Source organism: Mustela erminea, chromosome 9 (assembly GCF_009829155.1).
Source record: "Mustela erminea isolate mMusErm1 chromosome 9, mMusErm1.Pri, whole genome shotgun sequence".
In the NCBI taxonomy this organism is placed as follows: domain Eukaryota; kingdom Metazoa; phylum Chordata; class Mammalia; order Carnivora; family Mustelidae; genus Mustela; species Mustela erminea.
The window spans coordinates 97,223,883-97,512,240 of record NC_045622.1 but is presented as its reverse complement, the minus strand read 5'-3'; the positions used below and the strand labels follow the sequence as shown (position 1 = coordinate 97,512,240).

Here is a 288,358-nt window from a genome sequence, read left to right as displayed (position 1 = left end):
ACTACAGAATGGTGTGGTTCCTATTAACAACCCTCAGGCGCTCTCATGCCAGGGCTTTAGGCCCTCATTCTCTAGAGACAAATGAAAACAGATGCACTTACAGGAAAACTGGGACATGATGGAACTTGGCCCGAGTGTCCATGCCAAGGAAACTGGATCACAGAGAATGACCACTCACTTGCCTGAGGTTGAGCCAGATTTCAGTCACTCTGGCACCAATTCAAATCCCCGCTATTGTGTCCAAGTGCACCATCCTCCAAGATACCCATCTACCAACACTCTCTATGGCAGATATTTCTTCCTAATAACGATGAATTTTTTTACATACCAATACGCCCAGTCCAGGAGAACCACAGTGCCTAATCTAAACCGATAACATAATCCCATTCCTCTTTACCACTGTTCACTATCCACCCCAGCCTCCTTTGCATCTAGACAAAGACATGCAGTAAGAAATATAAAAAATTTCTGTTCCGGTCAATAAGAAAAAAAATAAAAAACGTTCTGAGAAGTCTCTAGGAGATATTTTCCAAATAAAATGAGAGCCCCTCCTTCCCCTCACGTGACCATATAATACCTAGACATGTTGTAGCCATCCTGCAGCCATGAGGGGACAGCCAAGAGAACTGAAGATGCACAGACCAGGTGCTTTGGCATCACAGAATTAACAAAGCAACCCTAGAAATGCTGGTCTCCAAACGTTCTGTGGAGTCGGGAATAAATGCTATATGACTTAAGCCCGTGTGGCCAAACTGTTTTGGAAAACAGTGACTAGTAAATATTTTCGGCTTTGCAGACCATACACTCTCCGAACTCAACCATGCCATTATACACAAAAGCTACCATGGAGAAAAAGTAAAATAGGTGGTACAATTGTAGTCCAATACCTATTTATGGACACTAAAGTTTTACATTCATATAACTTTGATATATCAACAAATATTATTCTACTTTGATTTTTTATTTAAATTCAATTAGCCAACTTATAGTATATCATTAGTTTCAGATGTAATTTTCAATAATTTTTCAGTTTCATATAACACCCAGTGCTCATCTCTATTTTGATTCTTTTAAGTGTAAAAACCATGTTGGTTTGTAGGCCATACAAAACATACAGAAACAGGCAATGAGCTAGTTTTGGCTTAAGCAATACCTCGGTGCCCAGATAGCAACTAGCTAAAAAGAAAAGGATCTTCTAAAATTGTCCAGATTAATGGTTAATAATAGCTTCATTGTATTTCACATCCAAGAGACATTCCCATTCTTTTTTTTTAAGATTTTATTTATTTATTTATTTGACAAACAGATCACAAGTAGGGAGAGAGGCAGGCAAGGGGGGGGGGGGGGGGGAAGCAGGCTCCCTGATGAGCAGAGAGCCTGATGCGGGGCTTGATCCCAAGACCCTGAGATCATGACCTGAGCCAAAGGCAGAGGCTTAACCCACTGAGCCATCCAAGTGGCCCGAGACATTTCTATTCTAACAAAATCCTATGCTTATGAAAGTTCCTACTTTGCCATATGCCATAAAGTTCCTACTATGGAATTCCAGACATTAGAATCAGGTTAATAAGTAGGGTCCCAAATGAAGTATTCAAGCCTTCCTGGGACTCCCACAAGACCTCACAACATCCGAAGACAAGGACAAAGCAAAACATAAACTTCTGTCTCCAAGTGCCACAGACTTTCCACACACCGTGGCATGCTAACACCAAGAGACAAAATGAAAAACCCAAGGTTGCACAGGTAGAAGATGATAAGGTGGGAATTCCAGTCTAGGTGATCTTCTCCAAAATGTTCTCCAAAATACAGACATCAATGAATTAGTGCACTTATGATTAGTACAATGGAATATGAGGGGTTCATCTAAATACAACAGAAAAATATGAATAGGTTAATTTTTCCTCAATTCCTCATAGTTGACTAAAATCAGAATGCATATTTGGCCACCCTATACATGAAAATTTTTTTATGTTTTCATATTTATTCCATCCCTGAGTTCACTTTTTCCCCCACAGCTTCCTCATTGCATTTTTCACCTCTGCATTTCTGAGTGTGTAGATGATGGGGTTCAGCATGGGGGTGACAACCGTGTAGAACACAGCGACCAGTTTGTCCTCAGTGAAGGTGGAGGGAGGTCGCATGTAGAGGAAGATGGCAGGTCCAAAGAACAAGAGGACCACCATGATGTGAGAGGCACAGGTGGAGAGAGCTTTGCGCCTCCCCTCCGCAGAATGATTCCTCAAGTTGAACAGGATGACAATATAGGAGGACACCAGGAGGAGGAAGGAGAAGATAGAAAATAATCCACTGTTGGCCAATACAATAACCCCCTCCACAGAAGTATCAGTGCAGGCAAGCTTGAATAAGGGATGGAGGTCACAGAAGTAGTGGTCAATCACATTGGGACCACAGAAAGATAATTGGAGAGTGATAATAATCTGAACCATGGAGTGAAAAAAGCCACCGAGCCAGGAGCCAGCCACCAGAAGGCGACACATGGATCGATTCATGATGGTTGTATAGTGAAGGGGTTTGCAGATGGCCACATAGCGGTCATACGCCATTACTGTGAGCAGGAAGATCTCAGTGACCCCAAAGAAGTGGAAGAAGAATATCTGAGCCACACAGCCCTTCAGGGAAATGGTCTTAATCTTGGCAAGTAAGTCTGTGATGAATTTAGGGACAACAGTAGAGGAGTAAGTGATCTCCACCAGGGACAGGTAGCTAAGGAAGAAGTACATGGGGGAATGCAGACTCTTACTGACATTGACTGTCAGGACAATGAGACCATTGCCCACCACTGTGGCCAGGTACACAAGAAGAAACACCACAAAACATACTCTCTGCACCTCTGGATCCTGGAAAAGACCAAGGATAATTAACTCAGTCACGTTATTTGTATTCGCCATGGAATCCAATTAGGTGTTCTGGACACAAGATCATGTGAGACCTGCAATAAAACAAACATTGATTATAACCGATTCACCTCATTTATAACACATTACACAGTGCAACCCACGTTACAATATACTAATCACCAACTCATTCAGTTGGCCCATATGTATGCTAATCCTGAATACTCATCCAGGATTAAATATTAGCAATCTAACGAGTTTGTATATTAGAAAAGTAAGGCTCAGGGAGATGGCTATGCACCAGGATCACACATCTGGTGAATTCTGGGCCTCAGAACCAGGCTTTTTGACTTCAGCCAGGATTCTTTCTAATTCACCAGATGATTTGAATTTGAGGAGCCATTCTGGTTTCTAACCTACACTTTTACCCTCTTCACTGCAATTCTCTTCTATTGGGGAATTGCCATGACACACCTGTACTCCTAACCTCCTTGTTTCCCTTCGTCTCTGCCTCAGGAAACATCTCCCCACTGATAATTCTTCCCTTTCCAAAAGGTCCTGAGTATGGTTTTTTCACTTAGTTATACCAGTCTTCAACCCAGGTCAGATTCTTTCACCGGACTTCAGCATCAATGGCCATGTCTGAATGACAAGTGCTCAAATCCTCTGGAGAGAATTCAACTTCTTAGTTTGTCTCCATCATTCACTACTACTTTCCCATCTCTTGCCCCACTAACCAAACTACTGGAGATCCCAAACTCGGAGCTTGTCCTCTGAGAGCATTGTATGGCCAGTCTGGCTGCTCTGGTTCTAGGTTGGTAGTCAGTAGCCAAATATATTGTAACAAGAGTTATCCCCAGAAACAGATAATTACTCTTCTACATCTACACACACTACAGACGATACAGAAGATGCACAGAACACAACATATACTCATGCTAACAATGTCCTATGATGCAAAACGTTATTCTCTAAAGTGTTGTCTTCAGAACTTTTTTCTACCACATATGAGCCATGAGAAATAAGAAAGAAATAATATGAACATCTTGATTCTCTGCTACAAAATCTATCCTCATTGCATTTCCCTTTATCTCTGAAATTTTCAAGAAATGCTCTTTTGAAAAAGTAAAAGTGTACCTGAGCAGCAAGGAACTGAATCAACAGAAAAAATGAATGTCTCTCTCTCTCTCTCTCTCCTTCTCTCTCTCTCTCTCCTTCTCCCTCTCAAATAAATAAAATCTATTTTTAAAAACTTGGGGAGGGGAGCACCTGGGTGCCTCAGTCAGTTAAGTGTCTGCCTTTAGCTCAGGCATGATCCCTGGGTCCTAGGATGGAGACTTACATCAGGCTCCTTGCTCAGTGGGGAGTCTGCTTCTCTCTCTCCTCTGCCCCTCCACTCCATTCATGTTCTCTCTCTCTAAATAAATAAATAAAATCTTTAAATTTAAAAAAAAAAAAAGGAGAAAAAAAAGTGGGATAAACGGATGGAAAGAAAACAGTATATGTCAGACATCATCAGGTGAGGGCACAAGCTGAAGCATGAAATATCCTGAGAGCAGATACAGGAGTTCTCATCCAAATTAAAAAAAAAAAAGTAACTATATGAGGAGATAAATATGTTAATTAACTTAACTGTAGCAATCATTTCATTATGTTTATCAGAAAGTCAATTTGTAAATAGTAAATAGGTATAATTTTTAGCAAAGAAAAAATGTTTAAGATTAAATAAAGTCATTGACCTGAAAACACTGAGAAACTAGTATTCAGAGCAAGAAAACAGTAGAAAATAAGACCATGGCATTTCAGAGATGCAGAGAATATCCTTGATGCTTAACTTTCAATCTCTGATTCAGTCTATTCTATACTTGGATACTAGAGACTGCCCCTTATTCCTTGAATAAATTCTCCTCTTTCTTTTTTCTTTTTTTAAGATTTTATTTATTCGACAGAGAGAGATCACAAGTAGGCAGAGAGGCAGGCAGAGAGAGAGAAAGGAGGAAGCAGGCTCCCTGCTGAGCACAGAGCCCAACGCGGGACTCGATCCCAGGACCCTGAGATCATGACCTGAGCCAAAGGCAGCGGCCCAACCCACTGAACCACCCAGGCGCCCCAATTCTCCTCTTTCTTAAACTAGTTTGATGGCTTTCTGTTTTTGAAAGCAAAACCTCCTAAGATATGAACCTAGGGGGAAAAAATTTAAAAAACTGAAAACCACAGCAATAGTAAGAAAGCTCAAAATACAATTACTAGTTTGGGATGCCTGGGTGGCTCAGTTGGTTGGACAACTGCCTTCAGCTCAGGTCATGATCCCACATTCCCAGGATCGAGTCCTGCATCGGGCTCCCAGCTCCACAGGGAGTCTGCTTCTCTCTCTGTCCTTCTCCTCACTCATGCTCTCTCTCAATGTCTCTCTCTCAAATAAATAAATAAAAATCTTTAAAAAAATACAATTACTAGTTAGAAAACACAACTGAAAAAATACTCCCTTTACAATTGTCATATAGTTATGCAGAGAACTATGCATAAAATTGCCATACTTTTGTTATGCAGGGAACTATGCATAAAACTGCTATGGGAACACAAAAAAATTCATGTATAAAAGAAAAAACATATCCACCAAAAGCAATTTTTATAAACTCATGTTTAAGCAATAAAAGCCCACATAAAACCCTCAGCATAATCTCTTCCAGTCCTGTTCATGTTGCTACAAAAGTTTGGTATTCGTCCTTTCTGATGGAGGCATAATACTCCATAGTGTATATGGACCACATCTTCCTTATCCATTCGTCCGTTGAAGGGCAACTTGGTTCTTTCCACAGTTTGGCGACCATGGCCTAAGGGTATTGAAGGAGTGGGGGGTGGGAGGTCGGGGTACCAGGTGGTGGGTATTATAAGGGCACGGATTGCATGGAGCACTGGGTGTGGTGCAAAAATAATGAATACTGTTACGCTGAAAATAAATTTTTAAAAATCCTACTTTACAAAATTTTTTAAAAATGCAAAAAGATGAATTTTTTTAAAAAGCCCACATAAAGATTTTGACTCTCCCTAAATTTATCTACAAATTTATGCAACTTCAATCAAATCCAACAGAATTTTTCCTTAAATTTGTATAATTATTCTAAAGGTCATCTGTAGGGTGGGGGGAGATCAGCCATCTATCAAAGCAAAAAGAAACTGCCCATCCAAGAGCTAGTTTCCAGGAATGGAGGTAAAGCAAAGAAATTACACTGATACCCATGCTAGGCAAAATCAGTAGTGCTAAATTCACCAGTGCTGGGCTCTTGCCAATAGGAGTAGTGCTGTGGGTACCAAGCACCCAGAATCATTGGGAATATCTAACACCATCTCAGCCTAGAACATGAAATGAATGAATGGTTAGAAGACAATACTGTGAAACTCCTCAAGAATCACTCTTCATCGCATCCTCACTCATGAGCCCAAGGAAAGCATCTGGAGACAGATTAGGGTTGCAGCTAATGACACTAAGCTATGGGGGAAAAGGAGACCTATAGGCAAGTGTGACTTGGAAGACATTCTGATGACATCCTACCCTCCAGGCTGCCCAGGTTGTAGCTCTGATATCACCTGTGATCCATGCCTCCCCATCACGTCCACATCAGTTATCACCATACCTCGTGAATTTCTCATTAAACAACCTGCCCCCATGTGCCCCTTCTCTCCCTTCTTCCACCACCCCTTCTCACGTACCATCAGCAGATGTCTAAATTTCCAATGTCTCTTCATCTCCAGATGCTCCTGCCCGACCATCCCATGTACTGCAGTCAGAAAATTGTGTCCTAGATCCTTCTTTCCTTGGATCCTCCCCTACATGGGATTAGCCAGGGAGTGGGGAAGTTTGTCCTGTCTCCTCAGACTCACATTTAAAGATTTTCACAGACTGAGCCACCTCAGCAATCACACTCTTGCCCGCCAAGCTTTGACTCACCTCTGTTCACATCCTCTCTCCATCCCACAGCCCAACCTGTTCTTTCCTACCACAGACCCTCACTTAGCCAGAAATGCTCTCTCCCTGTCCTTTCAAAACTACCCACTTTCCAACCCAGTGCCAGTCTTGCATGTTCAGTGAAGCTTGCCTTTAATACTCCACCCATCTGAATCTTCTCTTCCCTAAGCACTGGAAAATAAGTTGGTGATTCTCCTTAAATGCCTATCGAATCATACCTCTACCCTAAAATCTACCAACACCTCCCCATTACCCATAGCATAAATTCCAATATTCTTGGCATGGATACCAGGTCCTTCTTGAACTGGCCATTGCCTACCTTTGCACCCTTAATCTCATTCCCAAATGACTGTTTATAGCTACTTCCAAACCAAAGACTTCCTTTCTGCCTTCTGGGTTTAGTATTCATTCTTTCTAATTGCAGGAACAACCTTACTATAATAAGAATAATGTATCCCTTGCTCTCTGCTCTTCTAGTAATCTGTAATACTTCTTTTTTAGCATTAACAGATTCTTTTTTTTAAGATTTTATTTCTTTGACACAGAGAGAGAGAGAGATCACAAGTAAGTAGAGAGGCAGGCAGAGGGAGAGGGGAAGCAGGCTCCCTGTTGAGCAGAGAACCCAATGCAGGGCTCCATCCCAGGACCCTGGGATCATGACCTGAGCCAAAGGTAGAGGCTTAACCTACTGAGCCATCCAGGTGTGCCCAATTAATAGATTCTTTATAATTGTTGTCCTGTAACTACATCTTCTACTAAGAAATACAGTATTCAAAATTATTACTTACTACATTTCTTAAATTTGTATAACTAGTTACATTTTGGTTGATAATCATGGATAATATTTCAATAGTACCAAGTGCCATGCACATTATAAGAACTCCATATACATTAATTCATTCAGTTCTCAGAACAAACCTGTGATGTGGGCTTTATTATTGTCACCTTTTGACATATGAGGAAAAAGAAGCGCAGTTATTAAGTGAATTAACTGTCCTTACATCACACAGTAGCGGAGTCAGGATTTCAACCTGAACAACCTCAGATCCTGTGCTTTTTGACCACTGCCCAATATGCTCTCTAAGTACATAATAGATAAATGATAGTTAAAATTAAATATGTCCTTCTGCTCAAGGTCCAATTTTTATTTATTTGCTGACAAATATTTCTTTCTTATTGAAGCATGGTTGACATACAATATTAGTTTCAGGTGTATAACACAGTGATTTATCATTTGTGCATATTATAAAGGGATCACCATGATAAATTTAGCTACCATCTGTCACCATACATACACTATTAACTATATTCCCTGTGCTACATATTGTATCCCCATAATTTATTTATTTTTTAAATTTCTTTTCATGGAACAGAATTCATTGTTTATGCACTACACACAGTGCCCCATGCCATATGTGCCCTCCATAATACCCACCACCTGTTTCCCCCAACTTCCCACCCCCTGCCCCTTCAAAACCCTCAGATTGTTTTTCAGAGTCCACAGTCTCTAATGGTTCACCTCCCCTCCCAATTTCCCTCAACTCCCTTCTCCTCTCTATCTCCCCTTGTCCTCCATGTTATTTGTTATGCTCCACAAATAAGTGAAACCATATGATAATTTACACTCTGATTGACTTATTTCATTCAGCATAATCTCTTACACTCCCATCCATGTTGCTACAAAAGTTGGGTATTCGTCCTTTCTGATGGAGGCATAATACTCCATAGTGTATATGGACCAAATCTTCCTAATCCATTCGTCCGTTGAAGGGCATCTTGGTTCTTTCCACAGTTTGGCAACTGTGGCCATTGCTGCTATAAACAATGAGGTACACATGGCCCTTCTTTTCACTACTTCTGTATCTTTGGGGTAAATACCCAGTAGTGCATTGCAGGGTCATAGGGAAGCTCTATTTTTAATTTCTTGAGGAATCTCCACACTGTTCTCCAAAGTGGCTGCACCAACTTGCATTCCCACCAACAGTGTAAGAGGGCTCCCCTTTCTCCACATCCTCTCCAACACACATTGTTTCCTGTCTTGCTAATTTTGGCCATTCTAAGTGATGTAAGGTGGTATCTCACTGTGGTTTTAATTTGAATCTCCCTGATGGCTAGTGATGATGAACATTTTTTCATGTGTCTGATAACCATTTGTATTTATTTTTTATTTATTTACTTTTTTTAAAGATTTTATTCATTTATTTGACAGACAGAGATCACAAGCAGGCAGAGAGGCAGGCAGAGAGAGGAGGAAGCAGGCTCCCTGCTGAGCAGAGAGCCTGATGCGGGGCTCGATCCCAGGACTCTGAGATCATGACCTGAGCCGAAGGCAGCGGCTTAACCCACTGAGCCACCCAGGCGCCCCTGTATTTATTTTTTAACTGGAAGTGTTTATCTTTTTATCTGCTTAACCTATTTTCACTCAGTTCCTCAATGCCTTCCCCTCTGAAAACCACCAGATCATTCTCCGTATCTGTGAGTCTGATGAGAAATATTTGTTATGAGAGTATGAACTTGATCCTTTTATGACCCACTAGAGAAATTAAGCAAAATATCCTACGACCAATATGAGAGGTCACTCAGAGATAAGAAAAGAATCTTAGAGGAGGATCCAGTTTTTCCAGCCTTCAACCCTAAGAGGAGTAACTGATAACCTTCCTCTGTGAAAACCACATGTTCCTTTCCTATCATCTCTGTCTTTTCTGCATTTATTCCTCTCTCTGCTATCTACCACCAGCCATTCCCACCATCTCTCCCACAGAGCTAGTAAGAAATACCTCCTCCCATATGTATTGCAATGAGCACTGTGTGTTAAATGCAAATAATGAATCATGGAACACTACATCAACAACTATGAAGTACAGTATGGTGACTAACATGACATAGTAAAAACATAATAAAATTAAGTAGACTACAAACAAACAAACATAAATTAAATACCTTCTCTCTCCCCCACAATGCTGCCTCACCAAGGGGCATGGAAAGAAAATGTGATGAGCATGTTAAAGCCTAAATCAGTACATGAACATGCAGACTGCCCATCAGGTGACCCGCTGGACTCTGGAAAAGAGGAGAATGACAGAATGCAGACAACACCCAGAGGTAAATGTAAGAGAGAGCTAGATGTACCAATGTGGCTGATCTCAGATGACCTAATCACACACTCCCACTTCTTCATTCCCAAACAGTACCTCACAGAATCCTAAAATTATAAAGGAGTTTGAAACTACCAAATTTGGGGGCACCTGGGTGGCTCAGTGGGTTAAAGCCTCTGCCTTCGGCTCATGTCATGATCCCAGGGTCCTGAGATCGAGCCCCACGTTGGGCTCTCTGCTTGGTGAGGAGCCTGCTTCCTCCTCTCTCTCTCTGCCTGCCTCTCCCCCAACTCGAGATCTCTGTCTGTCAAATAAATAATCTTTTTTAAAAATTTACCAAATTTTGTGTTTTATATAATCTCTCCACAATAAAAATAAGTAAATGGAATTCATTACCCCCAAAAAATACATATTCAAAGCAAACCGCCTCATTTACAAATGAACACTTGTGGCTTAAAGAGAGGAGCTGACTTGCCCAATATCCAGTGGCTGCTTAGAGACTTTGCACCTCCTTTCCAGCCATGTCACCTACCTTGAAGTCAGAAAACCTGGTGTGGCTTCATTCTGCCTTGGAACAAGAAATTGGGACAGATGGATCTCAAATATTCTCAGGTGCCTCCAATTCAGCATGAAAGTAGTCACTCTGTTGGAATAGATCATTTTCAAGGTGATGATCTGGTTGAAGAAACTAGGATGGTATGGAGCACTGGATTCCTCTCTGGGAATACTGGTCCCTGGACAAGTAAGGTGCTCTGGCTAATGTTCCCCACCCAGCTGATATTTCACTGACAGGAGAAATGAGCAAAGTCCAGGTCACACTAAGCTAAGCCCCTCTGACGGTGGTGCTGAAAATATTCAGAGACATTTACTCTAACTTCCTCTATTTATAGATGAGATAGCAGAGGCTGAAAGAGGTTCATTGTTTCCCAAAGCCATACACTAGGTTTTTGCCAGGCTACTAACTCAGAAATCTATGTTCTTTCAACAACACTCAGCCACCTTCCGAAGGCAGTGGGTGGTTGTCGATCAAGGATCAGACCTTGTCCACAAAAACGAAACACCATGTTCCTAGGGGCTTCTAAAAAACAAATAGATGGCATCTAAGATGAATCACAAAAGATGAAAATTCAGAGGACCTGGATCTGGGTGGATATTTGGATTTATAATATCCAAAAAATAAACAAATGTCAGAAGAAGTTAGCCGATTCAAAGACCTTAAGATCCTGGTTTAGATGTAAAAAATGTACCCACCCACTGAGAGTCCAAGAGTTCTGAGTAAATACTCAGATCCTTTTATTATTTAAAATAAATTAGGCCACACACTACAATCAAGGGAACAACTTCCCCATGGAATTTTTTTTTTCTCTTGGGGGTAACTCTCAATTTAAGTATAACTTAAGAAAGTTTCCAAATCTGCTTCAATTAGTTTAGTGAGATGTCCGTCAAGTTTTGACACCCAGTTATGAGGTAGTAATAGAAGAAAGTTTAAAGAAAGACATAAAAGGAATTTTTTCCCTCACTGAACTTCTGAGAATGGAAAGGAGAATGAAGAGAGAGGAAAGCAAGGGCTGGACAGGGGCCAGGACATCTGGGCACTGGCTCCGGTCATAAATGATAACCTACTAACTTAGGCACGTCATTCACCTCTCCACTTCTCACTCAACCTGGCTCTGCTTCTATATAAAAAGACAGAGCAGAGCTCAATCATCTCCATTGTATCTTCCAATTCTCACATTCACGAATTCATGTATGACTCACTGACAGTCTCCAGTGCCTCACCCTCTCGTTCAATAATAGTGGTGATAACAATGTAATCTACAGGAATTCCCTGAGAAAAAGATGTCATCATCTGTTCATCCACCCATTCATCCATCCATTCATGCCTTCATTCAACAAATAGTACTGGGTCCTTAGCCTGTAGAATGTAGCCAAGCACTATTCGAGGTGCAAGAGATTTGGAAGTTAAAAAAAAAAAAAAAAAAAAATGGTTCTTAGTCTCACAAAGATTAAATCCTTCATATCCCCAACAGTCATAATGGAAGTGGAGGCAAACAATAAATAAATAAAATTTGATCTGCAAGGCACATAGTAATAAGTCCTATGAAGAAAATAGAATAGGCTAAGGATGATAGGGAATGCTAGTGGGCATTACATTATTACAGTAGTAAGCAAAGGCCATATTTTGCCAAGATCTCTGTCTGCTGTCTTGAGAAGAAAGAAAGGGAGTGAGAAATGTAAGAAAACTAGTTAGGAGAACATCACAATAATTCAGTCAAGAGATGCTTGGGTCTTGGGCCAGGACAGTAGCAGTGAAGGTTTTAGAAAGTGGTCAGATTTTGGATAAATTTTTTAAAGGTAGAATAATGAGATGTACTGATGTTTTGATTAAGATGATAAAGAAGGAGAGAAATCAAGGTTATCTCCAAGGTATCAGGTCAGACTTGCCATTTACTGAGATAGGAGTGGCTGCTGGAGAACCAGAACAGCAGGGAGTAATGAGTAATAAGAATTCTGTTTGGGACATTTTAAATGAAGTTGCTGTTGGTACACAAACTCAGGAGGCTCCCAGGTGAAAACTGAGAACAGCCCTTGTACACAGAGGTTGGGGGAAACCTAAGAAAGAGGCAGACCACTCTGTATTGGTAGGTGGAAGATTTAATCCACAAGGGAACTTAAATACATGGCTTGTTTTAGCCAGTTACAATACAATTTACAACCACCTGCCAAATCTTAAAAGTTTAGAGACTTTAACTAGCTTCAGTCACATATACTGTCCAGGTGGCCTCAACACCATATTGCTTTGTCAAAGCTGTGTCCTTTGGCAGCTTCTAGCTCAGGGAAGGCATGTGGAAGACACACTCCCAAGACAGGAATGGGGGAGCATCTTGCAATTGCTGGGGTCCAGTTCTCTGTCTGACCAACCAGCAGTCACATCCTCTCAATGACCCCCTCCAACCATTGCCTTTCCAAAATCCCCACTAGATTGCATTAAGAGAGTGACATAGTTTATTCCCAACCTCAGTCCCCCTCACAGGAAGGCCAGTTAGCAACTATCCATAGACAAAACATCATTGTGTAAATCCCAGAACCCAGAGGTGAAGCTGAAATACCAACAACAACAACAGAGGCCAGGAAAAAAGGAGGCCTTATCTGTTTACAAGATAAGATGAGCAGTTTAATCTTGACTGCACTGCCTCCCCCCCAAGCCAGCGCAGCTACCCCAAGAGGCCTCCCCTGGGCCCACAGCTTCTCCTGCAGGAAAAAGAAAACCTGAGGTGGAATGCAGCTTCTGAAGTGTTCTGAGACACTTTTCAGGAGCCCCACTTGCTCAGCTCATGGGGAACACTGTGTGAACCTACAGAACTCAAACACTGGAGATGATATAGAGACAGGGAAGGGGATGGGGCTTACAGCAACCAGCATCAGATCTTGGATGACCAAGTTCCTGCTCACAGTGGCCCCTGCCTGGCCAGGAAGTTCAGGTGGAAGTTCTGCTTAATTCACATCCCTAGCCAATGGCCAAAACAACTATAGAGCCCATACTATGACCCTGCCTGGGCAGCTGAGCAAATTCCCAGTCCCACCCAATTGCACAGCATAGTCTCCAATGCCCCTTCTGGGATGCAAGGCCACAGATACCTAGCAGTGGTGGAGCACATACTCTGGCTCACCAGGGCAAAGGAACAAATTCATAGTTCTGCCCCAATACTAAGGATAGCCTCCAGTCCCACCACTCGGGGAAGCATGAACACAGATACTTGGGAGCCATGAACACTTCTTATGGCCTGACCAGGCAGGGAGCCAACCCAGCAGCCCTGTCCAGTTACTGAGTATACCCTCTGACCCTGAATAACTAGGGACCTGAATAGTAACAATGACAGCCTTGGAGCCCAGCCTATAGCACCACCTAACCATACAGCCCAGGCTAAAATCCTACCCAGCAGCAGAGTCTAGCATAAAGGCCTACCTGATTGCTAAACACAACCTGTGTCCTTAACCAGGCAGGGATCCAGCACAATCACAGATCATAGCCTGCACCCCACCTAACTAGACAGCAACCTCACATGACCCTGGAGCACAGTCTCCAGCCCTATCCAACTTCAGAGAACAGCCTGCTGCCTACCTAAACAACAGAGCAGTCAGTGGCTCTTTCCAGCCTGGAGCCACATCTGACCAGGAGCTATTGGGTGGTATATTCCAAATGTTGAAAGAACAAAACTGCCAACCAAGAATACCATCCTCTGCTAAGCTGTCCTTCAAAAATACAGAAGAAAGGCTTTCCCAAATGAAAAGAATTGAAGGAGTTCACCATTACTAGAGACATCTCACAAGAAATGCTAAAGGACATTCTACAAGCTAAAATGAAAAGGATGCTAATTAACATGGTAAAAAACATATGACTGTGTAAAGCTCACTGCTAAAGGTAAATAAAGTCAAAGTCAGATTCTTAAATATTGTGATTGTGTTTCATAAATCGATTACAAGTCTAGTTTAAAAGTAAAAAATACAGTGGAATATTACACAGCCATCAGAAAGGATGAATACCCAACTTTTGTATCAACATGGACAGGACTGGAAGAGATTATGCTGAATGAAGTAAGTCAAGCAGAGAGAGTCAATTATCATATGGTTTCACTTACTTGTGGAGCATAAGGAGTAACATGGAGGACATTGGGAGAAGAAGTGGAGAAGGGAATTGGGGGATATTGAAGGAAGAGATGAAGCATGAGAGACTGTGGACTCTGAGAAACAAACTGAATGTTTTGGAGGGGAGGAGGGGTTGGGGGATGGGTAAGCCTGGTGGTGGGTATTGAGGAGGGCATGTATTGCCTGGAGCACTGGATGTGGTGCATAAACAATGAATTTTGGAACACTAAAAAGATAAAATTAAATTTAAAAACATTTTTTACAGGCACCTGACTGGCTCAGTCAGTAGAGCCTATGACTCTTGATCTCAGGGCCATAAGTTCGAGCCCCATGTTGTGTGTAGAGAGTACTTAAAAGTAAAATCTTTAAAAAAAAAAAAAAAAAAGCTTAAAAAAATGTATAAAAACAACCATAACTATGATACAGTTTAAAAAGCTGGCTCATAAGAGATAAGATTTAAAAGAATCAGCCACAGACCAGTCAGGATCCCAGGGTACAGAAACAATCTTACTCCTGATCTGAAGAAATAGCTACAAGTTTGCAGCAGAAGCAAAAACTGAAGTGTGTGGACCCATGCTATCCAATGTGGTAGCCACTCACCACATGTAATTTTAAATAAATTTAAATTTAAAATTTAAAAAAATTAAAGATTCAATTCTTCAATTCTTGCTAGGCGTATTCAAAATACCAATTAGCCACATGGAGGCACTACCATGTATTAGAATAGATATAGAATATTTCCATCATCACAGAAAGTTATTTTTTTTATTAAGTTCAATTAGCCAACATTATAGTACATCTTTAGTTTCTGATGTAGTGTTCAGTGATTCATTAGTTGTGTCTAACACCCAGTGTTCATCACATCACATTGACAATGCTGATCTAGACCACGGCAGCTTCAGAAAACAGAATGTTTACATCCATGTAGGCAGGAACTTCCTCCATCCTATATGTCACTGTATATCCCTGGCACTTAGAGCAATGCAGAGCACATAGTACATGCTCATTAAGACTTATTGAATAGAGATGCCTGGGTGGCTCAGTGGGTTAAAGCCTCTGCCTTCAGCTCAGGTCCTGATCTCAGGGTCCTGGGATTGAGCCCTGCATTGGGCTCTCTGCTCAGCAGGGAGTCTTCTTCCCCCTCTCTCTCTGCCTGCCTCCCTGCCTACTTGTGATCTCTGTCAAATAAATAAATAAAAATCTTTTTTAAAAAAAGACTTATTGAATAAATTATTAAGTAAACCTAATAGCCCTGAAATAGGTGAATGATTAAGTAAATTATGCTACAATTAGGCTGTTGATATTATCAAGCCATGATAAATAACTTTTTATGAAAATTTTTAATTGCTCAGGAAACTGGTATGTAATAGCCTGAGAATATATGCCAATACTTACACCCACTCCCCCTTCTCTATTTTTTAAGTTTTAATCAAGTTCCAGTTAGTTAACATGCAGTGTAATACTAGTTTCAGGCATACAATGTAGTGATTCAGCACTTCAATACAACACCCAGTGCTCATCCCAAGAAGCGCCTGCCTTAATCCCCATCACCTATTTAGCCCATCCTTCCACCCACCTCCATTCTGTTACCTATCAGATCGTTCTCTATAATTAAGAGTCTCTTTCTTGGTTTGCACGCTCTCTCTCTCTCTCTTTTCCCCCTTTGCTCACTTGTTTTGTTTCTTAAATTCCATATATGGGTGAAATAATTTGTTATTTGTCCTTCTCTGACTGACTTATTTTGTTTGGCATAATATTCTCTAACTCCATCCATGTTGTTGTAAATGACAAGATTTCATTCTTTTTTATGGCTGAATAATATCATACATAGAGAGATATATAGATCTATATATATATATATATCACATCTTCCTTATTCATTCATCAGTTCATGAACACTTGGGCTATTTCCAAACTCTCCTTTCTTTTTAGGAACAAAACACCCTGATCTTAGTTAAACATAATTCCACTTAAAATAAAAGATTATACTTTCTGGTCTCCCTTGAAATTAAGGGTAACCATGTGATTAACTTCAATCAAATAAGATGAGAGCAAAATTGCTATATAACACTTTTGCATAATCTCAAAAAAGAGGAAGTATTCAGGGGCTCTCGGGTGGCTCAGTCTATGATGTCTCTCTCTGCCTCAGGTCATGATCCCAGAACCCCAGGATCAAGCCCACATTGGGCTCTCTGCTCAGCAGGGGTCTGCTTCTACCTCTGCCCCTCATCATGTTTGTACTTCCTCTCTCTAGCTCAAATAAATAAATAAAATCTTTTAAAAGAGAGAAAAAGAGAGAAAGTGATCTTTTTTTCCTCCCCTTCTTCCCTTTCCTGTCTCCTGGGATATAGATTAAATGCTAAGAGTGATGTTGTCTAACATGGCATCTATTAGCCACATTGTAGATTTTTTATTTTTTGAGGGGCAGGAGGGGCAGAAGGAGAGACAGAGAATCCAAAGCAGGCTCCAGGCCCAGTGTGGAGTCCTATGTGGGACTCAATCTCACAACCCTGAGATCATGACCTGAGCCAAAAATCAGGAGTCAGAGGCTTAAATGTCTGAGCCACCCAGGTGTCCAACCACATGTAGCTTTTAAAATATAAACTTCTTAAAATTAAATAAAATAAAATTTAAAATTTAGTTCCTTGCACTCACTAGTTCATTTCACTGCTCAACAGCCACTACAAATTTGTTCAGCACAGACACAGACCATCTCCAGCATGACATAAAGTTTGACTGGATAGCAGTGGTATGGAACACTAGAAAGAGTGAGGTCATGAGGTTCAAGCTGCTTGCTGAAGATGGTAGAGTCTGGATTTCTGATAATGTCGTTAGACCTCCACAACCATGCTGGACTTTCTACCTCTATACATTTTTACTTCTGTCTCATTAAGTTGCCATTCTTTTTCTGCCACGTGTAGTGAAAACTATACCTTAAAAGATTAAATAATAAATGAGAATAATACAAAATTCTATATGCAGAGAAGCTTGCAACATTCTCCTAACTTTTAATCTTTAATCTAAACTTTTATTTTATGTTTAATACTTTTTTTAATTCTCAGACAGAATCAACAGTTGAGAACTAACTACATGTCTTCATTGCCAAGTGGTATAATTAGACTGTTACACTTCTGTGAATTGAGAAGTTGTTTTTAATGTTTCACAACATTCTCTGGCTCTTAAACAATGGGAGAAAATGCTTTCCTTTGATTCCTATGTTTTTCCAGTGAGACCAGAACAAAGCAAGTAATTAGCTCTCAATAGACCCACCAAGTCTCAAGGTAATGAGGTAATCCCTGAGAATTTTGACTATTCTGTTAGTGTGGCTGTTATCTGCACTTGCAGTGTCCAATGACTCGATTGATTGATGACGTTCTTTTCCAAACTCTCAGCAAAGAACACAGACATGTACATGATTAAGTGGCTCCCATCACAGCCCACATGACTGACTGGCTCCCATCACAGCCCACAGGCTAATGTCCCAGTCTTCCACAATACAAGCAAGGCATTGAGAGATAGAGAGGGGAACTCCACCGAGCTTGGTTCTGGACCACATGCTTTAAAATATGTACTAACAAAGTATAAGCACATTTGGCATAAAAGACAATGTGGAGCCTATGTCATAATCTTTTTTTAATTAAAATACAGTTGACATACAATATAGTCAGCATCTATTTATAAACATTTATTTATTAATAAACATTTATTAAGTGCCTACAGCATACCAGGAACTGTGCTAGGCCCTCAAAGGCAACTACGAGACAGAGAATGTTGAGCCCAAAGCAGCCTCAAAACAAAAGAAATAAACTGTCTTTAAATGCTTGAAAAATTTTTGGTATGGAATCAGGGCCTATTCTCAGTAGCTCAAAAGAACTAAAAGAAGACATATGTGTGGACAGACATGTAGTCATTTTGTAAAATAAAATCAATGACCAGCAGCAATAATAATGAGATGGTGACTAATATTTATTGAGCCCATGGTAAAACTCTACCCTGTTATTTTCTAAAATCTTTACATATATCATTGTCTTTAATGTTCAGAATCATCTTGGAGATACATGCTATTATTAATCTTATTTTAATTGTGCAAAACAATGTTCAGAGAAATGAAGTAGCTTGGATCTTGGATTGTGGCTATAGGCAATTAGAACATCCTACTAAATTTCAGAGCTTGAGCTCTTAAAATTTTAACAGGAAGAGATGTGCTCTTCACCATGAAAGGATTCAGAGTGAATCAATAAGAAATAATAAAGAGAGGACAATGCACGGGCATAAAGGGTTAATTCAACAAGCACTTATTTTTTTTCAGCAAGCACTTATGGAGCACCAATTACATACATATTTCGATCCACAGAGGGGACAGTGAATAGTCTTGCCCTTGAAAAAAAACACATGTAAAATAACTATAATCAAAGTGATAAGACAATGATAAAGGGTTACAAATATAATCATGGACAGGAGACACAAATTCAACACAAGGAGGAAGGAAGTCAGAGAAGGCCTCATAAGGGAGATGACTTCAACCGTCTTAAAGGATGTATAGGATTTTGCCATATGGAAAGAGGTGGTAAAGTTATTCTGGGCAGTATTTCCTCAGGGTTTAATGATGATGTCATCCCTGGCCATGATTATTAGAGAAGTGAAGGAGATTTCCTGGTGCCTTTAAAGCCACTATTCATCTATATGTTCAGTCAGCTCTTATGGAGCAAGAGACAAGTCCCTATGGCCTATAACACTACCTGTGATGCTGCATCCCTCTACAAGGAAGCTTGTATTCTTTCACCTGATCCTCAAGGAGAGGGGAAAGGATGGAGTGCAAATGCAACTCCAGTCCTTGTCATTCCAAAGCCAAAGAGGCAAATTTCATTATATTTTCTAAATTGTCCACAGTGATATGAGTCAGTTGGGTGAAGCAGAATTTCAGAGAGGTGGAAGGATATATGAGGTCATCAAGATGAGGATGGGGCAATTAAACCACTGTTGGCCAATACAATAACCCCCTCCACAAAGGTGTCAGTGCAGGCAAGCTTGAATAATGGCTGAAGATCACAGAAATAATGGTCAGTCACACTGGGATCACAATAACAGAGGCACAGACTGTCAGAATGAGAACTTCACCGAGAAACACCAATAGGCATGAAAAGAAGTGGACATGTCATTTAGAATAAAGGACAGAAGTCTGGAGTAGAAACATGCATGGACAGTATTTTCCTCCTCTTCATTCTTCAAGTTAAGCCTAATAAGAATTTTCTACATTCTGTGTTTATTTATATTTGGATAAGTCTAAAAGTAATCTTTCCATTAAAACATTGACTTGATCTTTCCCCACTGACAGCTAGAACCTATGCCATTTCAATTTTTTTTTAATTTTTGGATGCTGGACATTGTGAAAGGGCTTGTGAAGATTGTAGAACTATCTTTTGTACCAACATGTCACAAGAACTGAAATTGCCCCTGAGATTATTTCGATACTTGTAATCAGATGGTCTATTTTACAAGATGCCAAGAACCAATCAGAAGAACATAAAAATTCTTGGATATGATTTTCGAAGATACACTTCTTCATATTGGAAGATAAGATCACATTGGTACCCTCTTCAAATAGCCCATGATAATTCCTCTCTTTGATTTTCCTTCTTAATGAAACACAGGTCATTATTAGGAGGTTGAAAAAGGAAGGGAGAAGAGAGGGAGAGAGGGAAAAAGGAGGGGGGGAGAAAGGAGGGAGAGAAGGTGAAAGTATGTAACAGAAGTACTTTAACCTGTCAAAATATTCTCCTTTCCATTTGCATTTAATTTGAGTCTCAGTACTACCCAACTCCATGACATGGTTGGATATCATGGAGCCAATCTGATCTCTGTCCTGGAACATTATACCAGGATACCAGCCAAGTCTTTGGTTCTAGGAATAATCACAGAAGCAGCAATATTAAGTCCTTACATTTGTTTCTGCCATTCCTGAATGTCTCACTGAAATCGAAATCTAGTTCAAGAACAGAGAATAATCAGATGTGTGTTTTTCTTTATCACTTTCCCATTTTTACTCCATCCCTGAGTTCTTTTTGCCCCACAACCTCCTCATGGCAATTTTCACCTCTGCATTTCTGAGTGTGTAGATGATGGGGTTTAGCATGGGAGTGACAACTGTGTAGAACACGGCCACCAGTTTATCCTCAGTAAAGGTGGAGGAAGGTCGCATGTAGAGGAAGATGGCAGGTCCAAAGAACAAAAGGACCACTGTGATGTGAGAGGCACAGGTGGAGAGAGCTTTGCGCCTCCCCTCTGCAGAATGATTCCTCAGGTTGAACAGGATGACAATATAGGAGGACACCAAGATGAGGAAGGAGCACAGAGCAATTAAGCCACTGTTGGCCAACACAATAACCCCCTCCACAGAAGTGTCCGTACAAGCAAGTTTGAATAATGGCTGAAGATCACAGAAGTAGTGGTCAATCACATTGGGACCACAGAAGGGCAACTGGATGGTGATGAGAATCTGTATAATGGAGTGAAAAAAGCCACCAAGCCAGGAGCCAGTCACCAGTACATGACACAGTGGACGGCTCATAATGTTCATATAATGAAGAGGCTTACAGATGGCCACATAGCGATCATATGCCATCACCACAAGCAGAAAGATCTCAGTGACCCCAAAGAAGTGGAAGAAGAATATCTGAGCCACACAGCCCTCCAGGGAAATGGTTTTAATCTTGGCAAGTAAGTCTGTGATGAATTTAGGGACTACAGTGGAGGAGTAAGTGATCTCCACCAGGGACAGGTAGCTAAGGAAGAAGAACATGGGGGAATGCAGACTCTTACTGACATTGACTGTCAGGACAATGAGACCATTGCCCACCACTGTGGCCAGGTACACAAGAAGAAACACCACAAAACACACTCTCTGCACCTCTGGATCCTGGAAAAGGCCAGTGAAAATTAACTCAGTCACATTATTTGTACTGGACTCCATGTGGAGAAGATGAATCTCAGAGAAGAGTCCTGTGACAAAACAAACATATCATAATACCAATCATGCATGCTTATTTAGTACTTGCTGTTAATAGAACCCTTTTGTACATAACATCGTACTGGTTTATTTTACTTACTTATTTGTTAACATAACCAATATTTATCCATTCACTACCCAATACCCCACTCAATACAAAACACTATGCAATCTATCTCACAAAAACTCCACGATCCCCAATTCATAAGTGAGAAAACCAAGGCTCAGAGAGGTTGTGAATTAGCAAAGCCTCCCAGTAAGAAGTGGACCCAGAACAAGAACCACATCATTTTATTCCAACTAGTATGTTATCTCAAGTATACCCACATTGGAAATAATAATCAACATTTTCAGCAATAATAGGTATCCCTATTACCAACAATTCTTATCATGCCTTAGCAAGAGAAATTCTCAAGTGAACTTCTGCTCCTGAATCCCTTTTTCCTCCATTTACTCCTCAGAAATGCCAATCTAGTTCTCCCTCTCTAACGAGTGTCTTCCGTGGTTTCCTTACATGATATTATCAAAGTTTCTAAATTTTTCAGGCCCTATGGCTTTGCCCAACCCCACATCTTCATGAAATGTAACAAACATTTTGAGAAAATTGTGATGCCTGGGGCCAAAGTGGACATCTGGAAGCTGTTGAGAATATAGGTCAGTATCAAACAATAATTCACATATAATATATGGGGATTCACCTGTTCAGTTGCTTCTGTCTTCCAGTATTCTCATCTTTGTCAGCAGGAGGTGAGGATTTATTTCAAGCCAGTTCTTTGACCAAATGTTTTATTAAGCATCTACCATGTGCCCAGGCAATTCAGGATATATGAGGGAAGAAAGAAAAATGGCTCTCACCCTCAGGAAGCTTTTTGCTTCATGCAATTCAGTGACACATTTATGAAATGAGGCAGAGGGAAACTCTTGAGATTTTCTCTGCTTTTGAAATTACTCTGAAGTTGTCAGTCACAATGTTGTATGCCTGAAACTAATGTAACATTTTGTGTCAGTTATAGTTCAGCTAAAAGAACAAGTACAATTACTTTGAAGTATTTCTTATTCCTCTTATTTTTCCTTCTTCCACTTGTGCTTCTAAACTGAAAAAGATTAAGTACCTCCCCCATCACCAATTTCTCTCATAGTAAAAATTAGAAGATATACACAAGGTGACAATATGCTGAGAGAATCCTCAGCAAGTTACCTGGCTAGCACTGGAGGAAGAAATGGGGGCGTGGCATGGCATGAAAAAGGGTACCCAAGAAGAACAACTGAACAGGAGAAGGAAAGCAAGAGGAGGTCCCCTTACTGGTGCAGAGGGGAAAAAATGAAAGCATCAGAAACCACCACAGAGGATGTAAAACAGTCTGGTCGCCTAAGGGAAACTAAAGGATGTGTCGACCTGATATTCACCATTGTCATTGTTATTGTCATCCCAACAGCCACAAAGGCAGACACTTGACATTTAGTTAGTATCTACTGTGTGCTGGACTGTGGTAAGCACTTTATCATTGTCCCCTCAATTAATTCTTCCTGTACCACTTTGAGGTAGCTAATTGATAGGTGAGTAAACTCTGACTCAGAGAGGTTAAGTAACCTGTCCAAATACAGTTGTGAGTGATTGAGCCAAGGCTGGAATGCAGGGCTTTCTAGAAAGGGAGGGAGAGCTACCACTCCTCAGCCAGAGAAGAAAGGCGTTAGCCACTCCAGCACCTTTGAGAAATAACACCAAGACCTATCATGAATACAAAACTTGTCCAATTATGCCTTCCTTGTGAACAGCAGGAGCATTCCAGTGAACTCCAAGTTGCTGGGAACATTTCCATGCCACCACCTCTGGAACAAACAAAACCAAGAAGCTGTGTGGGATACTGAGGAGAGTGTGAGACTGGAGATGCCCCTTCTTCCTATGCCCCCATGGCATGGATTTGACCAGGGGTCAGAGCTGTGGACTCAGTATCCCCCAGCAGGGGGCCCTGACAGACTACTCTTCTCAGCTGGGTCTTACAGCAGCACTCATTCTGCCTGGTCCTCAGGCTTGATTCTTTGGAGCTACCCTAACTCATCCTCTTCTGCATTTCCCACGTTTACAAATCCCCACACCCTGTTGGTTTCACTAGGTTTTTCCTCCACCTCATCCTGCAGCCTCCATCTTCCTGCAGGATATAAGTTCATGTGAGGATTACCACAATTCCCCCATGCTCCAACTGTCTCCAGAAGTCCCAGGTCTTTAACCCCTCAATGTGTTCTGTACACTGAAGTCAGAATTCTTCCTGAGTCTCTCTGCTCATATCACTCAGAAACGACGAATGTCTCCCAGGTGCCTGGAAATCAGCCCTCAATTCCTCTAAGCTCTAACATACTTTCTCGTGCTCCTTCAGACCAACTTTACTGACAACTCTTTCACCAAATATTTAAGGTTGTGAATAATGTAGATCATTTCTATTTCAGAAACAGACATTTTACTGCACAGGGTCAAAGCCACACGTGTTACAACTTTGCAGTTCAGTTCACTGTGAGCTGGGTGGCTAAATCATTATGTTCCATAGAAGATATTTGTTGTTCTTTGTTTTGTCCAGTGTTGCAAGGACACGAATTATCTAATTCTCATTAAAAGACCAAATCTCTTACACACTCATGTATATACATATCTGAGTTTGTATGTTGAGATTACCATTTGGATCACATAGTATATATTTTAAAATACAAACAGGGGCCCCTGGGTGGCTCAGTGAGTTAAGCCGCTGCCTTCGGCTCAGGTCATGATCTCAGGGTCCTGGGATCAAGTCCCGCATCAGGCTCTCTGCTCAGCAGGGAGCCTGCTTCCCTCTCTCTCTCTCTGCCTGCCTCTCCATCTACTTGTGATTTCTCTCTGTCAAATAAATAAATAAAATCTTTAAAAAAAAAATACAAACAAAAAACTCATTAGGGAAATGTAAGACAGTTGTATCAGATGAGTGCATGGGATCATTGTGAGACACACAGTTGATGAATTGCTGCAGGTCAGAGGTGACCCAACTTTGAGTGGAGGGAATAGTTCCAGGTTCATGGACCTCTAAAGGGCTGGAGAAAACAAAACAAGAACATCTGCTGAGCTGCTTTTCTCTCTCCTCAGGGACTGATCTACAATGGGGTCTATGGGAACAAGCACTGCGTTGGCAGCCCATTCTTAGCTCTATCACCTACGTATCATATGCCCCTGTAAGATTCTTTTTTTTATTATTTTATTGGAATAGGGTAAAAATTCATATCTGGCATGGTTGTTGCAAGAAGTAGGCCTAAGATAAAATATATAAAACATTCAAGAGGGTTGGCTGGCAAATAGGAAGCGCTCTGTAAGTAGTAGCTATTATTAGTTCAGATTTCCTGGTACTTATTTACATTTTTCTCTCCTTTCTCTTCCCCCCTTGTCCAAAAGAAAGACAATTAGTAATAAATTATCTCCTCTTCCCCTCAGCACTTCCCAAATAAAACCCTCATCCTAAAATCACAGATAACAAGCTAATCATCCCTGGATTACATGTAAGCCTAGGTAGATAAATGATGTTCTAGATCCTAACTAGATAGAATTTTATCCTCTAAAATAAAGCCACAATGAGAGAAATATGACAAGGACAAAATAATAAGTGATAGAGAGCCTAAAAGACCTATTGCTATGAACTTAAAGTCACATCACAAGGGCCTCTTTCGCACAACTGATGCTAGACCCCAAGTGACACTTTATGGAATCCCAGAATGTGAATACCAAGGAAAATTGAGGGCACATTCTGCTCAGTCCCCTCCTTTTTACAGAGGCAGAAACTGAGGCTCATGGAGGAAAAGTGATTCACTCTAGATCATACAATGATTTGGAGCCTTATATCCACATTCAATCAACCTGAGACATCCTTCTGGGTATGTCATTACCTACCTTGTCTGAGTAATGCTCAGATTTACAGCAAAGATTTTAACATAAAGATTCTTCTCCTTAGAATTAGGAACAATTTCTCCCTCTGTTGCATGAGCTCATCACTCACAGGAATGTCTGGGGCTGAAGAGACTGAAGGAGTGTGCCCTGGAACACAGGAGGCTCTACTGACAGCAGAACTCTTTCACCGGGCTTCTTCCTCCGCACAGAAGACCCCCAGTGGGCTAAGCTGCTTCATCTCAGCCAAGGCACCAGATGAAACAGAAGAAACTTTAGAGCTGAAAGGCAATTTTGAAGACTATTAATACAATCTTCTTAGTTTACAGATGAAGCAGCTAAGAGAGAGTTTAAGTGACTTCTGAGTCACACAGCTAGTTACTAGTCAAGTTGCCAATGCGCTGTTCCCATAACACTGTGATTCCTTTCTAGTGATTTTGATTTTGTGATTGTTATTGCCAGTTAACAGTGCCAGTCTTGCTTCCATACAACAAAGTTCCATCTGTTCTATGATAATTTAGAAAATGAATAGCCTATAGGGATGTAGATAAATCACAAAGAGATGGATTCAGGAAATCATCCTCATGGCCAGTCGTTAGGTCATCTATTTAGAAACATAAAAATAGGTACAGACAGATAGCCAGTGAGTTTAAGGTCCTGTTTTTTGGTTTAGAAAACCCATTAATTCACTGGAAGACCAAGGATTGTTTTTCAATACTGAGATGCTTAAACTATTTAAAATAAATAGAGTCTCACAGAGTGATGAAGAGCCATATTCCCCATGGAATTTGTTGTCTCTAGTGTAAAACTCTACCAAAAAATTGTGAGTTAGGAAAAGGTTCAAGATGTTTTTCATTATTTCAGCTGGAGAACTTTAAGAAGTTACAAACACCTAATTATTATGCTCTGAGAGAGGAAAGCTAAAGACATGGCAAATATATTCATGGATACGAAAATAAGATGTTGCATTATGTCTCCATCAGAAAGGATGAATACCCAACTTTTGTAGCAACATGGACAGGACTGGAAGAGATTATGCTGAGTGAAATAAGTCAAGCAGAGAGAGTCAATTATCATATGGTTTCACTTATTTGTGGAGCATAACAAATAACATGGAGGACAAGGGGAGATGGAGAGGAGAAGGGAGTTGAGGGAAATTGGAAGGGGAGGTGAACCATGAGAGACTATGGACTCTGAAAAACAACCTGAGGGTTTTGAAGGGGGAGGGGGTAGGAGGTTGGAGGAACCAGGTGGTGGGTATTGGAGAGGGTACGTATGGCATGGAGCACTGGGTTTGGTGCAAAAATAATGAATACTGTTACGCTGAAAAAATAAAAAAATTTTTTAAAAAAAGAAAGAAAAGAAATACAAAACCCAAAAACAAACAAAAAAAAATTTTTAAATCAGAAGGGAGTTAAGTGAGAGTTGATTAAACTCAGGTCAGAAAAAAATCAAGTCAGAAATGAAAATTAAATTACCAAAAGGAGAAGAGTCTAATTAAAATATAATAAAGAGCATGAAAGTAAATCAGATAATCAAAGGAAATAAAATGACACTTTAAAGAAGTTAGGGGAACCTGGGTGGCCAGTCAGTTAAGCATCCAACTCTTGATCTTATCTCAGGTCATGATCTCAGGGTCATGAGATCAAGCCCCACATCAGGCTCCTTGCTCAACACAGAGTCTGCTTGAGATTCTCTCACTCCCTTCCCCGACCTCATTCTCTATAAATAAATAAATAAGTAAATTCTTTAAAAATAAAAAGTTAAGGGGCACCTGGGTGGCTCAGTGGGTTAAAGCCTCTGCTTTCGGCTCAGGTCATGGTCCCAGGGTCCTGGGATCAAGCCCCGCATCGGGCTCTCTGCTCAGCTGGGAGCCTGCTTCCCTTCCTCTCTCTGCCTGCTTCTCTGCCTACTTGTGATCTATCTGTCAAATAAATAAATAAAATCTTTAAAAATAAATAAATAAATAAATAAATAAATAAAAAGTTAAAAGGGCCAAAAAAGAGGGGTGGAAATCGTAGTTAGACCAAGGAGGCTTAACACACATATAATTGATGTCCAAAAAAAATCAAAACAATAAAATAGAACAAATATTTAGAACTACAATCCAAAAAATATTTTATAAATATAAAAACACCTAAGGCTACACATTGAAAGGATCCACTGGGTACCAGGAGAAATTAACAGATCAGTCAACCTAAGGTGTATCCTATTAATACTATTAGACATTAAGGATAAAGAAAGAAATCCTCAGGAACTCTAGGCAAAATTATGCCATAACTTACAAAAACAAAAGACTTGTAGTGGCATTCAACTTCCCAAAAACAATACAAAACAAGGCAACTATGTAGCAGCATTTTCAAGAATATTAAGAAAGTAAAAGCCAGAATATTATACTTAGCCAAGCTGTCTTTCAATAAACAAAGTTTTGATTAGGTAATAACCCAAAAATACTGTACATAAGCATCCTTTCTGAAAAATCTACTATATAATGTGTTTCATTGGGAAAACTTCAATAAAAGGACAGTCAGTTCTATCAGGTCTTTCTTTTTCATGTGTTTCCAAGATTTTGTTGTTAGGTGCATATGCTATTAAGATTATTATGTCTTCTTGGTGAACTGATCCATCTATCATCTATGTAATATCCCTCTCTATCTCTTTGTCCTAAAGTCTGTTTTGTCTGATACCAATATATTTGCTCTAGCTTTTATTGATTAGTGCATTTATTTTGTATCTTTTTCCATAACTTTACTCCTAATATATGTATGTCTTCATATTTGAAAAAATGCCTTACAGGCAAGAAAAGTTTGGGTTTGGTATCTTATACAATTTAAATATTTTTAATAAGTGTTTAAGTCATTACATTGAGTGTACGTATTGACTGGTTTAATTCAAACTTCTATAATATAATATATATTATATGTTAAATGTTATTGTTTTCTGTGGGTTCCATTGTATTTTGTTATCTATTCCTCATTCTCTGCCTAATTTTGAATTACTGTATTTTTATGATTCCATTTTACCTTACTACATATTATTTTTTCCTTTTAAAATATTTTAGTGGTTGCTAACATATAGTATATGTATGCATACACAATATTACAGAGACTATATTATATAACATATTATGTCTTTCATTTATTACCATCTACCATTAAGTACTTTTATGCAACTTCATACAGTCTAAGAACCATATAGCACTACACTTCCAATTCCTGCTTCCCATTTCCTGTGACATTTTCATATAATTTACTTTTGCATATACTACAAACCTATAACACATTGCTCCTACTTTTGCCTTAAAAATCACTTAAGAGCGGGGCACCTCAGTGGCTCTGTGGGTTAAGTCTCTACCTTTGGCTCAGGTCATGATCTCAGGATCCTGGGATCGAGCCCCGCATTGGGCTCTCTGCTCAGTAGGGAGCCTGTGTCCCCCTCTCTCTCTGCCTGCTTCTCTGCCTACTTGTGATCTCTCTGTCAAATAAATAAATAAAATCTTTTTTTTTAATCACTTAAGAGGGATGCCTGGGTGCCTCAGTTGGTTGAGCCGCTGCCTTCGGCTCAGGTCATGATTCCAGGGTCCTGGGATCTAGTCCCCACATCAGACTCCTTGCTTCACAGGGAGCCTGCTTCTCTCTCCGCCTCTGCCTTTTACTCTGCCTGCTTGTGCACATGCTCTCGCACTCTCTCTCTCTCTGATAAATAATAAAATCTTTTTTAAAAAATTATTTAAGAGCAACTAAAATAAAAAAAAATCCTTTATATCTACCCTTTTTTAAAACCATTCTGAAGGTCTTCACTTATTCATATATATTCAACTTTCAATCAAATAACATATTATATTGAAAGATAGCAGGGGTAGAGGACCCTATTTCAACCAGTCCCCTGAATTGAGCTGGATATCTATCAGACAACTCTGAATACCCACAAAATCAGCCTGAGATGTAAGAAGGTATATCCATATCTCTACAAACAAAATACCTCCAGCAATTGGTTTCAAGACATGAGGCAGGATGTGGGAGGCAGGTGCATAATTCTGGGGGCAGATTTTGGAAGATAAATATAAAGGGGAGGGAGCCTCCAGGATCCTGTACTGCCTGAGTGCAAAAGGCTCCCACACTGGACACTGGGCACAGACTCCCAGACTGCTAGCAGTGGAGATAAGACTTTAGGGTAATCCTCCAGACTTAAACCTGGAGCTGTGGGGGTACATGTTCAAACTGGGGGCAGCTGGCAATTTAGAAGCACAAAGGGCAGAGATGTGCCTGGGCTGGGAGTGCTGCTGTGGGATGCACAACCCAGGACACTGTGGGTTTTAGTAGCACAGACAAAAACAGAGTCAGTGGCACAGTTGTCTGTGCTACTGTTCTCTGGAGAACAGACTGCAAACTTTCTGTTCTGAGACAGAAGTTTGGATACAGTCACTCCTGCTCTGACTCTTGAAAGAGATGTGTAAAGCTGCAGGGAAAGTCCCCAGAGAACAACCCCCCCCAAACAGGGTTGCCTGAGTAACAACACCACAGACTCCTCCCCTAGGAGACAGTCTGGAAGAACAAGAGGCTGACAACCCTAAGATCCTTATAACAGGTGCATCTTACTTCAGTTGTCATCAATAATCTGGACTCTGTACATTCCCTCAACCAACCCTCAACAGAATGACTAAGAGGAAGAATTCCCAACACGGAAAAAATTCAGAGACTATGACCTCTGCCACAGAACTAACGGATACGGATAAAAGCAAGATGTCAGAAATAGACTTCAGGGTAACAGTTATGCAGACAATACCTAAGGTGGAGAAAACCATTAATGACAACAGGTTCTCTAAGGGCAGAAATGAGAGCTGATCTGGCAGAACTTAAAAATTCTATCAATGAGATCCAATCCAATCTAGATAGCCTAATAGCTAGGGGAAATGAGGCAGAAGAATGAATTAGTGATCTAGAAGACAAACATAGAAAAGAGAGAATAGGAAAAGGCCTGGAATAAACAGCTTAAAATCCATGAAAACAGAATCAGAGAAATAAATGATGTCATGAAATGTTCCAATGTCAGAATTATTGGGATCCTGCAGGGGAGGGGGGAGGACTAGAAGATACATTTAAGCAAATCATAGCTGAGAACTTCCCTAATCTGGATATGAAATAAACATTCGTGTCCTAGAGGCAGAAAGGTCCCCTCCCAAGATCAAGGTGAACAGACCGACGCCCAAGCATATAATAGTTAAACTCACAAATCTTAAAACCAAGGAATCCTAAGAATTTTAAGAGCAAGTAGAGGGAAAGAGACTCCTTACATAGAGAGAAAGAAACATCAGAATAACATCAGACCTGTCCACAAAGATCAGGCAAGCCAGAAAGGGCTGACAAGACATATTCAGGGTACTAAATGAGAAGAACATGCAGCCAAGAATACTTTTTCTGGCAAGGCTGTCATTTAGAATGGATGGAGAGATAAAGAGCTTCCAAAACCTTCAGAAATTGAAATAATATGTGACCAGTAAGCTGTCCTTGCAAGAAATATTAAGGGGGGTTCTATAAAAGGAGAAATACCCCAAGAGTGATATAAAACAGAAATTTACAGAGACAATCTATAGAAACAAGGACTTTGCAAGCAACATGATGACAATTAATCATATTTTTCAATAATCACTCTCAATGTGAATGGCCTAAATCCTCTCATAAAACAGGACAGGGTTGCAGATAGGATAAAAAGACAGGACCCATTCATATGTTGTCTACAAGAGACTAATTTGGAAAGATACATCCAGACTGAAAGTGAAGGGGTGGAGAACCAGCTTTCATGCCAACAGACCTCAAAAGAATGCTGTCATAGCAATTCTTGTATCAGACAAATTAGATTTTAAGCTAAAGACTATGGTTAGAGATACAGAAGGACACTGTATCATTCTTAGAGGGTCTCTCCTACAAGACCTAACAATTTTAAATATCTATCCCCCCAACATGGGAGCAGCCAACTACAAAAACCCACTGTTAACCAAAATAAGAAGACATATTTATAATAATATGTAGATAGTAGGAGACCTGAACACTCCACTCTCAGCAGTAGACAGACCATCTAAACAGAAAATCAACAAAGGAACAAGAGCTTTGAATGACACACTGAACCAGATGGACTTCATAGATATATACAAAACATTCTACCCTAAAACAACAGAATGCTCTTTCTTCTCAAGCACACATGGAACTTTCTCCAGGATAGACAACATACTGAGTCACAAATCAGGTCTCAACTAATACCAGAAGACTTAGATTATTCCCTGCATTTTCTCTGCATATGTGGCCTGCATATTCTCAGGCCACAGTGCTTTGAAACTGGAACTCAATCACAAGAAAAAGTTTGGAGAGAAATTCAAACACTTGGAAGCTAAAGACCATCCTGCTCAAGAATGTTTGGGTCAAGCAAGAAATCAAAGAGGAGCTTAACTCATGGAAACCAATGAGAATGAAAACACATCAGTCCAACTCCTATGGGATATGGCAAAGGCAGTCCTAACAGGAAGTATATAGCCATCCAAACCTCACGCCAAAAAAAAAAAAAAAAAAAAAAAAAAAGAAAAACCCCAAAAGCATAAACTATCTTTACACTTTAAACAACTAGAGAATCAGCAACAAACCAGAAATAATGCAGTAGAACACATTAACGAAACTAAAAGCTGGTTCTTTGAAAGAATTAATAAGATCAATAAACTGCTATCCAGTCTTATCCAAAAGAAAACAGAAAGAACCCAAATTAAGAAAATTATGAATGAAAGGGAAGAGATCATGACTACCACTAAGGAAATAGAAACAATCATCAGAAATTATTATCAACAGATATATACCAATAAGTTAAGCAACCTGGAAGAAATGCATGCATTCCTGGAAACCTATACACTACCAAGGCTGAAACAGGAAGAAATTCACAAACAGTCAAAGAAGAAATAATACGTATTCTCCTGAAGTTGTTTCAAAAAATAGAAACAGAAGGAAAACTTCCAGACTCTTTTTATGAAGCCAGCATTACCTTGGTCCCTGAACCAGGCAAGGACCCCATCAAAAAGGAGAATTTCAGACCAATATCCCTGATGAATATGGATGCCAAAATTCTCAAAAAAGATCCTAGCTAATGGGATCCAACAGTACATTAAAAGGATTATCCATCAGGACCAGGTGGGATTATCACTGTGGATGCAAGGTAGTTCAACATTTGCAAAATCAATCAGTGTGATAGAATACATAAATAAAAGAATAGAAAAGAGCCACATGGTGCTCTCAATTGATGCAGAAAAAGCATTTGACAAAATACAGCATCCTTTCCTGATTAAAACACTTTGAATATAGGGATAAAGGAAACATTCCTCAATTTCATAAAATCCATCTATGAAAAATCAACAATGAATATCATTCTCAATGACGAAAAGCTGAGAGCCTTTCCCTTAAGATCAGGAATACAACAAGGATGCCCACGCTTGCCACTATTGTTCAGCATAGTACTATAAAGCCTAGCAACAACAATCAGACAACAAAAAGAAATCAAAGATATTTAAAGATTTTAATTATTTATTTTTTTAAGATTTTATTTATTTATTTGACAGACAGAGATCACAAGCAGGCAGAGAGGAGAGGAAGGAAAGCAGGCTCCTTGCTGAGAAGAAAGCCTGATGTGGGTCTCGATCCCAAGACCCCGGGATCATGACCTGAGCTGAAGCCAGCAGCTTAACCCACTGAGCCACCCAGGTGCCCCAAGATTTTATTTATTTTTTTAAAATTTTTTATTTATTTGAGAGAGAGCAAAAGAGAGAGTGTGTGTGTGTGCATAAGTGGGGAAGGGGCAGAGGGAGAAGCAGGCTTCCCACTGAGCAGGGATCCCAATGCAGGGCTGGATCCCAGGACTCCAGGATCATGATTTGAGCCCAAGACAGATGCTTAACCAACTGAGCCACCCAGTACCCCTATGCATTCACTATGCTAATTATCACACCAACTCAGTGAGCCAAGAATATTTATCCCTATTTTACAGATTAAGACAATGATTAAATAGCTAAACTAATTGGTTAAAGGCACACAGCCAGCACTGGTGTGCCTGGGGGTTGACAATTCAGCTCTATCTGATTTGGTGATTTTAACCAGTATTCTACACTAGACAATAGGTAGTCTGAAGCCAGACCATCTAGAGAGATTCACAAACCAGTAAATCTCATTTCCTTTCTCCCTCTCTCTCTCTCCTTCCTACAAAATTTATTGAGTACCTAATATATGGGCCTGGCACTGGGTCAAGTCTTGAGGAATGGTCTCTGTATTTAAGGGACACAATCTACTGGGGGAGACACACACATTCTAAAAGACAGGCATTTTAAATAGTATGATAAAAACAAACAGAGGGCATCTACAGGGGTCAGGAAATCCCTCTACTGCAGACTTTTAGAAAGCCACCTCTCTTCATCAAGATCAAAAGCTCTGCACAGCAAAGGAAACAGTACACAAAACAAAGAGGCAACCCATGGAATGGGAAAAGATATTTGCAAATGACAGTACAGACAAAAGGTTGATATCCAGGATCTATAATGAACTCCTCAAAATCAATACACACAAAACAGACAATCATATCAAAAAATGGGCAGAAGGTATGAACAGATACCTCTCCAATGAAGACATACAAATGGCTATCAGACACATGAAAAAATGTTCATCATCACTAGCCTTCAAGGAGATTCAAATTAAAACCACACTGAGATATCACCTTACACCAGATAGAATGGCCAGAATTAGCAAGACAGGAAACAACATGTGTTGGAGAGGATGTGGAGAAAGGGGAACCCTCTTACACTGTTGGTGGGAATGCAAGTTGGTGCAGCCTCTTTGGAGAGCAGTGTAGAGATTCCTCAAGAAATTAAAAATAGAGCTTCTCTAAGACCCTGAAATTGCACTACTGGGTATTTACCCCAAAGATACAGATGTTGTGAAAAGAAAAGCCATCTGTACCCCAATGTTTATAGCAGCAATGGCCATGGTCGCCAAACTGTGGAAAGAACCAAGATGCCCTTCAACGGATGAATGGATAAGGAAGATGTGGTCCATATACACTATGGAGTATTATGCCTCCATCAGAAAGGATGAATACCCAACTTTTACAGCAACATGGACAGGACTGGAAGACATTATGCTGAGTGAAATAAGTCAAGCAGAGAGCGTCAATTATCATATGGTTTCACTTATTTGTGGAGCATAAAAAATAGCAGGGGGACAAGGGGAGATGAGAGGAGAAGGGAGTTGAGGAAAATTGGGAGGGAGGTGAACCATGAGAGACTCTGGACTCTGAAAAGCAATCTGAGGGTATTGAAGGGGTGGGGGGGTGGGAGGTTGGGGAACCAGGTGGTGGGTACTAAAGAGGGCACGGATTGCATGGAGCACTGGGTGTGGTGCAAAAACAATAAATATTGTTATTCTGAAAAGAAATTTTAAAAAAAGAAAAAGAAAAATTAAATTAAAAAAAAGAAAGAGAAAAAAAAAGCCACCTTGAGTACAGATCCTTTACCTCTTTGGTTGGGTTTATTCCCAGGTATCTTATGGTTCTTGGTGCTATAGAAAATGGAATCGATTCTCTAATTTCCCTTTCTGTATTTTCGTTATTAGTGTATAAGAAAGCCACTGATTTCTGTACATTGACTTTGTATCCTGCCACGTTGCTGAATTGCTGTATGAGTTCTAGTAGTTTGGGGTGGAGTCTTTTAGGTTTTCCATATAAAGAATCATGTCATCTGCAAAGAGAGAGAGTTTGACTTCTTCATTGCCAATTTGGATACCTTTTATTTCTCTTTGTTGTCTGATTGCTGTTGCTAGGTCTTCTAATACTATGTTGAACAAGAGTGGTGAGAGTGGGCATCCTTGCCGTGTTCCTGATCTCAACGAAAAGGCTGCAAGCTTTTTCCCACTGACGATGATATTTGCTGTGGGTCTTTCATAGATAGATTTGATGAAGTTCAGGAATGTTCCCTTTATCCCTGTACTTTGAAGCGTTTTAATCAGGAACGGATGCTGGATTTTGTCAAATGCTTTTTCTGCATCAATTGAGAGGACCATGTGGTTCTTCTCTCTTCTCTCATTAATTTATTCTATCACATTGATTAATTTGCGAATGTTGAACCATCCTTGTAGCCCTGGGATGAATCCCACCTGGTCATGGTGGATAATCTTTTTAATGTGCTGTTGGATCCTTTTTGCTAGGATCTTGTGGAGAATCTTAGCATCCATATTCATCAGTGATATTGGTCTGAAATTCTCCTTTTTGGTAGGGTCTTTGCCTGGTTTGGGGATCAGGGTAATGCTGGCTTTATAGAAAGAGTCAGGAAGTTTTCTTTCTGCTTCAATTTTTTGAAACAGCTTCAGGAGAATAGGTGTTATTTCTTCTTTGAAAGTTTGGTAGAACTCCCCAGGGAATCCATCAGGTCCTGAGCTCTTGTTTTTTGGGAGGTTTTTGATCACCACTTCAATCTCGTTACTAGATATTGGTCTATTCAGGTTGTCAATTTCTTTCTGGTTCAATTTTGGGAGTTTATAGATTTCCAGGAATGCATCCATTTCATCTAGGTTGCTTAGCTTATTGGCATATAACTGTTGATAATAACTTCTGATGATTGTTTCTACTTCCTTGGTGTTAGTTGTGATCTCTCCCTTTTCATTCATAATTTTATGTATTTGAGCTTTCTCTCTTTTCTTTTGGATTAGTGTCACCAATGGTTTATTGATCTTATTGATTCTTTCAAAAAACCAGCTTCTAGTTTCATTGATACATTCTACTGTATCTCTGGTTTCTACCTCATCCATCTCAGCTCTAATCTTGATTATTTCCCTTCTTATGTGTGGAGTTGGTTTGATTTGTTGTTGATCCTCCAGTTCTTTAAGGTGTAGAGACAGCTGCTGTGTTCTGGATTTTTCAATTTTTTTTATTTCCATTTTTTTTTTTATTTTCAGCATAACAGTATTCATTATTTTTGCACCACATCCAGTGCTCCATGCAATCCGTGCCCTCTATAAAACCCACCACCTGGTACCCCGACCTCCCACCCCCTACCCCTTCAAAACCCTCAGATTGTTTTTCAGAATCCAGAGTCTCTCATGGTTCACCTCCCCTTCCAATTTACCCCAACCCCCTTCTCCTCCCTATCTCCCCATGTCCTCCATGCTATTTGTTATGCTCCACAAATAAGTGAAACCATATGATAATTGACTCTCTCTGCTTGACTTATTTCACTCAGCATAATCTCTTCCAGTCCCGTCCATGTTGCTACAAAAGTTGGGTATTCGTTCTTTCTGATGGAGGCATAATACTCCATAGTGTATATGGACCACATCTTCCTTATCTATTCATCCATTGAAGGGCATCTTGGCTCTTTCCACAGTTTGGTGACCATGGTCATTGCTGCTGTGAACATCAGGGTACAGATGGCCCTTCTTTTCACAACATCTGTATCTTTGGGGTAAATATTCAGGAGTGCAATGGCAGGGTCATAGGGATGTTCTATTTTTAATTTCTTGAGGAATCTCCACACTGTTCTCCAAAGAGGCTGCACCAACTTGCATTCCCACCAACAGTGTAAGAAGGTTTCCTTTTCTCCACATCCTCTCCAACACATGTTTCCTGTCTTGTTAATTTTGGCCATTCTAACTGGTGTAAGGTTATATCTCAATGTAGTTTTAATTTGAATCTCCCTGAGGGCTAGTGATGATGAACATTTTTTCATGTGTCTGATAGCCATTTATATGTCTTTATTGGAAAAGTGTCTCTCCATATCTTCTGCCCATTTTTTGATATGATTGTCTGTTTTATGTGTGTTGAGTTTGAGCAGTACATTATAGATCCTGGATATCAACCTTTTGTCTGTACTATCATTTGCAAATATCTTCTTCCATTCCGTGGGTTGCCTCTTTGTTTTCTTGACTGTTTCCTTGGCCATACAGAAGCTTTTGATTTTGATGAAGTCCCAAAAGTTCATCTTTGCTTTTGTTTCCTTTGCCTTTGGAGACATATATTGAAAGAAGTTGCTGTGACTGATATCGAAGAGATTACTGCCTATGTTTCCCTCTAGGATTCTGATGGATTCCTGTCACTCATTGAGGTCTTTTATCCATTTTTAGTTTATCTTTGTGTATGGTGTAACAACAACAAAGGGAAATAAAAGATATCCAAATTGGTAATGAAGAAGTCAAACTCTCTCTCTTTGCAGCTGACATGATTCTTTATATGGAAAACCCAAAAGACTTCACCCCCAAACTACTGGAACTCATACAGCAATTCAGCAATGTGGCAGGATACAAAGTCAATGTACAGAAATCAGTGGCTTTCTTATACACTAATAATGAAAATACAGAAAGGGAAATTAGAGAATTGATTCCTATAGCACCAAGAACCATAAGATACCTGGGAATAAACCTAACCAAAGAGGTAAAGGATCTGTACTCGAGGAACTACAGAACACTCATGAAAGAATTGAAGAAGACATAAAAAGATCGAAGACCATTCCATGCTCTTGGATCGGAAGAATAAACATTGTTAAATTGTCTATACTGCCCAGAGTAATCTATACTTTTAATGCTATTCCGATCAAAATTCCACCGGTATTCTTCAAAGAGCTGGAGTAAATAATCCTAAAATTTGTATGGAATCAGAAGAGACCCCGAATTGCTAAGGAAATGTTGAAAAATAAAAATAAAACTGGGAGCATCACGTTACCTGATTTCAAGATTTTCTACAAAGCTGTGATCATCAAGACAGCATGGTACTGGCATAAAAACAGACACATAGACCAGTGAAACAGAGTAGAGAGCCCAGATATGGAACTCAACTCTATGATCAAATAATCTTCGACAAAACAGGAAAAAATAAACAGTGGAAAAAAGACAGTCTCTTCAATAAATGGTGCTGGGAAAACTGGGCAGCTATATGTAGAAGAATGAAACTCGACCATTCTCTTACACCATACACAAAGATAAACTCAAAATGGATAAAAGACCTCAATGTGTGACAGGAATCCATCAGAATCCTAGAGGAGAACATAGGCAGTAATCTCTTCGATATCAGCCACAGCAAAGGAAACAAAAGCAAAGATGAACTTTTGGGACTTCATCAAAATCAAAAGCTTCTGCACGGCCAAGGAAACAGTCAAGAAAACAAAGAGGCAACCCACGGAATGGAAGAAGATATTTGCAAATGACAGTACAGACAAAAGGTTGATATCCGGATCTATAATGAACTCCTCAAACTCAACACACACAAAACAATCATATCAAAAAATGGGCAGAAGATATGGAGAGACACTTCTCCAATAAAGACATATAAATGGCTATCAAACACATGAAAAAATGTTCATCATCACTAGCCCTCAGGGAGATTCAAATTAATACTACATTGAGATATAACCTTACACCAGTTAGAATGGCCAAAATTAGCAAGACAGGAAACAACATGTGTTGGAGAGGATGTGGAGAAAAGGGAACCCTCTTACACTGTTGGTGGGAATGCAAGTTGGTGCAGCCTCTTTGGAGAACAGTGTGGAGATTCCTCAAGAAATTAAAAATAGAACATCCCTATGACCCTGCCATTGCACTCCTGGGTATTTAATCCAAAGATACAGATGTTGTGAAAAGAAGGGCCATCTGTATCCCAATGTTTATAGCAGCAATGGCCACGGTCGCCAAATTGTGGAAAGAACCAAGATGCCCTTCAACGGATGAATGGATAAGGAAGATGTGGTCCATATACACTATGGAGTATTATGCCTCCATCAGAAAGAACGAATACCCAACTTTTGTAGCAACATGGACAGGACTGGAAGAGATTATGCTGAGTGAAATAAGTCAAGCAGAGAGAGTCAATTATCATATGGTTTCACTTATTTGTGGAGCATAACAAAATGCATGGAGGACATGGGGAGTTAAAGAGGCGAAGGGAGTTGGAGTAAATTGGAAGGGGAGGTGAACCATGAGAGACTATGGACTCTGAAAAACAATCTGTGGGGTTTGAAGTGGCAGCGGGGTGGGAGGTCAGGGTACCAGGTGGTGGGTATTATAGAGGGCATGGATTGCATGGAGCACTGGGTGTGGTGAAAAAATAATGAATACTGTTATGCTGAAAATAAATTAATTAATTTAAAAAATCTTTTTAAAAAAGCCACCTCTCTCAAGAAATGTCTGTGGATAAATTTTTTCAGTGAGTCAGCATTTAGTCAAGGCACTGAAATTTAGCATTTGGTGATGCCTAAACTCTCATCATTAGATTTTTGCCTCTGTCCTCATTCTACCACAGATTGAAGGGTACTAATGTATTCTGGTTTGTGAAATAATCCATGTCTAGGCCCAGAACCCCATGCCATGGTGACAGTAGTGGGAGGGACAGTGAGACAAAGAATCTTACTGAGACCCAGACTCTAGAAGGAGAAATGACAGAGTTTGAATATGCTTTGTCACAGTCTGTTCCATTTTCTGAGATTGTTCCTATCCTGTAGCAGAAACTACTGTTTGGTGACAAGGCTGATGGGTCTTCCAAGAACACAGGACATCAGGACTCCACTAACTTATCAGAGTACTGGTATCTATCTTTGTGAATTAAGTTTTGTTTGAAGTTAATAAAGGAGCAATTCATATCCCAGAAACATTAAAATAATAAAGAAGATCCCAAAGCTATTATTGATATTTTTTAAATAAATGCCAATGGAAATTGTACATTTATGATATAAAGTAGCATAGGCTAAGAAAATGTATCAAGGTTGAATCTGTGTTTCATCAATGACTAGTTACATGACCATAGATAAAGCTAGTTTAACTTTCTGGGTTTTATTCCTTATGTGAAGAATGGGAATAATTCTACATAATCTATATAACTACAAGAAATAGTATGATTAAGTACTTAGACTAGAGCCTAATCCCCAGTACAGCTCTGTGTGATAGAAACATTATACAAGCAGGAAAGGATGCTGTATTTTGTCAAATGCTTGTTCTGCATCTATTGAGAAGACCATGTGATTCTTGTGTGTTCCCTTATTTATGTGTTCTATCACACTGATTGATTTGCAAAGGTTGAACCACCCTTGCATCCCAGGGATAAATCCCACTTGGTCATGATGAAAGCCACACTGTCATTTTAAATGTTTTGGTAGCTACATAAAAGAGCAAAACAAGTAGGTAGAATTGATTTTAATAAAATTTAATAATATATTATTTAACCCAATATGTCCAAATTTTATTATCATAATATTTTACATTGCTTTAGGTTTTTTATTTCAATAAAATGAAATAATTTAAATAAAACCAAAACTTCAGTTTCTTAGTCCCTCTGTACACAGTTCAAGTACACAGTAGCCACAGTGCACTACCCTAGCACATGGAGCAGACATTGTAAGCACCCACCTAAGCACTGTACGGAGAGACAGGAGCAAAACATGGTTCCAACAAACCAGGAATGGGTTAATATCAAGCAACTCCTGGTAATTTTGCTAGATGTGGTTGAGCCTTTCGTTCACATGAGAATATTCGGGATGGCCACCGCCATCCTCGTTAGTATAATGGTGAGTATCCCCACTTGTCACATGAGACTATTCCCCAGAAATACAAAAAATGAAGCATGTAGTGGTTAAAATGGCATGATGACTGGGAATGACACTAAAATACCCTGACAAAAAGATGAAGAAGAGGGAGGGATGATGCAAATGTAGTACAATATAGATAATTTTTTAATCTGAGTGATCAATATATTAGAGTTTATACTACTGTTATCTCCATTGTGTATACATTTGAAAATTTTCACCATAAAATGTGTTAAGTACTGGTAACCTAGTTAGAAAATGAGAGGGTAAAATTACTGGGTGCTTACTAGATGTCAGGCTAGGTTTGGTATTTAAAATAACTCTCTTGAAGCAGTCAGTAGTGTTTCCATTTGAAGGATGAAGAAATTGAAGTTTAAATGAATTGTCAAACTTATGAGAGTAGTATTTGTATTCAGGCAATACAAAGATAAAGATACACATTGTCTCTCCTTCACACATCTTTTGGTTCAAAGGAATACAGGGATAATGAAACAAAGAAACTACATTAAAGGGCAATGATCCATCACAATGAAATGATCATCCCAAAGTCCATGACATAGGCCAAAGCAAAGGAGACCCTGGTATGCATGTAGCAGTTATACCAATGACCAAAGTAACTGGGTCTCTATCAATGTACGTAACTTGTCCCAGAACTCACAGTTGGTCATTGTTAAGATCTAAAAGATCTAAACCTACTTGAGAGTCAATTCATTTCCATATTTTATAACAACTAATGTCAACTAGGATCTGAAGCCTTAGCATCTTGAAGATGGTAGTCCCTTTTCATGAAGACTCTATACATATTTCCCAACTTTTAGACATATAAGAAGGGACAAAGAGTGAAGTCCTGGAATAATCAAAAATATGACAAAGCCAGTCAGTCTATCAGGAATTTGGGAGCCCAAGGAGTCTCATAAAAAGGTAATTACATCCTGGGTTTGACTTAAAGTGCACATTTTAAGACTTACATACATATGATCACAAATGTGTATGTGTGTGTGCTTACTTTTGTAGATTCCATACACCAACTGGAAAATGGATGAAAAGCATCCTCAAATGAAGAGACTAGAGGTTGCCACTTGGAACCTGGATTTAACACAGAGATTTAATTTAAATTCTGGTGCAACAATAAATTCTGTCGGACAACTGACACTTAATAAGAGAGCCAAGACTACAAGACTATCCCTAAATCCGTTCAAAGCCTGTCAGATCTTTTTTTTTTTCCTTTCTTTCTCTCTGTCTTTCTGTCTCTCTGTCTCTCTCTCTCTCTCTCTCTCTCTCTTCTCCCACCAGCTCCTCTATCCCTGGTAATTTTAAGAAACAGACCATGGGGAAGGTGTGTGCTATGGTGAGCATTGTGAATTGTGTAAGACTGATGAATCACAAACCTGTACTCCTGAAACAAATAATACAGTATATGTTAATTTTTTTAAAAAAAGAGACTTTACCCAAACTAGTACCTTAAAGTGAGAAAGAAATTTTGAGAATAATTTTTTTTAAATAACAATGTTGTGATACTGTGTGCCCAAATCTAATTATCCTTCTTGTTTTTTTTTTTTCCTATAGGTAAAGTCAAACTGTATTTCTCTCTTGTGAAATTCCCAGGTTCCATGGAAAATAATGTTACTGAATTTATCTTCATGGGTCTTTCCCAAAATGAGAAAGTACAACAACTATGCTTCTTTTTGTTTTTACTCTTTTATATGATCCTCATGACTGGAAATTTTCTCATTATAATGACCACTCAAAGGAGTCCAAATCTCAACTCTCCAATGTACTTCTTCCTTAGCTTCCTATACTTTGTGGACAAAGGTTATTCCTCTGTTACAGCCCCCAAGCTGATTGTTGATTCCCAAGCCAAAGTCAAGAGCATCTCTTGTGTCGGTTGTACGGTGCAGCTTTTTTTCTGCCATATCTTTGGCTGCACAGAGATCTTCATTCTCACACTGATGGACTATGACAGGTATGTGGCTATCTGTAAGCCTCTATGCTATATGACCATCATGGATCGAAAGGTCTGCTCCATACTGGTGGTAACCTGCTGGTTAGGAGGGTTTGTGCATTCCTTTATCCAGACCATCCTCACTGTACAACTGCCTTTCTGTGGCCCCAACCTGATTGACCACTATTTCTGTGATGTCCACCCTTTACTGAAGCTAGCTTGCACAGACACATATGTGGTAGGGCTCATTGTGATAGCCAACAGTGGCATGATGTCCCTGAGCTACTTTGTCATTCTTATAGGCTCTTACATTGTCATCTTGCTTTCCTTTAGGACTCATTCATCAGACGGAGGCACAAGGCCCTGTCCACATGTGCTTCCCACATTATGGTGATCTTGTTTTTTTTGTTTTTTTTTTGTTTTGTTTTTTTTAAGATTTTATCCACCCATTTGACAGAGAGAAACCACAAGTAGGCGGAGAGGCAGGCAGAGAGAAAGAGAAGGAAGCAGGCTCCCTGCTGAGCAGAGAGCCCGACACGGGACTCGATCCCAGGACCCTGAGATCATGACCTGAGCCGAAGGCAGCAGCTTAACCCACTGAGCCACCCAGGCGCCCCTGGTGATCTTGTTTTTGACCCCTGCTTCTTCATCTACCTAAGGCCTTCCACCACTTTTACTGAGGACAAGATGGTGGCTGTGTTCTATACCATCATTACACCCATGTTAAACCCCCTGATCTACACCCTGAGAAACATGGAAATGAAAAATGCCATGAAGAGACTGTGAATGGAAAACTTGTTGGTTAGAAATAAGAGTGACTCTGGTATGAAACTCAATGGGATTGCTATAGCCTCAGTTGTACCAGTTTCCACATGAGTTGCTGGGAACAAGTCAACCATCATCCCTTAAACCTTATCCCATGAGAAACAATACAATATAGCATAGTTCTGCATTTGAAGTCTAAAGACCTAGCTTGAAGGGCTTGAAGGGCCTATTCTACTAGTTACTAGTAGTCTGACGTTAGGCAAAGAGATATACTCATCACCCTGAGTGGATTAAATGTTTCTGCAGAGAACTCTGACACCTAAACACAGTCCATTACATAATGTATAGTACTGTTGCCTCTGAGTAATAACTCTAACTGATGTGGAATGTCAGGCATATGTATTCTAATAAGGTAATATAAAGAAATAATATCAAAATATTGGAATGATATTAAAACATAAAGGAATGATACCAAAAACAAATGTTGACATTGATCTTGCTATCCTTTGTCTGGTCTGTTTTAAATCTCATTTTAAAATGCAGATAACTACATTTCCTACCACTTCCCAGGGTTATATAGAGAATTACATGAGGTGAAATTGAAAGTAAACACATTTTGTCAATAGTAAGCCAACAAGGCTTGCATCCATGATACCCCAAAATTATAGCAAAGAAACAGTTAATGGGCTCATGAGAACACAATGAGGCTATTTCCCAAGACTCAGCCAGAGGAAGCAGACAGAAATGTCTATCTCCAAGTCTTTCCCTGAAAGAGGCTTATCTGCATACTGTAAAAGCTGATGCTTAAGCATCAGACTTCTAATTTAGCACAGTAGGGGCTGACAGCAATCTTCCCCAGAAACCAAGAAGGTCACTGGACACCATCTCCACCTTCACTCACTGGCCCATTCCAAGTCATCAGTGTCTCCCTGGCAGGAGCTTATACACATATCTGGTGCCCAGGTTTTTAGGCTGCTCCCCAGAATATGCCCCCTTCCACCACCTGACTCTGGTGGGCAGTGGAGCTTGAATTCACTGGTCCCATTGGACTACATCAAAGAATGAAACTCTTCTTAACCAGCTAGCCCCAAGAAATGCCCACTTCCCAGCCTTTCCCTGAAAGAGGCTTATTTCCTTCCTCTAAAGTTGCTGCCTGAGGATATAGTTTTCAATCTGTTTCCTGGAGCTGATGAGATGTTTCCTTTTGGGACACTTATAGGTCTTGGCACACACTCATCTACTGAAGGCTATTAAACACAAAGAAAGCATCCAGCACACAGGTTTGAGAAACGACCAAAAGCTCAGGCCAGACTGAATGATTACGTTCATTCTCTACAAAACACCACTTCGTCAAGACTAGGAGAGGTGGGGTGCCTGGGTGGCTCAGTGGGTTAAGCCTCTGCCTTCAGCTCAGGTCATAATCTCAGAGTTCAGGGATTGAGTCCCCCATCGGGCTCTCTGCTAGGCAGGGAGCCTGCTTCCTCCTCTGTCTCTCTCTCCCTACTCTCTCTCTCTCTCTGTGCCTACTTGTGATTTCTCTCTGTCAAATAAATAAAATCTTTAAAAAAAAAAAAAAAAGACTAGGAGAGGTGACTACATCAAAAACTAATGATAGGGGCGGAGTCAAGATGGCAGAGAAGTAGCAGGCTGAGACTACTTCAGCTGGCCGGAGATCAGCTAGATAGCTTATCTAAAGATTGCAAACACCTGAAAATCCATCGGCAGATCGAAGAGAAGAAGAACAGCAATTCTGGAAACAGAAAAACAACCACTTTCTGAAAGGTAGGACCAGCAGAGAAGTGAATCCAAAGCGACGGGAAGATAGACCCTGGGGGGAGGGGCCGGCTCCCGGCAAGCGGCGGAGCAACGGCGCACAAAATCAGGACTTTTAAAAGTCTGTTCCGCTGAGGGACATCGCTCCAGAGGCTAAACCGGGGCGAAGCCCACGCGGGGTCAGCGTGGCCTCAGGTCCCGCAGGGTCACAGAAGGATCGGGGGTGTCTGAGTGTCGCAGAGTTTGTGGGTATTGGAACGGGAAAGCCAGCTACAGAGACAGAGCCGACAGTAAGCTCACAGCTCGGTGTTACCTTGAACTGGTCGCAGGCTCGGTGAACTCAGAGCGCGGCCGGAGGACAGGCAGACGGGAGTAACTGGGCGCTGTTCTCTGAGGGCGCACTGAGGAGTGGGGCCCTGGGCTCTCGGCTCCAACGGGCCAGAGACCAGGAGGCCGCCATTTGTATTCCCATCCTCCGGAACTCTACGGAAAGCGCTCAGGGAACAAAAGCTCCTGAAAGCAAACCCGAGCGGATTACTCATCCCGGCCCCTGTTAAGGGCGGTGCAATTCCGCCTGGGGCAAAGACACTTGAGAATCACTACAACAGGCCCCTCCCCCAGAAGATCAACAAGAAATCCAGCTGAGACCAAGTTCACCTACCAAGGAGTGCGGTTTCAATACCAAGGAGAGCAGCAGAATTCCAGAGGAGGAGAAAGCAAAGCACGGAACTCATGGCTTTTTCCCTGTGATTTTTTTTTTAGTCTTGCAGTTAATTTAATTTTTTTCTTTTTCATTTTTTGTTTTTTTTTTCTCGCCTTCTGGTAAATTTTTTTTTTAACGTTTACCTTTTTCTTTTTTAACGTTTTTTAACTAGTTTATCCAATATATATATATTTTCTTTTTTATATTTTTCTTATTTGTTTTCTTTTTTTAAATGCTTTTCTTTTCTTTTTTTTTCTTTTTTCTTTTTTTTCTTTCTTCCTTTTTGAACCTCTTTTTATCCTCTTTCTACCCCCTCACGATTTGGGATCTCTTCTAATTTGGTTAAAGCATATTTTCCTGGGGTTGTTGCCACCCTTGTAGTATTTTCCTTGCTCCTTCATATACTCTTATCTGGACAAAATGACAAGACAGAAAAATTCAACACAAAAAAAAGAATAAGAGGCAGTACCGAAGGCTAGGGACCTAATCAATACAGACATTGGTAATATGTCAGATCTAGAGTTCAGAATGACAATTCTCAAGGTTCTAGCCAGGCTCGAAAAAGGCATGGAAGATATTAGAGAAAACCTCTCGAGAGATATAAAAGCCCTTTCTGGAGAAATAAAAGAACTAAAATCTAACCAAGTTGAAATCAAAAAAGCTATTAATGAGGTGCAATCAAAAATGGAGGCTCTCACTGCTAGGATAAATGAGGCAGAAGAAAGAATTAGTGATATAGAAGACCAAATGACAGAGAATAAAGAAGCTGAGCAAAAGAGGGACAAACAGCTACTGGACCACGAGGGGAGAATTCGAGAGATAAGTGACACCATAAGACGAAACAACATTAGAATAATTGGGATTCCAGAAGAAGAAGAAAGAGAGAGGGGAGCAGAAGGTATACTGGAGAGAATTATTGGGGAGAATTTCCCCAATATGGCAAAGGGAACGAGCATCAAAATTCAGGAGGTTCAGAGAACGCCCCTCAAAATCAATAAGAATAGGCCCACACCCCATCATCTAATAGTAAAATTTACAAGTCTCAGTGACAAAGAGAAAATCCTGAAAGCAGCCAGGGAAAAGAAGTCTGTAACATACAATGGTAAAAATATTAGATTGGCAGCTGACTTATCCACAGAGACCTGGCAGGCCAGAAAGAGCTGGCATGATATTTTCAGAGCACTAAACTAGAAAAACATGCAGCCAAGAATACTATATCCAGCCAGGCTATCATTGAAAATAGAAGGAGAGATTAAAAGCTTCCAGGACAAACAAAAACTGAAAGAATTTGCAAACACCAAACCAGCTCTACAGGAAATATTGAAAGGGGTCCTCTAAGCAAAGAGAGAGCCTACAAGTGGTAGATCAGAAAGGAACAGAGACCATATACAGTAACAGTCACCTTACAGGCAGTACAATGGCACTAAATTCATATCTCTCAATAGTTACCCTGAATGTTAATGGGCTAAATGCCCCTGTCAAAAGACACAGGGTATCAGAATGGATAAAAAAAACAAAACCCATCTATATGTTGCCTCCAAGAAACTCATTTTAAGCCCGAAGACACCTCCAGATTAAAAGTGAGGGGGTGGAAAAGAATTTACCATGCTAATGGACATCAGAAGAAAGCAGGAGTGGCAATCCTTATATCAGATCAATTAGATTTTAAGCCAAAGACTATAATAAGAGATGAGGAAGGACACTATATCATACTCAAAGGGTCTGTCCAACAAGAAGATTAAACAATTTTAAATATCTATGCCCCCAACGTGGGAGCAGCCAACTATATAAACCAATTAATAACAAAATCAAAGAAACACATCAACAATAATACAATAATAGTAGGGGACTTTAACACTCCCCTCACTGAAATGGACAGATCATCCAAGCAAAAGATCAGCAAGGAAATAAAGGCCTTAAACGACACACTGGACCAGATGGACATCACAGATATATTCAGAACATTTCATCCCAAAGCAACAGAATACACATTCTTCTCTAGTGCACATGGAACATTCTCCAGAATAGATCACATCCTCGATCCTAAATCAGGACTCAATCGGTATCAAAAGATTGGGATCATTCCCTGCATATTTTCAGACCACAATGCTCTAAAGCTAGAACTCAACCACAAAAGGAAGTTTGAAAAGAACCCAAATACATGGAGACTAAACAGCATCCTTCTAAAGAATGAATGGGTCAACCGGGAAATTAAAGAAGAATTGAAAAAAATCATGGAAACAAATGATAATGAAAATACAACGGTTCAAAATCTGTGGGACACAACAAAGGCAGTCCTGAGAGGAAAATATATAGCGGTACAAGCCTTTCTCAAGAAACAAGAAAGGTCTCAGGTACACAACCTAACCCTACACCTAAAGGAGCTGGAGAAAGAACAAGAAAGAAACCCTAAGCCAAGCAGGAGAAGAGAAATCATAAAGATCAGAGCAGAAATCAATGAAATAGAAACCAAAAAGACAATAGAGCAAATCAACGAAACTAGGAGCTGGTTCTTTGAAAGAATTAATAAAATTGATAAACCCCTGGCCAGACTTATCAAAAAGAAAAGAGAAAGGACCCAAATAAATAAAATCATGAATGAAAGAGGAGAAGATCACAACTAACAACAAAGAAATACAAACTATTATAAGAACATACTATGAGCAACTCTACGCCAACAAATTTGACAATCTGGAAGAAATGGATGCATTCCTAGAAACATATAAACTACCACAACTGAACCAGGAAAAAGTAGAAAGCCTGAACAGACCCAAAACCAGTAAGGAGATTGAAACAGTCATTAAAAATCTCCGAACAAACAAAAGCCCAGGGCCAGACGGCTTCCCGGGGGAATTCTACCAAACATTTAAAGAAGAACTAATTCCTATTCTCCTGAAACTGTTCCAAAAAATAGAAATGGAAGGAAAACTTCCAAACTCATTTTATGAGGCCAGCATCACCTTGATCCCAAAACCAGACAAGGATCCCATCAAAAAAGAGAGCTATAGACCAATATCCTTGATGAACACAGATGCGAAAATACTCAACAAAATACTAGCCAATAGGATTCAACAGTACATTAAAAGGATCATTCACCATGACCAAGTGGGATTTATTCCAGGGCTGCAAGGTTGGTTCACCATCCGCAAATCAGTCAATGTGATACAACACATCAATAAAAGAAAGAACAAGAACCATATGATACTCTCAATAGATGCTGAAAAAGCATTTGACAAAGTGCAGCATCCCTTCCTAATCAAAACTCTTTAAAGTGTAGGGATAGAGGGCACATACCTCAATATCATCAAAGCCATCTATGAAAAACCCACCGCAAATATCATTCTCAATGGAGAAAAACTGAAAGCTTTTCCGCTAAGGTCAGGAACACGGCAGGGATGTCCATTATCACCACTGCTATTCAACATAGTACTAGAGGTCCTAGCCTCAGCAATCAGACAACAAAAGGAAATTAAAGGCATCCAAATCAGCAAAGAAGAAGTCAAATTATCACTCTTCGCAGATGATATGATACTATATGTGGAAAACCCAAAAGACTCCACTCCAAAACTGCTAGAACTTGTACAGGAATTCAGTAAAGTGTCAGGATATAAAATCAATGCACAGAAATCAGTTGCATTTCTCTACACCAAAAGCAAGACAGAAGAAAGAGAAATTAAGGAGTCAATCCCATTTACAATTGCACCCAAAACCATAAGATACCTAGGAATAAACCTAACCAAAGAGGCACAGAATCTATACTCAGAAAACTATAAAGTACTCATGAAAGAAATTGAGGAAGACAAAAAGAAATGGAAAAATGTTCCATGCTCCTGGATTGGAAGAATAAATATTGTGAAAATGTCTATGCTACCTAAAGCAATCTACACATTTAATTCAATTCCTATCAAAGTACCATCCATCTTTTTCAAAGAAATGGAACAAATAATTCTAAAATTTATATGGAACCAGAAAAGACCTTGAATAGCCAAAGGGATATTGAAAAAGAAAGCCAACGTTGGTGGCATCACAATTCCGGACTTCAAGCTCTATTACAAAGCTGTCATCATCAAGACAGCATGGTACTGGCACAAAAACAGACACATAGATCAATGGAACAGAATAGAGAGCCCAGAAATAGACCCTCAACTCTACAGTCAACTAATCTTCGACAAAGCAGGAAAGAATGTCCAATGGAAAAAAGACAGCCTCTTCAATAAATGGTGCTGGGAAAATTGGACAGCCACATGCAGAAAAATGAAATTGGACCATTTCCTTACACCCCACAGGAAAATAGACTCAAAATGGATGAAGGACCTCAATGTGCGAAAGGAATCCATCAAAATCCTTGAGGAGAACACAGGCAGCAACCTCTTCGACCTCAGCCGCAGCAACATCTTCCTAGGAACATAGCCAAAGGCAAGGGAAGCAAGGGCAAAAATGAACTATTGGGATTTCATCAAGATCAAAAGCTTTTGCACAGCAAAGGAAACAGTAAACAAAACCAAAAGACAACTGACAGAATGGGAGAAGATATTTGCAAACGACATATCAGATAAAGGACTAGTGTCCAGAATCTATAAAGAACTTAGCAAACTCAACACCCAAAGAACAAATAATCCAATCAAGAAATGGGCAGAGGACATGAACAGACATTTCTGCAAAGAAGACATCCAGATGGCCAACAGACACATGAAAAAGTGCTCCATATCACTCGGCATCAGGGAAATACAAATCAAAACCACAATGAGGTATCACCTCACACCAGTCAGAATGGCTAAAATCAACAAGTCAGGAAATGACAGATGCTGGCGAGGATGCGGAGAAAGGGGAACCCTCCTACATTGTTGGTGGGAATGCAAGCTGGTGCAGCCACTCTGGAAAACAACATGGAGGTTCCTCAAAATGTTGAAAATAGAACTGCCCTATGACCCAGCAATTGCACTATTGGGTATTTACCCTAAAGATACAAATGTAGTGATCCGAAGGGGCACGGGCACCCGAATGTTTATAGCAGCAATGTCCACAATAGCCAAACTATGGAAAGAACCTAGATGTCCATCAACAGATGAATGGATCAAGAAGATGTGGTATATATACACAATGGAATACTATGCAGCCATCAAAAGAAATGAAATCTTGCCATTTGCGACAACGTGGATGGAACTAGAGCGTATCATGCTTAGTGAAATAAGTCAAGCAGAGAAAGACAACTATCATATGATCTCCCTGATATGAGGAAGTGGTGATGCAACATGGGGGCTTAAGTGGGTAGGAGAAGAATCAATGAAACAAGATGGGATTGGGAGGGAGACAAACCATAAGTGACTCTTAATCTCACAAAACAAACTGAGGGTTGCTGGGGGGAGGGGGCTTGGGAGAAGGGGGTGGGATTATGGACATTGGGGAGGGTATGTGCTTTGGTGAGTGCTGTGAAGTGTGTAAACCTGGTGATTCACAGACCTCTACCCCTGGGGATAAAAATATATGTTTATAAAAAATAAAAAATTTAAGAAAGAGACTAGAAATAATCACTATTTCATCTGAATATAAAGTTAACCCATTACAATTCTTAAAATTTCAGACAATGCCAGAAATATAAAAAATATAAAACATTAAAAACTGCAAAAAAAAACTAATGATATACTACATGTGAGCTAATTGAACATAATAATATAAGTAAACATTTAAGTAAATAAATAAATAAATAATCTTTTAAAAAGTCTAGGAGAGGTGACGGTTTTATCTAATGCACAGAAACCAACAGAGAGTCAAGAAAAACAGAGAAACAGAGGAATGTGCTCCAATCAAAAAAGCAAGATAAAACTCCAGAAACTGGTCATAATGAAATGGATTTAAGTGATTTATCTGATAAAGAATTCAGAACATAAATAAATAAATAAATAAATAAAAGAGTTTAGAATGATGTTCATAAATATGATCACCAAGGCTAGGAGAACAACGCATGAACAAAGTGAGATTTTCAACAAAAATATAAGAAAGTACCAAAGAGAACTCACAGAGCTAAAGAATCCAGAAACTGAACTAAAAAATTCAATAGAGGTTAATACGTGACCACATCAAGTAAAACAAAGAATCAGTGAACTCAAAGATAGGGAAGTGGGATTCATTCAAACAGGAGTAAAAAGAAAAAAGAATAAAAAAGAGAGAATATAGCATAAGGGACTTACAGGATATCAATAAAGAGACCAATATTCTTAATACAGGGTTCCCAGAAGAAAAAGAGAGAAATAAAGAGACAGAGTGCTTATTCAAAGAAATAATGAAAACTTCCCTAACCTAAGGGAGGAAATAGACATCCAGACTGAGGAAATTCAGACAGTTCCAAATAAGATGACTCCAAAGAGACCCACACTGAGACACTTTATAATTAAGTTTTCATAAGTTAAAGAATCTTTAAAGCAGCAAGAAAAAAACACCATGTTGCATATTAAGGAACCCTCATTAGGTGATCAGCATATTTTTCACAGAAACTATACAGTCCAGAAGGGAATGCATGATATATTCAAAGTGCTGAAAGAAAAAAAAAATGCCAACCAAGAATATTTGACTTGGCAGAGCTGTCTTTCAGAATTGAAGGAGAGAGAAAGAGCTTTTTGGACAAGCAAAAACTGAAGGAATCTTCACCACTAGACCAGCCTTACAAGAAAAGTTAAAGGGAGGGACGCTTTGGGTGGCTCAGTTGGTTAAGCAGCTGCCTTTGGCTCAGGTCATGATCCCAGGGTCCTGGGATCGAGTCCCACTTCAGGCTCCTTGCTTGGCAGGGAGCCTGCTTCTCCCTCTGTCCCTGCCTGCCTCTCTGTCTGCCTGTGCTCGCTCGCTCTCTCTCCCTCTGTCTCTGACAAATAAATAAAATCTTTAAAAAAAAAAGAAATGTTAAATGGAGCTCTTTAAGCTAAATTGAAAGAACACTAATTAATAACATGAAAGCATAGGAAGGTATAAATCTAACCGGCAAAGATAAAATACAGTTAAATTCAGAATATTCCAGTGTTGTAACGGTGATAGGTAAATCTCTTATAACTCTAATATGAAAGTTAAAAGACAAAAGTACTAAAAATAACTATAACTACTAAAATTCGTTAATGGATCCACAAGATAAAAAGACGTAAATTGTGACATCAAAAATATAAAATGGGTGGGGATTAAAATGTAGAGCTTTAATATATATTTGAACTTAAGTTGGTATGAGCTTAAAATAGACTATTATTAACACAAGATGTTTTATGTAAACTTCATGATAACCACAAAACAAAAACTTGTAATGAATACACAAAAGATAAAGGAATCTAAGAACACCATTATAGAAAATCATCACAAAAAAGGAGCAACACAAGAAGAAAGGAAAAAATAATTACAAAGAGCCAGGAAACAATGAACAAAATGGTAATAGTTAGTCCATACCTACCAATAATTACTCTAAACATAAATGGACTAAGTTATCCAATCAAAGGCATAGAGTGGCTGAATGTATTAAAAAATAAGACCCAACTTTATAAACTGTTTACAAAATTCTCCCTTCAGCTTTAAAAAAAAAATTTAGTGTGTTATGTTAGTCACTACACAGACCTAAAGTGAATGGATGGAAAAAATATTCCATGCAAACAGAAACCAAAAGAAAGCAGGGATAGCTATAGTTACATAAATAAAATAGACTTTAAAACAAAGACTATAATAAAAAACAAAGAAGGTCATTATACAATGATAAAGAAGATACATTTGTAAGTAGAAGGATCTAAATATATAAAGCAAATATTAAAAGACCTGAAGGGAGAAATAATAATAAAATAATAGGTAGGGGATTTCAATACCCCACTTTTATAAATGGAAGATCATCCAGACATAAAATCAATTAGAAAACACTGGAATTAAACTACATGTTAGACCATCGTGACATAACACATTTGCAGAACATTCCACCCAACAGCAAAAGAATACACATTCTTCTCATGGAAACATGGAATATTCCCTAGGACAGATCATATGTGAGACCACGAAACAAGCCTTAATATATTTGAGAAGACTGAAATCATATCAAGGACCTCTCTTGACCACAATGGTATGAAACTAGAAATCAATTATGAGAACTGAAAAATTCACAAATATATGGAGATTAAACAATATGCTACTGAATAGCTAATGGCTCAAAGAAGAAATTAAAAGAGAAATTTTAAAAATATCTTTGAGACTACAAAACAGAAACAGAAACACAACATACCAAAATGTATATGATGTAGCAAAAGCACTTCTAAGAGAATTCATAGTGATAAATACCTACCTTAAGAAAACAGAATGATCTCAAATAAACAACCTAACTTTATACCTCAGAAAACTAGAAAAATAACAAACAACATCCAAAATTAGTAGAAAGAAGGAAGTAATAAAGATCAGAGCAGAAACAAGCGAAATAGATGCTTTAAAAAATAATAGGAAAGGGTGGAGGAGCAACATGGCAGAGGATTAGGAAACCTAAATATCATCAGGTCTCAGGAGCTCAAATAGATAGTTCTCAAACCATTCTGAACACCTACAAACTCAGCAGGAGATTGAAGAGCAGCAATTCTAGAAACAGAAAAGTGACCACTTTCTAGAAGTAGGACATGTAAAGAAGTGAATCTGAAGCAACATATGGGAAGATAGACCATGGGGGGAGGGCCAGCTCCTGGCAAGCATTAGTGCTGCAGAGCACAAAATCAGAACTTTTAGAAGTCTGCTCCACTGAGGGACGATGCTCCAGGGGCTGGAGCCCTTACAGGGACAGGGTGGTCTCAGGACCCACAGGGTAACAGAAAGACCAGGGGTGTCTGAGTGTAGCAGAGCTCCCATGTATCAGAGCAGGGAAGCCAGATGCAGAGACAGAGATGAGGGGTGGGCTCTCAGCTCAGGGTTACCTTAAACCATGATTCAAGGCATAGTCAGACCACTGCTCTTCAAGCAGGGACCCCACAAGTGGCATATCCAGGAAGACCCCCTCCTTCCTCCTCCAGGAGGAGTAGCACAGGAGTGTGCTGTAGGAATCTGCTGGGTTTAGAGACTCCAGATGAGGCTGTGCTCCAAAGATAGAAACACTGGGTCACAGGCAAGGTTAGCATAGAACACAACCAGAGACCAGGGTGACAGGAGTGATTGACCGCTTTTCTCTGAGGGTGCACTGAGGAGTTGGGCCCTGAGCTCTCAGCTCCTACAGAGCTGGATATTGGGAAGCCACCATTTTCATTCCCATCCTCCAAAGCTGTACAGAATGCATTCAGGGAACAAAAGCTTCTGAGAGCAAAACTGAGCAGATTATTTAGCCTGGCCCCTGGCAAGGACAGTATAATTCCACCTCGGGCAAAGACATTTGAGAATCACTGCAACAGGCCCCTCCCCCAGAAGATGAACAAGAAAATCCAGCCAAGACCAAGTTCACCAGCCAATGAGAACTGCAAAACTTCAGAGCTATGGGAATACAGCACAGAATTCATGGGGTTTTTTTCTCATGATTCTTTAGTCTTTCAAAGTTAAATTTTTTAATTTTATTTTTTTCTTATTCTATTTTTTAATTTTTCCTCTTTCCTATTTTAACTTTTTTAACCATTTTATCTTATCAATACTTTTTAAAAAATCTTTTTTTAATTTTCATTGTAATAGTCATATTCTATCCCTTCATTGTATTTAACCTTATTTTTGTATACATATAGGTTTTTCTTTCTTTAAAATTTTTGGATACAGTTTCTTCTAACAGATCAAAATATACCCTAAATCTAGCACATGGCTTTGTTCTAGTCTCCAGCCTGATTACATTGTTTCCTTTTTTTTTCTTTTTTCAACCAACTTCTTATCAATTCCTTTTTTAGAATCTTTTTTAATTTTCATTTTTACATTCATATTCCATCTTTTCATCATGTTTACCCTTATTTTTGTATATATATGTTTTTCATTCTTTAAATTCTTGGGAGGCAGTTTTTTCTAACAGACCAAACACACCAAAATCAAGTGTGTGACCCTGTTCGATTCACCAGTCTAATTAATATATATGTATATGTATATGTATATACTCTCAAACACACAGAGAGAGATTTTTTTTTCTCTCCTTTCTTCTCCCCCCGGTTTTGGGTCTCTTCCAATTTGGTTAGTGTATATTTTTCTGGGGTCTGCTACCTTTTTAGTATTTTGTTCTCTCATTCATCTATTCTTATCTGGATAAAATGACAAGGCAGAAAAACCTCAAAAAAAGAAGAGGAGGCAGTACTGACAGCTAGGGATCTAATCAATATGGACATTAGTAAGATGTCAGAACTAGAGTTCAGAATGATGATTATCAAGGTGCTAGATGGGCTTGGAAAAAAGCATGGAAGATACTAGAGAATCCCTTTCTGGAGAAATAAAAGAACTAAAATCTAATCAAGTTGAAATTTTAAAAAAGCTATTAATGAGGTGCCATCAAAAATGAAGGCTCTTACTGCTAGGACAAAGGAGGAAGAAGAGAGAATTAGTGATATAGAAGATCAAATGATGGAGGATAAGAAGCTGAGAAAAAGAGATAAACAACTACCAGACCACGAAAGGAGAATTCAAGAGATAAGTGATACCATAAGATGAAACTATATTAGAACAATTTGGATCCCAGAAGAAAAAAGAAAGAGAGACAGGGGCAGAAGGCATTTTCAAGCAAATTATAACAGAGAATTTCCCTAATTTGGCAAAGGGAACAAGCATCAAAATCCAGATCAAATCCAAAATCAAAATCAATAAAAATAGGTCAATACCCCATCATCTAATAGTTAAACTTATAAGTCTCAGTGACAAAGAGAAAATCCTGAAAACAGCTCAGGACAAGAGGTCTGTAAAATACAACAGTAGAAATATTAGATTGGCAGCAGACCTATCCACAGGATTGGCAGCAGACCTATCCACAGAGACCTGGCAGGCCAGAAAGGACTGACATGATATATTTAGAGCAATAAATGAGAAAAGTATGCAGCCAAGAATACTATACCCAGCTAGGCTGTCACTGAAAATAGAGAGGTAAAGAGCTTCCAAGACAAAAACTTAAAGAATTTGAAAACACCAAACCAACCCTACAGGAAATATTGAAAGGGGTCCTCTAAGCAAAGAGGCAGCCTAAAAGTAACATAGACCAGAAGGAACAGAGACAATATACAGTAACAGTCACTTTACAGACAGTACAATGGCACTAAATTCATATTTTTCAAGAGTTAACCTGAATGTAAATGGGATAAATGCCCCAATCAAAAGACACAGGGTACCAGAATGGATTTAAAAAAAAAAAAAAAAAAAAAAAAAAAAAGACCCATCACCATGCTGTCTGCAAGAAACTCATTTCAGACCCAAAGACACCTCCAGATTTAAAGTAAGGGGTGAAAAAAAAATATCATGTTAATGGACATCAAAAGAAAGCTGGGGTGGCAATCCTTACATCAGACAAATTAGATTTTAAGCCAAAGACGATAATAAGAGATGAGGAAGGACACTATATCATACTTAAAGGGTCTATCCAACAAGAATATCTAACAATTTTAAATATCTATGCCCCTAACATGGGAGCAACCAATTATATAAACCAATTAATAACAAAATCAAAGAAACACATCAACAATAATACAATAATAGTAGGGGATTTTAACATGCTCCTCAATGAAATGGACATATCATCTAAACAAAAGATCAACAAGGAAATAAAGGCTTTAAATGACACACTGGACCAGATGGACATCCCAGCTATATTCAGAATACTCCATCCCAAAGCAACAGAATACACATTCTTCTCGAGTACACATGGAACATTCTCCAGAACAGATCACATCCTGAGCCATAAATCAGGTCTCAAATGGTACCAAAAGATTGGATCATTCCCTAAATATTTTCAGACCACAATGCTTTGAAACTAGAACTCAACTACAAGAGGAAAGTTGGAAAGAACTCAAACACGTGGAGACCAAAGAGCATCCTACTAAAGAATGAATGGATCAACCAGGAAATTAAAGAAGGATTTTTAAAAACTCATGGAAACAAATGAAAATGAAAACACAACTGTTCAAAATCTTTGGGACACTGCAAAGGCAATACTGGGAGGAAAGTATATAGCAATATAAGCCTTTCTCAAGTAATAAGACAAGTTTCAAGTATGCAACCTAACCCTATAACTGGAGAAAGAACAGCAAATAAAACCTAAACCTAGCAGGAGAAGAGAAATAATAAAGATCAGTGCAGAAATCCATGAAATAGAAACCAAAATACAATAGGACAAACCAATGAAGCTAGGAGCTGGTTCTTTGAAAGAATTAATAAGATTGATAAACCCCTGGCCAGACTTATCAAAAAGAAAAGAGAAAGGACCCAAATAAATAAAATCATGAATGAAAGAGGAGAGATCACAACCAACACCAATAAAATACAATTATAAGAACATATGAAAAACTATACACCTGCAAATTTAACAATCTGGAAGATATGGGTGCTTTCCTAGAGACATATAAACTACCAAACTGAGCCAGAAAGAAATAGAAAACCTGAACAGACCCCTAACCAGTAAAGAGATTGAAGTAGTCATCAAAACTCCCCAAGAAACAAGAGCCCAGGGCCAGATGGATACCTAGGGGAATTCTACAAAACATTTAAGGAATTAATACATATTCTCCTGAAACTGTTCCAAAAAATAGAAATGGAAGGAAAACTTCCAAACTCATTTTATGAAGTCACCATTACCTTGATCTCAAAGCCAGACAAAGACCCCATCAAAAAGGAGAATTACAGACAAATATCTTTGATGAACATGGATGCAAAAATTCTCACCAAAATGCTAGCCAATATGATCCAACAGTACATTAAAAGGATTATTCACCACAACCAAGTGGGATTTATTCCTGGGCTGCAAGATTTGTTCAGCATCTGCAAATCAATCAATGTGATACAATACATTAATAAAAGAAAGAACAAGAACCATATGATATTCTCAATAGGTGCTGAAAAATCACTTCACAAAGTACAGCAACCTTTCTTGACTAAAACTCTTCACAGTGTAGAGATACAGGATATATACCTCAATATGATCAAAGCCATCTATGAAAAACCCACAGAGAATATCATTCTCAATGGGGAGGGGGGGACTGAGAGCTTTTCCCCTAAGGTTAGGAACAAGGCAGAGATCGTCCACTATCACCACTGCTATTCAACATAGTACTAGAAGTCCTAACCTCAGGAATCAGACAACAAAATGAAATTAAAGGCATCCAAATCAGCAAAGAAGTCAAACTCTCACTCTTTGCAGATGATATGATACTTTATGTGGAAAACTCAAAAGACTCAACTCCAAAACTACTAGAACTCATACAGGAATTCAGTGTCAGCATAGAAAATCAATGCACAGAAATCAGTTGCGTTTCTATACACCAACAGCAAGACAGAAGAAAAATAAATTATGGAGTCAATCCCATTTACAATTGTACCCAAAACTATAAGATCCTTGAGAATAAACCTAGTCAAAGAGGCAAATAATCTGTACTCGGAAAACTATGAAATACTTATGAAAGAAACTGAGGAAGACACAAAAAAATGAAAAAATGTTCATGTTCATAGAGTTGAAGAACAAATATTGTGAAAATGTCCATGCTACCTAAAACAATCTACACATTTAATGCAATCCCTATCAAAATACCATCTACTTTTTTCAAAGAAATGGAACAAATACTCCTAAAATTTATATGGAACCAGAAAAGACCCCGAATAGCCAGAGGAATATTGAAAAAGAAAGCCAAAGTTGGTGGCATCACAATTCCAGACTTCAAGCTCTATTACAATGCTGTAATCATCAAGACAGTACGGTACTGCCACAAAAACAGACACAAAGATCAATGGAACAGAATAGAGATCCCAGAAATGGACCTTCAACTGTTGAAGGTTAACTATGGTTAACTAATCTTTGACAAAGCAGGAAAGGCTCTCCAATGGAAAAAAGATAGTCTCTTCAACAAATGGTATTGGGAAAACTGGACAGCCAGATGCAGAAGAACGAATCTGGACCATTTCCTTACACCACACATAAAGGGATGAAATACCTCAGTGTTAAAAAAGAATCCATCAAAATCCTTGAGAAAAACACAGGCAGAAACCTCTTTGACCTCAGTCACAGCAACTTCTTCCTAGATATGTTTCCAAAGGCAAGGAAAGCAAGGGCAAAAATGAACTCTTGGGACTTCATCAAGATCAAAAGCTTTTGCACAGCAAAGGAAACAGTAAACAAAACCAAAAGACAACCAAAAGAATGGGAGAAGATATTTGCAAATGACATATCAGTTAAAGGGCTAGTATCCAAAATCTATAAAGACCTTATCAAACTCAACACCCAAAGAACAAATAATCCAATCAAGAAATGAGCAGAAGATATGAACAGACATTTCTGCAAAGAAGACATCCAAATGGTCACCAGACATGTGAAAAAGTTCTCAACATCACTTGGCATCAGGGAAATACAAATCAAAACCACAGGAAGGTATCACCTCACAACAATCAAAATGGCTAAAATTAACAAGTCAGCAAATGACAGATGTTGGCAAGAATGTGGAGAAAGTGGAGCCCTCCTTCACTGTTGGTGGGAATGCAAGCTGGTGCAGTCACTCTGGAAAACAGCATGGAGGCTCCTCAAAAGGTTGAAAACAGAGCTATCCTGTGACCCAGCAATCACACTACTGTGTATTTACCCTAAAGATACAAACGTAGTGATCCAAAGGAATATGTGCACCAGTATGTTGATAGCAGCAATATCCACAATAGCCAAATTATGGAAAGAACCTAGATGTCCATCAACATATGAATGGATAAATTAGATGTGGTACACACACACACACACACACACACACACACACACACAGGAATACTATGCAGCCATAAAAAATGAAATCTTGCCATTTGCAATGATGTGGATGGAACTAGAGCGTATTATGTGGTTTTTTAAAAAGATTTTATTTTTTTATTTGACAGACAGAGATCACAAATAGGCAGAGAGGCAGGCAGAGAGAGAGAGAGGAAGGGAATCAGGCTCCCCACTGAGCAGAAAGCCCAGTGTGGGGCTTGATCCCAGGACCCCAGGATCATAACCTGAGCCAAAGGCAGAGGCTGTAACCCACTGAGCCACCCAGGCACCCCAAGAGGGTATTATGTTAAGCAAAATAAGTCAATCAGAGAAAGACAATTATCATATGATCTCTCTGATACGAGGAATTTGAAAGGCAGGGTGAGAGGTCATGGTGGGTAAGGAGGAAAAAAAAAATGAAACAAGATGGGACCAGGGAGGGAGACACATAAGAGACTCTTAATCCCAGGAAATAAACTGAAGGTTTCTGGGGAGTGGGGAGGGGAGGGATAACGTTGCTGGATGATGGACATTGGGGAGGGTATGTGTTATGGTGAGTGCTGTGAATTGCATAAGACTGATGATTCACAGACCTGTACCCCTAAAGCAAATAATATATTATGTTAATTTTTAAAAAATAGGAAAAATCAATGAAACTAAGAAGTAGTTTTCTGAAATAAGTAATAGACAAACCTTTAGGAAGACTTAGAAAGAAAAAAAAAAGACAGGACTCAAAAAATTAGAAATAACAAATGATACCACAAAAATACAAAGGGTTATCAGAGACTACTATGAACAATTATATGCCAACAAATTGGACACTCTAAAAGTAATGGATCAATTCCTAGAAATAAACAACCTTCTAAGACTGAATCATGAAGAAAGAGAAAATCTGAACAAACTAATGACTAGTAAGGAGATTGAATCAGTAATCAAAAGCCTCCCAACAAAGAAATAACCTAAGTATCCATCAATAATTGAATGGATAAGGAAGATAATCATCAATTGATTGATGATTAATAATCATCAATAATTGAATGTGGTATATAAATACACAATGCAATATTACTCAGTCATAAGAAGGAAGGGAATCCTGCTATTTGCAACAACATGAGTAGACCTTGAGGCATTATGCAAAATAAAGTCAAATAAATACTGCAAGGTATCACTTATATGTGGAATCTAAAAGGAAAAAAAGTTAAGTCAAACTCATGGAAACAGATTAGAAAAGTAGTTGCCAAGAGCTGGCATTGGGGACTTAGGGACAGGCTGAGAAAAAGGAACAAATGTTCAGCCACAAGATGAATAAGGTCGGAGAATCTGATGGAAAACATGGTGACTATAGTTGATAACACTGTATTGTATAATTGAAATTGGCTAAGAAAGTAGAACTTAAATGTTCTCACACACCACTCCCAACTATGTGAGGTTGTGAGGTGAAGGATGTATATCAGTAACTACACAGGGGAATCCTTTCACAATGAATATGATTATGCATATCAAATCACCATAATGTACAGTTTCAAGATCTTACAATTTTGTCAATTATACCTCAATAAATCTGAAATGTTTTAAAAAATTAAAGAAATAAAAAAAAAGAAGGATGCTATGGACTAAATTGTCCCCCCAAAATTCATATGGCTGAAGCCCTAATCTTCATTGTGATGTGAGGGTGTTTGGAGATGGAGCCTGTGGAAGGCAATGAGGGTTAGATGAGGTCATGAGGGTAGGGTCCTCTTGATGGGGTTAGCAGGTTTCTAAGAAGAGGAGGAGAGAGAGAACACTGTGTCCCCCTCACATACCCTTGGCACCATGTAAGGACACAGCAGAAGGCAGCTCTGCAAGGCAGGAAGAGAGCCCTCACCAGGGAACCAGACCCACCAGCACCTTGATTTTGTACTTCTGGCCTCACCTCTGGAACTATGAAAACTAAACTCATGTTGTTTAAGCCACTGAGGATGGTATTTGTTACAGCAGCCTGTGTATGATATTGAAAAAATATATGAACTCAAAAAAAAAAAGCAGGTCAAACAAGAGTGTGCAAACATGATAGTATAGATGTATAAATGATAACGACTTGTTTGAATCCATGTATTCTCAGCTGTTTCCATTGATTCTCTACAACACAGGTATCAGCCTCTCTGCATTTGGCAGAAAACGTTCGCTGCTGCTACAATCATCATCAAGGGAAGAAAAAGAGCCAATTAGTTCTCCATTCTGTGCAGTCGATGATCAGTCCCTGCTTTCTGTGGCCCATGCCCAGCTTTATGACATGATGCCTTTGGCAAATAATTATACTCTAAGGAGCTGAGGCAAAGAGCGAGGAAAAGTTTGCGAAGAAGAAAATTAATGTCATCCCTCAAGGGGTTTTTCAGAGCTGAGTGTTTTTTTACCTCTTTGAGATCCCCAGGAGCTGTAGGTAAGTAATTAAAGGCATGACTGGAGGCTGTGAGAACGCTGATGAGCCAGAGCCTGCGGTTCCAGGCTCCTCCCATAACCACAGTGTGCACCCAAACCAGGACTCAACACCTCCCAGCACCTCTGTTAGATCCACAAAACAAGACATTGAGAAGTTGCTGGGTTGCCATGCCAGTGCAGAAGCACAGAGGTCATTTCTTTCCCATCTCCCCCTTCCCCAGACATGTGTCTCTGGAAGGGTGGACAATACCACCCTTTGTGGAATCCCTGCTAGGTACCAGGCACGGCGCTGTGCACTTTATCCACTGGATTGACCAATATGGCGCAGAACGTCAGTGCTCACTGATACCTGCAGTTTTCTGCTTCCTTGGTAAACAGCTAAATGCTATTTCCCTGTCAGTGGAATGCAGGTGAAAGTGATACATGTCATTTCCACACTTGGCCATAGAAACCCCCCACACAGTGTCTTCCACTTTCTCTTCCTCATCTTCCAGCTAGAAGGTGACACTCTGAATGACCTTAAGAGGTTTGGGTTAAAGGGGATGGAACCTGTACCAGCCTGGGTCCTTAAATGGTGCCAACCACATTAAACTGTGGCATGACTATTAAGCCACTGAGAGCTGGGCCTTGTTTGTTATAACGGCAGTTAGTTTACCCAAAACATCTATTTCACCATCTCAAAAACACAAATTAAATCACATCTTTTATTTACCCAACTAATGGTTCAAGGCACACCTGCCTTATTAACAGAAGTCCACTATCTCCCACATAATGCTGAACCTCATCTCCATCTCAAATTGTCCAAGAACTTCTGAGGAATCCTAGCCCAAAGGACTCCTGCTGCCAAAGACCACGGAGGAAGAGAGGAATTAAACATCTGACTAGGCACCCTCTTTGGTCATTGCCATGTAATTGGGCCAGTGTAATCTGATCGATATGGGTCTGCTGCCCAGGTCTAGACCACTGTCACGCCATGGTTAGAGTCCACATGTGAGCCCCAAGGTGATAGTTCTCTTTGTCCACTCTCACACGCTCAGCTATTGTTCCCCAAAACACAACAGTCCAGTATGGCTGGACCCAAAGGGGTTTCCAGGCACATGCTGCACCAAATCAAGCTTCCCACATAAACCCTGGTGCTGAACCTATAATCACCAACACTGGTCCCTCTTTCCTTCATGGAGGGCTCCCTCTTGAGGCTTTTAATATTCATTTATGCTGATGGATCATGGTCAACGTTACCATGAACCACCTAAATAGGTTTCCTTAATTGTAAATCTTACAGACCAAAAGTTGGGGGTTTGGGCTCTTTCTTCCCAGAAAGCCCCTTGCTCTGTATGAAAATTGTTCATACCAAGGGGAAGCACTTTTTACTCCACCTCTTGAAAAACATCATAATAATAAGTCCCCACACTTACTACATCTCCATTACTAAGCAGTGCACTCAATTAACTTCTCAGAACAAAGACATCTACTCTAAGGAAACTTCCTGCTTCTGTCTATACAGAGAAGAAGCTAGCAGTTAATCTTGAGTTTTGCACATAGTATCTCATTTAAAGCTATGGGTAATTGCTATCATATCACACAGCATTACGAGTCAATGCTGTTATTCTTTTTTTTTTTTTAAGATTTTATTTATTTATCTGACATACAGAGATCTGTAGGCAGAGAGGCAGGCAGAGAGAGAGGAAAGGAAGCAGGCTCCCTGCTGGGCAGAGAGCCCGATGTGGGGCTCGATCTCAGGATCCTGGGATCATGACCTGAGCCGAAGTTAGAGGCTTTAACCCACTGAGCCACCCAGGCGCCCCAATGCTGTTATTCTTACAAAGAACTAGCTGCTCAAAGAAGGGAAGTGGCTTGTCTGTAGGATCACAGCTAGTAGGTGGTCAGCTAGGCCACAAATCTTGTTCATTGGATTCCAAAGCTTAAAGCAGTTTCTTAAAGCAGGATCAGGAACCCAAAAGGGGAACCCTTCTTAAAGCAGGATCAGGAACCCAGGAGGGGTTTAGCCGGACAGTTTGGTTCAAAGTCTCCCCGGAGACCACAGTCAAGCTGTGTGCCTCTGGGCTGTGTGGCTGTGTGGCTGTGTGGCGCTCTGGGTGCCAGAGAGCAAAGATCACTGGGGGTTGTCTTGGTTGGAGACCACACAGGACTTCTTTTCCCCTCTTTTTTTTACCAGAATTTCCTAAATTTTTTTAAATAAAGATTCTATTTCTTTATCTGTCAGGGAGAGAGAGCATAAGCATGGGAAGCAGTAGGCAGAGGGAGGTGCAGGCCCCTCGCTGAGTAAGGAGCCCAATGTGGGACTTGAATCCAGAACCCTTGGATCATTACCTGAGCTGAAGACAGATGCTTAACCAACTAAGCCACCCGGGCATCCCTAAATTTCCTAAATTTTTTTACCAAGAACATACTGTATACCAGATTATAAAGAAAAAAGCTATCGAGTGCTGGCAAGGGCACTTCCTCAACCCTGTTGATTTTTAGGCATCCTATCTCTGCCTTCTAGTTCCTTTTCCAATCCTATTTTCCTCCGTAGCCTTCCCAACAGTTTAAACAAGTGTCTCTTCCTCGGCCCAATCCTCTGGCGCCATCTAGTGGCCACTTTCGAAATTGCTCTCCTGACAAAGTTTCTCAACTTTTGGATCCAAGGATTTACCTTGCCTTCAGGAAAGTGACTTGGATAGGATAGGATGTAACTCATAAGTCTAGAGTCCCGTGTTTTTCCTCAGAAGCCCCAGGGATCTTCAAGTCCAGTCCCAAAGGGAGATGTCCCCCAGAAGGGACGGATGGGCTGTGAGAACTTTTTAAAACAGGGACTAAACCTGCCTCCTCCTTCTAGATGACAACCAGATGACAACCAACCCTCCCCGCTCCGGGACCAACATTCAGCCAGGAGCCCGAAGGTCCCTATTTTCCTACAGCTTTACAGCTCAGAACCTAACTTCCAAAAACTTAACATTCTTTTTTTGGGCTCACACTCATTTTAGAGAACTTTGTAAAACTTAACAAGTATACTTTAAAATATGTTATAGCTAATTTTTTTCATCAAGGAGAAAACAATATTAGGTTTGAATGAGTTGAGTAGTCACTGGAATAAAATAGAAAATTTAGGCAAGTAAAAATTAAAATAAAGCCACTTAATAATAATAATAATAAATCCCACCATTACATATTCTGGGGTTGTCTTTCTTCTATGCATTTATCTGCTTTTTAAATGGGATTATTCCCTACTTCAGCTCTACAAACTGCTTTTCTCAAAATTTACATGTCAGAAGAGCGCAGGTGATTGTCTGATGTTTATTTCCAATGATACCTCGGTTTCTTGTCTATACCTGAGTAATCTTTATCGAACTAAGTGTTAGAAGCAGAAAACACTTATATGTGAGACCATTTTTGCCTTTTAGACTGGTTTTTTAAAAAGTCAGAAACAGAGTATGAAGGTTTCTTGCATCCTCCTGCCTCACCCAAACCAGGAGGGTACGCAGAAATATTTTGGGACAGCTTTGGCCTGAACCAAGGCATGAAGACTATGTATGCATTCCCCCACCCAGTGTTATCTCTAAGCAGAAAGTCTGGGAGGGCTAACTGTATCATAATCTTTAGTGAGGGCTCTAGGATACAGCTATAGGCAAATTCTGTTTTCTCTGGTGTGATAGATACCTCTGAATTCTGTTTATCATTGCCTGGTTAAGAAATGGACTGTTTTAAGGTGACGGGTGTTAAGGAGCGCTCTCGTTGTGATGAGCCCAGGGTGATGCAGGGGGTCACTATATTGTACACCTGAAACTAACATAACACTGTATGTTAACTAACTGGAATTAAAATGAAAACTTTAAAAAATTGACTATTTTAAATGAAATCGTCTATTCTTGAAAGAGATGACTAAGAACCAAGCCTTAAAGTTGACTCAAATCCCAGCTTCACCCATTACTAGCTGTTTTGTTATTGCCACAAAAATGCTATATAATAGGGGCACCTGGGTGACTCAGTTGGTTAAGCGTCTGACTCTTGATTTCAGCTCAGGTTGTGATCTCAGGGTCCTGGGATCGAGCCCCTTGTGGGACTCCAAGCTCAGCATGGAGTCTGCTTGTCCTTCTCCCTCTGCTCCTCCCCGTACTCTCTCTTGCCCTCTCTTTCAAATAAATAAATAAAATCTCGTTTTAAATGCCACATAATAAATGATCCCAAAGTCATAGAGAATGCAGTAAATCATTCTCATGGATGTGTAGGTCAACTAGGGAGCAGCGAACAGAGGCAGGGTTGGACCAGGTGTCTCTGCTCCCAGGTGGAGCCCAGCTGGGCTTGGCTGAGGCAGCTCTGTCTGCTCCACACATATTCATTCCGGGGCTCAGGTTTACAGGGCAGCAGCTGTCCAGGGGAGGTTCTTTTCATAGCAATGGTTGAAGTACAAGAGAGTGAACAAAACCGAATGATGTGTCTTACGATCTAGGCTTGGCACTAATACTGTCACTTGTGCCCTATCCACAAATCATCTGGCCTCATCCTGAGTCAAAGACAGGGGAGGGGAGTGTATTGGCTCACCACTGTCCTGTACACAATCGCCCACCTACTCCTCTGGCTTCTTACTGTGCTCTTACCTCCCCTGTTAGTTATACTCTGAAGACCAGTCTCTAGTGACCCCTTTTCAAAGCACCGAATGCACTCCTGCCTCAGGGCCTTGGCACACCCTGGCCACTCCCTCTGATCCTTTCTCATTCAAGCTACAATGTATCAGCAGGTAGGCTTAATTCCTTTTAATTCCCTTTTAAATTTCCTGTTTCTCCAGTAGGCCCTAAAATTCCACAAGGACAATGACCATGTCTGTCTTGTTCACAAATGTCTATACCCAGGGCCACTGGCAGCCCACAGTAGATGACCAATACAAATTTAGGTTGATAAATGAATCGCTACCACATATTGGATAGTTCATATATCCCAGGTGCTGTGCCGAGTGTCACAGCAGCAAAATTACAACCACACTCATATAGGTAAAAAGTTGAAATGTCACCTCCTTTCTTACAGAACTTGTCTTCAAGCCCCCTCTTTGCTGAGTGGCCAAGTCTGAAACATAGGGTAGGCCCAGAAACTCCCCAGTCTGACTGGTGATGGCCAAGACACCCTTGGGAAGATGCCCTCCTAGGGGCCTGAGTCTTTAAACTTCCTCAGGTTTGACAAGACATCAACCCACACCCGCCTCTCTCAGGCACCACAGCTGTGTTTTCAGCAAACCCCAGACAGTCCAGTCCTGACACTCCAGTCCTGACAGTCCAGTCCTGACACTCCAGTCCTGACACTCCAGGCATAACAGTTTTCTGCCACCTGAAGCACATCAAAAGCAGAAGGTCTGTGATTTCCAGTCCGTTTGGGGAGGGGAAGACCTAAAGCTCAGGCTTCCAAACTGGGACCTGCACAATTCTTTAGCTCCACGTACATCCACCCAGAAGCATCTTTTCTTAAGGCAAAATGCTTTCTAGCCTCAACCAGTAATAATTAAATTATAATACACTCCAGATCTGTGTTCTTTGCCTAATGAGAAAAGTAATTACAGCCACGGCCTCGGGCAGACCTGGACACACCAGGGGTACCATGCCTGGAAAACTGACCCACATTCACAAAGTGTTCGTCCGTAAACAGCTCAGGAACGTGCTGGAACTGTCCGTGGTTTTGTTGCACTTGACAAGCCTGCCGGTGTGCAGCAGTAAGTCCCCAGATAGCTGGGAGAGGTGAGGAGCATGGGGAGTGAGGGACAGACAGAGAGCACACATCATGGGCAAGGCAAGGTGCTGGGAGAATCCCCCTCAGTACCAACTAGGGCTGAGAACTAGGCTGTGGACCCCGTGTTGGGGGAGGGGGGGTCAGATGGGGGAACTCTGTCTCCCACTGCAAGGACTGCGTGTGCCCCTTTCCGTGCGGTAAATTCTACCTCTGACTCGCATTTGCAGGACTTCAGTCCCATTAATCTGCCAGGTATCTGATGGGGCCCTCCCCTCTAGCCCATGTGACGCTGTGTGACCACCACGCCGTTTACATCCAGAGAAGATAGTGAAGGTAAGTTGCGGGCCTGTGTGCGAATGGGGTTACTTTTTTTTTTTAAGATTTTACTTTTTTATTTGTCAGAGAGGGAGAGAGCGTGCACAAGCAGGGGGAGGGGCAGACAGAGGCTCTGCAGAGCAGGGAGCCGGATGTGGGACTCTATCCCAGGACCCCAGGATCATGACCCGAGCAGAAGGCAGACACTTAACAGACTGAGTCGGTCACGCGTCCCATGCATGTGGTTACTTGCGTATAATGTCTACGTCTGCGCACACGCACGCACACACACACGCACACACGCCTGGAGCAGTGTCTTGGCAGTGAGACAGCCTCAGGCAACCAGAGTCCCGGAGCTCTTGCCCTCCAGGCTGCCTCAGCGCCGCCAGGTGCGCTCACCCTCCCGCGCTCACCCGATCTCCCGGCCTCCCGGACACACGGACACACGGACACACCTTCCCCAAGTAACGCCGGTGCTTTCACGCCCCAAGGACCCCCACCTCCTCCTGCCAAAATTCCACTGGAGACTCGGCTCAGAAACCTCCAGCCTACCTTCTCCTGGAACCCCTCTTACCGATGCCTGTCAACCTCCTGGGCATGTCCTGGGTTCCTTCTGTGTTTGCGCCACCAGGGCGCCGCCCCCTGCTCACCGACCACCTCTGCTGCCTTCGTTCCTGCTTCTCCCGCGGCCGGCCTGCCCAGTGAGCACCGAGGTGTTCTGAGCGGGCTCTAGCCTCCTCCCCACAAGCTCCAGCGCATGGTGAGCCTGTGGCCAGCGCGTGGCCAGAGCATGGGCAGAGCACCCGCAGCAGGTGGCCAATGCGTGGCCACCGCGCAAGCTTTCTCCTTGGCACAGGTGTGTACCTGCTTATGATCGTGTGAAAGCTACGACTTGGTGCATCAGAGCATGAAATGCTGTTTTCTTTCTATTTTGACCACCTAACACACTAAAGATTTTATTTACTTACCTTATTGGTTCTGTTTCCCCTCTCAGAATGTAAGCTTCATGAGGGCAAAGGTTTTTGCCCCTTTTGTTCATAGTGGAACCCTCGGCCACTGAGGTGTAGTGGTTGGTGCGTAGCAGACCCGGGAAATAAAAACTGTCCACATTGCTACAGTATCCCAGCAATTCTGGGACTCCCCAGATCATCACCGAAACATTCTCAGAAACTCCTGGGGACTTGCCTATGGCATGCGTGCTACCACTGAGTGGCAGAAGTAGGGTGTCCGACCCTCTGAGCACACATTCAGCCACATCTTAGAGGCACACTCACTTCTTCCAAGTCTCCTCTTCACGTAGTCTCCCTGGATGTGTGTTTTGGGCTGAGTTATGTCTCCCCAGAGTTCATATGTTAAACTTCTAAGCCCAGTACTTCAGAATGTATTTGGAGATATGGTCTTCAATGAAGGGGGGAAATCGGAGAGGAAGACAAACCATGAAAGACTATGGACTCCAAGAAACAAACTGAGGGTTTCAGAGGGGAGAGGGGTGGGAAAATAAGTCAGCCCCGTGATGGGTACTAAGGAGGGCACGGACTGCAGGGAGCCCTGGATGTACTAAGTAAACAATGAATCATGGAACACTACATCAAAAACTAATGATGTACAGTAAAATAAAATTTAATAAAAAAATTTTAAATAATGAGATTTTTTATTTAAAAAAAAAAAAGGAGAGGTGAGTATAGTAAATATTAAGTCATTGGGGGGCCTTAACTCTTTATGGCTGGTGTCCTGATAGAAAGAGGTGAGGACACAGACCCACACAGAGGGAAGATCGTGTGAGGACAAAGGGAGATGGTAGCCACCTGCAAGCCAAGGAGAGAGGCCTCAGAAGAAACCAGCTGGCAGCACTTTGGACTTCAGGCCCCCAGACTAGTGTGACAGTGAGTCTCTGCTGTTTCAGACCCCTGGTCTGCGGCACTTTGTTGTGGCAGTCCGGAAACAAACACTAGGTAGAAAATCCAAAAGGACCCCATGTTGGAGTTAAGGATGCCTCAAGTTGCAGGCTGGCTAGGACACTGCTTCGTAAATGAACTGGTGTGCACACAAAGTAAAAAAGTGGGGGTGGGGGGAAGAAACAAAGGCACAGCGTGTTGACATTTTTTATATTTGGTATTTGTGAGTCTTTTTAAAAAAAATTTTCAGGCCATTTTTTTCCTTTAAAAAAAAAAAAGCAACCAACAGCAATACTCTGTACAAGTATAACAAACATTAGAAATATGCATCATTCCAAAATAGTTACAAGAAAATTACAGTTTTAGAGTCCATATCAACACATCCTGTTCATATGTGCCCCCAAGAGAGAAAAGCTACAGTATGTCGAACACTTGACGGCTACACAGTCTGAAAACTCAGAACTTGGACTTTTGAGGCAAATCAACATCAGTCACCAAGACTCATTTAGCTCAATAAGCACACCCCAGCGCTGCAAAAGAAAACCAGGCTTTTACATCATCTCGGGTGAAAAGCAAACACGGATCGGCTGCATAATTGGCCCCCATCCCCCAGGAGCCTCTGACTCCGTGAAGCCCAAATCCAGTGCAGTTAAATGTGCCGAAGTCCAGCCAGAGGTCGCCACGTGCCCACGGGAAACAGACCCCCAAATGTCATTTTCCACTGGTCCCTGTGTCACTAGGTTTGCCTTTGGGGGCAAATGTCCTTGCTCTTGGGAGAAGGTACCAATGACCCAAATGCCCCCAACCAACTGACCACCAATCTTTCACTGATAACTAACCCCATCCTGGCTGTTTTTCTGTGTGCAACTGGCAAATACTGAAGCAGGGATGATCACACCCTCTCCGCGATTCCACTAGATTCCTCAGATTTTAGTTCGCTATTCCTGGGAGGCTTTGGCACAGGAGCTCAAAAGCACCTTCTGTTTCCTATGGCCAACCTCCAGCCCATGTGTTCTTTATATTTACACAATTTTCTTCCCTTTTCAAACACTGTGCTATAAATACCCTCACGACCCCACCAGCCCCAAACCCAGTCCTCTTCAGGATGCAAAGAAGCATCGTGACCTTCATGTGACCTGCCAAGTGGAATCCAGACCTCTAGACCACAAGCCTTCTTCCCAGGATTTGAGAGTGGCTTGCTGGGGCAGCTGCCTGTTTCCCAAACCCATATCGGGCAGAAGGGAGGAGGATTTCTGGGTGTTTTGTGTGTTTTTTATACAATAGGTTTACAGTTACTGTTGCTTTAACCTTTTAAAGGGATTTTTAGACTTTTAAAGGGACTTGACACCTAAACACCCATCCCAGTGGCTTTCTGACAACTGAAGTGGAGAGGGGTGTGGCCAACAGAATTTCTGCCCAGGCAAGAGCCTCTCGATGGGGTCAAGGATCTCTCCAAGATCTGGGTGCACCGAGGGGCAGACCAGTGTGAAGGTTTGGAAGCCATCTGCCCAAACCCGACATCACTCAGCAGCCTGGGACGGCATGGCTTCCCTGATGCAGACCTCAAGAGCTGAAGGCCCCCCTGAAACAGAGTCCAGAGGGCCCGTCCAGGCCCGTACCACCCATTCCTTTAAGGGCCTGATGCTAAATGAACTGCTTGCCATGAAAGAAAGCAAAGGATTTGGCAAAAAGTGCAATTTCTCGGTGGGAAGGAAGTTCTCCCCAAACGCGACACCTTCTCCACCTCTCCTTTTAATCCTTTCAGTACCTCAAAGGGAAAAGGGGGACAAAAGACGTACAAGCGCTAAACCTCGGAACTGAATCAAGGGCGTTCAGTTGTGGTTCACCCTTCATGACCCACTAACATGTCCAGTCAGCTCTCAAAGTGCCAGCAGAGTGAGGAACATGGCAGGGGCAGGAGACGGGCTCCCCCAGGTCAATGGTGACCAGGGCACTCGGAGAAGACCCCGCCCCTGTTTTCACTCGGACACAATTGTCCTAAGTTTACAGCAGGATTTATTACTGTGGAAAACAGCCACAGGATTCCAGGAACCTGGCAATTCCTTCATAAGACCTTATATACTTCATTGCCTATAGGAGGAGAAACCCAAAACTTCTTCCAAATATAACCTGAGCCACAATATAAAATAAAAAGAAACAAATCCTTTCATGTTAATGCCTTGAGAAGTTTACAGATTATGTACCAATAAAATAGATCCACATAAATTCTGAAATTCTTGGTGGCTACAACACCTGAAGCCCAAAAAAAAAAAAAAAAAAAAATTAATCTACATTTTTAAAAAAATCAAAGTAATTACAGCAGCAGTATAGTGAAAAGAGGTTTTAAAAATAATTACATCTTTGATACAAATTCAAACTTTGTACACCTCAATTCAAAGGAATGACTGTTTTAAGAGTTTAGTATATATATATACAGTAGATATGGATGTGTGTCACTGCAGATAGACTAAAGCCAGTGGACTTTGAGGGAGGAGGGATTAGTCAGACACTGTTTTCACACTGAAGTGTTCACAGATTGCCACGCTTTTAAACACACACACACACACACACACATATACACAGACACACAGACACACATAAAATGCCAACCTGAGTAAAACATTACTAAAAACCTAGAGCATCATGAATCACTAAATCACATATTGCACCTTTAAATAATCCTTCTTACCAAATACAGAAACAAGAAAAAGGATAAAACAGGGACAAGAAAAGGAGATCATGTCACTGTAGGGTTCCTCTGCTTCCCTCCCCTAACCCCACCCCACAAATTCTCAAGGTGATACCTGGTTTCCCCTCTCACTCAACCAATGGGCTGAAAATGTGGCCAACAGAAGTGTCTTTGGGGAAAAGTGGGAGGGAAAAGGGAAGAAAGAATAGAGCACAAAACAGGGGGGAGGTGAAGGGGGAGGGGGAGGCCTCCTCTAGTCAAATGAGAACAGGAATGTTACTGAGAAGGCTGAACCTCGGATACTAAACTACTGTTTAAATATTCCGTATATTCCAATTATGAGATTCAATACAAAAATAGAGATATCTACTGAGTTTTGCCTGTGGAAGCATAATTCAGAAAAGGCACATGTTCAAATAGAAAACCCAGGCAGGAGAGGCACCACGTACCCCTCCCTACATGATAATCATCCACAATTATGTATTTTCCATCAGCTAGATTCCAAGATACAGTAGGTAAAAATAGACCTCTGATACTTAAAATATATTCAACCCAACACAATCCTGGCTTTAGCATGTGAATCATATAAAATAGTCTTTTTTAAAAAGAATCTGTTTTGAAAAAGAAAAAAAAAAGTCATAGCTCACTTTTCCTGGTGTTCCATAATTCTTAAGAAAAATTTTAAAAAAAAACAAAAAGTGAACTCATCCCATTGGTGATCAGGAATGTAGTAGATTAGCTCACCACCCATCCACAGCCCCTGTCAGCCCCAACTTCTCATCTGCCCTGTGCAGCCTCACACCCTCAAATTAGTTCTAACGAAACAGAACAAAGAATTAAGATATTAGACATATAAAAACATGTCCACATCGGGGCATTTTCCTTTGCTGTGGGTGTGACGGTCCAGGTAACTCCAGAAAGGTCTGACTTTGGGATTAGGCAATATAACCATTTGTCTTTCCAAACGCAGTCACGGGAGCAAGGTTTTCATAGATTGTCATTGCGGTTGTGTTCTGGTAGATGAGATCTACTTTTGAGTCCTTCTGGGATCTGATAATATCCAGAACACACTGGTTGAGGAAAACATACTGGTCCTGTAGAAAAGTAAAAAGAGAAAGCCAATGAGCATAGAGGTCCCAGAGAGTATTAGCAACCAAGGCTATTTTCAGATTACCACCACTCCCCCAAACCCACCAACCACCCCGCCACACACCCAGTGAACACTTCAAGTTCACGTTTATCAAGAAGCTGCCACATTCTGGTAAAATCTGAAACCATAGATAGCAAGATTCTCATCATCAATCATTCTTAACCAGAGGGACACACTCCCCACACCTCCCGTCCCTAAGGAGGAGTCCCAGAATCTTGGGGAAGAGCAAAAAAGGAATGTGGAAGAAATAAGGCACATATACACTCAAACAAGAAAAAGTCCAGCAAGAATTACTTGGTTAGCGAGCATGTACTGTATAAGGAGTAAATTGTGATTCTCAACAGAAGGAATGTGTTAAAGGGGGATAAGCAGGGTAGAGTTCAGTGGGGACAACCTCAGGCAAGCTTGTCAGAATCTGTAGCCATTAAAAAGAAAGAGGAAGAAGGGGTATATGCTGACAGAAAGATCCATGATGCTATAAAAGAAAAAAATTACAGTGTAGTATTATATATAAAATAGGATTCAATTTTTTAAAAATACTCTATGAGTTAATATCTAAAATATGTAAAGAACCTATACAATTCAACATCAAAAAAAAAAATCTGATTAGAAATTGGGCAGAGGACCTGAATAGACATTTTTCCAAAGAAGATATACAGATGGCCAACAGACACATGAAAAGATGCTCAATATCACTCAACATCAGGGAAATGCAAATCCAAACCACAATAAGGTATCACCTCTCACCTGTCAAAATGGCAGGAAAAAAGGACAAAAAACAAAAAGGACGCCAAGAAAAGGGAACACTCTTGCACTATTGGTGGGAATGTAAATTGGCACAGTCTCTGTGAAAAAACAGTATGGAGTTTCCTCAAAAAAATTAAAAAGAGATATACCATTACAACCCAATAATTCCACTACTCGATATTTACCCAAAGAAGACAAAAGCACTCACTGAAAAAGGTAGATGCAACCCCATGTTTATTGTAATATTATTCACAGTAGCCTAGATATGGAAGCAACCTAAGCATCCACTGATAGATGAATGGATAAAGAAGATGTGGTATAGATCGACAATGAAGTATTACTCAGCCATAAAAAAGAGTGAAATCTTGCCATTTGTGACAACATGGACAGATCTACAGGGTATTATGTTAAGTGAAATAAGATGGACAGAGAAAGACAAATATCATTAGATTTCACTTAAACATAGAATCTAAAAATCGAAACAAACAAATGAAAAACAGAAACCAACCCACAAATACAGAGAACTGCTGATTGCCAGAAGGGAGGGAGACAGGGGATGGGCAACATGGGGGAAGGGCAGTGGGAGGTACAGGCTTCCAGTTACGGGATGAATAAGCCAAGAGGGTAAAAGGTATAGCATAGAGAATCGAATCAGTGATATTGTAATAACGTTGTACGGTAACAGATGGTAGCTACACTTGCGGTGGGAATAACATTACATATAGACTCGTTGAATCGCTATGTTGTACCCCTAATGTACTAAATGTACTAAATAACATTGCATGTCAACTGTACTCAGTTTATAAAAAGCAATAGCCAGAAGAAAAAAAAAGATACTATGTATGTGTGTGTGTACATGTTTTTCTACAGATGTACATAAAGAAACCTGTAATGATATATACAAACCGTAAGCATTGGCTATCTCTAGGGAGCGGGATTGGGGAAGAAAAAGTAATAGAGAAACATAATCCTGTTCTGTCAGATTTTTTTTTTTTTTAAGATTTTATTTCTTTATTTGACAGAGAGAAATCACAAGTAGTCGGAGAGGCAGGCAGAGAGAGAGAGAGGGAAGCAGGCTCCCTGCTGAGCAGAGAGCCCGATGCGGGACTCGATCCCAGGACCCTGAGATCATGACCTGAGCCGAAGGCAGCGGCTTAACCCACTGAGCCACCCAGGCGCCCCTGTCAGTTGTTTTAAGATAACAAGTTTACAGGGTGCCTGGGGGCCTCAGTCTGTCAAGCATCTGACTCTTGATTTCGGCTCAGGTCATGATCTCAGCCCCATATGGGGCTCCACACTGGGGGTACAGAGCCTGGTTAAGATTCTCTCTCTACCAATGCAGAAAAAGGGGAACCCTCCTACACTGTTGGTGGGAATGCAAGCTGGTGCAGTCACTCTGGAAAACAGCATGGAGGTTCCTCAAAAAGTTGAAAATAGAGCTACCCTGTGACCCAGCAATGCACTACTGGGTATTTACCCTAAAGATACAAATGTAGTGATCTGAAGGGGCACGTGCACCCAAATGTTTATAGCAGCAATGTCCACAATAGCCAAACTATGGAAAGAACCTAGATGTCCATCAACAGATGAATGGATAAAGAAGATGTGATACACACACACACACACACACACACACACACACACACACAGGAATATTATGCAGCCATCAAAAGAAATGAAATCTTGCCATTTGCAACAACTAGGATGGAACTAGATGGTATTATGCTGAGTGAAATAAGTCAATCAGAGAAAGACAATTATCATATGATCTCCCTGATATGAGAAATTTGAGAAGCAGGGTGGGGGATTTGGGTGGTAGGGAAGGAAAAAATGAAACAAGATGAGATCGAGAAGGAAACAAACCATAAGAGACTCTTAATCTCACAAAACAAACTGAGGGTTGCTGAGGGGTAGGGGGGTGTGGAGAGGGTGGCTGGGTTACGGACATTGGGGAGGGTATGTTCTATGGTGAGTGCTATGAAGTGTGTAAGCCTGATGATTCACAAACTTGTACCCCTGGGGCAACTAATACATTATATGTTAATAAAAATAATTTTTAAAAAAAAATAAAAAACAAAACAAACATTCCTTACACTGCAAAAAAAAAAAAAATCTCTCTCTACCCCTTCCCCCCACTCCCACCACACCTGCTCATGCAAGTGTGCTCTCTCTCAAAAATTTTTTAAAAATAAAATAAAAAATTTTTTTAAATAAACACATTTACATTACTTTCAAACTATAAAAGAAAACAAACAAGAAAAGACTTTGTAGGCAGGTGTAAGATTTCTGGGTTTCTCAAAAGGGGATAAAAGACTGAGTCCTACTCTATGTAAGTATAGCAGAAAAAAGAAAAGCTCTCTTCTGCACAACACAGAGGTGAATTCCACTCTTTGTACCACAACCATGCCGCTCACCCCAAAGCACACAATGTACCCAGGCCTCCAGAATATTCCCTGCTAGAATCAGAAACACAGCACATATTCATGGAGTTCTAAATTGGTACGGGGCGACAGCCTGATACAAAATTAATATTCTGCTCTCATCCCAGTCAAGACGTGTTCCACCCCTACAGCATCAAGGAAGGCGATTTCCCATTATGGGAAAACAATGTTTATCAGGAACATCTCAGGGAAAACAATGTTTATCAGGAACATCTCAGGGAAAGCCACATCTAACGGTCTTACCCAACTGACATTGTAGATATTAAGCATTCATCTTCTCAATTGGCCAGCCACCCCCCTGTAGCTATGATAATTGCCGTTGTATAATATTTCCTTGGCTGGGTGAGGATACACAGTGGTATGAATGCAGCAACATCCATTTCATTCACATCATTAACATCTGATGAGTCCATTCAGGAGCTCATTTTAAGGATGGTCAGACCTTCTTAGGAACAAAGTGTGATAATACCAGTTTTATGAGTTTACAACCCAGAAGCCAAAGTTCAGATTATGTGATGAGTCAGTAGCTGCAAGGTAGGGAATCCTGACGTTATCTTGGTTTGTACAGTTTCATTGCTGATATCAGTTACCACTATCTCACTATATCAAGTCATTCAATCACACATCAGTTAAGGATCTTAAAGAATGCCTCACAGCCCAGAGCCAGAAAGATGAAGAAGGTGAAATGTCTTAACTCAAGAATGTGATATGATGCAACCTTCTAAAAACAGATTGGAAAGGCAACCTGCCAAACACAGAGCTTGGCCTCACCTCTGTTTGCACCATTAAGGGCCTGTGCATTCGAAGGTCATACACAATCCCATATACATCCACCATGTTCTCATTCTCTATCTGGTAGATAAGACGATCGATGGCAATGAATGTGCCTGTCCTTCCAACGCCAGCACTGAAGAGAAAGAGAAATGAGCACATCACCATGGGTTACTTGAACATAAAACTCTCAAGTGTCCCCCTTTGTACATATATCTTGCTCTCCCCCGCTATCAACACCAAGGATGGTTAAACATCTGCTCTACTGAAATCCTGGCAAGTGGGACTGCGTTAGCTTGGGACTGGGACCCCAGCCGTAACGTTCATTTGGAGGCAAATGACACAAATAAAACATCTGGCTAGACCTTCTTAAATCTGAGTGTCGTTCAAGTCACCACCATAACCTAGGATGGCAAGTTTCATCAACTTATTCCCCGTAGGGCCACAAAGCCCCTCTCTTCTTCTGTCCTAAATTAATTTCTTTAGCTTAAAAGCTAGAGTCCTCTTGTTCTAAAGAAGGAAGGGGGTGGGGGGTAAACTTTTTCTGTAAAGGACCAGATAATAAATATCCTTGGCTTTGCAGACAAAATGGCCTCTTTCTGCCATTTTAGCATGAAAGTAATTATAGATAATACATAAATGAGCATGGTTCTGTTCCAATAAAACTTTATTTACAAAACTAGGCAGCCAAAGACATTGTGGTGATGGACCCGTATACATTAATTTATACACAGATTTTGTAGGCCCAAAAGAATTCATTAATAAATCAATAAAATGAACTAGAACTATGTGCTCCAACTTTGTTAAGTAACAAACCAAAATGCTAAAAGAAGAAAGGAGGTTGCAGAGTGATGCCTGTATCATAAAATCTGGTAAAAGTAAAAAGCTATATAAAACCCACAGGTACATATCAAATAAAATACAAAAGCATGCAAAGGAATGATTCGGATCCATGTTAGGACCATGTTTAACTGTGTAGGAAGGAGATGGATAAGTAGAGACTTCATGATCTTACTAATTAAAAAAAAAAAGACCTCATTTTATACTTTATTAGACTGCTGGTTGAACTATTTTGTAAAATTGAACTATTTTATAAGAAAATGTTATAAATAAGAAATAAGAGTACACTGTAGTTTAAAAAGAAAAAAATAGAGGCAATATACCAGATCTGGTCCACAGGTTATATAGTTTGCCAACCCCCATTCCAGTTCCTGGTCCTTTATACAAACGGTTCTTGAATTTGCAAACGCCTACTGCGTTCCCTCTTGGGCCTTGCTTTTCTAAAGTCTGATGGCACTTGAAATCTGTCACACACGGAGCACGTCTGCATACCTGCAGTGGACCAGAATGGGTGACTCAGGAGGACTCTGCTTCATGTAGTCACGAACAAGGTACCGAAAGTTAATGAGCAGGTCCGTGGTGTCGGGAACGCCATGGTCTGGCCAGGAGGTGAAATGAAACTGTCGCAGAGGGTGACTCTCACTTGTCTGGATCTAAAAGCCAAGAAAGAGATAAGCATCCGAGAAGACCTAGTGAAACGGAGCCATCTGGGGATGCCGAGCTGCATGGGATGGTTGACTAGCAGCTAGATAGGAGTGGTTACAAGTAAAAGTTGCAACTTTACATTGCTACAACAATGGATAAAGTGCTTGCCCACACTCTGATGTGCTCACCAAAGCCCACAATATGCTCCAGAAGGAGGGGTTCTCACCCTTCCGTTAAGATTCCAAAAAGTGAAGTGACTCCCCCACACTCAGCTCAGAGGCAGCCTCTTCCTAGGACCCTGAGTTCAGACCTTCCTTTCCCACAGCAGGTGCCTGCCTGTAATGCTCTCACAGTCTTAGACCTACAGCTCCTTGGAGCCTCCAGAAGCCCATCCCTGAACCCACCTGGGAATGTCATCAACCAAAACACCAAAAATGAATTATACTGATACGGCTCTGATACTTGAAACCTTTGGGGCACAGGCTGCCTCACAATCTGCACGCCTTCCAGAGAGTCTCATAGCAGGTAGCTAGTGAGCACTAAGTAAATATTTAGAATTGCAGGAGTTTGAGAAAAGGAACTCCCCGCCCCCAACACACCAAAAAACACATCTATTTCAACATCAGACAGACAATAGAAAGTGGATCTTGTTGTAACAGAGTGAGTGATGACACGGGCTGGTTTCCTACCACGGACAAAGGCAGGCACCTGTTATTATCAGAATTCCACCCAGGCTGGACCATTCCTGTCCCTATTCAACTGTGCTCATTATGCCCAGCCCTGGGCACTGAGCTCAGCCTCATACCTACATCTGGACTCTAGGCATTTCCATCTCCTTTATGAGAGCTACCTTTGGAAGCTTCTTTTTTTTTTTTTTTAATGTATATACATTACAAAAGCAGTGCATTCACATTGTTCAAAATATGGGAAAAGAGTAGAGAAAAAAGGCAGAGTGGAGGAGAGGGTACTGTGAAGTCTTATACACACAAAGGGGACAGTCACAAACTGAACCACAAGTATTCATCCAAAGAAGGAAAGCAGCTGTGAGAGACAAGTGGACAGGGAGGTGTAGGGGGAGGTCAGACTTTTCAGCATTTTCTCTACAGAGGGTGGCCAGGTGCTCAGCTTAGGGGTGGCAGTCCAAAGAAACTTTTAGTTCTATCTGCTGTGTTCCCATTTTTAAGAAGGAAAATATATTCATGCACTTTGTGTAATTAAAAAGGAGTCTTAGGGGGTAAAGTGGTATTTTACTAAATGCTACGTGGTCTCCTGGAATCATTCGATCCTGGAACAGGAAAGGGCTTTTGGGGAAAAATGTGAAATCCAAATGAAGATCGGAGTTCAGTTAAAAGATGATAACATTGTGGTAATTTTGTTTAAATGTGAACAAAGCCACCCATGATTCCCCTCCCGCAAGGGGATTCCTCTCCCCAAGCACGAAAGCAACTGAGGATAACCTGGTCTGGTTAAAATGGGCAAAATCTATAGAATAAGTGCATTATGAGGGTTTCTCAACCACTACGTGCTCCATCAACGTGTGATAACAGCTTTGACAGCACCTCCAGGGGAGGAATTGAAATATTAATTGAAGCCAACTCCTTTGAGACACAGCACTCAGTGAAGAATTAATACTTAATATACTACCTTGTCTCCAGGACTTTTGGAATCTTCAGGGATAATTCTTGTCAAACAGAACCTAACCCACCAACCTCCCATAAAAGTTAACTCCACTGACTCTACTCCCAGGCTTTTCTTTGGTGCAATATTCACAATAGGCATAGATATTTGTCTCCCGGTGTGTTTCACTTAATTGCAATCTCGCATCTCTCCATGGTAATTACACAGTCTATGTAGCCATCATTTCTAATAGCTAAATAATGATACACTGACTAGATAACCTATAGTTTAGTTATTATTCTCTGAAAGCTAGATATTTGAACAGGCTCCAAATCTTCCCTCCATTATAAATAACACCGAGATTCCTCTTTGTGAATAATAAGCCTTGTCCTCTATTTCAGATTATTACTTTAAGACAGACTCTCAAACGTTAAACCACCAGATCAAAGGAGAATGGTCATTTTGATGCTTTTGATATAATCCACAAAGGGCTATACCAATTTACACACTCACCAAAAGATATCAATGTGGCTTCATTGCCTCTATTACTAGACACCCTATTTAAAAAAAAGGACACAGGGCACCTGGGTGGCTCAGTCATTTAAGCGGCTGCCTTCAGCTCAGGTCATGATCCCAGGGTCCTGGGATCGAGTCCTGCATCGGGCTCCCAGCTCAGTGGAGAGCCTGCTTCTCCCTCTCCCTCTGCCTGCCAATCTGCCTATTTGTGCTCTTGGTCAAATAAATAAATAAAATCTTTTTAAGAAAAGAAAAAAGGACACATAATCTGACTTCCTGCAGTGTCTTCACCATGTAATTGGGTTTTTTTTCCCTAACTTTTGGCGGGAGCTGGGGGGGTAGAGGGTGGAAAGGCCATGTCTATATGCCCAGAAATCTTATTAATGTAACCGCTCTCATAAACTACTCCCAACTGCAAAGTGCCACTCCTGAGGTCATATTTGCAACCAAATAATCCAAAAGGGCCTCAGTCTGTAACAAAAACTCTATAAACAAGTGACCTGAAAGCGGAAGGAACAGTGGCTGCTGCTGATCCTTGTTCTTAAGATTCACCTCATTCCAGAATAACATACAGTAACAAAAACAAACACAAAACAAAACAAAACACCAGACTGAGAAAAAAACAGAACAAGCTGGTGGCTGCCAGAGGGGAAGTGGGTCAGGGGTGGGCGAAAGGGGTAAAGGGTACTAAGACCCACAAACTCCCACTTACAAAATGTGTAAGTCACAGGGACAAAGAGGACAGCACAGGGACTAGAATCAATAATGTCGTAATAAGGTTGTATGGTGACAGATGGGGACTACACTTACCCCAGTGGGCACCACGTAAAGTATGTAATTACTGGGTCACTAGGCCGTACACCTGAAACTAACGTACTATTCTATGTCAACTACACTTCAAAAGGGAAAAATAAAAAATAACATGAACTTTCTCTTAAGAAAGTTAAAGCTAAGGGCTGCTTTAGAGTGTATGCAGATCGTTTTCATTCTGTGAAAAGAGAGAAAAAGTATTTTTCTGATGCATAACAAAAAGTATATATATTGGTTAATATCAACCTAAAACCATCACCCCAAACGACTGTAGGGTCTTCTTTTCTGAGGCCTATCCATCTTGGCCTCTTACTTACGTTTTTCACCGTGAAGTCTCTGATGGTCCATTCTGGAAGAACAACTTCTGATGTCATTGCCACCGTTATGTCCCCATAATCCTGAGCCTGCTTGGAGGGCCAGTACTCCTCACATTTGGTCTAGAGTAAAATTGCATTTTTATTCAAAAAGTCAGGTCGCACCGTCCGCCATCACTACAGCTTCATAAGGAAGACTGGCTCTTGGAAACTTGCATCAGAGACTGGGTCGGCCCTTCAGCTGAGTTCTGTCAGACTCCCAAGATTGTTTTTTTAATTTACAATTATGGCCAACTCTTTTACAATTGGGACGTTTCTCATAAAATTCCAGATTCCCGGCTTCTCCTGAGAACTCAGAAGATCTGGCCCACCCTGAGCCCCCATTTCTGCATGAAAATGGATTTAGAGCAGAACAGTCATTGTCCCTTCTCTGAGGACACAGTCCCAGCCGGCTTCCTTCGGCTCCGACGGCCGCCAGCCCACGACTGTCCTCCGAACTAAACTCAGACTGACCCATAACCCCGTGCAGCTAAAAGAAATGAGAACCTTCCCCAGTACTTTCAGACCCACACTAATTAGAAAACAAATACAGACACGAATAAAAAGAATCAAATTAAATCACTCCGGGTCTTCGATTTAAATAAATCGGTGGGCAGATGTAAACAGAATAAAAATCAGGAAACATCTGCTCTGCAAGAATATCTGAATCTCTAATTTGACAAATGACTTAATACACCCACACGAACACACACTCTTTCTCCCTCCTCCCTTCCCCCTCCCCGCCTTTCCGAGGTGTGTTCTACTGCAGGTGCCGTCGTCCAAACCCGATTATCTGACTCAGCCCAGGGAGGTCTATTTTGCTCTAAAAACAGAGGCCCGGACTCCACCTCCAGGCTTCTGACTCTGGCTGCGGACCTGTATTTTTTAAAAAGATCCCAGTTTCCAGACCACTGCTCCCATAACGAACACAGGACTCCGACACAATGACATGGAGCGGATGCTCTCAGCTCAGCCTCTTCCCAGCTGGGTGTCGGCTGCTACTGTGTGGGCAAGTTCTTAAGATCTCTGAGCCTCAGTTTCCCCATCTACACAATAATTATAAAGGAGCGCCGTTAGAAGAAAGAAATAACATACATGGAGTAAACTGACTGGTTCCCTTTCTTTTTCACCCAGAGCCAGTAAATCCACTTCTCCCCTGACTTGAGACAAACAACAAATGTGTTCTCCATTCATTCAGCTACATCATTTTCATTTGCCTAACACTGATTTATGAAACTGTTCCACAGGGCAGGCCTTGAGCTCCACCACACCATAAAGTTTATTTGCATTCATAAGCAAAGTTCTTTTGTTTGCGTGACAGTCTGTTCTCTGGATGCAAGGAAGTGAGGCAGAACACGGGCTTCTATACCCAGAGCCGTGTGAAATGGGAACCACCTCTTAGGGCTCACTGTTATCTCTCCCTCCCCCATCCCCAGCCCGTAGCACAGCACCCTACACATATTTGGGGCAGGGTAAACATCTGCTAAATTAAAGCGAAATGAAGAATATTAAAGGGGGAGAGGGGAGAGCTGAGATTTATCTGGGGAGGAGTCTCAGATCTGGGGTAGAGCAGAGGTTCCAGTGTTAAAAGCTATGTTTGATCACCAAGTTGGTCAAATCCCTCATCTCACAGATGAGATGCTGGCTGCTTAGAGACACAAAGGGCTGGAGCCCACTCCCAACAGGGAGATGACCCTGTGCTCCAGTCCCACGAGCTCTGCGTGGAGCTGACCGCACCCCTACTACTTATAACTCCAGCAGCAACCTCGTGAATAGAGAACATTGCTATGCATCCACAAAAGAAGGTAACAATAAAATGCGTTTTTTAAAAAAAGATATTTTTAAACTTTTCTCTTAGAGGAGAAAAAGGCAGAAAATGAGTTTCTAAGAGGAGAGGTGCTGATGGTTGGGGGAGTGTTTTCTTTAGAAAGACGAATGCTTCTTAAGATACGCCTTCACCACAGTCAAAATGAATGCATTAATTTAATTCAATAATTTAAATTAAAATAATTAAACAAAATACATTTTAAAATAACTTCAGTAAAAAACAAAACACTTACCCTTCCCTGTTCAACACATTTGGTCAACATAACAATGGCATATACATTTTTCTCCCAAACCATACGCCAGAAATCTTTCAAAGTGTTGGGCAAAGGCCCTTGTGTGGCAACGAAATCTTTCTTGGAATGGTAGCCCTAGAAAATGGGAAGCAACCCAAATTCAGTGTCAAAGACACAAGGAGGAGCCCCGAAGATTTCCCCCGAACAAGCCATGCTCTGGGCTCGTCTCTCCACTTACGGGCATGTAGTTGGCGTTGATGTAGTCATCAGCTGAGTGTGTCTGGATAGAAAGCTTGACGCGGGAAGTATCATCTGTGGCATTGAGAGAAAAAAGGTGCTCATTAGAAATATTTGAGGAGAGTTACATACAAGAGAGAAAAGTACAAAATGGCAACACAGGGGCTCCTCTCACATACTGAAGGTGTGACACATGGCATTTTATGGAGATGACCTACTGGATCCTTACAGTCAGCCCAAGTGACTGGCACAGAGGAGTCAGGCAATTGCCTGCAGAAGCCCAGCAGAGCTACGCACTGGCAGAGCCAGGATTCGACCCCCAGGCAGCCTGCAGTGAGGGTCCGAGCTCTTCATTGCGCCAGACCTCCTTCTCAGACAACACCAACCTACTGCTATTAGCATCCTTGGTGTGCGTGCCACAAGCCAAGAGATGCACTGAGCAATTGTATTTATTCCTCAAAACTGCCCTTCTGGCTTTTGTGCCCATTTTACAAATGAGGAAACTGAGGGTCTGTGAGATTAAGTACTAATGTCTGGTCAAAGACACTCGGAATTCAAATCTAGTGCTCCTCCCACGAAGGAATGTTCTCCATACTTTCTCTATTCTCCTAAAAATGTCATTACAAAAAGTACCAAACTCAGGCATACGCTGAATGTGGAAGACTACTATGGGTGGGAAGATCTAAAACACAAAATCCTTATGTTTTCATCTTAAAAATACACACACCATGTATCAGTTGCGTCTAAACACTACAAAAATAAATGCACACACAAGCTTGCCCAACTCAAGAAATGAAGTAATGTTAGAATTTCAAATGTAATCAGTAGCATCACCTGTGTGTCCCTCCCCTGGACAAAATAACACGACAATTCCAAACTCAGTGACCTACACGAGTTTCAGCCCAAAACTCTCCCAAACTCTGGATCTGAAAATCTCTGCAACATTCACAGGAACAGGCCAACGATCCTGAGTTAACCGTAGACAGGCCGTTCTGAGGCACATTCCACCAGCCTGATTTTGAAAGCATTTTTCTTGGAACAAGGGCCAGTACCTGCTGTCAATACAAGGACAGAAGGCAAGAGGCACAAAGAGAAAGAATGCAGAAGCTAAAAAATCCTGAATCTAAGCAGAAGTTAATGTTTTAGACCGGAAAAGAAAAACACAGCTTCGAAGAAAAAAGACAATGTCTCTAAATGTCCTCGTGGAAAAATCATCCGCAGAGTCTATAAATGACAGCGAAATCAGAACACAGCTGCAATCTATTGATAAGTTCTTCGTGCCCTAATTCCCACCCGAGAGAGAGACCACAAAGAACTTTCCGTGGAGGAGGGCTTACATTTCATCTCCACGGATGATGTGATAAATCACTCTCATTTTAAACCCCATTTGGTTTGCTGGATGCTATCCCCATCCATTAGGCAGACATTGTTACTTTTCCAATATGTGAATTCAAATACAAGTCATATTTAGCTGTGGCATGCTCTCATCAGCCCACCAGAGATGTATGTGGATAAGCAGAAAGCATTCCTCCCGTCCTCTTCCTGCTCCCTTCCTTTCCAGAGCAACAGAGGCTGGAATGAAGGGCTTTAAGAGAGAGGGGATAAGAGCAGGGACTCTGGCCCTTTTCCGGAAAGAAACCATAGCCTTGGCCCGCCAAGACCCTCTGTGCGACTCTGGGCAAACCCCCTAGCTACCCTGTGCCTCAATTTTCTCATCTACAAACCAAATATTCTACTACCTACTTCATAAGGTTCTCCTGAGGGCTGGATTCAGTGGAATATGCCTAAATAAAGGGCTTAGCACCCCACAGGGGACTCATGAATGAACGTGGGCGTGGTGAGCCAGCGCCCTGATCCCATTCCCCTCCACTGTTAGAGGCCTGACAGCCAGAGACCAAGAACAGGGAAGAGCCTATGGGGGGACAAAACAACAACAACAACAACAACTTACAGGGCAGAACGTTATTATAGCGATTTTTTCCTCTATTCTCAGCCAGCTCCGCCGCATATTTAGGTAGACTGATTCCAACAAGCTTCAGATCCTGAAAACAAATGAGTTGTCCGTTGGTTTAGTGCCCAGATGTTAGTTACAACGAGCACAGAGCACAACAGAACAAGGTGGAAGTGCAGAGGTGTTTGGGATTAAACTGTGTCCACCAAAAAGACAGGCTGAAGTTCTGACCCCTGGGACCTGGGAATGATGCAGCCTTATTTGGAACTTCGGTCTTTGCCACGGTCATCAAAAGAAGATGAGGTCATGGGGGCGCCTGGGTGGCTGAGTGGGTTAAGCTTCTGCTTTTGGCTCAGGTCACGATCTCAGGGTCCTGCGATCAAGCCCCGCATCGGGCTCTCTGCTCCGCAGGGAGCCTGCTTCCCCCTCTCTCTCTGCCTATTTGTGATCTATGTCTGTCAAATAAATAAATAAAATCTTTAATAGAAAAAAAAAAAAAAAGAAAAAGAAAAAGAAGAAGATGAGGTCATACTGGAGTAGCGTGGGCCCTTCATCCAGCAGGACTGATGTCCTTCTAAGAGAAGAGACACCAAGATACAGACATATGAGGGGAGCCAGGTGTGCTGAGATGAAGGCAGGCAGAGGAGTTAGACTCCCACACACCAAGAATGCTTGGGGCTTCCATTGCCAACACTTTGATTTTGGACCCCTGATTTCCAGAACCATGACAGAATAATTGTTGTCAGAAGCCACCCAGTCTGTGGTGTTTTGTTACGGCAGCCCGTGGAAACTAATGCAGAGGTCCCACTCAAAGAAAAAACATAATCCTTGCCTTCAAGGAGCTTACAACCTGGGAGCGGGGTGTAGGCAGAAATCACTAACTTTACAACGAGGCGGAATTAGATAAAGGCTGGACGTCGCTGACAGGCAACACCCCACAGGGGAAAGGGACCCAAAGACAGAATTTACGTCCTGAGCCGTGCTTTGAGTCGTGCAGTCAGTTGAACGGCAGCCCCCCAAAAAAAGGCAGGCCCACATCCTAATCCCCGCAACCTGTGGATGTGAGCTGCTTTTGGAAAAGAGTCTTGCAGAATGGATTTAAGTTGAGAATCTTGAGGTGAGATCATCCCGGAATCTGCAGGGGAGCCCCAAATCTAGTAAGAGGTGTGTTCACCCAGGACACCCCGAGGGGAGCCACAGGGACGGGGGGGGGGGGGGAGCCACAGAGCAGAGACACAGCCCCAAGCCACAGAACACCTGGAGCCACTCACTTGGGAAGAGGCAAGGAAGGGGATCCCCGCCCAGAGAGATGAGGGAGGACTGGTCTGCTGACACCTGACTCTGGACTTAGTAGAGCCTCCAGAACCACAAGAGAATACAAATTTGATGTTTTAAGCCACGAGTTTGTGGTGATTTGTTATGGTAGCCACAGGAAGCCGATGCAAATGGGCAGGCAGAGACAGCAGCAGGGCGGCAGGGAGGGAGGCAGCGCAGGGCAGGGTGGGGAGGGTGGCAGGGAAGGGCAGGGAGAGAGGGAGTGTGTGAGTGTGTGTGACCATTCTGAGGGAGGGGCTCTGGGCTGGTGGGGGTGGTCAGAGCACGCTGGACAGGACGGAACAGGATGGAAGCACGGGAACTCTTTACGCAGCTCTTCATGATGTTCAGGAATCAAACCTGGGCCGCACAGTGCCCCACGCCAGCCCCCACAGCTTCCCAGCTACTCCAGTGAACAGCCCCCGGACAGAAATGCCCAGTTTCTCTCCCTCTCTCTGCATACTCTTCATTTCTCAACAAGGTTAAACACAAAAATCACTAGCAGTGAGGGTACATCTAAGGGCTCGCAGCCCACGCAGCCACAGTGGGACCCCCGGGGGGGACATGCAAGAGCTCCTCCCCCCTCCAAGAGGGCCGCCTCTCACCCAGCGCTTCTCCCTGCAACAAAAATGGGCGGGTTCCCAACTTTTGGAAGAAACATAAAGCAGTTAAAAAACACATTATTTACAAGCACGTACTTCATATTCTTCTGCAAACCCACAGTTGGAGTCCGCTTGTTGTTTCTTAAAGTAGGCCTCGAAATTCTCCACTTTGATTAACTTGGATCTAAGAAAATAGAACAACTGCTTAGGACTCTTGTACATGCAATAAAGTCCATGCTCAAAACAGAAAAATACAAGTTATTAGAAAAAATTAAAGCAGCTACTCACTTTTTAGGTCTTCATCATAGAAAGGGAAAGAAAAAAATAATCCATTAGAAACACCGACTCAGTCATGACTCGAGAGATAATAGTAAACATCTTCCCAAAAGAACAAAAACCATAGTAATAAATGGGGGAGGGAGGGCTCACTCTAATGTTATTTACAAACCACTGAAATGTAAATCAGGAAATCTCACTTCTAGACCCTCTCATATAACTGATTGGCTTTGTGATTTCCAACAAGGTCCTCTCCTAGATATTGATAACCCATTTATTTTTCCTTAACAATCACAAAATACAAATTTATTGGTAGAATATGGAAGTGAGGTTTTACTCGCCTTAGGAGAACATGGCAAGGAAACTACTAGCTTCAGGAGACAAATAAACAGGTTCCTTGCAGAAAAACAAAGCTAGCAAGAACTTCAGGATGATCATGGCCAAATGTGTTAGAAAAAAGGACAGCAAATTCCACCAAAAATTCTCTAGATCGTTACTGAACAGATTGGGGGATTAAACGTCTTCAAATAAAGCTCATAACTCCAGAGACTTACTTAATTTGAGAAAAGGATACCTCATTATTCTTCGCATCTTTCCTGTTTTAAAAGAAACAAAGACCCATTAAGACCAAAAAAAGGGTAATTCTGGGCTTTTCCACTTTCATGTATCTACAAAAGGCCTTTTATATATATATGACACTAAATCTTGTTTCCTAACACTAAGCTTAGAGGTCTAGGCAGCAAACCCTGGTTACAAATCTGCGAAGTAACTCTCTTTCATACCATCCAAAAGTATGGAAGAACCTTGCCCAGGCCACCGTTAGAAATACCTCTGGGTAAACGTGAATCCGCAGCATGACTCCTTTTTAAAGCCAGAGTCATTTCTTCATACTCTTCGAGAAGGGCTTCCCGATAAGTTAATGGAATAAACCAGAAAATATCTCCACTATAGGTATGTGGTGGGATCCTGGCAATCTCCTGCATTGTTGGCTAAACCCCATATTGGTGTTTAAAACATACACACACACACACACACACACACACACACAAACACACACACACACACACACCAATTCTGGAAGGTGATTTGTCAGTATGTATCAAAATTGAGAGGCTCCAGAAATAGACCCTCAACTCTATGGTCAACTAATCTTCGACAAAGAGGGAAAGAATGTCCAATGGAAAAAAGACAGCCTCTTCAATAAATGGTGTTGGGAAAATTGGACAGCCACATGCAGAAAAATGAAATTGGACCATTTCCTTACACCACACACAAAAATAGACTCAAAATGGATGAAGGACCTCAATGTGAGAAAGGAATCCATCAAAATCCTTGAGGAGAACACAGGCAGCAACCTCTTCGACCTCAACCGCAGCAACATCTTCCTAGGAACATTGCCAAAGGCAAGGGAAGCAAGGGCAAAAATGAACTATTGGGATTTTATCAAGATTAAAAGCTTTTGCACAGCAAAGGAAACAGTTAACAAAATCAAAAGACAACAACAGAATGGGAGAAGATCTTTGCAAACGACATATCAGATAAAGGGCTAGTGTCCAAAATCTATAAAGAACTTAGCAAACTCAACACCCAAAGAACAAATAATCCAATCAAGAAATGGGCAGAGGACATGAACAGACATTTCTGCAAAGAAGACATCCAGATGGCAAACAGACACATGAAAAAGTGCTTCATATCACTCGGCATCAGGGAAATACAAATCAAAACCACAATGAGATATCGCCTCACACCAGTCAGAATGGCTAAAATAAACAAGTCAGGAAATGACAGACGCTGGCGAGGATGTGGAGAAAGGGGAACCCTCCTACACTGTTGGTGGGAATGCAAGCTGGTGCAGCCTCTCTGGAAAACAACATGGAGGTTCCTCAAAATGTTGAAAATAGAACTACCCTATGACCCAGCAATAGCACTACTGGGTATTTACCCTAAAGATACAAACGTAGTGATCCGAAGGGGCACATGCACCCAAATGTTTATAGCAGCAATGTCCACAATAGCCAAACTATGGAAAGAACCTAGATGTCCATCAACAGATGAATGGATAAAGAAGATGTGGTATGTATACACAATGGAATACTATGCGGCCATCAAAAGAAATGAAATCTTGCCATTTGCAACAACATGGATGGAACTAGAGCGTATCATGCTTAGCGAAATAAGTCAAGAGGAGAAAGACAACTATCATATGATCTCCCTGATATGAGGAAGTGGTGATGCAACATGGGGACTTAAGGGGGTAGGAGAAGAATAAATGAAACAAGATGGGATTGGGAGGGAGACAAACCATAAGTGACTCTTAATCTCGCAAAACAAACTGAGGGTTGCTTGGGGGAGAGGGGTTGAGAGAAAGGGGGTGGGGTTATGGACATTGGGGAGGGTATGTGCTTTGGTGAGTGCTGTGAAGTGTGTAAACCGGGCGATTCACAGACCTGTACCCCTGGGGATAAAAATATATGTTTATAAAAAATTAAAAATTTAAAAATTAAAAAAAAAATTAAGGGGCTCAGTGGGGTAAGCATCTGCCTTCAGCTCAGGCTGTCATTTCAGAGTCCTGGGATCACTGAGCTCCCTGCTCAGTGGGGCGCCTCCTTCTCCCTCTCCCTGTCCCCCTCCCGCCTGCTTATGCTCTCTCTATCTCTCTCTTTCTCTCTCTTACTCAAACAAATAAAATCTTAAAAAAAAAAAAAAAATTGGAAACAGGAACCATACCCAAGGAGTCAGCAAACTCCCCACTTTGGGATTTAGCCTAAGGAAATAATCATGAATGTGCCCAAAGATTTAGAGACAAGTTAACTAACTGTAACGAAAAAAATAAAATAAAATAAACTGAAGACATCAGGAAAATTGAATAATTTCCATACAGTTGAAACTCTGTATCTACTTAAAATGAAGAAGATTTGAAGTTGTCCAGACTAGAAAATGATGTCCATAATATGATTCCGTGTGTGTGTGTGTGCCTATCTGTGAGTTTCACAACCGTATCAATGTGAAATGTAGTTTTGTGCAGAAGCTGTGATTATGAATTATCTAGTTCCTTTGCTCTTCTTTTTCTTTTCTGCTTTGTTTTTTGATTTGTTTGTTACAAGCATGTATAACTCTTATTTCAACAAGAAACAATAAAGCTGTTTTGACCCCCTCCACACACACACACACACACACACACACACACACACACACACATTTTAAATCTGCCTGTCAACCCAAAAGGGCAAGATGGCGGCAGAAGACCCTGGCATGGCTGCTTTCAGGGACTCTGAGCCAGAAGGAAACTCCCTGGCTGGCAGCACCTGAGGATGAATGAATGCCAGCAGATATACAGGCTTCACTTGCCCCACACATGGTCAGACAAGAGAGCTAGCAATGAAGTGCAAACACTGGGTTCAAGTTCGCTTCCACACTTCCTACACTCAGCTTGTGTGTCCTTGCAATGGGGCTTTCAAGACCCGCCTCCTAGAGCCCCATGAATATGAGAATTGATGGAAAACACAAATCCAGTCACACAGGAAGCACTCAAAACAGAGATGCTATTTTTACTCCTCACACACTGTATCTATTTAACACTCAGTGTCACATCACAGAGTCTCCTAGACATCCCGGCAAAGCTCCCTACTGCTAGTCAGACCACACATGTGTTCATACTTAGCTAACTCAAGAGTGAAATCTCTTAACACCACACCACTGATTCCAGAACCAGAAGGCACAGTTCTGAGGAAGCACCTTACACGGCAGTGTTCACCAGGACCTGATGCCGGGGCGGCTGAGGGGAAGCAGGACTGGCCAGCAGTGGAGAGTGTGGATCACGGGGATTGGTGGGGGGGGGTTGCGGGCCATGACACTGGTCCTTCCAATCGTGTGACTCTCTGAAATTTTCCATAGTAAAAAGCTCCCTTAGGGGCACCTGGGTGGCTCAGTCATTAAGCATCTGCCTTCGGCTCAGGTCATGATGCCAGGGTCCTGGGATCAAGCCCCATATCAGGCTCCCTGCTCAGCAGGGAGTCTGCTGCTCTGTCTCCCACTCCCTCTGCTTGTGGCTCCCTCTTTTGCTGTGTCTCTATCAAAGAAATAAGTAAAATCTTAAAAAAAAAAAAGAAGTCAACATAAACAGTCACCTTTTCTTTCTCCAGAAGATGAAGCCGCCCACCGCCACAATTACCAAGGCACCAAAGATGCACCCAAAAACTGCTCCACAGATGACACCTGGGAAAAGTCCAAACAGGAGGCACTTCAGAAGATGCTCACAAGTTGATAATATACTATATGTTAATTGAATTTAAATAAAATTTTTTATTAATTTAATTTTATTTTTTCTGTGTTCCAAGATTCATTGTTTATGCACCACACCCAGTGCTCCATGAAATACGTGCCCCCCCGCCTTGGAGACAAACCATAAGAGACTCTTAATCTCACAAAACAAACTGAGGGTTGCCGGGGAAAGGAGGGTTGGGAGAGGGTGGTTGGGTTATGGACATTGAGAGGGTATGTGCTATGGTGAGTGCTGTGAAGTGTGTAAGCCTGATGATTCACAGACCTCTACCCCTGGGGCTAATAATACATCATATGTTAACAAAATTTAAAAAATAAAATAAAATACTTGCCCTCCTTAATACCCACCACCAAGCTCACCCAACCCCCCACTTCCTCCCCTCCAGAACCCTCAGTTTGTTTCTCAGAGTCCACAGTCTCTCATGCTTCGTCTCCCCCTCCAATGTCCCCCAATTCACTTTTCCTTTCCTTCTCCTAATGTCCTCCATATCACTCCTTATGTTCCACAAGTAAGTGAAACCATATGATAACTGACTTTCTCTGCTTGACTTATTTCATTCAGCACAATCTCCTCCAGTCCCGTCCATGTTGATACAAAATTTGGGTATTCATCCTTTCTGATGGAGGCATAATACTCCATTGTATATATGGACCACATCTTTCTTATCCATTCGTCCGTTGAAGGGCATCTTGGCTCTTTCCACAGTTTGGCGACTGTGGCCATTGCTGCTATGAACACTGGGGTGCAGATGGCCCTTCTTTTCAGAACATCTGTAGGTTTGGGGTAAATACCCAGTAGTACAATTGCAGGGTCAGAGGGAAGCTCTATTTTTAATTTCTTGTGGCATCTCCACAGTGTTCTCCAAGGTGGCTGCACCAACTTGCATTCCCACCAACAGTGTAGGAGAGTTCCCCTTTCTCCACATCCTCTCCAACACCTGTTGTTTCCCGTTCTGTTGATTTTGGCCATTCTAACTGGTGTAAGGTGGTATCTCAATGTGGTTTGGGGGCAGAAGACATATAAATGGCTAACAGACACATGAAAAAATTGTTCATCAAAATTGTTTTAAAAAAAAAAAAGATGTTCACAATTGGCCCAAAGTCTTCAAACCAGAGAGTGTGTGTGTGTGTGTGTGTGTGTGTGTGTGCGTGCACATTAAATATCTTTGGACATAAAATTAGTCCAGGCATTTGGGATCCAGGTTCCTCCGCCCCAGCCCACCACCAATGGGCTGGTCTTGAGAAAGTCATGGCTCCCCTCCCCCGGGGTTCCTCCACTGCAAACATAGGGAACTGGGCTGTCTATGATTTTCGAGTTGTTCTTACTGCTGATGTCTTTCTTCAGATGAAATTGCATGCAGCAGCCCAATATATAAAGTAGAAAACCAGGCAGAAACGCTCTTTTGGAGGCAGGGTGGGGGCAGGGAGGGTCTCAGACCTGGGTCCTGTTTGGTGGAATGACCACTGTTTAAAAACCACTAGGAAAAATGTTCCCTGTGGTTCCTCCACCCCTAACTCTGTGAGACTAATACCCACCAATGAGCAGAAGTACCAACAGCACTGTGCTCAAGTGACAGAAAATACATCTGATTACTGGGGGAGAGGGTGGGGGTTCCCTGAACTTGGCTCCTGGGGCTTCTTTCCTGAAGCCAACAACTATCAAGTGTAAAAACCGGACACACTAACAAACAGCGGATCACTTTGCCGCTGGCCTGAAGGTAAGGTATATATTCCCTTGGGTCCCTGAGGCTCCAGAATCACTTTGTTCTGTGTGACAAAGGACAGGAGTGCTTGACAAGGAGTTTGAGGCCGGAGTGTCAGGCATGCCTCTATGCAAGTCACTGCCCCTCTCTGGGCCTTCACAGCTTCGTGCCTCAGAGAGCTGGACAAGACAATTTATGCAGCTCGTTTGGCCCTAACGTTTGAAGGTGCCATGCACTAAAGTCAAATGGAGCCCGGCACGTGGGCACACGAACGACCACTCTGAGAAAAAGGAGTAAATGTGTTTGCAGAGTGGAAGGGCAATGGGCCGAGGAGAGAGAGAGTGGGGGCGGGCAGGGTGGGGGGTCTCCTTCCAGGAAGCAGATGTGGCCCTTGGTGGCCACGAGACCTCTCAGCTTCTGAGAGGAGAGACCAGCCCTCCCAGGGATGGAGGGAGGCGTGCAGACTCACGGCCTTCTGTCCACACCAGAAGCAAAACCCCACTGAGATGTTAAGAGCACTGTTGTTCTTGTCTACCTGGATCCTGGGGCAAGAACACTGCATCTGAATAGGGACTGAAGGACACGTAGCTCTCGGGTCCGTCTATGAGTCCATTATTGCGAGGGTTAAAGGTGATGTTGGTGAAGCCGGCCACACAAGCCCTATGGGACGACAAGAAGGAAAGAGAGAGCTGAGACGGGGCCACCTCCGTGGTGTGCAAACTTCGCACTCACGAGGATCGGCCCCAGAGGGCAAGAACCACTAGGGCATTACCGATAGGAGCCCAAGGGTTCCAGCTTCCCGTTGTAATAACCATGTGTGGTTGACTCGTTCCCAACATCGACTTCATATTTCAAGACCTCAGCCAAGCCCTGAGAACGTCCCTTCTCTTCTGTGGTGATGAGGTATGTCACGTAAGTATCTGAGGCCCCGTTTTTGAAATCCTCATACGTGTATCTCAAAACATCTGCAGATGGATGAACTGCTAAGAAAGGCACACAGAAAGAAAGTCATAAGATAAGTGACTGCAGAGAGAGATTTCCATTCCCCACGTATCTAAATAGTGCCATTGATGCTGGGCGGTAATGACGATAGCTCCCATCTCTCACGTGTTCTCCGTCAGGCTTCACTTAAACTAAGTTGTACCTGCTTTATTTAATCTCTGTGCACTAAATGACAGACACTGGCAACAGTCTCATCACACTGGTTTACTGTACCCATCTTACAGGTGGGAAAATGAAGGCATGGAAAGCTAAAAGAACCTGGGCCCAAGACCACACTGCATATACAATGGGGTTGATTTTCAAGCCAGACCATCGACTCAGTGCCTGTGGTCTCCTTACCACAGGGTGATATTGGTCACTGTGGTCACTATGAAATATTTCCTCCTTCATTCAACAACATCTAAGCTTGGATTTTGCTGGAAACCTTTGCCACAAAATGACTTGAAACAGACCCAAAACAAAAAGACAGAGAGACTGAGAGATCTCAGCATCAGCTGTGGAAACCCTGCCATGGGTTTATGACACCAGCAAAGTCCTTGTCTTCCAGGATCCCCACACCCCTCACAAGGGGCTCCACCCCTGGTCCTCGAGGAGGTGAGGACAGTACCCTGGGAAGGGCTGAGAGAATGGGCAGAGGCGGTACTGCATTGTTCCCGTTTAAAGAATCAACAACAGAACGTAGCCTTGAAAATGCAGCCTTGTGCATTGCACAAGGACAGCTAACACTAACAAGAACAACCCCAAATCACACCCTTCTTCCCACCAAAGAATGTAATGGAGCCCCACTGGGGAAAAGGAGCATGTGAGCCCCCTCCTCTCTCAGCTGTGAGGATGCTTTCTGCAAGTTTTTAACCACAAATGCAGAAGTCACTTTCTGTTTTCCTTCGAGAGAAAGCCACCCTCTAGTATAACATGTGTGCGTGTGTGTGCACACATATGCACGCACGTGTGTGTGTGTGTGTGTGTGTGAGAGAGAGAGAGATAAAGAGAGTTGGTTAACAGACTAACATTCTGTCGCCTGAAAGATCCTGTGTTGTAAAAGAGAACAAAAACCTAGGTCAGAGGTCAGAGCAAAGTACAACCCACAGGCCAGATCCAGCCGGCCACCCATTCTGATAAATAATATTTTAATGGAACAGCCACACTCATTCTTCACGCCCCTTCTGCGGCCGCTCTCACCCCACAGCGCCAGAGTCGGGCAGCTGTGAGAGGGACTGCACGGCCTGCAAAGCTGAAACTATTTGCCATCCAGCCCTTCACAGAAAGTCTGTCAACCCTGACCTAGATCATTGGACAAAGAGCTCACCCACTGCCTTCTGAGCGCCAAAGCGTGGGTGACAGTGTAAAAACAGACATGTGTTTGTATCTCCAGAGTGCCTCAGTGGGCACAGGAATGGGCCCCTGTCACGGCATGGCTCCTGGGCTACTGGAGCCATAACCGACCCCTCCTTACCATTCCCAGTGGTGAGAATCAGCGCATAGGCTTTGATGGGTCCGTGGCTGGCTTCAAAGCCACTGAACTCAACCTTTACGGAATTGTGACTGATGGACGTGATATTCGGGGATGCATCTGGAGAAGGGGGGTCTGAAACAGAACAAAACAAAACATGATCACCCACCATTTAAAACCAAAGAGGGAACAAAATTATTAAGGAGAAGTTTGCTGTAGTGCCTTCAAGCTCTGCCCTTGCTCTGGGAGCGGGGAGGGGGCCTCGGGGAAAGCACATCCGGAGCCAGGGACAGGAAAGGGAAGTAGGGGGCAGAGATGGCAGATCCCCAGCTCCCAACGGCACCTTCAGCATGCCCAGCCACACACCCGGGCAGGCTCCCAGCAGCCTTGTTTGTTGAAGACAACCTGCCTTTGTTATCGTCTTATCATCCTGACCCAGAGAGCCAGGAGGGATGGAGAGCGAGAGAGAGCCTGTGTGGCTGGAACTCTGAGGTGGGAGCTGTCCGCAGTCACCTGCCCACCGCGTGGCCATGGCACCGGACAGTTTGCTTGGCTGAGGACCATGATGGAACAGAGAGACCCGGATGAAAGCAAGGCTGAGGGATGCCTCTGGGTGGCTCAGTCAATTAAGCTGCTGCCTTCGGCTCGGGTCATGATTCCAGGGTCCTGGGATCGAGTCCCACATCCGGCTCCTTGCTTGGCAGGGAGCCTACTTCTCTCTCCACCTCTACCTGCTTGTGCGTGCTCTCTCTCTCTCTCTCTCTCTCTCTGATAAATAAATAAAATCTTTTAAAAAAGGAAAGAAAGAAAGCAAAGCTGACATGGAGAGGATGTGCTTTCTCCTGAGACCTGGCTGTGTTGCTGGTCCATATTCTTCAAACTAAAGTCCTCATTTTTTTTTGCTGGAGTTGCTTTAAAATGCCACCTAGAGAAACCCGACTGATCCCCCTCCCAGAAAAGCCCATGCAGGAACATTCCATGCACAACCTTCACGAGGATGTGCCTCCCCTTTTCTGAACTGAGCTTCTGAAGTCAGCCTCCGAGTTAACGCAAGAGGAAGAAAACGCTGAATTAAAGATGATCCTTCCACACACACACACACACACACACACACACACACGCACACACACACACACGTACTCTCTCTTTACCTAAATCTGTCTCCCACGTACAGTTCGAATGTTTTCATCATTATAGTCAAAATTCAGGGAGACTGAGAAAACTGAACAAAAACACCGCAGCGGGGCTCCCACACTTGGTGCTGCCCAGGGCCACGCAGAGCTGCTCAGCTGCTAAAACATGACCAGACCCAGTTCGGGCGTGCTAGGTGTGTAATCACGGACTGGATGCTGAAGACTGAGCATGAGAAAAGAATGTAAAATAATTCATCAATAATTGACTTTGTGTAGATTACGTGTTGGAATGATGTTTTTAATATATAATATATAATGATGTTTTTATTTTTTTTTAAGATTTTGTTTATTTGACACAGAGAAAGAGAAATCACAATCACACAGAGAAAGAGAAATCACAGAGAGGCAGGCGGGGGGGGGGGGGGGGGGGGTGGAGAAGCAGGCTCCCAGCTGAGCAGAGAGCCCAATGCAGGGCTCAATCCCAGGACCCTGAGATCATGACCTGGGCTGAAGGCAGAGGCTTAACCCACTGAGCTACCCAGGTGCCCCTATAATGATGTTTTTAATATTAAATGTGATTTAAATCAATGTAAGCTCTTCCTTTTTACTTTATTTTTTAAATTTTCATATAGATTTTATTTATTTATTTGAGAAAGAGAGAGTGAGCAAGCACGAGTGGGTGTGAGAGAGGCGGAGGGAGGGAGAGAAGCCGACTCCTAGCTGAGCAGGGGAGCTGGACGCCAGGCTCCATCCCAGGACCCTGGGATCACGACCTGAGCCGAAGGCAGACGCTTAACCCACTGAGCCACCCAGTGCCCCTTTTTACTTTTTTTTTTTTTTTAATGCAGCCCCTCGGAAATGTTAAATGCTGCAAGAGACTCCTATTACTTTCTATAGGGTAGCACAGCTTTGAACCAGGTTTCGGCAACCTCTCAAGTAACTGAGAGAAGTGACCACTTGGGGGCGCTATCCCCATGTCTAATTGTCAACCACCTAGCCAGGCTTCCCAACACAGACTCCGGGGATTCCCCTCAGCTCTTTGCCTGTAAGCTGCCCAGAGGGGACTAGATTGTCAGCGGCATGCTAGCTCATCTACCTGCAGGGCTGGAAATCCTTTCCCTCTCTGCCCTTATCTGAATCCTATGCTCCAGGGACCCCATCTGCCTTACTCACCAGTGTCCCTCACCCCAGGCATAGAGTCAGCAACTAACAAATGACTAGAAGACCATCACTCCAGTTCTCCGAGATTACCCATCCCATACCTCTCAGAAAAAATGCAGCTCCACCTTTATGATAAATAAAGGATATGTTAATTTTGTCTATAAAAGTTCATCTGCGGGAGGGGGGCACCCGCATAGCTCAGATGGTTGAAAGATCAGCTCTTGGTTTCGATTCAGGTCATGATCTCATGGGTCATGAGCTCGAGCCCTGCATCAGGCTCCATGCTCAGCCTGGAGTCTGCTTGAAGATTCTCTCCCTCTGGCCCTCTTCCTCACCCCCCACCCCACTCTCTCTCTCAAACAAATAAATATATCTTAAAGAAAAATTCATCTGAGGAAAGAGAGAGGTACAGATTGAAAAGTAAGAGAATTACTGGACTAAAGAACTGGCTATTATCCAAACCTACCATACTGTTAAGCTTCAGAAACAACTATTTCTGACAAGTTCCTTCTCTTCCCTAGGCACTGCGTATAGCCCTAAAGATATGGAGTCAGATATGGCTTATGTTTCTCAGCAGCTGTAGAGACGACACTAAAACACAGAAACTACAGAGAAGGTTCATTATTTCTGTTGTGTTCTAGACTGCTGCAGAAACCTGAAGGAGTGTGACCCAGGGCATCTGATACAGTTGTGTACTACACAACTTCAAGGAGCCCCATGCACACTGTAGTCCATATGAATGGTGTCCCCTGGAACTGTGTGGTGCACAACCTGAGCAGCCATACATGGCCACCCTCAAGCGGTCTTGCAAACACATGACCTCATCTAATTTGTATAACAATCCTGAAAGCTAGTATTATGTCCGCTTTTTATAACCAAGAAAAACAAGGCTCATAGAGGTTAGGTAGCTCTTCTGAGATCCCATAGCTGGCAAAAGGCAGAACTCAGAATCAAACCCAGGTCTCCCTGTCCAAATCCAAGGCTCTGTGCACAGAACCACTCAAACACTTTCAAGTCAGAGTTCCTGTAGTAAGAGGCCTTTTTTTCTTATTATTACACTCATGGATTCTTTGGAAAATTTCCAGAAACATTCTAATACCCCAAAGGAAACATATACAGGAGTCAAAAGCACAAAACAAGACCAACCCACCAGGCTGATCTAAGACATAACATTGGCAAAGACACTGCAAGGAAAAGACAGGTAAAAACAAAGACGTAAGAAGGAACTTTTTTTCCAAGTACAAAAAATAAGAACAATGAGCATGAAAAGTTTGACTAGTGGGATCCCCTCGACAGGAAGTGATCCCTGTGCCTCAAAATAGGTGGGGAGCTTATCCATATGGATTCTAGGGAAATGGGAATCTTGACTGGATATGTAATCATAGGGAATAAAAGCACTTCTCACTTTTTAAGTGTGATGGTAAGAGCAGTGTGGTTCTTTCAGAAAGGGGAAAGGAACTTCTATCTTGGAGGAATGCTTCCTGATATATTTATAAATAAAGGTATAGAATGACCAGGACTAATCTCAAAGTAATCCAGTCAGGGAAGAGAGGATCTAAATGAAAGAAGATTGGTCAAACTCTGACAAACGTTTAACTGGGTGGTAATGGATATGTGGGTTTCTTTATGCCTCCTTCTACTTTTGTGTATATATGACTATTTCTATGAAAATGTTTTTTGGTAATGCGATCAGGGAACTTACTACTTAAAACATGGCAATGAATTATTCTATAAAACAAAGGAAGCTTTTGGAATACAAAAAAAAGAGTCCCTCTTACTCTGCTTTTTAAGACTAGATTTCTATAGAATTAACAGTCTATGCCAACAAAAACAAGTATTTTAGTAGAAATTGAAAAAGAAATACAGGTTTTTAGGCCACACTTGCAGACCCACTGGGACGGCATTCTCCAGGAGTGACCACAATGCCACCTGCCCCCCCTCCACCGCCACCACCACAAAGCCCACCTGTGATGCCAGTGAGGCAGGTGTTTTGGGCGGGAGACGCCGTCTTGTTGCAGGAAGAGGCAGCGACGCTGATGTTGTAGGAGGTAGAAAAATTCAAACATGTGATTTCTGTCCTGTACTCAGTGCTGTTCTCTGAGGAGCAGTTCTCCAGGTCTGTCACATTTTCCCAAGCTCCTCTGCTGATCTCCAGCCGGAAGCCCGTGTTGGCACCAGGAGGACAGGGCCACTTGAGAATCAAGGTTGGCTCTTTGGGGACCACTTCGCAGTAGAAGAAGGCTACTGGTGCGGGATCTGCCAAGCAAGGACAGCACATCGTGAGAGTCTGGGACTTGTGCCTTGCCAGACACTGGCCCTCAGAGAGCAGCAGAATCCCAGCTCATCTGTAATGCGGAGAGAGCCACGCGGTCCAGTAGAAGAGGCAGAGGCTGACATTGAATCAGGCATCACTGAACTGTGTGACCCTGGCTCAGTCACCCAACTAAGCCTCAACTGCAGGACTGTATGCGGAACTACATGAAATAGTGGCCTCTAGTCACCACGCCGGAAGATGACAGGGCTCCGTGTTGTGGCACAACAGCATGGGAACAGCAAACTCCTTCACCCGCGTCATCTCATCTTGGGGCCCTCCTGACAATCCTTCTGGAAGAGGTAGGGTTAACACCTATTAACTCTGCCGATGTGTCAGCTGAGGCTTCAAGAGGTTACGTTAAGTTGCTAAAGATGATGTGACTGGTAAGCAACAAAGCCAGAACCGGACCCAGGACTTCCAAACCCAAGGCCAGGGTATTTTGTAGACACACAGCATGCTGAATAATCAATGGTAAATGGGATCAGTTTCTTCATCTTTAAAATGGGGTGTCGGGGCTGCCTAGCTGGTTAGTCAGTTAAGCTTCCAACTCTAGATTTTGGCTCAGGTCATGATCTTGGGGTTGGGTATCAACGTACTAAGGGAGAGTATTATCACTACTTCAATGCTGCAGTATTTTGCAGGAGGAAAAACACTAACAAATCACTAGGAGCAGCTCCCACATGCTTCACCGGAGGCCTGAAAAAGTCACCTGCCCAGTGCACACCTACCGCCACAGCTCCTCTTCCAGCCCCCTCCAGTCATAAAGGCTCATGTACGTTTTTCTTTTGCTATCGGTGGCAATTATTATAGCTAAGATAAATGTCAGCATGGAAGCAACCCAAACCGCAAAGGTCAGTGTCTAGACCAGGCAGATGGAGCCCAAGTTAGCAGAAGTGACTCAGAGTTGCCAGGATTTCTTAGCGGCTCCCCATGAGAGGTCAGAGATCATCAAGGTCCCAGCTCCCACACCACCAGGGAGGCTGATCCAATGGGAACCCTCTACTTCCAGATCAGCCTGAACACACTTGCACAGCTTGGTCTAAGGAAGAGAAGGTGTAGGTACAAAGGGGTGGAGAATAAGGGGGTACACAGGTGCCAAGGTGACAAAGGGCCAAGCAGATCTGTGAGCCGAAGCACTCAGAACCACCTGTAAAACACTCCCTGGGTCCCTCTCTGAAGCTCCCTCAGTTAAGCATAAGCTACCCTTCTCTTTGTAGCACTATTTACATTGAGAGATAAGGATCAAGACAGGTGAAAAGGCTGAGCATCCATTTTAACAATATTCTTTCGATCTTCTTCAATGGGGAAACCAAACTATGAACTACAAGCCTGGATGGTATCCATTTCCTGGCCCATTGCCTCTCAGGCCTCACCATCTGCCCATCCATCGCCCCCTTGCTCCCATTGGTCCACTCCCGCCATTCTGGCCTCCTGATCTTCCTTCAACCCAGTGGGCATACTCCAGCCCCAGGGCCTTTGCACTGGCTGTTTCTCTGCCTCATGCTCTATGTCCTGACAGTCATATGGCTGGCTCCTTCACTTCCTTCAGGACTTTGCTGAACAGTAGTTACCTTTTCACTGGGGCACCCTAGATAAACATCTCATCTCCCCCTTCCTTCTACTTTCCCTCTGCCCAGCAGTAACTGTCATCTAATAACTTACTTATTTATCTTGTTTATTATCTGTCTTCCCCACCAAAATAAAAATTCCAGGAAGGCAGGGACTTGGGTGTCATTTAACAGCACTTGGCATATAGTAACTGTTCAATAAATCCCTGAGGGAAAAAACGATAAGAATAACTAGACAGCACTAATAAGCTCATAGGATATCTCAAAGAGATCAGTGTATTCCGTACAACGCGAAACTTACTAAAGTCTGTAGAGGACCTACCTGCAAGGTCAGCACCACCCAGGAAAGTGTCCAAGTGCCACCTGAGGCTACTCACCTGTACAGAATGACTGCCGGCTCGGTGACAGGGACCAGGTTGCATTCCCAACTTGGGTGAAGATGTCCACCATGTATACCGACCCAGGTATTAACTCAGTGATGGTGGCATCGGTAACACCCATGTCCGTGATGAGTTCTCTTGCATGGCTGGAACTTCCATCCTTCTTAATAAAAAGGTGGTAGGTGTACATATCGGAATCTTCATCTAAGTTCTGCCAAATTAAGGTTGCTGCTGTGGTGTTGGTACTTATTTCAATGTTGGATACAATGCTGGGCCCTTCATTTCAACAACAACAACAACAAAACAAAAAAAAAAAAAAAAAAAAAGGCATGGATTAGCCCTGAATTCCAAGACTAGTTTATTTACTTCCTCTAAAAAACAGGCTGATCCCTTTGGGACTGAATAAATAAAGCTAACATTTGCTGACTCAAACAACAGAAGTCTTCTTCCCAAAAAGACCTTCAGAAAATAATCATACAGATTAAATCTCAGAAAAAAAATCCTTTTTTACTGCTTTTAATTATCTGAAATATATTTTCCAAATATAATTTCCTATCTGTTTTGGAAGTCTGATTAAGGAAAGAGAAAAATATACTAAAAAGATAACACACACTACCATGTCTACCATATAAGTTAGATCAAACATGAGCAAGACACCTGAAGTACCTGGGTGGCTCAGTGGGTTAAGCCTCTGCCTTTGGCTCAGGTTATGATCTCAGGGTCCTGGGATCAAGGCCTGCATTAGGCTCTCTGCTCAGCAGGGAGCCTGCTTCCTCACCCCTGCCCCTCTCTGCCTGCCTCTCTGTCTACTTGTGATCTCCCTCTCTGTGTCAAATAAATAAATAAAATCCTTTAAAAAAATAAATAAATGTTTAAAAAGACACCTCCCTTACTGCTCCTCATGTGAGCAGTATCTTCTAATGGAATCATGACAAGGTGACCCTCCTCTAGCCTGTACTCCCAAGGAATGAATGAAACACTTATGTCACCCATGCTTATCAGATCACTTTCTGCTTCTAAAAACAAACCCAGGTTCACATGGCTCAGTAGCAACACTGAGAACAGCAGAATCTCTGCTGTTTTCTGATGTTTTCCACTTAAGCAGCTTCCTACTCTAGCAGGAACCTGGAAACACAGTGGTCCCTTCCCCACTGTTTAGCCAACGCTTCCGTCCCACCCTCCAGGAGAGAGTCGGGGAGAATAGTCCTTGACCAGGCATCTTAAGAGACTTACTTGTGTACTGTGCAGTGAAGTCAGAATTCCCCACGATGTGGTCCACTTCTGGAAAGATCGTGATGTTATATAAGGTGCCTGGAACCAAGTCCTTGAGAGTGATCGCTTTGTGAGAGCTGTATGTCCTGTTAGAGCCGTACTTGGACTGTATGTCCAGGTAGTAGGTATAATCAGAAACATTATCTGTATTCTGCCACTCCAACTCCATTTCGGTTGTGGTGACATTGAGCACACGGATGTCAAAGACCACACTGGGGTCTGGTTGGAAGAAAGAAAGAGAAAAAGAAGTCTGTCAAGGACCATTATAATGCCCACCTTGATTTCAAAATGTCAAGAGAACTGTTCTTTTGCCATCAAAGCCTCAAATGAGTTCACAAAAGGTAAATTCCAAAACAAGGGGGAAACACACACACTCATTTCTTTCAGGAATTTTGGCTCTTCCATAGCACAGATGAATGTGCCAATTCATCTGCCAGTTCTCTGGTCTTCTGCTTTTGCCCTAAAAATGCTCCCCCCTTCAGGGGTCTTCTGGAGTGGAAAAGTTCGGTTTCCTGATCTGAGTGCTGATCACCAGATGGGTTCAGTGTGTGAAAATTCATCAAACCATGCACTTAGGCTGTGTATGTTTTTCAGGATGTATCCTGTATCTTGATAAATAGGCTTTTGTTTTTTAATCATTTCCTCAAAAGAAAACATCTTCCTGTAAGAGAACAGCTGAAATGCAGAGTTGACATTCGCTAGGTTGGGGGGAATTTGAGGACGGGGTGAAGGAAAAACACATACACACAGTCCAGCCTCGGAGCTGGGCTCAGAAGAGAAGTGTCCCTCGGGACCCCGCTCTGCCCACCTCGCCTCTACACACCAAACCAGATATAATATGAATGCACAGATCAAGGCCCAGAAATAAGGACACAAGAAGAGCGTCTCTTCTGCCCTTGCTTTCAGCACACTTCTCTCTTCACCTGGGAACCGAGGTCACCTCTAATGAGAGGAACTGAGTGGCAGAAGGGACAGAAGAGAGAAAGAAATATTTTCACTGTAAAACATTTTGTGGGGAGGGGGGTTATCATTATTTTGTACCACCTGCATGCACTCCCTTCCAAAAAAAATTTTTTTTAGATTTTATTTATTTATTTGAGAGAGAGTAAGAGCAAGAGCACAAGCAGGAGGAGCAGCAGAGGGAGAGGGAGAAGCAGGCCTGATGAGTGAGCAGAGAGCCTGCCGTGGGGCTTGATCCCAGGATCCCGGGACCATGACCTGAGCTGAAGGCAGGCACTTAACTGATGGAGCCATCCAGGCACCCCCCCCAAAATTTATTTTTTTAAGTGTGTTCTCCTTAAAGGGAGGTAGCTTTGAGAGGCTTCTTTCCCTACCACCAAATCCCCGATATCAAAGGGATGCCACAGAGACCATAAAAGAAAACCATTATCTATAAAGATAGAAGAATCTATAAATAATCTAAATATCCCACAAAAAGAGAAGGGCTTTATAAACTGTGGCCTGGCTACCAAATGAAACATTCTACAGCCACTAAAAACATGAAGACCATTAAAAAAAAAAAAAGTTCACCTACAAAATACAATGATTTGTATAATAATCACACATAAACAAAACCTGTGACCGTGGACACAGATGTGAAAACAACGCAGCTGCGTTAGAAGAGTGGAGTTATTCTTTTTTTTTTTTTTTTAAAGATTTTATTTATTTATTTGACAGAGAGAAATCACAAGTAGGCAGAGAGGCAGGCAGAGACAGAGGAGGAAGCAGGCTCCCTGCTGAGCAGAGAGCCCGATGTGGGGCTCGATCCCAGGACCCTGAGATCGTGACCTGAGCCGAAGGCAGCGGCTTAACCCACTGAGCCACCCAGGTGCCCCAAGTGGAGTTATTCTTAATTCCTTTCCTTTTGATGGTGGTAAAATACACATGATATTTATTATTTTAACCATTTGTAAATATACAACTCAGTGGCATTAAACACACTCACAATGTTGTGTCACCAGCATCACCACTATACCCAGAACATTCCATCACCACCAGCACACACGCTGTTCCCATTAAACAGCAACTCTTCTCTCCTGGTAACTTCTAATCTAGTTTCGTCTCTATGAACTTGCCTATTCCAAGAACCTCTTGGAAATGGAAACATATAATATTTGTCCTTCTGTGTCTGGCTTCTGTCATGTAGCGTAATGTTCCAGAGGTTTTTCTACATTGTAGCAGGTACCAGGATTTCATCCTTTTTATGGATGAATAATATTCTATTGTGTGGATATACCATATTTTGTCTATCCACTGCTCTGCTGATGGATACGTGGTTGCTTCTGCCTCTTAGCTATTGTGAATCATGCTACTACAAACCGGTGTCCAGGTAACTCAGTCCCATATGGTCATATATGATTGGAATTGCTAGATCATATGGTATTTGTTTCCCTTCTCCAAATTGCCTATAATGCCATTATACTGATTTTAATAATAAGTTGTTCAATAATAGAATGGCAATCCCCTAAGAGACTAACGCCTTGTTAGAACTCTTCTTGATTTCCATTCATGAGACTCAATGACAGGCTACAGTACAGGACATGCCTTCTCCTCAACCAGCAGTCCTAAATGGCTTTGCAGCTGCACCGTATCAAAGTGTTAGTCTGCACTCTTCACTAAAACCTCACTCTTCAAAGCCAGACAGAGGCGAGCACCCTACCTTGTCGCTCTGGGCCAGTTATCAAGCTCACAGAACTCCCATTCCCTACATTGGAAAATAGGTTAACAGTACCTACTTCATGAAGTTGTGATAAAAAATTTTAAATAAAGGATGAGAGCCCAGCACTCTGCAGACCCCCAATATGTTTAACTATTGTTCCATTAAGTTCTGGTTCTTGGCAAGTCAAGCAATATCCAGGGTCCCCCACCATAGTGATCCTCATCACTAGCAACATCCTCAAAAGAAGAAAAGAAATATATGTAGACATTAAGACCCCATCTCAACAGTTTAATCTAAAATTCAGAGTTGAAAAGGAATTACTACCTTTCGTCTGAGGAATGTACGGTAGCAGTTCCTTATTTTGGAAACAGATCTTCCAAGTAATTAGCAATGTCTTAACCCAACCAACAGAGTTGAAGAAACCCACACAAGGAAAGTCTCAAAAGCCCAACTGATTTCATGTGTAGCTAAGGGAATTAGTCTCATTTCTTTATTCTTCCCCTCTCCATAAAAGTTTTCAATTCTCCTACAATCAAAGATCAAAGAATAGTGTGTTTTTCAAACTTCCCAAAAAAAAAAAACATTTCAAATTTTAAAAACAACAGAAATGAGCATTAAGTTGTTTTCATGAGATACTTCCATCGATATCATTTAGCCTTAAAGAACAATGTTGTTCATGAAAGACTGTAAATAATCTGCTTGTCCAACGAAAGAGGAATACTTAAGTAATTTACAATATATCCAGATCAGTGGTTCTCAGACTTTTCAATCTCAGGACCCTTTACCTTCTTAAGAGAATTTTTTAAAAGAGAATTTTTATTTATATAGGCTATATTTATATTTACAGTATTAGAAATTTTTTAAATGAGGGAATTTTTAAAACATAATACACAAGCCTAAATTCCATTAGCCACCAGAGTGATGATGTCATCCCTTGTCATATAGCATCTGGAAAACTCCAATGTACACTCATTATGAGAGAATAAAAGTAAAAGAGCCAAATATCACCTTAGCAGCATTATGATAATAATAATATCTTGTCAACCTCTTGAAAGAACCTAGGGAACTCTCAGGGATCCCTGGATCACACTTTGAATACCAATGATCTATCCCAGGGATCAACCAAGCTTTTCTTTAAGGGCCACAGAACAAATATTTTAAGCTTTATGGGTCAGATATTTTCTGATGCAACTACTCATTTCTAGCACAAAAGAAGTCATAGACAATATGTAAATATATAAGCATGGTTGTGTTCCAATAAAACTTTATTTATAAAAACAGGCAGTGGGCCAGATTTGGCCCATAGGCCATTATTATCTGTTGACCTTTTATTTAGACAATGGAATGCCAGGCAGGTATTAAAACTATCCTGTAGAAATATTTATATTGAAAGGGAAAAATATCCATAATAAGCTGATAAGTAGAAAAAGGCATATTATAAAACCATGTAAATAGGATGACTTCAATATTTGTAAAAGAAAAAATATGCTATACACACACACACACCTGTATATATCTTAAAATTGTAAAATCGTAAAAGTTATCAGTAATTATTTCATACACCAAAAAACACACCAAAAATTATCAGTGATTATTTCTGGTTGATAGTTTACTCTGTGATTTTCTTCTTTTTGCTTGTGTATTTTATACAATGAATATGCATTACTATCATTATACATTTTTTAAAGATTCTTCTTAGATGAAAAGAAAAGCAATATTTGGAAAACTTGGATGTTACAAATTACACTGATTTCCTTTAAGGAACGGTTCTACAGAAAACACAGTCTGCTTGCTTACCAGTGCTATTGCAGACTCTCTGGGGATCCCCTTCAGTCTCATTTGGTCCTCTCGGAAATATGTCAAAAACATACATAGTTCCAGGGGATAAGCCACCAATGACAATACTTTGGTGAGTGGTGGTGTTCTCCTGAGATTCTCCAGTTCCATTCTTTGTGGTAATTATCTTAAAGAAATCCGAGTCATTGCTGCTCCAAGCTAAGCCAATTGCCGTCGGGCTAACACTCGTCACTCGAAAGTCAGAAACCGGACCAGGGGCTGAGGGGAGAAAGTAAACAAGTAGATTAAGAACCTATTTCTCCAGAAGACAAGAGGGACTGAACGTCACAAAAATATTTCTACTGAGATTAAATTGCACACTTGGGACACCTGACCTGTCTTTTTCTCTTCTTTGTATTACCATCTACAACACAAGCCCCTCAGAAACTGGTATTTCTGGCCACTGAGAAAACACTTGATTACAAGAACACAGAAACTGCTTTTGGGTTGTAAGAAGTCATTCACCGGAAATAAATGAATCTCTGCTTAGGGACATGCAGCAGAGGCTGCTGTTGACTGCTAAAACCAATTCCCTACCCTGCTTTTTCCCTTAGTCATACAGCCCTAGATTTTTAGCCCTGTACATCGCCATCAGAAATAAAGACTACACTTCCCAGCCTCCCTTGCTGCTAGATGAGCCATGTGGCTAAGTTTTTGCCAATGGGATGTGAGTGGAAATACTGTCTGACTTCTAGGACGGTATCATGAAAGCCTGGAGCGGTATCTTCTGCTCCTCCCCCTCCTTATAGCTGAAATGTAGATGCAATGGCTAGAGCTCAAGCTGCTTAGCTCTAGAACCAACACTGTGGCTGCTGATCCCAGACTACAGCTCAGAACATACATTCCTGGAGCTGCTGTGACAAAGCTGGACCCTTAGGGTGGGAATCATTCATGGGTCCTAGCCTAAAGCCAGCTCCCCAGCTGTTATGACTTGAATTATGTGTCTCCCTCAAAATTCCTGTGTTGAAGTCCCAACCCTCTGTACCTCAGAATGTGAGGTACATTTGGAGAAAGGGTCTTTAACAAGGTAATTAAAGTAAAATGAGGTCATCAGCTGGAGTCCTTATAAGAAGAAAAGATTAGGACACAGATATGCATGGACCAAAAGACAACCATGTGAAGATTCAAGGAGAAGCAGCCATCTACAAGCCAAGGAGAGTGGCCTCAGAGAAAATCCCCCACGCATCACCTTGTTCTCGGTCTTCTTACCTCCAGAACTGTGAAAAATAAATTTCTCTTGTTGAAACTCCCCAGTCTTTGGTATTTGGTCATGGCAGCCCTAGAAAAATAACATACCAACCCTCCCAATAATTCTATTAGCCCTCATTTCCCAGGATTAAATTCCTTTTGGCTTAAAAAAGGCTCATAGCTTGTGTTTCCTGCAATGGAGCCCCCTGGCTAGCACTCCACCATCCCCTCCTGCTGGGCACTGGGCTTCTTTTATGATGACAAAGAAATAGACTTTTATTTTGTTTAAGCCATGCAAACTTGGGGAGATTTTTATTACTCACAGCTAAACATAATCCTAACTAATAAAGGGAATAAACAGTAAAAAATGTAAAATATGGAGAAGTGAAAGCAAATTCCCATTTACCCCAAAAAGCCAGTCCAGAAGACACTTGTAAAAATGCCTAAGGTGTGGGGGTGCCTGTATGGTTCAGCCAGTTAAGAGTCGATAAATCCGACTCTTGATTTTGGCTCGGGTCTTGAGCTCAGGGCTGTGGGTTTGAACCCCACCTTGGACTCCACACTGGGCATAGAGCCTACTTAAGATCCTTTCTCTCCTTCTCCCTCTGCTCCTCCCTTCCGCTCTCCCCTAACCTCACCCCCTCTCTAAAAAAGAACAACAACAACAAAAAAAAAACAAAAAAACAAACAAAAAAAAACCCTCCTAAGATATGTTTCCTAGGAAACAACAGACACCCAAGTGAAGCACTCTGTGAAACAAGCCCTGGATCCAGAGCCAGGCACGGGTTTTTGCTCTGCACTTGCTACCTAACTCTGTGGCCTTGGGCAAATCATTCAGCTGTGCTGGGCTGCAGCTTTCTCATCTCTAACACTGGGATCCTAAAGCCCTGGACATGGTACAATACTGATACTATTGTACTATATACTGCTGGTACACCATTATTGTTTTCTTTTAAATACTGGACCTCCTTCAGAACAGAAAACTTTTTATTTGCTGTTTATCATCTTATCTTTAAGGCAGAGTTAAGTAAAAAAGGATGAGCTATATCTGTACCCTGCTTCACAATAATGTCAGTACCCGGAAGACAAAGGGACGTGAGTATGCAGGTTCTTTTTGTCTCCGTGCATCCATGTGACTCCACCGCTCTAGAATAGTCATGACAAGCCCAGCTGGAGTCTAATCCCACCTCTGCCACTTACCAGGTGTGATACCCGCCTACAGCATCTCTCTCAGCCGTGGCTTCCTTGTCCGTAAAATAAGGCTAATGCCAACCATGCCAAAGATTTGTGAACGTCCCCTGAGAGCTCAAGGAATGCTCAGCACATGGGGAGGGTCCGTCAACAGTCGCCAGTACTACAGTGCACATCCGGAAGGAGGTAAGAGTCCCTGTGGACTCCCACACTGAGCCCTGCTCTCCTTGAGGGCAGGAAAGCAGATAGCAGGCAGGCAAGAAAGTTTAGCAAAGCAATGAGGGAACTCACGGGTGTACACTTGGAGGAAACCCGACACGCCTTCAGAACCGTTTTGAAGGAAAGGGCGCACGGTGATGTTGTACAAGGTACTTGACTTGAGTGAAGGGATGTTGACCCAAGTCTCACTGGTGTTGAGGTTAAAGGAATCCATCGCCCCAGCAACCTGGATCTCATAGGTATAGACAGAGGACGCCTCATCATCGTTGATTTTCCAGGTCAGGGTCATGTTGGTCGCACTGATGTTCACAACTTCAATGTCAAAAACTTGACTGGCCGCTGTGAAGACACAAGAGAAGTTAACAGTAACCAGAATGGCCAAGCCAGAGAGAGAAACCCCCATCGGGGCATGCCAGCTAATGTAAGAAGGGCTCTCAGCGACTGTGCCTTCCTCTCCCTCACCAGGTACCCACAGCCACAACACAACGTCTGCAGGGGCCCCAGCAAATGTCAGGCGTCATCATCATCATCAATGAAAAACAACCTGGCCAACTGCAACAGCACAGTCCGTCTTCATTTCTTCTTGGGAGTTTACTCTTAGAGCTAAGACGGCCCCTCAAACAAGAACACGGACTCTACTCAGGCCTGCGCCCGTGCCGGGCTGACCCAGAAACCCCCTCAAGCAGCTATCCCTCCAGAATGAACTCTACAGGATCAGTTAAGGATCACACGCTTCAGCAGGAGGCGGGCCCAGGTTCCAAGGTTAGTTCTGCATTAACAGCCGGATAGATCTTGGGAAAATTACTTGAGCTCAGTTTCCTCATCTGTCAAAGTGGGATAACACTCCTAACCTCAAGAAGAGAGAACACAGAGCTCACCCCACACTCGCAATCCATCCTCCATCCTTCTACGGCCTGCTTTGTGTCCCGGGAGGCTGCCTCCTACACCCTGCATCCCTGGGATTGGGGGGGGCGGGGAGGCCCTGCCTGACGGCCTGGGATCGGGTTCCACCTGCCAACCTGGTAAGAGATGACTTCCTACCATGACTAGTCTCAGGGGTCTTGGCAATGCTCTGATGATTTCCTGAACTCCATCCCACCTAACTAGGCACTTGAAAAATGCCTGGTATGATACATGTATATGTGTGCATACTTATACGTACATATGTATGTGTCTACATATATACATACACACACACATGCCACATAGAGAGGGTGAAGGTTACTATAATTCTTATTTATCAAGTGCTAGGACAGTTTGACACAAACCATGTGTGTATTCATATGACCGAGAACCTAAAGCACAATCACTATCACTTTAATTCTGCTCAAACTACTTTAAAAGCAGGGAACCCAAGACCCACACTAATCCACAAAACTCCTTTCAGCAAATCAGGCAAAAGGTCATTGGGTGGATCCAGCTCTGGGGTACAGTGCTTGGCAAGGGGCCCATTCACCCTCTTGCACAAGCATCTTGCGTGTCGGACAGCTCTACCACTGTCAAAGGCACCCCCAGAGGGTCCACTCCTCCCCCTCCTCCGACCTGACCCCCACTCCAGACACCAAGCCCTCCCACCTGCCGACCTGCTGGGTCCCTGAGGGTCCCTGGAAGCCAAGCCGCCTTTCCTACAGGTATACCCTCCTCTCTCCACCCACACAGTAGCATCCCCACTAGAAGAAAGGAGGGCACGAGTGGACCCTCCTTCAAGGCAGATGCCAGGAAAAGCAAGAATTCTTTACAGACACCACCCGTCATAGGCATCCTGCCAGGAACAAGGCCTGTGCAAGGAACATGGCCAGGCCAGCCACTGCCCCTGAGTACTCTGCAGCATGTCTCTGAGAGAGACACCCAATTCTTAAGCTCCTGATCACATCTCCCTAGGAAGGAAATCAAGCCCTGCGGAATTACCGGGGCCTGGAACCGTCACCGACTCCCTGTGCCTCTCTCTACCTCCATACCTCCGTATCAGCGACCTGCACCTTCACGCACGATGTTGCCTCAACGGACATGACTTCCTCCCTCTCTCTGTTTATCCAAATGCTATTCTCTCTTCAAAGCAAGTTCAGATCCTGCCTGCGGCAGAGGCCTTCCCTTGGGATTTGATGTGAGAATCGTGCTCCACCTTCCGATGTCCAGAGCCCTCAGTGGGCAGCTGCCGTGGGCAGCGGCCACGTGTTGCCTCTGCAGCACCCAGTGCCCTCTTCCCAACAGCACCCCAACCCCCCTTGATGGGAGGAAGTGCCTGTTGGCCATGTAAAAGCTGGGGGACAGCGCTCCCTTCCCCAACACAGCCACCCAGAAAGCAGGAATGGGATACCCTCTCCATCGTGGGACTTCGCTCCTGGTACAGTGTGATCCAGCGTTCCCGAGTTTCCTGGATCTAGTCTTATCTTTTGCCCTGTGTCCCCCAGCCCCCACCCCATCCCTCCATCCTATGGGTCTCTGGCAGCCTTTGAGAACAGGTATATTTTTGGATCAGGTAACCAGAGTTAGTTCACGTCGCCTCGGCCTGGTCCCCAAGGGTGACGCTTCTTGCAGCATTTATTCCCGGGCCCACGGGGCCTGACACATGCCTCTCGGTGCACGTGCATCTCCCTCAACTCCCCGTCTATACCCAAATGCCATCAGGGAGGAACCGCGCATTTCTTTGCTCCCCCATCAGCACCAAACCAAAACACCCCCAAACACTGGTGAGTGTGCAGAGCAGAAGCACCACTGAACTCTAGGTAGGACATCACGACGTAAATGTCAACGAGCTTCAGCAGGGAGGTCATATGCATTCCAAGGCTGGGCCAGAAAAATAAAAAACTTGTTTTCTCATCCGATGGAGAAAATCTTTAGCCAACAATGACAACACGAACACCTATTAATAAGAGAAAACTAGGACACGACTTTGTCCCCCAGGTTCGTGTGCAAAGGCACAAAAGAAAGACACGAGGTGGCACCTGGCGTCTGCACATAGTAGCAGCTCCCGACACGCTTTCCTGAGCTGGAAGAAGGAGGCGTCTTGGCTGCAGAGGGAAGAGGAAACTCACTGCAACTGCTCTGTCCAAAACCTCTTCCAGAAAACGCCCTCTGACAACCAAACCGCTGGTGAGGCAAGAGAGAACTGCAAACCAGAATCCCAGAGGACAAAACTTGGGGCCAGAACACTCTGGCTGAAGACATTCCACAACATTCAACGTACCTGTCCTGAAAGTTACGCTTTGGGGTTGCCCTTCTCCACCCCCGGCTGCTTGAGGATACACGGTGGCCTTGTACTGCGTGTTGGGCTTCAGCCCGAAGAGCCACACTTCCGTGTTTCTGGTCAGAGGATGGTGAGAAGACGGGTCTGTGGAACTGAGGGTGTACCCATACACCAGGGCAGTGGGCGTCCTGGGCGGCGGGAGGGCGCCCTCTGTGTTGCTGGCATCTGTTTCAAACACAAAAGTCAAATACACTCACTGCCACAGAAGCCCAGCCCTGTCCCCCTGCAGCACCCCCCCCACCAGAGGACACCTCAAACTCTGCCCTTCCTTCCCTTGAGAGAGAGACATCCTCCTACAAAGGCCCCAATCTCAGGCAGGCATTTTATTTTCTACTTTTATCCCAGGGACCACCAGACAACTGTGCTTCTCCTTCCAACTTGACTGTTTGCCCCTTTTCTCAGGAAATCGTCTCCCACCCAGCTCCAAACGTGGTCCTCCAGGGACAGCCACGGGACTCAAACCCAGAGAGTCAGAGCCCACTCTAGAAATATCTCCTTTTCTGATAGGGGGTGACACGGGGTACCTGTGGGGAACCATGTCTCCCAGAGCTGTGTGACGGGAGCCACTCTGAGAACGAGGTTGCTAAAGAAGGAAACAGGAAGCGGAACTGGGAGTCCCCTCGTCTCTTTCCTCAAGGCCTTGCTGCCCACCGTGGGAAAACAGACACAAGCCAGTAAGTTGCTCTTCCAGCTCAAGCTACTTGAAGTCTGGCTCCTGTCACTTGCAGTCAAGAATCCTAACACCCACTGTGCAGTCCTGTTTCCTTAAGTGTAAAACGGGGATTAAGTATGTGTTCTCAATCCACAGGGTCACTTCTGAAAACGCTTAAAATCTGCAAATGACTACACCACTGGCATTGCAGACGATGTCTGCTAGACTTGCCTGCTAAGTGTCCCTGTCCTCAATGGGCATGGCAAGTTCCTCTGATGGCCCTGCTCACGTAAACACATCTGTTGTTCATTCGGTGGAAAGCTGAAAGAGCTCGTGGAGCCGGCTCCTTTCCGGGATGCCAGACTCAAAAACTTTCAACCCCCATTACCATTCCGAGCCCCAGCGATCTGACCTATAAAATAAGAACATCTCTCTACCTTCTTCATATAAATGAAGGGTCAAACTAAAATGTGGAGGAAAGCCCTCAATAAATTCTAAAACTCTATAGAAATGTAAGAACGACACTTCTTAGCAGTCATGGAAAATCAAATCCAGAAAGGCAGATAAGAAGGACACACTTTGGTAACTCACCTAAGCCACTGTCTGTGACCGAGGGCTTTCTCTGTTCATTTGGTTCTGCAAGTGTCAGGGTGACATTGTGTGGAATCCCTGGTTTCAGGCCCGAGATATTGGCCACTAAGTCTTGAGTCAACTCCTTAGGACTCCCAACACCTTCAAGGAGCAGCCGGTAGGTGGAAGTACCATTGCCAGTCTCCCAGGTAAGAGCAGCCTTTGTCACCCCCACGAAGGAATCTTGAAGACCAGAGACTGGACTGGGCTCTATTTGAAAAACACACAGTGGACATTGATGGAACAATGGGCAGTCACCTTTCATTAGGAATGACTGGGGCCACTGAGGTTCTCACTAACAATACTTTCTTGATATCAGGGCCCAGGGCAAATCCGTCATTTCACAGCAGGAAAAAGTAGATATAGCATGACGGGGAATGAAGGATACACCCACAGCCCAGGATTTTTAGGATCTGTAGTATTCCCCTCCACAGTTCACTTCAACAGTGGTGTGACACTCTGAAATTGTCCTCAAAATTGACAAACAGCAGCATTTAATCATATTTGTTTAGGGCATGGGGACAAGGCAGGAAACAAAGTGATTTTTTACTATTTCTAAAGGTCCCAATTCAAGATAACAACAAAAATAATGCCATCTCAGAGCACCTAGACATTTCAACTAAGGAGCTCATTCCTGTGTTCCAACCCAAAGGTGCTTTGGAAGATTTCCGATCCATCGCCCCACCATTCTGTCCGTCACCTGATTTGGCTTGCTGTAACATAAACCAGCCATTTCGGTCAACGTGACATCCACTCCCTTCATTCTGGAGATGGCAAGGTAGACACACTGAGAGGAGGAGTGACTGGCTCAGGGGCACACATCACGGGTGGAATCGGGGAAATCAGAACCCAAGGCTCCGGCGCTGATCCCATGAGGTCCTCGGAGTGCTGCGGGTACAGCAAACCCTGCCTGAGGTCTGCCGGGGTGGCACCAGAGGCCATGGTGGGCTCTGAAGTGAGCTAATCTGCTGTGATTCTACCCTTCACGCCAAACATTTTGAGCTCAAAGATTCCTAAATGGGGTCACTCCTGTGTCCTTTTTCTTTTGAAAAGAAATGGAACAGCCATCAAGTAGCCAGAGGAAGGACTCTGGGTAAGGGGTCCCAGCTTTTGCACACTATTGTGCTCTGGGCCCGGGCTCCCTCCGTGCCCGCCACTTCCTGCTCAATAACCAAGCCCTCAGATGATACCTCGGTATTACAACGCCTCGGCATTACAGTTTGTCACGGTGGCCCTCAGGCTTACTACGAGGACAGGATACTGTATTAAGAACAACTAAGCACATAGTACATGCTCAGCAAATAGTAGCTGATGAACGAAGCCTTGTCCCTGGGACTTTCAGACAGAGTGAGGACACTCAGCTCCTGGGCTGGCTCTTTCTTGCCACCTCTCAACCTCCTCTTTCCTAGGGACACCGGTGCTGTGTTCCCTTGTCCCCATTACCATTGCTGAATTCCGTCATCTTCCTCCTCCTCCTCCATGCTCTTCCTCTTCTGCCTGCCCTCTCCTCCTGCTCTTCTCTCTTTCATAATATAGCAAATCTCTATTATACAGTTTTTTGCCTCTAAAACTCTGCTCTGAGGAGCTCCGAGAGTTTTTCTGAAGGCATCTGTGATACCCCATCCCTGTAGCTCCCCCTCGTCCCAGTTCTTTTTATTTATTGGGCTTCTGGGCAAGATTTCATTATTTAAAGAAATTGTTTCCTGACCTTAAAAAAAAAAAAAACCCTGCTGAAAACCACTGGTTTTGTTCGCCTGTTCCATTTGAAGGAGACACTGTGCTAAGCAGGTGGTCTCTTCAAGCCGTGGGCTCCACGAGGTCAAGCTTCCATGGCCCTCACCAGCCAAAGAGATCACATCCCCAGGTCAGAAAACCAACAGAGGATCTCATTTTTAAGTTTTTGGTTCTTCTCAGCTTTAAAAGAGCTTCTCATCTCTTTTTTATAGTTTTGGTTCTTTTCAGCTTAAAAAGAGAGAGAGAGCTAAATTTGCAGCTATAACACGTGGCTCAGGATACTGACATCTAAGCTAAATAAAACTCTAAACCTTTCCAAGTGTCACAGGGCCATTATTTCATCTGAAACACACACTCCTCTATAAAGTATACCCAACTTTCAGGCCCAGCAAAAACTCCTGAGAACACAAACACAGCATCAACTCTCCTGCAGAGGTTTAAGCTTCTTTTGAAGAAGCCTACTAATTACTGGACCCATTACAACACATGGCTAATGAGGTCTCTGCCCCCAAGCCTTAGCAGAAAATATTGCCAATAACAGCAAAGGATTTTTAAAATGGAACAGCTGGAATTACTTAAAACTTCCCAAGACACCGAGGACCCTAATACCGAATGAGCCAGCCACCTGAACTCCTGGGCTTAAAACAATAGAGAATCTTTTTTCTCTTCCACCGTTAGCAAAAACCAATCTCTCCCCAAAAGGCAAACTGAATGGACAAGGCTCAAGGACACAGGATGAAAAGGAACGGTTCACCATCATTCCTGGAGGCTCATCTTACCTGGTGTGTCATTTATGGCCACGGAATCTCTTGACGTCCCGGCGACTGTTTCTGAAGTGATAAAGGACGTGTTCGAAGTTCTTGGATTAAAGCCTGCAGTGCCATTCCGTATTGGATCTTCAGCCCGGGTGTTCCACTCACTCTCTACCTTGCTTTTTTCTATATGCGTGTACCCAGAAACAGTGCCACTCACGTTTGCCCATGTTGTGGTCATACTGGTTGTATTGATGGAAAAAGCTTCAATGTCAAACACAAACATGGGTTCTACTTAAATACCATTTCCCAAAGGACAGAAAAAATTATATTTAAATAAGAAATGTAAGCCTGGCTGGCTCAACCTGCCTTTGGCTCAGGCCATGATCCTAGGGTCCTGGGATTGAGCCCCACATCAGGCTCCCCATTCAGTGGGGAGTCTGCTTTTCCCTCTCCCTTTGCTCCTCCCTGTCCCACTCATGCTTGCCCTCTCTCTCTCTCTCTCAATAAATAAAATCTTTAAAAATAAAAAAGAAACGTAAGAGTCAGGACTGCTCTGTATGTCTATTTTTCAGAAGTGAATTGTACAATGACAGAAGTTTATTTCCCTTTCTTTGCCTCCTGGACTTTCCTCCAGCAAACTAATTGTAGATACATATACATACATGCATGCTTGTGTGTTAGTAAGGCAGAAGGCTTTAAAACGAAGACCAAAATGACAGAAATCAGCAATGTTGGCTGTGACTTGAGTATGGATTAAATCTATCTAGAGGCTGATATAAAGAAAGACCTAAGAGGCAAAAGGAGTCTCTCTTGTCATTCTTAGAAAATACTGCCTGTGGAGAGGTCTTACAAGATGCAGAAGCTAACTCTTTAGCCAAACCCTGATATTAGGAGGAAGTTCCGCCATTTTGGGGCACTAAGATGGCATGAGACAGAATGGCATGAAGGGAAAGGAGCTGGTCTTTGAATTCACCCCTGGATGTGAGGACCTCCTCTGCCCCTTAGCCGTGTGACCTGGAATGAGTCCCTAAGAACCCCTCATCCTCGGGTTCCTCCACTGTCAGCTCTAACACATTATTTTAAACATGGACTATTTTTAAGGCATGTGATATGGTAACCAAGGTCGCTGGATTTGGACATTTATAAAATGGGAGTGCAGAGTTCCACCCTGCTGGTCGTCAGCATGTGATTTTACTCAAAGTCCTGGGAGAACATTCTCATTATTTCATCACTGTGGTTCACAGACTTTTTAGCTTGTGTTTCCTTTTTCTTTCCTGTGTCCAAGGCTTCAGCTATGATCTGGTGACAGTTACATCTACAGCCACTGAAATGCATGTTACTTAATAAGGCACCAGGAAACTTTTCAGTGATAAATGTGACTGATTTGAGTAGCCAGAAACAGTGGTCATGCAAGCTAACAAAACATTATCTCCCACTGTATACTAGCGCTAGAACAGGATTTTATTATGATATTTAAAAGGAATCATAGGTTCCTCATCTCCCCTTCTTCTGTTTTAAAGTGCTACCTCTATGCACAGAAGTTCTCTTCTTTAGCACCAAAGATTCAAGCCTCTACAAGGTACCTACCAGCCTATTTACCAAACTGATTAACAAGCAAGAAAAAGCAACTGCAGAGCTCTTCCCATTGTTTGTACAGACTTTGCATAATCACTATTATTAACTGAGATTGGCTTTATTAAAAGGTTTCAGCAAGATCTGCCCCCTTGTGTGGCACTGGAAGAACATTCTAATTATTTTATCTCCATGGTTCACAGACTTTGGGATTTTACCAGTGGGGGTGTGGAGGGGAAGTTCCCAAATTTTGAGGACAGATAAAAGCTACCAATTTTTATTTATTCTAAAAGGTACATTTTTAAAAACTACCAAATACTATTATTTTTATAGAAACAAATTATGACCTAAAAAATTAGTAAGGACATAATCCCAGAATAAGTGTTGCTATCAATTAAATATACTTAGCTTCACTTAAAACTTCCTATCATAGCCTTATTTTACTCATTTTACTCTAGACCAGGGAGCACTTCAATGGACCAGCACTGTTAGCAGCTGGGACTCAGTCCTCCACATAGAAGCAAAATATACAGGAGTCTACTTCTGATTTTCCAAAGCTTACACAAACTCTGTACATCAGTTTAAAAATAATGGAGCAGGGGTGCCTGGGTGGCTCAGTGGGTTAAAGCCCCGTATTGGGATTGAGCCCCGTATTGGGGCTCTCTGCTCAGCAGGGAGCCTGCTTCCCCCTCTCTCTCTCTGCCTACTTGTGATTTCTGCCTAATAAATAAATAAAATCTTTAAAAAAAATAATGGAGCAGCGTAGCAAAAAAAATATATACTTATGGGATAGCAGCACACAAAGTAAATATAAATCATACTGCGTTATGAAAAGTAAGTGTTTTTAAAAATCACCCACGGATGTAGGCTTGCAGAAAAGAAAAATCACAGAAAATATAAAATTTTTTGTCAAAGTTGCTCAACTGATTGAATTCTTTCTTTCACTTGCTGTTGCCACACTCACCCCAATTCTAAAAAAAAACTGGAAACTAAGACTGAACAAATAAGCATTTTCTGTGATTTTCGCATTGCTGTAAATGCTGCTGTGTCCATCAGGGGGCGGTAGCGAACAATGCAAGAGAAGAGAGGGAAGTGGTACTTACAGTCACCTGCGCACACCATCTGTAACACAAAAAGAAAACGGAAGTCAGGGCATTCATTCAGCCACGGAAAATGCAAATCAGGAATAAAGCAGTTGAGAATTTAATAATGGAGCTGGGGTGTTAACGAGTACATTAAAAAAAAAAAAAGGCCCCCTGGCAGAGATTAGGGTGCCAGGACACTGAATAAGGGAACTTGGTGAAACCAGAGGTCGCTTACAAACAATGGATTAGCTCGGCTGTGTGGAGGCTGAGCCAACCAGTGTTCTTCCCCACAGATACATCCAACACTGGAGCAGCTCCCCAGGGCAGCACTCCCTCCTGCCACCGCATCATAAATTGAGGCAGAAGGACACAGAAGCAAGGTCAAGATTCTCTAGGGCGTGAGGGAGGGGTGGGGGAAGCAGGACCATGGCACCCTTTCCCCCAGCCATGCTCAGGTTGCAAGTACAGAATGTAAAGCCAGGTGCGCACACGACGGTAATCAACGGAGTTCGGGATTTTTGTTGTGCAACAATCCAGCTTCTTCCTTCTACCAGTAGGTGGCAGTAATCTTTTTCTCTCCCCCCCGCCCCCCCCACCACCACCACCAATTATATGGCATGCAACTTTGGGAAGCGTGAATTTCCAAAACAGAGCAACCTTAAAGATTATTTATTTAGTTAAGTGTCTCAATCTGCCATCTTTAGATCCCTGGAGGTCCTCAAAGATATTCATTGTGAGCCATAAATTATTCCCCCATACTTTAAAAACCTAAAATAATTCGAGGTTGTACATTTTACTGTCTAGAATACACATTTTTGGGTAACGGGATTTTTCAAAGTATGGCCCTCATGAAGAGGAAAATAATCAAGAGGGATTCTAGTGGGGAAAAAATGTCCTCCAGCTTCCCATCACACTTAGAATATAATCATGATCTCATCATGCCCTTTGAAATGTTCCTGAAGCTGGTTCTCTCTTACAGCCTTTACCTATTGATTCCTTTCTCCAAAAACACTCTGCCCCAGACCATCCAATGTCATGGCCTAAAAGGCCACCTCTTCGGGGAGTCCTTCTCCAATCAACCAGTGAAACCTAACACCTCTGGCTCTTTTCTCCTCTGCATTCACCTCAATAGTCATCAGCCTCCTTCAACTACAACGCATGAACAGAAACCTCATCTGCATCCATCCCTAGAACGGTGCATACAGTAGGCACTCTAAAAATGACACTGAAGAAAGGAATGACCCTCTTGTTTTATAAAGGAAGTAATTCCTAAGGCGCAGAGGAGGAAGATTTGCCCAAGGTCCTATACAGCAAGGCCAAGGCCAAGGCTGGTCAGGTCCAGAAACCTGAGTACCCCCCACTCAATCCAAAGGAAACATCCTCTGTGCTTACCAAATGGAGACACTGAAGACAACATTCATTATCATCTCGGGAGTTAGACCAATGGACAGAAAGGTCTACTCACCAGCCCGTCTCCCAAGGGCCCAGGCACCAGTTCCCAAAGGAATCTGAGGGTTCCTCCTCATTCTTCATTCCCCACAAGTCTCAGGGCCCACGTCCTGTTGATTCTCCTTTCCTACCTGTTGATTCCTTTCCTACACACACACATTTTCCATTCCCACCCCCTCAACTCTACCCTCAAGCCTGCACACCTTCAGCCCGTCTTCCTGCTTCCAGCCCCTGCCACCCGCCTATGCCAGGCTTCTCTCCTGTGTCTGATGGACCACAGGAGAGAGAAAGACGAAGAGCAGATTGCCAAGCAAGTTAGCATGTGGCAGCAAACCGCCCCCCCTTTTTCTCCCCAGCAGTCAGAAAACATAAACTACCCAACCTCCTTACTCTACACTGGCCCATCCTAGCCCCTTGCGATGTTATCATCTCTTCATACACAGCTCTGCGTTGCATCCTACGCTAGAATCCATTCGGTCAACCACGTACCCAAATACTGCCCACAAACATGGATGAGCTGGACCTGCTCTCAGACCATTTTTAGGAAAGTAAGGGAAATAAGGCGTATCCATAAGTAAGTAACTGAAGGCAGAGTAGAAAGCACTGACAACTCAGTGAACCAGCAAGTCCCGAGCGCCTGCGTGTGCCCAGCACACAACCCAGAGCTGAGGCAGGCAGCCTCTGTGCCGTGCGGGGCTCTCGGCTGCGGTGGGGAGGCCAGCGAGCCGAACCGCAAGACAGAGGGAAGGTACCCCTGGGGTAGGCACCAGTCGCTGAGGGACGTCAGAGGAGGGCATCCATGAAGACAGAGGGCCTGTGCGTTCCGAGCTGGGTCCCGTACAGCCCTAGACCAGGAAACACGGGCTGATGATCACTACATGGGACAATGTGCCAAACAGCTCTGAGTTCTAGAGGGGAAATGGCGAGCGTCACCATCAGCGTGCACAGAGTCTGAATCTGCCAGGCTCTGTTCCAAGTGCTTTCAGATATTAACTTACTTCATGCTCCACACAGCCCTGAGTGTAGGAACGGGTCCCTTGAGTGCTGTTGAGCTGCAGCGTCTAGACTTGAACCCAGGCAGTCTGACTCCAGGGTCCCCATCCTTAATTACCAGGGTCCGCATCCTTCATCACCAGCTACCCTGCCTCCCCATGTAAAGCAACAGGTGAGAAATATACTGGGACCTACAGAAGGTTTAAAAGTCAATTTCAAAAGCTCTCCATGTCACCTTTCTTCCCTCTGCCCTCCAAAAACTCCAGCAAGCAAAGGAAGAGTGTTCTTGACAAAACGGCGTTATGGTTTCTCCTGGCAGCCCTCCCACAGGTGCCACACAAACACAGCAGCCGTGTCTGTCCATGGCTTAGTGTGAAAACGACAGCCAGAGAGAGCAAGCGCACTCGCCGTCACATAGCTTCAGGCTCTCCTGGCCTCCCTTCCCCTTCTTTTCCTTCATCTTGACCTCAATGGGCCTGACTTCCCAAATAAAGCCTCAACACTATAATCCCTTCCTCAGGACCATAGAAAGCCCAGACTAAGACACGGGACAAAGGGACCAAAGAGAAGTCCACAAGGGGGGCTCCGGGAGGGAAAGCTACCTCATTAATAAAAATGAATTACATGGAAGAAAATACCATCCTGGTTTGGCGGACTTCATTAGATCTGCCCATGATGCCTGGGACTGCGGCAGCCTCTCTGTGACAAGGAGGTAAGAAATCACCGATTTGCTGAGAATGGCTGATGAGGAGAACAGAGGGAAACATCTTGTGCTACTAAATCAACCCATTCTTGCATGTGTCCTACCCCCAGATTTCCTGCCTAGGGAGAGGCAATACCCCTCATTATTTAACTACTTTTATTTGGGCTGTCCAATATTTAAAACCAAAAGGACACTAGTTGACACAACAACTACCAAAGCAAGGTAGCTAATTTTCACGTTAACCTTCATTTTTACAGATGAAGAATGTGAAAGGCCACTGATCTGCAAACTCAGGGTCGCAGAGCTGATCAGGGAGAGATAAAACCAGGATGCAAGCCCGGGTCTGCCAGACCCCCAAAAATCTTTCACTGACCACAGGGCGGGGAAAAAAAGACACTTACAAACAATACCCCACAAGACAACTGGTATGGGGGAAATTTATAAATACTTTTTTAAAGAATACAATCAAAAGAAAACTCATCTTTCTAAAATTAGCTCAAAGCCTACTTGTAGGAGGTGAAATGGGAGGCAATCCACTTTCACAGATTCATACACCAAGCACCAAAGTTAACTGCAGAAAACGGGAAGCTGGGGACAACTTCCCAGCAGGGACAGCGAAACATGATGACGGGAGTAACCTCAGCTCCTTCCCCTTCTGAGAGGATCCAAAATGGTGGTTGCCCATGCACAAGGCATCCACGTTAATCAGCCTTCCACAAGGGTGCTTCCACAATAGCTCCCTAACCCGGCTGCCCCAAATCCTGGTAGGAAAAGAAGCAAGCCTTCCATTTTACTTGATTGTTATTGTCACAACAACCCTATAAAATAGGAATTATAATCCCCACTTTACAGTTAGGGATCTGGGGCTCAGAGTGCACAGCCTGAGGTCACACAGCTGAGAGATGAAAACAGATGCTAGAGGCTGGAGATAAAACGAGCAATTTCCACTGTCTACCCCCACCTCCTTGGCAGAAGTTAAACTAGAGTTAGTATGCAGAGCCAAGCCCAGTGGCAGCCTCCCCTCAGACTCGAAAGGGTGTCCCATTCTCATCTGAGGATCCAGGCTTCTCCCTCCTGGCTTCTGCAGACCCTCAATGAGAGGGTTATAAGTGAGCCTGCCTTATGGCTAAGACTCAGGGGACACCAGAAGTCACTGACCTTGAACCCAATCAGGGAGCAGAGTTTCCATAAAATGTGGTGTCATAGCAACACTATTCACAATAGCCAAGGGGAAGGACCACCTAATTTCCATCAACAGATGAATGGATAAACAGCATGCTCTATACCCATACAATGGAATACTATTCAGCCATAAAAAGGAACGAAATTCTGGGACCTACTACAAACAATGTGGATGGACCACAAAAGCATTATGCTACATGAAAGAAGCCAGACACAGAAGCCCCTATGTTGTAGGATTTCATGTATATGAAATATCCAGAAAAGGGAAATCCAGGGAAACAGAAAGCAGACAGGAAGTCACCAGGGGCTGGGGAGAGAGAAGGGAGAGTGATTGCTAATGGCTACTGCGTTTCCATCTGGGTAATGGAAATGTTTGGAACTACACAGAGGTGTGGTCCTACCATACTGTAAATGCCACTGACTGTGTTCTTCAACATGGTTAATTCTATGTTCTATGAATTTCACCTCAATTTTTATTTTTTTTAAAGATAGGAAGTAGATAATTTTTGTATAATCAAGCTCAGGCACTAGAAAGAAGTAGGGAAAGAAAGTTCCCTCAAGGAAGGACAGGGGTGCGGTGGAGAAGAAGGAGGAAGTAAATAAGGAGGTTGGAAAAAGCAGATCTGGACAATCAGAAAAGAGAGAAAGAAGCAGCATGCACGCGGAAATTAGAAAACTAAGCCAGGCGAAACTGCCCAACAGAAGCAGTCTGGGGACCTCCAGTTCCAAACAGATTCCTAGGATAAAAGGAAGGAATTGAAGCTCCCTGAACACCTACTGTGTGCTGGGCACTGAGGGGGGCTTTCCAAATCCCTTGTCTGAGCTGAGCCTCGGAATCACAGCTGAAGAGCTTAGGAATCTAGAATCAGACCAGGGAAAATCATTCAGCTCTACCACTTACTGGCTCTGTGACTTCCGGGCAGGGACCTTAACCTCTCTGTCCCTTGGCTCTACATCTATAAACAGGAATGACAATCATACCCGCCTTGTTGGAGTGAGGATGAAAGTAAGTGATCTCTTTAACACCAATTGTTAACATCTTTAAATCTTCAGAGCAATTCTGCAAGGTATTTTTTATCCCCATTGTACAGATGACAACACCAAGGCTCAGATCTACTGACAAGACCAACAGACAATCTGAAATTCATACTTCCAAAGCATTTGAATAAATGAGCAACAACTCATTTGCTGAGGCCCAGAGACAGTAAGTGGCTTACCCAAGGACACACAGCACCAAAACCAGAACCCAGGTCTTGACTTCTACTTTGACCTCAATCACGTTCCCCACCCTGCCCCAAGCCCTTGTCTCCAGGGATGCAGACCCATAAGGAGTACTCACAGCTCACCCCCGCTTCTCACTCCTCCCCTGCAAAGTCAACCATACAGAGGACCCAAAGCTTCTGCAGGCCCCCATGACTAGGCAAATGAAATGAATCGTGAGATGAGATTTTGAGCTCACTGCTTTAGGGGGAAGACATACTGACATGCAAAAAAGGAATATGATACTGTCTTTGACTCTGCCACAGAGTTCTGGTGACCTAGTCTCCCCAGGCACAGTAGAAACTTGTTGATCAACCAGATAGTGGGACTAACTAAACACCCTATACACTATAGAGCCTTCTCCCTCCTCTTTTCTGAGGAGCAGACCTTGGCTATTGAGCCTTCCAGCCTTATTCATGGCTCCCCTCCCGCAGAGATGTGTTCCTGTTTCACTCTGCTTACGCCAATGAGCCAAAACTCTTTCTCCTCTTCTTCGAGAACTACCACTAGTCTTGAAACTGTGGCTCTGGGCACAAGCATCTTCCTCCAGGCCCCCAAGAAAACCAAACTATGAAGACTACCCTCAATGCCACCCGAACTCAGCGAAAGCTGCAGCCATCCCATCAGTGGTCCACTCTGAACACTGGCTTCTTCCTACTCAACACCTTCGTCACAGGAGGTCCCTAACTGCATTTACCTGAAACTTCTAAATTCTCCCCAGCTCCTCTACATGTAAATATCACTCCCACATTCATACCAAAACATACTCATAAATATTCTCTTCCCCTCTCTCCAAGACCCTCTGTAACTGCCCCATTGAACTTGTGTCCCACTCTACCACCTTCCGAAGAACCCAACTCTTCCCTGCCTTCACCCTCCATGGCTACACTCAGGGGTTATGTCCTAAAGACGCTTCTTTGTCCAAATCACCTTGACTTCCCCACTTCCATACTGAGGCCATCATAAACCAAAGCCTCCTAAACCCCAAGCCCTAAATCACAGAGAAAGCCTCCTCCTAGGGCTGAGCAAAACCCAGGCCACATTTCTTTTTTGAAGTGCTTAGGATACACTTACAAAAAAAAAAAAAGAAAGAAAGAAAGAAAGAAAGAAATTAAAAGCACCAGGACAGGGTAAGATCTGTTACAGTGTACAGTGTTTTAATCTTGTCAGAGTATCACTGTGACTCCATCCATAATCCTTCATTTGGAATATTAAAGGCCAAAACCTAAAGGGAGGCCCTTTGTGATGAACACCGAAGGTGAGAGCCAGGCCCTAGTCCTTCATCCACGCACCTGGTCGCCCCCCCTTTCACCTCTCCCTTCAATGAACAGTGAAAAATAAATAGAACTGCTAGATGCCTCTTTCTAAAACATGCTACTACTCACCGGGACCCTGGCAGGGACAGATGGCACACTCAACCAGGGGAACTGAGGATGGTTGGGGGGGGGGGGGTGGACTTGGCGGGGGAGGGCCAGTAGGAAGGCAAGAATCCTGAGGCAGTACAGTTGGACAGGTAAGGAAATAGACTAAGGGGCTGCCTCTCCCCCATCTCCATCTGGGGCTTCCTAGAGGTCAAGGGCCTCCACTGGTATAGACCTGGAGGTGAGCCTCCTCCTATCGGCAGGGCAGGGTGGAGATGAGTGGGCAGGGGTCTGCAGGGGTACACACAGAGCTCATGTCCCATCACCGCTGAGAGCCTGTGAATTGGTAGGCAAGGCCTAGCAGGGTGACCAAGAGGTTTAGGTTCAACTGCCCCCGACAGTCGGGAGCTCTGGGGCTTGAGGGTCTCTCCAAGCCACCTGTTTCATCAGTTTTAAACAGTGGAAGGATATATGCAACACTGATGCCCCGTTTGAGATATCCCTGAGGCTCAAACAAAATAAGGTTTCCATATTCCCAGTCGAACAGCCGTCTTCCTGCCTCACTGAACCTCTGAAGCTGCCACCTTCAGCAGCCTTGATGACCTTCGGCGATGGCTCCAACCCCCAGGAGCGTCCAGGCTCTGAGCCCCTTCCAGTCCCTGGCACTCAGCCCTTTCCCTACACCCTGCACTGTGCCCCACTCTGGCCCAGTTGCCGAAGATACCCAGGGCACTTCACGTGGTTCCAAGTCTCCAGGTACTCAGAGGCACGAGAAGCAGGAAAGAACAGAACAGTGCAATGTGGAGAGACAGCCAGAAATGACCCCGACCATCCCGCTACATGGGCAGGGGGTGCCCGACGACATGGTGAATGTGGGGGACAGGGAGCAAGGGGCTCAAGGGGTTCGAGGGTGATGTGTAAGGGAAGAGTGGTGGAATCACCACCCAAAGAGGGACCCCATGCAGGGACCTAATGCTGACTGACTCTACTTATTATAATACTGATTGAGTGCTTAGCTACTGGCCAGTTACGGTGCAATCAGGGTTCCCTTCAACATCTCAGTCAAGCCTTACAGCAACCCCAGGAGGCAGGAACTGTGTTTAACCCCACTGTCCAGATGAAGAAGCTAAGCCTTGGAAAAGTGAGGTTCCTGACCCAGCATCTCACAGCTAGGAAGCTGAATATTCCAGCACTGGTCTCCCAGGTTCTGAAGGTCTACACCTTCACCCCTCCTAAGAGCACTCAGCTGGCTTGTCCCTGAGCAAGTCTCAGGCTGGCTTCCAGGCCTGCCGGCCATGAACCTCTGCCTTCCACACGGGCCTCAGGGACAGGTCTGTTGACCCATTTAACTGGGCTCAATTAAGAAGGCTTCTGTGTGTTCTCAGAAAGAGCAGAGTTTGAGGGTAAACTCACACAGCTGCCTGGATTTTAGCAAGTGACAAATCTTCGGGTTTTCCATTATCCATGTTTGGCTTTTAGGGATGGATAATAAGTGACTGAGGAACACAATGGGTAACAATAGGCTCTTTATCCTTCTAAAGCCAAGCCCACACACCATATGACAATAGTTATTTTTACCCACTGACGTAATTAACCAAAATGTGAACTGCTTCAAGCAATTTTTAAAATCAAATAGCATTTTATGGGATTTGGTACATTCTTCCGAATGCTCATTTATCTCCCATGTGAAAAGCAGCCAACAGCTTCTGTAAAACCAGTCCCTGAAAGGTAAATCATTGATCATGAAAATGGTAGCCGGAGTGGGCTGTCCCTCTGAACCCAGAAGTCAGGCAATAAACATCACTCCCCAGAAGACAAGTATCTTGTTATGAGGTGATCTGAATACCTAGCATCCTTTTCTACCCTAGAGTCTGAAAGGCCAGGGACAGGCAGGTCAACAGGTGGCATGACAAAGTGTTACCACACCACAAGACAACAGACCAAGCCAGGCTCACCCTGCCTATGTGGGACTCTCGAAACTTGATGCTGTCATCAAAAGGGATTGTGGAGGGATGCCTGGGTGGCTCAGTTGGTGAAGTGTCTGCCTTCAGCTCAGGTCATGATCTCAGGGTCCTGGGATCTAACACCGCATGGGCTCCTTGTTCAGCAGGAGGCCTGCTTCTCCCTCTGCCCCTCCCCCGGCCCATGCTATCTCTCTCTGTGTCTCTGTCTCTCTCTCTCTCTGACAAATAAATAAAATTTTTTTAAAAGGGGGGGTTTTGTGGAAAAGGATCAGCATCAGCCAGAATTCTGTGACCCAAAACAGCCAGGTGAGGTTTTGTCAGAAAGGATGAGCGCCAACCAGCCTACAAAAACCAGAGGCTCACCTCTTCCCTCTTGGGATGGTTGGAGGCATGACGAACTCCTCCAAATGCATGGAGAAAAAAGTAACCAGAGGGGCTATTTTGGTGAGGCTATGTGAACTTTGAGATGCAGAGCTGAGGAAATCCCAGGCCAGAAGTTTCCATGGGTATTTTTAGCAGCAGGATTATTTTTTCAAGAAAGAATCTTCTGGAGAACTACATGTACAGAGCTCCACATTCATACATATCTATCTATCTATCTATCTATATATATATATATATACATGTGTGTACAAGTCTGCTTAGATATATATTTTTGTTGTTATATATTTTTTTAAAAGTTCAAGTTACCTCATTCTTATTTTTTTTCCATTTTATTTTATTTTACTTCTTTTCAGTGTTCCAGCATTCATTGTTTATGCACCACACCCAGGGCTCCATGCAATATGTGCCCTCCATAATACTACCTCATATTTATTTTGATGCATAACCACATTAGGACATTGAATTCGTGTTCTCCAATGTATTAAAATATGGTATAACACATATCTGGGCAAGTGTGTTCATTACAATTTGACTATAATTTCAAGCACAGCCAAATTGGAAACCAGGTAGGGTGTTTTTAATGAAACACTTATGGAACCCCCGACACACCTCAAGGAGCACAGTTTGAAAACTAGTGATCTGGAGCACCTGGGTGGCTCAGTCTGTTAAGTGTCTGCCTTCAGCTTGGGTCATGATCCCAGGGTCCTGGGACTGAGCCCCACATAGAGCTCTTTGCTCAGTGGGGAGCCTGTTTCTTCCTCTCCCTCTGCCTGCCATTCCCCCTACTTGTGTGCTCTCTCTTTCAAATAAATTAAGTATTTAAAAAGAGAGCGAGAGAAGGAGTGTGAGAGTTGGCAAGCTCCAGACCCCTGTCTAAACCATTTTTCCACACTATGTGATAAATCTGAAGGTCCTAAATTGGAGTTCCATTGTCCAAATCTAGCCCACTGACATGTTTTACTCAATTCACAATGTTTTTTTTCTAATTCGCCTTCACTAGAACACTTCCTATTTTTCCCCATTGTGTTTTCCAACTTCAGCGATATTTTAGGAGTCTTAGCTTAGATTTTTTTAAAATCTTAAGTTTTAGCTCCAAAAAAAAAAGAAGAAGAAAAGAAAGAAAGATCAAGAGGCAGTGTGATTTTTCATTATTTGGCCTATTCCATTTACTTACATTCCTAACTACCCCAAAAACTTTCTATCGATCAAAGTGCATCTTGCAAAATTCATGGGTTGCAATTATCAAAGAACTGTTTACTTTGTAAGTTTCTCTCTTAGGGCCAGATCTCTGGCCAATCCCAGATGTGAATTATGTGCATGATGTGAAGATGAAATGCACCAGTATGCCTGCTCTAAATTCTCTGCTCACCCCTGTTCAACCTACCCCTCAATGACACCACCACCCACCAAAAGAAGAAAAAAACAGGGTGATCCTTCAGTTGAAGAATTTAATTTCCTACTTCTAAATCTGAATAATAAAACCACTCCAAAAGTCCTACCATCCACCTTTGAGTGTGGACAACAATAGCTAATAGCTACCACTTACCAAATGCTTGCTATGTCCAGGCCAGTTCTTCATGGAATCCTCCCCTCCCACACCCCACCCAGCTGGGTGTATCTGTAATCTATGCCTTCTTGACTCCCCAATCTCCCATATCCTTCCCGCTTCCTCCTAGAAGAGGACCAAAGATCAGGACCAAAGATCACAAACTCTGCCTTCAGCTGACCGCAAAAAGCTAAGGGGCCTCTCACTATCTATTCACTTTGACAAGAAACCCAAGGGTGGATCCTATCTCAGAGGCCAAAGGGCCAGTGGTGATTTCCACAAACCCAGATGCCTTTCACACCCTCTTAGAACCATCCTGAAGTAACCCCGTATTCTTCCGAGGCTTTGCAAACAGAGGTTCCCACAACCCGAATCACCACCCCTCTGATGACCACTGCATTGTGGCATTGAGGACAGAGAATAGGGTGGGGTCAAAAATCAGCAGGACTTGGGGTCAGGTTTGGATGTGAATCCTGGCATCACCACGTCTTAGCAAGGAGTCTGAAGGCCACCCTCCTTGAGTTCTTTTCACCTGTAAGTTACCATCTCCCCTGTAGGCTTGATGTGGGGGTTGAAGGGCACACACTAGGTCCTCTATACACAGCAGCAAACATCAGTCCTTCAGAGGTGGGACAGCACAGGAATGAGGAGAACATGGTCTGGAGTCCAGCCCTTCCAACGACGTGAACCTGAGTGAGTTACTCATCGCCTTCCAGCAACAATGACGACCACACCCACCTGAAGCAAGGGTGGGTACAATATTGACCAGCACTGAACTCAAGCGCTGGGTATATTGGAGTTTATTTGTGTACGTTTGATCATTTCATAAATAAAAAAGTAAATGCTAGAAACAGTATTTGCTGTTTACAGCACTGCCCTGACAAGTCTGAAGTGACGTGATCACCCACGGTGAGTGCGCGGTCAGTGTAACTGACCGGTACAATGATTATCACTCCCAGAAACTGGGACCAGAGGATCTGAGAGGTGAGGCACAGGAAGGGGCATGCTGTCTTGCAGAGAAAAAGCAGAACCAGCACATATTTCTGCCAACACAGAAGCAAGAACAGAAGGGAAGGGCGAGCCGGCATCTTGGGTTTTGGTGTGTGATGAGAGGAACTTGAGCAAAAATTCTGAGACAGGCTGCTTCCCTGGCTCCTCCCGCCCACCCCAGACTGAGCTGTACAGAGGCCATGGAGAGTCACTCTGCAAACCCATGGTCGAGCCCTCTGCCCATACAATGGATGGAGTCTACCCAGTTGAGCGGAGAGCCCAGGACTCAGGCCCACTCCTCCCCATGCACCAGCACCATCTCAGGATGGCCTCAAAATTCACAGATGATCGTAACAGCTCAGTCCTCATAAAAGATCTCTGGGCCTACAGTATGCCCTTCTAATTAAAAAGTACATCGCTAACCCATCCAGACAACACAGGAAACTTCAACTGTTTTGTTCTCCCATCAGCTAAATAGAATCACCATCACCCCTCCCCCGCAAAAAAGTTGCAAGGCAAAGCCATACCTTCATCCTCCGTGAGAAACTAATCTTTGATAAAACGGCACTTTGGCAACCCACCGGGGCAGCTACTATCAGGCCAGCGATGCCACAAAGCAGACACTTTAATCTGACATCCAAGCAATGAAAAGAGAACTCTGAGCCCTAAAATCCTGGATTATGGGAGAGCTGGCCCAATCAAGCCCCATCCATGAATTATGAAGACAGAGATGGGGAATGACAGGTAATTTTCAACATCTCATAAAGCCTAATGAATGCCCTAAATCAGAGGTCAGCAAAATATGTCTGTAAAAGGCCAGACAATATATATTTTAGGCTACAACTGTTGTAACCATCAGCCACAGGCAATGTGTTACCTAACGACCATGGCTGTGTTCCAATAAAACTTTATTTATCGACATTAAATTTGCACTTCATATAATTTTTCACCTGTCATAAAATATTATTTTTGCCTTGAATTTTCTTTCAACCATTTAAAAATGTAAAAAGCACTCTTAGCTCACCCAGGCCACCCAGAAATTAAGTCATAGCTGGGTTTGGCCCACAGGACCGTAGTTTGCCGACCACTGGCCCTAAATGACATATTTACCCTTGACAGAGCCACAGGTACCAGCTAACAGCAGGTCAGAACATGTACCTGTGGTCTGGGTCTGGTTCTGTGTCCTGGGTTCCAAAAATTACTACCTTGAGCACTAAATTGAAGTTTAATCTTCTCATCTGGAAATAGGGATTACAACAGTCCCCTCCTCAAACGCTTAAGAGAATTCACTGGAATGATGCCTGGCACAAGGCACATGCTCAAGAGAGGATAACTCTATGCCAATGCCATTGTTTCCTTGCTCTTGGTAGACTTCAATCAGCTCAGTGTTAAGAACACAGGATGGGGACGCCTGGGTGGCTCAGTTGGTTGGACGACTGCCTTCGGCTCAGGTCATGATCCTGGAGTCCCAGGATCGAGTCCCGCATCAGGCTCCCAGCTCCATGGGGAGTCTGCTTCTCTCTCTGACCTTCTCCTCGTTCATGCTCTCTCTCGCTGTCTCTCTCTCAAGTAAATAAATAAAATCTTTAAAAAAAAAAAAAAGAAAGAAAGAAAGAAAGAAAGAACACAGGATCTCCTGACACTAGTGTGAATTTCCAATTGGGAGTCTTTGGCTGATACGACATGGGAAGGAATAAAATTTCTCCGAATGAATACAAGGTATTCAAAAGAGAATATAACTTGCAATATGAGCCCCCTGGTGGCAGAGAATGGTGCCTGAAGGTCAAAATACATTGGCCACCCGGGTGCCTGGCTGCCTCAGTCAGGGGAACATGTGACTCTTGATCTCAGGGTTGTGGGTTCAAGCCCCAGGATGGGTGTAGAGATTACATAAAAATAAAAAGATCTTAAATATTTAAAAAAAAAAAACATTGGCCCCAGACTGTTTCTCAGAATAGCTCCTCTTGTACCCTATAAGTCTGTATTCACTCTCTCAGCATCAGGCAATTTATTTACCGTACGTTTACCTTATTGCTCTAGCTAGATGATAAACTCTCTCCTCAGGTCAGGGAAGTCCCACACCTCACACCCATCCGTGCCTAGCACAATGCCATCCCTGATACAGGCTCGTTCAGCACTGCCTGACTGGTGGGTTGTAACTGGCCCTCTGGGGCCTGACACAGAGCTGGCCTGGCCGCGAGTGGGTAAAGCCGAGTAGACGTGGGTGAACTTCACGGCCTTGGGAGCCAGCAACTGAAATACAGGTGGCCCGTCATACAGTAAGATAAAATCTTAGAGATTATCTGTACCAATCTGCTTCTGTTTCAAGTTAAGGAAACAGAGGCCGGGTGAGGTAAAGTGATTTGTCAAAGCACCTGGGCTGAAGCTCATCCATTCACCCCACGTTCGCTGGCTTGGATTCTCTACGCCAGGCTCCACGATCTTTCTAGAGCACAGAGATAGAAGTTCCCTAGTCTTACGGTGCTTGAAGAAGAGCAAGGAAGACGAAGCAATAAACAACAAGGAGTTTTTTTTGTTGCTCCTTTAGGGGGAAGCACTTAATTTAGTGAGGATATTGAGTTCTTACATTCTACCTCTCTCTGTCTTTTCCTGAGCTCTTCAACACACACACCTTTTTTTTTTTTTTTTTCAAACAACAGATGTAATCAATGCCTCCAGTAAAGGAAAGTGTGAGTCATAAAGGCAGAACTCACGTTTCATGTACATTTTTCCACATACTGACATACCTCCCATTCATCCCCTACTTTGACTCATGCGTCTCTACTAACTTCTTAGAAAGCGAGAGCTGCCTCGCTCCCTCCCTTTCCCAGTTGGTTGCTGCTCATTGGACCAGGACAGCTTTGCCTAACTCCACCTCCCAGTGCGGCAGGAGCCTTCCTCTGTCCGTGTGCTCTGCCCCCAGCTTGGTCTCCTGCACCTCATGACTGTATGTGTGTCCTGAACTGGCTGGTGTGGAGAGCCATGCAGCAGGAGCTAGGAGTCACGTAGACGGATATGCCTGAGGAGGAAGGGCTGTGAATGTTTAACCCAAAGAATATGGGTGCGCTCATGGGTGACGTACAATCAATGCCAGGAGTCATGAGAGAGGTACATGATTAACCAGGAGTCATGGGAAAGGCACAAGACCTGTAGAACAATAGAGTCACGTAGATGCTCACGAGCATCTCACATGCTCACGGATAAGGTCACAGGTAGCATGTCTGATTGGTGTTTAGGTGAATCGTGTGATATGGTGATTGGGCACCTTTAACTACTATTTACTATAAAAAGGGGCTAAAATTGAGGAGCGGGGTTCCCGAATCAAGATATGTAGAAGACTGACAATAAAGAAGTTTGCCACTCAACCTCGTCTGCGGGTCGTTCTTGCGGGCCGAGAGCGACAGGCTGGGAGTTCCGTGGGGGTAGGGGACTCTAACTCATGCCCAGCACAGTGCCTGAGCTGGCTGGGCACTAGACAGCTGGGCGGTAAACAGCATGATATGCAGAAAGGATAAGAGAGGAGACACGTTCAGGGCATGAGAACTGGACTTCCTATGGATAGCAGGAAAGAGTGGAAGAGAACAGGCAAGCCAAGAAACAAATAAAATGGCAAGTGAGCTCACAGAAGTGGTTCTCATACTTTGGTAAGTCTCAGAACCATCTGGGAACTTGGTAAAAATACAAAAGCCCAGCTTTGTTCTACTTCAGCCAGCTCTCTAAGTGACTCAAGTCCCCTCCAAAGTGTTGAGAACCAGTGGATGAAGGTATTTTAAAGGGACAGTAAGAAAAGATGAGAGTCTCCTCTGGTCTGAGTAGCCACAACCTATAAGCTCCCAGGAGGGCACTCAACAACTCCAGGGGAATGAGTTGGGAGTTGATTTGGTTTGAGGAAAACTCAACCCAGAATAAACTGAAGACAATCTCTGTTGGTCTTTAAATGAGGGAGGGGCCTGGTCTTCTAGAATCCAGGTGGAATTTTCCCAGTGGGTTCTAGCTGATCTAAAACCAGACTAGACTGGGAAAAGATGGGCCAAAGGGAGAGGGTTTCCCTCAGAAGTATTGCAAATTTCTGGCAGCTTCTTCCAGTTCTCCCTTCAACAAATCCAGCAATCCAACAAATCCTAGAAAGTAATCCCATAGCTACGTGGGAATTCCCACTAAGAGTGATCTTCCTCACTGACCAACAACTTGAAATGTTTCCACACCAGGGTCAGGAAGACTAACACTGTCACTCAGCATGTAGCAACTCCTTTTCCTGCCCGCTGACTGGCACCATCTGTTCACACAACACATTATTTGCCACATCCATTGATCCCTGGATTTTACTTATGTGCTTTCAGGAAACAAAATTCAATACTTAGAAGACATGATGGATGTCAACATCTTCTGTACACTGCAGTGACCTGGGCTGGATTCCAGCGAGACCTACAGTGAATCAATCAGCACTCTGCAGAAGAGGCAGAATGAACATGGAAGCCAGACAGGGGTTCGAATCTCCACCCCACCACCTAGTAGGTGTCTGATACCAGGTGAGTCACCAGTTCACATTTTCTTTGGGAAAACAATGCTGCCTGACCTCCCAAGTGTTTTCCTCAGGTCTTATACAAAGTGGTTGCTTAATGAATGTTAACATCCTATATCCCAAAGGTACACTCATCTTCAGAAGTAGCAATATCTGGCTTTGCACAAAAGACACACAACACACACACATACCAGTATTTTACCCAGTTGAAGATGATTATTAACTATTAATGATAATTACCACATTGTACGAATAAATTGCATTATATAAAGAGTGACTCTCTTCCTAAGTTTGCATTAACAAAGAAAAAAGCTAAAATTCTCAAAGTCTCATAAGTCCAGTCCATCTTTCTTTGCCATCTAATAAAACACTTTTTATTTCCTTTCATGGGCTTAAACTTCACTAAAAGGCAAATTGTCTGAGGGCCTGCCTCTGAGACAACAGGACTCTGTGTGTGCTCAAATAATCCCCTGTTCCAGTTGACTGTTTTCTATTTTTCTGAATAGACACTGTACAGAATCAGGAATCAGAAACGGTCCTGTGATCTCCCTAATTGCTTCCACAGACAAGTCCAAAATGGGTAAATTTTTTCAAAGACACAACTGATTCAAACCCCAAATGTTCCTCAAGGAGCTCCCAGGCTTCTCTTCCACAATGGTGTGGACCCCCCTCAGCCAGCCCTCACCCCAGGGCTGGGCAAGAACCCAAATGGCAGAAAGGACTCCCCCTCCAGACAAGACCCATCTCCACCCAATAAAGGCCGGCACTCAGAAGAGGAAGGCCAGGAAGTCGAAGACAGCATGTTCTCAGGCATCTGTCCTCTTGTTACCCTGAAGCTGACCCCAAGTCTGATCCAGATTCTAGCATTTGGGGAGCCACTGTGCCACCAAGAACTTCTACATCCCCAAAACATCCTTAACAGCCATGTATGGACTTCAAATCCATACATCCATCACTGTAGATGCCACCAATCGGACCACTCAATCTCAGATTTAACAGCTCTCAAGAGAGATCAGGGTCTCAGTCTTCCCAGCATTTTACTGGGATCCTCCAAATTCCTTTTATCAGCTCTGCAAAGAAATAGGCAGATCCTGTTAATCAAAAGGTAGAACAAACAAGCCCAAGTAGAGGCTGAAGTCATATCAGTAAACAGCGAATGGTCCAAATTCCCAACAGGTTTGACGTCTGATAGACATCACTTGATTTCAGCCAACAACCTCTGTCAAAGTTACTTCCCCATTCAGTAAACTTAAAATGCCAGGAATGTCTTATTAGGGTACTCGGTAAGCTTGACAAAATGACTTTATTGCCATTTTTTTAAAAAACCAAGATAATGAGAAGCTCCAGGAAGGTCCTTTTGGCCAGATCTTTTGGTGGCACTCTATTTGGTCTCTCGGAGGGAATAGTCCACTCTTAAATGTTTTAATAAATTAAATCCCAGGAAAACAATTTTACTCCTTCCTCGCGGTTCAAAGAAAAATTTCCCTGCTTGTACTGTAGCTTCTGACATCCTGCCAAGTTTCAGACACTGAAATATGAATGGGATTAAAAAGGATTAAGACAGAGTAAATGCTATTAACAGTACCTCTATCACATGCATCCATCTTACTCAGGAACCAATGACCCACCAGGGAAAAAGGAGGACTAAGGGGGACTCGGCTCATTCAACACCTGCTCACTTGGGATGGCAAGGTCAGCCGTGAATGCTGGGCTCTCTCCAGCCACAGTTGTGTGTCTGTCAAAGGTCTGCACCATTCATCTTGACACATAATCAAAGAACACTTCATCAAGGATCGTGAGAGCTGCGGGAGCCATTAGAATTGGGCAGCTTCCCTTTGTATTATTTTAGAAGAGCAAAATCCTCTTGCTTACGTGAATCCCAAATAAAGCCTGATACAATGGATAATAACATTATTAGTAAGCCATAATTTTAAAAGTTCAAATTTATAATATTTACTTTTTATGGAGCATCCATTTTCTTTTTTAAATAGTGACTTGGGCAAATGAAAATCTGAAATCACGTGTTACATCCCATCCATTTCTGCGTTTCATTCGGTTGCACAAAATCAATAAAACTCTGAATCACAAAGATGTGCAGCTATAAATGGTCGGAGTTTAACAATTCATCACAATTAAACAGAAAGCTGAGGTTTTATTCCTCAGGGCATCATTTTTTAAAAAAGTTAAGCTGGCAGTACACAGGAACAAAGGGATAGCCTCCAGTGTTAAAGGTGTTTCTTTTTTATTTTTTCCCAGCTTTATGGAAATATAATTGAGGGTTTAAGGTGTATGCATGGTGATTTGATACACGTATGAATTACGTACAAGATGGTCACCACCCATGATTTCACACAGTTACCTTTGTCGGGGAGGAGAACATTTGAGATCTACTCTCTTAGCAATATGAAACAATCGCTTTACAGAACTCATGAAATATTTCACATAATATTTCCTTGGGAGACTTTTAAACTACTCGTCTATATACTAATTTTATACAAATTCTACTAAAGGATTAAAACAAAGAGAGGAGAGACATTCTCTTATTCTCTTTTTTTTTTTTTTAAGATTTTATTTATTTGGGAGAGAGAGAGAGCGCACGCGCATGAGGAGAGGAACAGAGTCAAAGGAAGAAGCAGACTCCTCACTGAGTGAGGAGTCCAATGTGGGGCTCAATCCCAGGATTTTGAGATCATGACCTGAGCCAAAGGCAGACACTTAATGGACTGAGCCACCCAAGTGCCCCTGGGCATTCCTTTATTCTATGAAGCCAATATAATCTTGGTCCTAAGAGAAGGACAAATAAGCAAAAAAAAGTTATAGGCCAACACTCTACATGACCAAAGATGCAAAAATCCCAAATAAAATATTAGTGAAGATGAAGTCAAGGTAAAAACAGTATCCCGACCAAGTTGATTTGCCCAGGGAATGCAAGAATGGCTTTGAGTTGGAAAATGTATGTCATTTATTACAGTATCAGATTAAAGGAGAAAAAACAGGGTCGTCTCAATGCAGAAAAAGGATGTGGTAATATTCAACATCATACATGAAAAATTCAGTCTAGAAAGGAACTTCCTTAACCCAATAATGGCAATCTATCAAACAGAGCAGGCAGCTTTCTGAGCCCGGGTGACACTGGCAAGGATTCCCTTTAAAATCAAAACCAAGGGGTGCCTGGGTGGCTTAGTTGTTAAGCATCTGCCTTCAGCTCAGGTCATGATCCCAGGGTCCTGGGATAAAATCCAGGCTGCCTGCTCAGCAGAAAGCCTGCTCTTCCCTCTCCCACTCCCCCTGCTTGTGTTCTGTCTCTTGCTGTGTCTCTCTCTATAAAATAAATAAATTCTGTTTTTAATAAATAAATAAATACATAAAATCAAAACCAAGACATTATTTATCAACTAAACCTTAATAAAACTGAGCGGGGGCGGGGGGTACTGAGACCAAGAGAAGGATGCTCAGTCACCACTTCTTTTTATAGCAGACAAGAAAAGGAAATAAATAGATAGGAATTAAAAAGAAGGAAATAAATAAAACTCTATCTACTTATAGAAAATGAGATAATAAAATTGGCTGTATAGAAAAAATTTTCAGTGCACAGACACCTTATTAGAAATAATCAGAGAATTTCATTTGGCACACTTATTAAATCAAATGCATTTCTGCATACCAGCTATTAACAGAAGAGGTTTTTTTTTAAGTTATCATTTATGATAACAACAAAAACCTAAGGAACCTAGGAATGCATCTATTAAGCTCTGTATGGAGATAATTATCAGACTTTATTGAAAAGACTTAGAAGAAATAGACCATGTCCCTAGACTAGAAGACTCAATATTGAAAGATGTCTGTTTGAGATGCCCAGGTGGCTCAGTCAGATAAGTGTCTGCCTTCAGCTCAGGTCATGATCCCAGGGTCCTGGGATCAAGTCCTGCATCAGGCTCCCTGCTCAGCAAGAAGCCTGCTTCTTCCTCTCTGCTTGGGCTCTTTCTCTTTCTCTCTCTGACAAATAAAATTGAAAAGAAGGAAGGAAGGAAAGAAGGAAGAAAGGAGGGAGGGAAAAAAGAAAGTTGTCGATTCAACGCAACCCTAACCAAAATCCAAATGAGATGAGTTTTCTTCAAAAAGTTGATCCTAAAATTTAAATGGCAAAAAGCAAGGAAGTGCCAGGACCTCCTCCTGAAGAATTAGGTAGAGTCATTTCCTCTACCACCAATTAAGACTTATTATAATGCTAATTGTAATTAACACAGTGTGGTGCTGGTGCAGGGACAGACAAAGGGGTCCAAGGAAACAGAATCAAGAACCCAGAGAGATGTCACTCTAAGCTCATGTGGACCTGACAACCATCGGCAGCAGAAGGAAGAATTCATCAAATGGTGTCGGAAAATGTGGTATCCACAGGGAAACTGTGAAACTAGATCTCTACCATCAAACGATAAACCAAAATCTATCCTAAACAAATAAAAGCCCTAAATATGAAAGGCAGTACCCTGGAACTTTAAAAGCAGAATAGCAGGGAGCATCTTTATAACTTCAGGGTAAGAGAACAGTTCGTACACTAAAGCATAATCATTTAAAAAAAAAAAAAAAAAAGACTGATGTATTTGGCCCCCTTCAAAACTAAAAACCCCAGTCCCTCAGAAGAAATCTTAAAAGAAAGAGAAGTCAAACCACACACTGTGAGGAGATCCAATGCATACACCCAACAGAGAATTAACTTCGGAATAGAAAGAGCCTGAATAAATCATTAAGAAAAAGCAAATAATCCAACAGAAAAACACGACAGAAGGACCCAAACAATATTTCAGCAAAGAAATACAAGGGACCATGGAAGATTAAAGTAACTGCTCAGATGAAAGCCTTAAGATCTCTGACAGTATCCAGTGATGGAGAATCCACAGATGGACAGGAAGTCTTACACGTAGTGACGGGACAGAATCGGGCACAATCACTCTGGAAAACGGTTTGACAATCTTGTGAAGCTGAACTTCATCACGCAATCCCACTCTTGGGAATGAGCCAGAGAGAAACTGTCCCTGGGTGTGAACCAGGAGACACGAGCAGGAATGTTCACGGCACCATATGCAATGACCAAAACAGAGTGGGACACACCAAATGTCAATCATCCAGAAGAATGGATCGCTACGCTGCAGGAGTGACACACCAATTAATCGCTCACACCTGTACAACTGAATTCACTGCAGCAACACACACAACCGAGGAGTATTAGGAAACAAGACGGAGAAAGCAAGTCCTAGAAAACCCAGAGAGACACTCTCATCAGAGTGTCTCTGTTAGAAGCAAAATTCAACAACAGGCTCTCTAAGTATAGATGCACAGAGAGGTTATGATTTTGTTAATGCTGATAAAGGATAAATATAATTCAAGAGAGTGGTGATCTGGCTGGGGGTTAGGCAAGTGATGGGCTTAAAAAGAACACAAGTGAGGGAGGAAATGACCGGTGGCAGCTTCACAGGTGTACATTTTCCTCTTGCAAATGTAGTTCGATTATATTCTTTTGATTATCAAATACATGATCAACATGTTTAAGCCATGGACACAATTCACTATCACCATCGTCAATGACCATGACAACGCCTAACACTTATCAGTAAGGTGATCACGAGATGCCAGGCACTGCTTCTGTTATGGAAAAAACTCAGGAAGCCAGGTGACATGCCCAAGCTGGCACCCCCAAGAGGGGGGACAGAGCCAGAAGACAAACCCAGACCTCCTGTACCTCCACGGACACTTCATTTAAAAAAAAAAAAAAAAAAAAAATCTAAATTTTAAAAGATTTATTTATTTATTTAAGAGAGAGAGGGAGCAGGGGGAAAGGCAGAAGGAGAGGGAGACAAGCAGACTCCCCACTGAGCAGGGAGCCCAACATGGGGTTCCATCTCTAGGCCCTGAGATCATGACCTGAGCAGAATCAACAGTTGGATGCTTAACCGACTGAGCCACACGGGAGCCCCTTCACAGACACATTAGGACCACATGCTTTATTCAATTCGCAGCTAATCATTAGCTTCTAGAAAAATAGTTCTCAGTTGACAAGACGGCAACAGAAAGGAAGGTTACCGTCACCTGTTGTGAGAAACAGTGCCCTTAATTTGTAACTAATAAGCCTGTGGCTAGTTGACTTCTTCTCTAAGTGGAGCAATTTCAAAGTTCTCACCGAGGAGTCATTCCTTGCACAAGTCAACAGGTCTTCTTCACGAGGGGAAGCGGGGGACAGATCCACAGCCAGGCAAGGGCCATGGGTCTAAGTGCAGGGTGGAGGCAGGGAGGTACTGAGAGTCATAATTCGAGAGAGAGAGAGAGGAAGGGAGAGGAGCAGTAGAGAGGGAAGTGGGGAGAGAGAACAAGAGAGGAAGGGAACGGATTAGGAAATCGGGAGCTGGCTTCATCCGCTGGTTGGTTAGATGGGGAGGTTGCTTGATGTGCAGGGGACTGTTGGTCTCAGATCCCGGCGGTGGCCACGCCTGCCTCCAGAACTGATCTAGGAGGAAAGTGAGACTCTTTTCCATGGGTCTGCATCCCCGTCCTGGATCCAAGTACCTGTTCCATTCCTGGGCTCGCCTCACTTTGTTTGGGCCTCTAGGCTTCTGTCCACGATAGGAGATTTGTCACTCCTGCCGTCTACCTTCACAGACTTGTCCAAAGATCCAACAAGACGGCACATGCCAGCTCTTTGTCACTCTTCAAATATAATGCTAACAACATTTTCCTGTCTGCAAAAACATGCACTGAAGTAGCTTTTCGGAAGTAAGTGGCCACCCTTCCTCAGTCTGGCAGCTACCTCTCTATCCCACCGCAGTGGCCAGAAGCACCTGCCTTTCTGAACAGCACCCAGAGGAGTCCAGAAATAACAATGTATACCGCCAAAGCCTACAACCTAAAAGCTGCACAGGGGAGACTCGATGCTACCCCACGAAGCAGAAAGGCTCCAGGCCCCACTGGGATCCTCAGCAGGCTCTGCCCACCCGGGGCCCCAGAAAACAAGCTCCGATCCTTCTTGCAGTTCGGGGAGGGCACACCATCCTCTGATCGACATAACCCCCTGCCCCAAGCAAAGAGCAGGAGCTCTCGGAGCCAGCTTCCTTAGATTTGGCCATGTCTCTTGGGCTTGCCTTGAGAGCAATCCTAAGAAAGCAGGTATCTTTGAGAAATTTTTCCAATCACCTAAGGAACAAAAGGTCAAATCTGAAGCAGAAAGGGAAAAGGGAGTCACAGAAACACCTACGTGTTTTCCACTTAGGGGAGACCAGTGAAGACCTGCCTTTAAGAAGACAGAAGTGGCGAGAATGCCTGGTCTGTAAAGTACTGCTCAGTCACCACACGCCAATAGATAAGAGCCATCCTGCCCTAAAGACTGTACACAGTTCTATTCTGGAAACTTCTAAACTTAATATACACTTATCTCCTTAAGAGGAAGCAATAAAAAGTGCAAATTTATAATAACAAGAATGATATGGTAACAGCAGCCCTTTTACTGAGCTCGTAATAAACCAGGAAACATTTCCATCACACAAGTCATCCTAATAATTCTCTAGGGAGATAAGAGACACTCTTACCTCCACTCTACAATGGGGAAGTGGATGTCCAAACATAGGAAGCAAATTGCCGAGGACCAGACAGCTAGCCTGGGCACCCAGCTACTTTTCTCCAGTCCCACCTGTCTGGTCTACCCAAAGCCTGTACCTTCTCTTCTTTTACCAGAGAGGACTTTGCTTCATTGCAGACTGAAGAAACCCTCCCAGGCCACAGGTAAATGCCCCCTGTGGACACACAGGGCCGGTCTTTGGACCGTGGTCTGATGAGCAGCCTTTGGGGTCCGAACACTTCACCACCACCTGCGACACTCATCCTCCAGAGTGGGGTGGGCTGGGCATGTTTCCGATAAGGCTGGAAGTCCTGAGGAGAACACACCAGCAGGATGAAGACCTGGCCCGAGCAATTCAGAAGTACAAAGCACTGGCCACATGCCCACAAGGAGGCACAGCCAAGGCAGGCAGGGGTGCAGCCCCCCCCGGGGGGGGGGGGCAATGGAGGAAACCAGATGGGAAGTCCGGGTGTGGGTCTGGGTGTCAGGGTGCACCCACACCATGGTCTATGAGGACCACGCTGGCCCACGAGGCCGCCCTGAGGCATGGACCTGTCTCTAAGGAAGGCGGCTGTGCTTGGCTCTGGTCAGGGACAGGATACCAAAGCCTCTTCCTTATGAGTGACTTGAGAGGACAAGGCAGAAATGAAAGCCAGGCCACCAGTATCTGATCAGGCGCTAGGAGATTCAAGAAAGGAAGCTAGCGTTGGCCTAGTGGCCAGGTAGGAAGACCACCTTCCTTTCCCCATGAAGCTTGAGTACCAAGTGGAGGTAGGAGAGAAAAACGTGTGTGAGGAGGAAGGGGAAGATCCAAGTAGTCTGGGCATGTGTTCATGAGCTGAAGACAAACCAGGTGGCAAGTGCACACACACACCCCCACTGCCACAAAGACAGTGTCTGCTGGGGCAGCCCTCGAGAGCAGCTCCCACCTGACATGGGGCCATTCAAGAGGCTGTAAATTAACTGGGCCACTCAACAAGCCGCAAAATAACAAAAGTTTCCTTGACCCACTAAGACTGGGGGCGGGGGGGCGGGGAGGAGAGATTGAACACCTGCTTTAAGGGTATGTTTCCCTTTGTTTCTCTGGAATAATGACAGCCAATATTTATCATGAGCCCGCTATAAAGCATATGACTCCAAAGATCCCATAAATATAGATGAGATAGAGACGGAGATACAGATACAGAGATACATAGACAGATAGAGAGACACAGATACAGATATATCTGGGGATATAACCGGCCCCATTTTACAGATGGGGAAACAAAGGCACTACACTTCAATGGCTAGTACAGTAGTACAGGGCCCTAGAGCTAGGCTGTGAGAGGGCCAGGCCTAGAGTTCCCTCTGCCCTATACCTTCCATAAGAATTCCTTTCATTCACTGACCATCCCCAGGTGCCAGCATGTGCGAAACAAAGCATTTCACATTCGTTTCCTCATTAAACCCCCACAACAGCCCTTTGAATTCAATGCATCATCTCCATTTAGAAAGTCACACACAGTATGACATCAACTAAATCTTCTTCATGCATTTAAAGCCATACTGATAAAACATTGAATTTTAACAATGGTCTCCTCGGGTACCACTATAAGCAAAAAAATAATAATAATAATTTTTTTTTAATATGTTCCTGTACTTGCCATAATTTCCACGCAGTGCATGGCTTCCTTTTACAATTACAAAATGTCTCCTAGGACATTTGGGTATGAGTAGCAGCCACCATTAAAATGTTCAAAGCGGGGCGCCTGGGTGGCTCAGTGGGTTCAGCTGCTGCCTTCGGCTCAGGTCATGATCTCAGGGTCCTGGGATCGAGTCCCGCATCGGGCTCTCTGCTCAGCGGGGAGCCTGCTTCCTCCTCTCTCTCTCTCTGCCTGCCTCTCTGCCTACTTGTGATTTCTCTCTGTCAAATAAATAAATAAAAATCTTTTTAAAAAATTAAAATTAAAATTTAAAAAAAAAGAAAAATGTTCAAAGCGGTTCTCAAACACAGCAGAGCATGGCTGCCCAACACGCTGACCAGGGCTGACAAACGGTCCATCTCTCACATGAAGAGATACAGTGTGTTACTTGAATAAATAATAAATAACAACCCTACACAGAGTTCCTAAAGCAAAGCATGTCAGCTGACTTGGCTGAAGTCAATACAACAGAAATTTTCTTAATACGACACGCCAGGGTGGGAACTGCCTTTGTGGAGATCGCCCCAAGCCATGCACAACCAGCATGAGTACAGAAGCCTCATGTGATTCCTGCCCTTGTGCACAGATGGGCCCATGGCGCGCTTCTAACCCATCCATTCCGCAGGACACAAGAGACTTCAGACGACACTCGGACAACATGCAGAGAGAGAAGACTTTGAGACTGGGAACATGAGGAATTCCAGAGGTGATGACCGCCACTTGCAGAGCACCTACTGGGGGCCAAGAACAAAGGTGGGCATTTTTCATAGATCACTCTGCCCAAGTCTCTAAGGATAAGCTGATGGCAGCCAGCCAGCGACATCTGGGGCCACTTGCCAAGTTGCCATGCTTCCTTCATCTGTGAACATATGGAGTCACTAAACTGTCACTAGGAGAGCATGGTACAGCTCGGCCCAGGTCAGGGCCATTCCATTCCCACAGAAAATTTATGTCCGTTATTACAAGGCTTCGAGAGGAAGTATGGGATGTTCTTCGGTCTTTAAATCTGACATATCATGAGAATTTCTGCATGCTTGCTACTCTGTCTGTTAAAGGGCTGCCCCTCCAAGCCCCTAGACGAGAAAGAAAATGCTTTTCAATCATCTTAGATTCCAAGAGGGAGGCAGGTTCTCCCCCTGCCCCGACCCCAAGAAAGGGACGTGCCCAAACTCTGTGCATAGCATTGGACCCTGGCAAACCCTTTCCATCGCATCCTCCTAGGACCAGTGCCTGGGACTAGAAGCAAAGAAGCTCAAAACGGATCTATGAAATCATTCAACAGTTGAAGAGAAAGATCACCAAGAGAGGACTGAGAAGCCAAGGGACAGCTGGTGTCACTTAGAATCACAAGTAGGAAATGCAGGGACCTTGCTAAAAATACAACCCTTCTGACTGATGTCACTCACTGATCTATCATAAGGGGGGAGGCGAAGAGAGGAAAGTTTCCTTTACCCTAGAGCCAAAATCTCTCCCAAACCAAACCACCTCATTAAATCCTCCTGTTGACTCCTTGGGTGGGTACCCCAATTTCATAGCTAAGGGGTCAGCTCGTAAGTGGCAGAGGCAGAACTGGAATACAGGCATGCTTGACTCAAAACCGGAACCCATCGCCATCCTCTTTGGGTTTTAGCCCTGCTTTGTCTCAGATTTGCTGTGTGACACCGGGCAAGTCACGTGCTTCCTCTGAGTCTCTGGTCCTCACCTGTAAAATGACTGATTGCTCGGGCCCCTCTAGCTCTGACATTTTTATGGGTTTTTTTATTTTATTTTATTTTTATTTATTTATTTATTTGACACACAGAGATCACAAGTAGGCAGAGATGCAGGCAGAGAGGGAGTGGAGGAAGCAGGATCCCCACCGAGCAGAGAGCCCAATGTGGGGCTCGATCCCAGGACCCTGGGATCATGACCCAAGCTGAAGACAGAGGCTTTAACCCACTGAGCCACCCAGGCGCCCTTATGGTTTTATCCACCAGGATTTTGGACTTCCCAGATCAATGCAGTTTCAAACATTACACACACAAAACATTAAAGGGCGACCCAAGAGATGCAACTTTTTATTTTACCAGATAAAAGCTACTTACCACCTACTGTCATTCTTCACAAAAGGAAATACTTCCCCATCAAAATATAGGAAGGACATATTCTAATGAAAGGATGATCTTTTGGACTGAGTTAACGTCATGAGAATCTCAGGGGGTCAGTCTTATTTTTCTATCTTTTTTTAAGATGGATGACTAGAAACTTCCCAAGGTCTGAATCGGTCTGCAGAGCAGCATCGGGAAACTCGTGTCATAGGCATGTCTAACCACATTCATCATAGGACATAAAATCTATCACTTTGCCTGGCATGCTGGAAGAACGCAAGCCAATGTCGTTGCAGAATTAACCGGTACAATGTGATGTACAAATCAATTATCAAAATTGCTGAAGAGAAACAGCACTGATCACAATAATAACGTATCGCTTTAACTGTAGTCCTGTTGTTGCCATGGAGACGAGGTGCTCAGTGCTTCATGGGCATACTGGTTCATTTAATTGTCCATAGCCACCTTCTGCCCATTTTCTATCAAAATGCCCAGTTTTCAGGGGCACAATGACATGGAAATGTTTTCAGATTGGAACAAAACAGATTTCGATGTGGTTCGTGACTCAACATGGGGACACACGGGCCTTTTTTTTTTTTTTTAAAGCCCTTTTGCACTGAGACGAGCAGCAGGAAGTGATACAGGAGCAATTAAAATAAACACACACGCACTGTCTTCCTGCCGAGTCCCTGGCCGGTCAGGAAGGACAGGTGGCCCCAGGCCACTGACCTTAGTTGCTCAATAAGCCCCAGGCAAGGCGCCGGGAGAAGTCAGTGCCGTCAGCACAGACGACTAAGTGAGGAGAAGCAGCTCCAGGCTGGAGGCTGGAGACAGCCTGGGACCCAGAATCACGGTCACAACCTCCAGCAAGGCGACATGCCTCAGGCCTCAGAGAGCCTCAGACGGCCACCTGTGGGATGCAGCCGTCCCCACCACTGCCTCACCTGCTGCCCTTGTCCCACTTCCAGCCTTGCCACGTCCCTGGAACCTGTCACTGTGTCACCTCTCACTTTCCACCCATCTCTTCCAGAGCGGTGCACAGAGCTAACACATGGAAGGTTTCAAGAATGGAATACAAGGACATCAGAGTGGGAAGAGACCCCACACACTCTCTTACCTCTTTAGCCCAGGTCCCCAGGCCCAATTTTTAAGAAATTAGAAGAGCAAGGACCAGAAGAGACAGCAATGTGCCCAAAGCCATGCAGCTGGAAGGCAAACACGCCATTCAGACAGGCACCTCGTGACCGAGGGGATGCTCCGCAAACACCAATCGCCCGCCTGGAAAGGAATCCTGGTGTGAGCTACGGGATCGGGGTCCACACAGTCCCTGCCACAGCCTGCGGGGCTCTGCCGACACCCCTGCCTCCTGAACCATTTGGTCTCAAGGCCCTTTATGGTCTTAAACATTACTGAGGACCCCAAAGAGCTTTTGTTCATAATGCATCCATCATTCGTTAACAAAAGGATGCTTCCCGGGAACTATCTGCCAACATGGAAAAGAATCAGTGAGAGGAGTGGCATTCATTTTAGATGTTTGCCGATCTCTTTAATGTCCGGCTGATTAGGAGTTCAATTCTCATAGGCACTTCTGCATTCATTCTGTGGTAAGGGGGCTTGGGGAGCCTGAGGTATAGGAAGACATCTCGGCCACACACGAACATGTAGCTGGAGAAGGGAGTATTTTCATAGACTTCTCAGTAGTTGTGTATTTTTTTTTATACTACACCAAAACTTGAAAAATGGTACGTCATTTTGTTATTGTTGTTGTTTTTTAAGTGGGCCACATTGTAGAATCTCAAACTATGTCAGTTCTAAGCAATGGGGACCCAGAGGTTAAGACTTTTTTTCCTGTCCTGTTACATGAAAATCCATGGGCCTCATCATCCATCGCACCTTGGATGGCTCTTTCTAGCCTGCATGGCTTTGCACCATCGTGCGTTGCTTAGCTGGACAATACTGGTTCGCTGAGATTTGCACTCATGAGAAAATAAACACGAAAAGACAAAGAAAGTTCTCATATTGTTATGATAATAGTTTTGACCATGCAGACCCGTGGAAAGGGTCTCAGGAACCCCCCGAGGTCCTAGGAACACACTTTGAGAAACACTGGCTGAGACTCAAGTCAAAGTTCCCGTCACTCATTCCGCAAATACTGGGCACCCACTCCGTGCCAGCAGCCATCCCAGGGGCTGGGAATTCCACGACGGACAAAACAAAGTCCTGCCCTCGTGCAGCTCCCGTTCTCCTGGGGCAGGCAGACTGTACAGGAATAAACAGTCCTTGTACATGATCATGTCAGGCTGGGCGAAACGCTGGATGAAGCCCTGTGCCCAACATTTGCACACGAGCCTGTGGTTTCCCCGGGAAGCCTAATTCAGCCAGCCTGAGATTCACTAATGTAAGGGTTGCACAATAAAATATGGAGTGTCTTTTTTTTTTTAATACCAAAATACTTGCGGACACAGGCGGGGGTGGGGGGTGCCCCGCCCCAGAAGAGTTGAGAACTCACCACTGAGGCTAGATTCCTTTCTGATTGCTCCCCGAGAGGGTAAACCTCAGAAGTCACCTCACTCAGATGCTCCCGCCCTCCCTGCTTGTTTGGCACGATCCCTTCGCCAACCTCCTCCATGTCCAGGACGTTCCAAAACACTGTCCTGTGTGAGCCACCCATGAATCTCTGAGAGGGGGAAACTGAGCCCAGGAGCGGTTCATAAGCAACACGCCAAGGGACGACACCTCAGAACTCAAACCCCAGTGTCCTGACTCCTCAGCACCGTTCATTCCACAAAGATTTTTACCACGTCCTGCCCCTCTGATATTCCTTCACGTAAGGAAGAGAGAATAGGCAAAACGTTGAAACCAAAAGTGTTAGTTTAGCTTCTTCCTTTAAAAATGTCCTGCTCAGGGATGCCTGGGTGGTGCAGTTGGTTAAGCCTCTGCCTTCAGCTCAGGTCATGATCTCAGGGTCCTGGGATCAAGTCCTGCATCGGGCTCCCTGCTTTTTTTTTCTTTTAAAAAAAAAAAAAAGTCCTGCTCATCATATCCCCCTCCTGAAACAGCCAATATGTGAAGAACACAAAAGACAGATGGGAGCTGACGCTTAGTAAGCACCAAGTGTTTGCAGCTACAAGCTCTATAAATGGTGAAGGTTTACTGCTGTGCCAGGCCCAGTTCTCAGCAATGGGGACCCAGAGGTGAAGAAAAACGACCCTGTCCCTGCCTCCTGGAGCTGATATTCTTAGAGGGCTGCCATCAGCACAAAACGGAGACACTTGGCAATATCTGCCTCATGGACCCTAAAAGAGTTAACACCAAAACCCAAGCTTCCTAAGCCTTCATCAATAGCATCAGACCAACAACAGAGCCCTGTGTTCAATCCTGGCCTCGGAACACCCTTTCAGGAGAAGAAATGAGCTTTATTACTCTGCCCCTTCACTCCCCACCCCCCACCTCATTCTACAGATGGAAAAGCCAGACCAAGGCTCCAAAGCCACTCCCTCTGAGTCTTACAATGAGTCAGAGGTGTGACGGGGGCAAAGCCAGCTCCCTTGTCTTCCTGAGAAGCCCTGGCCGACCCCGTTCTCTCTTTTTAACATCCCAAGAGGCCTCCTTGAACAACAGCCATGCATTTGTGGTGGCCAAACAACACACATCCCAGCCGGGGAAACGACTATTTCAAGAGGAAAGGGGCATATATAGCAATGGCTCTCGGCGGCCACCCAAAGTACAACCAGCCCTTCGGTGTCAGCCAACCCCACCTCCCCTCAAGCTTCCTCTCCCCCCCCCCACCCCGTTTGCCTTGCCAACACAGTTCCCACCAAGGTTTAAAAAAGAAGGAGAAGTTCCCTTCTGCTGGCTGGCCGGCACATTCCACTGACTCAGACCGTTCTGGACACCACGGAGAAGACACTGTTCATTTTCCCTGGGCTGAGAACTGGCCCACATCCGGACCTGTCACCAGTAGGAGGGGGCACTTGGCTGTCCCAGCACAAGCAGATGAATGGAGGGCTATTTTTAATGTTTGGTTCCTGTCTTTATTCCAGAAAGCCTGGCACCTGTGCCAGAGTTGCTCCAAGTGTGGCCTGTAGACCACCGGCATCAGAAACACCCAGCTGCTGCAGGGAAATCCTGAGTCTAGGGCCCTATCACACATCTGGGAGCAATCACCAGGCATAGAACTAGGAGTGTGACTCTTCAACAAGTGCCTCAAGTGAGTCTTTTGCAAAATAAAGTTGGAGAACCATTGGCAATCCAGTATGCATTCATTCATTCACTCATTCCCTCAACATCTGCCCAGGGCCCAGCACTGCGCTCATGGAGTGAGTGGCATACAAAGATAAATTGTCTTCCTGAGAGTCCGAGGAAGACGCAGTACACTGTGAATGCTAAAAGAGCATGGGACGCCATGGGAGCCCAAACCTGGGAGCATTTAACCTGCCTGGGGGGACCGGGGCAGCTTCACGGACTAGGGGATCCTGGACCTGAGACCAAAAGGCTGGAAGAATCATTCCCTGTCCCGGCTGTCTCTGACATTCCCTTTGGCTTGGCCAAAACCGAGATGGTGTCCCTTCTGTCCTCACCTCACCCGGTGTCCTCCTGACAGCTCGCAAGTACTCAGTACACATTCAGGGAATGAACAGAAACAGACAACGCACCGGACGCTGTGGGAACCGGAGCTAGGAAGGCACTCAGAATCACTATCTGTGCACCTACTGCTTAAGACCACAGGCCCTCGAGTGGGGCTGACGAGGGTCTGACTGCCATTTCCCATTTCTGGGTCACGGGCAGATCAGCCTTTCCAGGCTTCACCTTCCCCATCGATAAAGCAGGGACAACAGCTACTTTCCAAGGTTGTCAGGAAGGCTAAACCTGCCTAAAAAGCCTCTCGCACAGAGCCTACTACACGGCATGCATTTTAAAAAGCTAGGAATTGCTTAGCAATAATCCTAAAAGGCCTGAGATGAAATCCTAGTTCCGCCACCAACCAGCTTTGGTAAATCTATCCATGTGGGGCCTCGGGGTTCTCTCGTGCAAAACAAGACGCCCAGACCAGACCCTCCCTGAAGTCTCCTCCGGCAACAAACGTTTTTCTGAGAGACTGTCCAGTCCCCAGGATCTGTCCTGAACAGGTGTGTTCTCTCTGGCTCACGGTGCTTGAGATCCCAGCTGGCATTTCTTTCTTTTCTTTTTCTTTTTTGTTAAGATTTTATTTATTTATTTGACACAGAGAGAGATCACAAGTAGGCAGAGAGGCAGGCAGAGAGAGAGATGGGGGGAAGCAGGCTCCTGCTGAGCAGAGAGCCCGATGTGGGGTCCGATCCCAGAACCCCGAGATCACAACCTGAGCCACGACCACGACCTGAGCCGAAGGCAGAGGCTTAATCCACTGAGCCACCCAGGCTCCCCCCAGCTGGCCTTTCTTTGGCTGGGTGAAAGTTGTGCCTTTTCCCTGACTGGGGCCATGCCTCAAGCTATTTTGTTTTCCATTGGACCTCCCTTTCCAGCCCATTCTCCTTCTTTGTATGTGCTCCTATTCAAAGAGCTCTGTGAGTGACGCTTGCCCCCAAGCAGGCACAGGACAGCAGGGAAGTTGGGCTCCCAGCCTCCTCCTCACTGGGGCTAAAGGGAGTCATCAGCTTCCTCTCTCATCCCCAAAGGCAGGGAAAAGAAGGGTCAATACCAGCCACAAACAAAGAGCTGCAGCTGCCCAGGTCACACACAAACACGTACGTGGGAAGCTGCAGAGGGTAGAGGGTAGCCTCCCAGACAGCCTCCCCAGTACTCCTGCCCTCTCTGCCCAACACAATTGCTCCCAAAAGCCCCCAGTCAGGCGGGGGCCTCTTGGCCTCACTCCCGTCATGTCCGGCCCCTCTGCAGACAGCAAGCTGGCCTTGGTCAGGCCACAAGGTGGACTTGGAGCCACCCAGCTGGTCCAGCTTTACTCTAAGACCAGACCAGGCTTGGGGGCGCCTGTGTGGCTCAGTCAGTTAAGCGCCCAACTCGTGATTTTGGCTCAGGTCATGAGCTCATAGATCATGGGATCAAGCCTGGCATCGGGCTCCACACTGAACAGGAAGTCTCCTTGATATTCTCTCCCTCTCCCTCTGCCCTTACCCCCACGCTCTTGTGCTCTCCCTCCCTAAATAAATACTTGGGGGGGGGGGAGACTAGCCCAGGCACCCCCATCACGAAAGCAAACCCCTTTTGCCCTTCCACAGTCCCCTGCCTAAGGATGGCCACATCCAGAGCGCCATGTTTAAGACACACAGTTACAGGGAAAAGAAGAGCAACGACTTGGGAAAACACCCCTGCATTGCCTCTTCCTCTAAACTGTGCCTTGACCCTGCCTGAACCTTCCTCCCTGTTCACATTCTCTCATCCTGGCCAGTCCCCACTGGGGTCGGCAAATGTACTCTATAAAGGGCCAGGTAGTAAATTCTCTCACGTTGGCCCGTCCCCTGGTCCCCGCTGCAATCCCTCGCGGGGGACAGGACTATGTGAGACCAGCCCAGACACGATGTAAATGAATAAGCATGGCTGTGTTCCAGCAAAACCTTATCCATGGACACTGACATTTGAAACTCCTGTAAGTTCCGCCTGTCACAGCATAGTGTCTTGGCTCTCTGGCGGTACAGAAACAGGTGGCACAACATAGTTCAGTGACCCCAAATCTACACCCTGGTCACCTTGTTCCCACACCTGAGCCACGTTCTCCTCCCTGGCCTGCCTGGCCACTCCTACTCACCCTGAAATCCACCCCGTTCACAACAACCCCGGCAGATCTTCCTACAAATTCTACTTCAATCCTCTCTTTCCCCCTTATAAAAATGGCCAAACGTCTTAGCTGCCGTTTGAGGCCTTAGTTGGGCTACAAGGTATTTTTCCACACTTGTCTCCTCATAGCCTGAACTAAGCCCATCTTCTTCCGTTTTGCAAATACACTGGATCCATCTTTACAGATTTGAGTCAGATCTCTCCCCTGAGAACCTAACCTCCACCAAGTCTCAATTCCTACAGCACCTGTTTAAGCCATTCACAGAGCCCTCAGAGGGCTTGCAATTTGCAAGGAGAGAAGTGTAAATAGATACTTACGGAAGAATAAAATTAATGTTCTAATTGATGTTCACGAGGTCATACCGGAGAACAAAGCAACCGGCAGAGGGAAAATTGGGGGAAGGCTCTGTAAAGGATTAACCCCTAAGCCAGGAGAGTTAAGGATTCATCAAGGCGGAAAGACATAGGGTTTGGGAGCAGGCTGGAAAGATTTGCCCAAAGGCATGGGCTGGAGCAGGGTGGGGTGTGACTGGACAGGTGGCAAAAGTCAGATCATGAAGAGCTTGGCTCAGGAGTATGCTCAGTAAGGCTGTTGCCTGGCTCCAGAGAGAGACCTGGCAAGGTGCTGAAACACACAGTAGGACCTTCAGTAAATATATCTGGGGACTACCATAGAAACTAGAAGGGTTCCACTTCTCATTCCTGAAAGAGACAGTCACTCCAAGCCTCAAAAAGTCAACAAACAAGAGCATCAAAGTATCCATGGTGGGACAGCACTGGCTCCTTCCGCCCACATGCACAGCTCAAAGGAGAGCTGAGTGTGAGGTCTCATGAGGCCCAACCCCTGTTTTCTGCTGCATAACCTGCAACCCCACTAGCCATCTTGGAAAATGTTGCACAGAAGTTAAGACTATATTTCCGTCCTAGGCCCTTGTAACTAGGACAAAATAGAAAAGGCAGTTTAAGAAAAAAGACTTAACTCATTTCCACCAATTAAAAAATCACTTTCATTTTTTTAAGATATCTTAACTTTTTTTGGAATCACACTGGCTTATGTTTGATTTTTTTTTTTTCTTTTAAGAAGCAGATGTTTCTGGAACCCTCCCCCCTTTCCCCTTTAAAAGATTATAAAAATAGAAGTCCCGAAAAACTCTTAAATGCAACCGACACAAGGTCTTCCATTGACGCCAACTCCTATAGGCTTCAGTGGCGAGCAATTCTCGGCTAAGGGGGCTTTGAAGTCAGCTCTTTGAAGTGAGCTTGGTGCTTTCTCGGTATAAAGGAAGTAAAAATGGAAGCGAAAAGATGAAGAGAAGACAGAAATACAAGGATGAAAAGGGTAAGTAGGCCCTTTGAACACCAATACCATCCCCTAACCAGAATAACTCCAGACCAACTTGAATCTATGGAGATCAGCAAAACATCCACTTTTATAAATGCACTATGCTAGGCACTATTGCAGAAACAAAGACAAGACATCGTCTTCTTCCGTAAGGCTATAATTTATTCAAGCAAGATATGACAAAAACAATACTCTAACACAAGAGTAAATGTAAAAACCATCACGGAAAGAAGAGGGTAAGGCTCCAAGGCCAGGCCCTGTGTGAAGTGCTCCAGCTACCCGTCTCAGGAAAGTTAGGTGTTTTAAGGCCCTAAGGACATCAAATGCCCCACCTGAGATCATTCCTCAGGTAAACACATGGATGGGAATTTGAATCCAGGTCAAGCCACCAGGTTCTTCCCAAAGAGTAGTCCCAAGAAGAAGAAAAAGATACCTGTTTGAGATGGAGGAAAGACCATGAGAGGTTTCATGAGTAAACCAGAGGACCAGGGCTTTAGTAGACATCTCTGGGAAGAAAGAACATTCCATGCAGAAGGCCCCAACACCTGGCTCTCATAGAGGAAAGAGTAAGTAGAACTTGGCCTAGGTGTCAGGGAGCGTGGCTGGAAAAGGAGCCACGGTCCAGGGTTGGGATCCCAAGGTAAAATGTACAGAAAGGAGCAGCCCCCAAGGGCTTCAGAGCAGGTAAGGGACACCATCAAACATCAAAATAGTCAAGTATTCCAGAAAAGGTATAAATGGCTAAAACAGAATTGCCAGTTGTAAACAAAAACCAGAGAATCTTGGAGAGTCAAGAAGTCTCCAGGATTCTTTTTGTTCTCCTCCGTAAGCTCATCTGATACACTCTCACGAGGTCCCCTACTGGCAAAGAAAAATCTGGTCTCATAACAATCGCTGTTCTCCTCACTGCACTTTTACTTTTTGTTTAAAGTGCAAAACCCTGCGTAAAATATAGAGAATGTGAGATTCTCCTGTGTTGAGAGCACTGGCTGGTAGGCCTAATTTGGTGAAATGCCACATTCTCAATTATTTCAGCAAGTGCGTCAGCATTCTCAAAAATACCTAAGCACTATACCATGCTGCACTTTAGAGAACACTCAATGAGAGGGTCAAAAAAATTTTGAAGGACTGATTTAAGGACTAAGGTTCAAAGTCTCCAGGCTGACAGGTGATGTTCACACTGAAGATGGTTTCACCCAAATTGCACTGGTACAAGGATTGATTCTTTTCATGTTACCTTTACTAACACCCTTGTGTGTTGGTAGAGAAAGGGTCTACTCCAGTTGATAAACAAGGAGATTATGGCTCAGAAAAGTTACATACTTTGCCCAAATTCAGAGACTCTAACACCACCTAAAGGATGCCAATTTATACAATGCCTTGTTGCCTAGAATCTAAATACTGTATATTCATTTGGGCCCATGCTGGGTAATTACAAATCCAGGCATGACATACGTGATTCTTAGTAAATAAAAGGTTATAAATATATTGCACAAATTAGTCCACTGTCCCAACATGCTAATACTAAAGACAGCTGAAATCGTTACTGCTACAAAAATAAACTGAGGGGGTGCCTGGGTGGCTCACTGGGTTAAAGCCTCTGCCTTCTGCTCAGGTCATAATCCCAGGGTCCTGGGACTGAGCCCCGCATCTACTCAAGCAGGGAGCCTGTTTCCTCCTCTCTCTCTACCTGCCTCTCTACCTGCCTCTCAGCCTGCTTGTGATCTCTGTCTGTCAAATAAATAAATAAAATCTTTAAAATAAAATAAAGTAAAATAAACTGAGAACACAGAACACACGAAGATACTTAAAGTTCTCAAATTTAGGGGCGCCTAGGTGGCTCAGTCATTAAGTGTCTGCCTTCAGCTCAGGTCCTGATCCCAAAGTCCTGAGATCGAGCCCCATATTGGGTTGCCTGCTCCTTGGGAAAGCTGCTTCTCCCTCTCTCACTCCCCTGCTTGTGTTCCCTCTCTTGCTGTGTCTCTCTGTCAAATAAAATAAAATAAAACAAAATTAAATTAAAAGTTCGCAAATTCAAAGTGCTTTAAGCACCTTTCTTCTGAGTTTTTAAAATTTAGGAAATGTTTGCTCTATAGTTTAAAAAGAATTTAATATGCTGTTAAGTATCATTCTGCTGTGTAAAATATATATAAAACGTTGCGAGCTGTGTTAACTCTAATATCCTAAAGATTTCTAAAGTGAACGGGTCAACTAAAAATGCAAAGAAATCCTGTGGGATACTTTCAGCTACATGGGCTTATTCTATATTACATGTACATAATTGCTTTTAAATAATAACTTTAACCATCACCCAAAAAATATAAAAATAAAAAAGGAGAAGAGAGAAACTGAACTTGAAAGTGAGAAAACATAAAACATCCCTTTTTTTTGTTTTTTTTCGAAAGGAAAAACTGATAAAGGGAATTGGGAAGGGGTCCTTTCGCTATGAGGCCAGAAGTCCTAAATCTGTAAATTTTCAAGTCACAGTTGACTCGTTCATATTGAAGAAGACACAATTAAGAGAATATGACCCATAAGCAGCAAAGAAGGACTTGACAGTAACAACAATAGTGTATGCATAGGAAACACTGTTGTCTACTTTATCTGCATGTTCTCTCTCCATCTTACCGATGGGAAAACCAAAGTGAGCGGTTCAGGAGAAAAACATTGAGAGATGGGGGCAATGGACAGGAGGTCGTAAGAACTTAGAGCACCTGCTAAAGCAGCACTGCCAGAGCTCCCAGGAGGAAATCTGACCTCGTGTGGGATGCTCACCTTAGAAGAAACACTGTCAGTAAGGAGTGACTAGTGCAGGACAGGAGCAAGGCACACAGGGAATGGGACACAGGGATGCCCCAGCCATCTGGGGGCATTTAACCTAGAGAAGAAAAGACAAAAGGCAATGAGCAAGATGCAGGCGGGTCCTCTGGGTGTGACTGCAGGGGGATCCAACAGAACTCTGGCCAAGAGGGCCAGGCAAGGAGACATCCCCTGCACCACCTTTTTCTTAAAGAACCCTTGATCAGCACCACGTTAACAAAAGCCTGGTGTGTGCGAACAGAGGCATCACTGAAATTACTTCATTTGGGCACACCACCATCAGGTTGGCCATAGTCACAGACCTTCCACATTTTTATCTATTGAATATTTTCCTTACATACTTTACTGAAATGAATTTAGCTTCACCCTATGTGATACGTTCCAAGAAACCAGGTGGCCTGTCACTCTGTGGGTTTTTTCCTCATATATATGAAAATAGATGACGGTTAAAATAAATACTCATCCAGCTTGCGTCTGTCATCATCTCGCACACCAGCAGTCGTATGACTCCACGTTTAGAACACCCGAGCAGAAAAAGTCAAGCAAACAGGAGACCACGGGATGCTGAAGTAGACAACTCTGGGTTAGAACTCCCAACCCTCTCTGTGCATTTCTTCGCCATCAAATGGGTATGGTCTAGTGTTTTCTCTGTTAGGTTGGTTTTGGGATTGTTTTTTAAAAGACACCCCAGGGATGCCTGGGTGGCTCAGTTGGTTAAGCTTCTGCCTTCAGCTCAGATTGTGATCTTGGGGTTCTGGGACTAAGTAAGTCCTGGGATGGGCTACTTACTCAGCAGGGAGTCTGCTTCTCCTTCTGCCTGCTGCTCTCCCTGCTTGGGCTCATTCTCTCTTTCTCTCTCTCTCTCTCTCTCTCCTCTGGCAAATAAACAAATAAAATCTAAAGAAAGAAAGAAAGAAAGAAATAGACACCCCAATGCTAAGCACATTTAGTCCACTGGTATTTTCCACACTGTTTTGTAGAAAGAGCTTAATTAAGCTCTAGTCCTTATTACTGTGACCAAGTACACCTGTTCAGAACCTTATAGAAGGTTAGAAAGGCATATTCTCTAACTCTTCTTTTAATGTGTCTGTAGTCCTACTGAACTAATAATTATGCAACCTCAGGGAAACCAAGTCCCCCTACCTCTCAGAAAACAGGTTATAATGTATCTCTGTGGCAATTAGCAAAATCATGTGACATTCAGACCAGCTATCACAGGACACCAGCTCATCAAATTTCCCTCTGCCGTTGAGAATGGCAGAGCCACTTTTCACTGAAAACTATAAAAATAGTTAGTGCCTCCAAACAATAATAATGAATGAGATTTGCTGCTATTGGTACATTACCGGGAGGAGGAGGGGAAATAATGAAGTATACATTAAGAAATTTTCCACAGAGAATAGTCCAGAAAAACAAAACTCTTAGCAATGACGTATTCCCATTTGAAATCAGATCACCAGCAGTAGCAAAAACAAAGTCCGTGGAGGTCTCACCATAAAAGCACACTACTTGAGTGAATGAAACTCTACCTGCTAAAGGGAGGGAAAAAGGAAAAGAGAAAGAATTTAAACAGTACCGCCATTCCACCCGGGAGGGAGGGAGAGCCTGAGCTGGGAGACCTGAATCTGCTGGTCGGTGAGTTCCAAGTCCCATGCACCATTTCTCACCAGCCTCATAGTGATAGCACATTCCAGGATATAGACTTTCCATTCTATGGAGCCCCTAGATATACTATTGGATCTGATCCTCAGCCACGGAAGGCAACCTTCTCAGCCATGCAAGAGCTGAGGCTTGCTGAGAAATGGAGGTGTTCCCCAACGTGATAGGTAAACACCACTTTTGGACACTGTATCTGTGGGTGACTCCAGGACCAATTTCCGTTCATGATTTCAACTAAACAGCATTTCTTCCAATCTATGCTCCAACTGAGACGCAGTTCCCCCTGGCATCATCAAGGGTGATCTTGGTCCCAGATCAAAGTATAATACAGCCAAGTTGCATTTTCTCACCATCATCATTAGCCCATAGAGCATTCCATAAAAACAAATTAACTGTCAACACATTATTTATCACAGCCATTTAGAATTTTTCTCACCTGGTAGCCTCTCCTTTGTACCTACTAGGTGACCTCAGTGACTTGGGTGACTTCACAACTGGGTTCCAAGATCACTTCCTCTCTGAAACTGTCCTGGAATTCTCCCCAGAGCAGACTTGGAATGCCAAGGAGAATAAAAAGAAGAGCCGCCACCACCAGGCTATGCCAGGCTGTGTGCGAAGGCCGTTTCCATGCCCCTTCTCACTTAGTCTTCCTGGGAGACCTCTCTTGGGTAGAACTTTCAAGGTCACCGTTTCCCACATGAACAAGGTACAGAGTAGGGAAGACAGGGACCCAGCCAGTACCCCTTGCTAAGGCAAGCGGCAGGATCAGCTTCAAGGCATTGCACGTCCTGGCTCTGGGCTCTCCTGCCCTTGGTCCCACCACGAGCTCAACACCGATGACACCATGCTCACCGCCGCCCAAGTGCAAGCTCCCTGAGGACAAGGTCTGTACCACCCTGTTCTCAGGGACCGGAACGCTTCTCCACCTGGACCAGCTAACCAATCAATGTGGATTCAGTGTTCTTGCTGCCTGGAACAGGCCGCTTACTCAATCAATAATCAATCAATCTAGTGCTGCCTCTCCGAATGAGAAATAAGTGATGGAGACCCATGTGTACCACACCGTCCTGTTCACAAACTGAGTCCAGCTGACCCTTGAACCATGTGGGTTTGGACTGCCCGGGTCGACTTACACATAGGTTGCAGGTATTTTGTTTTGTTTTTCAACAAATACCATAAGGCACTGCAAATGTAGCGTCTCTCCCCTGTGATGTTCTTAGCAATGTTTTCTTCTCTCCAGCTTACTGTGCTGTAAGAATACTGTACGTAACATGTAGGTAACATACAAAATACATCTTCACTGACTCTTTATGCTATCCATAAGGCTTTCACTCAAGTAGCTCAGTGTTTTGGCATATTTGCAACTAAAGGGGGGGGCGGGTAGGTGCCCCCTAGCACCTGCCTTGTTTGGGGGGTCAACTGTACTCTGAATCTAATAATATTACCCTCATCTTCCCTGAATGTTTCAAGGACGCCTGGTCGTATTATTAGCAGCTGTACATACTGGGCTAAATTAGCACTTCCCAGGCCTGCTGAGCTAGGGCCCTTCTACATTCTCATTAGACCACAAGCTCCTGAGGCTCCCTGGGGCCACAGAGGTGTCTGACCACAGGCTTCTTTCTCCAGCTTCTCTTGTCTCTACCCCTAGCTGTCTGTTCTTACTGCTTCTCTGCTGCAGGAGAGGAAGCCGGTAGAGCCACACTTAACTGGACGGGTCTTTAAAAACGTGAATAAGAAGACTCTCCTCTGAGGGAAAAAAAAAAAAAAAACACTGATGCATGCTTCAGGGGGCCTCTATTTTCTCGGCTTATTCAGATTTCTTTTTCCTGTGGTTCGGATAATTACTGTTTCCTGAGCAGTGGAACCCAGAAAAAGAAAAAGGCTCCCTAGAAGCCTTCCTCTGCTTTCAAATTGCCACATGAATTCACAGTCAGAGGGCCCATCCACACAGTCTGAACTTTTCTGTCCTGGACAATAGGATGTGGAGAGTGAAAGCAAATGCTCCGGGTCGGACCTGGGGACCTCCAAGCGGGGATTTTCTGAGTCCAGCCCAGGCCTCGCATTAGAGGAAGTCATCGGCACCATCGGCAAACGCATTGCCTTCCTTTCCTTCCCCCCATTGTTTGCAGAATGCTGTCTCCTCCAGGCTGGTGAGGACGGTTCCAGACCCTGCGGCTCCCTAACTGCCCTGGGGGAGGGGAAGGGGCTGGCTTTATCACAGGAAAGGACTCTCCCGGACTCTTTTCCAGCAGGCCTCCCAATGCCTTCTCTCACTGGAAAGAGGAAAGAAGGGAGAGGAAAAAGACTGTCCAACTACTTCCTTATTTTCTATATCCTCGCCGCAAGTTTCGGATTCTCTAAACCGAAACTGAAGATTTGCATTATTCGGCCTTTGCCTGAAGCCCATCCCCTTTATAATGATGACCCTGGAAGGTGCCTGCCCGCCCCCCCACCCCCACTCCCCGGCTGTGTGGAAGACCATCTGGCCACAATACAGCAGGCTGGTCCTTGGGACACCAGCCCCGGACTAGTTCCCCCATGAGGCTGGTCACAGTGAGAGAGGAGATCCGGGTTCAAGGTCATACTCTTCCTCTGCAACCCTGCGCACCCAGCAGTAGACTTCACCCCTTCACTTCTGACCCACCACCTACAGGACGATGGTGGGGGCCCATTAGTGTAATTACCTATGTTCCCATACTTAACGTAGCAAATATATAAGGGTTCTGAATGGATGGTCTGCAAGGACATCCCGTGTTAACAGCCGGGTCTGTCTCTGAGCACTGGGGGTGACAGCCCGGAGCAAGGTGGGAGGAATGGGGTGCAGTTCTCACTCTCTGTTTGTACACATGCGCGTGACTGAAGCTCCCCCCGCCCCCACTGCAGTATTAACTTTTGAATTGTTTTAAGACAAGGGTTCTTTTGTTTTTGAGATATAAGAGCGATAAGTCCTATTCCTGCTCTGCTCAAAGGTCAGTATGGTACAGTGGTTCAGCGCCAGGACTCTGGAGCTCACCTGCCCGGGGTTCAAATCCCAGCTCTCCATCAGGCAAGTGTGGCCTTAGGGGTGTCACTGCACTATCTCTGCCCCAGCTCTGCCCTCCTTGTAACAGGGGTGCTAACAGTACAGGGGGGTGGGGTGAGGCTAAGTTAGCCTCCTATGGTTCTGGGGACAGAGCTGTGTCCTAGTTAAGCCTACAGGACTGTCTGCCATTGTGACTGCTTCTAAGTAACATCAGGCATGAAAGCGCTCGGTAACCTGTAACGCACGCTATAAACAGGTCACTGCATCCCAGACGCTTGCTTTGGAAAGTTTCAAACTCAAGCAGAAGATACATCATTTACAAACAGGAAAAAGACTTGCAGATGTAGCAGAACTCCAAATGCAAATCTCTGCAATGGAGAAAAGCAGATGGGTACCACGGGGAGGGCACATGAAGACTAGAAGCACGCAGAGGAGGGCACCGGGTCCTGGGAGCGACATCTCCTCCCTGAGGGACACACACACGGAGGGGGCTAGGAGGCCTGCAAAGGCTAAAGAACCCAGATGTGGCTGGGGACAGCCCCTGCCCCCCGCTCCTCCCTTATACTGGCTCACTGATGGGGTTTCCTCCCCACCCCTTGCTCCGCAGGAAACCATTCTGGGCATCTCAGAGGAGCAGAAAGGAGCTCCAGCAGCCTTGCCAGGGAGCTGCCTGGGCCATCCATGGTGGGCTGATCCTGTAAGGAAACACTGCGCTGAGCCGCAGCCCAGTCTTGGCCTCGCATTCAGTATCTGCTCCCAAATTCCCAACCCTTCCCGCTTTCTAAACGAACCCAGCCCTTTGGGAAGGAGACCCCAGTTCCCCAGGGGAGGGACGGCAGGAAGGTCCCGGGGCCAAGGGCCCTCTCTCCCTCCCCCCAAAAGAATCACGAATGAGAAAGAGGCCTCATCTCACACCCTCAAAAACAAAACAGGGGTGAGGAGGGGCAGGGAGAAAGGTCCCGTGTAGTTTGAGAGACCCTGCTCCACGTATCCACCAAAAACAAGGGAACACAAGCTGCGGTGGCCCTTGGAAGGCCCAGGAAAATGGTTTTGAAGTCCCCTCCAAAACGGACAGTGAACTTCAGGCCCCACTTCAGAGCTGGCCTTTCACGGAGCAGAACACCCACTCTTAGGCAGCAGAAAAATCACTGAGAATCTCAACCAAAGCCAAACATGAGCTCTTTTTTAAAAAAAAAAAAAAAAAAAAAAAAACACACACACACACATAAGCTGAGAATTTTCTACAACAAATGCCAGATTTTAGCTTGGGAGAAAAACAGAAGCCTTTGGGTAAAATAAACAGAAGGGGGAAAAAGTTCCCCTAGCATAAACCAAGGGGAACCTCCTTCCTGCAGATCGAGCTCTGACCTTTACGTGAACTCCGAATAACTAGCTCATGATTTCGCAAAGCAAGAGGAATGGCAAGCATTTTGAATGATGCTAAAAAGTCTCAGTTCTCCTCTGGCTTTTTGTTAGGCAGCCAAGTGTATCAGTCAGAACAAAAGTAGCTAAAAAATGTGTACTTCCCTCTGTCAGGAAAGACTGGTAAGGGGATGGAGAGCAGCCACCCTCTGGCAGCCTGTACTGGACACCGCCCTTCATGTGACAACCAGAGCTGTCAATGAGAACTGAGCAAGGAAGGCCAATTCCCTTTCATTATTCCATCAACAAACATTTACTGAGCACCTACTATGGGCCAGTCACAATTTTAGAGCAGTGGGCAAAACAGACAAAAACCTCTCTCCTTTGGGGCTAATTTTCCAAAGCTGGTTTTTTGTGTTTGTTTGTTTTGTTGTTGTTGTTTTTGTTTTAAATAAAGGCATCAGTTCTCTGGTTTTCACAAAGGAAATGACATCTAAGACATTATCTCACACCCTCACTCATGTCGATGCATCTGCTCTCACCTGCCCCCTGTTTCTGCCTACCCTAGGACCCAAACCAGTCCCCTGCCCCTGCGTCTATCCAGGTGCGCACGTGGACCACCAGCCCAGGCACAAAGCTCAGCCCCAAGCTGGTCAGGAACAGCTCCACCAAGGGATATCCCTGGAGGCAAAGCTGGCGGGAGGAGGGGCCACATGGGAGCCTATATCTGAGAAAGTGCTTCAGAAACAAAGCTGTCCAAGAACAAAGCGGTCTTACTACTCAATACTCATCCCCTTCTAGATGTTCCTCCCATACCTGTCCATCCCTTGCCGGCTATTTCTGTCTCCATATTGATTGGGCTTGGTATACAGTAGGAGATCAGTAGATGAATTCACAGCCAAAGTGCCTGATCAGGATGATATTCAGAGCATAAGTATATACCAGTACTTTCTACACAACCTGTAAGTCGGTGCCCATTCGTATCCCCATTCGACGGGTGAGAAGACCAAAACAAAGGAAGAGAACATGGCCAAAGTCACAGAGCCTGGAGCATTTCCATCACTTTTGTAAAGCAAAACTGGTAACAAGTAAGGGGCTTATTTTCCTTTTCTTTTCTTTTTTTTTTTTTTAGAAGATTTTATTTATTTATTTGACAGACAGAGATCACAAGTAGGCAGAGAGGCAGGCACAGAGAGAGCGGGAGGCAGACTCCCTGCCAAGCAGAGAGCCCAATCCTGGGCTCAATCCCAGAACCCTGGGATCATGACCTGAGCCGAAGGCAGAGGCTTTAACCCACTGAGCCACCCAGGTGCCCCAGGGGCTTATTTTTCTTAAGTAACAAGTACTCCAGAAGTGGGCAGCCCAGGACACTTCAGAGCTGCTTGAGGCTCCTTCCTGCTCCCATTTTTCAGGACAGGACTTGGACTTTCGGGAAATGTGGCATAACAGAAAGAAAGGTGAGGGTTACAAATTCGGATGCCCGGGTCTTGGCTCTGTTGCTTGTTCTCTGGGGTCCTAGGAGGATCCACTCTCCCTCCTCTGCCTTGGTTTCCTCTTCCATCCAATGGAGACTGTTTTCCTATCTATCTCAAACATGGTAATCAGGGGGTGTAGAGAAGTCCTGGACACACAGATACAGGATCACAGTAGTTCCTACTGGGATTATTGGCAGGAGTCCTGGTGCCCCTCAAAGCACAGCATCCACACTCGGGTCAGATGGGCACAGCCTACGAGCAAACAGTCAATCCCCCCACACAGGACTTTCCATGGCCCTTCACCCAGTGATGACGCCGTGCAACCATTTACCACAACAGAGTCGCGTGGCCACCCGTAGACCGAGTGACACTGGGAGAAGCAGGCTTCAACCAGGATGAAGACAAGAGACAGGGAACCGAGAAGGAAACCAGCAGTGTCCACACAAAGGTGGAGCCAGGACGGACCCCAGGCATGCAGCAGCACACACCTCCCCCAAGGAAGGCACCTTGGGGGCAGGGACAGCAGTGAGCAGCCCCTACCCCTTCTGAGGCTCCCTAAGAAGCCGCTAGGTACACAGGACACGAGAGCCCCCTTGCCATACATTATTCTGCCAAAGTGGAGACGAGGAAAAGATGCAGGATAGAAGCTCTCTTCCCTGTTAAGGGGCTGGCAGCTCCCAGGTGCCCAAGGGACCAGTGAATCTCTACAATATACTTTTCTAACAAATTGGTTGAGGTGGCAGTTCTAATCAAAACATGAAAAGGCTTCAGGGCTCCTTCCAGACTTACGGAAATTAATAGGAGCCGCTAAACGAATCTCGCATTACCTCCCTGGCTTCCGACTTCTCCCTTCATCCTGCATCTTTCCAAGTTTGTGGGTGGGTAAAGCAAATGTTTGTTCTTGGAACGTACTGGTTTATTTTGTTGTTTGTGTAGAAACATGAGCTTGGATCCTTTTTAAAATAAAAAAAAAAAAAACCAGCTTCTATACGTTAAGAAAAAGCAGCCCATAGGAACTCAATCTTTGTTCTCAGTACACTATACACACTTTCATGGAAAAGAGAGTTTTCATGAACCAGCAAGCTTCCTGGTTAGAAACACGACTTCGCAAAAATGTTTTTCAAAAGATAAAATTGCACTCAAGTGTTGTCTCACTAACCCACCTCCTGAATTCTCAATAAGTTTAGCGCCCAGTCATTTTGAATTTTACTAGTATCAAAAATCTACTTCTTAGATCTACAGAGGAAAACACACACCCCTCGACTTTCGAAAGCCTGATGTATTCTAGTTAACCCAAGAAAGCAAGCCAATTTGGGGGCAATCATCCATTTATCAGGTATCTTCACTTGACAAAACCCCCCTTCCACAGAGAAGGCTTCCCAGAACCCCTTGGCCAGAGAGTGCTCCCATTAACCAGGTGCAAAGCTCCACCAAAATCAGAACTGATGGCCCCGCTATGATTTGGGCTTGTGCAAGTGGGGGTTAGAAGGAAGGTGCAATGGTTAGGAGCTTCTAGAGCAGGCTTCTAGAGCAGACACCTAGTGCTAAAGCCAGATGTGTCCCCTTGGTTCAATTACTCATCCTTTCTTTGTCTGTTTTCTCATCTGGAAATGAAGATGATGACAGGAGGTGCCTTGTCGGGTGGTTGTGAGGAAGCTCTTGGCGCCGTGCCTGGCACACAGTGAGTGCTATGGACATGGTCCACCATCATTTCACCCAGGAGAGCTCAGCCCCATGACCATGGGCCAGCAAGTGTATCTTGCTCCTGCTCGATCCCCAGTGCACACGGCACAATCTCCAAAATTTGTTCCAAGGCCACATTCTGAACCTTCTTTGCTCTAGAGGCGCTGTCCCAAAGGCTGAAGATGCAGCTGTCAAGAAAACTCGTCAGACCTGAGGGAGCCAACGGTCTAACTCAGGGAAGGCGATAGAGTGTCCTGGAGGCAGTGTGTGCTACGGGCAAAATGTAGAGCAGACAAGGAAAGATCGGGAGTGCTGGGGTGCTGCTGTAGATGGGGATGTCAGGGCAGGCCACTCTGGAAGCAAGAGGAAGTGAGGAGAACACTGGGCAGTACTTGGGGTGGGTGTTCCGAGCAGAAGAACATTAGTGCAGAGCCCGGAGGCAGAAGTGTGTGGCTGTGCAGTGGGAGCAGAGCTGACGGTAGAGGGAGAAGGTAGGGGGTCAGAGGGCCACGGGGTCAGATGGACAGTCCTTTGGGAGGACCTCACCTTTTCCTCCGGGCGAAACAGAGAACCCATGCTATGTTCGGAGCAGAGGAAGGACATGTCTTTCAGTTTTTAAAGCACCTCGCTTTTAAAAAGGATCCGTATGGCTTCCTCACTGAGAACAGATTGAGAAAAGACCAAGGTAACAGTTAAGAGAGAACCCCATCCCCCACCCCATGGTAAACCAGGCGAGAGCAATGGTGTTTTGGCTCAGCGCCATCGTCGGGAGGTCTAAGAAGATTCTGGATCTGCTTTGAGGGTTGAGCCCACAGAATGGCAGATGGACGGATATAGGATCTGAGGGAAGAGAATCAAAGATGACTCAAAGGTTTGGGGTGTGAGCTAAGTGGAAGTATGAAACAGCCATGAACTGCGCTGGGAGAAACTGGGTAGCGCCATAAGGTAGCGGTGTTTTTTTTTTGGTCGTTGGGTTTTTTGGGGGATTGTGGGGATATTTCTTTAAATAGTAATTGTGGCTGGTATGCTTCTTCCCTATTTCTGGTCTCCAAAAAGGACTTTTTCCTTCAAAACTCCTTGTCTCCATCAGCCTCTCCACCCAGTTCTTCCCCTCGAAACGATTTCTCTTGCTCTGGTGGACTGCTCCTCCACCAGCAGCTTCACGTGGGCTGCCGCCGCCAGCTCCCAGTCCCAGGGAAGGAGGCCCCTGGGTGCTCAAGCTGCCCTAGAGTGGGTGGGTACCTCTGTCTCATGCAGCCCCTATCAGGAAGCCCATGCTATCCCACACCTAAGCCACATCCTCCCCCAAGCCTTCATCATTCACAAAGGTGATGTTTTGATCTTTGCCTTCTTAGCCTGTCCCTCTCTCTTAAGTGGTTCGGAAATCTGAAAAACAGGCACGGTGTTAAAACACCAACAATAAGCGCCTCAGGGCACTCAAAACAGCAAGTACCTTTTGTCCAGAGATTTACAGCTCATTTGGACCTCATCATAAGCCCCTGACATCATCAATGAGTCTGCAACTGAATCCTAAGCACCTACGATCAAGCACCACGCTGGGCAATGCAGGGTGGGGTGAGGGAGGGAGGTCTCGGTCACCAGCACCGTTTCACAGTGGGGAAGGCAGCTCATAGAGTTAAGAATTTAGCAACAGACACACCATCAGGAGGTGACTAGCAGGCATGCCACTCAGTCCATGCTCTTTTCATATGTATAAGCTGGGTGACTTCGGCTAAGTCACTTAACCTCTCTGTTTTATCAACTACAAAACAGAGATGACGACAGCACCTACCTTGCTGGGTAATTGTGAGGACCAAACGAGTTCATTGATAGAAAGTACCCAGAAGAGTAGCTGACAAATAGTAAGCCTCGGATAACTGTCATCACTGCCATTACTATTATGATTACCAAGCTGCCTCTCAAGTAACTAGGGTAATAACTACCATCACTAAATAACTTACTTTGCGCAAAGAACTGGACACAACATGCTTTACATGCACTAATTCACAGAATCCTTAAAACAATCCATGGGTTTGTCTCCGTTTCACACTCAGAAATCTGGGCTTCAGAGAGCAAGTTTAAGTGTATGATCCAGAACTCACACAACTACTAAGTATCAAAATCAGAAACTGAGCTCAGGTCTTACTGAGCAAGTTACTTGCCAGAAACATATTTACTGCATGAAATAAAGCAATCGTGTGCTTCTAAGTTCTACATAAATGTTTAAAACACATGCAGAATCAAGGGCACCTCCCTGATACACAAGCTCCTTTTAAGGAGCCTTAGCCCAAAAGCACAAAAGGAAAAAAAAAAAAAAAAAAAAAAAGCTCCACATTTCTTGTTAACTTCATCCACAGTGTGTGATACTAATCACCCCAGACCACATCCTATACCCACTGCAACCTAAAAACCCACTTCCTCCCAGGACACATTCCGGGGAGCAAAAGTCAACATCCAGCTCCAGTTTCTCCAAGAACACCTTGTATGTTGACCTATGCATGCCAGCAAGTAACCGAGCTGGAAAAACATTCCCCCAACGCCTGGAAAGGGATAGAGTGCCTTGGCTTGAAGTGCATTGCATCTTCAACACTGAGAAGCTGAGAGCCAAGCTAGCTAGCAGCATCCTGCTAGATTCTGAGATGAGCATCACAGACCAGAGACAAGCTGGCCCCAGTAGCCTCTTCTAGACTTGACTTCAGGGACCTATCTTTGTCACCTGACCCTGACCCTACAGTGGAATGGAAGTGTCATCCCCCCAAGGCCTGGGTGTACAACAGCAGAAGGAGCATCTGTCAGCATGCCTTGGAAGCTAATCTGCCTTGAAGTATGGAGCCTAGGGGCTCTACTGAGGATTGGGGGCGGGTGGAGGGTGGCCGACTGTTCTTCACATGTTGATCACAAGACCATCCCTCGAGTCTCCCAAGGTCAGAATTCATCAGAAGCATTCTAGAGAAAACATAACTGTCACACTAGAGGGAGGGGCGGGAGGACTGGCCAAAGAGACCAAGAAAGAAAAGCAAGAAGTTGAGTATATGTTAACCCCCAGAGATCTGGTGAGAGAATCTGGGGCCTCCTGGACTCTGAGAAGCACTATTGTATCAAAAGTGCCATGCTTACAGGCAAGCGGCCAGGCAAAAATGCAGCCACTGCCACCAAAGAATCCATAATCCACAAACAGCAAGTCCTAATCACTCTGGAGGGGGATCTGCTGAGTACCCATCATGTGAGGCACCATGCTAGGGACTTTCTAAAATAATATTTCCCATAAAAATATCATTCCCTGCTTTTCTTTGGGGGAGGGGGATCAGAAGATCTGCAACATGGCCAAATTCTCACATGAAAACAGGGGCTAGGGTTGAGCGGCTGCCTTCTGGGGGCCTTGACCTCTCCCAACTCATCCCCAGTGTCCCCAGCCCACTTCCCTCATTTATGTGGCTGCCAGACCCCTCTAGACAGTGATGCAGGCATTGCATAAAGCAGGTAATCATTGCATAAAGTGAGATGATGTGAGGTACAGCTGCTCTGCCATCACTAGTTTCTACAATTCTGCCAAGCCTTTATTACACTGTAAGATCGGGGGTACCACTTCCCTGTTACCTGGAGAACTTGTGAAGGGTGTGTCACTGCGAACAGTAATGTGGAGCCAGCCCACATGCTTGCATGCTTGATGCTCCCCTGGGCTCTTCTCCATGACCTGCATCCATTTGCCCTACTCCTCCCACTGATTAAGAAGCTCCTCCTCCCGAGAAATATTAATGAGGGAGGTAGACACATGAGCTCTCCAGGCTCACCTGGCCTCAGAGGCTCTTCCACCAGCCAGAGGGTACATGTCTTTGTCAAGCAGCAGCAGGGAGGGGCCAGGGGCTTCTCCATCATAGCTCTGCCCCTGATGCGAGGGCTGAATCGGTGAGTACCTACATTCCAGGCTGAAGCCAGGAGTGGCCAGTGCCTACCCCCAGGGAACTGCATTCCCACATTTTGAGAACCTGAAAATGGTCCATCTCTGCTCCCAACACACATGCACAGTTGAATCATGACTCCATTACATCACAAACCAAGAATAAACACAAAGTTTCACATTACCGTAAATGTGTTATCTCCTGTCTTCCCATACTTAGTACCACCCTGATGGATCCAGGGGCAAACCAACAGGCAATTCCAGACACTAGAGAGCGAGCCCAGGACAAGACAAAATTCTGCCCTTAGGAAGCATAGACACTTGACCTTCCTTCTTGGCTAAGTACCCACCCACCCCAATGTTTTACCAAGTCATTAAGATTTGTCCAGTGCTCACCATGCCTCAGCTCATATATTACGCATTTTACTCTCATTACCACATACTATTGTCACTATCACCTGCCTATTTAACTGATGAGAAAACAGAGACTTTGCAAAGTTAAAGTAACTTGCCCAAACTCGTAGAGGGAACTAGAATTCAAACCCAGGAAGTCTGACCCTTGAACCCACGCTGAAAATGCCAGAGAAGCACAATTTCTTGACTTTCAGATGAGGAAGCAGAGCCTCACCATTTCTGTGATGTGTACAAGATGATAAAACTAAGGAGAGGTCTCACTCCCAAAGCTGCTTTCTTCCACTCCTTCCTGGCTGCCTCCCGAGGATCCTGCATTTTCTTCGTTTGCTTCCTTGTCTGCCCATACTTAGTACAGAGCCTCTCAACCTCCTTACTGCCAGCATCTGGGCATGTGGGAAGTTGTCCTGGGCACTGTGGGGCTCTTACCAGCATTCCTGGCCTCTACCCATTAGGTACCAACAGCACCCTTAGGATGCTTTGCCCCCCAGTCAGAACACCCTAAATGTCTCCTGATATTGCCAAATGTCCCACGGGTGGCAAATCAGCCCCAGCTGTGAACCACACAGAATCCCAAGGGCGGGGCCCAGGACTGCGGGGCAGAGGAGCCACAAACTGGTCGTGGAGCCCCGGATTTAAGCCTGGCTTCAAATCCCAGCCCTGCTTCTGGCACGTGCCTCAGTCTCCTTCCGTGTGAGATAGGAATCTGCTTCCTCTGCTCCTCGGGGCTGATGTGAAGAGTCAATGAAACCAGTTATGCAAAGCAGTTAGGTCGGTGGCAGGCTCGTTCAGCACTCAACCACTGGAGTTACTGTTAGGTCGGTGGCAGGCTCGTTCAGCACTCAACCACTGGAGTTACTGTCGGTAGAATGTCCCGCTCAGACCCACCTCGCAGCGACCTGGAATCCCTCTCTGAACACCAGAAGCAGGTTCTTCCATATTTACAGATAAACACCTCATCAGAAGCACCATGAGAGGGGGGAATATGATCAAGTGAATTACTCTAAATCAATTTTTAAAAGGAAGGAAGGAAGGAAGGAAGGAAGGAAGGGGTGCCTCGGTGGCTCAGTGGGTTAAAGCCTCTGCCTCCGGCTCAGGTCATGATCTCAGGATCCTGGGTTCGAGCCCCACATTGGGCTCTCTGCTCCGCGGGGAGCCTGCTTCCTCCTCTCTCTCTGTCTACTTGTGATCTCTGCCTGTCAAATAAATAAATAACATCTTTTAAAAAAGAAAAGAAAAGAAAGAGATGGGGTGGGGAAAGAAGGGAAGGGAGGAGAAGGAGAAAGAAGGAAAGAAAAAGGAAGGAAGCTGGGCTCCTGGGTGGCTCAGTCATTAAGCATCTGCCTTTGGCTCAGATCATGATTCCAGGGTCCTGGGATTGAACCCTGCGTCAGGCTCTCTGTTCAGTGGGAAGCCTGCTTCTCCCTCTCCCATTCCTCCTGCTTGTGTTCCCTTCTCACTAGGTCTCTCTCTGTCAAATAAATAAATAAATAAGATCTTTAAAAAAAAAAAAAAGGTAGGAAGGAAGGGAGGGAGGGAGAGAACTATTAACATCTTAGTCTACAAGTCAAGTAGTAGAATCTTCCAGCTCAAGCCTGGGCCCCAGTGGCCCATCACAGAGTCCTGATACTGCAAGTGACTTTGCACACACATGCACACAAGCACGCACACACATAAACACACACACACACAAATGTCACTAGCAGAGCAACACTGCAGTGACACACTTTATAATACTGAAATACCAGAAACAACTAAATGCCCAGCAGTAGGAGAATGGAACAAAATGTTAGAACAGATGCTGGAATATTACACAGTTAACAATGTTCTAAAAGAACAATTATCCCATGGAAATATGCTCACCAAAAGACATCAAGTGAGGCAGACAGGATATAAAAAACTACATGCTCAGTACGATCCGTTTGGGATAAAGCCATAAGGGGATACAGTAAAATGCTAACAGTGTGGATCTCTCGATAGCAGATTAAAGGAGTTCTATTTCTTCTTTATACCTTCCTTCCTCTCTTCACTTCTGCACCTACAGTGACCTTCAGAGGCAGGAAAGCCTTGTGGGTAAGTGCAGGCTGGAATGCCACGTGACCCTGTGCCTGGTATTTAAGTGCTCCTAGTTACTAACACTGCTAATAATACCAGCGACTGCGAATTGTAGCTGTTATTATTACTTTTATTACTGGAGGAGGGAGTAAAGCCCTGGAAATAAAATCACAGGTGCAATGGGATAAAAAGAGGCCATCAGTTAATTATCTGTCACCTGGGGTGCCTCGGTGGCTCAGTGGGTTAAGCCTCTGCCTTCGGCTCAAGTCATGGTCTCAGGGTTCTGGGATCGAGCCCCGCATTGGGCTCTCTGCTCAGTAGGGAGCCTGCTTCCCCCTCTCTCTCTGCCTGCCTCTCTGCCCACTTGTGATCTCCGTCTGTCAAATAAATAAACAAACAGAGCACCTGGCTGGTTCAGTAGCTTAAAGCCTCTGCCTTCGGCTCAAGTCATGGTCTCAGGGTCCTGGGATCGAGCCCCACATCAGGCTTTCTGCTCAGTGAGGAGCCTGCTTCCTCCTCTCTCTCTCTGCCTGCGTCTCTGCCTACTTGTGATCTCTGTCAAATAAATAAATAAAATCTTTTAAATAAATAAATAAAATCTTTTAAAATAATAATAATAATGACCTGTCACCCCTGAAGGAGTGATGCTAGTGATACAAGAAGACAGAAATGGTCACCGGGTGCTCTTGCAAAAATTATCTGTTAGAGCTACTAAGACTGACAAGTGAACCATCTCCTGAAAACTAACCACTCTCATGGGAGGTACCAAACATGTGCCCCAAAGGCCACCTATAGAAAGGGGCACACTCCACCTCGCCTCAAATAGATGTTGCTGGAAAAGAGCACATATATGAGCACATATGAAGGGATATTGCAAATTGAACCCTATTTATGACATTCCAGGAGGGAGCTCTGTTCACAGAATCCAAGAAATAGATTTATAATCTCTTATCGTCAGAAGATTTTTTTTTAAAGTTCCCTAATTTTGCGCTCCTGAAATTTTTACAGCTTGGATTCTCTTAGTACAAGACATCTCAGCAAATTACGGGCTCTAATGTTCAATTAACTCTCCAAATAAATGCTCAGGGGCCTCAGATATGGCCTGGCACATTGTAGGCACCTAAGCACCTTGAGCAGAAAACATTGAGAAAGAACAGAAACTGTACATTGAGGAAAAGAAACCGAATTTGACAAAACATGACAGTTTACCAGCCATGTGTGTGAAGACAAACTTATTCAAGCTTGTGTACATACACCACAGAATGCACACGTCTCAAATCCTCTGACTGACGGGGAACGGCTCTGAAACCTGAAAAGCCCGTTCATCGGGGGCCTTCCAGAAGGCACAGGAATGTTCCACTCATTGTATACACACACCCCGCCTCAGAAGGGGCTCGGAAGAGGCCCGTCTCATTTTTACCTGGTTCTTCTCCACAAAAAGGGTCTTCACCACAAAACTTCAATAAACATAAGACACTGCTTTTCCCCACTCAAGTCTCCAGTGCATAAAAACAAGATAGTTGAAGAAGGGGCTCCATAATGAGACTTCCAAAAGGCATGCAGTGGTGATTTAAATTCCACTGGGAAAGATTATCCCCACATAAAGCCCATTGTCAGTCTGTCCCCCCACACAGAGGGCTGGAGCTAAAAGCACCAGATTTGGGTTTTCTAAGACAGGCCTGATTTCAAACATTCTACGCTTCTCTGTCTCCACACACTGTCTGGGCTTAGAGCTTGAAATGGTGACCAGAGCTGAGTGGTTCTCATCTGGGTGCAGCTTCGTCCCCTGGGGGGGTATCTGGCAAAGTCCGGAGAGTTTTGGTGGCCAGCCCTGGGCAGCTGAGGCACGGTATGGGGCAAGGGAGGGGGGGTCTAGTGGGCACAAGCCCGATGTCCCCCTCCACATCCTACAAGCCACAAGTCAGCTCCCACAACCAAGGCTTCTCTGGCCCCAGGCCCTTCCACAACTCAAGGGGAAGCTGAGAGTAAAACTCCTGCCTCGGGACTGGAAGTGAAGGTTTATTCCAAAGCGGAACTGTGCTCCTTTGGGGAGGGCTCTGCCCTGCCAGGCAGCCGTGTGAGCGGAGACGGTGATGGGCTCTCTTCAAGCCTGTTTGGTTCAGTTTTCAAAGGGGCACACGGAAATACCTGCCTCCCCAGATTTTGATGAAAACAGTGACGCTGCAAACATAAAAGGTTCACAGAGTCCCAGTGGCCTGCACTTCACAAACACAAAGTACACAAGAGACTAATCAGCAAAACTGAAACAACTTCTGGACCGTGACAGCCGTTGCTGCCATGAACGGAGGAGCCCCCGGCCTGAGGGAGCATCGGGCAAACAGACGCAGCTTCTGGAAGCAGAGCAGAGCCACTTGGTAGGCTGAGGTCGGGGACAGCTCAGGGTTCTTCAAGAAGAGAAACCAACGGAGCAGAGTTTCTTGGGGTCATCTGTGCCCCCTCAAAGATGTTCTGGGTGGGGGCGCCTGAGTGGCTCAGTGGGTTAAGCCGCTGCCTTCGGCTCAGGTCCTGATCCCAGGGTCCTGGGATTGAGCCCTGCATCGGGCTCTCTGCTCAGCCGGGAGTCTGCTTCCTTTTTTCTCTCTCTCTGCCTGCCTCTCTGCCTGCTTGTGATCTCTCTCTGTCAAATAAATAAATAAAATCTTTAAAAAAAAAAAAAAAAAAAAAAAAAAAGATGTTCTGGGTGAGGGCAATGGCTTACCAAGCAAAGGCAGTGAGAGGAGGGGCCCAGGTACCAGACCACTCCTGGGTGGGTACTTGGTGGCAGAGAAAAAATACTATCAAAGAAGATGATCAGCCAGGGTTCTTCTAGACCCCAAAGGAAGGAGCAGAAGACTAAACCACAGCCCCCTCCACTGTGTCATTTAAATCATGTGACAATAATAACTGGGAATGCAGAATTCAGGGCCCCAAGGGTCCCCCCCAAAGGCCCACTCGCTGTAAGTCATCCCCAAGAAGGCCATTAATGACTGGAACCAAATAACTAGGGAGGCTCAGAGCTCCCCACACAAGCCCCATGAAACGGGAGGACTGTGTGTACTGGGAACTTCTCTTTTTAAAGGGAACTACCAAGGCATCTGCCCCAGGGCCACCTTACCCTCCCCAGTCCCATGTCACGTTCATGTTCACGCGTCGCAGGAGGTCACTGGTGGTTCAACTTGGAATTTCCAGACTTCTGCTTTCTAAAAGTTTGAGCAGCTTCAAATATTAATACAGATTAATGCTGGCAACAAATGTAACGGCTTTAAGAGCTCTTCCCCCAAACCGTAACACAACCATGACAGGACCAGCCCCGGGTTCCAGACAGACACGGCCCCTGGCCTTCAGACCACAGACGCCACGCTCCTCGCTCCGCAGTCCAGGTTACGAGATGAGACACAGAGCTTCCCCTTCACGTATTAGCAACTTCGAATTTTTCTAATGTGTTTGAGAGTTTGTCAAAATGCCAACAGACAGATGATTCTTCGGCAAACTGATTTTTTTTATTTTTTAAGAAACACATTACTGTTGTAGACCTAAAAATAATACGATGCTCTATGTCAATTATACGTCCATTTTTTAAAACTGCAGTAAGAAGAACATAAAAACCACATTTTTCACAGGTAGACACAGGACACCTGGACTTTATTTCAAATTGTCTACTATGCTACCTTAGACAAATCAGTCAGTCTCTCAGAGCCCACAGTTAACCACATGTAAACGGCAAATAATCCCCATCGAGGGGAGGAGGAAGACACACAAGGACAAGGGTCGTAACACAGTACAATATAAAGCATTTAAGTAAAATGGACTAAAATCCTAACTCTCTCCTCCCACCCCTAATCCTGGCTCCCACAATGCAGCCCGACTCACACCACCACCAAAGAGTCCCAGCACTCTGAGAACAAGGACCTCATTAATTTCACCCACGAAGGCTAAGTTGAGGGTGGGACCCAGCACACAACACAGGCTCAGTAACTACCTATTGAATGAACAGATAAAGCAACCCTGAGCAAAGGGCTCTAAGTCCTATCTGTGAGACAGAGATTATCCCCTAGCAGGATCTTGAAGGTTCCATGAGTTGCTGCATGGGACTGCACCCCGCGGAGACCTTCTTGTAGATGCCTGCTCAGTACCAATCCAACCTTTCTTTGGCTCAAAGGAGACCACAAACAAAACCAAGCTCTGAAACAAAACTAAGCTTTGAAATGGTGGCAAATGCTATGCACACCATCAGGTGGCATTCGTATTTTCTCCTTCCTTCACAGAACAGATGCAGAGCTGCGCATATAAATGCCAGGTGGCCAGCCCCTTGCCCCTGGGGAGAGGCAGGGCAGGGTGTGGCCTTCAGAACTCAGACCACAGGGCCAAGCAACCTGGCCCACAACCCCCCCACACCACCACCCTCTGCCCCTGCTCGGACCCAAAGGGGGTCTGAGAAGCCGGCTCCACACTCAAATACTCCACCAGTTCCCCTCCACTCGTCTCTGTCTGGGCAGCCATGATCTGGGCAGCCATGAAAGACTCGAAACACAAGGTGGGTAGAGAGACAAGAGACAGAGGGAAGGGGAGAGAGCCAAACTCAAAGGAAAAACCCCTGCAAGATCCTAACTTGAGAGCTGTAAGAGTGTGAGAAAAGAGCCCCCAGTTCTCACTTGGACAGAGCCCCCCTGCCATCACTCGGCACTAAAGAGAAGGTCTCCTGTTCCACTCCTGGTGGCAGAAACCAGAGGCACTGAAATCTCAAAAGAGGCGCCAGGTCACCCATTGGGATTTGGAGTGGTGATGAGCACTACACAGAAAGCGCTAGGGGGAAGGGGCGGTTTAGGTCCAGCTCTGTCACTGCTCACTGGAGGCCCCAGGCAGCTCCCCAAGCCTCTTTGGAACCCACTCTCTTGGCTGGAAAAATAAAGAGGTCACAAGACCTTCCAGATCAAAAGTAGCCCATCCGCATGAGAAGCAAGCACACAAAGCAGACCTCGTGTTAACGCACTGAACCTAAGAGCTCCCTATTTCTCCCACAGAGCAATCCCAAATGCTCTTGTAGGGCCAAGGAAGAGCCAGATGGGTGTCTCAGAGACCATCCCACTCCCAGGGTAAGAAGAAATGCCCAGGGAAGAAGAGGGCATTGTAAAGAGAAGGGGAAATTCTGGAAGGTGTTGAGCAAGTAAGCATGATATCCCCCACACCTAAGAAATTCTTGCATGTTCTCAGCAAACATTTATTGAGAACCTACTATGGCCAGGCCCTGTCAGGGCCTGGAGACAGAGCTGTGAACAAGACATACCCCAGACTTGAGGGCATGCATCTGCTCGGTCTTTGGTCACTGCTCAGTCGAGCTGGCCCTTCCCTCCCCTAAAGCTTTGGCCACAGATGGCCTACCATGGGTTTCGACAGGGTAGTGGAAAGAGTAACAGACTTGGGAAAGGAGCTGAGATCCACCTACTTCATGTTTGATCTTAAACGGGTCTTCTTTTTCTCATATGTGAAATAAGATAGACTTATTTACATCACCCATGTCTTCTGAGAACCAAAGTCTAGTTCATGCCTATGAAGGAAATACGCAAATTGGTCATTCCTTTGTCCAGCCTCACTAGCAAGCCAACCAGTTTTGGAGCTCCCTTACAGAGGGGTGCCATAATCACACACAACCATCCTGGGCCCCTGCCTGGCCCCTGGGTGATCCAACTCCTTCAGGCCCTCACCAGCCATCAGGCCTGACCTCAGAACAGCTGTGAACCCTTCCAACCATGCTGGGGCCCTCACTCGAGATCACACCTCCTACCCCCCAGGTGGGACCCCTAAGGAAGCCAGGCCTACATTCAGCTGGGCAAGGAATCAGTTCAACCCCACTCAAGCAAGAAGCAGATATGCCTCAAAATAACCACAAGTGAGAAACCCAAGTGTGGACCTCCCCACCCCAGAGAAGGCTGTGTGGGCCAGGACCAGCAGATTCCTCCAATCCTCCCACAGGGCCAGTCTTCCCCTCTCCACCACCCTCCCCCCACCCCCCAGGAGGAAATGAGCCCAGTGCCAGAAGCCCTCTGGGCAACCTGATCTCCTGGCTCGGGAACTTCCCAGGGCAGCAGAGCAACATGGAAGGATACAGCTTCCCTTCACAGGGTGAGGAGAGGGGCTGCCTGATGGCCCTTCTGAAGACGTCACCTGCCCACCCTCATGGATCTGAAAGGCACCGACTAGCTCTGACAGACCCGGGACTCGCCCTCTCTCAGCCTTCACTTCCTCAGCCCACGGGCTGTTATGAGGCTTAAGCATGGCGCTGACCTAGGGCCGTGCTGGGGCAACAGCAGCCAGCAGTCAACCAACTGAGCCCCTCCAATACCCCCTCGGACCCCAAAAGCCATTTCACTGTTCTGAAATATCCCTCTTGGTGGGGGTTGGGGGCAGGGGGAGGAAAAAAATGCAAGGGGAAAAAAAAAAAGAATTGTTCAACCTTTTCCTTCCCTGTTCTGCTTTGACCTTCCACCGTGTCATACAGGTGGCACTTGTTCTAGTCAAGTGAACACTGAGCTTCTTCTAGTCGAGAAACTGCTGCTTTCCTGGACTTGACTATCCTCAGCTCCCACGATCCTCCAACCCCCGCCGGGGCTGGTCTCCCCAGGGCTCAGCCAAGGTGTCTCTGGTCTAGTGGGTGTGGTTCTGCTCAGACTCACTGTGATCCCGTTTAGGAGTATCAGGCTCTAAGAGAAGGTTCCACCCAAAACAGAGCTGATAAAGACTGAGGAAACCGTTGTCTGCACATGTACCTGGTTCCAGATCTCACAGGTCAATGCCCACTCTGTAGGGCATGATTTTTTTTTTCATAAGGCGGTCTAGCAGCCACGTTTTTATAGCTTTAAAAGACTTCTCATATTAACAGATTCACAAACCATAAGAAAACCTTTTATCAGACTTCAAGCCTAGTTCAAGGGCTGGAAACATGATTATCTATGATGTCTCTTTGGGTCCCCTGTTTCAGAAATCCCTATTCTTCTCTTTGCAAAAGCCTCCTCCAATCAGTCTGTGTGTGTGTCTGTCTGTCTCTGTGTCACACACACACACACACACACACACACACACACACATCCGGTAGACAAAAGAGAGTCAGCACCCAGGGCTATAGATTTATTCTTGCAAATGTCCACAAGTGTGCTGAGCTGTTGTCCTCTGGTTCTGAAAACCCCAGTCCCAATCCACAGAGCTGTTTTGATTTCGGAGAAAGGAGAGGAAAGAATTTCCAATCATGGGCAGGACATTAATTTCTAGTAAATATGCTAAAATTAGTCATGTAACTCAAAGTATGCTTTTTTCAAACTCAGAGACAGAAATGAAAGGGAGAAAAAGAGAGACGAAAAGGCAGGCCTTCCTTGCCACCCAGGAGCACCAGAAAATCTTTACCTGGATTGCCCCAAAACAAAAAAGCCTATTGGTTCAAATGGCAGGAAAATACACCACGTGCCAGACCCAGCAGAGCAATAATTCAGGACACAGAATGTTCTATTCATGAGGAAAACATAAAAGAGATGTTTTCTTTGACTATTCAGAGCCTCAGTGATGTTCTACTGGGCGAATAAAATTCATATGGCCAAGAAGACACTGAAGCACCCCCTATGAACTCCCCAGCTCCACACCTCCCCGAGCCTCCACAGCCAGGGTCCCTCAGAAAGGTGAACTCACTCTAAGAGGAATATTGGGTTCTGAATTATTCAAGGACACAGCATAGTATCTTTATGGAATCAATAAACAAGTCCAACTTGACCTTCACGTAAATGCAAATGATTTGAGAAAGAAAACCTCTCCAAACCTCCTTTCACTCAAGAGTTCAGCAACTGACAACTCTCAAGGCCTAAGCACCTAAAATTCTGCTTGAAATACCATCACAACAGTTCCCTGAGTCTCAGTGGCGATGCCTTTCAGCTTTAAATCCAGTAAATACCTAGAAATGCTCAGAAGCCCTTGTCTGCTCCGGAGTAAAGGCATCAGGCATCGTAACTAAGAAACAAAGAGAAAGAGAACGCCAGTTTCTTCCTCCTCATATGGTATTAGTGATAACACCAGGTACATGTGAGCACAGGGATAGCACTGAACTATAGAAAGCACTCGATAAATGGTATTATCGTTATTATGCAAACCTGCTGTTATTACGCACAAGGAACGAGAAAAGCTCAGATTTTCCACCGCCCTGCATTTTCACAGGAAATGAGCACATGTGACTAATCCTTCATTCAATAGTGACTGAGCTCCTACTGTATGCCAGGCACTGAGTTGGGAGGTACACAGACAAAGAAGACAAGATGTGAGTGGTCGAGTTGAGGAAGAAACAGAGAAACAAAACAGAGCACGGTGAGCCAAAAGATGCAACAGAAGGGCAGACCCAGGACAGATTTGATTAAACGCAGATTTCCAGAAGCGGCCAACGGGAATTAGCCAGGTGGTGGAGAAAGGTGACACAGACAGAGGGTGCCGCCAGCCTGGAAGGCCTAGAGGAGACAGAGAAAGCCACACACGCGCAGGAACAACGTGGAGGTCACTACGGCTGGAGCAAAGACGGGTGAAGAACATAAAACAAGAAGCTAGAGGGGAAAGCGGCCAACGGGCCAATCACCCTGAGGGCTCCAAGGGCCAAAGAAGGATTTTCAGCCATGAAATGACATGCATTCTGGAAACATCTCTCCTGTCAGTGGTAGCAGTACGGGAAATAAACTTCTAGAAGCTGCAAAAAAACCAAAGATGAATGAAACATATGGAATCACTGTCAAAGCTGTGTACATAAGGAGACTATCCAAATTTTGGCTCTGGGGAAGGAGTTTCTTTTATTCCCTGTAAATGTTTACATCTCACTAGGCGTGCGCACGCACGCACCCAGCATCTCGGGGGTCCAGGGATGGAGTTCCCGGTGCTGTGTTGTTCAGCAAAGCCTGTGCTATCCGGGAAGCGCAGTAAGAAGCAACACCTACTGCTTTGTGTCTCCAAACCAAACAAATCTGAGACTTGGAAAGTCTCAGGGACAGGATGCATCGGTTATGCCAAGACAGGGCAAAAGGCAGACAACGGGAGGCACTTAGCCTTGAATGTCAAACTTGACCTGGGAGCCCGTTAGCCTCCCATCAGCCAACTTCTCTTTAAAGCTTCAAAAATAAGAGGGGTGGGGGAAAACAGCAGGATTCAGAAAGCTCGTAAAACTGAGCAAATTAGTTAGCCACATTGAAATCCACAAATACCATGTCCAGGACAGAAAGGGAAATGGTATCCAATGATGTTATCTGGAAAGAGAAACAGAATGGGGAAGCAGGAGGGATCGTTTCCATAAATCGATAAATGCCACGCACAGGAACGTGGACACACGTGCCCCCCCACCCCCTTGCATACGCACCATGGCAGGAGGCCGTGCACTGATGTGACATAATGACTCCAGAGTCAGACCTGAGTATAATTCCCAGCAGTGACATTGACCACATGACCTTGCTTGAGCCAGTCTTTTAACCTCTTTGGTCCCCAGTTTTTGACGCTGCCTGAACAGCAAAACCTAACTCACCGGGTAGATAAGGATTAGAGGGAAAACGTGCATAGAGCAGTTAAGATGTGCTAAGTGCTCAAAAAAGTAAAGACCATCACCAGCAGTCTTATAGATGAAACCTTGAGAAAACTCCTCTGAAAAACTCAGAAGCAAAGCTGCCCTCCCCAGAGATGCCGAAGAGAGCATGAAGCAGAGTCCGTGTCTCACGCCGTGACCTGCTCGAGGTCAGTGTAGAAATTGCCGTGGGAACGTGGCCACTGTCGATGCTGTTGCCAGGCCCTCCCCCCACCGAAGAATTTACTGACACCATGAACACCCATTCCGCAAGCATTTGCAGGTGCTGACCATGCAGAAGCCCATGTGGCAGCCCAAATACTGCAGCAATGCCAGGAAAACTGGTCTTGCTTTCAAGGAGATGAATCCATCAACAAGACATGTATACAAATATCGGTCAGGCCATACAGGAAATCGTGCCATGAGGCAGGTACAGGGAGCAGCTGTAAGAATACGGGAGGCCAAGGGCCCATTACACGGAGAATGCACAATGATTAAGCACAGAGAGAAGATGTCTGCAAAAGGGGTCAAGTGCAGCCACGTGGAGATCGGGGAAGGGCACTCCAGGCAGAGATGATGATTTATGAGGCCTCAGAGAGGCCAGAGAGAATGAGAAATGAAAAGGGATGGCAGGTACGGGGCCATCGGGTAAGGCTCAGCATTGTTCCACATGCTTCTTCCGCAGGACAGCAACAGGTGTGCTGTAGGGCACACCGGCTTCCACGGAATCAAACAGGCTTCCTGACCACAGCCTGGATCCCAGCCCTCAAGAGCTCGAAGGGCTCGGGAAATCTCCTTAGAATGGAGTTTGGGGCTTCTCCCAGCCTGCTGAACCAAAGGGCCTCCTCCCCTTCCCCCGACCCCCCAGTCTGTCCTGGTTGGGAGAGAATGCACAGTGTAGAAAAGACAGTTGTGTTGATCAGAGCGCCACTTAGGAAAGTCTCTTTTATATGTTACAAATATAGAAAAAATGTTACTATCTGGACTGAGACTGGTAACTGATGTTTCCAAACAGGAATGATGAGGCATTCTGCAAGAGGCTTGAGTTAGGAGGATTCAACTACATTCACTCTGGTCACCAAACTTATTAAATGCAATTTGAAATGCAGGTTTTTTTAACCATGCGCTACATTTTCCCATGTGGTGTGTGCGTGTGCTGTGCTCACTCCAGGTAAAGGAGAGGACTCTGCCACCCCGGGCTGTGCCAAGCGAACAGTTTGCCACTGACAAATCAAGGAAAGAAGATGGAGGAGAAAAAGAAGGAACTAGATTACCCTGGTCCACCAGGTGAGAAGCAGTTTGCTGATGGAGGGCAGTGCGTGCCTGTTTTCTCACAGAGCACTCTGCGGTTCTGACGGGGTGGAAGACAGGACAGGTCATCACAGGAGCAGCAGTTCTGAATTTGAGGGCACACAGATCTGGGTCTAAATCCTGTCTCTACTTCTGAGATCATGTTCTCAGCAAACTCATTTCTAGGAATCTGTCCTAGGCTAACTGCCAACATAATGTGACTTACAATCACAAAAGGAAAAAAAAAAAGGAATCAACCTAAACGTCCAAAAGTGGTGCAGTGTTTAAATAAGGAATGATACGTAGGTGTGATAAACTACAAGGCCACTGCTAAAAATCGCTTCTTGGAGATTTCTTTTGATAATCATTGTAGTCACAGCCCAGATAACGTTAAAACAGGGGAAGAGGTGGCTTTAGACCCCCATGTGAGGGACGTGAAATTTACCAACAGAAAAAGAGCGAAAGAAACGCAGGAAGTTTACGATGATCGGGGATGTCTCCAAAGGAGCAAAGCTCTGTGATTAGAACAAGGAGAGCCGTCAATGGCCTGAAACCGGAGAGGGCTTGTCTCAGCCCTCAGACACACTCCCGCCGAGGCTGTGTTAGGAATGCCAAGAAGGGGCAGACCAGAGATAGGCTCTTCTACCGGTTTCAGCTGAGATGTAGGTCAGTGTGTCATTTCTTCAAAGAGGTGAGTCGGGATCACAGCGACCGATAATTCAAAGGCAGAAGAGACAAGAAGAGCTAAATTAAAGAGGCCCCTCCAGAGAGTCTGGCACTCCCCAAAGACTTAACTCTTCACGCTATTTTTACCCAGCTATTGACTAAGAAGAATGCACTATTAACTAGACCATTTCTCCCCTCTCCAACTGTCCTATAAATTGGTCCTGTGTTTCCTAACGCCAAAAGGGGTAGTAACCCAGGCAGAGCCAAATGCCAGTAAGTACAAATTTAGAACATGGGTTAAAAGGTACTCTGATCAAACCCCCAGCGACAAACCCTGAAAAAGACAGAGGGGGAGAAAGCAAGAGCCTACAACTTAATTCTATGCTCTAATTCAGAGCAGTATAATTAACCCCGAGTTTCGCCGCTAACACTGAGCTTTTTCAGCCTGATGAGAATATCATTTAGTATCTTGCCATCGCCAATAATAGCAATATGACACAATGGTACCTATTGAGGCTCTAATCAGGGCACACAGTCATTTACATAGAACATTTTCTGTGACTCTCTGTAATACAACGCCACAAAGACTTGATTGAGATACAAGTCTCCCTTTCCCATAAACCAAAAAAGAAAAAAAAAAAAAAAGAAAGAAAGAAAAAAGGAAAGAAAGAAACCACAATTTCCTTGACAGGACAGCACAGATGGTCCCCACCCTTCCCGAGGGTTTGCCAGGCCCAGGCACTTCACTCGAAACTGCTCATCCTGATGCTGACCAGAGGCTGGACGCTTGTTCATGACCACGTGTGTACACTCTCCTCATTTCCTCACACAGGAAAAGCAGATCGGGGTGCTCTGGGGAAACCCCAGGCTTCGTAAAATGGAGCAAGGGACGCAGAGGGGCCCGGCTGGATTCACAGATTTCCCATCCGAGCTCGGGTGGCTGGCCTCGCTGGAGTGGCTCACGTGGCCTTGGACTCGGGCCTGGAGAAACATGGGCCACCGTCGCCTTCTGTGGCCCAGCTGGTGCCACAAGCCACGACGTGAGTGTGAGAGAAGGTAACCAGGCACCATGAGTCGCTGGGGAAGGAGCGTTACGGCCTTTGCAGGACAGCTGCTGTGCCAAGAAAATGGAACTCGGAAGCCAGACAGACCAGAGTTGGCCTCCTGGCTCCGAGCCTTAGATTGTGAGCAGTTACGCAAATGCTCGGGGCCTTCCCTTCCTCCTCTGGAAAGTGGGCTTTGAAAACAGTGCAGGGATGGAGATTTTTACTCTGCATCTGAAATACAAGACATGTGCACAGCATAAAAAGAGCAACAGTTGTGGGCACGACCATTAGCACCGTGATTCGTCAGTCAAGGTTTGTGCAAAAACCAATAGAACTTGGGGTACGACATGTAAGAGCCTAGACCTTGGGGCCAGGCTCCCCCGGTCCAAATTCTGGCTTCACCACTTGCTGCTGGGGTGACCCTGTTTAACCTCTATGCTTATTTTCTTATCTGTAAAAATGAGCAAAACAGTAGTACCTATGTCCTAGGGCCGCTGTGAGGATTAAATGAGGGACTATGCACATATGCCAATTTGTTATATAAAAATAAGATGAGGTTATATAAAAATAACCTCAGTGGTTCAGTCAGTTAATGTCCAACTCTTGTTTTCAGCCTAGGTCATGATCTCAGAGTCGTGAGATCGAGCCCTGCATTGGGATCCATGCTCAGCAGAGTCGGCTTGAGGTTCTCTCTCCCTTTGCCCCTCCCACTTGTGCACACTCTCTCTCTCTAATAAATAAATAAATCTTTTTTAAAAAAAAATGAATCAGGGACGCCTGGGTGGCTCAGTTGGTTGGACGACTGCCTTCGGCTCAGGTCATGATCCTGGAGTCCCGGGATCGAGTCCCGCATCGGACTCCCAGCTCCATGGGGTGTCTGCTTCTCTCTCTGACCTTCTCCTCGTTCATGCTCTCTCTCACTGTCTCTCTCTCAAGTAAATAAATAAAATCTTTAAAAAAAAATGAATCAATAGGGATCTGAAGAACAGAGGTTGTTTCTATTAATGCAACACTTACTAAAATCTATATTATACTTCCATATCCACTACGTTATTTAAGCCCTTAACTGAAACCCAAGAAAAAATATCCTATGATGTGAAGTTGAGGTCTAAATTCTAATGACGGCCTGAGAATCTTCCTTTCTTAGAATTTCCTTTAAGAAAGTAGAAAAAGGGGGGGGGGGTTGGTTAATGGAAAGCACCAAATAAATGACCATTTGTTCTTTTCCTAGCTCAAGTCTTCGCCTGTACAGCCAAGTTCTGCCCAACTGAGCACAACCTTCTCACGTGCCGTCTTGAGGGGAAGGCCAACGCGTAGGTCCAAGCCTATGCCTAGCACCAGACATGATGGGCTGAAGGAAAGAAAAAGTAAGACTGGGGCCAAGTTTATGGGTTGCTTTCTGACCAAGTGAGAAGGGCTCCTCTCAGCCACTGTCAACAGTGTCAGAACCTTGGAGCTCAGACTGAGAAACTGTCCCAAGTCCCTGCTTCACGAGGGCCCCAACTGAGCTTGGAGACAAGCCTTTTAGTAAGCAAAGCATGTACTGACTACTAGCTGGCTAGTATAAGTCGAGTGCTCTGCATCTGCTGAACAGGCACAGCTGGGCCAGCATCCGTAGCACCACCCACCACACAGCTATCAAGGACAGATCTCACGGACAGACTCGCCAGGGACCATCTTCTTCTCAACCACCATTTGGCATTCTGAGAGATTTCCACAGAGGGTTTGGAACAGCTCAGTGGCTGGTCCTTGGTCACTCTGCCCAGAAGCAAATCCAAGGCCAACGAGGTAGTCAGGCGACCCTTGCATGTCTGCCAGGACTGGAGACATCCACCATCTGGCCAGTGTCAAGGACCCAAAATGACGGTGACCTCGCCCAGTCCCTGACCACCATATGTAAAAATAGCACCTTCCCCATCATGTTGTATCCCTTACCCCCTTATCATAGCCCTGAGATCTCCCGATCTTCTCATCACATGAGAGCTCCACGAGAGGGGGACTTGGTCTGTTTCGGTGACATCAACATCCCCCACATAAAAACAGTGTTTTGTTTGGTAAAGAGTAGGTATTGAATGACCAGTTAATTGGTTAATTAATCAGAGGCCAAGGCAGTCAAAAAGATGGTCAGAAACAAATCACGTCTGGGGCCTAACTTAAAAGGAAGTTTTGAAAAGCACTTGACGCCAAGCCAAGGTGTCCCTAGAGCAGTTTTAACAGTAGAGCAAGTTGGGCTTCTTGGCTTCTTTCTTCTCAGTTTTGAAACTGATGGCACGTGGAAGTCCAGAACCGAGGGCTGAGAATTTCTCACACACACACACACACACACACACACACACACACACAAAAGGGGGAACCAGGCCTGGGGGAACACAGAGCAGGAAGATGCTGTGGACTGAGTCACTCTCTGCCGCCCGGCCTGATCTGGCCAGCCGGACCCAGCAACGGCAGCCGTCACGCCCTGAGCCCTGATCCGGCACCAGGAACCTGAGCCGGGCACTCAGCGTCGTGACGACCCGATGACACAGTCGCAGAGGCGCTGCCTCTAACATGGGGCAAGGTTCCAACGTCAATGGGGAGAGGTCAGATCAGGCACAAGCGTAACAACCTTTGAAGTGCGCCAACGTAGCGAAGGCCATACCAACCCCTTGGGCTCCCGCACGGGAACAGTTGAAGCGACAGGCTAGAGGCTTGTCTTCAGGAGCACCGGGCTAAAGTTATGTGTCTTTTAATACTGGAACCTGGACCCGAACTCACCGTAGCAGGAGAAGCACCGTACAAGAGGCATCAGGACATAACAAGAAAGATCAGATGTGTGTTTCCAATCCTGCATTCTGTCCCAGCCAAGTCTGTACATAGAGCTAGAAGAAGCAGAGCCAGAATCTGACCCCACCCCACTAACTTCGTGAGCCAGACTCGGGCCAGTCCTCACAGGCCTATCTATCGAAGGACAGCACCCAGAGATATAATCCAGAGACTGCCATCTTTTCTGTCTTCCTTCCATACTCTAGGGGCTGCCCACATGCCTGTTGGAAGCATGTCAGTCATGCGGAGTACTAATCATCTGCATCGTGTTTTAGGGTCCACTAGAGACTCCCCCAGCTCCAGGTCAGCAGCCCTGGGATACTCCCGTCTCGCTGCTGTGCAAAGCTCAGAGACTTAGGAGCCGACAGGGTCCCAGAGAAGGACTGTAGCTGACCAGGTCTCCGATACCAGGACCGGAGCTCATTCTACATCTGCTCCTGCAATCATTTGCATCAGCCCCCTCCCTTTTCCAGGCTCCCTGCATCCTCATTCTACCATTTATAAAAAGAGACAGTGGCTAAGTCTGCATGCCGAGAAACCAACAGGCCATGGTCACTGTGCCGAGCGGTCAGATGGCTCTTTTGGCTCGAGGCAAGCAGTGGAGTAGAAAGGAAGGCCTTTCCACTGAGAAAGGAAGATTTGCAAATGTCTACAATCTGTTAAAATCCTTTAAAACGCTGCATACTACCCACATCCATGACATCCAGTCTCCCCTTCCTCCTTCATCAAAGACCCTGAGTTTCAATTTCCTATAATGCACCAGGGACTAGAAGGCTGTATTTCGCAGCCTCTCTTGCACCTAGGGGTATGCGTGAGACTAAGTTAGCAGCAGTGAGACCTAAGTGGACCAGTTCCGTGGAACTTCTAGGGAAGAGCTTAGGCAGAGCTCTGCAGAGAAAGGCCTTTTTGGCCCGTGCCTTCCTTCCTTCTGGCCAGCATGTGGCAGACATGAAAAATGGAGTTCCAGGAGCCAGCCTGCACCACACTGCAGCAGAGAGATGCCTGCATAGGAACCTGGGTCCCAGGGGACACCCTGGGGCTCTCACAGCCCTGGACGGCTACCTCCAACTTACTTTTATGTGAGAGAGAAGTAATTCTTGATGTCACTTAAGCCTCTGTCAAACTGCTGTCCCTCTGAGAGGTTTCCTGTTGTTGTTGTTGTTGTTGTATACAGCAAAAGCTAATCTTAACATAAGCCCAAAGCTAATCCTAACAGAAGCCCAAAGCAAAAGTAAGATACCAACCAAACCCTGGTCCCATCTTTACTCCCCAGCACCATAAAAAGCAAAACATCTGTCCAGATAAAAATCCAACATTCCTACAAGTTAATCTGTTTTACATCTGAATGTCCAGAATTTCTTATACTATCAGCCCTATCACTGGCTCTAAAGAACATACAATCAAGATTTGATTTCCTTTCCAATTAAGAGAGAAATTTCCCCCAGTCTCACTGTGAGGCCCTCATCAGAGGTCTTCCTGGGTCCAGGGGACGAGAGGGTGTAGAAAGTAATGTCAGGCTCCCCCAGGGAGGGAAGAAGGGCGGAAGAGGACTTCAGGTTGGAAAACAGTATGTATACCTTTAATGTTTTTATTATTTTCTCTAGGCAGCTAAACATGTATGTTCATCAAACACAAATTATGCAATAATTACAAAAGGAGTTGCCAAAGAAATCCTGACTACATAAAGGGGCGGGAGTTCTATGAGCCCCTCCTATATGTGCGTAGTAGGATCTGGGGGATCTTGGTATCGCCTCACTTAATCCACACCAAAGAAATAATCATCACATGAGCTAGGTTTGTGTTTGGAGCAGTTAGAGGGCTTGTCTGAAGCCATGCAACTAGTTAGACATTCTTCTTATACAAATAATTGGGAGGTGGGGCGCCTGGGTGGCTCAGTGGGTTAAAGCCGCTGCCTTCGGCTCAGGTCATGATCTCAGGGTCCTGAGATCGAGCCCCACATCGGGCTCTCTGCTCAGCAGGGAGCCTGTTTCCCTCTCTCACTCTCTGCCTGCCTCTCTGCCTACTTGTGATCTCTGTCTGTCAAATAAACAAATAAAATCTTTAAAAAAAAAAAATCGTTCAAATAATTGGGAGGTGAAGAAAGAGCAAAGAGTAACTTCTCTTCGTATCCTCCTACGTAATGTGAATTCTATACAACTATGTACATGCAATAGTTCGTATTTTTTCCTTTTATAAAAATAATAGTTATTTTTAATGACTTTGTAAAGGGAGGAGTACTTGGACCAATATGCATGAGGCTACAAGGTCTAAAAAGGCACCCAGTTGTAAGGCTCACCTGATCCAGGAAGACAAGCCCACACCGGCAAGCCGTGGTTAGGGACACCGAATGAGGCAGGTCCTGTCCCCTGTGCTCCCTGCAGCACCCCAGCTCTCAGAAGAGGGCCCTCACACAGCACCTGCCTACCAACACTGAGCCCACAGCCACCATACAACAGAGACAAGCCTGTGCCACGCAGCCCTGGAGGAGCGTGGTATGAAATCACACACCCACAGTTAAAAATGTTCTTTCTCGGGGCACCTGGCGGGCTCCGTCGGGACAGCGTGTGACTCTTGACCTCAGAGTTATGAGCCTGACCCCCATGTTGGGTGTAGAGATTACTTAAAAAATATATATATATATATTTTTTTTAAAATACATAAATAAAATTTTCTTTGTTGCTTTAGGTTCACTTCAAACTAGCTTCCTGCTGCAGGGGTCCTAACTTGTAGTTTTCACTTCTTCCCTCTCTGCCAGCAGATGGGCGACAGAACTGAAAAAGTCTGGTGGCACCACATGATGTTCTGAGACAGACCTAAGCCAACTTGAACAATTAATACATTTCCCATTAAAAGCCCTGATTTCTAGCGTGCCATGAAGCTACGGTAACACGGTGACACCAGGGCCGCATGCTCAGGCTGATCCCCGGGGAAGGTGGTGGCACAGGAACCGGGGCGCCCAGTACCTCTGCTGTTGAGGGCACCGCCCAACATCACACCCACTTCTTCACTGCAAGAGAAGCGTTTCCTGCCATGGCTCAACCAAAAGCACAAAATGGAAAGATAAACTGAGAAGATCTTATGTTTCAAGAAAGGTGGGAGAGTCTATATAACTCAGGGTTAGCTCTGTAATATGCAAGTGGGGCAGTGAATATTATCAACTTGGGGTGCTCTTTCTTTCATTTGGGGAGCCCCTCTCATGCCCACCCACTGCCTGGACCCTGGATGTATGTGACCTTGGGCCTGGAGCACACTCTGAAGAAGAGCGTTTGTGGAGGAAAAAGTGACAATCTTGACAATGCAGGGCACCTGGGTGGCTCAGTCAGTTAAGTGTCTGCCTTCAGCTCAGGTCATGATCCCAGGGTCCTAGGATCGAGCCCCGCACCGGGCTCCCTGCCCAATGGGGAGTCTGCTTCTCCCTCTCCCTCTGCCTGCTGCTCCCCCTGCTTGTGTTCTCTCTCTCTCTCTCTCAAATAAATAAATAAAATAATTAAAAAGAGAGAGAGAAAACAAAACTTGACAAGTTACGGTGTCCCCTGGAGGGCAGAGAGATGTGGAATGACAAACCAGGGAATGGACAACTGGGATCTGGGCGGTTCTGCCCTGCCTTCAGCTTCTTGCAGGTGTCAAGGACAGACCAAAAATCCCAGGATTCAAGTCAGGCCCATGCAGATCTCACCGCCACGTGAGGAAGACACTCAGGACGCAGCCGCCTAAGTCCGAGGTCCGGCCAGGGGATTGCCTCAGCCCGAGGAGGACTTAGATGCAGCCTTACCTGCTCCCACCCCCGCCCCGTGCTCCAGCCACCTGCCCCTCTTCCAGGCTCACCACGGACCTTAAGCAGCTCTCTGCTGAGTCTCAGCCTAATTCAATAATCCCTGTTGATTGTTATCCTGAGCCACACGCTGAGGGGACACAGTGATGACTATGACTGGAGCTGTCCCACAAGGACCCCATCATCGACCACGGAAGACAGCTTCTGAACTAGTGTGACCCAAGCCCCATGGTGGACATAGAGGGAGGCTGCCATGGACACTTAAGAGAAGGGTGTGATTTCTTCCAAATTTACAGAGCGGGCAGGGCAGCAGACTTCAGGGAGACTGCGCCTTTTGAAAGATGGAGAACTGGATTCCTGTAAACTGGGGGGAAGCCTTGTAGAAAGTGGGGACCGGATGAGTAGAGGCAGGAGGGAGGAAATGGAGGGCATGTCTCTGAAGCCCCGGCAGGCTCCCACAGCACTAGCCAGGGAAGTCTGGCCGGGCGGAGGGGAGGGGTAAACTGAGGTCACACGCAGCGAGGGCACCATCACAGCCCATCCAATGAAAGCCCTCGAATGCAGACTGGAAAATTCGGACTAACGCAATTTGGACCAACCCCCAAAGGGATGGGGAGGGGTGGAGACAAGGAACAGAAGGCTTTCTGGGTGGGCAAAGAACTTGGCCTTTGTCACCAACGCCTCCTTGACGCCAGCTTGTGGCATCTGCTCCACCCACTCTGCATGTCACGCCGCCTTCCGTGGCAGTCCCGGTGTCCAACCATCTGGACGGTGACTAACACCCACCTAATCAGACCCCGTGGCATGTGTGTGTCCCCCGGTGGCCTCTAGCATTCACCCGCCTCGCCTCCCGCGCAGAGACCAGCCGGCATGATCTCTACTTGAATCGGTTGCCAAGGCTAAAAAATTAGGAGACACTCCATTCAAAAATCTGGAATTTTCTAGGACGACCCTTTCACGTGGCCACAAAAACACGGGCTAGCAGCAGCCCCCCTTGGGCAGAGCACGCCACCTCCAGTTTCCCGTCCTGCCACTTCTTGTTAATCATCAAGACTGACAATAAACACCCACTGCCCATGGGGTGTCTGGGTGGCTCAGTCGGTTAAGCATCTACCTTCAGCTCAGATCATGATCCCAGCATCCTGGGATTGAGTCCCACATCAGGCTGCTTGCTCAGAGGGGAGCCTGCTTCTCCCTCTGCCTGCTGCTCCTTCTGCTTGTGCACACCCATGTTCTCTCTCTCTATCTTTCTCTGACAAATAAATAAATAAAATCTTTAAAAAAAAAAAAAAGACTTAAAAAAAATCCATTGCGCCCCTTATCTTTTACGAGGCCAGCTACCACACCCCCAAAGGCCTCTGGGTCTGTGACACGCACCACATCCAGCCTCCATTCGTGGGCCCGCTAGACTCCTGCCCCTCCTGGTCCCAAATACTCATCCCACAGCAAGACCCCACAGCCCACCCATGAGACCCAGCAACCTCACTTCTACCAGCCCTCCCAGGCCCTGGCAGATGGCACTGCTGATAAAACCCAGAAGAACCCCTCAAGAGAAACGGACAATGAGCTTAGAAGAAATTCAATACACCTCTCCTTGACCTTCTATTACTGACTCAGCTCTTCCCAATGACCCCAGCCCCACCCCTGCCCCCACCTGTCCTGGGTGTCAGGCCTTCCAAGCGGGGTGCAAGAAATCCAGCTGAAGAACATGGGATCTCTGCCTTTGCCAGGTCTGGTGGACCTGGAAAAACCCCAAGGAGCCCTGGCACAGACACCACTCCGAATGAATGGAATAAAGCCGCAGCTCGCGCGTGAAACCTAGCAATGCGCGAACGTTTGCTCTACAACCAAACGCTCAGCACTCGCTGGCAAGTAAACAGGCCGGCAGCAGAGGGTTTCCGAACGGGGTGGACGCACGGTCCCCCACACTTACTCCCACCAGCATCAGCTGTGTGTCACACATGCAAGGAAATGCACTCCACTGCCTCGATCTTAGAGACAGAGCGAGAGACAGAAAGAAGGCCGGCCGTGGCAGAAAAACAGAAAAGAACGGTAGGTACGGTTCCTGTCTTTAGGGCGCAAAGAGTCTAGCTTGGGATCAAAACACCACACCCCAGAGGTGCACGACGTCACTCATACATGTGTGCGAGGAATACGCCTACGGGAGGGGTCGGGGAGGGGGAGGTCTGCTGGATGAGGTGGGCTACAGCTGAAGGACTTTCTGAACCGAAGAAGGGGCCTAGGAAGACACAAATCATCAAATTCCTGGTTTTGACCAACCATCAAGGCCCTCCCCCAGGGGGAAAAAATTGTGGATCTACTAAAAGTACAATTGAAAAAAATGATAGGGAACGTTAGCTGAAGTTCAAAATCCCAGGGAAAACTGGCTCAAGAAGACACAGATTTCTCCTGTGAATGGGTTTTCCGCTTGGCAACACAGCTCCTCATCCTAAGTGATAGTACAAAGGAATGAATGGGCCTTCCTATCAGGGAAATTCCTAGTGATTATTAGAATGGAAAGGAAAGGAAAGAGGCAGGAGGAGGCCAGAGTATGAGCCACCGGCAGACACCCTCTGGTTTAAATTCTGGCAAAGGCGACAGCGGTTTTGTTCAAGCTAAAACAAAGCTGGATTCCTATGATCTTCACAGTCATTTTGCTTGGTTTTCTTACCCTTCGTGTCTCCTCAAAAGCCCCATCACCTTGTATCACGCAGTCATCTGCACCTCCCCAATGAGCGTATCAGCCCATACACCTGGACAAAATGGATAACAACACTTCCCCACCGCTCTGCCCCACGCTGCCCTTACTCCTGTCTTGCCCCATGTGGCCTCAGGCCTTCAAATCACCCTCCCCAGGCCCATCACACCTGCCAGCCCCAGCCCCACTGACTTCCCCAGGGCTCACCCGCCCGCCCCCCAAAATCTTCCTCAGGAAGTGTCCTTAGGTTTGGCCCCCTCCACACCTCATTATCTCCCTCTGTCCTTTTCTCTCTCTCTCTCTCTCTCTCTCACACACACACACACACACACACACACACTAAATAACTCTTTCTTCCCCCTAAACCAAAATCCATAAATGAAAGAAGCTAAGCTGTTCTGGCTGAAACGAAGATGAACGTCTACAAGCCTCCGTCACCACGTCCTGGGGCTGCCCCAACCTCTGCCCCTCACCACCGCATCCAAAAACAGCACTATTCAAGTCAAATTTCTTCATGTAACAGATGTGAAATCAGAACCCCAGAGAGAAAGTGCCCAGCCCAAGGGCACACAGTCTGTTAGAATCAGGCCGGAAACCAGGTCTCTAAACTCGGGAGACCAGCGCTCCTACCCCCAACCCACGCTGCACCTCCATCCTCTTAAATAACCCACACCCACACAAAACTTACCCTGTACCCAGCATTTCACTAAGCCCCCCGTGCAGACGACACGTGTAATCCCCACAATTTAATGATGGAGCTTCCTTGATTCTCCCCATTTTACAGAGCAGGAAATGGAGGCAAAGAGATGAAGAAACCTGGCCAAAGTCACAGAGCTGGTAAGCGGCAGGGCAGGGGTGGTGAACCCAGGCAGGCCGGCTCCATAGCCATGATTCTCACATCGTTTGCCAAAAGGAAGTCACTGGCTACCTTTAGGCAGAAAAGGGAAAGCTATGTTATACAGCACTTGACAAATGAAATACACCTAGATTTTCCCTTAAAAAGCAAAGACATGTAAAAATGAGGAATTTTTATTATATATTTTAGAGAGGAAGCGGGGAGCAGAGGGAGGGAGAATCTTAAGCAGGTTTCCCGCTGGGTGCAGAGCACAACGCAGGGCTGGATCTCAACCCTGAGATCACTTGACCTGGGCCGAAATCAAGCATTAGATGCTTAATCGACTGAGCCACCCAGGCGCCCCCCAAAAATGAAAAAAAAATTCCAGTGTTGTCAATGTGGAGTATGCACAGAGAGCCCAAGTGTGCCAAGACCCACACTAAGGGTCCACTGGCTTTCTCTCTCAGCCTGAGGGACTGGGAGCAGGGCAATCACACGGCAGTCCGCCCAGGGGCCCACATTTTTTTACCTATTCTTAAGGCATCTGCCCTTCACACATGCCTGTTTTGGCTTCGTTCCCACCTCCGATGCCCTTAAACCCTGGTATTTCTACAACCATGACTAGAAATGGCTTTTTCTTTAATTAAAAAAAAAAAAATTATCAGTGGCTAGCCTGTCCTTTGGGGATCTTCCTCTATCTGGGGAATCTTTCCTCACCCAAGTCTGCCACATGCCTCTCAAAATAAAGTCAGGGTGGACTGTCCAAATCTCTTGTTTCTTTAGTGTGTCATTCACTTGCCCACAGCCTGTCCGTAGGTCGCTGGCATGTCCGCACCAGAAAAGGGCAGGAGCAAGAGTAGAGGCGTCTGGCACAGAGACCCAACTTAGTGAAGGATTCTTCCAGAAGCGCCAAGCTAATGGCTGGCAAGAGCGGAACCGACACAGGGCTTGATTTTTAGAGGGTTTTGAAACCTCTGCCCACTAGCCTCGGCACCTGAGCTCTGCCGGCTGCGTTCCCTCTGCACCTGCACAGAATCAGCTCAGTTACCGACCCCCAAATGCGAGCTTAATGGGCAAAAGACACACACAAGGTCCTCACGACTCAGACGATTCCTAATGGCCTCAGATGAAAGGGGCCAAACCAAACAAGGGGCTGGGGGGGACAAGAGACATTCCCACAGCAGCAAGGAATAAAGAGCGTCCCCACTTTCCGTGCCAACACCCTTCACGCCAGCACCAAAACGAGGGTGTCTCATGCCGCGAGCCAAGCTAACTGACTCAAATCCGGCCACATCCACATTTGCATAATGGGTTCTGACATGTGGCTACCATTTAACGGTCACCAAATAAGACACAGGGCGGAGACCTTCCCACAAAGCAATATTTATTGTCTTTGGATCACCACTGGCTGAAAACTCCTGAAATCTCACCAAACTCAGCTCTGTGAAACAAACAAAAAAGAATGCCATTATAAACCACGGTCTCACCGGGATCTCAGAACCCGTCCATACTTTGCATTTCCTGATTTTCAGGTCAATAGTAGAACAGCACAGAAACAGGCTGGATCTCAGAAACTGGGCCATTTTGATACCCACTTGACAAAACTCAACTATTTATTTCACTTTATTCTACTTCTTATCTCAAATCCACAGTTCCTTTTCCTTTAACCAAAAAAAAAAAAAAAAAAAAAAATCCCTCTTTTAAACAATATGTGATGCAAAGTAAATAGAACAGGGCACCAAAACACATTCTTTCCTGCAAAATTTATGGCTCCTCCTCTGGTACCTGACACACACATGACCAGCACCCGAGTCTAACCGCCATGTGCGCAACACAGCGTCCACCCCACCACTGTGGGCAGGGCGACAGGGCTTGATGCTCAGTTTAAAAGCAAATCAACTCTTCTCAGAAAATGTGTGAGGTTAAATAATTAGGAAGGGAAAGGTGACAGCATTCCACACTACCAAGAGAGAAAAAAGACCCTAATCCTAGGTCTCAGGGCAATAATGCCTTAGAATAGGTAACATACTCCTGGCACCCTGCCAAAATGTCCAGCACACCATTCTGTCACCCCCTCCCTCTTTCTTTTAAAAGACAGTATTTTTTTTTTGACAGAGAAAGATAGAGCATGAGCAGGGGGAGCGGCAGGCAGAGGGAGAGGGAGAAGCAGGCTCCCCGTGGAGCATGAAGCCTGACATGATGCCAAGGACCCTGGGATCATGACCTGAGTCAAAGGCAGACGCTTCACCGACTGAGCCACCCAGGTGCCCCCCATTCTGTCGCGCCTTAACCCGGACCGGCATATTTTACTTTCAGACTCAGGCAAATGTGTTTGCTGAATAGTCAACTCGGGGAGTAGGGCCTCTTCCTGAGGGCTCCTCCATCCCCACAACACAATTAACTCCTCTCAGATTCAGAGAAAGGAGGTGGGTTTTGGGATTTGGTAGGGGGAGAGAGAGCGTCTCCAGACCAGTGAAGCAAGATGTCTCCAGTCAGGACAGGCTTGTCCCTGCGCATAGGTCCCGTGGGGTCAGGTGGACGAGGGTGAACCAGGCACGACGCGTCCTTTCCACTAAGAGTCAGTCCTCTGTCTCACTCCCGTAAAGGCCAAGTACCCGCCTTGCCCCTGCCATGCCCCTGCCATGCCCCGTCCCTAAACAGAGGTTGTCCCATAGGCAGGGAAAGAACAGAGAGATTGGGAGGCGGCCATGTACATTCCCAGCAGCCTGGAAGGGCAGAACTTAGCCCAGCACTCCCGCAGGCCCCAGTGAGGGGGCCTCCCCACCCCAACACACACACACACACACACACACACACACACACACAGCAAAGAAGCTTGGTGAGAGGAGTAACTTGACTCCAGAGAGGCTGGAGGAAAGGAAGATCTCTGCCCTCTTCTCCCGCCCTCTCCCTCAGACAGCGGTCATTTGCATGAATGAATACTGTGGGCAGTTTGTACCTGGGAGAGAACAAAGCAGGAAGTAAAAGGACTGTCACTTATTCAAATCGTAAACCTCCTCAAGCTTCCCTTGAGGGAGCTCCTGTCCCCACCTTCAGAGTGAGGGATTTGCGAGCCACCCTCCCCCCTTCCTGGCACTTGCCAAGGATCCTGCTCTCACTTAACCTGTTTCTCCTCTGCCTGGTTCTGGTTTCCAAGGAAGCCGTATTTATATTTTTAACCAGCTGCTTTTTACGTAATTTTTAAAGTACTATCGTTACTTGTACAGGGCGGTAAGACAAAAAGGTCTAAACAATGAAAAGAGGAGTAAGTCTCCCTCCCACCTCAGAGCCCTGGGACCCCACTCCTTCGTCCCAGGAACGTCACTTTGAAGATCTCTCCCACATCTCCCGAAGGCAGACCCTGGGTTCCTGCCACTCACGGTCCCCCTCCCCAGCCCTCCGCCCCAGCAACACCCCCCCCCCCGGGTGTGCAACTTGCACCTGGCACAACACTAGGACTTTGCAAAACGGATTCTCACCGAATGGGCTGAACAAACATGAGAAGTTAGTATTGACAGGTTCCAGAATGTGAAGGGTTACAAAACCCCTTACATATACAAAAAGAAAAAAAAACACTAGAAGGATATAGGTTAAAATATTATATGATAGAGCTACTTAGTAGGATGACAGGTGATGTTTATTTCCAACGCTGTGCTTTTCTTTATTTTCCAAGTGCCACGTAAAGTATTTTTTAAAATCAGAAATAAAACACATGCATCTCCCCAGCCCAGGCTAGTAGAGCCACCAGTTCTTGTATATTTTGTTTTTGTTCCATTGTTGTACAGGAACTAACATTTCCACTAACATTTCCAAAGTACTTTACACTTTATAAAGTACTTTTAAAACCACAAAAGTTCCCAGGAGTCAACGATGATCCTAGGACTTTCTGCTTCCCGGCACCTCTGCCCAGAGCTCTCCAAGAAACTATGACATGCTGACCCGTCCCCTCCCTCGTCCCTCGTCCATTTCCCCCGACCAGGCACGCTGCGCCAGGCATGGCAGGGCTCTGCAAGATGCTTTCCGGGGCCAGCAGAGCATATCCTCAGACGTGGTGCACATGGATGGGATTGCAGGTAGCCTTCCCCTCGCAGATGAGAACCAGCAAGGTCAGGGGCTTGCCAGGAGTGGCTAGCACACGGCTGCTGCTCCCCACCCACCCCGGGAGGTGACACAATGCTGCCTATTGGAAGAGCTCTGGCAGCAGTCAAGCCATCTTGCAAGGGATAGGATTCTAAAGCCCAGCGGTGGCCACTCCAACAACTTCACATCTCTTCTCCCTGTCTGCAGAATGCCATGTACGTATCAGACACTTGTGTAGCAATGTACAAGTGCATCCCTGTTTCATTTACCCTCCTGCGGCATATTATCAAAGCCGTACAGGGGAGAATTCTGAAGCTCAGAAATGAATGCTGTCACCCAGGGCTGCTATCCCACTAAGTCCCCGATTCTACAGCCCCTCCAGGGACCACCGACGCCAAATCCCTGTCCCAGAGGACCCAGAGTGCCCTTCCACACTGATGCACAAGGAGTGCTGTTACCCAGAAAGGTCCCAGGATTCTGCCCTTTCCTATGTGATGGGGTGACGGGTTCAGCCGTAGGGTGGGCTGCCTGGGTTCAAATCCATACTCTACCACTTTGAGCGAACTACTGCATCTTTTTCAAGCAAATTACTTAATCTTTTCCATCTGTAAAAGGAGGCTATAATAGCCCCTACTCATCTGCTTCTCCTGTGTACTCATTAAGGTGATGTCTGTAAAGCTGACCCAGTGACTGGTACGGAAGTCCACTACCTGTAATGTTCACCATCATCATCATCACCATCATGGTCATCGCTGGCACAATGCAGACAGGGCACAGCACACAGGCATGGTGCTTAACACCGCACAAGCGCTTCCCTGCCCATCTTCTCCTTCATTTTCTCAGGCCATCAGGACAGGAACTAGGGTGCCCATTTTAAAGATGACACTACTGAGGCTCGGAGGAGTGACTTACCCACATGCACACCGTTGTGGTCAGGACTCAAGCCTCCTATAGTCCAAACCCCAAATCTTGAGCTCTCCCCAGGCTGCCTTCTACCCCACAGCAGGTGCAGTGAGCTCACACTCGCTGGGCTGCCCGGTCTGAAGCTGGGCTGCAGGCTTCAGGAGCACCCGGTGGAGACAGTCATTCAACCTCCCCAGACCTCACGGTCCTCATCGGTCCCACCTGCTCCCCGTCCTCTTCTCTCCCCAGAGCTGCCTTGAGCATAATGAATGGCAAGTGGCTGCAAAGGGTATACAGCATTCCTCCTGTCCATCCCGGCTGGGAAACCTCGGCACCATGCGCAGGAAGAAGCTGAGCAGTCCGCACGGAAAAGGAATCCACAGCCCGCAGCTTTGCTCAAACCACATGCGTAACGTTCAGGTCAATTCAAGCCACTCAAGACCTCCAATGCAGCCAGTCCGGCTTCCTTGGGAACCCACAAAACGGTGGCTGCAAAAGCAAACAGACCCGTGTGCTGGTAGATCCCAGTCTAGAAAGGCATATAGTGTGGGGGCAAGGGGAGAGCCTGCCTCCCCACAAGCTAGCTGGGGGATCTGACACCAGTCATCTCACCATTATTTTTAAAACTGCTTTATACCCAGCTCCGTTCACCAAGCATTTACGGTGGCTTAGAATAGTGCAAACACCACAAACAAATAAAATAAACAATCAAGGGAATCAGGCCAAGAGAAAATAAGTGGAAGGAAAATAATGAAGCCAGCGGTAAGATCAGCACATAGAAATACACACTACTTTGTCTCTTTCTGCGGAAGTGCCGAGATAGCCCACACACCAGGCTCTCAGGTGCTTAGTAACCAAAACCAAAGGGAAACATGATCGGCCACGAGCGTCTCAGTGGGCAGAACAGGCAAACAAACCAGCTGTTCTGGAGCCACTCTTCTTTCTCTGCCCACTTCCGATCCTCAGGGGACTCTCTCCATTGGACCTTCGTAAAGGGACACAAGGGAACAGCAACACAGCAACACAGCCTGCGACAACCACAGACCCGAACATCTCTTCCAGCTCCTCACCGACCAGCCCCTGCCCTCCTGCAGGGCAAAGGCACAATCTAAAAAGGGCGATTCAGCCAAAGTTGGCAAGTCACAGGATTCCTTAGAGCTGATTACCCAATCTGTAAAATGGTCTGTCTATCTGATCAGGCTGTTGTGAGGGTTCAACAGAAAAATGTGAGAACCCACGTGCCTGACACACAGTGGATGTGTGTCTGATCCACAAAGATCAGTTCATTGCTTCTGTAAGAATAGAAGTTCCTCCAGGGTAGGGCTCGTGGTCTGAATTGGTCACAATGTATCCCAAGGACCTAGAAGGGTCCCTGGCACACAGTAAGTACTCAATATATATTGGTTGAGCAAACAAATGAACTTCCTACGGCAGGTTCTCAAAAATACTAGTCTCACGAGATACTTCCAAGGAGAAAGAGAAACAGGAGGGAAGATAAAAATCTGGAGTAAAGAGGCACCTGGGTGGATCAGTGGGTTAAAGCCTCTGCCTTCTGCTCAGGTCATGATCTCAGGGTCCTGGGATCGAGCCCACATCAGGCTCTCTGCTCGGCAGGGAGCCTGCTTCCTCCTCTCTCTCTCTCTCTCTCTGCCTGCCTCTCTGCTTACTTGCGATCTCTATCTGTCAAATGAATAAATAAATAATCTTTTTTAAAAATCTGGAGTAAATCAGGCTTTTATATACTCTCCTTCTTCAAGGGTCATAGGTATATTAAAGTTTCTTAGAAGTCCTGCAAGAAAGATACGTTTGATTTGGGTTAGCCCAGAGTTCTCCAAATTTGCTTGACCACAAATCCCTTTTTTCTCCCCCACAGAATAGAAGATAGGCCTATATGTGTTCTCACAACCCTAGCGGACTCTAACTGATCCTAAGACAGAAAAGGGGCCATTCCAGAGATAAGAGAAATCCCATAACAGCTGAGAAACAAAGAACATCCCCACTCCTCACAGCAAACCCCCCACCCATGCCATTAACTTTGGAACGCATCACTTTTGGTTGGTTGGTTGTTTTTTTAAGCAAATGGACCCCTCAGACCTAAATAGCCCCCTTTGTCTGGACACATGGACACTGTGGCTGCCCGTACACATTCCAGAACCCATTTGTCTGCTGGACTTCACAGCAAGACTACCTCCGAGCCTCCTGGCTCAGGGCCACCTGTATGCAGAGAAACACCCAAAAGTCAAAGCAGAGATCCCAGAGACTAGACCAGGAAGGGTCCTCAACCCCCCACCACAGGAAGGACGGCACTCCCTCTTAAGGTAGATGGGTAGAAGGGACCTGGGTATGTGTCCCAGTTAGGCCCCTGGTCTGCCACCTGCAGGGCATGTCACATGCTTCTGTTTAGCTCACTAAGCCGAGAGGCCGCCTGGCAACAGGAAGGTCCTCTCGCTGACACCCTCGCTGCCCGCCTCCTCGGGCTGGTGCCACCACCCCAGCTCCCAGAGAGCCAGAAGGGCGAGAGGTCAGGCCATCTGAGTGACTAGCATCCCCTCCCCCACGTGAACCAGGGCTCCCCTGGGCACACCACAGGCCTTGCCAGGCAGGAAATGATTAACAAGTGTTTACTGAGCACTTCCAGGCAGCAGAGAGCTGCTCCCGGCCCCAGCTCCCCTCACCCCACAGGTCTCCCGTACACATCACTCATCTGTGAAGCAGCTGTCAAGCCGACAAGGGCCAAGTACTGGCTCAGGCCTCTAACTCAAACCCTGACCTTGACCTCAGACCCCTGCACACTAGGGACTCCAGGTCTGCTGTCCACACCTAAAGTGGGCCTACACCAGATTCTTGGTCCTCCTAGTTCAAGATGCCTATGCCATGTGTCCGAAAGGTATGAAAGTGGCCTGCAGATGAACACAAGCCCAAAAAGAGTTTAAAAAATCCCTTGTCATTCACCTTCTGCCTCATGGGGGGCTTGATATCTTGAATACAACCCTAAAATGCGTTCTCAGCAGCTGCTGTCTGCAGGCTCCGAGTTAAGTGCTGGGGGCCAGGAAGATGGATGAGACCCGAGAGCCCTCTTCTCCCAGGGCCCTCCTCTGGAGGTGTCTCTGCCTTCCCAGCTGCCCCTGTCTGCCTGTGTTGTTCTTGTTGCCACGAACACCCTCCCCAAGGGTTGTATGTGCTATCACAACAGGCAGAGAAGTGGCCCCTCCTTCCTGCCCCCTTCCCCAGATAGCCCAGAGGGTCCTGGATGCAGGGACATTACCCTGCACTGCTACTCTCCTGGTACTCAGCACAGGGCTTGGCACAGAGCAGGCAGTAAGAGGAATCTGCTGAATGCGCAGGGGGGACAGTCAACATTTTGGTTGGCTAGGCCTCCTGACAACACCTCCTGGATGCCAACCTTGAACACACAGGATTGGGGCCGCAGTTTAATTCAATTAGCCCTCCTTAGAGAGAAGGCATGGATCCACACAAGTGGAGCTATAAGGCTGTGACTAGCCAAGCATGGCCCAAAGAAGAAAGGAGAAGACCAGAGCACTCACCCCGGGATACCCACCCCGTGCCCCCGAGCTGCTTTAGACCTAGACGCCTGGGACCCCACCCCCAAGAAGCCACCGAAATGCACAGGACAGGAAATGCAACGTAGTCTGTCCATTCAACAGACCTGACCTGTCTTCTCTGCTGCACTTTTCAGTGCTCCTCCCTTCCACAGGTAATTCAAAAACAAAACAAAACCGGAAGTCAGTTCATGACTACTTTTCCACGTGAAGGAAGGAATACGGTGGGCTTTGCAGCCTCTCTGATCCAAGTTCAAATCCCAGCTTTGCCGCTCCCTCCCAGTGTGATCTTGGCAAGTCTCCAGACCTCTGTGAGTCTCAGTTTCCACATCTGTACCACAGGAAACCCTGCCGCCACCTCACCTCAGAGGCCGAGGGAAAGAAAGTGCGCCAGAGCCCCACACGGGGTCTGGCACCAGTTGGGGCTCAACACCCTCCCCTTGACTCTGTGGTTCTTCGGAGCTGGGCCCAAAGAAGCAATAAGCATGGCGGACAGAGTCCAACCCTGCAGCCGGACTGCTGGGGTTCTAATCCCAACTCCACCATTCCCAGCTGCATGGCCTCCGAGGAGGCGTCTGACCTCTGTGCCTCAGTTCCCTCACGTGCAAAAGGCAGGAACAGTACCCCCACCTCAGAGGGCTCTAAAGGGCTCAGAATGGGGCCAGCATGGAGGAAGCACCCAACATCCCCAGCCGCCACTAGTGTTAACCCCGTATCTGATAGTTAACGCTGCTCTTCACGGTTACAGGAGACTTTCCATGCGTTATCTTCCTGGATCCTCCCAGCCCTCCTGGAGACAGGCGGGGTGGGTGTCGGTGGTGAGTGCTGGGAGAACTACACCCAGAAAACAATAGAGATGGGTGTTATCTGGCCCCAACAGTGTTTTGTTTGGTTAATTAGAGTCAATATTTTTTAAAGCAGGAAATTTAACATTAAAAACTATTTCCAGCTCTTCTTGAAAAGAATCAGAATAACCAGCAACTCTGGGTTCCCAGAGGTAAGATGCCCAGATCTAACACTAGTTGTATCGACTTTGGGCAAGTTACTTAATCCCTCTGCATGTCAGATACCTCCCCTCCTTTTTTAAAAAAAAAAAAAAAAAAAAAAAAAAAAGTTTTTTTTTTAGGAATTTCTCCACCCACTGTGGGACTCAAACTCACAACCCAGAGCTCAGGAGTCTCCTGCTCTACCTACTGAGCCAGCCAGATGCCCTCACACAACTCAACTCTTAAATAAGGGTTAACATTTGCAGACAACTCATCAGGCTGGGATGAGGACTAAGGGAGTGGGTATTTGCAAAGCACAAAGTACCTAAAGGGACAATGGTGTGCAACACAGAGAATGGACACAATGCCACTGAACTGTACACTTGGATATGGTTAAAATGCTAAATCTCATGTTATGTAGGTATTACTACTATTGAGCCAAAAACAAACAGCACCTAACACACTTAAAAGGAATGTCCATATTTAAAAAGGCTGGGGGAGGAGGCACGCCCCTTCCAAAAAGACACGTTCTCTTAGTCTGCTCCAAGCCCCACTGCTCCCTACTGCCTCGTTACCACCAATCCCACAGGTGTGGCCTGCTCTAAGAACTAAAAGCACTTGGAACACTCTGGTAAGCATTGCTTTCCTCCCTCATGTCACTCCGCTTAAGATCTCCAACCTAGAAACTGGTAAGGCCACAAACAACCCAGCCTGCCTTCCGCCTCCAAGTCCAGCCCTTGTCTCACGTCAATACAGTGGGGGCAGCCTTACGTGCATATATTATCACACACAGATGTGGCCATGAGGGGTCCCTCTTAGAAAGAGGCACACACACAGCCCCAAACTACAAAAGCTAGCAGGACCTGCCAAGCCTCACAGATTAAATGTCTTACACTGCAGCGATGCCCATGGGACAATGGACACAGGAAGTTAAGGGTTATCTATGTAGGTCTCCACTATGCCCAGCAGATCTGGCCACAGTAGTGACCACTAGTCAGTAGTCTGCCCTGCCCACATCCTAGAATGGGGTTCCCACCCTGCTCATCAAGCCCCACTTTGTACTGAAAGGCCCAAGTCAAAGCCCACCTCTCCGATTCATTCAACACATGATTACTGAGCACTCACTGGGTACCGGGCCCTGAGACATGGTGTCTTAGGGGGAACCTAGTCTATTTAGGGGGGAAGAAAACCACAACAGTTACTTCATCCTGGGTAAGGGCCTGCTGGCAAGAAAGGGCACAGCCCACTGGAGGAACCACAAGAAGTGCTTCTGTGGCAAGCCCATATGGGATGTGCATCCAGAATCCAGAAGGCACTGGAGCTTTGATGTGCTTGAAGCAGCAGATAATGTGATCTGGTCTGATCACTCAGCCACAGTGTCATGAGTCCACTGGGGTGGTCCAAGCCCTGTCCTTGAGATCTCTTATATATTTAAGATATTATTTATTTGACAAAGAGAGCCCACAAGCAGGGGGAGGAGAAGCAGGAGAGGGAGAAGCAGGTTCCCTGTGTGGGGCTCGATTCCAGGACCTGGAGGTCATGACCTGAACTGAAGGCAGACACTTAACCAATTGAGCCACCCCAAGCGTCCCTTGCTCTCTTTTAACTCCCACAAAGACAGGGGGAAGGTACTATTCCCATATCACAGATGGGAAGACTGAATTGGCATAGGGGGAAGGTACTATTCCCATATCACAGATGCGAAGACTGAATTGGCAAAGTCCAGTGAGTTGGCCAAGAGCACACAGCAATGATGTGGCAGAATACAGCTTTGGCCCCAAGGCTGCCCACTTTGCTTTTTATTTTTTTTTTTTAAGATTTTATTTATTTATTTAAGAGAGAAGGACAGAGAGAGAGCATGAGAGGGGAAGTCAGAGGGAGAAGCAGACTCCCCATGAAGCTGGGAGCCCAATGCAGGACTTGATCTCAGGACTCCAGGATCATGACCTGAGCTGAAGGCAGTTGCTTAACTAACTGAGCCACCCAGGAGCCCCTTACTTTGCTTTTTAAACACCACACTGTAATAGTGTACTCACATACCCATCCGAAACACATTTCTGAGTCTGAAGTCTGGTTCATCGTTTTATTCAATCAGGCTTACACTTTCTGTTTTGTGTAGCCCACCTCTTAAATGTCTGATATGATTAAGATTTTCTCCCATCACGAAGCATGGTCAAGTCTTAATGGCTGTATGGTAGTCCATGGTTTCAGCGAACTTCCACAGCTTCACATTGGGTGTTTCCAACCAATGGCTTCCTGTTTTAACGAACAGCCCACGGCAAGTTCATCTCTCTGTGTTCTCTAGGGGGGAAACTCTGCACCTCAGATACCATGCATTGTGTGACTTATCTCGGACAAGAATGAGTAAGACAATGACTCTCAACATTGTATCAGCAAGTTTTATTACAGAAGGAACCCTACACTTGTTCTCCAACCTACCTCCCAAACTCAGCCTTCCAGCATTGCCAACCATAAATTCATTTGGTTACTGGGTTGGTTTCTCTATTTGATGTAAATACAACAAATGGGAGTGGCAGGTGGAGACCATCTACAACCAACACCTCTGGGTGAGGCAAGCACGAGCGCCCTCCCCACAGATGGCCAAAGACAGCAGAGAGGACAGCATCCAGCAGACACACATCAGGATTCTACCCCAGAAAACCAACTCCACCTTCATTAAAACAGGTCAAAGATGAGTGGATGAAGAAGATGTGGTATATATCTACAATGGAGTATTACTTGGCCATCAAAAAGGATGAACATTTATGATTTACATCAACAGGTGGAACTGGAGGGTACTGTGCTGAGTGAAATACGTCAACCGGAGAAAGACAATTATCATATGGTTTCATTCATGTGTGGAATATAAGAAACAGCACAGAGATGGTAAGGGAAAGGAGGGAAAACTGAATGGGAAGTTATCAGGGAGACAAACCATGACTCACAGACTCTTAACTACAGGAAACAAACTGAAAACTGCTCGAGGGGAGGTGGGTGGGGGGTGGGATAATTGGGTGACGGGCATCAAGGAGGGTATGTAATGTGATGAGCCCTGGGTGTTACACAGAACTGTAAATTACTGAACACTACATCTGATACTAATGATATACTATATGTTGGCTAATTGAATTTAAATTTTTTAAAAATGAAAAAATATATAATTTGTGGAAGAAAATAAAAACAGGTCAAAGATAGATAGATTCCCTGAATCCCCTAAGCGCTCACTATTGAAACTTTAATGTCCAGAAGATCAGGGTGGGGAAGCCAGGAAGCTGGACTCGTTCTGTGACTAACTCTGTGGTCTTGAGCAAGAGTCTTTCCTTCTCTGGGCCTCAGGTTCAACATCTGCAAAGTGAAAGGTTTAGATTAAATGATCCTTAAGGTCCCATCTGCTCTGAATGAGGCCCTTGGACCTGCCTAACTTTATAAATGAACAGTGACTGGCCTTCACGATGCCAGCTGCTAAGCAGAGCCCCAAGCAATGGCTGCTGGCTGGAGACAAGACACAACCCACAGAGGAAGGACCTCACAACTACATCCCCTCATGTCCTTATCAGTTGGGATAAAGAAAAATGCATCAGACTGCTGTCTGATGGGGGGAAGGGACAGGATTCTGACTTAGCCTAAGTCACCTGACTTTCATCCCATAAGCCTAGCTTCTCATAGTAAGACTAATATGCTTGTCAAACTTAAAAAAAAAAAAAAAAGTGACTGATTCATAACAACCCAGCAAAATACCAGAGTTGGAATAAGAGCAAGTCATTACAACGTGAATCTAGAGGGGAGGTTTCTGTCTTCATTTTCTAACTGACAATGACAAGCTTTTCACAAAACTCTGGCAAGCTGCAAGTCACTGATAAAGGGGACAGCCACTTGAGCAAAGACAGGCCCAGATAGGAGAGGCCACCCAAGTGACCCCTGGGACCCAGGAAAGCCTCACTGGTTTGAAGGTGATGCCCAGCCAGAAGGAGGGAGAGATGTGCTGGGGAGGCTGCTGATGCTACAGGTGGGCCGACACCACACCCTCCCTGGCAACAAAGGCTCAAGTTCAAATACCAGGAAAAAATCAACTGTTTCTGCATTCTTAGCCTCAGCTCATTAGCCTCCGGGTAGGTGCTTTCGCTGGGTTCTGAATCCCCACATGGACAGGAATGTCCAGACCAGCTGGCTGCCTCCTCCTGGACCTGCCTGCTTCTGCCACACACCCCTTCCTGCCTCCCAGATCATCAGCTCTGCATTTCTAGCAGGTTCTGGTCCCCCACTTCCTCTCTCTCTCCTCCTCCCTCCCCTACCTAGTTTATATCAGCCTTGAGGGAGGCAGAAGGCTGGGAACAGAGCCCCAGGTTCCAGGTGAAGGAGGTGATGCTCCAAAGAGATGAGATCACCCCAAGGTCACAAAGACGGTGCCAAGAGAACCCACTCTGGTCACTCCAAGTTGGTGTTCTTTCTCCTGCCACATCTACATACCAGGGTCCACCAATGCTGCCTCTGAAACGTCTCCCCTCACACCCATACCACGTTCACACTGGTACATGCACACACACACACACACACACACTTACTTCTGTCCAGCTTACCGACGCCAGTTCTCCGCCACCTCCCAGCCTCCCCTCCCGGCAAGGCCACGGCAATCACCTGGACTCCCGGGAGCAGGTGGCATGCTGACCTGCTAAGAGCTGGACAGAGCTGGGACCTCCCATTTCCTGGCTGTGCAACTTACTTAATTTCATTGAACCTGAGTATCCTCGCCTGTAAAAAAGAAAAGGGTGGGGGTGGATAATAACAGACCCTGCCTCATCGGGTTATTTGAAAGACATGAAGCACAGAAGGCTTGCCCTGGCCTGGCCTAGTAAGAGCAGATACACATCCCGGCTTCCCCACAGCCCTGTCTGCTCGCAGGCCCCAAATACCATGCCCCAATTGAACAACCTCCCAGGTTGAAAACCTGTACCCACACAAAACCTGTACACCGATGTTCACGAAAGCCATATTTATAATAGCCAAAAAGTGGAATTAACTCAAATGTCCATCAGGAAAGGAGGAGTAAAACATGATCTATCCCTCTGGTGGAATATTATTCATCCATAAAAAAAAAAATAAAGTGTTGATAGACGTTCTAATAAGGACGGACCTTGAAAACACTGTGCTGTGTGAAATAAGCCACAAACAAGAGGACAAATACTGTATGAGTCCACTTATAGGAAAAATGTAGAAGAGGGTGCCTGGGTGGCTCAGTGGGTTAAGCCTCTGCCTTCAGCTCAGGTCATGATCTCAGGGTCCTGGGATCAAGTCCCACATCAGGCTTTTTGCTCAGCAAGGAGCCTGCTTCCCACTCTCTCTCTCTCTGCCTGCCTCTCTGCCTACTTGTAATCTCTCTCTGTCAAATAAATACATAAAATATCAAAAAAAAAAAAAAAAGAAAGAAAGAAAGAAAAGAGAAGAAAAATGTAGAAGAGGCAAATTCTTAGAGAAAGCAAATCAGTGGTTGCCAGGAGTCGGAAGGGTGGGGGCGGGGCAGAGGGTGTCCAGAGTGACTCCTAATGGGTGTGGGGTTTCTTTTTGGGGTGATGAAAATCTTCTGGAACTAGACAGTGGTGATGTTTGCATGCCTCTGAATAGATGAAAAACAACTCAAATGTACATTTTAAAAAGAGTGAATTTTATGGTATGGGAATTATATCCCAATAAAGCTGTTATATTTTAAATTGCCATTAAAAAATAACAAAACAATAAAATGACGACTATTTAAAATCCGAAAAGAAAATCCTCCCCAGGTGCCCCATTCTCTATAAAACAGAGTCTAAATCACGCGGTCATGCGAGATCTCCCAGTCCAGCCCCAGCCCACCAGGGCATAAATCCTGAATTTGTCACTCATAACACACACACCCCCCTCAGTATATCCAGGATGACATTGCAGGCCTGAGCCCCCAACATTCAGCCCCAAGTGGCCCTACTCCTGTGTCAGTCCTGGCTGTTACCCTGAGGCCAGCAATGTGTGCGACTTACAGCAGTCTCCAGCCAGCCCACCTTATCTGTCCCACAAAACCAGGACCTCTTCAAGGAAAGGCTCTGGACCACCTGTTTCCCTCGTCCTCTAGTCCCCGAGCCCCAGCCCTCAGGCCACTGTTGTGTCGATACCAACGGCAGAATCCTCAGGACTGCCTGTGTGCTAAACCCTCCATAATGGAGCAATCCGACGCGGGCCTCCACTCTCCTTGACCGGCACTCTCAGACTGATGGACAGGTGGGGAGACGGGCAGCAGGTAATGCAGGAGAGGTAGGGAGGGAAGTTCATCAAGGTCTTGGTGCAAGGGGAAAAGCTGGGATTTGGGGCACCTGGGTGGCTCAGTCATTAAGCGGCTGCCTTTGGCTCAGGTCATGATCCCGGGGAGCTGGGATTGAGCCCAGCATAGGACTCCCTGCTCAGCAGGGAGCCTGCTTCTTCCTCTCCCACTCCCCCTGCTTGTGTTCTCTCCCTTGCTGTCTCTCTCTCTCTCTCTCTCTCTGTCAAAAAAAAAAAAAAGAAAAAAAGCTGGGATTTGAAGAACGGTCTTCCCACCCATTTGAGACATAATTGGGAAGCAGCTAGATACATAGTAGGTGTTCTACAGTGTTTCATTCTGCAAATGTCAATCCAACCATTCCATAATTTGAATTTAAAGCTGCATACTGGAGAGCAGGCACCCCTAAAATGAGCTCTAAAAATGAAATAAAGAGGGGTGCCTAGGTGGCTCCGTCAGTTAAGTGCCTGACTCTTGACCTCAGCCCAGGTCTTGATCTCAGGGTTTTCAGTTCAACCCACAAACTGGGATCCATGCTGGGCAGAGAGTCCATTTTAAAAAAAAGAAAATTAAAAAAAAGAAAGAAATACGCCTGACTGATTTTGCAGTAAAGTAACAGAATACACAGTACAGGTGGCTGGCTGCACTCAGAATTTTTCTAGGTACACAAGTGCGGACTGCAGTACAGAGCACAGTGACTTGACATTTTCCCTCAGCATTAAAAAAAAAAAAAAAATTAATGAATTTTTCTTCAAAGATCACGTAAAACAGGTTCTGCATGAATCACACAAAGTCAAAAAGCAATGTGAGGCAGTCCCCACACAGCTCAGTTGGCATGTCTGCAAATGCAAATATTAAATTTTAAAATCTGTTTTTAAAAACTGGTAACACCCAGTGCCCGTGTGGGCACAACGAAACAGGCAGGCTCATACGTTCTACCGGCGAGGCAAGCAACGCACTCCTTTTGGAAAGTCATTTGGCGAGGGGTGTCAAGGATTATAAAGATGCCTGGAAATTAAGCTAAAGAAGTAATTTCCGTTTCGCCAAGAAAGCTGCATGCGTGAAAATATGCATCCCTGCAGGACTCGTAACAGTGAAAAATTGGTTTCTGCTTGAATATCTAAGTAGAAGAAAGGATAAGTGGATTACAGCACATCCGCACCCGGCAGCATCCTGGGGCTACTCAGAATTATGTCCATATCACCCTTGTATCACCATGGAGGGGGGTGGCGCTTCTCTTCGTTTAGTTGTTTGGCATTAAAGGATCTGAAACTGTCCCTGCTCTGTGATCACAATTAATTTCGATAACAAGCCACCTGGCATAAATCACAGCTGTAACTACTTTAAAATTACAGTTCTGTGATGAGGGAGGAATATATGGCTTTTTTTTTTTTCTCCCTTTCTCAAGCTCCTAACTTCCTTTTCATCTTGTTATGCCACCCTTATATAATTAAGGAAAAATACAAAAATAAATAAAAACAAATGCATTTTGAAACTGCTTGATCTCACATCACTACCGAGGCCTGAATGAAGCAGTCACTGGAAATGCAGGGTTGCCCATTCACTCTTCTGTTTATCCAAACTGGGCAAATCCTGCCAGAAGAAAATGTCTCAGCAAGGTGACACCTGGCGCAGGCCTGTCCCAGTCACAGAGCTACATCTCCAATTAAAAGGGTCACAGCCTAGCAAAGGGCCCCCGTAAACTGGTATAGAAAATGAAGGGTTGACAAGCTGGGGCAATGGGGTTGGGAATTACTGTTTTAATTGTTTTATTGATCATGGTCACGATGCTTGACACAAGAGAGGTCCTCAATAGGGATTTGAGGCAGAAATGTTTCACGTGGGAAAACGCACTTGTCCACCCACACTCTGTGAGTGTCCCGGGCCCAACGCACCATGCACACCCCTCGGGGCCTGCCAAGTGTGCACACTAGGGCCTGTCAACAGAAACTGTGTCTGGAAGTGAGCACCTCCGGCAGACAGGAAATGGGTACTTTTGTCACCAACCTGAGAACAAAATGATAAGAAAAGTTAAATGTCACTGTGGGAGCAAAGGCCACAGGGGGAGGGGGAACTCGTGTTTACAGAGCATCTCTGCACTCTCTCTGTTCTGATGCCATTTGAGCACGATTTCATAAATTCCAAACACCCTGATTCTAGAACCAACTTGCCAAAGCTTGAACCTGGTTCTTTCGTTGATAAGCTGTGTGACCTCAGCCTGGGTGCTTAGCCTCTCCATTCCTCATTTTTCTCTCCTATAAAATGAAGCCAAGAAAGGAACCATATCATTGAGTGGTTCTGAGGACACACTCAATGGAAACACAGAAAGCACTTAGCACGTTGCCTGGTGCATGGAAAGCATTCAGCAGCAGCTAATCACTAGTGCTGTGATTCCATTTTGCAGACAAGAAGTGTCTATATCTATCTATAGATACAGATATAGATATAGATATAGATATAGATATAGATAGATATAGGGTGCCTGGGTGGCTCAGTGGGTTGAGCCTCTACCTTCGGCTCAGGTCATGTTCTCAGGGTCCCGGGATCGAGCCTGACATCGGGCTCCCTGCTCAGCAGGGAGGCTGCTTCCCCCCACCCCCCGCTCTCTGCCTGCCTCTGCCTACTTGTGATCTCTCTCTCTCTGTCAAATAAATAAATAAAATCTTTTTTAAAAAATCTGTACATCTGTATTTTTTCACTAGAGCAAGCTAAACCCCACACCTGAGGATTACTATGATTTCCCCAAACACACACACACACACACACACACACACACACACAAACATTTAGGGCTGTCATGACAAAAGGTAAAAAGATCATAACTGGAAATAAGATAGTACCAGAAGGCAGTAAACCCAAATTCTAGTCAACTGTAATTGGGGGAAATACAAGCTTTGTGTCAGGGCTGCTCTTTCCACTCATCGCTTCAACAAACGTCTCTGGGTGACAGGCTCTGCTCCAGGCGTGAGGACGGAGCCCGGCACCACACAGAGAGGGACCTTACCTCCAGAAGCTCAGGTTCCAGGGCGCGGGCACACAGAATAAGGAACTACTAACAGTTTCAGGCGGTGAGAAGGACAGAGGACGTGAGGCAGGACAGCGGGATGGGGGCTCTGGCCAAAGGCCTAAGAAGCAGCCAGGAAGACGTGGGGGCCGGAGGGCCCCTGAGAGAGACCGCAGGCGGGTTCCCGGGCCCACAGCATGGCGGCAGCTGGAGTGGGAAATGAGGAGGCTAAAAGGGTCAGAGGGGAGGGAGGGGTCTGCCCGCGCCCAGACCTGAGCTTCAGGGCCTCGCAGGCCACCACCTGCCTGGGCTGATACTAAGTGTGACACGAAGCCACAGGGGGTTTCAAGCAGTGGAATGACGAGAGTTTGTGGGACAGGAAGAGCCTCGGCGTGAGAGTAAAAGAGCCTCACATAGGGCTGGCACTTCATAAAGGGTCCTTCTCCGCAGGTTTCCCTGTCCTCACGCCACTAACCCTCTGTAACCCTGGACAGTTGTGCACATTCTGGCCTCTGTTTGGGGGGAAAAGGGTGGGGGGGTGGTCAGTAGTTCTCAGCCCAGGCTGCACATTAACACCATGTGAAGAGTTCGAAGAAAAACACTAATGAGCAAGGCTGGGGATGGGGTGCCCACCCACCCAGATACTCAAATCCCACGACTCAGGAGTGCGGGCACCGATCAGTATTTCCTAGAAGCTCCGCAGATGGGGGCCTGTTGAGAAGGACCCACTTAGAGGGGCTTCTAAGGCCTTCTTCCCCCTCAGGGGCGTAAGGACTACCCAGGAGGAGCGCCCAAAGACACAACGTGCTGCCTTTGGGAGCGTGAGTTCTTCCTCACCGAGGACACGCAAGCAAAACTCACGTTCTCAGAGATAAAACTCAAAAATCAGACACCCTTCAAAGATATCTTCAGAGGGGGGCATCTGGGTGGCTCAGTTAAGGGTCTGCCTTTGCTCAGGTTGTGATTCCAAAGTCCCGGGATGGAGCCCTGAGCTGGGCTCCCTGCTCAGCAAAGAGTCTGCTTCTCCCTCTCTCCCTGTCTCTCTCTCTCTGCCCCTGCTCATGCTCTCTCTCTAATACATAAATAAAATCTTTAAAAAAAATTTTTTTTCCAAAAAAGATTTTGAGATTTTATGACTTGCTAGGTGACACACCAGTGAGCAAGTCCTAAGCCCCAGAGAGCAAATAAACAGCAAGTACACCTCTCCTTGCCTTTCTTGTGGCCACAGCAGACATCGCCAGTTGATCCCAGCACCATCTCCTGCTGAGCAGGCCAACCCCACTGATCGGACACTCCCTTCTATGCAGGACCCCACGTAGCCACTATCAATCACTTGCAGATGGACACAAACTGGAACCCATTTGTCTTCCCTGGCCTAATGTCTCAGAGTCCTTTCTCACTCTCAATGAACCTTTTTATCTTCTTACCAGGAATGATTACCTACCAAGTTGCCAGGCAAGGTGCTTAGCTGGTTTGAGGCCAGACTGCGAAATCATGCATTCCATTCCTGACTCTCATACTCTCTGTCCTCCCCAGGTGACATCCTGAGCCAGACGGCTGCACCCCCAAACATCTACCGGACGGGGCCTGAGACAGACCGCAGATAAGATCAGGGCAAGCCAGGGCTATTCCTGGAAAAACTCATGGGAGCTGATATCACTGAGTCGCCCCAAATGGGACACTGTGTGTATGTGTGTGTGTGTGTGTGTGTGCGCACACGCACCAGGTGCCATACTGGGAGCCTTCCCATGCATTTTCTTGTGGAATCGAGATCCCCAGCCTCTGAGGTGTTTACGTCCCCATTTGGCACATGAGAAAATTCAGGGCTTTGAAAGCATTGTGTTGCTATTGGTCACAAAGCCAGAGAAGATCCTGGAATAGCCACATCCCTGGCTCTGGGCAAGTCCCTTCATCTCTGTTGCCTCCTCTCTACAACAGACGTGACCACCGATCAGCACGAGGGTAAAAGGAGGGTCCCATACACAGTGTAGACGGTACGGTGGACATTGCGGAATAACGGGCTAGGATCCGGGTAAAAGAAAATGGAGCCCCAGACAGCAGGATGTCCAGACCAGGTCTGACGCACATGGACTTTGGGAGCACTGGAGCGGCTTCACAGAGTGCTGTTTTCCTGAAAAGCTGCATGCACGCTGAGTTTTCCGAAAGCCAATTGTCTTTGCTGCTGGCCAGCCAGCATCACCAGGAAGTTTCAGTGGGTTTCCCAAGTTTCTCCTCCTGCCTCATTCCTGCTGGTGTCTCCTCTCCAGCTCGGACAGAATTATCTCTAGGTTTATGCCCTGGGGCCTAAAAGCTGAAAATTGCTACAGGGAGCTGCTGGGAGGGGGAACTTGGCAGTGCCTCTCTTTGTAATGGGATCTCCCTTTGACTGGGTCTATCTCGGGTGTGGAACTTGGCACATTTGAGCCTCTCCCTCAACCTCACATCCCCAGCTGCACACCTACTGCATTAACACGGCTTCTCCCCCACCCTGGAGAGAGAGGATGGGAATAATGTAAGTTATCCCCATCTTGCAGAGCAGGAAACTGAGGCCGAGAACACACGGAGTGATGATGCATAGGAATGAACCCCCAGGTGCCAAGACTCCTTGCACAGTGCTTCCTCTCCCACAGTATCCCTAAAAACTCTCCCTGAGCAAGAAAAGAGTCAAATATGAGCCCTCTTCTGAGACCAAGCAACCTGGCTGTCTGTCCCATCTATAAAACTCTGGTTCGTGGGTACCTACTGTCTCACTGGGAAGGCGGATCAGTTACCAACAGGATCTCATGGAGATGGAGGGACAGCCAGCCCCCACTACTGAGACTGCCAGGTACCAGCAACCTAAACCTTTGCTTCAACACAGGCACTGCCCAAAGCCATGGTTCTCAACCAGGACACAGTCCCCCTCAGGGGACATTTGGCACTATCTGAAGACATTTTTCATTATTACAAGTGTGAGTGTGTGTTGGTGGGGGGAGGGGTGCTTCCGGCATCTAGCAGGCAGGGATGTCACTAACCATCCTACCACGCACAGGACCGTCCCCAAAACAACAAATTAATGGGGCCCAAGCATCCATAGTGCTGTGGTTGAAAACCCTGGTTTAAAGGAAAAGAAGGCCTCACTCACCCCAACCACACTCTCAAGGGCAAAGCTGAAATGCCAGATTTCAGGGAAGAGCAAAGGCTCAGTGCTACACACATATCTTCCAAAAGAAATCAAAAGACTGGTGGCAAACTCAGTGGTCAGAAAGAGGCTGAGGGTCTAAGTCCCACCCCAGTACATTTATCCTCCCTTTATTATTTATCAAGTGTGCTGAACAATTCTCTGTAATATGTACTTTATTTTATGGACCTCCTATAACAACCTGAGAGCTAAGTCCTATTATTATCACTATTTTATAGTTAAGAAAATTGAGGCATGGAGAGGTACTAACATGGTCAAAGTAAAACAAGGAATTCCCACCCAGGCATCTGTCTCTGAAGCCCTGGGTTTTAACCATTGCATTATAGTAGCTCAGTCCCATGAACGAGCCCAGAGTGAGACTATCAACAAAGGTAACAACATCCTGCCTGATGTCCACCAGCATAGGAACAGACTCCCAGCAGCCAGGTGCCAGGAAGCCAAATTGGAGGTTATCATTGATGTTACAGAAGCCCAGGTCTGAGCTATGAAAACAATTTCAGTATCAAGTCTAAACTCTAATGAGAATGCAGGATCAGAGAACAAGGAAAGAGATCGTTTTGGGGAGAATGGTTTGCAGGATAAGATGAGCCTGAAAAACAGGCTGAGGCATGAAATCAGAAGATGAGCATTTGATGATGAGACCAAGCTGTATGGAGCAGGTAGTAGAGCAATGGAAAAGACATGAGCTAGGCTGGAGAGTGGTAGAGTTCAAAGATGTGCTAGTGCTCAGCAAATAATCCCTGGAGGAAGAATTTAATGAGTGGGGATGGTCTCACCAGCAAGGAGAAATGGCCACCAGGACCATTATTCTCTTCCAGGAAAGGCTAGCTTTGGTTGGTTGTATGGGATCTCTCTCTTCTCTCATGTTCTTCTGCTCTAATTTAACTGAAATCATTCCCTTCTAGAGACAGTTGTGATTCAGAGGCTAGAAGAGCATCTTCAGACAGGCCAACATGTCTTAAGGAAAAGCTCTCATGCTTACATCCCCTACAATTTCTCTTCACGCAGTGGGATTTGGTGCCCATTTTAGATAATACTCTCGGGCACCAAGGCTCACAAAAGTTGAACACCTTCAGAGAAGATCTCCTCAAACCTTGGGAACATGACAACTGCAGCCCCGAAGTCAGGAGATGTTGTGTTAACGAAGAGGGGTAACTGGAAGTGAAAAGTTAAGGAGCTGCCAAACATCACAAACTGGACTTGGTGCCTTACACACCTTCCCTCACTTAACCCTAATAACTCATGGCCTGGCGATCGTTATCACTTTCCAGATGACAAAACAGGTTCCAAGTAGCTTAAGGACCTGGGCAGATAGAAGAGTGTGGATTTGGACCCATCCTTCTGCTAATACCAAAGGCCATACTCCTCTTCTTACAGGACCCTCTTAAGTCATATGTGCCCAAATTCAAGCTCTATGAAACCCAAACTCACTCCCAACAGTAAGACCAAGACTCCAACAAGATGGCATTATGTCATTTATTTGATTAGGGCCAAGGCCACAAAGTTTCAGGAAGTCTTTATCACAGATGGTTCCAGAATCCAAAATCCATAGCAAAGACTATCTTATCTTTTGTGGCTTTGGGAAGTAATTTACTTCTGCCACGTCATGACTCTGGGCAGCACCCACCCATCCCACAGAAGACGGCCCTCCTACATTTGAGACCTGCCCTCACACCCAGCTGTCCGTGCATGTAAGCAGTCCTGTTTGGCTCCCTCTTGTGCCCCCAAAGAAGCCCACACCCAGCTGGCTGAGGTACATGGCCATGGACCAGGTCATAACTCTTGGGGCCTCAGTTTCCATCTCCATACCTACATCATAGGATTACATGAGTTCATACGTAAAAAGTGCTGATGATAATTCATAATTAATATTCAGCCTGTGGCACCTGCTACTGTTATTTCTATAACCTCAATTTATCCAAAGACAATCATCAGAGATGTGTTCAGAGATTGAATCCCAAAGTCATCTGAATAGGGTTGATCACGGCAAAGGAAAAAAAAAAAGTCAAAAACAAACTGGAAGATTAATCACAGGAGAAATGAGATAAGGAACCTCTGTATAGGATGCAACCGCTAAAAGTTACCAAGAGAAAAGAACATCTCCTGGCAAAGGAAAATGTTTGCCATATATTGTCACTACTTTGCAAACTGCCCCAAGTACAGACAGGAGAGTGAACTCACATCCCCAGAACCTGAAGATTTCTTTATGGTTGCTGAAAAGATTCTGGATGCAAATTTCACATCTAATCTACAATATGTCCATATTTGTTTGTTTCCAAAGAATATTAGAAAATATTTCCCACTAAGTAAGAGTGATGCTCCAGGAAAAAGCCTCATGTTTATGCTGTAGCTTTCTGGGGTACTCCCCTAGGGATGCATTTGCCCCCCTCATTGTAATACACACACACAAATATAAGTCACGAAACATGTCTAGCAGGTAATCCTATTTTAGGATGGATGGATGGATGGGTAGGGAGGGAGGGAGGGAGAAGGAAAATAAAAACATAAAGAAAAAATTACCATTCAAAATAGTTTAGGGGAGTGGAGATTACAGATAATTTTGCTTTCTTCTTTTATTTATCTACGTTTCCAATTTTTTTAATATAAAAAAATGACAACCTAAACTGACTCACCTGGGAATTAAATCAACCCCCTGTGGATGAGGACCCTCCAGTCAAGTGGGGTCTAAGGGCCTCCAGAGCACCAGCATGAGGTCCTGTGCAGATCAGCACGGGTGCAGTGAGGGCAGCACAACCTGGAGGTTAAAATTCTGGGCTGTGAGGCCAGGCAAGGCTAAGTGGGAGTCCCCACTAATCACCAGATGGCTGATGGTCCCTCAGAACTTCGGAGCCCCCAAGATCTGCTCCTAAGTTCTCAGAGTACATGACACAGTAGGCAGGAAAGGTTTGCTTTCTACCTAACCCATTAACCAAAGAACACAAAGTTATAGCCAATAGCTTGTGCTACAGAGGTGTTCTTCAGAGGCGGTCCCCCTGCAGTTTCCAGAAGGGCAGCTACTTAAGAGTAGGCCCCCTCGGTGTCCAGTGGACCGGCTCCCTTCCTAGGGACCACCCTGAAAGCTGGTCCCTCTTGTACCAGCCACTGCACGACCCTGTTCAGCTACATTTGGGGGCATTTACAGTGCATAACTGGGGACTTTATATACTGGTTTCCCACCATCTCTGGAAACAAAAGCCACCCTCACCCCTCCCCCACATCCTCTGCCACTCGAAGGCCTATCCTAGCAGTTTCCAGTTTCTTGGACAATGCCGAAAGCCACAATAAGAAATTCATACTCTGTGCACTTCAGCACACATACGCACAGAGTATGTGTAACGGAAACAAATTTCATGACACAACGCTTACCTTTTCGACATGCAGTAAACCCTGAAACTCTCTAGTCCATCATTCTTTAATGCTGCTCATAATTTACTAAATTGGTTTTACGGCCCATGGTTTTAAACAGACTGCTTTCCCGCAGAGAGATCTAGGTTTTGGTTTTCCAAACTTCGCCCATGTTCTGGATCATATTAGGTGGAATCATGTTTGAGGGCCAATAGTCAAAGGACCAAAAATAATATTTCATATGGTTCAACCTAAAAGTATGTGCCTCTTGTACACTGATTCTAAATTTAATTAAGCTTTACAACTAGGCTACACTATGTGCAAAAGACAGATGACACCTGAATTGGACAAGTCACTTAGAGACAGATTGAGCCACACCTTAAGTGGGAAGGACAGGGGCACCTGGGTGGCTCAGTTAAAGGTCTGGCTTCAGCTCAGGTCATGATCCCAAGGTCCTGGGATCAAGCCCCACATTGGAGAGCCTGCTTTGCCCCTGCTTGCTGCTGCTCACCCTACTCGTGCTCGCTCCTTCTCTCTCCCTCTCTGTTAATCTCACTCTCTGTGCGAGATTTATTTGACACAGAGAGAGAGAGCACAAGCAGAGGGAGTGGCAGGCAGAGGGAGAAGTAGGTAGAGGGAGAAGCAGGCTCCCTGCTGAGCAAGGAGCCTGATGTGGGACTCAATCCCAGAACTCTGGGCTCATGATCTGAGCAGAAGGCAGACTATAAAATCTTTTTAAATAAATAAATAAATAGTGGGAATGACTCACAGGAATGCTGTAAGCTCATATATGCTGAAGGGCTTTGTAACCTATAAGGTAAACATAATTTTTTAAATCTTTCTAAGAGCTAATGTATGTCAGTACCCCCAGCAAAATAAGATGATAAAACGACAGCCAACATCTTTATTTCATGCTAAGAACATGTTATGTGGATCCGTTTAATCCATATTTTTGTTGTCCCCATTTTCCAGATGAGAACAAGTACAGCTCTGAGCATAAGAGTTCTTGAAGGAGTCAGGTCTGTCCGACTCCCAAGCTGGTATGCTAAACTCTACCCACACCAAGCTCTCTGCAGTGGGTAAGGAAGAGCACCTATGACACAAGGACATGAGAAGAAGGCAGTCCTTGGGCCAGGAGCAGGAGCTGCAGGACCGCCTTGCAGCTGTAGAAACCAGTGGTACAGTCAGGACAGACTCCCCTACTCTCCCACCTCCTGCAATTAGAACCAAGGTTTATATCTTTACTTTTGATTGGTGGTATTAAATAACTCCTCTTGGCCCTGCAGGAAAGGTACCCAGAGCAGGGAGGCAGCCACAGCCAGAGCTGGCCAGGTCGCAAAACAAAGAGAAATGCTCAAGTTAATGCAAGCAGAACCCTGTTTTTTAAAGACCACGGTCAGTAGTCCTGTGCTTCTCAGTGGCTAGGACCACCCTGGCCACTCTTCACTCATATCTTGTGGTCATTTAACCTATATTATTTATATTCACTGTCAAAAGAGAAATGTAATTTGTTGCTTTTTTAAGATTTATTTCTTTATTTGAGAGAGAGACAGAGCAGGGGAGGGACAGAGGGCAAGGGAGAGAGAGAGAGAATCTCAAGCAGACTCCTGCTGAGTGCGGAGCCTGATACAGGTTTTGATCTCACAACCCTGAGATCGTGACCTGAGCCAAAACAAAGAGTCAGACACTTAACTGACTGAGCCAGCCAGGTGTCCTGAGATATGTAATTTAAATTATGCTATCAGGGAAGCATACACGGCTCCACATTATACATTTGAATACATATATATGCATATGTGTGTGTGTAAACATTCTATTGTGGACTTAATCTCTTAAATCCAAGTTAGAAGATTCTGTAGCACAATTTTGACAAGTCATAATTATGGCCATGTGCCCTAACTTGAACATCTAAATCCTGAGAAAATGGAATATTCTATTAAATATTGTTCTATTTCTGTACCCATTTATAAAGAACTTTGACATAATGCGATCTCAACTTACCCAACTACCCTGTGTGAGAAGTACTATTAGTATTATTAGCATTTTAGAAATGTGAACTCTAAGGGTCAGAAAGGTTCAGGCACCTGCCCAAGATCACAGCTAGTTAGATGGGAGAGGCAGGGTTCCAACCAAGCAATCCGGTTCTGAGCTCTATAGTCTCTTCACCATCCAGGGATCTTATTTATTTCTGAGTCCCTGAAGAACAAGGGCCACATCGAAAATAGTTGGAAAATACACATATTTCCAACACAAATGAGAGCCATAGGACAAACTTCTTTAATTTCCCAAGACCCTGTACAAATCAATAACAAAATGGCAATCTTTTTTCTTTCTTTTTAACGAACAGGGAGTTAGCTAGAAAGTAAAGAAGGAAGGAAGGAAGGAATGCAGATGTCCAAAACATAGGAAAAAATATTCCACTAATTCAGAGATATAAATAAAAGTAGCAAGATACAATTTTTCACCTCTCAGACTGGCACACATTTAAAAATTTAACAATCCTCGGGGCGCCCGGCTGGCTCAGGCAATAAAGCATGCAACTCTTGATCTCAGGGTTGTAAGTTCAAGCCCCACGTTGGGTGCAGAGATTACTTAAAGAAAAAAAAAAAACTTTAAAAGATTAAAAAAATAAAATTTAATAATCTTCAGTTCTCAAACCTATGGGTGGGTGCAGGCAAACTGGAGCAATGTTTCTGGAGGAAACAACTTAACAACAGCTACCAAACTTTAAATGCATGTACCCTCTAATGCAACAATCCTAAAATTAGAAATTTATCCTATGGATATCCTTGTGAAAGTGACAAGAAATTGGCATGAAAGACATTCTCTGAAGCGTGATTTGTAAAAGGCTTGGGGAAGGGGCACTAAAAAGAGTTAAAGTGTCCCCTGATAAGGGCATGGTCAAATAAATCATGGTAACTTCACACATCAGAATCCCAAGCAGTCATTTAAAAGAATGAGTTAAAGCTGTCAGTAAAGGTATTAAATAATCTCTAAAATAACAAAGTAAATTAAAAGGCTAAGTAGACTCCAATATATACATAAAGTTTTCAATGTAACTTTTTTAAAAGATTAATGCAGATACATGTATACGTTACAAAGAAACATTTTTCCTCCTGGAAGGAAACCAAGGATACCCACAGTGATTACCTCGGAAGAAAACTGATATTTTTCTAACGCTATACAGCTTTAGATTGGAGGATTTTTAACCTGAGAATCCTAGGCTGTTTCAAAAAGTCTACGAAAGGCTTGAAATTGGATACAAAGTTGTAAATACGTGCATTCCTTTTAGGGAGAAGATACTTCTCTTTTACATACTCTGTAAGGGTCTCATACCCCCACCTCACCCCCCAGAAAGATTACGAACCACCATGTTATGGACTCCACACTGGTGCTAAGTTTTAATATTCACTCACTTATTTACCCAGAAGCCATGAAATAACACTGAGCTAGGGCCCGGCTCGGGCACCCAGAAAACCACCACCCATTCCTGCCCTGGAGAAGGAGATAGTTTGGAGCATAATGACAACATTGTCTGCTCAAGACTCAGAAATGGCAACAGGGTACAGCTTTCCTCTAACAGGAAGAAGGAAAAGTGGAACTGAAAATTATTTGCATGTTTAAAATTAGACCTTCTGTGGGAGCTGACACTACGTCGCTTTCAAAAGGCCCCCTAATCCACCGTTTTAGTCCCACCAGCCCCTGCACCCAGGCATTTACATGTCATGAAAATTCTGAGACAACAGCTATCACTAATAAGGAAGTAATAACAAATTTCCTACAGCTCCCGTCCTCTGCAGGGTCACCAGGAAAGCCACACGAGGCAGTGACAAACTACAGTGGACTTCTCTCGCCTGAGATACCTGCTGTTTCCAGGGATCTCGACTTAGAGACCTTCTGCCCCCACTCATCCCTGTCAGGGGTTCGGGAGGTGGAGGACAGCGAGGACATCACACACACACACAGCCTGTATCACACTTGTGAGCGGCTGGCTGGGGGCGATCAGAGTAACCTCTCACTCCCAAGGCCTGTAAGTCCCGAATGCAGGCTGCCGGCTGTGTGCCCAGTACTTCCAAAACTGAAGCAATCTTTCACCTTTACAAGTTTACCATAACCATATCATCATTTCATAAACAGGTACCCAGTATTTTTCTTCAGATCAGCTTTTTATTAAACATAAATAATTTATACGCCAAGATACTACATTTAGCCTCACTCTACCTATAAAATCATGGACATGTTATGCAACTTACTATTTTTTTTATTAATACCCCCTAAAATAAATAATTCTTAACATTTAAAAAAAAAAAAAAAGTTTTGTGACTGAGCTAAGTTCCCCGTGCATGCCCACAGGCGTCACTCTGTGAGAAGCGCCTGATAAGGATTTGTTATATGAACTAATGTTGTGAAGCCCCACTTCTTCTCCCCAAACAACAGCCGTAGCCACAACCTTAGAATCATGCCTTAGATTTCATATGGCAGTTCCTCTTCTATCATATTTGCTCCTCTTCAGCGGCCCCGGGAAGCAGGAAGTGTTAGTCCCATTTTCCAGATAAGGAAATGAGGAGTCACAGAGGTTAAGGGACTTGCCCAAGTTTATGCAGCAACTAAGTGGCAGAGCGAGGACCCGAACCCAGGTCTTTCCACTCCAGAGCCTGGCTCCACGAAGACTCAGGCTTTCAAAGCAAGACGAGCAGGAAGGAGGTACCTGGGTCGTCCGTATCACAAACAGAGCAGACCCTATAGAGTACAAGATGCACAGAAGCCAAAAGGACTCCCTGCCCCATCAGGGTTCAGAACCCACAAGCCCATTCTTCACCACAAGTCTGTCCTCATGTCTCACTTGCACACTGAAGACCTTCTCTAAAATATATGACTTTGGACAGCACGAGACCGTAAACGGGAGCAGTGAAGGCAATAGGCCTGGCTCTAACGAATCCCAGTTATAAATCGTGGGTAAGCACAGAACCCCAGTTTTCTCTCAGATAAAATGGGAACATGAACAGCACCTACCTTTTAGTATTTCTGAAATGGTCAAATGAGATAATGCATTCAAACCCTGACCACAGTATCTGCCACGTATAATGTTACCTATTAATTATAATATTACCAGCAGTGTGAGGTTAAAGAGGAAATATACAGAAAATTGCCTCTTACTCTGCACTCAAAATAATTCCCTTGGCCAAGCAGTGAATGGACTAAGAAGTAATTGCAGGCCATGTGTGGGCTAAACCCAGGCCTACAAGTCATCCAGCAACTCTACCTCGGCCTCAACCCCAAGCAAAAAATTACTTTTGGGAGCTAAATAACCTCTTTGCTGACCAAAATTGTTCACTCAGGAGCCAGGATTCTCCCTGCTCAGGAAAGCTTGGGGATCCGTGGTTGTCTTCATGGTGGGGCTCAACTTGAAATCAGCTCAAAGTCACAGTCTAACCATAAACCAGCCTGCTCTGTTTTCTTAAACTGTCTGCAAACAAAACATAATCGTTTGGTTTCTCCATTGTTGTTCTGAAGCAAAACAAAATATTTGAAGTCACCCATATGAGATTTTAACAAGCAACTTTAAGAGGAGTCAACATATTTTTTATAGTCCGGATGAAGCAGGTAGGTAAGCAGGCTTAAGAATTAGCTATTATAGATCACAGATGCAAACACTTATTATTCACCAGGAAACAAGAAAGCAAAGAAAAAACAAATCCAAAACACTATAAGACCAACAAAACAGCTATCAGTCGCCAGCTTCTTTCTTTCTTTCTTCCTTTTTTTTGTCCTTTCTTCCCCCTTCCCCTCCCCCCCATTTTAAAGCAGCCCGCTCTCAAGCTCTTTCTTAAAGAATCTGTCAGGACTATTTCCCAAGAAAAGGAGGGGAGGGCGCCAGGGGACAGGACCGTTCGGTCACAGGGCCTAAAACATTCACATAAACCAAAATTAGTGTGCAAAAATGCTACGAGAATGGGTGGAGTCAGACACTTCAACTAGCACTGTCCTGATGCTGGAATCATCTCTGACAGTCCTTCCTGTCTTGAAGAAGGGGAATGAGATGCCAGGGTCAAAAATGGCTTTTCCATCCCCTACTAAGCACCGGAACTTCCAGCATCTCCTCTCTTCAGCCTCCAAACCCATCCCTATTAATTCCCTCACAGAGCTGTGTCTTTTCCACGCCTTGTCTATTTTTTTTGACCTGCTACAGTTGCTTCCATGTAACACACACACACACACACATACACACACACACACACACACACACACACCATCCAAGCTTCAGAAAACCAACCAAATGTTAGGGAGGCAGCCTGATATCTTCACCCGCATCTCCTAAAGGTACAAACTTCAGAAATCTCAAGTATGACTTCCAATCTCAAACATGTTCCTTTTGAAAAATTCAATTTATACCCACAGTATAAGGCTTACCCAGTGAGGTAGGGCTATGCCTATAGTTAAAAGTAACAGCAAAGGGACACCTGGGTGGCTCAGAGGTTAAGCCTCTGCCTTCCACTCAGGGTCCTGGGATCGAGCCCCACATCAGGCTCTCTGCTCAGTGGGGAGCCTGCTTCTCCTTCTCTCTGCCTACTTCTCTGCTTACTTGTTATTTCTGTCAAAAAAATAAATAGGGGGGGCGCCTGGGTGGTTCAGTGGGTTAAAGCCTCTGCCTTCTGCTCCAGTCATGATCCCAGGGTCCTAGGACCAAGCCCCGAATCAGGCTCTCTGCTCAGTGGGGAGCCTGCTTCCCTTACTCTCTCTCTGCCTGCCTCTCTGCCTACTTGTGATCTCTGTCTGTCAAATAAATAAATAAAATCTTTAAAAATAATAATAATAATAAAATCTTAAGAAAAAAAGTAAGAGCAAAGTAAAACATGGCAGAAGAAAGAAAAAAAAGAGAGAGAGAGAAAGTATCATGAAAAGACTAGGCAGAGGCACATAACACAAGTTTCAGTCCCAGCTCCTCCACTGTCTTGCCAGGTGACCTCAGCCTGATCGCCGTCTTCTCTAGGCCTCAATATTCTCACCTAAAAAAATAAAGGGTTTGGGCTATCTTGAAAGTCTGGTCGAAAATTCCCTGAAGTAGCCACTCTCAAAATGAACTGTCCACTGTGGATTTTGAAAACACTTTTTCAGAGAGCCTTTTAGATTTCCTATTTTATAATGTATCCCAAAATGAGAAATAAAGAGTTGCCTTGAGTTTCCACAGAACACATTAGAGAGGAAGGAAATATCTGAATAGGGGACAAGCAGAGAGCAGCAATTTGCTACTGAAATACAAGGAAGGATTGGGCAAGTAATTGATTTACCCCAGACATTTTTTCACTGATTCAAAGCATAGCTAGCAACCCCCCATGGACAAAGTAAAAACATAATATAATAAAAAATATATGTGTGACAAATTAAACTAAAAATACATGAAGAACAAATAGTTCTTCAGTATAAACTTTGGTCCAAGAGATCTTCAATTACGAGGCAATTTTCTTTTTAATCTTGTAGACTGCTCTATGTGAATTTCCTTACAGGGACAGGGAGAAGGCGGTCCATACACACTGTGTCTTAACGAAACCCCATCTGGACACCTTTTAATGTTTACAAAGCTCTTTCAGACATTAGCCAGCGGACGCTCCTCAAACAATTCTTGGGGGCAGGTGGTTTTAGCCCACCCTACAAACACTGTTAAAGAAGGTATGGGAAACTGAAGCCCGGCCCTAGAGCTAATTGAATGTTTTCTGCAGGAGGAGGTCATACTGCCTTCCAAGGTCTGCTGAAGAAAACTGGGAGGGGAGGTGTGCACCCAGAGCAACTCTTTGGGTGTGAAGAGTTCCTACAGCCCCCAGGCCCCAGTTCCCTTATCCTGCTTGCTAGGCTTCTTTGCGGCCCCAAGGATGGTGTTTCTGTTCTCAGACAATCCTGTATCTGTGCTTGAAAAGTTTTCCCTGAAACCAGGTTCCATCCTTATCCAATAACTCATTTCCCGGGCTTCCAACATTGTCTCCTTAGAGCTGTTGTTTGTATAAAACAAGCGAGATTCTCATTAACAAAATGCACAATAGGGGTATCACCAGGCCACTTTCGTTCGCGGGTGCAGCACCCTAGCAGGCTCCTAGAAGGCTGTGAAGACAAACCCGCTTGCTCAGCTCCCGCGACCAGGGCTGGGTGATTCTGCTCTTTCACTTCTCCCTCTCAAGTTCCCTATCTGTGACATGGGAACGTCTCCCAGCTGCCCAGCCTCAGCCCCAATGGGAATACTACGAAGGGGAAACGGCGCTTTCAGAAAGGTCGGTCGCCAAAATGCCAGGCACAGCAGTATCTGAAAAGCGAAGCTAGAAAACAGGGCGGTGCGGGGAGAGCCTGCGCCCACAAAGCACGAAATAAACGCCCAGGGAAGCAAGCAGTTTCTCCGGGAAGGGGACCGTCGCCTTGACGAAAGCTTGCGAGGGGCCACCTTTGACCGAGCTGGGGACTCCCCCCCAAAGAAGCGGTCCCCTCGGCCCGGAGGGCCCGCACCCGGCCCTGCCCCGGCTCCCCCGGCCGCCGCCGCTGCCGGTCGGCCCGGCCCCTCGGGCCCCTGCAGGCCGGGTCGGAGGTCGGCCGCGCTCGGCCAGGCCGGCCCCGCTCCGCGACAAGAGCCCTTCGCAAACACGCCCCCTCCGGCCGCCGCGGGCGGGCTAGCCGGGCCCGCGCCGGCCAGATGTGACCAGCTCCGGGAAGGGCCGGGCCAGAGACGGCCTGGAGCCAGCACGGGGGCTTCCACTGGGAGGCCACGGGCACCCCGGGACCCCGGATCCCGCCGCGCTGGACTGGGCAGCCGGGGCAGGGGCTCAGTCGCCGGCGCGCGAGGCCGGCTGGGTTCCTGCGAGCCTCCTCCAAGAGGGGGGGCTCGGAGCCCTCGGGCCCCTCGCCACCTCCCGCGAACCCCGCCGACAGGGCACACCCGGGCAGGTGCAGGGGATGCCAGTCCCGCCCCCACCCTTCGTGCCCGCCTCCCCCACCCCCGCTCCCGGGCCCACCCGGCCGCTCACCTGGCCCAGGCGCAACAGCAGCAGCAGCGGCGGCAGCACCCAGCGCAGCCCCGGCGAGCGCGGAGGCGGCCGCGCCTCCCGCGCCGCCCGCTTCATGCCCTGCGCGCCCTGGAACGTGCCCGGGACGCGCGAGTCGGGCCCCGCCGTGCGCCCGAGCCCGGGCGCCCTCGTCGCCGCCTCCAGCCGCCGCCTCCTCCTCCTCCTCCTCCAGCCCGTCCGCCTAGTCCCCGCTCCGCCCGCCCCGGGCTTCCCCGGGGACATGGCAGCGGCGGCGGCGGCGGCGGCGGCCACACGGCGGAGCCTGGCGCGGCTGCCGCGGGAGGGACGCGTCCCTGGGCGCGCAGGGGCTTCGCGGGGCGGAGCAAGCGGCGCCCACCCCCCGCGCGCGGCGCCCTGATCCCGGCTCCTGCGGCTCCGGCGGCTCCCGCTGCCTCCTCCGCGCGTCATGCGGCTCCGGCTGCAGGGAGCCGCGGCAAGCGCTCAGCCCCCTCCCTTCCCCCTCCCCCTCTGAATATTCATCGCTTCCTCCCGCCCGGCCGGCCAGGCGGCTGCAGAGCACCGCGGCCCCTCGCCGCCCTCCCGCTACAGCCCCCGCCCCCGCCCAACCGGCCGGGCGGCGGGCGGCGGGGAGGGGGCGGTAGCGCGCCCCGCGCGGGCCCTGGCGGCTCCCCTCCGGCGGGCAGAGGAAGCGCCCCCGCCGTGCCCGCCCTCTCCGCGCAACCCTCCCACATTCCTGGGGCTCGGGATCCGGGACCCGCTCGGCGGCTCTCGAGCCGCGCTAGCCGGTACCCCACGGTACAGGCGTCCCAGCCTCCGCTCCGTGCCCCGGGGTTTGGGTCACCAGCTGTTGACCGGGATCCCTGCCGAGGGCACAGCCAGGCCTGCGTTTAGACAACGATCCCGCGAAGGCCTGCTAGACCTGCCCGGGGGGTGGGCGTGGGGGTGAACGAACCCCTAAATTGTAGGAGACGTGCTGTGTGCTGTGCTCTCCCCGCCCCCATCCTCCCCGGCTGAGAGGCGGAGAGCGGGCATGGGACCCGGTCGGGTGATTGGGACCCGGCTCTGGCGTATGGCAAACCTAGCTCTCCGCTAGTAACTAGCTGTGTGACCTCGGAAGCGGCATTTCACCTCTCTGGACCTCTCCACTTATCTGCGGAATGAAATTAATACTAGTACTCTTTTAGGGAGACCCGACTGACAATTACATGAAATAACGGCAGAAAAGTCTTAAACCCCGGGCATGACACATAATGGGCCTCAGTAAGCATTCGCTCTGCCCGCAGCTTTCATCGCATCATCGAAGAAGACCGCGCGCTGCAAGGGTTTCAAGACGACTGTAGGTGTTACTACTATGCCAGCGCACAAAAGAGAAAACTGAGGATCTGGGAGGCGAAGCCTGTTGCCCTAGGAGAAGTAATGAGAGAAGGGGCCAAGCCAAGGAGTGCCGGGGAGGGAGAGATGAATTCCAACCAGGAGGAGAGGTGACACCTGAGCCGGGCTTTGAAGGATGGGTTGAATTTCACCGGGCAGATAGAGGGGGGCGGGGTCTCAGGAAGTGGGAGCAACTTGGCAAAAAACAGGAGGCAGATGCTTTGGGCTTTTTCTTTTGAAAAGCAGGGGAGGGAGGGTGATGGGTAGTATCCAGGGGAGATTTTGAAAGATGAGTTTAGCAGGGTGGAAACCCCACGAGGTGTTCAACACCGCTTCCAGACATCTCTGGTGCCTCAAGTTCCCCATCTGCAAGATGGGAACATAGGTTCACTCAAAAGGTCTAAGCAGCTCCTACCAGACCATACACCCAGACAAGCTCAGTCAATGTGGGGACTTCACCTGCTGGCTTAAATACCTTGCCGTCTTTTGTTCAAACATGGTATAATTATAATTCACAAGAAATTGTTCCTCCCTTGCCTCTTTCCCTTCTTGGGGCTGAGACAGGTGGTTTGAAAGGCACTAGTGTCCTTGAGGCCCAGAGGGAAAGAACACTTGACTTAGCACGGGCACTGCCAGGTCTGCAAGCTGCCACAGGTACAGACCCTACAGACCCTACAGAGCCATCCAGGCCTCCCCAGCTTCATGTCTTGGATCTGCAAACAGTACCCTGAGCTCAGTGTGCACTTTGATTTTTCTCTTGGGTAAAACGTATGTCCAAGTTTAAGTGTGGGGAGGAACTGGATTTCCCTACTACATGATGAAGAAAGAAAATAAACAGTCTTTTCGGCAAAGGGAGTTAAGACCTAAATAATAAACTACCTGTTCAGTCACAAACAGATCACACTGGATGAATGACCTCTATGAGAATTGAAATCAGTCCTGAGGAGGTGTGGCATAAACTCCCCGACAGCAGGAGTGGGCCGTTGTCACCCTCGGTGCCCTTTGATGCTTAACTCTGCGCCTTGTCCTTAGCAGGAACTCAGAATCTGTGCCACTGCGCCGTTGTACAAATATATCCAGGTGACCGTGATGGGAAAGTTCATTTTTCCACGTGGATAAATTAAGTAAGGATCATTCACTTTGCAAAGGGCTTTGAGACTAGATTCCAGTGTACAGGCCTCGCCTTCAGCTGTCACTTCCCCTAGAACTTCCCAGATGCCCCAGCCCCAAGTTGGGCACACTTCCCCTTCCATGCTCTCCAAGCTCCCTGTGCTAACCCTATGTAACCACAGTGTTGTAAGGGCCTGTTTATGTGACCATCTTCCCCCATGGACCCTAAGTAAGCCAGTGAAGATGGAGCCTCCATCTTCTTTATCATTGTCTCCCCAGCATATAATGGTCACTCAAATAATATGCATTTAGTTGAATTGAATGCATTCCTTTGAATAGTAAACTAAGGTATTAGAGATATGCGTGTTCTCTCCCTCCCTCCCACCCACCCCCCAACACACACACACGTACACACCCCAAATTCCATTTGCAAACAGCTTTTCAGGCATAAATCTACTATGCAAAGTTCAAGACACATTCTCTTTGAGAATGTATAATGATAGTTGACCTTTTAATCATGTCTACCTTCAAGCAAAAGCTAAAGCTTTACTGAATATGGGGCCAGGTGCATAGAGAACAAAAGACCCCAGCCAAGAGGTTGAAGGTTCCAGGAGCCAAGAGGGTTCCTGGACGTGTTCCAAAACCATCTGATAGGAATCACCTCGTGACTTGTTACACTCTAGATTCCCATGCCTCTCCAGAGACTGCAGGGGATGAGGCCCAGGAATCTGTTTTCAACCAGTTCCTTGGGCCATTCTTGCTGTCAAGCAGGGCTGGAAAACACAATTTATCATATGGCTGGCCTGCATTGTACCCCTAATAAAAAGGAAGACCTCTGATCAGTTACCCCCTAGGTTCCAGGCACTGCTCTAGGTTACATCCATTATTTCTACTCCTTATAATAACCCTGCAGAACAGGTACCATTATCAGTGTATTACAAACCAGGAAACGGAATCTCAGAGAGGTTTAGCTACTTACACAAGGTCATACAGCTTCAAAGTGCAAAGCCAGGATCTGAAACCAAATCTTTCTTGCCACTAGGCCACCATGCCCCACCACTTGACGCTTACAGATAAGCTAAAATAAAGTGCTCTAGGTGTTGGTTGTTACTACTAACTTTTGTTATTACTTTCCTGGGCCTCAGTTTCCCCAGTTTTAAATGGGAAGGGACAGAGGCTACAAGACTTCCTATTTTATCCACAGAGGATGGGGAACAGGCAGAGCCACCATCCCACCAGGAGGCAAGCCTTCTGGCCACCAGCCTGGAACCAGGTCACTAGCCCCTCAGGGAGCCCATTCAGCTGGCAACCCTCGGTTTATTTTAAAAGCCACCATGAGCAAACCATTCTCCAAAGCCCTCCTAAGCAGAATGGAATGTTTCTTGGGAGTCTGATTAGCTAATGTTGCAGGCATGGCTGCCCTGAGACCTTCCTGTCTCGCAGACTTCAACTGAATCAGAATGAAAAGGAAGACTTTTAGAAAGTTCTTTAAAAAAAAAAAAAGTAGCACTTCATCTTTATAATAGTAACAGGATGTTTCCTGTGGACTAATAACTGGGCTGTGGTTAGAACTCCATGTTTGTCCACCAGACCTCAGTTCCTCCTTAAACAGTGCCCTAATCACCTGCGCATGCACCAAGCCAGGAAGTGCCTTGGCAAATGCCTTCCTTGTTTCTGACTTCAAGCACTTACAACATTAAGCATTTTCCTAATTCTTTTCTCCTGTGTGTGTGTGTGTGTGTGTGTGTGTGTGTGGTGTTGAGATAGGAAACAAAGTTTGACTTACAAAGAAACAGTTGCATGTGACAGATTTTCAGGGCCGGAAAGAAAGCCTATGGTAGGTCCTCAGGGTCTGGGAATGCAGAAACAGAGCCATTTCTCCTGAGTACCCCCATCCTTTCCCCAAGATTAGGTACCCAAAGGGATCAGCCCACTGGCTTCTGTTCTCCCAGCTTGTTAGGTCCTGAGTCAAAGTCCCACCGAGCCCAGCACCTTTACATTCTGGCAGGACAGACCCAGGACCCAGAGTCTTAGGTACCTGGAAACACAAGGAGTGTGTGCCAAGGAGACGGGGAGCCCAGGGGACAAGGAGCTTTTGTCCAGGGCTTGACAATGACTCCTGCGTGAATACCAGAAGTGGCAGGCAGGGGGCAGGAGCCAATCAAGCTTGAAGCAGGAACATCCCCTCAAACAAAGAAAGGGTTGAGAGGTATAAAGGCAAGAAGAGAAGAGTGAGCAGGAGGCCCAGAATCCCAGGCCTTCCTGGCAGCTGGGTCCTTCCGGGCTTGTTAACAATAAATTAATTCTTTTTCAGGACCGAAAAGAAATGTCCCTTTTTTTTCCAGGTTGAAAAAAATTTTTAATCACATTGCACTAGATGTATAGAATGCCCAGGTCCCTGCAGTTAGGGCAAGAAATCAACTGGGGGGGGGGGGGGTGCCTAGGTGGTTCAGGTGGATAAACGGCTGGCTCTTGATTTCAGCTCAGGTCATGACCTCAGAGTCCTGGGATTGAGCCCCTGCATCAGGCTCCATGCTCAGCGGAGAGTCTGCTTAAGGATTCTCTCTCTCCCTCTCCCTCCGCCCCTCCCTGCACTTGTACACTCTCCCTCTCTCTCCCTCAAATAAATAGATCTTTTTTTAAAAAAGAAATCAACTTGGAACAGTTGTGTAGCCATCTTGCTAGTAGGGAAGAAAATACTCTGCAATCTAAATAAGCAAATAAAAATCATGTATGACAATACAGGTATAGTATGTATATGAATGATAAAACATGTGTACATACATATCATATTAGATAGATATATGCATGAATTTTGTTCACAGCAATAAAGTGTAGTGCATGAGGAGGGACTCTGGAGTCAGCTACCTGGATTCAAATCATCATCCTGCTGTTTATTAGCTGTGTGACCTTGGACAAATTAAGTTCTCTGTGCCTCGGTATCCTTATCTATAAATGAGGATGTTCTTGATGATAATATTGTCCTCATTGGTTGGTTAAAAATATGAACGTAGTTAAAACATTGATAACACTGCCTGGATAAAGTGTTTACCATTATTAAAATACCCTTTTTGGCAGATCTGAAGCAGGGCAGTGTAATGGGAAGAATATGTCCTTTGGATCAGATTGGATCCCTGGCCTCCATTTGCTCACACAAAGAATAGGATGATAATTCACTGACCTTAAATCATTGTTGTGCAGATGAAATGAAATGACATGCGAGAAGTGCCTGGCAGAGAGTCTGGGAGACCCAAGTGGTAGAGGCATTAGAAGTATGGAAAGAGGAAAGAGATTGGGAGTCAGGTCAGAGACATAAGACTTCATTAACCAGTGTCAGAATACAGACAAGTCATTCCTCTTGGACGTAGTTTCTTCTTTTGTAAAATGGGGATTAGATTCATGTTATCAGTCAGGATAGGTGCAGTTATGTGGCAGTAACAAACACCTTCCTAAATGTCAATGACTGAAAACAACAAACACCTATGTCTTGTTCTCACCACAGGTCCTCACAGGTTGGCTGAGGGCTGGACTCCACGTCATCCTTACGCAAGGAGTCATCTGCTGGAGCAGACACCATCTAAAACATTGCCCACTGCTGTGACAAAGGGAAAAGAGTTCTGGAGAGTCCTGAAGGGACATATGTGTCCCTGGGAGTGACACTCACCTTTTACTCTCATTAGCCAGAACTAGTCATCCAGCCCCACCCAGCTACGGTGGGGGGAGGGGAGGTGGGGGGGGACAGCCGGAAGTAGAATCCTACCACGTGCCCAGAAAGCAGAGCTAGAAATGTCTGATGAAGAGCCCTCATGACCAGCACAATTACAGAGCCTCTAAAATCTTGCTATTAAAAGTGCAGTCCACTGACCAACAGGATGAATGACCCCTGGGAGCTTGTTAGAAATGCAGAGTTTCTGATCCAACCCCAGAAATTCTACGTTAATGGTTAATTTTGTGTGTCAACTTGAATAGCCACAGGATGCCCAGCTGTCTGGTTAAACATTATTTCTGGGTATATCTGTGAGGGTGCTTCCGGAAGAGATTCACATGTGAATGGGGGTGGGGAGGGGTGTAAAGCAGATTGCTCTCCCCGATATGGGTGGACTTTATCTGTTAAGGGCCTGACTAGAACAGAAAGGTGGAGGATGGCTGAATTCTTCCTCTGCCTGACTGTTTGAACTGGAACCTCAATCTTCTCCTGACTTTGGAGCTCCTGGTTCTCCAGCCTTCAGACTCAAACTGAAATTCACACCCTCAGCTCTGGCTCTCTGGCTCTCAGGACTTTGAACTACACAGCCAGCTTTCCTGGGTTTCCAAATGGCAGATGGCAGATCTGGAGCTTCTCAGTCTCCATAATAGCATGAACCAAAACGTCATCTTTATTCAATGTATATATTTATATATATATAATAGATACTACATATCATGTGTATTGTAGATTACTAATATACATACTATATATTACTATATATACTAACATATATTACAATTATATATTATATATACTAATATATATTACCATTATATATTTATATTATATATACTATTATATAGTATATATTAATATGATAATATTAATATTATTGTTATATTATATATTACTTACATGTACTATATATATCTTTGTACTCTATATTATTAATGTATATATTTCCTATCTGTTCTGTCTCTCTAAAGAACCCTAATACACCTATTGAAACAGAATCTGCATTTTAACAAGATTCCCAGTAGATTCCTATAGACATTCAAGTTTGAGAAGCACTGGCCTAGTCTGTTGGCTGGCAGGACAGGACGCCTCCCTGACTCTCAGCCTTTATCTGTGGGTTTGGCTGACGTGTTTCTTTCTGGGCCCCCCTCAGAGACCCAGAATCAGATTTCTGCTTGTAATTAGGATGGAAGCTCAGGAGTCCGCACGAGAAAGCACACAGGTGATCCGAGGGCAGTGAGCTGCCTCCAACTACGCTTGAGAAATTGCTCTCCAGTTCCGTCTGAGTTGATGGGATTTTCTTTTCTCTATGAAGCAAAATGAATTTTAAAAGGCCTAGACTATCACTGATAAGCAGAATACCTTCAGAGTCTTCTTTCACTTACTTGGAAACTATAAGCCGAGACAGAGAGAGGGTAAAAACTTCAGTAATAATATCTACTGCTATTATCGGCTGCGAACTATGTACGAGGCTCTTGTGCAAGCTACTTGAGACCCTTGATCTTCAATCCTTACCAACACCCTATGCCAGGGACACTCTCGTGATCCCCGTTTTCTGGTTAAGGAACGAAAGCAAGTACAGTTTAGGGTAATCAGCTGGCTCAAAGACACACAGGGGAGAGAACTAGGAGGCACAGGTCTGCCTGAAGCCGAAGCTTGTGTTGACCACTACATGCTGGCTTCCCGGGGCAGGCATCCCTAGCCCAGAAGTCCCTCTTTAATCCCCACCCTGAACGTCTCCCACCTGACCCTTTAGCCTTCAGCCGTGTCAAGAGCTGCATAATTCTGATAGCCCTCAATTCCCCCATGTACATAGTAAATGAACGATTTCAGGACAAGAACAGACAAATTCCTCATTTCCCCCCAATCTTTCTTCATCTGCTGCCATTATTTGCCTCCATTTTTGGCATTTTCATCATTTTTTTTTGAAGGCTTGCATCCACTCTGTTGAAATATGCTGTTTATGCTCTCACGGTTTATCATCCTGAAATTCAGAGAAATGTAAAATGTAACACACACAGAGAATTTTGGTGGCCATCCAGTCCAACCTGCTCACTCTATAGATACAGCAATGGAGGCTCAGAGAGGTTAAGTGACTTGTTAATGGTAACACAGCTGCTCTAGATATCAGAAGTGCTTTAGCAGTAAGGCTTCTGTCTTGCAGTCTTTCTTGATACTCCTCTCTCTCTCCACAGGAGAGAAAATAAAACCTCCTTCATTCTGGGCTTCCACCCTTTCCACATGACCTCCATTAATTGCTGGACTGTTAAGAAATGTCAATACTCTTGATTTAGCCAAGACTTGAAGTTTAACGTCACCAAAGACATAAAGAACATGAAGCAAAATGCCTTGAGCCTCAGCCCTGGAAAAGTAAGCCAAGTTGGGCTGATCCTGGGCCAGGTTCCAACTTGATTATGGTCCTAAGCAGGGAAATCCAGCAGAGAGGAGGAGTTTATAAACCAGCTGTGAGCCCAGCATTGGTAATGCCACAACAGGTGTCCTCAAGGTCTTGGCTTTTCTAGCAAAGCTAGATTTCCCTTACTCTGGTCCCTTCTGACACAGTGACAACCTGAAGACTCATTATGCCTGGAGCAAGACATCCACAGGGCAGAGGAGCCTCGGCGGCTCAGTGGGTTAAAACCTCTGCCTTCGGCTCAGGTCATGATCCCAAGGTCCTGGGATCAAGCCCTGCATCGGGCTCTCTGCTCAGCAGGGAGCTCCCTCTTCTGTCTCTGCCTGCCTCTCTGCCTGCTTGTGATCTCTGTCTGTCAAATAAATAAATAAAATCTTTAAAAAAAAAAAAAAAAAAGACATCCACAGGGCAGAAACATAAACCTAAACAGGGTAGAGCAGAGAAAGGATCCTGCCTGACTCCCTAACCCAGCCTGAAATTTGTTACAGGGGAACATCCCCGGCTCCTAGCCTCTAGACCTTCAGCACCAGCCCAAAACAGTTGTGTTCTCTGCAGGCCTGGACCATATGCAGGATTTAAATTTCCACTCTCATAGCTTGAAGGGAGTTTAGAGGTCATGCATTCCACCCAACTTTATTGATAAAGAAATGATAGTGAAGGCCAAGAGGAAGAGGACAAATGGTCTAAAGTCATGGAGAAGTTTATAGGAAAAGTCAGAATGGGGACTAGGATGGGACATAGGATATATATAGGTATTCACGCATATGCACTTGCACACACACACACGGACACACACAAGGTTATACTGTTTTAAAGTTTATAAAGTTCTTTCACATACAGGCAATGACAATACTCAAAATATTTTAACCTGTCAGCCACAGGTTCTGACGAATCAGCTTGGACATTGGACTACAGCGCTACAAACATTAATTCACCTGGCCCCTCAACAACCCTGAGACGTGGGCTCGGAAAGATTGACATTTAGCTCCAATCACCATGTTAGGTAAGATTTGTGTTTGCTTGTTTGCAGGTTACAGGAATAGCTTAAGCCAAAAGGGGGGCTTTATTCTGAGAACACTGGGGTGTCTCACAGACTCCAAGGCAGGAAGACAGCCAGGGCACCGAGGGCTGGGAACCCAGTAGGATCCAGGCCAGTTGTCTCTCCACACCTGCCTCTTGCTTCTCCCCTACAGGCCATCCATCCTGCATCCATTCTCTGTATTTTCGTGCACTCACTTCTGGTTCTCCCCACCTCTGTTTCAGGTTATTACAATGAGCCCCAGATCATTTCAAATCCCCATTTGCAGGAGAAATCTGGCCCAGTTTGAATCCTATGCCCATCTCGGGTCCAATCAATGTGGGCAAAGGGACAGGGTCATATTATATAAAAATGACCACCAAAGATCACTCCCCCGACTGGAGGGCAGATGCACAGACCTGGTGGCAGTGAGCAGGGAAGATACCCCAAAGACTGATTAGTATGGTCACATGAACAGGCAGAGCCAGGGCTCAGAGACCCTGGGCTTCAGACTCTCAGAACAGAATGCCCTTTCCATAGGACCACTGACCCCCTTTTTCCAAGGCCTAACCCAAACACATGGTTGCTCACTTTGCACTATCCTTGAGAGCCAAGGGTCATCTCTGTTGTCCTGGGAGGATTTAGGCCAAGGCTAAGATTCAATACCAGCTATGGCTAGATCTCCTGCATACAGATCGAGGGAGGGCCCCTGACTGTTCCCTGAGGGTATTAATAAAATCCAAGAAGCAAAGGAAGAATAAAACCTGCCTTCAGCCATGGAACCCCAGACTTCTGCCTGCTTCTTGTCCTCTGGTTGTCTGAGCCCATTATTTGGAGACTGAAGAGTGGTGGCCGTCTGTGGGGACCCACTGCCTGGGGTCATGGCAAGTAGAGGAAATATCTGCAAGGAACCTCAAAATTAAAGTCCTGCTCCGAGGCAGGCGGAAAGCTAGAGTCATTTAGCCAGACAAGAGCAGCGCGAAAGGCCAGAACTGATACTGAGATGGATGTGGCCAAGGAAAGAATCCCAAGGAGAAAGAGAGCAGGCAGCAGATGGCCAGACACACTCTTAGGCACCTCCCTGCAGAGGTGGCTCTTAAAGACAATGGTAGGATGGGGCAAGGGACACACTCACACATCGCAGGTGGGAATGGAAGCTAATCTAGTCTCTCGGGAGGCAGTGGCAATGTGCATTAAGTCCTTAGTAATAATAATAATAACAATAGTAAAGTCATCTTTACCACAGAAAATCCACTGTTGCTGTCTCTCCACTGAATAAAAAAGAGCCTAGCAGGGGCACCTGTGTGGCTTAGTCATTAAGCATCTGCCTTTGGCTTAGGTCTTGATCCCAGGGTCCTGGGATTGAGCCCCACATTGGGCTCCCTGCTTGATGGGAAGCCAGCTTCTCCCTCTCCCACTCCCCCTGCTTGTATTCCTCGTGTGTGTGTGTGTGTGTGTGTGTGTGTGTGTGTGTGTGTGTCTGTCAAATAAATAAATAAATAATCTTTAAAAAAAAAAAAAGAGCCTGGCACACAGACGGGACTCAAAAAAAAAAGCCTACTGAAATGAACAGCAGGGTGAGTGCGAAGTGCACAGAGAGAGAGATGCAAAGGACATTCAGTGCAGAGCAAATTACAAACAACCAAAATGCCCACCAATAAGGGACTGGTTACATAAATTACAGTATAGCCTTACAATGGAATACTTTATAGATATTAAAAACGATGGTCTAGATATGTACCTATTGCTTTGGAAGCATATTCTCCATTTCTCCATGTTACTGAAGGAAGGAAGCAGGAAAAAAGCAATCTCATTTTATAGAGAGAAAAACATTTTAATATATGCACAGAGCTAGGTTAATAATCCAAGCAAATGTTAACAGGAGACGAGATTTCAGCTCATTCTCATTCTTTTTCTTTCAGTTTTTTTCCAGTTTCTAATTGTTACTTATATAATTAAAAATAAAATGGAGAAAATAAATATATACATGAAAGTATTCCCCATCTAACAGGAGTGAAGTAGGGCCAGGAAGGGAAATACAAGTTGTCAAGAAACAAATGGTTTCAGAGCACCAGTTCTGTGCACTGCCAAGCACTTCAGCAGCTACCTAGAGGTGCAGGGGAAGGTCCCTGCCCTCCAGGGTTCCGGAGTGTGATGGCAGTAAATCACGGGAGAGGGTGGGAGCTGGATGCACTCTGGCGATCAAACTGATGGGCATGTGGGCCACCAGCAGACTTCTGCTTCCTGCCTATAGGATAGAACACAGGGATAGACCAAGACAAGACTGGGGAGAGCTGTAGATGGGGGAATCTGCAGGGCCCAAAATGCAGCCAGAATCAGAAAGAACCAAAACAAAGGCTGGCAATGATGGAGAAAGGCCAAATCTCATCAGTGAGAGTTGAGCTTAGCAGAACAAAAATTAAAAATCCAACTGTGTGCTAGAGACTGTGCTAGATGCCAGGAATACAGGTGCGAGGAATAATCAAAACTAGCAAGATGCCTGTTTTCATGGAGTTACAGTCAAGGGGGAAAGGAATAAAGAAAATTGATTGATCAATCAATAAGTAAATGCAACAAGACAAATACGAGTATAGTGAGAGACTGTGACTACACTTACCATGGTGAGCATTGAGTAATGCATAGAATTTTTTAAAAGATTTTATTTATTTATTTGAGAGAGTGAGAAAGAGAGAGCCTGAGAAGGGAGAGGGTCAGAGGGAGAAGCAGACTCCTGTTGAGCAGGGAGCCCAATGAGGGACTCGATCCCGGAACTCCAGGATTATGACCTGAGCCAAAGGCAGTTGCTTAACCAAATGAGTCACCCCGGCGCCCTAGACAGAATCACCAAATCACTATGCTGTACACCAGAAACTGATGGAACATTGTCTATCAACTATACTTCAATAAGGAAAGAAAAAAGAGAAATACTCCCCACTGTCTTCCTTCAAACAGTGAATGTCATAGAGGAAAAAATAATAAAATGAACATCCTCAAACCTACTACCAACATTTAACAGTTCTTAACATTTTGCCAAGTTGGCTTCATCAATTTTTCTGTTGTTTTTGTTGATGATGTTTTAAAGTACACATTTCATGATATTTCATCCCTAAATGCTTTAGTACATATCTCTAAAACATAAGACAGTTTTCTACATAACTTCAACAGCATTATCCTACACAAGAAAATTAACAATAATTCCTCCGTATACCCAAATGTTATATCCATACTGAAATACACACAATTGTTCCCCAAATATTTTTTAAAGATTTTATCTTTAAGTAATCTCTACACCCAACATGGGGTTCAAACCCACAACTCCAAGATAAAGAGTCACATACTCCCCTGACTAAGCCAACCAGGCGCCTCCCCCAAACACTTTTTTGATGTTGGTTTTTCAAACTAGGACTCAGTCAGATTCTACACATTGTGTCTGAGTGTTTTTATTTTTTAAGTCTCTTTTTAAGGTCTGTATCTACATCTCATCTACAATTTTTATCTATAGATTTATCTTCATTGTCAAAATAACTGCTCCCAAATGTCATATACCCGTAAGAGTACATTGTAGCCAGACCCATCCAGAAGAAACCCAGGCTGTTGTCAGGCAGCAAACACTGTATCCTGGTCCCCTCAGATCCACTGTAAGAGGTAACTGATGACAGGTGAGATCTCCAGCCTCAGAAGAAGCAAAGGATACCCTCTAAGTGATTCAGCCCCATATGAAAAGGACTATAGTGTATTTCTCTCTCTCTCTCTCCCTTTGCCTTTCTTGTATAATTCAAAAAGGCAAGTGGATGTAATGGGAAGAGTATAGGTAGATGAGGCTCTTCTCCAGCACCATGTCTACAAAGCAACGTGGTCCTGGGTAAGTCATTTCACATCTTGGAGCCTCATTTCTTGACCTGTAAAATGTATCATGTTTATAATGTTAACTGATGCAGTTTTAGGATTTATCTTTTACAGCAGATAGCATTGCATTAACTGACACAAAGTCATTACTAACTCATACTTAGAAGGAAAACCTACATAGTTTTGACCTAAACCATGGTGGGCTTTTGGAAAACCAAATAAAGAGCCATGCAACCGGGTGGTGGTGGCAGGGGAGGACATTTCAGTTTTAATATTGTATCTCATCATCAAATGTATGCCACCTTTTTTTCATATTTCCACACTCCTGAAGGAAGGTCGTGTGTTGTAATCGGTGGTATCTCAAATTGCTGCAGCCAGGTGATGGTTGGGATGTAGCTGGCGCTGACTGCACATGCACGAACCTGCTCATGGTTCTCCATCTCTTCTCCCTTTTCCCTGAGCTTTGCGCATTGTTAGCGGTACAGGGGCGGATTTTAATCATCACTTATGGCTTCAAAAAGATTCTATGCTGATTTGGCACTGAAGTGAGAAGTTATTGTGAACTAAAGGCAAGGAAACAGAGCAGCTCGATACATGATAAATCTCCATGTCTAGCGGCGCCTGGCTGGCTCAGTTGGTGAAGCGAGTGACTCTTGATCTCAGAGTTGTGGGTTCGAGCCCCACACTGAATGGAGAGATTACTTACAAAAAATTAAATCTCTTAAAAAATATATCTATGTCTAAGGGCATCTGGGTGGCTCAGTTGGTTAAACGTCCAACTGTTGGTTTTGGCTCAGGTCGTGATCTCAGGGTCATGGGATCAAGCCCTGCATCAGGCTCCGCATTCAGCAAGGAGCAGTCTTGAAATTCTTCCTCCCTCTCTCTCCCTCTGCCCCTCCACACACCCTTTCTCTCTCTCAGTCTCTCAGTCTCTCTCTTTCTTTAAAAAAAAAATAATAATAATAAATCTTTGGAAAAATCTATGTCTAAATAAGCCTTCAAAGAAAACTCTTCCAATATGCATCAGACAGAAATTCTAAGTGATAAGAAAGCTTTCTGTCATGGTTTTCTATCTCTTAGAAATACAGCAGAAATACAGTGGTGTGAGTCCTATGTGCTACCTAAGAAGGGAGCAGGGTGTTACGTGGGTGATTAACAGGGAGGATAGTCATTCAGATCGGAAGGGGAGGCCGCCCTGAGGGAGTGATGACCTCACCCCTGAAAGACAGCAGTGACAGCATCCACAGAGGACTTCCCATGAACCAGGTACAATTCTAAGTTTTTTTGTGTAACTCACTCAATCCTCATAAAAACCCTCTCCATTTTACAGATGAGAAACCAAGATAGGGATGGAGAATGTAAATCATTTGTTCACAACTCAGGTAGTGCAGCTTATAAGTGATAAACCAGGACTCTGGCTCCAGATTTAATGTCTATATCTACATCTCATCTACAGTTTTTATCTATAGATATATCTTTATTGTGAAACACAGTAATCTGGCTCCAGAGCCCATGCCTTTTACCACTTCAATATCCTCTCTAGGGATGAAAATGAGTGAGTCATCTCCATCCTACCAATAAGGGCAGCAGTAAGTGAACGGCTTACAAGCATAGGCTCTAGAACCAGACTTGATGAATTCAAAGCCAGCCTCTACAATGGACCAGCAAAGTATTTGACCTTTCTGAAGGGCCTTGGTCTCCTCATTTGTTGTAAGGATAAATAAGTTAATAAGCTTATAGAGCTTCGATCAGAATCAGAATATAGTTAAGCCCTCAAAAAAATTATAGTATTATTATATTCATACAATGTTCACAGTAACTCTAAGGAAATTGAGGCTCAGAGAGGTTTCACAATTTGTCTAACCCACACATTTCAAGAAAGGAAACGGCAAAATGGGTAAAGGGGAGTGGGAGATGCAGGCTTCCAGTTGTGACATGAGTAAGTCCTGAGAAGGAAAGGTACAGTGTAGGGAACACAGTCAATGGTGATGTAACAGCGTTCCATCATGACAGATGGTAATGACCCTTGGGGTGTGTAGAGCATAACATATAGAGATTGTGAATCAACAGTTGTAGCCCTGAAACTGATATAATATTGTACGTCAACTATACTCAAATAAAAAATTAAATATATAAATAAAATAAAATAAAAGCCTTGATCTCAGGAAGGAAGGGTTGGAGGGAGGGAGGGAAGGGGGAGGGAACGAAGGACTCGGGATTCAAACCTCAGTCTGTTCACTCAGAAGCCCTTGCTTTATGCAGGGCCTCCACAGAGCTGCCTATTAAAGATGAGTCCATGGTTTAGGTATTCATTCTTGAAGGTTTCCAGGAATAGAGATTCGAAATCCCAATGTGACACCTCATTTTAAGGTCCCAAATCCCACCCAAGAGTGAGGCTCTCTCATCGCCAATCTGGACTTTGTCTGTTTTATTTTCAAGGTCATTGTCTCTTTGAGAAACCTGAGGGAAGATGGACACTCACCAGGCAGCTTCTTTCTTTTATATTTTTCGTATATGTACTTCACAGTTCCTCCCCTGCATTGAGAAGGTCGGATCATGTCAGAGTCTGGCACAAAGGAGGTGCTCAACAAAAAGGGGTTGAATGGAGAACAGCCTGGTGGCTGCCAGAGGTGGGAGGAGTGGCGGTGGATGAAATGGGTGAGGGGCTCCAAAGGTACAGACGTCCAGTAATAAAATAAGTAAGTCATTGGATGTAAGGCACAGCATGGTGACTATAGTAAATAATACAGTGATGCATATTTGAAAGTTGCTAAGAGAATAGATCTTAAAAGTTTTCATCACAGGGTGCCTGGGTGGCTCAGTGGGTTAAGCCTCTGCCTTCAGCTCAGGTCATGATCTCAGGGTCCTGGGATCGAGTCCCACATCGGGCTCTCTGCTCAGCAGGGAACCTGCTCCCCCCCCCCACCTTTCTTCTCTGCCTGCCTCTCTGCCTACATGTGATCTCTGTCAAATAAATAAATAAAATCTTCTAAAAAATATTTTTCAACACAAAACAAAAATATTTTTAAAAAACACGAAATAAAAGATTTATAACTATGTGTGATAAGGGATGTTCATTAGATTTACTGTGGTGATCATTTCATAATATATACAAATACCAAAACATTAGGTTGTACCCCTGAAACTAACATAATCTCCTATGGCAAGTCTACGTCAAGAAGAAAGGCACAAACCATGTGTTGTATGAATTGACAAACCAGAGAAGGAGTGCATGGCCTCTAAGTTCCCTCCCAGATCAGACGACCCCGTGCCACCCCACCCCTGCGCACCCAGCTCGCTGCTTTCTCTCTGACTTCCCTTTCTTAATCTCTGTGTTTCTCAAACAGCCGTGTTGCCAGGGCCTTCTGAGGACACCAGGGAGTGGAAGTGGCCTTGGTATATGGTGACACCCCGGCTTTCCTCATTCTTCTTTCCCCTGGTCCAGTTTTTGACTGAGAAGGAAGAAGATTCTCTCCCTCTGCCCTTCTCCCACCTTCTAACATAAATAAAGCTTTAGAAAAAAAAAAGGGTAGAGATGGGGAAGGGTGGGGGTGGGCCGTAGGGATGAGGTTGGGTTGAGGGTCTGATGTGCAGAGGTTGAGGGTGGGTGGGTGGATGACATGTGGATGGAACCCTCATGCCCATCACAATCGTTGGTCAAGGTCATAGGGGTTACAGGCAGAGGAAGGTTGGGAGTCCTCCTGGACATTCACCCTCAAGACAGGAGACCTGGGCCTTTGGTTCCAAGTAATGGAAGTCCATCTCAAACAAGCATAAGGAAAAAAGAAAAGCATGTATATTGTTCACATAACTTGGAATTCCAGGCATGGTGCCAGTTTTCTATGTAGCTAAATATTCAAATGAGGCCTCAACTTTTCTCTTCCTCTTTATCTCCCTACCCTGTCGCTTTTCTGTTTGATTGTATTTTCTCCTCAGAAGGCAGGCTTCCTCCACATGATGGTGGCTGGCCATCCTCAGTGGACACCCTTCCAGCTGCCAAAAGCTCTAGCTATCATGCCTGTGGTTAAGTGGGGAGGGGAAAGGGGCTGTCATGGGGAGGAAGCTGGAACTGTTCCCTTTTGTCAAAAAATCAAAAACTTTCTCGGAAGCCACAGAGCCGGCTTCCCCTCAGGTCTTGTTGACAAAATCTGGGTCACATGGATGCCCCTCGCTGCAAGGGAGTCTGGGAAGGTAGGAAACAGGGCCGTTGTGGGTTTAGACATATTATGATCCGTTGCCTGGGGCTGGCCATGTGGTGACATCACCCAGAATGAAACTGGGGTTTTTTAAGGCATAGAAGAGGAAGACTGGATTGGGGAGGTAACTAATGGGGCCTACCACAAGAAGGGGGCATGAGGCAAGCTCAGTAGATCACAGACTGAGAACAGGGAGAAGTTTACGAGAGAAAGGTAGAAATGCTAACTGGACAGAAGCAGCTACTGTCTCCATTACAACTGGGGAACTAAGAGGTAAAAGCTGGGGAAAGAGCTGAATCAGGAGGGGTGGGGCCGGAAAGGGGGCGCACAACAGGAGAGGACCCACCAGCTGTGGGCAGCACCTGTCAGGACGTCTCCCGGAACATACAGCTCTTTAAGGATATTCTGCAGCAAAAGTTCAGCAAATACAGAGAATTCTAAACCAATGAGATATCTCATCACGGAAAGTCTGAGTTCTTCCTACTACTTCTGTTCCATCCCCATGATTCATGTGCCAAGGTGACCCTAAACCAAAGCAACAAAGCTACAGCCTTGGGGCACCAAAGGGGGCACCCTGAAAAATCTTCAGTGGTTCCCAACCACCACCAGCTCAAGTCCAGCTTCGTGGTCTGGCCCTGGCGCCGTCTCTCATCCAACAACTTCATCTCTCACCGTACTCCCTGTCCACCCTCTGCTCTCCACCAGCCCGTCAGAGCTCCCCAAATCCAGCCTGCACCTTCCCGACTCCCGGGTTTTGTGCCTTATGTCCTTTCTGCCCTTTCCTAGCTGGGACATCTCTGTGCCTCCATTTTCATAACTATAAAGTGGTAAAAGCATCTCTCTTATCAGGTGTTGGGGGAGTTTTGGAACTTAGGTAACACATATTATGTGCTGAGAAAACTGGCACATGGTAAGGGCTCAAGACAGGTTAGCTATTATTATTCATGAATCCCTATTTTAAAATTGTAACAGACTCCATGTACCTAGTGGAGCACTTACCCATTCCCTCCCTGCTGTATCTGTGAAGGAATATGTCAAGAGGGTAAGCATCATGAGGCCCAGGGTGGTGTGTATGGCTCCCCGGGGTCCCATAGTCTTTGCAGGAGCCTGCCAAACACACAGCTCATTGCTCTTAGATGGTTCAACCCGAGATGAGAGACAGTCAGCCTGACAAGGGACAAAATGTTGTCCATCCAAGACATTTTGGAGAATTCAGGGCTAGGTTGGGCAGAAAGTCAGTCTCCAAGGCTGCTCCCCCTTGCTGGCTGTGGGACAACTCCAGGAAATGGAGCCCACCCACAATTTCACAAGGAAGTTCTCGGGAAAGTCAGACGAATCCGTCCACTGATGGTGTGTGGTTAAGGCCCGCTGCCAGGCATCCCCCACCACAAGGGCAGGAACCTGCCAGCATGAGGAGGTAAAGCCTGAGTGCCACTGGCCTCCCTCCACAGCCCATCAGCAGTGACTCAGCAGGAAGCCAGCCAAGGCCTGAGTCACTCCCTCCCCTGCCACACCCAGGGTTTTCCTCCAGTGTTGGGAAGGCAGCTTAGAGCTGGAGGTGTAAATCTTTAGTACCTGGGTCTACCCAGACTAGTGAAATCACTTCTTTAACATAGCTTAGTATTTAAGGACACAAGCTCTGGAGTTAGACTGCCTGGGTTAGACACCTGGCTCTGCCTTTTACTTAATCCAGGGCAAGTTCCTGAGATTCTCTGGCCACAGTTTGCCCATCTATAAATGGGAGCAATAATGGTACCTCCCTCAATGGAGTGAAAGAGCTTAGAGCAGTGCTGATGTATTAACACCCATTCTAACACATGAGGCCAGTCCTACCTCAGGGCCTTTGCACTTGCTGTTTTCTCTCCCTAGAAGGTTTTTGCCCTAGGTGGCCACCTTCCTCACTTAATCCAGTCTTGAGTCGTTGTCTCAGTGAGACCTATGACGGCCTCCCTATGCAACCCCATCTCTTCTTCCAGCACTTTTACTCTTTCCCACTTCTCTCCTTAGTACTTATCGTCATCGCATAGACTACGCATTTTATTCCTGTATCTTGTCTACTGTCTATCTCCCTCCACCTACACTGAAATTCAAGTTCCATTTTTGTCTGTCTTCCTCCCCGCTGTAATCCCCAGACCTACAAATGTGCTGACACACAGCAGCTCTCAGTAACCGTATGTGCAATGAATGGAAAGTGAATGTCAGCTTATTCACAATTATGTGTCACCAATCATCATTATTATCGATAAAGGTCACCAATCAAGATCACATTATTCCATTACAATGAGAATCAGAGAAAAGTTCACAGTTGAAAACCTTGCTTCATTCTGCAAATCTGCTTTTGGTTCATTGATACTTGAATAAATAGATTCTCGAAGCTCTGTAACATCTACAGTTAGAGTGGAAAACTCTGTTAGTCCTTGGGGCTGGGCAGGTGGCCGATAAGGTACGTATGTGATTCAGGCGGGGCTGCCCAGGAGTGGTGAGGGCCAAGGAAGTTCGGAATGCAATCCCCACCTGTAGGAATTAAAATTAAAATTAAAAAGATCATCTCTACTAGCCAAACGCACCTCGAAACTACATTTCCCTGATTCCAGAGTCTAACTGTAAGCTTATCTTAGCATCCATTTGATTTTCCCAATTTTAAAATATCCAGAGATTAAGATGACTCAGAGCCTCTCCTTCTCCCGCCATCCTGAGATCAAAACCCCAGCTTCACAAGTCCAACAGTCAGCTCCAATTTTAGCTACCCTGTTTGGGGCTGCTTTGTTGCCTTTTTCACCCACCTCCCCCCACAACACAAGGTTCAACTTGGGACAATTCACCAGTGTAGTCCCAAAGCCTAGCAGAGCCCAGGACACACAGGGATGAATGAATGAATGAATGACTTGCTCAGAGGAGGCAGTCATACAGGGTCCCTGTACCTTCCTTGCTCCCGTTATTTAATCTTCAATAGGCCCCAGGGAGGCAGCTCCTATCCAGCTAGAGTCTCTCTCCAGAGCTATTTCTCCCCTACTCCTCAAGGGTGAAGGTCCATTAAGAAGACCCCAATTTGGGGCACCTGGGTGGCTCAGTGGGTTAAGCCTCTGCCTTCAGCTCAGGTCATGATCCCAGGGTCCTGGGATCGAGCCCCACATCGGGCTCTCTGCTCTGCAGGGAGCCTGCTTCCTCCTCTCTCTCTCTGCCTGCCTCTCTGCCTACTTGTGATCTCTGTCTGTCAAATAAATAAATAAATAAATAATCTTTAAAAGAAAAAAAAAAGAAGAAGAAGACCCCAATTTACATCATTAAAGAGAACTACATCAGTGTTCTGTGTAGTCCCCTGCCTCTGTGTAGAGATTGGGGTGACCCCACCTTCCTCCCCAAGGACAATAGGCGGGGACTTGCTTGTGTTTGTATAGACGCCCATCCTGGTGCATTTTCCAAACAAAGAGAGACAGCTCCAGAAATGTGGAACCTTTATTCCTAGAAATAGAAACTGCCAGCATCCTTTCCTCTCCCCTTCCCTACCCCCTCCATAGCATTTTCTCATTAAAATAGAAAAAATTAAGCCTCCCCTTCTATCTATCTCTCTCTCTCTCTCTCTCACACACACACACACACACACACACACAAACACATAACCATGTACAGATGAGAAAATGGAGCCTAGACAGGCTTGAGTTCTAACTTTTACAGGCTGTGTGACCTTGATGTTCCCTGAGCCTCTGCCTTCTCATCCTTGAAATGGGAATAAATATCAAGTGACTTGCTGGCATAGTGGGAAGATTCAATATGAGCCTAGCCTCCTCCTGATTTGCTCCCTCTTCCCATTAGCCTTTGACCAGGTTCTAGGTGGGAGACACACACACACACATCAGCCCCTCTCCCATCTCCAAGATCCAGCCCAGATCCTGCAGAGAGGCCATTAAATTAGCTCTTGCCACTACCATTACTCCTTGGGTTCACCCCCTGAATGCCCAGTCAAAACAACCAGCCCCACACAGCAGCCCTCAATGCCCACCCCCCTCACCCCGGTCCTGCCTCTCCAAGCAAAGCCCTCTGAAAAGCAAGTCCCATGTAAGCACGGATGCGAGTCTGTGCAACAGAAATGAGAGCCAAATCCTGGCAGTGACTTCAGTGTCACACACAGGCTTGTGGCTGCTCCCTGTCATTGGCTCCATACCCCTACTCACCCCAGCCACTCACCTGTAATAATCATTTTCGGGGGAGGAGGGGTGTGAAAGAGAGAGAGAGAGAGCACGCACACAGGGGAGGGAGGGGCCGAGGGAGAGGGAGAGACCGAATCCTAAGTAGGCTCTAGCCTGGCTGCCTGGCTGGGGGTGGGGAGGGCTCCATCTCACCACCCCAGATCATGATCTGACCTGAAACCAAGATTCCTGCGCTTAACCAGCTGAGCCACCCAGGAGTCTGCTGCAATAATCATTTTCGTGGGAACCTTAAAAGGTCGCTGCTCATTGACAAACACTGGAGTGGACATTTTCAGGGATTTTCTGCTGAGGCATCACCATGTGAAGACATCACAGAAAGCCCCTGCCAGCCCTGTGGCCTTGAAGACATCACTCAACCTCGTTTTTCCTGATCCTGAGACTCCACAGCACCTGATGCTGACCCCAGCATTGGCACTGAACTCTCAGATTTCAGTGTGTGGTTGTTTCTCGGTCTCTCACGAACCTGCCAGGGCCTAAAGGGCTGCGATTGGATGCCTGGCAGCCAGCAGGGTTGAATAAACACTGCTTGGCTGTAATCAGAATACTAGCCATCCAGAGAGGTTTTCTCTTACATCCCCATCCCTATCTAGGAGGAGGAGGGGCAGGGAGGGGACAGGGGTGTAGGGGACTGGGGACTTCTAGACTTTCTCAATTTCCTTCTGAACTATGTAAGCCTCTAACTAAGGGCCTCTGTAGGCCTGAGAGCTCTTCCTCTTTCTCTTTGTCATTGACACTACAGCCGTGGACTTCTAAACCTTCCCTGGCTGGGGAGGTAGGAGGAGGGGCGTGTGAAAAGATCAGAAGCCCAGAGCAGCCTTCGGGAACAGGTTTATAACGAACTTGCTGTGTAACCTCTGGCAGGTAATCAGGGCATATCCTGAAACCTCCCTAAACATCTAATCTGCAAAGGACAAGAAGCCCACACTCACAGGACAACTACCCAGTGTCTAGACACACATTCATATTGCTAACTCATTCGATCTGTAAAACGAAGGATTCGGACAATGTAATTCCTGAATTCCTAATGGGAAAGATTCCAACAATTGCATTCAAACCACTCCAGCCCGGAGTCCCGGGAAGGGACCGTGAGGTCCCAAGAGAGAGCACAGGACGTGGAGCCAGGCTGTCACTTCCCAGTTGTGCTGATGTTGAGCAACTCACATGGGCACTCTGAGCCTCGCTCCCCTCATCCACAAAATGGGAATAGTAGCCCACCCGTTGGGCTGCCGGGAGGATGAAAGGAAATGGAGTACCTGGGAGCCTAGCATTGCACCCAGCACACAGTAGGGTTCAAACTACTCCAAGAAGATTTGACAGTCAGCCTTTATGCAAATTCTTGCTGCTATTCCCTGAGGTCATTTGCGTGGGTCTGGTCCGTGAGAGGGAAGTGGAAGGTCGCATCTGATGGTCTGAAGAGTGCTGATGGCAACGGTTTCACTTCTGCAGCCCTCGGTCCAAGGCAGCATCGGGTGGTCATGGATGCAGACCCCAGCAAAATCCGCCTTTCCCTCTAGAAGCCACTGCCCAAAAACAAACACATAACTTCCAAAAAAATTTATTTTCAAAGGTTCCCCTTTCACTGTGCCAAGTGCAGTCCCGAATCTGGGTCACCTTCCCCAAGACGCCCTCTCTGACACCCCCACTCCAGCCCCATTTACAGTCCCAGCACTTCTACCACCTCTGGCAGTTCCCCATTGCCCTTGCTTGCTTTCCTTCTCTCCATAGCACTTATCACAACAGAACACACACATGCAGGCACACACACATGCACGTGCACGCATATGCACGTGCGTGCACATGCACACACCGTACTACAGTGTAAGTGCCGTGAGGATTCAGAATGGTAGAGGCTGTTTGGGCTGTAATGTCTCCAGTGTTGAGACCAAGACCTGCATTAGTAGGTACTAAATAATTGTTAAAAGAAGGTATCAGGGGATGCCTGGGTGGCTCATTTGGTCAAGCACCTGCCTCTGGCTCAGGTCATGATCCTGGAGTCACCGATGATCTATTCTGCACTTGATCTTAGCCAAAAGGCCGAGAAGCGATCCGATGATCTATTCTGGCATGGAGTGCTGGGCTCAGTATCTCTCCCTCTGACCCTACTCCCTCTCTTGCTCTCTCTCTCTCTCTCTCTCATTCTGTCAAATAAATAAAATCTTAAAAAAAAAAAAAGATGATGAATGAATGAATTGGGGTGCACCTGGGTGACTCAGTTGTTTAAGTGTCTGCCTTTGGCTTGGGTCGTGATCCCAGGATCCTGGGATGGAGCCCTGCACAGGCTCTCTGCTCCGTGGGAAGCCTGCTTCTCCCTCTCCCACTCTCCTTGCCTGTGTTCCCCCTCTCGCAGTCTCCCTGTCAAATAAAATAAAATAAAATAAAATAAGAATGAATCAGGGCCTGAGCTGAAGCCAAGCTGGCAGTTATGACAAGATAATACTAAAATATCACCTGAGCCCCTCATTTCAGTTTGCAAAGCCCTCTTCGCTTTTGTGCAGAAGACTTGGCCTCTGCATTTTCTAGGTGATGAAAGCTAACTCAGAGAGATGGAATGTTTCCGGAAGACAGAGGAAGTTCTTCTGGCCCTCTGGCCTTGGGCAAGTCACTTCCCGGCTCTAATCTCATTTTTTCTTATCTCTAAGATGAAAAGATGAGGACTGGGTCCCATTTGGGGCTAAGACTTTTAAACTCTAAAATCCCCTGACCTGGCTGTTAACCCTTTAAAGACCTAATCGAATGGTGTTATCCACAAACCCGCACTGCAGAATCAGGACGAGCTGCCACCTCAGCCGGTCTGATGGCATTTCCAGTTCTCTTTCAGACCCCACTCCACTGAGGGAAGCGGAAAAGAAGGGGACAGCCACGGGGAAACCTAAAAGAAAAGCGTTCTGGAGGGGCGCCTGGATGGCTCAATCAGTTAAGCGTCTGCCTTCAGCTCAGCTCATGATCCCAGGGTCCTGGGATTCAGTCCCTCATCGGGTTCTCTGGTCAGTGGAGAGTCTGCTTTTCCTCTCCCTCTGCCTGCTGCTCCCACTGCTTGTGCTCTCTCTCTCTGTCAAATGGGTAAATAAAATCTTAAAAAAAGAAAAAAGTGTTCTGGACAAAAGGAACAGCAAGTGCAAAGGCCCTAGGATGGCAAAAAGCTTCCTGTGTTCTAGGGTGAGAAGAAGGCCCATGTGGCCAAAGCAATGAGAGCAAAGAGAGGCTGGTAGGAAGTGAGGTCAGGGAGGTAAGCGGGGCCAGCTCGGGCAGAGCCTGGTGAGGAGTCGGCTTCTGTTCTAAGTGCGTGGGAAGCCGTTCAGATGTTCACAGGAGAGCCACATGGTCTGATAGATGTTTTAAAAGATGACTCTGGGTGTAGTCTGGAGAATGAACTTTGGCTAGTACAAGAAAAAAGCAGGGAATCAACTAGAAGGCCTTTGGAAGAGTCAGGGTGAGGACAGCGGTAGCTTGAGCCAGGGGGTGGCAGTGCCAATGGAGAGAAATGGAGAACCGCAGATATTTCTGGAAGTAGAACTATTAAGACCAGGGCATCTGGGCAGCTCCGTCAGCTAAGCATCTGCCTCTGGCTCAGGTCATGATCCTGGAGTCCTGGGATCAAGTCCCACATTGAGTCAGTCCCACATGAGGCTCCCTGCTCATTAGAAGTCTACTTCTCCCTTTCCCCTGCTCCTTCCCATGCTTGTGTGCTCTTGCTCTTAAATTAATAAATAAAACCTTAAAAAAAAAAAAAAAAGAAAGAAAGAAAGGAATTAACAAGACTAGCCGATGGATTCATTAGAGGCTGACATAGGGTAGCAAGGAGAGGAGTCGAGACTTCAGCCTCACTGCCTTCCCCAGCAAGACCTTATGCTCTTCTCCTCATTTTATGTCTGTTCTCTCGTTTCTGCCTTTTCTTCTCCGTCTCCAAACCTATCCATTTCCACAAGTCCCGCTCGCCCCGCTGTTTTTGCTTTCCTCAGTCCCAGGAATCTTCCTTCACTGAATCTCTGGATCCTGTGTGCGTGCATCCATCCATCAGCAGGTGCCAAGATAAATTTCTGTTTTGACAGCTGTGTACTATACGCCTAGTAGGGGATCAGTTCTCCAAGGGTAGGTATCCCAGCAGAGCTGTAGGACAGAATGGCCCGTTAGCTATGAGCACAGCCAGAATCTCATGCGTTCGTGACGTCAGCTACATTACTGATGTCTCTGAACCTCAGCTTCAGGTCAAAAAAAGGAGGGGGGGTAATTAAAGAGTTAACATATATAAAGGGCTTAGTACGTGCAGTGCATGGCGCATAGCAAGCCTCTGATGAATGACAACTGTGGCTATCACCTGCAAGACAGTTGGGCTGCCTGTGATGATGACTTTGGGCAAGTGGTTTTACTTCTTTGAGCCTCAGTTTTCTCATCTGTAAAATGGGATGTAGCTAGAATTCAGCTATAAGATTCTCAATGCCTCTGTTCCATTTGTTAAAGGCTTTAGAATCTACCTTGGGTAGTGTTACCCAAAACCCTTGGGATGTGATTCAGTCTTCATAAGGTTGCACCGCCCTCTGTTGGAGGTACTGTGCCAGCATCTGTTGAATCCTCAAATCGTAGAAAAGCCCAGAGGGGGAGCTCCCTTGCCTATATCTGAGAACTATCTCTTCTTAAGTAACAACTCTTTCCATATAGCTATAGATTATATTTACCCCCCAAAAAAGTGGATTTTCCTGCATTTTAAAATACTGTCCTTATTTTATTCCTTTTTTAGTTCCTTATAAGAATTTGGGTCTTTTTTTTTTTTTTACATAATTTTTTTTGACATAATTTCAGACTTATGAAAAATTTGCAAGAAAATTCACTATATCCTTCACCCAGGTTCCCTAAATGTTAACACTTAACCTAATTTCCTTTATCATTTCCTCTCTGAGTCTGTTTCTCTCTCTCTGCATGTATATATAGATACACAGACTCAATATATACATACATATGTATCTAGTGCATATATTTTTTTCTGAATCTTTGAGACTAAATTAGACACGAAGCCCTTTTATCCCTCAATCCCTTATTAATGATGATATATTATTTTCAAATCTTCAGACTTTATTCAAATTTCTCAGATTATTTCCGTAACCTCTCTAGCAGAAGAAAATCCACATTCCATTTTACACATTCAGTCGTCATGTCCCCTTAGTTTCCTTTACTCTGGAATAGTTTCAAAAATTTTCTTTGTCTTTTAAGACATCGACATTTTTGAAGAATTCAGGCCAGACATTTTGTAGAATGTTCCTTTATTTGGGTTTGTTGGATGTTTCCTAATGATTAGATTCCAGCTATGCATTTTTGGCAGCAATGCCACAAAAATTTAGGTTTTTTTCAGTTAAAAAAAAAAAGGCAGTATGTATTTAGGAAAGATATGCAATAATGACATAGAAAATTATACGATTATTTATGTGTTTCTTTACATAAACAAACACTTGGAGAGCTTTTAAAAAATATCAGGGGCTCCTGGGTGCCTCAGTCAGTTGAGCATCCGACTCTTGATTTTGACTCAGGTCATGATCTCAGGGTCCTGGAATCAAGCTCGTCGTTGGCTCCGTGCTCAGTGGGGAGCCTGCTTGTGGTTCTCTCTCTCTCTCTCCCTCTGCCCTCCCCGCAAAACATGGGCTCCCTCCCCCCACCCTCTCTAAAATAAAATAGGGGTGCCTGGGTGGTGCAGTCAGTTGTGTGACTGACTCTTGGTTTGGGCTCAGATCCTGATCTCAGAGTGGTGAGATCAAGTTCCCCAGAGGGCTCCTTGATCAGTGCGGAAGTCTGCTTGGGATTCTCCCTCCCTTTCCCTGTTCCTCCTGCTTGTGCTCTCTCATTCTCTCTCTCTCTCAAAAATAAATAATCTTCTTTTTTTTTTTTTAAAGATTTTATTTATTTATTTGACAGACAGAGATCACAAGTAGGCAGAGAGGCAGGCAGGGAGAGAGAGGAGGAAGCAGGCTCCCCGCTGAGCAGGGAGCCCGATGCGGGCCTTGATCCCAGGACCCTGAGATCATGACCTGAGCCGAAGGCAGAGGCTTTAACCCACTGAGACACCCAGGTGCCCCCAGAAATCCAATTTTAAATGATATACACAGGATAAACTTGCACAGCGTCTAGATAAAAAATAGAAGTGTCAGAGGTTGCATTTGAATGGTAGCATTATGGGTGATCCTTGTTTCCATATTTTACTTTATTTTCAGATTTTCCCTTAAGGAATCTGAGGTCCTTTTTATAGTTAAAATGTTTTCAAAACATGAGTATAATTAACATAGTTTTCATTTGTGCAGCACTTATTTTGCAACACTCACATTATCTTACAATAATAAAAGTAAGTCAATGGTGACTCTTTGTTTGTATGTGGCCAGTACTGCACTATAAGCTTCACATAGATTCTCTCTTAACTCTTACAGCTAATCGTTGAGGCAGGTACTATTACTAACCCCATTTCTCTCTCTCTCTCTCTTTTTAATATTTTATTTATTTATTTATTTATTTGAAGAGAGAGAGAACATAAGCCAAGAAGAAGGGCAGAGAGAGAGAGAGAGAGAAACAGATTCCCCACTGAGCAAGGAGTCTGACACAGGGCTCAATCCCAGGACCCTGAGATTGTGATCTAAGCTGAAGACAGACACTTAACCAATTGAGCCACCCAGGTGCCCTTATTAGCCCCATTTCACAAGAAAAAGAAGCTGACTCAGAAAGGTTAAGTCACTTGCCCAAGCTCAAACATCTTCCAAGCGTCAGAACAATCATTTTACTGGAAAGCTTTCACATTTAACTCTAACAACACCAATATCTAATTTCTAGAAGAAATAAGTACTCTTACGCAAACTCTGCTAAATTCAACCATTTCGCATGTTGTTTGTGACAGGCTATTTTCCATATCAGATGAACATTAAATACGAAAAACACCTTGTTATGCTTCGCTCAGTCGCTTTGAAAATGAAATTAAAATTCTTGTCATACTCGGGTTAGTAGCTTTCCACCAACATTCCAGCCAAGTGCTTTAAAAAAAAAAAAAAAAAAAGCAAATGTACAAAATAAATTACAGTAGCCAGGCAATATTCAGTAATTTCATTTATAATAAGGATTTTACACATGATGCAAACATTTCTAGATTGGAGTCATTCTTCAAAAGAACTCAAAGAATTCCTTTAATGTTTTCCCCATGCATTGAGACCAAACATTTTTACTGAGATCTGTCTAAAAGGCTCAGGAGTAGGAAAACAAAATGTGAAAGTCTGGTTTGGTTTAGTGCCGTTGAGTTTTAATTGCTTTTGTTTCTAAGAAAAAGAATTGGAAAAATATGTGAGCTTTTCCACTGGGAGTTCTAGAACCAGCACAGGACGGGGGGTCAGAAGTACCGGGTCCTGGTTAAGTCACTCCTCTCTGGGTTTTTATGTCTTTGTTCATAAAATGAAGAGTTTGGACCAGACCATCCACTAAGGAACTCCCCAGTTGAAAAATTCATGATTTTCCAACTGGATTGTTCCTGCATTTTTCTTAATTACCTGACTCTAATGAATGACCCAAATGGCAGCCCTTCCCAGGTCCGGATAGTCCAGAGACGGTGCCAGGACCTTGTTGGAAACACAAGAGAAATGAATCAAGGCAGCTTTCTTCCTGTCCACCCTCCATCCACCAAGGTTGCTCTCCCCTCAAGCCAGAGGATGGAGGCCCCACTAAGAAAAGAGAAAAACCAAAAGGAAATGGAAAAACTGGATTTAGAGAAGTAAGAGGAAGAAGACAGTGGAGGAGCAGAAAGGGAAGGAAAGGTCTCGTTTTGTTAAGGATTTTTATGTATTTAACCATCCCAACCATCAAAGTCTATGTAATATATTCTTGTATTCCAAATCGGATACAGTAAATTTAGATCTGTAAAGATTCCTTTAAAAAGTACTGCATTTATTTAAAATTCTCCCAAATGTTTTTCATTAAAGGAAAAGCTTTTTCTTCCCATCACTCATAGTTTCTAGAGCTGTGCCATCCAATATGGTAGCTACCAGCCACCTGTGGCTATTTAGATGTAAATTTAAATTAATGAAAATTTAATCAAGTTTAAAAATCAGTCCCTGATTACACTAACCACATATCAAGTGTTCGAAGCTACCTGGAGCCAGTGGTCACCACCCTGGGCAGCGCAGACATAGAACATCTCAATTATCAAAGAAAGTTCCATTGGACAGCACTGTTTCGGAGTGTTTGATGATGGGAAAATGGAGTTTGGAACACTTGACAGAAAATTAGACAATGGGAGGATGAGAATGATATGGTCGACTTGTTAGCCATTACAATAATTATAATAGTTCCAGGTACTGCGTTAAACGATTTATGCATCCTGTCACTCTTTAAAACACCCTGATGAGGCGGATACACATATTATCCCTGTTTTACAAATGGGAAAACTGAGGCTTAAGAGATAAAATTGCCCAAGGACAACAGTGAGCAGATAAATCCAGTCGACTCAGCACCAGAGTCCATGCCCTATTGCTTTCTTACCTCAAGTTCAAGGGGCAAGACAGACCTCTAGCTGGTCACAGTAGGTGTCATAAGTGCTAGTCATCCTTTCAGCACTGTCCTAGGCACTGGGGACACAATGCACCCAAGCCCCCACAGTTGGGGCCAGTGAGAGACAATGGAGTAGCAAATAAATTAATTGGTTCAGCCAGTGACTAAGGCAAAGAAGTTAACAAAACAGGCTACCGTGGTAGACATCGATGGGGATGGGGCTCCTTGAAGCACTGGGCAGGTGAGGACCCCCTGCAGGGTGACATCAGCGCTGAGACCTGAATGAGAAGGAACCAGCCAGAGGGAGAGTGAAGGCAATGACAGCACGTATGCCCCCCCAGGTGGAGGCGGGCCTGAAGCCTGGTGAGCAAAGAGTGACCAGCTCAGCCCAGCTGGTGAGCCAGGGACGAAAGCCTGGGGCTCACTAAGTGGAGGGCCACCTGTCCCTGCCTCGGGAATAGAGTCACCTCAGCTATTGCCTGAGAAAAGAAAAGGAGCCCCTGGGTGGCTCAGTCAGTTAAGCATCTTCCTTCAGCAGGTGATGATCCCGGGACCCCGGGATAGAGCCCCGAGTAGGGCTTCCTGCACAGCAGTCTGCTTCTCATGCTCTCTCTCTCTCTTTCAAATAAATAAATAAAATCTTTTAGAAAAAAGAAAAGAAAACCCAGAGGGCCAGCAGGCAACTCTCCTCCTTCACCTATGCTCTGGCCACCCCGGTGGGCCGCCTTTTCATCTCACCCTAATGCCCACTCTCCTAACTGGCTTCCTGCTTCCACCTGTGGCCGTGGAGTCTGTCTCTCCTCAGCAGCCACAATGGCCCTGTTACTCTCCAAGAGCGAAGAGTAAAAGGCAAAGGCATTGCGATGGCTTGCAAGGCCCTAAGCAGTCTGCCCCGTTCCATTCTCCGGACTGGCTCCCCTCTAGCCTCCTCCTGCGCACTCCACGCCAGCTGCACTGGCCACTTGCTGTCCCCAAACACAACAGACCCCTCCAGCCTCTGGGCTGCTCAGCTGGAATGCCCCTCCCCAAGTTCCCTGCACAGTTCACTCCCTGACCTCCTTTAAGGTTCGGCTCTGACATTTCCTCCACGAAGCCTTCTCTGACCACCATACTCAAAATCAAAACCCTCTTACTCGCTTTACTTTTTTCCTATCATTTATCCCCTGCTAATGTGCAGTGTTTTCTCCTGCATTTCTTAAATGCATTTAGACTATATATTTCTATTTCCCGTCTTATCCTTTCCATGAAAGCAGGAGGAGTCTTTGCTTTGTTCCTTGCTGGATCCTTGGGTAAATACAGAATGAATGCTGAGCTCCACTCTCTCTGGGGTCCTCTTCCAGATTTCAGGGTCTATCCCCTGGCACAGAATCCCCTTCTCCCTATGACCCCCTGATTTTTTTTTCAAAGATTTTATTTATTTATTTGACAGAGAGAGATCACAAGTAGGCAGAGAGAGAGAGAGAGAGGAGGAAGCAGGTTCCCTGCTGAGCAGAGAGCCCGAAGCGGGACTCGATCCCAGGACCCTGAGATCATGACCTGAGCCAAAGGCAGCGGCTTAACCCACTGAGCCACCCAGGCACCCGACCCCTTGATTTTTGTTATTAGTCACAGATGACTGATTCAGTAAGATGATGTATTTTTTTAAAGATTTTATTTATTTGACAGATAGAGATCACAAGTAGGCAGAGAGGCAGGCAGAGAGAGAGGAGGAAGAAGGCTCCCTGCTAAGCAGAAAGCCCGATGTGAGGCTCGATCCCAGGACCCTGGGAACATGACCCGAGGCGAAGGCAGAGGCTTTAACCCACTGAGCCACCCAGGCGCCCCATGTATTTTTTTAAATATTTAAACCAGAGATACCTTCCAGGTAAAAATTTAACCAGTCCCCTGCAGTCCTTTTCCCAGCCTAAGACACAAACCCTATGTAGACAAGCACCAACCAACAGAAATATAATGCAAACCACACACGCAATTTTAAATTTTCTGGTAGCCACACTGAGAAAAAGGGAAAAAGAAACAGGTGAAATTCATGTTACTAATATATTTTATTTAATTCCATATAACCAAACATCATCATTTCAACATGTAACAATACAAAAATTATTAATGAGATATTTTACATTCTCAGGGCACCTGGGTGGCTCAGTCAGTTGGGCATCTGCCTTCAGCTCGGGTCATGATTTCCAGGTCCGTTTCCGACTCCCTGCTGACCTCTCTCCCACTCCCTCCACCCCCCCCCCTTCCTCCAACCTTCTGCCCTGCTTATGCTCTCTCTCTTGACCTTTTTCAAATAAATAAATTAAATCTTGGGGCGGGGAAGGTATTTTTCGTTCTCTTTTCATACAAAGACTTCCAAGTTCAGGGCACATTTTATGCCTAGAGCACATCACCACTTGGACTAGCCACATTTCAAGTGCTCATAGCCATATGTGGCTAGTGGTCACAGCACAGCTCTGTGGTCTCTGGAAGAGAGGCTACAAGGTACATAGTGCCCAAGCAGGAGCTTTGGAAGCTCTGTTCAAAAGGGCTGCTAAAAAAGCTCACATGGGCAGAAGCTCCAGAAGCAAGGAAGGCTCATTCTCTCTCATTCCCTCAGGCCCTGCCCCCGGCCACTTTAGGCTCATGGGTCTCCCTTGGGTGCTGTGGATTCCTGACCCTTTTGCGTCTCTTCCACATCAAGGCATTCCCCACCACCACCAACAACTCCACTGGGAATACACCAGTGACCCACCACAGACCCGGACTCTGCAGTGGGGAGAATCTGGGGTCACCCCCCTCATCCAGGGGAGGAATATGAGGACCAGAGCCTATCTCCCAGCAGCCCAGGGAAGGAATGCATCCAGAGAGTTCCCTTCTCCAGAGACCGGAGCTGTCTGCCCTGCCCTAGGAACGGAAAGAAAAGGAGGAAACTGGCCCTTCAGCTGGAATTTCTGTTCACGCTTCTTTCCAGGAAGAAAAAAAAAAAGAAATTCTGAAGCAATTTTGGCTTCCTTCTCTCCCAAGCCAGGACAATCAGCTGGTTCCCAGGGTGAAGTTACTCAGACCTCAGACCCCCTTCTCTTAAGGCTCTTTCCCCAAAGACTCTGCCATATGGTCCTGTTTTGCATGCGCTGCTTGCCGCAGCCTCCGTCTGGGCCGCCCCGTCTCTCAGGCTCCCACCCACTTACTGTATTTTTATCACCCTCTCCTCAACCCCACACGCTGCTTCTGCCTTTTCCTCCGCCCCACCAGGCTCTGCTGTGGGTTTTGATGATTTCCCCTTTGTTTAATCATTCTGGTGAAACAGGACCCAAAATAGAAAACAAGAGAGTGCTGACTTGGATGGGAAATAGACCTGCTAGGACAACGTCAAGTAACAACAATGTGCGAGTCGCCATCCCCCAAGCATCGCCAGCTCCCCCGGTTATGGCTCTTTCGTCTCTGGGGGAGAGACAGGAGTGGGCATGATTGTCAAGGCTTCTGCCCCCAAGGACCTTATAGGGAAGAAAGACATCGCCTGGCCTGACCTGAAGGCTTTTAAACCTGGCTATCAGGGACTGGGGGTTTCAGGGAGGTGGGGCACTCTAGCTGGAACTGGAAGGACAGCCTGCCTTGCTGCTGGAAGGGTCGGAGGAAAGAGTGCACGGAGGCAGGAAATGGGAGGGAAGCACTCACAGGACACAGGAGCCAGCTCCTGCTGGATCAGTGGGGGCTGGTGCCGGACGGATGGCTCAAAGTCTTTAAGGTCATCCTTAAATGAAGGAAGGATTCCATGCCTGGGTTTCCCATCAATGTTTCCTTCTCTTCAATGCTCCGAGCTCTGAGAGCACCCACATCAGGAGGCTGAAGAAAGAGAGCCTGAAGAGCAGAAGGACAGTCCGGATCCTCACGGCTGAGCTGCCACCACTGGGCGCCACCCTGCCCCAAGACTCAGGCTTCAGGCTGCTTGGCCTGGATGACAACCTTAGCCCGGTGGCTTGGGTTACAAAGACTGAGACCTCCCCAAATCCGGCCCCCTAGCCGCTGCTCGGTGCTCTGTCCTCTTCCAGTGGTGTGAGGGGCCACGCTCCTTTAGAGCGGATAATTCAAGATTATTTTCTCTTTTGCAAAAACGGAATACAGAGAGAGGAAAAAAGAAAACGTCTCCAACCCCTCTACTCCAGGAAAGTCATGCCTGCTCTTGAGGCAACCAACCTATTGATGGGGAAAGTCTGAAAAAGCTTTACAAATCACACAAATTCAAAGTCAGAGGCTTGTGTTTGTCGCATCTGGAACCATCCCCCCAAGTGTAGCTCAGTGATCCAAGAGAGCCCATTCCTGGTCCCTGTTTAAGTGGTGGCCTCCACACACGTTCCATGGCATCACTTGATTTTGATTTTTTTTTTTTTTAAGATTTATTTATTTGAGAGAGAGACAGGACGGGGTGGGGAGGGGCAGAAGAAGAGAGAGAAAATCTCCAGCAGACTCCCTATTGAGCACAGAGTCTGACATGGGCCTCAATCTCACAACCCCAAGAGCATGACCAGAGCAGAAGTCAAGAGTCGGGGGACGCTTAACTGACTGAGCTGCCCAGTCACCCCTTAATTTTTTTTTAGTAGCATTGATCACAATCTGAAATTCTCTTGTTCATTCTTTGGGCTTCTTGTCGATCATAGGTCTCCTCCCTCAGCACCAACCAAACTGTGCCGCCCCCCCAAGAAGAGCAGGATCTGTTATGGCACTGGAGTATCCCAGTGTTTTGCAACAGTGTGAGCATGAAGTGGTTATTCCATAAGTACTTGTGGAAAGTCACAGTGGAAATTCATAGAGGCTGGAATGGTGTATGCATTAGATCCAGAAATGCACATGCCCTCCACTCTGAAAATGAAACTGATAGAGTGAATGTGACTTCCATTTTCCTTTAAGGAAATAGGAGAAGCTCTGAACCCCTCATCAAAGCAGTTTATTACACCACTGTTTGTAAAAACAAAAGCCTGGAAGAACCTAAATGTCCATGTGGTTAAATAAATTATAATACAGTTAGACAATAAAGATACTATCCATACTTATGAAAGAACAAGGGAGCTCTTTGTGAACTGACATAGAAAGATCTCCTGGATATAATCTTTAGTGTAAAATGCAAAGTACAGGACAGTGTTAAAGTATGCAATCACGGTTGGGGGAGGGGAGACTAGGATGGGAGGGTGTGTTCATATGTGTTCATTTGTGTAAACAGTATTTCTACCAGGGTGCAAAAAAACTAGGTGTGATGTTTACCTGGAGGGATGCGGAACACGATTACTTGGGAGGAGAGAGGATTTTTCATAAACCTTTTTGTAAATGTTGAGCTTTGAACCCTAAGAATGTATTACCTATTCAAAAATAAAGTCAATTAAATCCACAACCATATTCATTTATTTACGATATCTATTGATTGAATAATTAATTTGATGTAGAGTTTCCCTTGCTGACTTTCGGGAAACAGGAGACAGTGTCCCCTCCCCTTCTCATTCAAGGTCACACTCCTAAACCTGCCTTTGCTCTTCCTCTCCCTGCCTCTCCCCTTCTGTAAAATAAGGTCACATTCCTGAAGGTCGGGCTCCTGAAGGAGGCTGTGTCACTGGCTTGCTGTAGGTGTGTGAAGGATAGGTAAACAGTAGCGTGTGGTGGCAACAGGAATTCCCTCCGTGCCAGGGTGTTCCTGTAAACAGTAAAAGAATGTCATCATGCTTACCTTCTAGGGAGTTTTAGAAAAACAACTTTCCTGCTTCCTTAAGCGACTAGATAAAAAAATAAATAAACTTGGCTCTTCGCTGAGTCACCTGGCTCAGCTGGAAACCATGGAGTCTGGGGACATTTTTTTTAAGATCTTACTTATTCATTTGAGAGACAGAGAGTATGAGTGGGGGATGGGGGGAGGACAGGGGCAGAGGGACAAGCAGACGCCCTGCTGAGCAGGGAGCCCAAGTGGGGCTCAATCTCAGGACCCAGAGATCATGACCTGGGCTTTCAAAGTCAGACATTTAACCACTGAGCCACCCAGGTGCCCCAGTCTGGGGAAATTTCTGGGTAAAGAAGCAGCAGTAGGCTCTTGTGTGCATGGTATATACTGGCAGTATCTTCCCTGAGCTGACCAAAAGGGCCTCTTGGAAGCTACGGTGTCCACAAACAGCAGGGCCAGCCCAGGAAATCCAAATTAATCTCCTGACTTGGCTCTGAAGGGAGCAAGCAGGGTTAGCGTCATAGGTATGCAAACCTCACTTAGAAGGGTCTTTGCACTTGTCTTAATGCTCTGCTGTCACCATCTTGACATTCTTAAGAAATCTTTAACAAGTGGCCCATATTTGCATTTTGTACTAGGCCCTACAAATTACATAGTCAGTCCTGCAGAAATTATCACAAAAATCCTTGTCATCTCAAGTGTGGTGTATCGTTTGTCGTGAAAAATACAGTGTTCTCATTCACCAGTGTATCTGACTTTATCAGATCCCTTTCTGAAAATCATTTTAGGAGAGCTTCGGGGTCCAGGTACCCGTGGCCTGGTGGGAAGGCAAGGGCATGCATGCTCAAGGTCAAGGGTCAGGGACAGGGCAGGCAGCCCACTCTCTACCAATTTGAGAAGAGCCAGGCACTGCAAGCATTTCTCTTCATTCCTGGCTCACACAAGGTGCCTAGAATTACTGGTTCACTGTACAGCACCTTTGAAGAAAACCCGAAGAAGTCAAGGGGACAGACCTCTAATGTTTTTGCATGTGTTTTTTAATTCAAAAAGTATTTATTGGGGCGCCTGGGTGGCTCAGTGGGTTAAAGCCTCTGCCTTCGGCTCAGGTCATGATCCCAGGGTCTTAGGATCGAGCCCCACATCGGGCTCTCTGCAGAGAGCCTGCTTCCTCCTTTCTCTCTCTGCCTGCCTCTCTGCTTATTTGTGACCTCTCTCTGTCAAATAAATAAATTTTTTTTAAAAAAAGTATTTATTGAGCACATACACGCAGGGCATGCAACCAGAAGACACCTACCGCACCATCATGAGCTTACAGTGCAGCAGAGCTAGGCCATAAGCAACTAAATGAACACAATGAGAAATATGAATTATGATAAGTGCTATGGAGGAAATATGCAGAGAGAGAAAGAGAGAGAGGAAAACTGGTGGGTGGTGGGGACTACTTGGAATGTCATCAGGGGCTACTTCCAGCTGCTTGGTTTACCACCTGATATGGCACTCATGTGCAGAATAATAAGGTTTAGTATAAATGCCCTGCCAGTGCCAGACAGGTTCCTTGTGGAAGGGCTCATGCTCACTGAATGTGGGTATTAACCTTTTCTCAGGAGCACTGAGTCCCTGAAGCAGGTTGGCCTGGGAGGCAGAAGCCTTGAGTCGGTAGCCCTCCATCTGCCTGGCACCTGAGGATTTTCAAAGCATGTTCTCATCCATCTTCTCATTCTCAACAATCTTTGAGACCAGATGGCGATTATCATTAACTCCACCTTCTAGAAGGAGTTCAGAGGGGCTAATCTAATTTGCCTAGGTCACACAGGTAATAAAGGAGTCAGAAATCAAAACAAGTCTAGCTGATGCCACGTCCGTCAAGGCTCTTCCTAGTAAGCCATGCCATTCCATGTCAGGGACCTCCCATGTTTAGAAGAAGCTGCCTTCCTTTCTGAGTTATCAGGGGAAAGGCACCGGGAGGGCCCCACTGCCTGTGACCCCGCCCAGAACCGCAGCCCAGGATTGCTGCAAGGGCCCGAAGAGATCCTCCAGGATCTCATTTTATAGGTGAAGAAAACACAGACTCATAGAGGGAAGGCAGTCCATGGCAGAATAGGACTAAAACCCAAATCTCCAGCCCAGATCTCTGCCCACTTCATTCAAGACCTTCTGGGTTTGGCTCACCTTCATCTGCCGAGAAGTTAGCCCTGGGGCGCCTGGGTGGCTCAGTCGGTTGGGCGACTGCCTTGGCTCTGGTCATGATGGCAGAGTCCTGGGACCGAGTCCACATCAGGCTCCAGGCTTAGCGGGGAGTCTGCTTCTCCCTCTGACCCTGTTCCCTCTCATGCTGTTTCTCACTCTCTCTCTCTCAAATAAATAAATAAAATCTTAAAAAAAAAAAAAAAAAGTTAGCTGTTGAGCTAGGAGAACTTTGTGGGAAAGAGTAACCAGAACTAAAATGTAAAGGGTTGCCTGGCAAACAGAAAGGGAGCTATGTGTGCTTTTGCCACCTGGCAGCCAGTATACCCTCTTTTTTTCTGATGTTCCTCATCCCCAGGTTTCCCCTAAGAAGACCATTCACATCCCCTAGTCAGACCCTGCACATGGGTGGAATTATTTCCAGGAGTTCATGTCACTTCCTGATTTAGGAGTGGGCACGTGACTCAAAGTCGGCCAATCAGAGCATCACATTTTCCTGGCCATGGTGATTGGCTCAGAGTAGACCCGTGACCTAACCTCAGCCATTCATGCCCCCCCCCCCCCCCCAACCCTCTATCTTGAGAGTAGGGCTGGGGCAAAAGTGCCTGGAGCTTATTCATTCCTGCTGCAGCAGCCTATGCTTTTCAGGCTTTAGGCTTCTCAACAAGTCATCCTAAGTGAGAGCTCTCTGCAACATTTTTGAAATGGTAGTTAGGAAATCAAGTGATAGTATCGTCTCTCTTATTTCCTGACAAGCCTCTTCCACTGACATGTAGCAGCTTTGGTCTTGAATAGTTACTCGGAAAATGAGACCCACTGCAAGAAAATTCAGCAGACACAAAGCCTTTCCGTGATTCCTTCAAGTCAGTGGTTGTCTGTGTGAGGTCCCTAGATCAGCAGCAGCCTCTGGGAATTTGTTAGGAATACAAATTCTCAGGCCCCACCCCAGACTGGAGGCATCAGAAACTCTGGGGGAGAAGCCAGAAGTCTGGGTTTTTCAGAAGCTCCCCAGGTGATTCTGATGCCCACTAGAGCTTAAGAACTTCTGCTTTAAACCACTAAGTTCAGTCCTGTATGAATTCACTTAAAACATTCAAATATGAACTATATGTTTTGTTTTGTTTTGTTTTCTAGAAGCTCTATACCCAATGTGGGGCTCAAACTCACCAGCCTGAGATCAAGGGCCACATGCTTTATGGACTAAGCTAGGCAGGTGCCCCTCAATACTTTTAAATGTTAAAAAATAAATTGGAGGAGCCTGGGTGGCTCAGTGGGTTAAGGCCTCTGCCTCTGGCTCCAGTCGTGATCCCAGAGTCCTGGGATCCGGCCTCAAGTCGGGCTCTCCAATCGGCAGGGAGTCTGCTTCCTCCTCTCTCTCTGCCTGCCTCTCTGCCTACTTGTGATCTTTGTCTGTCAAATAAATAAATAAATAAATAAATAAATACTCTTTACAAAAATAGATACATAAATAAATTGAAATATGAAAGGGAAAAAATGTCTAAAATTTGTGTTTCACTTCAGACCAAATTTTAAAGATTATTTTATGTTATTCTAGGGACCTGAAGACAGGGCCTGGCATCAAACAGACTTACGTTCTAACCCTCCCTCAGCTACTTGTTGGCTACGTGAATTTAAGCAAATTATGACATTTTAAACTTCTGTGTTCTAATCTGAACAACCTGCAATAAAAACCCATCTGTCATAGATCATGTGGACATTGAATGAGACAATGAATGTGAAATCGCTAGCACATAAGGTCTCAGTACATTTCAGCTCATTATTATTACGTATGTGGAATTAAGGCTACCTATTCTTTACAAGCATTGACTTCCTTTTACCTTCCCAGCCTGGCTGAGAACACGTTTACCATTTGTCTGAAACTGATGCCTAGTCCCAGAGCTCACTAAGTGGAACCAGAAAGCCCACGTCCTAGGCTTGGCACTGCCAATAACTCACCACATGATACTCAGTGAGCCAACTCCCATCTCTCAACCTCAGGTTCCTCAAGGGTTAAATGACCAGGTTGTGACTAGCTGGGCTGTAAGGGCCTTCTGGGCTCTGACAATCTAAAATTCTACCCCTTAAAGCTTGAACTGGGTTTTCTTTAATTGGCTGGAAGGGGCACAGTCTTCAGTGCCAAAACCCATCTGGAAGCATCTATTTTTTAGGAGACATGAAAGGAGGACTGAGCTCTACAGGTGAGTATGAGAGGAAGGCAAATCTGCCCACAGAGCAAATGTCCCTACAGATTTACCCACCTGTCTCAGAGATCACCCCATCTCCCAGACCATACCACCATGGAATGGGTCTCCTCATTTAGCCAGGAGAAGAACTTTCCCTTTATCTACTGCCAATTGCTTCATCACCTGGCTTGGTTTGAGTACCCAGAAACTCTGGCCAAGGGCCCTCCCAAAACAGAAAGCACAGTGGCCACTAACCCTTGAACCTGCCAAGAAGAACAAGAAGTTCTTGTCACTCCTGAGTTTCAAGCCAGGTTCCAGGTCGTCTCCTAATAGCCCTACTCTGCTTAAGCCAAAACAGTGTGGCATCAAATCACTCTTTTCATCTCCTCTTTTCATTGATCCACACTTTCTATGTTGTTTCCCCCTACACTGTAAGTATATCACTTCTGTTTCATCCTCAAAGCAATAGCCTTTGGAGACCCTCGCCAAGCACAGTCTTGTTTGGCGGTAAGAGTACAGTGCTCCAGAGGACTGGAGGCCCCAGGTCATGGGTATCCTGGCAAGTCACTTAGCATCCTAGGCTCTGCTTGTCACTCTTGTAACGTAAGGGCAGGCTGGACCAGCACTTCACCTAGAATACTTCGCAAGACTGTGTGAATCCCCGCTCAAGGTTGGCGGCTGGAAAAATGCTATGCCAAGGGTCCTGAATCCAGTCCGCACCACTCCACAAACACAGGCCACTGCCCAGTCTTGGCCAGCAGTTTATGGATGTGAGTAAATAGGGAAGACAGTGTGAGTGGACTGAAACAAATCCACCAACAACACAACCCTGCTATCCTGCTAAGGGATTGCGGGAGGCGGGGGAGCTTGAAAGCCCCACATACTTCCCCAGACCCCCACCTCAGAAAGGACAAATTGGGAAGATAGGTGGCAGCTGGATTCATCCATCTCAACGAATATTTCAGAAAAGGAAACTGAGGTCAGAAGTGGAGAAATCAGCCCCTTAAGGTGGCACAGAGAGTAGGTGACCCCAGGTCAGTTCTCAGTCCACAACAGCCCCTGACTCTGCTTTTATGTCATGAAAGTTAATAGGCCCAGGGGAACTTTTCTCCATGAAGATGGCTGATCAGATGGACCCTTCATCCCTGCTAGCTAGGATGCCCATCAAAGCTGAACACCATCCTCTGGCACCACTCCCCCTGCAGTAGCGACAGGAGGTGGCTCTGACCCTGGCTGCATTTTTCCCAGGCTATCTCAGCCAAAGGCCTGCCAGACCCTGCCATGTTATCTCTTGATCTTAATCAGCTGCTCTCCATTTTCTACCATGTTTCATCCACAAAAGCCTCCTTGGCTTCCCAGTAGGAAATCCAGGCCAAGGTCCCAGAGTTAGTAGGAAGGCCAGGCTGTGACTGGCTTGATGAGAGAAAGTGCAAAGGAAGCGCTAGGTCTGCAGCCTGCAGTGCCTTCAGAAAGCCATACCTGTGCACACGAAGGCAGTGCAGGGCAGCGGAAACAGCTGGCACACAGGCCTGGGTTCAAGTTCCAGCTGTCTCTCAGCTGCGTGACTTTGGGTAAGACATTCAGCCTTCTGAGCCTCAGTATTCTCATGTAGAAAATGGGGGGTGTCCTCACTTTGCACATGTGATGGCTGGATTGTGTGTGTAGCATCGTTAGCTCTGGGGGACTGGAAGATGGAACCCTGGGCGTGTTTGTTCCCCCGAGGCTCCACGTTGGAACGGTGCTAGTGAAGAATTAGAATTTCAGCCTGACCTGGAGGTGCCCAGGGTGTGACAGGCAGAACCCACACCTTGGGTTCGAGGAGAGCCCTGACGCTCATCAGCTGGGGCCAATTCCTCCTCTCCTCTAAAATTCAATTTTTTAATCTCTAAGTGGAAAGCTTTTCCTGTACCCGAGACGATGGTGATGAAATTGTTTCGTAAACAGTAAAATATGCCAGTGTTATCTCTTCTCATTAGCACACACTGGTATAGAGCCAAATCCTCCTGAGACCTTGGGCAAGTCATTAAACTTCTCTGGGTATATCAGTCAAGGTCCCAGCAGGAAACAGATGGCACGTCCAAACTGGGTGATTTGCCTCGAGGGTAATAACGCAGCTACTTACAAAGACGTGTGCACAAAATGGATAGTGCAGCGTCTCAGGGCTAGTTACTGCAAAGAGCCCTTAGCACACCTAGGGCTTGACGGCGCAAGGGAGAAGCAGTCATTTGGACCAACCACAAGAGCTTTGGCCTTCAGAGGAAGGATGCAGCCTGTGCAGGTGCTCTAGCAGGGAGGAACAGGAAAAAATAATATCCTTATGTTGCTGTCCTCTGCCTTCTGATCTGCTGTGGGTGCTTCCCTCTGACTTGACCAAACTGGAAACCAGAGGGTCAGGAAACCCATAGATGTGTTCCACACAAGGCCTGCCTCCCCAGACACAGTGCAGGGCAGGAAAGGGTAGAGAGCAGGTCTTGGAGGGGCATTTGGCAGAAATCTAGCCCACTGGGCTTGAATGCCTTCCACAGTTAAAGGGCAGTATTAAGTGAGATGATGTCTTCTCTGGTGCTCCCTCTCTGACAGAGTCTCAGTCCTCTCCCCCAAGCTTCAGAGCCAGCCCCCAGAAGGTGTAGAGCCAGAAGGGGATCCAACCCTGTCCTGGGGAGATCTCTAGCCTTTCCAATGAGTCAAGTGCAAGGACACCCTTTTTTTGGCAGTCCCAAAGTTAAATGACCGTCTTTGAGTCCTATACTCAAAGCAGTGGGCAGGTCAGCCAGAGAGGGAGTCATTATTTGGATTACTATGTTTTAGCATTTATTTTTCTCTTTTAACCAGAGCTAGCCAAGTGCATATCTCAAATGCTAACCAGATGCCCTTCTGCTTTCATTCACTGGAAGAAATAGAACACAGTGTAGAAGTCTCTTTAGGCCTTATCTTTAGAAATAATAAATTGCACACAAGTGAACACCCTGGAGCAATCTATTTTTTTCCAGCACCTTCTAGCTGACAGTCAATGTGGCTCCCAGGAGAGATATCAAAGAGCTGAGTAATCTTGAGGAGACAATAGTTCCCAAATCCCCTTTTTTTCACTCCATCCCATTCCAGATGGGTGACATAAATCAACTGCCTATAAAAGAAAAGATAAGAGAGAGCTTCCCAGGTGATCTGAAATGATAGTTAAAACCATGGGCTCTAGCATCGGTAGAGCCCAGGATTCAAGTTCCTGCTCCATCTCGTACTAGCTGTCTTCATGACCTCGGACAAGTGACCTAAGCTTCGATTTCCTTGTCTGTCAAATGAGCTTAATAATAATGATTTATCTGCCTCATGGGGTTACTCCAAGAATTGAACAAAACAGTACAAACACCTAGCACATAGTAAACATTCAATAAATGGTAGTGGAGGGGAACTGGGGAGCAGCTGACAGATCTATGACGCTAGATCCATAATAGTGGCTCTCCCCTAGCCACAGCACTTCCCCTATACTCCTTCTATGGCCCTCATTCCTCGCCCATGCATTTCAGCCCTCCCTATCACACCCCTGCTCTAAACATATCACTTGCAATATCACTTATCACACGCACAGCCCTTTGCTGCAGTTTGTTCTCCATAATATCATAAATCAGGAGTAGTTTTTAGCTCTTAAAGCAAATCATCATCATAAAATACTGTGTATTAGTCATCCCAGCATTATGCATTATAAAATTCAGGGCAGGGAGAGGCCATCCCAATTCTGTAATGCAGATGGCACTAGAACCTTAACCATAAAAATTACTGAGTGGCTCAGTCCATTCAGCATCCGACTTTGCTCAGGTCATGATCTCTTAGGGTCCTGGGATCCCACTGGGGGTCAGGCTCCACACTCAGTGGGGAGTTGCTTGAGATTCTCTCCGTCTCTGAGGTGCCTGGGTGGCTCAGTCAGTTAAGCATCTGCCTGTGGCTTATGTCATGATCCCAGGGTCCTGGAATCGAGCCCCACATCTGGCTCCCTGCTCAATGTGGAGTCTGCTTTTCCCTCTCCCTCTCCCTCTTTGTGTGTATGCCCTCTATTTCTCTAGCTCTCACTCTCTTTCGGATAGATAAATAAATAAATAAGATTCTCTCCCTCTGCCCCTCCCCCACCTATAAAATAAATAAATAAATCTTTTTTAAAAAGATACATGAAGCTTATGGACTAGCTGTGATAACACAAGTACCACCTGTTTAAGAGTAGCCTGCAAACACAAAGCCTTCTCAGGACAAAAAAAAAAAAAAAAGGAGAAGAAGAAAAAAGAAAGAAAAGGGAGAAAGGAAAAGAGGGAAGTTTGAAGCATATTTACCCTTTTTTAATATATTTTTACTTATTTTACTTTGTATTTAGTTATCTTTGATTTATGAGAAATGGGCAAGGGATTTTCCTATGAGATCATGAGGTCAGGACCATAACCCCAGAAAGAAGTTGTATTCTTCCCCTTTTTACATTTGAGAAAACTATAGCTCAGAGAGGGTGAGTGATTTCCTCAGAGTCACACAGCCAGCCAGAGAAACAGTTCAAATCTCAACAAATAGATACATATGTTTTATGCACCCCCTTCAAAAGTTATTTTGCTAACACATTTATAAATACCTCCTGAAGTTTGCTAATGTACAGACTGTGAGTCAACACCAGACTTTCTTAGTGTCAGAAAACGTCACCAGGAGCCATTTGCATTGTAGCATTGTGCCTAAAGAAATTTTTTAATCTAATCTCTTGTCTAATCTTTTCCATCCACCTTTTATGGTGATAAACCAGTGGGTAGAGAAGCGGGTCAAGAACGTGAGGTGTGACGCTCTTCCAGCCTTGACTAGCAGGGGCACCCTCCCTCCTTCCTCCGAGGGGCCTTTACTAAAGGACGCCTGGGTGGCTCAGTTGGTTGAGCAGCTGCCTTCGGCTCAGGTCATGATCCCAGCGTCCTGGGATCGAGTCCCACATCGGGCTCCTTGCTCTGCGGGGAGTCTGCTTCTCCCTCTGTCTCTGCCTGCCACTCTGTCTGCCTGTGCTCGCTCTCGCTGGCTCTCTCTCTCTGACAAATAAATAAAATCTTAAAAAAAAAAAAAAAAATCTTCGTCTCAACTCTTGACTCTGTGGTCTTGGTGTCCACACCCTCCTGTTTCCAGCCCCACTGCAGTTGCTCTAGTTCAGGTCTTCAGATCATTGCAATGAACTCCCTATTGCCTCCCCATGTGCAACCTTTCTCTGTTCCAATCTATTTTGCCCCCATTAATGATTAATTCACCCATGGCACCACTCATATCACAGCTTAAATACTTTCAGTCGCTTTCTACTCCCTATAGAAAGGCTATAGAATGAGCTCTTTCTTTTTTTTTTTTTTAAAGATTTTATTTATTTATTTGACAGACAGAGATCACAAGTAAGCAGAGAGGCAGGCAGAGAGAGAGGAAGGGAAGCAGGCTCCCTGCTGAGCAGAGAGCCCGATGCGGGGCTCGATCCCAGGACCCCGGGATCATGACCGGAGCCGAGGGCAGAGGCTTTAACCCACTGAGCCACCCAGGCGCCCCTAGAATGAGCTCTTTCTAATCTGTCTTTGCAGTATTAACATCCTTGCTGCAAGGCTTCCAGCAAATTATATTTTTCACTAATGCCCTCAACTTCCCATATTTTCCCAAAATGATACATCAAGAGCCCAGTTTCTCTCTCTCTCTCTCACTCCCAGATCTACTTCCTTAAAGAGAGTTCCGTTCTCAAAAGTGTCTCCCCTTGGGTCTGGCAATGACTTTGAAGGCCACATGCTTCCATGTTCAAATTCAGCAGAGAAGAGGAACCTCTGCTTCCTGGTAGATCTCACTGTCCCTGACTGGCTTGACTTTTGTCATATACCATCCTTGAATCAATGCTTGTGGCCAGGGGATGGGATGGGTTCATTGGATGAACCCCCCGAACTTTTCAGTCAGGAGGTTTCGGTGAGACCGACCCTCACCTTCAAGTTCAGGTATGAGCCCTAACTGACCTAAGGTAACAGACACTTTAAAGGCCTTTTCTTTCATGAGGACTTTCCTTTACTCCCCTAGCTACAAAGCAAGTTCTTTCTCTTTTGAACTTATGAAGCTCTTTAACAGCATTTCTTTTGTTGCCATTACCACCATCTACCTTGCATTAAAGCTCTCCGTCTTATCTCTGCATCCTGAACACCAATCACATCCACGATCTTCTATGAGAAAAGGCTCTGTCCATAGTCTTTGGCTAAGCAGCCACCTCTAAGTTACTTTATGTGATCATAGCTGCTGACCATGCTGATTAGACCAGAGGTGGGCAGGCAACCAGAAGCTGGCCAGCAGATTCTAGAGTGTCTAAAACAAACAGTTCTACCAAGAGATCTCAGTGATTACCTTTGAAGACCATGAGTGAGCTGCCACAATGAGCAGACAGGAGCCATGAGGCAAGGCAGTGACACAGAGGGTATAGAATAAATGCTATTACCCTCAGGAATAAGGAAGCTAAGACTCAGAGAAGCCAAGTAACCTGACTAATAGGTAGCCTAATCCTAAAGCCAACTCTCCCAACCAGTACACCATATTCTCAAATTGCTGCAAAAACAACTGCATTACATTCACTGAAGACAAATCCTTCATAGAAGCTAATGGAGGGGAACGTTACTAGGGAATGAATAAAGGGATCATTGATCACTGGTGGTGGCTCCTTTCCCTGGCACAGTCTGCTCACCCACACCTCTCTTCCTGCCCACTAGTCTTTGATCATTCTTTCAAGTTTGCCTAAGAACATCCCCCCTCCCCAACCCACCCACCCCACCCTGATCATCTTCTGTCAGCCAAGAAAGGCCTCATTGACCCTAAATATGATGAGCAAAATGCAAAGCCCTGAAAGAAGCCCACTGTAGTGGATCCCTGCGGGGGACGCCCCTCAGCCCACAACAACCCCCATCTCTTAGAAGTTTCCTCTACTCCTACCCAAGAGTGGGTGCCAGCAGCACTGTGCTAGGTGTCTTCATTTCCACAGACTTGTCTTACTCCCATAACAACCTCAAGATGTACAACTGAGAGTAAGTCAACCACACAAGGCCACTGTTCTCTAACGTGCTGTCATCACGATTTTAACTCAGGTCTGGCTGGCTCCAAAGCCCTGTTCTTTCCACTGTTCAATGCTGCCTCCAAAATAGAAAGACAAACGAGACTATTGCCTCTGACTTAGGTTATAATGAAACTAAGGTTTTGGCTTCATTTTCTTTTTATTGGCATCAGTAGTACTCATAATAGACTGTTATCTTTAGTCTCTTTGGGCAATGAGACATCTGTAAAACACCAAAGAAACCCTTGACTTGCTTAATAAGCTGGTATCGTGAGTCTGGGGAGTCTGTGCACATGGTCACGTCCAACCACGAGATCGGTGTTGAAACAAGTGACTGTCCCAGGGGTACTCGGTTAGATGGCTTAGGATTCTCTTGCGATGAGGATATTACTGATGAGAAATTTTTAAAGGCCTGAGGGAAAACCCTCCCTCAATTATGGAACATTTCCAATATATCTGAGCGGAGCTGGAAATGTGTATGTAATATCCTGATGGGAGTCTTTTCTGCAAGTCCAAAGCTGTTTAGAGGCAAGTTGCTCCAGAAACACTCCCCAAATGCAGCTAAATTCCAAAAATTAAGTGGCTCATGTTCCATTTTTCAAGTCACTGTTTCACTGTGGGCTTCTACTGCTCCAGTCTATTCAAATACCACTACACTGATTTGAAAGAAAGAAATAGTTTATCTATGTCATTTATAAAGTCAATAAATTTCTTCCGAGCGCCAACACGGGGCAGGTGCTAACGTTTGATGGTGACTAAGCACCATCTCTCCCACTAAAGAGCTTCAGTGTTTAACTCCTATGGTGTCTCTGCAATTCTAGTGTAGTACCAACAAGAGCTTCTTTCTGTTGATGCATTACAGTCCATCTGAGTGTCATAATCATCCTGGAGTAGGCAGAGCAGTTTAACAATCTCCACACTACAAAGAAGGAGGCTGAGATGAGAAAAGTTACGTGTTTTCTCCAAAGTCCCACAGCTTGTAAGGAAGAGATCTGAGCATCAAGCCCACTTAATCAGGGAGTCGTCCCACTTACGGAGTCAACAGTGCTCTCTAACCATATCTGAGACTTGATATGGTTTCGGAGAGGTGAGGAGAGACATTTAACTCAATTTGTCGATTAAATTCACAGTGACAAAGACCTCATACTCAGACTTTCGGCATCATCTACAAAAGAACTTACCCCTGGGGCACCTGGATGGCTCAGTGAGTTAAGCCTCTGCCTTCGGCTCAGATCATGATCTCAGGGTCCTGGGATTGAGCCCCACATTGGGCTCTCTGCTCAGCTGGGAGCCTGCTTCCTTCCTCTCTCTGTCTGCCTCTCTGCCTACTTGTGATCTCTCTCTGTCAAATAAATAAATAAAATCTTAAAAAAAAACTTACCCCTAGAGTCTCTGGGCGGTGCTGGAGGATGGCAGCCAATACCAGACCATGTCACATACAGTCTACTTTGAATCAGCTTTAGAACTTCATCATAATCTGTGAATAATATTATAAATCTAATTTTCCTTTTTGGGGTAAAAATATTCATTTATTAAATAAATATTAAATAATATAAATAATAATAATATAATAATAATATAATAAATATAATATTATATAGTATATAATATTATATTAATATAATAAATAATATAAATATTAAATAAATAAATATTCATTTATTAAATCCAAATTTAAATATGCCACATTTGTATCACACTGATTTAGGCCCTCTTTGTATTTCCATTTATCAAGAAATACAAAAAAAAAAAAATTCTGAGCTTCTTTTGATGTCCAGAGGTCCCATTGCCTCATTCAGATCATTCTCATCAATAAAGATGTGCCAAAAGTGGGCGCTGGTCTTTCCTAAAAACATCCCTGAGTTTGGCCCATAGTTAAGTACATTTTACTTCCTACCATCTTGTCCCACGTTATTTGTACATCTCAGATCCACGAAGGCCAATGAGGAGGAACTTCTACAATTTTCCCCTCTTCTGCACTCCCTCCTGCAAAAAGAGAGAAAGATCAGCCCAGAGAAGAGCTTATTTTAAAATCTTAGACATGGCGGCTCGGGCGGGGGAGGGGGGGCGGTGGCTAAGTGGCTCAGTCATTAAACATCTGCCTTCAGCTCAGGTCATGATCCCAGGGTCCTGGGATTGAGCCCCACATTGGCTCTCTGCTCAGCTGGGAGCCTGCTTCTCCCTCTCCCTCTGCTACTCCCCCTGCTTGTGCGCTCTCTCTCTCTCTCAAATAAGTACATAAAATCTTTGAATATAAATAAATAAATCTTTTTTTAAAATGAGGAAATCATGCCACTTGCAACATTATACTAAATGAAATAAGTCAAGATAAACAAATACTGAATGATTTCACTTATATGTGGAACCTAAAGAAAAGGAAAAAACCAAACTCATAGAAAAAGAAATGAGGTTATGGGGGGTGGGGGAGGGGAGACAAGATGAAGGTGATCAAAAGGCACAAACTTGTAGTTATAAGATAAATAAGTATCGGGGATATAACATACAACAGGATGACCACAGTTAACACTGCTGTATGCTATATATGAAAGTTAAGGGGGCAAATCCCAAGAGTCCTCATCACAAGGGAGAATATATATGTGTATATATATATATATATATCTATATATATATATATATGTATCTATATGAGATAAGTTGTTACCTAAACTTATTGTGGTAATCATTTCAATTAATATGTAAGTCAGATCATTATGCTGTAAACTTGAATACAGTGCTGTGTGTCAGTTATATCTCAATAAAACCAGAAGAAATAAAAGCAGTGATTTAAAACTAAAAATGAGGGGCGCCTTGGTGGCTCGGTAAGTTAAGCATCTGACTCTTGATTTTAGCTGAGGTCGTGATCTCAGGGCCGTGAGATGGAGACCCGGGTTGGGCTTTGTGCTCAGTGCAGAGTCTGCTTGAGATTCTCTTTCTCCCTTTCCTTTTGCCCCTCCCCCTGCTCACGTGTGCTCTCTCTCTCAAATAAATAAATAAATTCTTAAAAAATAAAATAAAAATGAGGGGCACCTGCCTGTCTCCATTGGTAGAGCTTGTGACACTTGATCTCAGGGTTATGAGTTGGAGCCATACACGGGTCATAGAGATTACATTAAAAAAAAAAGAGAGAGAGAAATTACCCTCCATGCTCACCCGTCTGGGTGGAGGCTAAGCATCAGCGGAGGACTAAGTTCCCCTCAGGTGATTCCAGTGTCTGCTGGTTAGAAACCACAGGTGTGAACCAAGCCCCACCCAGCACCCAGCTTCTCGTGGTGAAATCGTAGTGTTCAGAACTTTCTCCCTACAATAAAAGGGAAATGAAAGTTCTGTGGTCACTAGAACTGACTGCTCAGGTGAAATCTCAGTTCTGCTTTAGAAAGGGAAAAGCACCTGAGGCATGTGGTGACCCATCCCTCCAATGGGCTAGCTACGGATGCAGAAGAACTTTCTAACCACTGACACAGCAGCTGCACAGGATGCAGGGAGAGAGAAGGCGCAGCCTGGCCAAGAACATACCCTATGGGCAGGAATCCTGATGAGGACCCTGTTCTAGTGCCTGTGAACCTGACTATGATGTCACCGTCAAAGGACTCTTCTCACCTGACTTCCTTGGTTATGACACGTGTGCTCGGGAAATTCAGTGCTGGCTACCCAGTTGGAAGATGAAGCATGTTCCTAGGACACCAGCCAGCCAGGCAGGCCCACACACGAGCGCGCGTGCAAAATAAGAGAGGAAGAGTGTGTTTTTTTTAAAAAGCTCTGATGCCATTGTAGGAAAAAATATTTCCCCTTAGGTTTATATATTACATATTGTTCCTAGTTTAAATTACTTGTGGAAATAGAGCTGTACCACAATTTTTTTTGCCTTTTTAATCAATAACTTTTACTTCTTAGAGCAGTTTTAGGTTCACAGCACAACTGAATGGAAAGTACAGAGTTCCCATATACCCCTGTCGTCACACAAGCATAACTTCCTCCATTATCAACATCCCCCAGCATTGCAGCACATTTGCTACAATCCATGAACCAACATCGACCCATCATCGCCCAAAGTCCATACTTTCCTTTAGGCTCACTCTTGGTGTTGCTCTGTTGGAGTATGGACAGATCTATAGTGGAATGTATCCACCATTGCGGGACTGTGCAGAATAGTGGCAACCTTAAAAATTCTTTGTGTTCTACCTATTTATCCCCTTCCCCCCTAACCCCTAACAATCCTTCATCTTTTTACTGTCTCCAAAGTTTTGCCTTTTCCAGAATGTCATGGCGTTGGAATCATACAGTAGGTAGCCTTTTCAGGTTGGCTTCTTTTACCTAGTAATGTGCATTTAAATTCCCTCCATGTCTTTTCACGGCTTGGTGGCTCATCTCTTTTTAGAAGTGAAACATTCCATTGTCTAAATGCACCATAGCTGATTGACTCATTCACCTACTGAAGGACATCTTGGTTGCTTCCACGTTCTGACTATTATGAAAAAGCGATTATAAACATCCATGGGCAGGTTCTAGTGTGGACTTAAGTAAATACTGTGGAGCAAGACTGCAGATCCTACAGTAAAAAAGTATGGTTAGCTTTGTAAGAAAATGCAAACTGGCTCTTGTCAGTGTTGGGGATTTTGGTCCTTCTAATAGGCGTGTGGTAGTACTTCACTGTTATTTTAATTTATAGTTCCCTAATGGCATATGTTACTAAGTATCTTTTCGAATGCTTACTTGCCATCTGTGTATCTTTGTGAGGCTGCTCTTTATCGATTTTAGATCTTTCCTCTTTTCTAACATAGGCATTCAATGCTATAAATTTCCCTCTGAACACCGCTTTCTCTGCATCCTGCAAATTTTGATAAGTTGCGGTCTTATTTTCCTTTAGCTCAAAATATTTTTTAATTTCTCTTGAGATTTCTTTGTTATTTAGAAGTGTGTTATAGGGGGCGCCTGGGTGGCTCAGTGGATTAAGCCGCTGCCTTCGGCTCAGGTCATGATCTCAGGGTCCTGGGATCGAGTCCCGCATCGGGCTCTCTGCTCAGCAGGGAGCCTGCTTCCCTCTCTCTCTCTCTGCCTGCCTCTCCATCTACTTGTGATTTCTCTCTGTCAAATAAATAAATAAAATCTTTAAAAAAAAAAAAAAAAAAGAAGTGTGTTATAGTCTGCAAGTAGACGTTGTATGATTTGCATTCTGTTGAATTTGTTAAGTTGTGTTTTATGGCCTGGAATGTGGTCTATTTTGGTGAGTGGTCCATGTGAGCTTGAGAAGAACATGTCATCTATGGTTGGGTGAAGAAGTCTACAGATATAAGTTATATCCACTTGATTGATGGTGTTGCTGAGTTCACCCATATCCCTGGATCCTGAGATCCTGACCTGAGCTGAAACCAAGAGCAGTCACTTAACCAACTGAACCACGCAGGCGCCCCTCTCTCAACAGTTTAAATACTTCACTCTTCTTGCTTGCATTGATTCTGAGAAGTCAGACATAGTTTTTACCTTTGTTCCTCTTTAAATAAGAGTTTTGTTTTGTTTCCCTTCTGACTTCTTTCAAGATTTTTTCTTTATCTTTGATTTTCTGATATTTGAATATCATATACCTAGCTGTAATTCTTTTGGTGATTTAGCCTTTTTTGTGTTCTCTGAGCTTCCTGGGATTTGGGGTCTGACATGAATTTAGGGAAATTCTTAATCATCATTGCTGTAAACAGTGCTTCTGTTCCTTTTTCTATGTTCCTTCTAATATTCCTATTACATGTAAGCTAAACCTTTTGTAATTGTCCCACAGTTCTTTTTTTTTTTTAATTTTATTTATTTGACAGAGAGAAACTAGGCAGAGAGGCAGACAGAGAGAGAGGAGGAAGCAGGCTCCCCGCGGAGCAGAGAGCCCGATGCGGGGCTCGATCCCAGGACCCTGGGATCATGACCCGAGCCGAAGGCAGAGGCTTTAACCCACTGAGCCACCCAGGTGCCCCTGTCCCACAGTTCTTGAATATTCTATTCTGGGTTTTTGTTTTTTGTTTTTGTTTTTCCCCAGTTTTTTTGGTCTCTCCGCTTTTCAGTTTGGGGAGTTTCTATTGTCATATCCTCGGGCTCTGAGGTTTTTTTCCTCAGCCGTGTCCTGTGTACTAATGAGCCCATCAGAGACATTCTTCATTGCTGT

The 288,358-nt window shown here is 45.1% G+C and overlaps 4 protein-coding genes across 5 annotated transcripts; 1 reads left to right on the top strand and 3 right to left on the bottom strand.

Annotated features, from left to right (window-relative positions):
* Positions 1-1,997: 1,997 nt before the first annotated feature.
* On the bottom strand, positions 1,998-2,909 carry LOC116599624 (olfactory receptor 4B1-like). The gene has a single exon (XM_032359591.1). The coding sequence runs from the start codon at positions 2,907-2,909 to the stop codon at positions 1,998-2,000; it is 912 nt and encodes a 303-aa protein (XP_032215482.1).
* Positions 2,910-20,604: 17,695 nt separating this feature from the next.
* LOC116599675 (olfactory receptor 4B1) lies at positions 20,605-21,534 on the bottom strand. The gene has a single exon (XM_032359658.1). The coding sequence runs from the start codon at positions 21,532-21,534 to the stop codon at positions 20,605-20,607; it is 930 nt and encodes a 309-aa protein (XP_032215549.1).
* Positions 21,535-42,655: 21,121 nt separating this feature from the next.
* LOC116599653 (olfactory receptor 4S2-like) lies at positions 42,656-43,773 on the top strand. Its single transcript, XM_032359625.1, is given in 3 exon segments — positions 42,656-43,337; positions 43,340-43,390; positions 43,616-43,773. Coding segments are annotated over 3 exon segments (891 nt in total).
* A 28,769-nt stretch (positions 43,774-72,542) lies between these two features.
* Positions 72,543-235,253, bottom strand: PTPRJ (protein tyrosine phosphatase receptor type J). 2 transcript variants are annotated; one of them, XM_032360302.1, is made up of 24 exons: positions 234,743-235,249; positions 123,510-123,528; positions 120,859-121,095; positions 118,307-118,555; positions 117,004-117,228; positions 113,889-114,155; positions 111,180-111,437; positions 106,685-106,942; positions 105,449-105,727; positions 103,155-103,445; positions 98,899-99,030; positions 97,216-97,426; positions 96,979-97,103; positions 94,587-94,674; positions 91,014-91,055; positions 90,472-90,480; positions 90,280-90,367; positions 88,268-88,358; positions 86,318-86,391; positions 86,080-86,214; positions 83,984-84,103; positions 80,571-80,731; positions 79,239-79,374; positions 72,543-75,223 (listed from the first exon to the last, which is right to left on the bottom strand). In XM_032360302.1, exons 1-24 carry the CDS (start codon positions 235,187-235,189, stop codon positions 75,065-75,067), a joined length of 4,101 nt encoding a protein of 1,366 aa, XP_032216193.1. In that variant the 5' UTR covers positions 235,190-235,249; the 3' UTR covers positions 72,543-75,064. The 2 variants fall into 2 exon arrangements, with proteins under 2 accessions (XP_032216193.1, XP_032216194.1); XM_032360303.1 differs by lacking the exon at positions 86,080-86,214 and having other exon boundaries at positions 234,743-235,253.
* Between the last annotated feature and the right edge of the window lie 53,105 nt (positions 235,254-288,358).

What these genes read in the sequence shown, in the direction of transcription:
- LOC116599624 (XM_032359591.1), bottom strand. Translation starts at nt 2,909, where the DNA reads ATGGCGAATACAAATAACGTGACTGAGTTAATTATCCTTGGTCTTTTC.
- LOC116599675 (XM_032359658.1), bottom strand. Translation starts at nt 21,534, where the DNA reads ATGGAGTCCAGTACAAATAATGTGACTGAGTTAATTTTCACTGGCCTT.
- PTPRJ (XM_032360302.1), bottom strand. Translation starts at nt 235,189, where the DNA reads ATGACGCGCGGAGGAGGCAGCGGGAGCCGCCGGAGCCGCAGGAGCCGG. An exon ending in GGCCATAAATGACACACCAG is followed by an intron (nt 118,556 to 120,858) that starts GTAAGATGAGCC and finishes TTTTTCAAATAG; the next exon opens with AGCCCAGTCCAGTCTCTGGT. An exon ending in ATCTTCTGGAGAAAGAAAAG is followed by an intron (nt 91,056 to 94,586) that starts GTGACTGTTTAT and finishes CTTTTAAAACAG; the next exon opens with GAAAGATGCGAAGAATAATG.